This window comes from Xenopus laevis, chromosome 9_10L (assembly GCF_017654675.1).
Source record: "Xenopus laevis strain J_2021 chromosome 9_10L, Xenopus_laevis_v10.1, whole genome shotgun sequence".
Classification (NCBI taxonomy): Eukaryota; Metazoa; Chordata; class Amphibia; order Anura; family Pipidae; genus Xenopus; species Xenopus laevis.
Window position 1 is genome coordinate 77,468,782 of NC_054387.1, and position 282,355 is coordinate 77,751,136.

General features: G+C 38.0%; 1 protein-coding gene across 1 annotated transcript; it reads left to right on the plus strand.

Moving 5' to 3' along the window:
* The first annotated feature begins 11,302 nt into the window (after nucleotides 1-11,302).
* pde11a.L (phosphodiesterase 11A L homeolog) lies at nucleotides 11,303-229,183 on the plus strand. The gene is made up of 20 exons (XM_041576061.1): nucleotides 11,303-12,861; nucleotides 60,110-60,268; nucleotides 131,144-131,233; nucleotides 135,366-135,506; nucleotides 142,061-142,125; nucleotides 150,042-150,174; nucleotides 156,320-156,395; nucleotides 158,000-158,067; nucleotides 158,745-158,837; nucleotides 160,475-160,525; nucleotides 180,790-180,936; nucleotides 181,021-181,128; nucleotides 182,080-182,189; nucleotides 183,765-183,855; nucleotides 195,920-196,020; nucleotides 205,036-205,113; nucleotides 207,301-207,364; nucleotides 211,306-211,380; nucleotides 212,209-212,292; nucleotides 228,332-229,183. Exons 1-20 carry the CDS (start codon nucleotides 12,085-12,087, stop codon nucleotides 228,503-228,505), a joined length of 2,685 nt encoding a protein of 894 aa, XP_041431995.1. The 5' UTR covers nucleotides 11,303-12,084; the 3' UTR covers nucleotides 228,506-229,183.
* The last annotated feature ends 53,172 nt before the right edge of the window (nucleotides 229,184-282,355 follow it).

The window sequence follows — 282,355 nt, forward strand, 5'->3', positions numbered from 1 at the left end:
TAGTTTTTTGCCTGTTGTTTTAATTAATAAATAGCTAATTTTTTTTTTTTATCACTTCATGGTTCTAAGTCACTGTTTGGGTATGAGAAAATGACCACTCCCCAAATAATCCCTTTGTATAATGAGCTGTTCTTTCTTTCAAAGCCTATCAAAGGTAGGAGGAATGGAGTTTGTTTATGTAGAGTTATTGCCCTGTTTATAGACGAGGAGGGGTTTAGGAAACCATTTTCCACAAATATGTTTTAATAGCAAAACATTATGAAAATGTAATATATTTTTTTTAAATCCAATTTATTGTGCTCAGGTTTGAACAAATATGTTACTAGGTGTATACTGACAATATTATTATTATTAATAATAATAATATATTTTTTTACAAAATACCAATTTACCAATAACAAATAAATTCTAACCACCATTTAATGGGGATCTATGCAGAGATACTGGAACTGTTAAATCATTTGCTGTTGTAGTTTTCACTGCCAAAAGATTTACTGGAACCACAGAATTATTAGTTTAAAACATTTGTTCCAATTAACTAACAAGTGTTTCTTGGTTTGAATCATTTGCCAGGATTTCTCATGGCACACATGCCCAGAACTGTCATTGCAGTTTATTTCACTCCATCCCCACAGGCACAGCCCACAGCTAAGAAATCGTTCTACATAACCTGCTGCCAGATCATCCATGTGCTGTGTATGCCCCTAGTCCCCTATTCAGCTGCCTGGAAAACACTTGGAAAACATTGTGTAAACCCTCGTCCAAAGTAGACAGCAGGGTCGAGTCAACAGCTTTTTAAAAAAAATAAGTTTGAAAACAGATATCATACTGTACATTATATTCTTACATTCTGGAACCCACAGTCATTCATCATTTAAAAATATAATAATTGCTGTTCTTCATCATTTTCATCATGTGTATGACCAGTTACATACTAAATGCTAGTGTGTTGGGGGCGACCTTCATTGAGAAGGATCTGGGGATTTTTGTAAATAAGAAGTTGTCTAATTCCAGGCAGAGTTATTCTTTGTCTACTAAAGCAAAACAAATACTGTCTTGTATAAAAAAGGCATTAACTCAAGGGATGAACCCTTCAAGTCACAGACTGACTAACAGCTTAGAAAGCTGTAAAGGAAGAAGTTGTGTTCTGGCTATTATGCTTAACATCAGTTGATGTAAGGGTCAGTAGCTCCTATTTGAAAACTGGAAAAAAGACAAAACTGAAATATATTAAAATACAAACCTAAAAAGTTGCTACATCCTTGCCCTTTAATGCAAAACCTAAGGGTATTTTAACACGATTAGCATAAAAGCCTAACCCCTATATGTAATAAAAGTTTGCCCAGCAGCAGTAAACCATAGCAACCAATGAGATGTTTGCTATTAAACACGTAATCAGTAAATGCTACCTGCGGATTTGTTGTTATAAGTTACTGCTCCTGGGCAAACTGAATGCCTTTTATTACATAACCACATTAATATCACCTTAAAATCATTTTCTAAAATAATAAGTGACTAAAAACCATGGATTTCTTTACCTGCATATGGTCTTTTTTCCTATGGAGAATAATGACCTTGGTCTTGCAGATCCATTTTCTTTCCCTTTCTATGCCTCATTGGCATTGCGTTCTCATTCTAAACCTGATTATTATGCAGCTTATGTTCAGCAAATGAATGTTCATTCATTGTTATTCATGAAAACACTGTAAAAAATGGCTATTCTTATTTCCCTCCCGTAATTAATGCTCCCAGTTATTTTTGACTTGGCAAAGTTTGCCGTGCTGCAAGTGATTACATTGCTGGTTTCTCATAGATTTCTGTCATTTGTTAAATTACTATTCTAATTATTATGATTTTGCCTTCAGCAACTGCACAGAGTCGATGAATTGAATAATTGATTAGACCAATACCAATATTTACATTTGAATGCAACAATGTGTTTGAATCCATAGTTCAGCCTGAATGTGAGGGCTTTTCTTTGCCAAAAGACAATGGGAAAGACATTAAGTCCTGAACATTGCAGTTTTAAAGTTGTGCTTTTGCACAGTGACAAGGACCTTCATTCTCTCTTAGAAATTAGGGCTCATTTGTGTCTGCTACCACAGCTAGTTACACATAAAACACCATTCATTAAATATACTCTTCAGGGATACAATTTGCAATTGATTTTATTCAGCATAAGATATGGTGACATTTTAAAGGAGAAGGAAAGGCATCCTGTACTTGGGGTGCCAAATGTTATGCACCCCCAAGTGATTGTATTGAATTACCCGAAACCCCGGGCCAGTGCTCCTATCAGCAGAAAACTGCACTGGCCTGAGGTTATACCAGTGTAGAAACAAACCAGCAGCACACTGATTGCAGTGAAACAAGTGTTCCTTGGGTCCCCTACAACTGTGGGGTCTGATTCCTCTATAGTTATGCCACTGGAACCCATTATACCAGTTGCTTCCCAGTTCTTTGTCTGCCCACACACTTCTTTTAGAACATATTCCCTAATTTGCCAATTGTAATTGCCTTTTATGTGGAAGGGAGCAGAAACCTGGGGGCAAATTCACTAAACGACGAAGCGCCTAACGCCAGCGTGAATGCGCTAGCGTAGCGCATTTTCGTTAATTCGCCGATTAACTTACGGATGCTGGTGTAAATTCGCTAGTGTTACTTCGCACCCTTACACCTGCCGAATTTGCGCAATGGACATAGCAACGCAAATTCACTGACGCGCAAATTATTCTGAACGATACCTTTTACGCCAGACTTCCTCAGACCAGGCGAAGTGCAATAGAGTAGATAGGGATTGCTTCAAAAAAAGTTAAAAAATTTTCTAAGTCCCAAAAAACGCTGGCGTCTTTTCTTTTTTTATGGGTGATAGGCTGAAAAAGATCTAAATTTTTTTTGGGGCTCCCATCCTTCCCACCTACATTTCCTAACTCATGGCACCTTAACTATACAGTGGGCACATGTGTAGGGCAAAATAAAATTTTTATATGCTGTTTTGAAGTGCTGTATGTAGTGCTGCTACATATACCTCCATTGTTACTTGAATTTGGCGCCGTATGCAAATTAACCATCGCTAGCGTAACTTTGCTTTGCTTGGCGAATTAACGCTAGCGCAACTTCGCAAACTTACGCTTCCCCTGAGCGCAACTTCGGATTTTAGTGAATTTGCGTAGCGCTGGCGAAAATACGCCTGGCGAAGTGCGGCAAAGAAGACGCTGGCGCAACTACGAATCTTAGTGAATTTGCCCCCTGGTCTCTTGGATGTAATCTACTTATACTTTGCTAAAGCATTTGATACAGTAACACACAGAAAGTTACTGGTTAAATTAAGGAATATTGGCCTGGAACATAGTATTTGCACTTGGATAGAGAACTGTCTTTATGATAGAGTACAAAGAGTGGTAGTAAATAGGGCATATTCTAAGTGGACCAGTGTTGTCAGTGGAGTACTGCAGGGGTCTGTCCTTGGTCCCATCTTAATGATCTGAAGATGGGCATTGTCAACACTGTTTCTTTTTTTGCAGATGATACTAAATTGTGCAGAACTATAGGTTCCATGCAGGATGCTGCCACTTTGCAGAGTGATTTGACTAGATTAAAAAACTGGGCAGCAAACTGTAAAATGAGGTTCAATGTTGATAAATGCAAGGTTATGCACTTTGGCACAAATAATATAAATGCAAGTTATACACTAAATGGCAGTGTGTTGGAGGTTTCTTTAATTGAGAAGGATCTGGGGGGTGTAGATAACAAATGGTCTTATTCCAGGCAGTATCAAACTGTGGCTATTAAAGCAAATAAAGTTCTGTCTTGCATAAATCGGGCATTGACTCAAGATGAAAACATAATTTTACCTCTTTATATGTCCCTGGTGAGGCCTCAACTGGAGTTTGCAGTGCAGTTTTGGGTTCCAGTCTTTAGGAGGAATATAAATGAGCTGAGAGAGTGCAGAGATGTGCAACTGAACTGGTTAAAGGGGATGGAAGGTTTAAATTATGAGGGTAGACTGTCAAGGTTGGGGTAGATTTCTCTGGAAAGAAGACGCTTGCATGTAACATCATTACTCCATTGTCTTTTTTATCATAAAAAATATCACTGCATCAGAGGCCACCCATTTAGACTAGAGGAACAGAACTCTCAGCTGAAGCAACGTAGGTGGTTCTTTACAGTGAGGACGGTGAGGTTGTGGAATGCATGTCGTGTGTTGTTGTGGTGGCTGATTCTGTTGGCTTTAAGAATGGCTTGGATGATTTTATGGACTAGCCTAATATCCAAGGCTTTTGTGATACTAAAATCTAAAATGAGTATAGATATTGGTATACAGTATATAGTTTATGTGAGTGTATGAAGGGGTCAGTGTGAGTATGTGTATGTATGTATGTGCATTGGGTTTCATTTGGAGGGGATGAATTTGATGGATTTTTCAATCCAACTTATATCAATGTAACTATTTCCAAGGATGCTATTTCTTAGCTAATGTTTTAATCCCATTCTAGGTGTGAAGCCATTAAAAGACATAGACAGGAAATATTCACAGCAGGTGTTGGAGCTTTCCTATTGAAACCTTTCCCTAACTGCCATTCATACTGAGTGCCCCCTGGGGGGGGGGCAGCCATCAGTTTGGGAATCACTGCTCTAAAGTTATCATTATAAAATAAACGAATTAAAAAGAAAAATAAAATAATCTGTTTCCATTGTTTTATTTTGTCTCAGATTTTAGTCCAATTCCCAAACATCATTAATTTAGATATAGAGACAATGGAAGTTACAATGACGCTAGTTTATTAGCTTACACAGAATGATTTTGAGACAAGCACACTTCCATTCATATGCAGCTCATTTCTAGTGAATGGACACATTTCTGTTCAGCAGGAGGTTTCCTCAATAGGAAGACAGGAGAGAGACCTTAACAAGATGTTCCGCATCATCGAGAGCAGTTGTCCTCCCACACAAATGAGCAAAACCCATGTAAAGGAAGCTGCAGAAATGAGTGTTAAATTCCAGGTCCCTGAGATTCTGAACTGAGATCAACCATAGGAATTTCAACTGTAGATTATTAACCCATGGGAAAAACAGGGCCAATCTTAGGCTGTTGTTTATCTACCATGAAATTATCATTTTAAGGAACATGTCATTGTGAAACAAATGGTTTCACTTGTTGTATTAAGGTACAAAATGGATTATGTCACCCGGAAAAACATTCCCCTGGTTACAGGGATCCTGATTTGTACCCATCCTGGCCCAAAGCCAGTCCAACAAAACAAGTCAATTGAACTGGATTAAAGGCAATGGTAGTAAGACAAAACAGAGGCGCCAAAAGGATAAAAATAGCTAAAAGCACTTAAAAACCCAATGGGTAATTCAGAGGAGGTAGTAATGAACTTACCTCCTCCAAGCAGACACCAACGAAAGTGGTAATTTTCAATAATAGTTTATTCACAAAACAGTATTGCTAGATGGATTAAAGGCAAATGTAACCTCTAAATGTAGAATTTACAGTACTTACTTACTACTTACTACTTACTATTAGTTCTAAACATTGTATTATCTACACCAGAGAAATGGTTAAAGCAATGATTGTACAGGCACCAGTCAGGGGCAAGGCTTGTTTCTTAGATCTAGCATGCTCCCATACTGACACCAGAAAATAACCTTTTTTTTATATCTATCATAATATTGTCTTTGCATACTATTTAGAATTCTACCATATTTGTGCAGCTGTAGTTAGCATTAGAAACGCTAACTGAAGGGACAGTCAGGTTGGCAAAACAGTCAGGTTTAGGAACTTCAAGTAACAATTAATTACTAAAGCAGAACTATCAGTGAAAAATGATCAACATGACCTATAGGTAACTTTGAATGTAGATTAATATTTTGAAAATAACATTTTCTGTGTCAGTATCACTTTAAGGCTACATTAGTGCTCTCTACCACCCACACAGGGAACACTGTAATTACTGCCTGCCAGGGCCAATGTCAGATACAGTTTTAGTAAGTAAAGGGGGCACAACTGTGTGGCAGCTACGCATGATGCACCCCTTAGTTATAATGGCCCAAGAATGGGATTAAATATGATCCTGATCTCTCATGAGACTTCACTTGATGTGAATGTGTTATCAGTTTGATGCATGGTGCAAAGTACACAGTATGCTTCATACTTATACTAGAAATAACAAATTAATAGACTAGTAATGCTACACATGGGGTGATTTGCTACATGCAGGCCAGGGTGCAAAGTGCAAACAATGGGTGCAATATGCTTATAGATGAATTGGCAAAGATCTATGAGGCAAAGGCAGAGGGCAGAGGCCTGTGTGCCCCCTGCTGAAATTAGGCAGCAATGTATTTCTGAGGGACGGGTGGGGGAAGGCAAATTGGTCTCCCTCTCTTGCTGCAATGGCTGCAATGGGGCCCTATGGCAGGCAGGAGAGGGCTACCTTCAGTGTCAGACTGGAACGCCAGGGGCCCACCAGAAAACCTTAGGCTGAGGGCACACCATTATACCTCCTCTCCTCGAACAATCTGTTTATACTCCTAGTCTCTTTTCTCTACATACTAAACTCTATTCTTCCATTAATATGCTTTGTTCCCATAAAGAAATAGGGAATAACCATGAAATAGGCCAAATGGTTAGAAGCAAGAGGCCCACAAACACCTGGGCTCAACGGGACTTTTCCTGGTATTTCAGTGGGCAGGTCCAACACTGGCTGCCTCTGCTGTGCAGAGTGATTCAGACCACAGACAGAGGTGTTTTTTTTGAATGAACACTAAGGGGTGCACATTTTCATCACTTGCTATTATACTTCAATCAGGGTATTTTTACAAATGACCCCTCTTATGTTTAGAGCTTCTGTACTATCCCAAGGTGACCACAACCTTTCAGCATGCAAATTTATCCCTTCAAAGATTCTCCCAGTAGCTCAGCATCTTATATTCTGCTGATTTGCAGCACGTGCTCTGGACTAGGGTTAGTTGTCTAAACTAATGTCAGTTGTCACTAACATAAGATGACCCAGCAAGATCCAAGATAGCCAGCTGCTGTGAACAAATTGTGGATCATTACTGGTATAGGGCAGCAAGTTCAGTCTATAAAACACATAATTTCTAGCCATATTCAATTTTAAGATTTAGTTCTCCTTTAACACCTGTTCTATTCTAGGACCACAAACACGTGGCCATGTGCAAATACAAGGAAATGGTGTGGTTTGAGGCATTAAACAAAGTGCTTAAAATATGCACAATGTTAATAAGCAAGGCTGTGGCTAATTCAGAAAAGCATTGGTCTAGTTTCTGTTTTGTTACATGCGAACAGCAATCAATTGTTGGCACTAAAACACTGATTTTTTTTCAATTAGTGATGCAAATGAACTGCCCTGAAGTCAAGTAACATGTTGTGAGTTCTGTATGGGGAAATTACATAATGACAAGAGGCAGGAGGTAATTAGACTGTAAAATGGGTCAGATGTCTCTACCAATATATTCATGCAAAATAGAAAGACATTATAAAACCCATTTATTTATATGATGGAGAGAAGAATGTTTATTCTGTGCACATCATATATTTCAGCCATGATTCATGCACAGATGTGCAAGCAGTTTGTTAAATTGGCTGTAATTAAACAATAAGACTGCATATCAACCCTCTTCCCCATAGGGATTATATTCCCCATAGGGATTATTACTTTTATTATCATTATAATTTGTAAATACTTCTAAACTGCCAAATTGATAAATCTGACTGCACAAAGTAACAGTCAGACAGGATCATAAAGGGCTACTCTGTTGGTACAGATCTGTGCTAAGTATCTATGGTGGAAAAGTTTTAATGATATTTCTCAAATGGGTTGTTGTTGCTATTGCTAGACCTGGAGAATTCCATCTCAGCTATTTCTTACTAGTCAGTGTCATAAAACCAAACCTCCTTGGCTTTGGCTTTGTTTTTTTAATTAGAGATTTAAAACACAACAGAGCTATGGATTGAGAAAAAGAAGGGTATGGCTATTAAGATCCTGGCTTCAACTATGCACGCTTCTGTAAACCCACTGCACAAGTGCATCTTTTAAGAAAGTACACTAAGAAATACAGTTTTCAGACTAAATAGTGGTGCAGGGAGGGTGGTCATTGGTGGGATCCTTGGTTGGAAGGGAGGCCTTGTTCTTCTGGGTGGGATTGTTTTCTTATTGGCCCTTTTAGGGAGGACACAGGGGGTACTGCAGTCAGGGGAGGTAGAAGAAAGGGCCTTGAGATGAAAAGGTGTGATCTGCATGATGTGAAAAGCATAGGACTTTGGAGGATTGTGGTTGAATTTTGCCATAATGGGGCGAATCAGAGGGATGGTTGTGCAAACGAGGGGAATTTGTTTTTCATTGGGGCCTCACTCCTCCAAGGGGATCCAGGTAATAACTGTGCTTCTTAGGGGGAGGACCCTATAACATAAGTAGTATGGAGCCTCATGATTCGTGATGTGACCCTGTCTCCAGAGAACTTGATCTTGGGGATGACATTGGCAAGATTTTTACCATTGTTTCAATATTCCTTAAAGTTCCCCCAGCTGACTGCTGGCATAGTAGAATCTACTGTGCTGGCAAAAAAAATGACAGAGTGCAGGAGACATGGATTCTACATTTTCCACATTCCATTCAACTGAATGGAGAAATGAGTTGCTAGGCAACATAAAGCACTGGAGCAGCTTCACCCACTGGCAATCAGTGGTTGCAAACTCAGTGTTCTCCCCAGGTCCTATTTGCTGGGGGTATCGCTTGGCGTTTTCCCCTCTGTCCCCCACCATATACTCTGTGTTAGAATCTTTCTTTCCAAAGAAGGGAAGACTGCACAATTTATTTGCAGAAGGTCCCGGTTATATTGAGTTCTGCAAAAAATGCTTTAATAAGACAGGAGAGGTGGAGGAGGCACGAAATCATTAGTTATGGGTGAATTTGTCCCGCTTCGTCGCAAAATTTCCCACGAAATTTGCAAAACATATTGAAGTCAATGAGCGTCAAAATTACTTTTACGCGTGTCAATTTCGTTGCCCGTGACAATTTTTATACGTGTGCCTATTTTGTCCAAGTGCATTAAAGTCAATGGGCGTCCGAATAATTTTGACACGCGACAATTTTTATGTGCGCCCAAATATTTTTGAGGCAGCAGATTTTTCACAGGCAAATTTTCACAACAGTTTTGCAAATCTATTTGCCTGCAGCAAATGCAGAAATTGACCGCAAATTCACGCCTGATGAATTTATGCGCCTGATGAATTTGTTCGCCCATCACTAGTAATCATTTATTCATTTTTTTTTCACCCTGTCAGCTTAATTTTTTTCCTGTCCACCACATTGTTACTTTGTTTTAAGTGCACCTATTTGTTTTCAGTTGAGAATTTATTCAGCTTTCAGCTTTGTTTATTGTGGAAAAATACATACTGACGGTTCTTCATCAGTTGCTGAGCTCAAACTCAATTCAACCTGTTGGCTGTTTGCTCTACAAACAGCGGGTTCTGCAGTAGCTTCCTCTGTTTTACCCTACTAAATAGCTCTGGCTTTGCTTCCTGGAACATGCTCTTTTATGTTACCATGAAACTAGTAATGCTGGATAATATGTCTTCATAGCATCCATCTTTTCTTCCTGCACCCTACTTTTTATCGTACCTATGTACACAGCTTTCGCTTGCAATATGCTATAAGCACATGTACTTCACATGTACTATAATGCCAGTACATCTGAGAACATGCGTAATTGCGGCCAAAGCCCCTAATTTGTCCATCCTGTTAATGGCCTGCCATAATTAATAATGGATTAACACACATAAATAATGGATTACTACCTCTAGTAGGAAGTGAAAAACTTGTGTGAACAAATTGCCATTCCAACCTTCATCCATAAGTCTTAATGCACAATAACAGATCTTGATTCATCTGTGTTTTAAATATTATTTTCCATTCCACATAATTATTATCAAGTGTGATGAGTTAAGATGGCCCTCAATAACAGTGGCTAACTCTCTGTCAGTAATGCGTCTACTTACATAGACCAGTGTCATAAGATACATGTCAGATGCCTATACAGCTTTACATTGGTCATCTCCCTTTTTTAGGTGGAAATACTGTACAACAGAACCAAATGACTCATGAGTTTAAACAATACAGGAGTTAAAGTAATGCTTTTGATTCAAAGCACAGATCTTGGTATGCCTGACTGGTGGTCAGGGCCCCCTTATAAGTTAAAAAAAAAATTGGCACCAGGGCCTCCCTTACAAGTTAGAAAAATTGGGGCCCCAAAAAATTATTTTTTGAAAAAACATTGGTGGCAAGGGCCTATAGAATATTAAAATAATACATTGGTGGCCAGGGGATTAAAAAAAAAAGCAAAAAAACCCCACAAATTGGTGTTTAGTAGAATTGAACTCATGGCTTCAGAACTTCAACTTCGCTTCCTTTCGTGACTTTGGGTCTTTTCACCGCTTCAGGACTTCAATTTAGGCTGTTTTTGTGACTTTGGGTCTTTTCGCCGCTTTGTGGCTTCAGGTCTTTTCGCCGCTTCGTGGCTTCGGCTATTTTCGCAGCTTCGGGTCTTTTCGCTGCTTCGGGAATTCAGCTGTTTTCGTGGCCTAGAGTCCTTCGGCTGTTCGCCACTTCTGCATTTTGGCTTTTCGGGACTTCAAAAATGGCCGCACGGCTTTGATGCTCTCAAGGGGGGCCCGGCTCTTTCAAAAGTGCAGCACTGCCGGGCCCCCCTTCATGCCTGGGCCCGGGACACTTGTGCCCCCTGTCCCCCCCTGATGGCAGCCCTGTTTGTATATATATATATATATATATATATATATATATATATATATATATATATATGTATATATATATATATGTGTGTATATATACACTCACACAAATCTGTAAACATAGTTGGCAGTATTTTCACTGAAGACAATTACTCCAGCAGCACTCCGATCAGTGATTTAAACTTATGTATGTATGGTAACTGTACTGGGTGTACTCAGGCACAGTTACTCTGTTTGCCATGCATTTATGATAATGTTACCATAGGCCTCTCATCTTCAATGTGTTGACATACCATGAGGGAGTAAACCAAGCCTTGACTGCAGGTATGAATAGCCTTATAGTTAAGGGCTGAAGAGCAGGCCTTTATTGAGGACAAATGGGGGTAAACTCATCCTAAACAATATTTACTGTAAGATCTGAACTGATTACACTCAGAACTATAGCAGACACTCTTACAAATTAGTATCTAAAACCTTGTTACAAGGTAAAGAGACCCCCATAGCAAGAGCTGGATTCTAATATACTTTTATTACAGTCAGTGCAATGAGTTTGCATGTTCTCCATCTGTTTGGACTTCATCCTACACTCCAAAAACATACGGGCAGGTGCATTGGCTTAACTAAATCTCTGTGGACTATGTGGGTGCTATATACATAAAGGATGAGAAGTACTATTGGGAATCATGTGACTCAAGCGATACATGCCTTTCAGCACTGCACAGTCTTTTCAGCACCATGGACAGTACATCGGCGTGGCTGTAACTTAGGACCCTGCAGCTTGGCGCTCTCCTGTTCATCGCGGAATCACACCCATTATAGACAGAGTCGGATAGTGGTTTAGGAAGGACACCGGGGGGCGTGCCGGAGCGTCAAACACCCACGGATCAGCTTTGCTGCTGCTTCAGAGCATCTTTGCGATCGCGGGAGGAAGAGAGAGAGCAGAGCTGGCTTTATATCCCCACTCCCTGTGCTCTTTACATGACACCGTAGGAAATCCTTGTATTCCCTTCTGGAGATCCCCTCTCACTCTCTGTGCGCTGCGGGTAGCTGTGTAAGGAAGATGAAGAAAGTCATTCCATCTTAAATGCTTCCTTATTATTAGTTTTTTTTGCATTTCTCATTGGATCTATATTTAGCCTGTAAATTGCTGGATTGAAGCAGTGAGGGAATCCCGAGCGAGCAGTGCAGCAGGAGCAGACTGGGGAGAGGAATAACACTACCATGCTTCTGCAAACTTGAGAGAGCTCTTCAGCCAGGGAGCTGAGATTGAGGATTATAAAAAGCAAGTCAACAGGGGCCCCCCAGCAGAGATGTCAGAGCCAGCGCTGGACTTCTCCAAAGTGGAACGTTTCTTGGACAGTCACCCAGAACTGTTTGAGGACTACTTGATCAGGAAGGGAAAGCACCAAATGGTGGAGAAGTTGTTAAAAAGGAACCAGTTGGCAAAAACGCCTTCCAGCTCCAGCGCTGATGACAGGAGCAAAGACTGCTGGACCAATCGTGGGGATGGCTTGCAGAGAAGGGCTTCTCAGAAAGAGCTGAGGAAAAGTTTTGCTAGGTCAAAGGCCATCAATGTCAACAGGACTTATGATGAACATGTTAATTCCAGAGCCCAGGAGCCCCTGACCAGCATGAGAAGGAGAGCTTTGCTGAGAAAGGCAAGCTCCCTCCCACCTACCACTGCACACATTCTCAGTGCTCTTCTGGAATCCAGGGTCAGCATCCCCCAGTACCCATCGACTGCTATTGACTACATATACTACTTAAAAGAGCACAATGAGAGAGCATTTTTTCTAGAACTGGTGAAGGATATCTCCAATGAACTCAACCTCACCAGCCTGTGCTACAAAATTCTGATCTTTGTATGCATTATGGTGGATGCCGATCGCTGTTCTCTCTTCTTGGTGGAAGGGACGGCTAACAAGAAGAGTTTGGTGTCCAAGTTTTTTGATGTGCATGCAGGGACCACTCTGCTGCCTTCATGCAGTATGGAGAACTCAAATGAGGTGCAGGTGCCATGGGGAAAAGGCATTATTGGTTATGTAGCAGAGCATGGAGAAACAGTCAACATCCCTGATGCTTACCAGGTAGGTCTGCTGATGCCAGAGTTAGCTGTGGGGATTACAGGGCCATGGTGAAAGAAAGAAATTGTAAATGCATGTTAATGGGGTAAATATTTTATCCTTTTCATTGTAATCTTTGTATGTGTGGTTAAGGTCTCATAGCCTGCAGAACCTCTTTATAAAACACAGTATTAACAGTGATTAAAAGCAGTATATTCTGAAGGTTTTGGATACAGTGGGGCTCATTTATCAACACTGGGCAAATCTGCCCATGGGCAGTTACCTATAGCAAACAATCAGTGATTAGCTTTTTGAAGCCAGCTGCAAGTAGAACAATGAATGCAGCAATTTGATTGGTTGCCATGGGTTACTGCCCATGGGCAAATTTGCCCACTGTTGATAAATGACCCCCAGTATGTTGTATGGGGATGGCTCTAAGTTATACCTTCTCTGAGACAGCGGCCTGGTGTCAATACACTCAGCTGTTTCAAGCAGGCTGTGAAAGTTACCAACTATACAAGAGGTCTGTAGCTTTCTTTTCTGGGTCAATGCATTGTAGAAGGCTGAAACCCAAGAGACAAATATGTAACTGAAATGGTTAAATTCCCAGTGCAATTTTAATTGTTTAATCAAGAACTTGACCGTTTCACTTATATGATTTGTGGCAGAAATTCCCTTTGATGTCACCATTGCTGTTCTTTGCAGCTCATATTCTGTGCTGGCTTTCAGATACTATGATCTTTTGTCACCTTCTGACTCTGCCCATTCTTACTTGTAATCATAAACACAAATTATTGGACAAAGAACAATATATAGATATTTTATTACTGTTGGTATAATAAAACCCAGCATGGTCGTCTACTGAAAAGTTATTTCTATTATTGTTTTTTTCCCTAAGTTAAGATTCCAGAAGAAACCCTTTGCAGTTAAACTGATAGAATGCAAATAATTCTGTGGATTTAAGAAAATCTGGCTGCCATTTATGTAAAAGGTATATTTGTTAATACGCAGCTGTTCTGTACATGGGAAATCCAATCCTCTTGCGTTCAAGCTATTCCAGCTATTCAGCTTCCAGCTTGTTGTGTAGGTTTTTGGTTGTTCAATAACACATACAGTAGAGGCTTCAAGGTTTGACCTCTTACAAGCTTATTGCCTGTTAGACAGTCATACTCAATATTCCATAACATGAGGGCCCATTTACCACTGCTGCAGCTACAAAGAAAATGGAAACACTTTCCTATAATTGTGTTCTGCGTCGGTGTGTCTGTCCCGCTTCCTTTTCCAAATCATGTTCATGTGTGCCTATTAATGCAGGAGAACCCTAGAGCTCCCAGTATTTTCAGGGTTCCAGCTTCAGGCTCTGTCAATATGTGTTGTGGACTTGTGCCTAAAGAATTAAGTACAGATGTAGATTTTAACGCTATTGTGGCAAAATGCACACAATCACTCCGAAATGTCATCTACATGTAATTCTTTAACCAATTCATGTATTGATACAGCAGATATCACTCCCCCTTGTGGCTACAATGATGGTGCAGTTTTGAAAAATAACTGCATTTTGGGTAAAAAAAAACAAAACTTGGCAAATAGCATCCAAAATTGCCCCTGTGTTTGTAAATGAGCCCTTTAGCCACCACAAACCAGTGGGGGAGGAGAGATTTTCCTTATTTACACAGTATTTTTGCCCCAGAAAGGTTTGAGCTGCTAGATGGGATCTGCTTCTTTATGAATTTTACCGAAATGATTCAAACTATGAATAATGAATGTGTATGATGGGTCATATACAGGATGTTGTTAAGCATGCTATCTAAAACTCAGATTTCTAGAGCAATGATGATTTCTTGGCATACTGATGCAGATATATTTATAGTTACACAACACCTATTATTAATGCAGTGCTTTACTACTGTCAGTACAATCGAAGTGTTATAACACTGTCAGCCCTTTTCACAAGCTTCCCCCCCACCTTTATTCACTCTTATTAGTGCATTGCTTACAATTTATTCCTCTTTCTTTATTCAGTCTCTTCGCTAACTCAGCAGCCCTTTCTAATTCAGCCGATCAACTCTTTTCCTTGGGATGCTATTAACTGGACACTTAGGGGCCGATTCATGAAGCTCGAGTGAAGGATTCGAATTAAAAAAACTTCGAATTTCGAAGTGTTTTTTGGGCTACTTCGACCATCGAATGGGCTACTTCGACCTTCGACTACGACTACGACTACGAATCGAACGTTTCGAACTAAAAATCGTTCGACTATTCGACCATTCGATAGTCGAAGTACTGTCTCTTTAAAAAAAAACTTCGACCCCCTAGTTCGGCAGCTAAAAGCTACCGAACTCAATGTTAGCCTATGGGGAAGGTCCCCATAGGCTTGCCTAAGTTTTTTTGATCGAAGGATATTCCTTCGATCGTTGGATTAAAATCCTTCGAATCGTTCGATTCGAAGGATTTAATCGTTCGATCGAACGAATAATCCTTCGATCGTTCGATCGTAGGATTTGCGCTAAATCCTTCAACTTCGATATTCGAAGTCGAAGGATTTTAGTTCCTAGTCGAATATCGAGGGTTAATTAACCCTCGATATTCGACCCTTCATACATCTGCCCCTTAATCTGCACCAGAAGGGGTAGCTTGAGGCAGGCAGGAGGGCAGACATGCAGTATTTCTACTGTTATCATTGGTTGCATGTTAACAAACTTATCACATAGCACCAAGCCTTGTGTGTCTAGAGGTTATAGTGCCTGATGAACTGGTTTGCTCTATGGAGAAAGCTGTTCAATCCTGAGCAACTTTCTCTCACACTGAAAAGACATTAGACGGTCTTCTGTTGTTGGGTTACTTTTTTACTGTATGAGAAACAGAAAACATACACATGTGAGGGTTGGATAAGGAGTCTCTTAACCATTTTGGTTTAAATATTTATTTTAGCAAATTTAAAGGTATGGCGATCCAAATTATGAAAAGACCCCTGATCTGGAAAACCCCAGGTCTAAATCATTCTGGATAATAGATCCTATACCTGCAATCTATGTACCATGCAAAATAAACAATGAAGACCAAATGACAAGTCTAAGTCTAACAAGGTAACGTAAGGTTGAACTTCCCCTTTAACATTTTCTTAAAGGAGAATTTCACCCCTTAGCTGCTACCCAGTGTAAGTGCCCCTAACTTTTTACTTACTCCCCGGTGCAGATTCTGTCCAGCGGAGTTCATGGCAGCCATCTTCTTCTTCTTCGTTAATCTGCGGGTCTTCTTCTGGCGCTTCGGCAATTTCCGACTTACGGTGCATGCGCATGTGTTCAGGGCCGGCAGACTGCTCCAACTGCACAAGCGCCGTTACGGTACTTACTTCCTGAAGATTACCGAAGAGAAGAAGATGGCTGCCATGAACTCCGCTGGACAGAATCTGCACCGAGGGGTAAGTAAAAAGTTAGAGTCATTTATCCGGGGTAGCAGCTAGGCTGGGGGGAAGGAGGGAGGGGGGTCTATTTAGGGTAGAGGGGTAGGGTTTTTTTTAATAAGGGGTTGAATTCTCCTTTAAAGGCATAGTATGTTATAGGCTGGCCTTTTCCATTTTCCAGTTAGCTTTGTTACTGTTACCTTTTCTTTACTCGTGTTTCTATGGATATTCTCTGCTATTCGTCTTCCAGTCTCTTATACTATTGCCCTGTTACTAGGGTTAACAGCTTCCCGAGCAACAAGATAACCACTGAAATTATAAACTGGGGAGGTTATTGGTTGTTTTTGTATGGTTTGTTTGGTTGTTTTGTTTCAGGGATTCATGGTCGATGCATGGTTCAAAATCAGTTGGAAACACCTTTGTTACCAGATTCAGAAAATAGAATTACTGTATAGAACACATGGCAGGGCCCTTGTTTTAATCAAATGGGAACAACCCACTTTTAAGAAGAGACGACTTTTAAAGAAAGCTGACTTTTAAAGAGTCCCAGCTTAGCAGTTAGGATCTCTAACCCGGAACAATTTCACCAGCTATTAAGTCAAGTCCAGCAGGGCAATCCCATGCACGTTTATTTAGCAGAAATGCAACATTTTGCAGCCAAGCCTCTTTATCAATCATGTTTGCAAGGGATTGCCCTGCTGCAGTTGACTGATGACATTATTCCTACTTGATTTGGAAGGGCGATGATCCATCCACCACTGAACACTGGGCTATTCAGACTATTTGGAAAGGTAAGGGTGTGCAAGCACCTCCTCCTATGACTAGAAACTCTAACCCTTCAGGGGGACCAGCCGAACAAGTTTAGAATTGCTGCCTTAAAAGAGTATGAGACAACAGGGCCCATTTACAAATGCAAGTGCATTGTGCAAAGTGCAATTTTCAGACATAAGATGCCCTGTTTAATTTACCTACAATGCAAATTTTCCTCCTGCAATTCCAGTGCCATTGCAGCCAAGCACAGCAGTTGCATCCAATGAGTCAAAATGAGTGAAGCCAAAGGTGTGTATCTTGAGAAAGCAGATGCAGTTGCGTCCATGGTTTGTCAGAGGAGATTGTATCATTTCCAGCTCCTTGACTTTACAGCCAGGATAGACAGTTCCAGTGTCTGTTTTCTGACCACAGACTAGAAATCATCCCCCCAAGCTGTTAACAAAACTGAATATATCTGCTCATGTTCAATGATCCAAAACAATGTGAAAACATTAGTTGCAGTTGTACTTTCCCCTTATGCTGGAACATTTGCAGAACAAGCGTCAACGTGGCTGAGCATGTCAAAAACTGATTTGCCGACAATGCAACACATTCTGGCGACTCTGCAATTCACAAAGCGCACAGTCCCTTGCTTAAGTATTAGAATCTTGTTGAAAGTCCCAAGGGTCCCGGCAAACCAAATAGTAACTGAACATATCAAAGCCGAGCAAATCTTTCCTGAAAAGGTTCCGCATTTCAAGCAAGACACAGAAAGGAACCACTGATTTTGCAAGGGGAAGTTTACACTTTTACTATGATATAGAAAGCAGGATTATTATTATTATTATTAACGGGGTGCTTCACTTTTAAGTTAACTTTTAGCATGTCAGTGTCTTATTCATTCAATGCATGGTTGCTTGGGTGAATTGGACCCTAGCAACCAGATTGCTGAAACTGAAAAAATAAGTCAGATCAAACTCTTAACAAAGGTATTTTGTATAGTTAACTGAGCCAGCGGGACATTGGGAGAAAATCTGTTCAGCCCTGGCCCTAATAGCTCCCGCTGCCTCAGTCCTGTCTACCCAAGTCTGGGGACAGAGGGATCAGTTTGTGCCCACAAGAGGAGGTACAAGGTGGGGCATTTGATCCAATGAAAGTCATAAGATGTGTATGGTAGGTTTTGGTGAAATGATATTCTATGAGTGAAAAACTCAGCTATTACGCTGAACAAGAACATTCAAATAGGACATGGGGTGGGAAATCTTTAACATTAATTAATGCATGTCTGTACAGTTATAAAGCATAGTTGTACGTCTAACAAATACATTATTTTTTGTCTAATTAGATGCATTTTATGATTTACTTCCCTTTAAGAAATGGAGGATTAATCACGGTCAATAAACGTAGTACATTTGCCTTATATGAACTCTTTCTGTAACAAGGGACTGGGGAAAAACATCTTTAATCCGTGATTCCAGAAAAGTACAGGATTATTGTTCTCTGGTAACAAAATAACCCCATAAAATGATTAATTTCATAAATAGTAAACATCCCAGCAAAATCAAAACTGACTGATGGTTTTAAACATAAAACTCATCAGACAATGAATCTAGGCTGCAAATACTGCCCTTTCTGGGGATATTTGCATACATTTACCCAAATATTAAAATTTACTGCCCCAAAGCTCTCCCAAGTTTATTGTAAGAAAGGGAACGATGCAGTAAGACTAACATATCATCCACACATCCTAGCGAAAAAGAATGGAGACTGATTAAGTGTTGGATGTACATATATCCTCAGCCTGGAACAATGCATAATCAGTCTCATATATCATTTAATGAGTTTAAAAATGGGGCACGTGGAATTACATTTCCCTGCTATAAAGCTAACAAACTATTAGGCTGTGGTTCACTGGAGAGTGACTGCTAGCTCTTCCCAGTAACCATGGCATGTCCTTTGGTGGTACCAAAACATCTACTCTTGTTTGACTTTACCTGTAAGTGTAGGAGAGATTTGACCCTGTCCACTTTTAGACATACTGTATACTGTTTGTCATAGAGTTTAGGTTATATACTGTATTTGGACCCATATAAAACCAGATAGCTGAGGGCAGAGAGGAAGCTGAATATATTAAATGGCCAATTGAGTAGTGGTCACACTTGGGGGCCGATTCATCAATAGTCGAATATCGAGGGTTAATTAACCCTCGATATTCGACTGGGAACTAAAATCGTTCGACTTCGAATATCGAACGATTTAGCGCTAATCCTACGTTCGATCGATCGAAGGATTTTTCGTTCGATCGAACGATTAAATCGTTCGAATCGAACGATTCGAACGATTTTAATCCAACGATCGAAGGAAAATCCTTCGATCAAAAAAAGGTTAGCAAGCCTATGGGGACCTTCCCCATAGGCTAACATTGACTTCGGTAGCTTTTAGCTGCCGAAGTAGGGGGTCGAAGTTTTTTTTAAAGGGAAAGTACTTCGACTATCGAATGGTCGAATAGTCGAACGATTTTTCGTTCGAATCGTTCGATTTCGTTCGAATTCGAACGAATTTAACCAATTCAATGGTCGAAGTACCCAAAAAATACCTCGAAATTCGAATTTTTTTAATTCGAATCCTTCACTCGAGCTTAGTGAATCGGCCCCTTGGTGTCACATCCTTTTAAAGGAAGCTGAAGAACTAATTTTTTTCCATTTCTGTTTTAGGGAAGTCAAATTCATATAGTAAAATGATAAGGAAGATTACTTTTCTGTTATAAAATATAAAGATGTTAGCCAGCACAATGAAGGTCTATAAGGCTAATCTAGTCCATAGCTACATAAAACCTCTCTCCAAACATCATGAGGGAGGCACAGCTCAGAGAAGATTTCTGGAGTATAAAGTCATGCAGTTCAAAAAAATGGAATTGAGATAATTGATGATGATGATGATGATGACTATCAAGCATACAGGAGTAATGGCAAGGTGCTACAATATCTGATCAGACTTTGTGGGTTACTACTACACATTTTATTATATTACCCTAAATGATGGCCATACACAGGTAGACATTGTTTCTTGACCAGGTTTGTTGTCCATTGTCCTTTGTACAAATCCATATATTGAATCTGTCCAGTTCTTATTTAAATAATGATCTCGTCATGTATAAAAACCTCTTTGCCAAGAGCCACATTGGCTTATGAATGTGATCAATGTCTGTTGTTTTTGCTTAAGCCCCCAATCAGATTGTTGGTCCATGGTAAGGTTTCCATTGGTCTATGTTTCCCAGGACGGGCTCCAATTCAGGACCTTGGTCCCTGGGGTAATGTTGCCCCCCCTACTGGGTAATTTGGGCAAATGTCTGCGTTTTGACAATCTGCCCAAATATAATTCTATTTTTTTCATTAATGTAATATATTGTTTACTGTATCGTCATCTAAAGGGTGAGATATGCTTTTGGATAAGAAAAACATTTATATTTATAGGAATTTTTACATCTGACAGGGATCAAATAATCTAGGGGAATGGCAGGTTACTGTTAAATTATTTCATTGACATGGAATTTTTTCCCCTGTTGAAGCTACTGCCACATGGGTTGCTCAGTTGCTCATTTGAGTGAGCAGGGCTAGTGAACCCCTGTATCATCCCTGTTTATGTTGTAGGAAGGTTTAATGCGATTGGCTGCACCACAAGAACTAAAGCTATATTTTCTACTCTAAATCAACATGTGTGAAATGATTTTCTTTTAATCTGTTGACAATGATGTGGAAGTTTTTTAAACCACAGAAACTTTGTAATTATATGTAATAAAGAAAGATCTCTATTTAAAAAAAGAAAAAAGTACTCCGCTTAAATCAAGCTACTTAGGAATTACTATTATTCTTTCAGCATAATAAATAGTAATCAATTTCTCATCCCAAATTCATTCCAGTAGTATGGTTAAAATTCAGTGAAAAGTTCGATCAACAGCTGCTTTTACAATTTAGGGTTAGTGTAAAATTTTAGACCACAGTCTGGACCACTCTGCCTTCTCCATCTTTGTGGTGTCTCAGGGGTAGAACCTCTTAGGCAGTAGAATTTGGGACAACTCCACCTCCTCTTACTTCATTTCCCTTCTATTACCTTATGACTTCGAGCAGATTGATCTAACTTTTTATCATAATATTTAATGATCACTGAATTTTAACTATACTACCTGAATGAATTTGGGATGAGAAATTGATTACTATTTTTAGCACTGCACTGTATTCTTATTGACCTCTAATTAATTTATTTACAATTAATTCTACTATTAATTAGCACTGCACTATTAGATCAGTTAACCTCCATTAATTTATTTGAGGAATGTTAATGAGTTACTATCACAAGTTGTATAGAAATATATCAACCACTTTCTAATCACTATTAATATTAGAGGTATTGTTAATCAGAATTAATTTATTTATTAACTAATTCATAGATTATTGCACTGTACGTTAGAAATATATTAAAGTGGAATACATTTAAGGGATTAGTCTAATTAGACTGATAATTAAACTGATAATCACTAAGGTGGGGTCATTTGTGCTGCTATATATTTGTTTATTAATTCTCAACCCATATGTGACGGTAAATATAGAATAATAGTAATACTTAAGTGACCCATTGTATTAACTTGATGTAAGCAGGGTACTTTTCTCTTTTTTAAAAAATTGTTATCCTTATTGCACTGACTACGGTCAGATCTCTGCTTGAATCAAGAGGATACAATTAATAAGAGTCAATCAATTGTATCCTCTGCTCTTTTCCAAAAAAAGATCTCTGTTAAACTGCCAAATTATTAACCTTGCAGACAATTCCTAAGAGATTCATTATTAAGTTTTCTACCAATCTGTAGACAAAATCCAAACCAAAATGAATGACTATTGATTTCTCAGATATAACAATATCTGTTAAATAAGAGGAAGATGTATAAGGGATTACCAACCTGTCAGTTACTAAGTAAAAGCTCATCAAAATGTCAGCAGAAGAACTGAGCTGGTTACTGCTGTAACATGTGCTTTAATTGGAAACTGCTTCTTTGGGAATACATTTGCTTTTATTTGCTTAGACGAAGTTCTTTCAATGCTAGGAGGCTTTCATTAAACATTAGATAGATACTGTAGATAGGTAATAGATGGATGGATAGATATATAATAGATAATTGAAAGGATCGATAGATAATTGATGGATGGATAATAGATGAATTGATAGAGCAAGAACACATGGCAATTTTTAAATATCAAAATCTCACCCAGTTAATAGCAAACCCACCTTAACAGGAATAACGGGAATATGGGAATCATGTTCATATAGAGACAAACAGAGAGAGATACCAAGTCAGAAAAAAGTATCAACTAAACTGAGATTGTGGGTGCTCTGCAAAACCGACCCATTCAACAAGGGCACTGTAAAGGCAACTCATAAAATGAGAACAGTCACACCACATTTGTTCAAAATAATACATTTATATGCATAAGCCAAAAAGAGAGAGACAGCAGCCTTATGCATTTTGTGCTGACATAGGGAATTTACTGATACCTTATTGGAATGCCCAGTGTAGGCATGAAATGCGTCAGACTTGTCTCTTTATTGTTGACCTATGTAAATACAAGTATTATTAATTTTGAGATTTTTGTTGAGGGATGATGGTTTCATTCATTTCTATGTTTTAGGGAAAATGTTCCCTGTAAACTATGTGCTTGTCCCACAGCAGTGCACAAAGCAAATGTGGACCACACATTAAACTACATTTACATGTACAAAATTCGGCACAAGTTTGGACTTTTGTGCTTACAATTGTCTAAAGATGTGCTTTGAACCTTTAGATTAGGGATGCATTGAATCCAAGATTCAGTTTGAGATTCACCAGCATTCAATTTGGGATTCGGACTTTTCACCCCTTGTTCCCCTAATTTATATATGCAAATTAGGGTTCAGATTCGGTTTGGTATTCACAAAGGATTCAGGTTTCGGCTGAATCCTAAAATAATGGATTTGATGCATCCCTACTTTAGAAGGAAAAATTGGAAATCTAATTCCATTCATTTCCCCCCATAATTGTTATTTCCTTTTCCGGCTGCTGCCTCTACACTTTCCTCTGGATTTTATGTTTTTCTCAGTCTATTTCAGGATTGTTTTAACGGTCTGTTTTGGCTGCTGCTTGGGGTTAGGTATAACATATTAATAAACAAACATCTTTACAATCAGTTACACCATAATGCAAACCCTTTTGTGATTGATTGCCTTTAAAGAGAGGATTATTGTGTGTGTATTTTGATTGCAGTATTACTGCTGCTGTCTTGCCTGTAGATATTATCTTGTACCTGCAAACTGTACGCAGCCCCGTGTATTATTTAAATGAGTGAAGACTGAAGCACTTCAATACAAACACACTTAACGAGGCTCTGAACGATATGCACAGACGGGCAACAGATGTTTCTTTCAGATCATTGTTAAGAGCAGACAATGCCGCAATTTAAAAATTAATAGGAAGGGATAGTAGGATTTTCTAACTGCTGCTAATGATGATGATGCAGGTGTGGACTTAGCTAGATTGTGAAAAGAGAACTGAAAATGGAAAGTTAGAGCACAACATAGCATAATAGTTTGTCATAACTGAAATGTTTTCATTCTCACAGATATGCAAACTAAGTCTTGCAGGTGAATCTATCTTAGCAGTGCAGCAGGACCGCAGCGAGTGCAGTGCAATAAAGGCATATTATAAGGGCTCTTACAGACGAGCGTTTTTACCTGCACTCCCCGGCGTTCCGTTTTTCTGCGTTCAGCCGCAGGGGAGCGCAGGAATATACGCATTAAATTTTTTCCAATGGGGCTGTACTCACACAGGCGCGTGTAGGAGCCGAACACAGGAAAAATGCAGCATGTTGCGTCTCAACCTGCGTTCGGCGCCTACTGCCCTAACATGCAGTGATGGAAATAGTGGAATAGCCTCTGAGCACACTGTGGTCTGAATCCCCCTGTTACAGACATAGCTAAAATCTCAGCTTTAAAGTGTGAAAGAATTGCTGTTTGGTGAGAGAGTTAACAAAGTTCAAGTGCAACTAACAGGTCACACGGGGTGTTCCGTCTGATAAAATTATGGTGCGTCTGATGCACTTGTGCCTGATTCTTCGAAATGAACACAATTGTTTGCTTTTTTGTAGCAAATCGGACACAGTTGAGTGGAAGTTGCCTGGCATCATTTCCAGTGTTTGCCATGCGAGTGATGTCTTCACACAAAAGTCAAAATCAAGCAATCCTAAAAACAAACGTTGCATCCACAATAAACGAGCAAGGTTAATCCTGCTAGACTTACCCATGTTGTGCCGGTGTGTTCTGTGTCTCAACAGAGAAGGTGCCATAAATAACCAGTGTTGATAAACATTGAAACAGTGGTCCAGGTGCACCAGCCCCAGGCCCTCAGCTCACAGGGCCACAAGTAAAAGATAGAAAAATGTTTATTTCAATGTAAGTTAAAAAGTAAACATCTCCTAATGTGCTGTAGGCACTTGGGCATGGGCCTGGAGCCATTTGATAGTATTGCTGTCAGTTCTGGTCTAACATGACACCACTTCTGATTTATTGTGATGGCATTTCTTGATGTGGGACAGCTCAGTGAGATTGGCTGGTCAAGTTGGCTCAGGTGGGGGAAAGGTCAGCTGGGTCTGGGTCAAGTGGTTGAGCTTTGAGTTGGATTTAGTGTGGGTTTGCCAAAACTGACCCAAGCAAAACTCTACAAGGCCGATTTCTGTTAAGAGTCAATTGTGGTTGAAATTTAGCAGTGGAACCCCCCTCCCATAGAGCTACAAAAGACTTGCAAGCTCCCTGAGTGACATTACCTTTAGTTACAGTGTTTCAGTCTCTTCTCATTGTATGTGAGCATTGTATAGCTGCTTGGCTACATAAATAAAAATCATGCTTGCTATCTGAACAAAGACAATGCAGAATTGAATCAGATAAAATGTTAAGTGGTAGTTATCTGAAACTTTTGAGAAAGTTCCATTAAGGGTGAAATTCCATTATATGCTTTGTTAAACAGATTTTTATTACATAATTTATTGTTGTATAATTCCTGTTATTAGTCTGAAAATGTTTAATCACTGTTAGCTTTCAACTCCAGCTCATATATTAGCCAGTTGTTATGAATGAAGGAAACCAGAAGATTGGCAAGCATTTTGTGGCTGTGACTTGGAAAAAACTGCTTCAGTAAATAAGCGTAATTGTCACAAATTGCTTCCAAATGAGGACAGAATGAATCATAATTTGTAGGATATGTGGCATATTGATCTGGTTGGGCAAGTTGCTTCTCCCTGTAACTCCAGAGAGACAGAGAGACAGGCACAGGTTGGGTCTGGGTCCCACAATGGCATCATTTTACGTGTTGAATTTTGTTGTGTTGAATAAATAGTCATTTGCAGCAAAATACTATGGTAGCTTGTGCTCTTTTCACTTTAATATGAAAATACAGAAACAGAACACAGAGTGACACCTCTATTTAATTTTAGGGATAGCTTACACGCCTGGCCATTAAGAAACTACCAAAGAAACCTCTAACCTGGAAAGGGAAACGACTCCCCCTACCAACTCTGAACAGACCCAGCCCTATGTTGAATTGAAATTTTTGGGATTAATTATAAGTAAAGGTCAACAAAACCTTTTTTCTTTATGCAATGGGTTTACTCCACCCTCTTACAAAGATTATCTAGAAGGAGTCCAGTGTGTAGGGCCCAGGTAGTTTGACCATGTGCCCACAGTATGGACTCGGGGCTTTAAATACTGATGTATTTATGTTACTGATTAATTGATTTAATCTTTATTATGTTCCATAATGGACTTGGTTTATGGACTCTTTAGAGGAAATTTATATCTAGGAAGGCAGTGTGCAAAGTGCAAAAAAATGGGCACTAGTGATGGATGAATCTGTCCCATTTCACTTTGCTTAAAATTTGTAAAAAATGTGCAAAATGTATTGAAGTCAATGGTTGTTTTTTGCATGACTTTTTCTAAGCCATGCAACTTTTTTTTATTTTATGGGCATTTTTGAAGCGAAACATGGTGAAAATTCCGCCCGTGAATAATGGGAACAACTATGTTTAACAGCATGGGTTATTTCAGGGATCCCCAACCTTTTTAACCTGTGAGCAACATTCAGAAGTAAAAGGAGTTGGGGAGCAACACTAGCATGAAAAATTTTCTTGGGGTGCCACATAAGTGCTGTGATTGGCCATTTGGTAGCCCCTATGTGGGTTATTAACCTACATTGAGGCTCTGTTTGGCAATGTACGTGGTTTTTATACAACCAAAACTTACCTCCAAGCCTGGAATTCAAAAATAAGCTCCTGCTTTGAGGTCACTGGGAGCAACATCCAAGGGGTTGGAGAGCAACATGTTGCTCACGAGCTACTGGTTGGGGATCACTGGGTTATTTTGTAGGAAGGAATAATGTGGTCTTCTGATTAATATTTTTCCTTTCCCAAATAGGGTTTTTGCCAGGCCAACCTAGCAGCTAAATCACATACAATGGAAGTATTACAGATTTACTGGCAATGTAAATTAATAGACTGCCACAATGCTGCTTTGCAGAGCCAGGGGACTTAGGTTTATTATTAACCTGGGCATTATCTGCAAGGAAGTAGTATGGTCTTCTTGTGCTTGTGTGGTTTTCCTCTGGAAACTTCAAGTTTCCTGCAGAACGCCAAAACCATACAGTTTGAATGGCTCCTGATTACATTGACCATAGTGAATGTGATAGGGACTTGATTTGTTTCCACCGGGACTGATGTAAATAATATATTATTTATGAGTGCTACAGAGGAATAACAAAATTCCCCATTGATCAACACTAATGCATACTCACAGCCTTCTCTCCTTGATCCAGAAGAACTGCCTTTGATCCACCAAATTCCTGCCCCCCCACCCCAGTTACACGTTAAAGCAGGGATCCCCAACCTTTAGAACCCGTGAGCAACATTCAGAAGTTAAAGGAGATGGGGAGCAACACTAGCATGAAAAATGTTCTTGGGGTGCCAAATACAGGCTGTGATTGGCCATTTAGTAGCCCCTATGTGGATTGTCAACCTACATTGAGGCTCTGTTTGGCAGTACATCTGGTTTTCATGCAACCAAAACTTGCCTCCAAGCCTGGAATTAAAAATAAGCACCTGCTTTGAGGCCACTGGGAGCAACATCCAAGGGGTTGGAGAGCAACATGTTGCTCACGAGCTACTGGTTGGGGATCCCTGCGTTAAAGGAACAGTAACACCAAAAACTTAAAGTGTTTTTAAGTGATTCGCCCAGGATTTGGCCTGTTTCAGCAGGATTTGGATTCGGCCAAATCCTTCTGCCAGGCTGAACTGAATCTGAATCCTAATTTGCATATGCAAATTAGGGGTGGGGAGGGAAATGGCGTGACTTTTTGTCACAAAACAAGGAAGTAAAAAATGTTTTCCCCTTCCCATCCCTAATTTGCATATGCAAATTAGGATTCGGATTTGGTTCGATATTCGGCTGAATCCTTTGCGAAGGATTCAGGGGTTCAGCCGAATCCAAAATAGTGGATTCAGTGCATCCCTATTGGCAACCATTCAAGGTTCAGGTTACATAGCAGACAGGGCTGGAACTAGGGGTAGGTAGAGGTAGGCAGAGTAGGCACGTGCCTAGGGTGCAAAGCTGGAGGGGCGACAAGCACGCACCTTCTGTGCCTTTCCTACCCCCTAGTCCAGTCCCCGATCTGGCCGACGTGCGCAATCTTTGTTTTGCGCATATGCACTTGTCTTTTTCGCACATGCGCACGGTAGTTTTTTCACGCATTCGCACTCACGTATTGGGCGCTTTGCCCGGCCAGGCTGCCTAGGGTGCCTGGCCGAGTTGGCCCGGCACTGTTAGCAGATAACACATGCACATTGTAAAATCCAATTGTATTCTATTACAGAGCTTATCTGTTATCTGCCAAGTAACCTGTGACCTTTCTCCTTTTTCAGTTTGAATGGCTACCCCCATGGCTACACAGCTGCCTATTTATATAAAATATAGTAGTGTTTCTAATCCAAACACATACATTTTACCAATGCAGCGCAATAGTACACAATATTTTAATTACTTTAAAACACTTTTATTTTTTGGTGTTTCAGTTCCTTTAAGCCAGTAAAGCTTTTTTTACTAAAGGTGGCAAACTTATTCCCAGATCTGCAACCTTCAGCACAGATGAATTGGGCTCACCCCACTTCAAGTTTGCTTACATATAAAGCAAAATACTGATGTAATGCACTCACTTCAGTAAAACTCTTAAAACTGCAATAACACAATTTTTTAAATAATTTTAATAGAATTTCCCTTAGCGGTTCTATTCTGTCTGTGCAATTACCAATAAAGCAATATTTTTATATTTCTGCTATTTAGTTTTATTTTCTAAAATACAGAATTGCTTCCTTGTCAGTTCATTATTATTATCATTCTCTAATGTATTCAGACTGTTTCAATGAGACATGAATGTATGTGCTAAACAGCGCTCATTGTATAAAGTTGATTTGTGTCATACCAATACATTTGCTTGTTTCCATCAACCAAGGGAAGGTACTGTATATGATGACAGGCCACAAATCACAGGGCACTTATCCATCCTCCCTATACCTGCACCAGCCAATTCATCATCTGTACAATGATATAACTTCATTGCATGGGGTATTTTATATTGTGACATCTACTGTATGTGCACATATCAGAACACATTGGCACAAGTCACCAAACATATGGTAGGGCAATAATTCACCCGGCATTAAAGCCTTTAGGCACCAGATAGGTTCCAACACATTGCTTTATTGCTTTGTAATGTCCATTTAGGGACATAAATCCCACATCTGAGGGATGATGTTTCTCTAAGCTCATCATCTGCACAGAAAAAACCTTAATTACCCATAAGGCTTAGAGCTCAGTGATGTAATTCCTTTATAAAGTGTCCCCTGAGGGGGAGAGAATTATTCTCTGCAATAGCACTGGTTCTCCAGCAATCAAAATTGTGAGCTGCAGTATTTGTAGCAAATGCCCAGATAGGAATTCTGACCTTTAATACTCTGGATAACAATATATAGAAAGATTGGCCATACTTTAAATTTATTATAGAGATAACAAGTGTAATTTGTTACACGTCCCAAAACTTTAAAGCTGTCTGGATGTTTGAAAATGAATCGTAATTATAATATATGAGGCATATTTTCTTTGTTTAAACACATTTATTTGAAAGTGCTGCACAATAGTTTGGCACTCTAAAATACATTTGAATAATAAAAATAATAATAATAATAATGTACAAGACATGGATAAAAAAAGTAAATGGATAAGATCTCTGTGTCAGAAGGGTTAGATGTTTCCCCTTTATTACTGACATTCTGAGATATTAAGATCTAGTGTGGGACTGGCCTATTGGCATGCCAAGAGAAACCCTGATTGTCCCTGGGTCCATTGGGAAGTGGGTGTATTCATGATGGGTGGGGGATTGCAGTAGTTGATGTGTGGCATCAGCAACAATAAGGGTGGTTGGCAGCAGGACCCTGAAGGGCACCAAGGGTGTCCATTCCAACCCATCTAAAAGTAGCAGTTGTGCCTCTTCTATCTGTAATGGTGGACAAAAGGAAACAAGTGACACCACTGATCGGTGCAATTTGTACTCAGTTCTGATTGGCTCCAGCAGCAAAGAGCGGAGCGCTTGGATATGATGAATTTCAGTGTGATTGGAGATGCTGTTAGATGCAGCTTTAAGCTCCTATTTGGAAGAGAAAAAAACAGTACTTCTGTATTAAAAGGCTGTTTATTTGAAGGAATTCTAACATGATCTCTAAGCCTTTACTTTCCCTTTACCTTAGATAAAGTCCAAGTGCAGATGGCATTTTGATATAGAAATAACAGCAAGTGCAGATGGCATTTTGATACAGAAATGACAGCACCCATACTTTTCAGCACTATTGTGTTCAGTTTGTATTGATTGCAATTGCGCTGGATGCAGATCCTCCTTGTGGCTGGAATTGCACAATGGAAAATGCTGCGTTCTGGGTAAAAGGAATGCCAAATTACACCCAAATTGCACTTGCATAAGTAAATGACCCCTATAAAGTATTGATCTGTATTCTGTTGCAAATTGTAATATTAATATATAGAATGTAATATAATCCAAAAGATATTTTCCTTTCCCCTTAACTTGATATGCTGTAGACAAATGACAGCAAAGTCATAGTATGCTAGTATCCATAGTATGCCTAGTATCATGGAAATTTCTCTTATCCAGAAACCCCCAGTTCCCAAGCCTTCTGCCCTGTGGGGTAGCACATTTACATTGGTTCATAAGTACAATTTGGGTGGAGAAAGCATTAACATAATTTTCAGTTAAATCCCCTGTAAAATTAATTCCTCCTTATCTGTAAACCTGAGACACCAAGAGCAATTAGGGAAGCAGGAAGATCATTCAATACAGGCTCTAGTTATTTGTAAGTTCAGTCCAGTCAACCAAATTTAGATTAAACTTTATAAATGTACCTTGTCTGAAATGTACAGTCACAAATGTATGCCTTTATTGAAAAGAGCAAATGAGTACACAGAATGTAATTTTTGACGCTAGGGAATGCAGAATGAAAGAAATCTGTTCCACCCTTTATTAGGTGTTTGGCATGTAATGTGTGTCCCTTATTCAAAGACTAGAACAGGTATGGGATCCGTTATCTGGAAACCTGTTATTACAGAAAGGCTGTCTCCCACAAACTTCATTTTATACAATTATTATTTATTATATAATTTAAAGACATGTACTTCTGCTTGCTATGTATTTGCTTTAAGATTAAGGTATAATCCTTTAAACATGTACACTTGTACACTGACATACACATATATTAACCACATACACGCACATTCAGGCAGGCAGCTTTTTATGGTGCCCAAAGAAGGCGCAGGCAGACTTGGATGGGATATGTGTCATTATAGATCTTCGTTTCTGTGATTTTTTTTCCACTTGGCTGCACAGTTTGTCAGTCTAATTGGGATACATGCTTTTTTTTGTCTCCATGGTTACTAAAGATGAAAATGGGATCTCAAACGCATATATACTTTATGGCTATGGGGCTTTACAACCCAGTGTTGGAACCTGTACCTTTTCTCCTGTACCGAGTCTCCATTGTGGGTACATATCACAGAATGGGAGCCTTTCCAGCTCTGAATCACCAGTTTCAGAGCCGAGAGAAATCTGTTGATACAATCTGTTAAGGTATTAGCTCTCACTAACGCCGCTGTGGTGTGTAAATACCAAGAAGTATAGGAAAATGTTAATGCTACTAAGAACTAAAACATAAATGTTTTGCTTTTTATTCTTCCTCCTTTGTCACTCTGGCCTCTTGTTTTAGAGCCCTTTGCTGTCCCCTTGGTTATTTATAGGAGCGCAAGGGTATAGTTAATACCAGGGCAGTGCAGTCTTAGGTAAAGCTCAGCTCCTCGCAGCATTCAACTGCTTTTCATTATGCAAAACAATATTGGGCAAGGATTATCCTCCAATTATGTAGTCAGGCTGTTTGCTTTCATGTGACAAGTATTTTACAACCAATTAGTTTGAAAAATAATGAAGTTCTTTGTTCATTCTCTAGCTTTGTAAATGATTCCCAACTATTTTCTTCTTGTGTTGTTTTTTTGTGGCGGCATCCAACAACGATGGGACACGATGTGACTTTAATTGGATTCATTGTGCTATTTTTGTTGAGGAAACAGGCTTGTAGCATGAGTTCCTGTTGCAGCAGTGGCCCTTGTAGAATATAAAGGTGTGGATACTGCTAAAATAGTTGCCGATCACCTTTTGTTCAATGGTATGTTATGTATGGTGTGTAATCTCCTAATATAAGAATTTTAAGCATGGTATGATATTGTTCTGCAAGACCAAGTCTTCATTTACGCATTTATGTTTGGTATTACCTGTTCAAACATATTCATTTAAATACATAACTTTAATACTGATAATACATTCTGAGCCACCCTGTCTGGATTTATAAAATATGTCAGGCTAGTAATGACACTTCAGCCTTTGTATAATTCACACCCTGCTGTTGATTCTAATGATGTTAAATGTCACAAATGAGTTTTATTTTACCATTTAAAGGCACAAGGCCGCAAAGTGTCTTCTGATTTATCCAGTATATTGGAGGGCTCAGGTGCACTGCCCTAAGCCTACAACATATGAGTGATGGGGATAAATTGTGCCAGGACAGATGGCTATCAATTAAAGGAAAACATTTGAGTACAGGCTTGTAAAATATTGGAACACAGGCACAAACTTAGCCTTATTCGGACCTGCAAAGGGCATCTTCACATTGTACTTCATCCAGTGACTGCCCAAGTGTCTTTTTTGGACATCAACCCAGAAAAGGCTGCATGAGTGATGGTTTGGAGGAATAGTCGTGAGGTCCCTGTCACCAAGATAAACATGGATTGGGACAAATAACTCTCTAAAGTTGTAGTAATGAACAGTTGTGCAGGGATGTTTTGTTTGGAATGGTTTAGGCCACTTAAGAGGATCACATTGAAGGGCTCATCTAGAATCTACTGGCACCAGCAGACTTCCAATGGGACTGTTAAATCTCTGGCAGCAGATTACCTAACTCGTTAATTGGCCTGTCCAAATCACAAATCTGTAATGTTATATTTTAAACTTACATTGTCCTGGCAACCAGGCTGAGACTTCTGTGGGCCTTTGCATCAGGACTGGAAAGCTAAGAAACCTCCTGGTTTTGTATTTTTTGTCTTGAGGATCTCCATGGCAGCTGGTGCAGTTTAGGGACCTAATAGGGGCCACTATGCTGTGACTTTTCTCTTCATGTACAATTGAAGGAATTTTAACAGCTGCTATCAACTGTATAATCAAAAAAATGCCCAAAGGCCACAAACAAACCCTGTGCAAACATAACTGCTTCTTAGCATTGATTTTCCTAGGAAGAATACAGCTATTGAATACCAGTCAGAATCATAAATTGTCGGATTTTGCATTGTATTTAATACACACAATCTAGTATAAAAACAAAATCACAGATCTTTTCCCCTTTGAGGCAACTAAAAAGTTATGAAAGCCAAAGCAAATAAACTATTAATAGAGTAGCTGAAGGCTCAATTGTTATGTACATCCTTTTTAGACAACATGGAACTGCAAGAAAATAGTAAGTAAGCTATGCTCTGTGTTCTAAACCAGCACAATTAATTTCCTTTTAAATTATGAAATTGGCAATAACTATACAGAGTAATTGATATGTGGTTTTTACTGCTACATAATAAATAAAGCTTATTGAAAGTTAGACAGGAAATGTAGTAACCACTGTACAATGCAAGAGGGCAACCATTAGAGGCTGGCTAATATGCTCAAGTTAATATGTGTTCAATTATTTACAATACTTTTCTTGCTGTTGTCTGGCAGAAGTTTCCAGTGCTGCATAAACTGTAATGAGTATCAAGAACGTGTAATAGATAACTGCTTGAACATAAAGCACATTGGAATATTGCAATCATCGCCCAGAGGCCATTATCCCCAAAGGACAATTCTTCAGCCTTTCACAGTGCCTAGTGAGTATGCAGCAGAGCATAAAGGCACGAGAATCAATGACACTGCATTCACTTTTCAATGAGCTAACACAGTTATATGCGTTTTCCCTCTACTAAAGCATTTTTGTAGAATAGAGAATGGCACTTTTATTGAGGGAACTTTTTTTCTTTAAGCCTTATAAAAAAAAACCTGGGTTCTCATAAGGTAGCTGGGAGGCTATCACCTTTGTTGCACACACAATGTTTCTTTTATACACAAAGATCGGTTTGAAGCATTAATATTTCGAAACCAGTGGTTTAATCAAGCAAATCTCCTTTGGAATGAAGAAATTCACTAACCTACTTTAGTTCTTCTTTTATTTAATTAGTTAATATCTTGTGGATGCCCTTACATCACTCATAGGAACCAAATTTGTTTTCATGGTGGTGTTTCAATAAGAAAATGCATTATACTATTGCATTGGGTACAGGTAACCCATAAAGCATTTAGAAACATCATGGTTTGGTCAAGGGCTATGCAGATCTCTTTGTGGACCATAAGTTTTGTTCAGTTCCTTCCAAGTAAATTGCTATAGTTAACTGAAGCCATGGATAGAAATACTGTATTTTATACACTGAACTTAACAGCTGTACGATCTGGGCTTTAAAAGGTGTGCATAGCAGCTCCCCAGCTTGGATCTTGTTAGGACATATTTAGTATCATTGGCACTACAAATGCTCTGCCTGCTCTGGACTGTAGTTGACAAACCTATTATAGGGTAAATCATTACTACATTAGCAGAAAGTAAGGTCACATATTTCATACAAGCTAATGCAAATAGATAAAACACACTTTAGTTACCTCAGTTCTTATGGAAGGGCACATATCTCACATGTCTACTAAATGTAACATTAGTAAAATATTTTCCAGAAGAACAGTTCTCAGTTTTGTTAAACCATGGCATTGTTTCGAGGGGTACTCAATATTGTGTCAAGCTTAACTTTTATAGAAGCTAATATTAGGGCTGAATATTTATCAGTTGAATGCATTTGGTTCTATTCTGTCATGTATCTGCATTATTCATGAACAGGTTGGAATTTTATATCTTATACATTATATAATGTTTACTTTGAGTCAGTCCATAAGCGTGGGTAACTGATAGTGCCCCTTAGTGCTTATTCCACTTTTGTACAAGGCCTGATTGTTCCCTGCGCCTAGTGCTGGATTGGAAATCTGATACTATGTGTACATTGCAGCACCAGCAGGCACAATGCAGTTCTGCCTTTACCACCTGCTATAGGGCAAGTGATAAGCATGTCTGAATAACATATAAGTTAGGGGATGGTGGGGGGGGGGGTGTATTTGTGTCTCTACCTCTCAATTCTCAAAAAAACATAGTGGATTGTGCTGATTTTTTGCACTTCACACCCTGCTCTGAATCTTCTATCTTAACTCTTTGCAGGGTCAGGCTGGGCCAGTGGGGGAAATCCCGGTGTGCTATGCCACCCAAGACCAACTTCTGCTATCGGCCAGGACACCTTGCAAAATTAGCAATAATAGGTACACAGCAAGGGGGTGGGGTCCATGGAGTGACCCCTGATGGGCTCGAGATATCTCAGTCCTACATTGTTCTTTGGTAGCTTTAGTTCATCTTTAATAATAATAAATTCAGTTAGCTAGAAACATCTAAGTCAATATTAATGCAAATCATTCTTCTCATATCTAGTCAGTAGGACATTATATTCCGCTTGAAAGGTTTATGAATTAGTTCTGATGTTCAAAGTAATCTTAATTCATATTTAAAGAGAGCATTCATAATAAAATTCCAGTTCTGATTAATTACATTTTCTAAAGAGATTATGGCCGAGAAATTGAAACCACAAATTCAAACGTTAAGGTTATGGCAGGCCTGCATTTGGATAAAAGGGGTTCCCTGTCAGTGCAGGAAGGATGGGCCTCCCAACTTTGTGGATTACTTAGAGCAAAAGATGAGCCTTTAACCTTCCAGCCTTGTGCCTTTGTGCAATACAATTAATACCCCCTGCAGGATGAAAGTTCTCTCTGCCATACCCTAAAAACACCATGGTTGCTATAAACAGACTGCCAATTGTCACAAATAATATTTCATCACTGTCCTACAGAAGCTACATTTTTGATAGCTTTGTGGTTTTGTTCTGTCTTCTTTACATACGAGGATCAGGTGTGGCACATAATTACATATCTAAATTTCACTTGTTTATTGTGATAAAATAGTTCAGTCTCGGAAGCCCCTCTGTAAACCTGTCATGACATCCATTTGAGATCATTTACTTGTATCTTGTATCCCAGTCTCCATTGACTTGTCCATTCTCTGTTGTGGTTCTTTCTGAATGGTACTTCTGATTTACTATGTAGTTAATGTCATGGTTTCCTGATGTATACTTTTAAGGAAGACACTACCTGTACCTCCCAACATGCTTTAGTTCATTTTTTCTTTGCTCTCTTTTCCAGGCATGCACTTGATGTTATTCATCCAGTCTTTACCATGTTCTGGTTTAGTCCTTGTTTTTCCACTTGAGTCCCCTTCAGTTAATATGCTTCGGGCACAGTATGCTGCCTACAAGGGTGGTCCAGTGGTCACTTTTAGTGCATCAAGAAGCCATTGGAAAAGGGACTGCTAAGGCTGAAGAAGACACTTCAACAAGGCTCTCCCATTTTAGCAGCAGCATATGTCAATAGTTACCTTTTTATTTTTAAATGAAAACCTGTCCTTGTAGAACATTATGGATATAAATCATTTAAAGTGCAACTAACACCCACCACCCATTGGGTGGGCAGCTAATTGCACAATTGTTTAGCTGAAGTTTCTGTTATCTGCATGGATTCATATTTAATTGCCCTAAATTCATTACCCACGGTAGACCTGTCAGTCATTTTTCTTGATGTCCTTTCAATGACATCAGCGCATGAGCTGTTAATTATGATGAGTTAATTGTCTGTGATTGATATCTAAGATAATTATGGCCTTGTTTTGCTAACAGTTTCAGAAAAAGCTGTAAACTAATGCATACCAGGCGTTGCCGAACTCCTTCAGGGTAACAGAATTCTTTTATTAACAATGCTAGTGAAGCAGACCCATTAAGTATTTTTTCAGTTATGTTATGTGTGAGATCGCATTAGAATTTTGGAGTCAAAACGACCTGTTCTGCGTCTGAATAAAACCTATATTTAGAGACAGTTTGCTTAGAAAAAGTGAGCATGGTCTGAATACAAAGTTACATAGTCAAACATAAGAAGATTTGGGCAAACAGGTATCATTTTTGTTTTTAGGGTTCATTCTCCCCCTCACCCCCCCCCAACTTTAAATTAGCCTTTTTTGAAAGCAAACTAATTTTATTGTTGAACCCGGAAACAATTAATACTCCATCATATACTCCATTTAATATTCCATCATATTTCTTATATTTAGGGATGCACCAAATCCACTACTATGGATTTTGTCGTACCCCTGAATCCTTCACGAAAGACTTGGCCAAAACCAAACCGAATCCTAATTGCGTATGCAAATTAGTGGTGGGAAGGGGAAAACATTTTTTACTTCCTTGTTTTGTGACAAAAAGTCACACGATTTCCCTCCCAGTCCCTAAGTGCCGCTCAGAAGGATTCAGCCAAATCCTTCTGAAAAAGGCAGAATCCTGGCTGAATCCTGAACCGAATACTGGATTCGGTGCATCCCTCCTTATATTCTGTATGAATTCCTATCTGTATTAATGAGCCATAATAAGGGACATATTTATAAAAGACGTAAAATATTTAACACCAAAAATAAAGTGCAAACATTTGTTTAAAATAAATGCCATTGTCTTTAACATATGAACTAATTGCATGCTTCATGATCACAGAATAATCCATTACAGGGAAGTCACTGGCATATTTGAAAAGGTGTTTATTACACCTAAACTGACACCATTCATTTAACTGTAGCCCTGTCAACGCCTATTTAAATCAATGGGACATGTTCAGGTCTCTTCTAGGGGGAAAAGTGATGTCAACCCATTTTTACAGGAGAGTTTTACGGCCAATCACATATGTTGAATAAAATCAATAAACAGCTAAATAAATGTGTAATTAACATGGAATATAGTCACCTAAATGTATCAATGTTTGCCGTATGTCAGTGCATTTTTGTCCACATCTTTTTAACTACAGTATGCCTTTAAGAGTACAGCCTATAGGGCTAATTTACAACTACAACAGCAATTGTAGTCACACAAAAATTGATACTACATGTGTCTAAAGATGGTTCTTGCACTTCCCTATGGTGGCAAATTGTACTTTACCCTTGTGTTCATAAATGAGTTTATTCTGCATGTGTCTCAGCTGTACTTTAAATATTTACTGTGCTGGCAGGGGTTAATACATTAGCAAAGAAAGCACTAAAATGACCAAAGAAACATCTTTATTATACAATTTGCAGCAAATAAAATTATTTAAGCAAGGATATTCTAAAATGATTTTTTTTTATAGTAGTTAAAATTTCTAGAGTTAGGAGATTCTATCCAGTGACAAGCAAAGCCAATGTAGGACAGAAATAAACAATGACAGCTCAGGCTCCTCTGAATATTGCATCAGCTCTGAAGAGCAATATACTTTCCATTACAGAAAGGTAAACCTGAGAGGCATGAATAAAAATAACTGAACATTGCAACAGAAAATGCATAAAATAAAAAGAATAAAACTGATTCTCCCAGCTCCCAATAAGTCTTGACTTGAGTCTTTAGTGCAGCACAACAATTTTACTCACATTATTAACTGTCAGGTTGGGCTGTTAATGGTAATGCACATGGGTGTTCTAATTCTTGTTCTAGTCAAAAAACAGTCAGAGAAAGGCCAAGTACTATTTGCACCCAATGCAACACTACTATCCTGGTACCCTTTCTCCTTGCCCCGAACTGCTTGCTCACCACTACCCTCCACCTTGCTGCTAAGTTTGGACACCACTGTATTTCTACCCCTGTCTGCATGAATCCCTGGCCACTCCCCACTGCCATGTTCTTGTTCTCTGATTGCTCACATGTACCTCTGTTTACCTTTAGTTCCAGCCCTAACACTGGCTCTATGTTGCTTCCCATAAACATGTGATTGTCTAGTTTTGAAACCATGATTGACACCCAAATATGCTTCAGTGGCCATTTTTAGGAAATGTTTAGCAAAGTAGCTCTGATTTACTCAATTTACTATATAAGTAGCTGCAATCAATAACAATATGTTTATCACTATGTCACATCAATTGGTCTGTCAACAGCAGTGGTTGCCAGTTTTTCAGCTCAAGTCCCCCTTGGAGGTCTAACCTTTGGTCAATGGCCCCCTCAGCTCATAACAAAGTTAAATTATATTACAATACTGGCTTATCAGCCATTCATATTTCAAGAACATTTAGATGTCCAAGCTGGAAACTTTCATTCATGCCAAAATGGTGTATTAAAGGGGACCCGTCACACCAAAAAAATATTCAAAATCATATTTTAGCACAATAGTCAAGCAAAATGAACTTTAATTACACTACATAAATTATTTGAATCTTGCTTCCATCAGTCTGGGAATTCATAATTATAGCAAGCAGGCAGGAGGCATTTTGTGGACACTGTTATTAAGACAAGCCTTGCATCATCTCAAAGTCTTGTTTGTGCACCTGAAAGGGGGACCTGATGTCCATCCCCATACACTGGTTACACAATTAAACAGTCAAGAGAACAGGAATGTGTGGAGAGCAGTGACATTTAGAAAATGCTGAATGAAAATAAGGTAAGAGATAGAAATGGAGGATGAAGTTGCAGCGTTGATCCGATGCAGACATAGTTACATAGTTAGTTACATAGTTAAATTGGGTTGAAAAAAGACAAAGTCCATCAAGTTCAACCCCTCCAAATGAAAACCCAGCATCCATACACACACCCCTCCCTACTTTTAATTAAATTCTATATACCCATACCTATACTAACTATAGAGTTTAGTATCACAATAGCCTTTGATATTATGTCTGTCCAATAAATCATCCAAGCCATTCTTAAATGCATTAACTGAATCAGCCATCACAACATCACCCGGCAGTGCATTCCACAACCTCACTGTCCTGACTGTGAAGAACCCCCTACGTTGCTTCAAATGAAATTTCTTTTCTTCTAGTCTAAAGGGGTGGCCTCTGGTACGGTGATCCACTTTATGGGTAAAAAGGTCCCCTGCTATTTGTCTATAGTGTCCTCTTATGTACTTGTAAAGTGTAATCATGTCCCCTCGCAAGCGCTTTTTTGCCAGAGAAAACAACCCCAACCTTGACAGTCTACCCTCATAATTTAAGTCTTTCATCCCTCTAACCAGTTTAGTTGCACGTCTCAGCAGGCCCGGATTTGTGGAAAGGCCACCTCGGCCCGGGCCTAGGGCGGCAGGATTTTAGGGGGACGGCATGCTTCCCATCCACACCCACATTGGTTCAAAAACATTGGGAATGCTCTGGAGATCCAATCATTTTGTAAATTTCCCCATTGATGATGAAAGTTGCATGAATAAAGGGGAGGAGACAGGGGTGATGAACGGCAGTGGGCCTAGGGGCACCCTCTATGTAAATCCGGCCCTGCGTCTCAGCACTCTCTCCAGCTCATTTATATCCCTCTTAAGGACTGGAGTCCAAATTCATAAGTTGCATGCTGCGTCTGCATCCGACAGTCGTGTCGCGTCGGATCAACAATGCGACTTAATCTGACATTTCTATCTCTTACCTTATTTCCGTTGCATACGATTGGTCGCATGTGCTTTGTCTCAGCGCGTCGGATTGCGTGAAAACATCCATGTAGTCCTACCCTTAGGGTGACTATCATTCTATCTCTGTATGAAACTGGAAAAGGACAAGCAATTTAACTTTTACCCTTTTTTGCCTTGCTCTGTCCATTAGTATTGCTACTGTATATGCTGTCCAAGTTGGGAGCACAGCAGCTAGGCAGGCCATGGGTTTAGCATGCAAACTCTGTGTATAGAGCAAGCAAATAAAGAGGTAAATGTTCCAGTGATAAACCCCCCCCCCCCCTTTTTTGCACTTGGTTAACTGTTGATCTGGGACACCCGCATAAACATTGTTTAATACGGAATCTCAGCTCAACAAACCAAACAGAATGGTGGCTTCTACTTGCACTTGAATATTGAGAATGTACATAGATTTTCTCCAAAAAGTATTTTGAAATAATTTTGCTTTGGGGGGGGAGGCAAATACAAAAAGTTGTCAACTTTTCCATTTTATTTACAGATAGCTCCCAGAATGACATAATTCCCTGACACTTGACCACCTGACCATATCAGATGAATGTGATTGCTATGCATATTTATACAAGGCCCTACACAACTGCATTATCATCATATAAACTTCTCCTATGCAGAAGCATGTACTAGTTTATGCATTGTTTACCTGTAATACCTGTGCACCAAATAGCAGTGTAATGCACAGTAACAATGTCACAATTGTGTACCCCTTTTCCCACTACTTTCCTACTATATGCCAGTTTTTGGGGGGGAAAGGGCATTATATAAATTTTGTAGAGACCCTCGAGAAATGAAAGGCCTCAATATTAATACTATTGGTACTATTAATATAACATAAAACTTCCACTAATGTCCCCAATCAATGGGAGTCTCCAGTTAAGGCTAAGTCAAAGCCATATGTTACTCACCCCAACATAGCTTAACTTAGCAAGTCTGATTCCATCCCTTGTAGGCCACATGCAAGAATCAAATAAAGTTGTGGAAACAACAAATTATTAAAAATAAAATACTAGTTCACTATTTCACAAGTTTGTTAGTTCACAAACAAAAGAAGACATTTTTGGGTGCAAGGGAGAAAGTTGCACTCTTACTTCTTACCACCAAGTGCACGGAAATAAGGGGGGAATGGGTTTTGAAAACCCCATGCCTTCAACCAGTTGAACAACCATACCTCTGATAGGCTTAAACTGGAAAGCCCAAAATCCCTAATGGGCCCCATGGGGCATCCATATCTTCCTTTCATTTTGCACGTTTGGAGAGGTAACAATTCAACTCACTGACAACAACTTCTGGCTCCCAAACTGTTTAACATTTCCACTGATTCCTCATGTGAAGGTGATATCAGCTGTAGTTTAAAGGTTATGTAGAGCCTAGCCACCATCGTCTTTCAAATGTGTTGCTGTGGCATGCAGGGTACTTGTGCAGCCCACTTCACAGGCATACGTCTGCCAGCAATGGAAAGCAATACAGCAACACAGCTGCTGGGCAGCCAAAAGCTTGGTGGCTGAGTGGTTATCATTGTTGCCTTGCAGTGCGGAAGTCCTAAAATCCAACCTGGGTCTCCTCTTATTTATATTTGTTTCCTCTGTGTGCTTTGGTTTCCTACAACAAACTAAAAACATACGAATAAAGTATAAGTAAGTTAGATCAACTTAAAGGGCTCCAGTCCTTAAGAAGGATATTAATGAGCTGGATAGGGATGGGCAAATCTTTTCGCCTTGTTTCGCTGCGGAAAAGACTTGTATTGCGTCATGTGTCTAAAAAAGAAATGATGCACATAATTATATACATATATATATATAAATATATATATATATATATATAAATATATAAATATATATATATAATAAAAAATTCAATATAATTGAGTAGCATTGTTTGTATGGTTCTGTGCTTGTGTGTGTCAGACTAGCCTCATCCAACAAACAGCAGCTAAATGTTTCCAGGCACACGTATCACTAATTGAGACTGTGCCGACTCTGCCATTTAACAGGGGTGATCCTATTGGCATTGTAATAGAAGTGTAACTCATTCGTAATGAGGAAAAGCAAACGAGCTCTGCACCGGTGGGATCAATGCTTTTGATATACTACGTGCTTCCTTTGATCCACTGAGCTTCTGAAAGTCTTGACGTAGGAAGAAAATCTGTAATGATTACACTGCATTTTAAGATGCTCCTTTGGTTATTGATCTAAATTGAACTCTGCTTATATGCTGCTGGTAAGGGACTGCATTATTAAAAATAATTTATCTTATTTCTAAGCATCTGTGCGAGGCATGGGCAGATAGGAGCACCTTGCTGCATTGTCTGTGTTAGAATGCACCTCACAAGCTCAGCAAATAAACATTATCAGACCCTGAGGGACAAAATGAGGGATTTCTAAATGAAAACATATAATGGAGTTAAAGAAACCATTACCATTTGTGTTTAACATCAACTCAATGTGTTGTGATCTCTGTTTTATTCAAAAATTCTTTTGGCTGATTATTTATTTTGAACCAACAAGACTGTGTATTTGATACATTTCTTTTTAATCAACTCTTGGACTGAGAAAGCAAAAGGGTATAATTTAGGCCCATTGTCCTTTTAAAAGGAACTGATAAGAAGCTACAGGTTGGCAGGCCCGAATAAGGCTAGAAATGCTGTATTTTGTATACTAAACATAAACATGAACTTACTGCACCACAAGCCTAATAAAACAAATAATTTATGGTTTCAAAGTTGGCTACAGGGGGTCACCATCTTGTAACTTTGTTAAACATCTTTGCCTGACCCTGACCCTGCACATGCTCAGTGTGGTCTCGGCTGCTTAGGGATCGTTATAAACAAAGCTGCTTGAGTTTTGCATGGCTGGGAAGTAAGATGGGGGCTCCCCCTGCTGTTCATAAGTATGATTGTTTCCCTGCAGAGTAGTTAGGGACCGTCTGACAATTCCTATCCACAGCAGTAAATGAATTGAGAATTTCACTGCATACAATCAGGTTTTTTATAAAAATGGTACACATTTTTTAATTAAAGTATATTGGAGATAGGTTTCTTTTTCATTAAAGAAAGTAAAAATGGGATTTTATTTTTTTGCCTTTACATGCCCTTTAAATATAGAAAAGCCATAACTGCTTGTTCACCAGCTGAATTGTTCTACTAATTAGTGAGTAGTGGAAGCTTATGGCCTGGATCACTGGGCACCCTTACTGGAACACCCATTCTTAAATATCAGGAAGAAAAGGGACATCTGGAGGAGTTATAAGTTATTCCTTGTCTACTGTACACTTGGACAAATACAGCAGCTGTACCATATGTACAAATTAAACAGTGGCATAATTGTAACGTTAGTGCCTTGCTTAAAGTGTCCCTATATGCACAGATTTGTTCAGTTTGGCTTATGTATGCCATCTTGGCAGTCAGGCTGTATAAACTAGAATTCTTCCATGCTAGTGATTCATCTGAGTGAGTGGATTGCAACATTGGAGGCTGCATAAGTAAGAGGAATAGTAGTTCCCCTCCATCAGACCAGATATTGGTGCAATTTCATTATCTGTGTGGATGGAAAAATAGCAAAATAACTGTTTGAGTGTGAAGCAATAGTTGTGATGGGAGGAATGTTAAGTACATGTATGACAGGAAAAATTAGGGAAATATATATGCAAATTCATAATACAAATTCAGATTTAGTAACAACAAAACTTTTCTAACGGAAGCCCTCATGTATCACTGGAACCACCTCCTTTGCCTACTACTTCACAGTCTTGCCAAGGATTTTAATCAGCTTTGTAATGACAGAAGGAATAAACTATTCCTATGGAATCCTTCAGTCTGTTCTGGTACTTTGTTGCTTGTGGCCCTCACTAAAAGTGGTTTCTAAGGGTTCTTTTCTTTAACCTATGCCTACCAAGTGATCCCTTCAGTGGTGGTATATAGACCAAGGTGGTGGGGTGTAGGAGGTCTAGCTGGCCTCTCATCTCTGTTACTGTACACAGTAAGCACTAGTTAGTCCTATACTTCTTAACCTGTTTCTAACCCCTGCAACTGTGTATCCAGGGGCATCCTTACCCATTGACTGGGCCCTCCAAATCCTTTTTCTTCCCCCCATCTATACACTTATTGTTTCTAAGCATTTTCACTTATTAGTCCTTTTTCTTCCCCCCAGCTATACACATATTGTTTCTAAGCATTTTCATTTATTAGTTTTGCAATGTTAAAGTTTTAACGATAAGCAAGTGTGGAGAACTCATGGTAATAGTATTTAAACATGTTTTTCTAGCTTACATTGTGCACATTGTGCAACCTCAAGAACTTCCCTAGTGCTTAATCGCTGTATGTTGGCGGTGTTTGCTCTAAATGCTTGTAAAATGCACGTTCTATTCTTCTGACTTCACATTGTCCGTAAATAAGTACCTTTTCACATTTCTCATGACTTTACCACCCTCCTGTGATTTTCTTACTTTCTTTTTTTGCTCTGAAAAATACCACGCCGAATCTTTTAACAAGAACTCTTTCTGCAAATTGTTGACTATTTAAGATGACAACTTAGTAATGCTGGGTTTCACTGAACTGGTAGCAATGAAATATCCCATTTAGCTTGTGAAAGCTCAGGATCAAAACCAAGGTTTGCTGGTAGGGTGCCTCTCAAATAGATTCCAAATACCTTTAAAGAAAATTGGCAGGCATTACAGAAATTCTAAAAAGCCTACAAACAATAAATGCTTTTTTAATCCAAATACATGTAAAAAGCAGGGACTTTTGGAGTGGAAATAAAATCTTCTGAGTGTTTTCTGAGTTTCCCAGTAATTTAGTATTCAGGCAAGCTTAAATATTCATATTTTATCCAACATGGTGCACATTATAGGTCATAAGAAGCACTTGCCTGTGAGCCACTTTTGGTCATGAGACAATCATGTAATGATAGATAGATAGATAGATAGATAGATAGATAGATAGATATAAACGTTATTAATCCCAAAGTAAATTATTATGCTAGAGTTGCTCATTTAACATATAGTAACACAACACACACATATACATAAAACATTATCATAAATAACGTTTTCATTATAAAGTTATCAGTAGTACATCTAGGTAAAATCAGTCTATTGCTAAAGGTGCTACAATATGACTCCAAAATTTCATGTAAAGGATGAAAGTTATTTTCCTAGATACTCATTAATTTAGACGACATCCTCTTTTCTAAGACCATCTCTAACATCTCTAATCTCATACCTAAAACAGAACATGCCTTCCTTTATGAAGTCTATTTACATCAGCTGCCTTTGACTTCCCCAACATACAACACCACATAGAACATAACACTAGCTACCACTGAGTGACAGAACATCAGCACCATTTCCTTGCAAACAGCAAATGATCTTAACCCTTTAAGTGCCAACAGAATCTCACATTTTGCCAGACGTTTTTAAAACATTTTGTCCTCTCTCAGTTTAGGGGGCATTTTCTTAGGGGAAACCTATAGTTTACATAGGTAAAATCTACATTGTTTTTTTTAAGGAGAAACTGAGCTTTCTAAATCTGCCTGAGTTTTCATGTATTTCCACCTGTACTAAAAGATTTACTGCTAAATACCAAAAAAAAAGAAAAATTCTTATTTTTCATAGTTTATGAATTTATACCAGAAAAATATTTCATTTTATGCATGAAAATCCAACTGATTTGGAAAGCTTTATATCTCTCGAACATGCCAATACCAGATATATATAGTTTTAGGGAGATTTAGGACTTCTGTACAGCAAAAACTCCCTGTAGTATATTATCGATTTTTGAAAACAGGTAGAAAATGGCATACTTTAGATTCCAAGGCAAAAAAATCCTGAAACAGTAGGTTTACCCCAGAAAACCACATATTTTTGAAAAGTACACATTCTGCTGATTCCAAAATGGGTAACTATGTCTCTCTACTCTAACTACCAAAAATCAAAGCTTGTCTGAACATTTCTATAAAGTTTCTATAAAAATGTATCAACATTCTGAAAATAAAAGGTTTTATTTTGCTGCTCTGCATATCCCACACTGTATTAGGTACCAGGAAAAGTACCCTGAATATGATAGCCAGGGATCCACTGAACACATTGACTGCATTTTTTCTGGGGTTAAAACACAGAAATATATGTTTACCCCCCCAAAACCATATATTTTTGGTTTTGGTACACATTCTACCGAATCTAAAATGGGTACCCATGCCTTTCTGCTCCAAAATACTGAGTCGCAAGGCTTTTCCAAAAATGTCGGTTTTGGTGAAATATTTGAAAATTGCCTCCAAGCTTCAACTTTCCAGCATCATATCGCCCATGTATCATTACGTACCAAGAAAAAGCACCCTAAATATGATTGCCAGGGGTTCTCCAGTTTGATGCCCATTGTGCATAGGTTTACCAAAGTATCTGGCCGGGGCCAGAACTAGGCACCTGCCTAGGGCCGAACAACAGGGGGGTGCCAGGCATGTACCTGTAAAACCATCTTCTGCTTACCTCTAGTCCCTGTGTCCTGCTCTCCTGCCTTCCCTCTGTGGCTTTCTCCTCCCGATGCTCTCCCCTCCCCTCTTCCCAACGCTCTCCCCCTCCCATCCGATGTTCTCTCCTCATTCCCCTGACTTCCCTTTGCTACTGCACATGCAATTGCAGGTTGATTGCGTGCGCACTGGCGGAGGGGAGAGCAGGCTGGCTTGGGGGCGCCCGGTCGGCTTGGCCCGGCACTGTTTTCACTTGTACTCACTTGTACTCAATAATGTGGACATTGTGGTGCCTCCCATGGTCTTGCAGGTGGTTGATGTGCAAGAAAAAGCAGTGCCCAAAACTATACTTCACCTCTGAGTACTTTAACTTGGCTTTTTTATGTAAAGTTATTACTGATTGGTCACATGTTTATAACATCATGCCCACAACTTTGTCAACAAAGCAGCTGCCGTCTTGTGAGGTGTACAGTTAAAAAGGGATCTGTTAACTAATACATCTTAGTCCAAGCTTTTCCACATTGTAGGCCTCAGTCTCATAGCAATGAGTATGTCAGTACAACATATATATGATTTGTCCAGGGCCATGGGTTATTTACACTGGGACTCTAGCTTTAGACAGAGCATCAGAGGTTGAACACTTCCATGTCATCTGCTTCTCAATGGCTTTGTTGGCTGAAATGGGCTGTCCCTTGTAGGAAGCTAATAACAATATCTGATTGTGTCTGGGGTAAATATTGATCATGAAGGCTAGATAATTATGTGGGAACATTGGATCATGTCATCTTGTTATTATTCTGCATTGGTCTTCCATGTGATATTATTGTTGGTTTGGAGATGACAATTGGTCAGATCAACCCTGCAAGGTCATATCTCAGTCTTTTTTATTAGACTTTTTCAAATTATCATTTATCTATCTATCTATCAATCTATCTATCTATCTATCTATCTATCTATCTATCTATCTATCTATCTATCTATCGTGTATTAATTTATCTTTTGTGTAAAGATCTATAAGGCCCTGAAAAATTCTACATGTGTAGCAAAACAAGTTTGGTGTGTAAATAGCAGCATAAATGCCCTCTTCTGATTCATTAGAGATGCTATAGTATTGTGAGGATTGTTAGGATAACTAAGAAAGAGTCTTTGTATGGTACGTGCACTAGTGATGGGTGAATTTGTCCTATTTGGCTTTGCCACGAAATTCGCTAAATGAAACAGGCGGAAATTTGCTGTGAATTCGGCCTGGCAAATAAATTTGCCCATCACTAACATGCACAATAAACGTTCACCTCTGCTTCCAGGAGCTTAAAAGAGTAGGAAAGGCTAAAATTAAGTAAACTTTATCTGAAAGATCTATATAAATACACCAGTAAACCCTCAATGTAATGCTGCTCTGAGTCCTCTGTCAAATGAAACACCACATTTCTTTGCTTTTATTGTGTACACATGGGCTTCTGTATCAGACTTCCTGTTTTCAGCTTAAACCTCCAGGCCACGGCCTTGAGCATGCTCAGTTTGCTCCTCTCCCCCTCCCTCCTCCCATCCCTGCTGTAATCTGAGCTCAGAGCTGTTAGTGAGCAGGGAGAGACTCAGGCAGGAAGTGATGTCACACCAAGCTTATATGGCAGCTTCTATCCTAAACAAACAGAGACAGTGTCTAGAGCTGTTTACTCTGTATGGTAAAGCATTCTGCAGAATAAATATAGCGTTCTAGCTTGCACTATTGTGGCTATTCTATTGGCAATAAACTGTCTTGGAGCTTTCCTTCTCCTTTAAGCAAGGAATATTTTATCCAGTGAGCATACATGAGTTAATGTCTCATTTGTAGGAGGTACCCTTGTTTAAGAACAGCTGAAATATATTAAAACTGTTTTATTAAGAAAGCCAGTTCCCTACAGTTATTTCCTCTGGGAGTTCTAAATCTATTGTATGGTTCATTATACTCAGCAATTATCAGGAATGTATATGTAGATGCCATTGCTTATGTAAAGTGTAATTGTAAATAAGAGCTTATTATTAATGAATCAGTTTGGAAGAGGTGTGTGTTGACTGCATGGCAATATGCAGTGGATAAATAATGGAGATAAACAGGAATTATTACAGATATAGATGGAGCACAATTTATGAGTGTGCAATACATGCATGATAAATTAAAAAAGGCCCATATATGCATGACCACATCCCTGAATCACCCAGTAACCCCCAATGTGTGATTACCACACCCACTATCCACCCAAACCCTGACCACTCCCCACAAGCCTAACCCTTTTGAGACCCAAGAACAGCACTTTTATATCTCTTGGGGCCCTGACAACAATACCTCTTGAACCCCCATGATGATTGCTCTGTGCCTGTGTATAAGTTTATATTTTTTTGCATAAACTTTCATTTGTTGGTTTAATTCTATTATATTTGTACAGATAATATAGTTTTTATATACAGTTATGTTAATCTTTGGCAAAAACGAGGGACAATTCGAGAAACTTTGAATTTGTGAAACGCATTGAAGTCAATGGACATTTTTTGCGTCACATTTTTTCAACTCAAAATGCATTTAAGTCATTGTTCTCTTTTGCAAATTTTGTAGCCAAAGGAATTTTTTTCACTGTAACTTTTTTTGCACAAAATACATTGGAGTCTATTGGAGAAAAATAGTAGTGATGCAATTTTTCTGCTCTTTCATGGAAAATCTAGCAATGTTAAAATGTGTAATTTCACTGCATATCAGGGCCTGCAGAAAAATTTTGCTTATCACTATTCACTACTTCTGTATATTCAGTATACTGACGAGCCATTCAGATGTGGAGTCGCTATGACATTTTATAAAAAGAAATAGACAAACAAAAAAATCAATATCCATGTGACATATATCGATCCCAAGTCCAACTTGACAGAATATACAGTATACAAATACCTATTGTAAACATTTCTCTAAATGTATAACCACTTTGGATAAAATAAATGTTTAATTAGTAGCTGTAGATTTTCTCATGTATTATGAGAAAAGTGTATATATATATATAGTAGCGATTACAGGTAGGTGGACCGTGGTCTCACTAGGGAATAGACCTTTGTGTACACTTCCAGACGCTCCAAAACAGAGGCACAGACAGCTCAGATGAGCATAACTGGTCTTTGGCCAGTTTGTTGGAAGCTTTTGCAGAGAGACCAAAAATACAAAAACCCCAAGCCTATCCAGCTGTAACTAATACAAAGGTGCTTTCCTTACTATGTCAAGAATCTTGACATATTATTTTTATAAAAATCTAAAATACAAATTGTTCTGTTCATCCTTAGTAGGGTAAAGATTATTGTAATAAAATATATTTATGTAGATAATGGTGTTTATGTGTGCACTATGTACATATAGCAGATTTTATTTTTACAGTTTTTATTATTTTTACGGTTCCAAGGAAGGTATTAATTGTAACTGTGATGTATAAACTATCTGCAATTATGTTTTGGTGCTTGAAGCTTAAATTCTCCATTCCTACAACACTACCACGGATCTTTTAAATCCAAAGAAACCAACAGCCCTGAGAATATGTAGAGAGGCAACCTCAGCCGATCAATTCATGACTTCACAATCCTCAGCAGAGATTGATGTTGCTGATGATCAAGATAGTTGACTTCTTGTCAGACTTCGATTGCAAACAGATAGAAAGATTTGTGGAGCAAATTAACTGCATTGTAGAAAGCACACTGCCAACAATGCTAAATATTGAGCTTGTACATCATTTTTTTTCTGCTGCGCTACTACCAGTTCCTCCCAGAACCCTTGTTATTCCCTTATTGTTAAGTCAAACAAGCCAGGAATGAACTGTGGAAAGACATGCTGTCTGCCATAAGGAATAAGTAGAAACAAACCTAGATGTCACTACAGCGGAATGCATAACAACATTACTTCATTTTAATTACACCAGGACTTGATTTATCATGTTGCCAAAGAAAACAATAAAAGACATAATATTCCACGAATGCCCTAAAGATCTAAATCTGTGCAAATCCATGCATTTTCAAATGGATAGTCCCACTGATTAAATACACAGAAATATTCACATATGAATATATGTTATTATCATAGTAGCGCGTCTAATAAATAGTATACAGTGTGGGGCTAGGGTGTTCAGTGCCCATTGGAGCCTCCAATTTAAGGACCAACCACTCTCATCCCCTTTGCAAAATTCTGACCTCATAACTCTTCCTCACATACCTCCTCTCTCCTCCTGGGCCCTGCAGATTTAAGCCAGTGGCACAAGTGGGGCCATAGATCCAAACCAGCTAGCAGGGTGGCATAGCAGTGGTCCTGGGTCAGCAGATCTCAGCCAGCAGTGGTGTAGGCCCACAGATTCCAGCCAGTATGGGGGTGTGGGAGCCCACAGAATCCAGGCAGTAGTTGTTAGCAGAGAGCTGATCTGAACTGCATGTGCAGCTTCTCTGTATGTGAGGAAAGACACACCAACTTCTTTGTGAACAGTAACTTGGTTGCTTTATAGACCTCAGCATAAATACTTCAGCATAACATGTCTGCAACAGGAACTTTTCATAGAGAGCATACACAGGAAGAGGAAGAAGAAAATCACACAGAATTACAGATCAAACATGACATCACATTGCTTAGCAACAATAGACCCTCCCTGCATTAAGTAACATGCACTGGAGCAATCTCTGCCTGTTGTTTATTCCATGGTGTTTGTGGGGCATATCGTGTTCTTCGTCAATAAAATCAACCACAATACTTAGGTGGGCTAATGTGTCCATGAGATGCCACTGGAATTAGAAACTTGGTTACATTTGTGGGTCCAATTTTTAAAACCACTTGGACCCGCTACCAAATCTAACCTGAAACTGCCTTACCTGCAATTTGTCCCACTGATCATTAAACTGACATTGCTGTTGCTGCAAGCTGGTAGTGACATAATCAGAAATGGGGAGAAATATATAAAATAAAAATTTTACAGGACTAATAATGTACTTTCTTAAATTGAATCCCCCCAACCTGCACCTGTACTAGTATCTGCAAGACTTCAATGCGTAGGTTACCTGCTTTTCTGTGAATAACCCATGGGTACCCGACACAATGCAGAACTCTAGTTCTAGCTTGAGGTGTGGCACTGGAGCTAGATACTTTCACTCTCAAATGTGTTATGGGGAGAATGCAATAAAGAAACATGTCAGAAAACGGCACCATGCATAGAGATATGAAGGGAACTAGTTGCAAAATACTTGCCTTTATATTCCATTTATTTTTATTATCCCTGATAAGCCTGCCCACAAGTCACTCCCCAGCCACTGAATTTGTATACTTATCCCTCCCTTTACATGCAATTTCAATATCTCAATATTGTGACATGCATCAATATCATGGCAGCCCAGACTCCTAACTTTAGTAACTCTGTACCATCAGGGTCTATGGGCTCAGCAATATTGTTAGGATGCTGTTAAAGTGCTATGGAGAAATACATTCAGCTATGAGTAAAAACATTTTGCTAAATGTTAATGAACAACAGTCATTATAAAAATCTTTTTTTAAAATAAAAAGCTGACTATGAGGATGCAACAACATCATGACATCTGCTGGTCATCAACATCTGCTATTGGACACCAATGACCTGTGCAATTATAGTTATTAAAATTTTAACATAATGTCCTGTGGCACTTTGTGTACCATAAGAAAAATAATATTGAAAGGGCATCATGTGCTACACCTACGATATATGGTTTGCTTAGTGTTCATGCTTATAACCTTGCACTTAATGCTCAATGCCCCATAGGCCTGATTTACTAATAATTATAAATATGTATTTCTGTCATCTATTCTGTGGCTGTCAACGAGTGCATAGCATTGTATAACATTCTCATTACAGTGTTAAATATAAACTAAAAACGAAATTCACAAAATGTTACAGCTAAAAATACTACAGCCTACTGAGGCCTCCTGCCCGAAGACCTCCAGCATTTCTGCCCCCCAACACTAGGAGGAGACTAAAGAGACTGTTTTCCCTCCCCTTTTTAGGGCTAGGGAACAAGAACTTCTCTCACTAACCTTGACCCATGGGAACAACTAGCTTCCTTGGGGCATAGATAACACATAGGCAGTGTTGGACTGGGACGCCGGGGGCCCACCATGAAAATTTAGACCAGGGGCCCACTCTCAGTACTATTATTCTTCCTCTCCTCACTCAACCTCTATTCTCCTAGTCTCTTTTAGTTATACATACTATAACCTATTATTCCATCTATTTAGCCTCTTGGTTCTCATAGAAACAGGGAATGGCCATAATATAGACCTAATGTTTATCAGCACAAGGGCCCACTGACACCTGGGCTCACCGGGAGTTTTCCTGTTATCCCGGTGGGCCAGTCCGACACTGCACATAGGAATGGTTAACTCCTGCACAAATGGGCAATCAAGAATTTGTTCTGCTGCTGCCCTGATGAGGCCCCACTCATGATGGTATGCATGCACAATCATCTGCAGCCAATTCCGATGATGTTGCAGATCAGAAGGGTTATTGCACCACTTAGCTCCTCCTATATATATATATAAAATATTTTTTTTTGTTTTATGGATCAGTGATGTAATGTCCAGAAATTAATTCCCTTATCTCTCTCTCTCTGCCCCTATTATGATGCAGTAGTTGGTCCGGGGGCCAAACTGTCTTATCAGCCGCCTGACCTTTTTTGGCAAGATCTATTTGTTTATGGTTAAAGACAGCACATAAAAGAATGACATTTCTGTGAGTGAGAATTGGCTTTTTCAATTGCCATGAACATTTTGAGTTGAAATGAAAACAGCATACCATCTGTGCCAATACCCTAAATGAATTTCTCCCCATGGAGAGAAAAAGCAAAATAACCATCTTGGTTAGGGAGAAAAGAGAAAATGAAAACATAATTACTGAAATGTTCTTTTCCTGGTTAATAGATGGCATCATTTACAAGAGGGTAATCTCCACCCCCTATACCCAACTGGACAGATCACATTCCAAGCAATCAAGACTATTAGTCACTGCCTATATAGCGTAGTCCCCTCCCCCTCGCCTCTTGTCTTATAATTAAGCTCTTTAGGGAGGGTCTTGTAAATGATCCCATCTTTTAACCAGGAAAATAAAATTTCGGTAAATATGTATTAATTTTCTGTTTTCCCTGGTTAATATGGCATCATTAACAAGAGGGATTTACCAAGCAATACTTTTAGGGAGGGTTGATAAAGAAAAGACAAACATTTTGTATGCCAAGAAAATCTTTATTTATCTTCCAAAACTTTGAACTGCCTCCAGGACACCCTGTCCAAATCTGGCTTCTGACGTTGACCTCACGTCCAAGTGATAATGCTTGCTTTTGAAATGTTGAGAAGGAACTCCACGTTGCTGCTTTACATATCTCGTCTATCGATATATGTGCATCAACAGCCCATGAAGCACTAACTGCTCTGGTGGAGTGTGCCTTAATTCCCTCTGGTATTTGTCTTCCCTTCACTCTATAGGCTTCCTGTAGGAATTATGAATTATTGCTGAGATTTTCTCCATCCAGCCGTTCTCTCCAAATAAATGGCTAAACATCTAACCAGATCCAATGTATTCCACTTACTTTCTTGATTAGACCTATATTCTGGAAAATATGAAGGGAGCACAATCTCTGTGTCTGTATGAAATGAAATTAACACCTTTGGTAGGAAAGTTGGATTCATTCTTAAAATCACTTTGTCCGAATGAATGATTGTACTGTATATGGTTCTTGAGATGATAACGCTCGTAACTTACTCGTCTTGCTGATGTTACTGCAATAAGAAGAATTGTCTTGTAGGTGAGCATTGTATCTGATATTTCACTTAGGGTTTCAAAAGGCTGTTCCATAAAGGCATCTAAGACTAGTGGCAAATCCCATGAGGGGGCTACATTCTTACTAGGAGGTCGTAACCTGAAGATGGCCGCCATGAACTGTTTCATAGCTGGTTCTTCAGCCCAAACTTTACCTGTAAAGGCTGAAATAGCTGACACTTGAGATTTCAAGGTCCGCATGCTTAAACCTTTCTCCAGACCTTTTTGTAAAAATTCCAATATATTTGCTATTGTCATCTCTTCCACCTTTGTGTTTCGCTCTGTAAGATATTCTATAAATACTCTCCAAGCTCTCTGATAGCTCTTGTTCGTAGAATTTCTTCTAGAATTCATCATGGTCTCTACTACCTCTGTTGGTAATCCGGCCCCTGTTAATCTCTGCCTCTAAAATGCCACGCCCTGAGGGCTAGAGCACACCCTTTTGGGTGTTCTAATGGACCCTGCATTAGTAGCAGTGGAATTACTGGCAATACCATTGGGTTGTCTATTGCCATTCTCCTGAGCAGCGGATACCAGGGCCTCCTTGGCCATTCTGGCACAATCACAATCACTTCTGCCCGATTTTGTCTGATCTTCCTTAGTACTTTCTTAATCAATGGAATTGGCGGAAATACATACAGGAGACCCACACTCCAATCCTGTGCCAGCGCATCTGTTGCTATTGCTGTTGAATCGTAAAATCTTGAATAAAATAGTCTTACTTTTCTGTTGTTTCAGGTTGCCATCAGATCTAAGATTGGTTGGCCCCATCTGTTGACAATTCTACTGAACATTTCTTGGTTTAACTACCATTTGTGTCTGTTCAATAAGCTTCAACTTAAGAAGTCTGCTATTATGTTGTCCTTTCCTGGCACATACATTGCTGACAAATCCTCTAGATTGTCCTGTGCCCAGAACATTATTGGACTCAATTGCTCCATCAGTTGTACACTCTTTGTCCCACCCTGTTTCTTTAGGTAGAACATTGCTGTTGTGTTGTTCACTCTGACTAACAGTGACTTGCCTTTTAAGTAACTTCCAAAACATTGTAGGGCTAACCTTACTGCCCATAACTCCCTGACATTTGCTGGAAGTAAAGTTTCTTCTCTTGACCACCACCCTTGTGTCACCTTTTCTCTCCAGTATGCACCCCAACCTGTGGAGCTGGTGTCGGGTCATTTCCCAAGAAATGTCTCCTAACTTCCTTCCCTTTGATAGGTTCTCGGTCCTCAAACACCATCTTTTAAGCTATCTTCACCTCCTGAGGAATAGCTAACTTCTGATTCCAATTCTGATCTTCTACATCCCATTGATTGACAAAACCTCTTCATTCCTAACATCCAAGAAACTCTTTCTTTTATGCTTTGTTTCTAGCCTTCCTGTATTGTAATAATGGCCAACTCTGTACAAAACCTGGCTCCCAGATACACCAAATCTTGGGAAGGGGACAGTTCACTTTTTTCCCAATTTAACACCCAACCATGTTGTTGCAGGTATTCTATTACATGACCTCTTTGTTGTATCAATACCTCTGGATCTCTTGCCAACAACAGAATATCGTCTAGATAATGATAAATATTGATCCCCTGTTTCTTTAATCCTGCTATTAGTGTGATCAGTATCTTCGAGAACACTGGTGGTGATGTCGCTAGGCCAAATGGTAGGCAAGTGAATTGTTAATGTCGATGTGGTCCTACCGCAAATCGAAGAAACTTCTGGTGTGAAGTTGCTATTGGTACATGTAAATATGCATCCCTTAGATCTATAGAAAGCATCCAGTCTTTCGGTCTGATCTCTGGAATGATTGTGAACAAGCACTCCATCTTGAATGGCTTGACTAACAGGCTTTTGTTTAGTTTTCTCAAATCCAACAATGGTCTGAAATCGCCTGTCTTTTTCTTGAGCATGAATAGCGGAGAATAAAATTGTTTTCTCTTGTGGTTTTGGCACCACTGTAATTGCTCCTTGCGTCTGCAATTTCTTTACGTAATCGAATGTTGAAAACTGTTCCGTCACATCCTCCTCTTCTTCCTTTGATAGTTCACCTGCCGATGATTCTCTCAAAGGAGATTATTCCCTAGTGAAACATTCTCTTTCCGGAGGTCTTTTCCGTGACTGGCCTGAGGTAGTCTGTTTTGTAGACTCTTTAATGCCTTGTGCCACTGCATCCTTAATCCAAGCCATGATATCAACTGATTATGCTGCTGTCTCTCCAGCCAATTTCTTGGAACAGCTTGCACAGAATTTTGAATGTCTAACTGGTGGATTATCATATGCTGCGCATCTTTATATCTTTCTTGATCTTCTTGGGGGAAGACACACTAATACAGAGAGAGAGAGAGAAGAGATAAAAAAATAATAATAATAAAAAACCTTTTCCTTGAAAAAAACACCCTTCATTTTAAGTTGAATTATGGCCCACCTCCATTCCTCTCTACCAGCTGGTTCTGGGCTGTGCGAACGTCTTGACTCCATAATTTGCTGTCAAAATAAATAAACTATGAATATGCAGCATAGCAGCAATAGCCTTTTTGCTATGTTGAGCATAATAATACCTGTAAACCTTCAGGATTTCCTGCTCCTTTATTGCACCGAGTGTTTAAGCTTGAAACCCAGCTTGCAAACAGTTTACTTCTTTAAAAAACATAGCATGCCGTAGCGCCCACTCCATGACGTCATCCTCCACGTCACTCACTCTCTGTCACTCGCTGTCTTCCTCATGCGTCTCAGTCTTACTTGCGCAGGGTTCAGCCATCTAGCTAAGTCCCCAAATTCTTGCCTGCACACGCCCTCTGACCACCAGGTAAGATGCTACTGCGATGTGCATTCAAGTGCTGCTGTATTTCTAGCTTATTAGCAGGCCATATCGGCAACGCCACTTAAGCTCTTCAGTAGGGACAAAAAAGAAGGGATAATACAATACAACACTCACGGATTCTGAGAGGGTAGGACTTGGAGAGCAGAGAAGCAAACCAAACCATATTGGTTAGGGTGAGAAAGACTAAAAGAAGCCAAAAAGCTCTTCACAAGACTTGGGCTGAGAGCCTTCTAGAAACAGAAGGTATTCACATGTCACTCATGTAAATGGACTTATGTGTGCCCAGAACACACAGAAGAATGTGCACTCCTACACATGCATGTGTTTACACAAACACACTCAGATGAACTTTCTGTTAAAACATGAAACCATAATGGCCAAAATAAGACTGTAAGCTTGTAAGCTCATGAACTCATTGTGCTGTGTATAATTTACAGTGCCATATAAACAAGGCTCACTATATATACCAAGAAAGATTATAATTAGCATTTAAATTGAAGGCTTACCATACTTTGTTATTGTAATAATAAGTTACTATTGTTTACAATTCCCTGAAGCTTTACCAAATTACATATATAAACAGAGACTTTCCAACGATATATAATATATATTATTTTCAGCAAGACAAACAATTCTCAAAAATAGATGCACAGCTATTAGCTAGTATGTTCAGGATATGTGCAATCCATTCATTTTATTCTTGCTATTGGTAAAGCTAGACCCAGGCCAGAGCAAAGTATCTCATGGGGTAACTCAGGGCAGCTATGCCTTGCTTATAATGACTTGGACTTATCATGTCTACATGTTCCCCATGTGGGAATGGGGCTGTTATCAGTATAGGGCATACAGGCAATATATCTGGGACCATCTCCATCAGGGGAAATGAAAATAATGGTTACAAGAACAAAATATACCCACATATGTTTTGCCCACGAGCAGTAACCAATTGCAACCAATAAGATGTTTGCTTTTAAACAGGTAACCAGTTACCTGCTGATTGGTTGCTATGTGTTACTGCTCCTGGGCAAACTTAGCAGCTTTTATTACACCCCAATAATATATATATAAATTATCAGATACTTTCTATATATACAGGGATACTCCATCTTTATTTCTTCCTGTAAGTTTGAATGCTAAAAATACTAACAGTTTTCTTTTCCATGGAAATATTAGTAGAATTTCCATAGTATTAAGAACAGCAATAAGTATTCAGGACAGCATAAGGCCTCACCCCAAATCCCAGCTCTACTGGCCTTTAGGCTAGGTTCTCCACAAGTTGGATCTACCATTTTGGAACAATATTTATACACATACAGTATGTATATATCTACATGAAAGATGCCATTTGATGGAACTGGGCCGATAAAATAATAAAGTTGATTTTTTTTTGCTAATTTCTGCCTTATTCCTCTACCACCCTCTGTTGCTTTCCATAGAACATATTGGTGCAAAGGACAAGCCTAGCGGTCAGGCAAAGGTTTTCCACTGAGTAAGAAAGTAAGAAAGAGCATAGAATACATATTTAGATTTATTTGATATCCATTCATGCTCTGCCTCATTACATAGTGACATAGTTAACATTGGTTTGAATAATGACAACTGTCCATCAGGTTCAACCCCTCTGTGTCATTCCCAGCATCACATCAGGACAGGGAAGAAAAAAAATGTTCAGATATACACTCACATTTATAAACACGTGCATACATACAAACACACACGCCTATAAACATTCAGTTACATGCACAAAATTAACTGAAGCCGGTAGGCCTTGATCATTTGCCTATCCAAGAAGATATCCAAGCCCCTCTTAGGGCTATGAACATGTGGAGATTAGTTACCCACTATACATCTGCTCTACAGTGGGCATTTTCAGGAGATTAGCAGTATAGCAGATTTATCACGGACGACTAATTCCATGTGTGCCATCACCCTTAAAGACACTGAGAGAATCTGCCATCACAACCTTAGTTTTGTTCTACAAGTCTAAAGTAACTGAATTTGGTGCTTAGTTCTTAGATCTATGTATTTGCTATGATCTAAGGGGAGTCCTGACCAAATGTGGACTTCTAAGGTGGACTTAAACTCAAAAGTCAGCAAACTTTTGCACTAGATGATTGTTTTTTAAATCTGAGCCCCAAATACAAGTGACAGCATGATTACATGGTGGAGCAGACTGGGAGTTGTAGGCCAGCAACACTTGGGAAACCAAAGGACCAATAACTTAATTCAGTTTGTACTTGTAGAGTATATGACTGAAGGTCTTGACATTTTTACTGTCTCTTGGTAACATAATTGGTAGGGAAATTCGATTACCAGAGACCACTTGAGGTTAAAGACAAAGTTTATTTGACACATGCTCCATCTATTCTTAACTCTGCTCTTACAGCCAAGGGTACTAGTGACCAAGGCTAGCTTGAGAACAGAATCCATGCTAGTCAGGAAGGCTTATGGGAAAATCTGTAGACACAGAATTTTATTCTCTCTCAGAATGATAAACAATCCAAGAAACAATATGTTGAAGGTTGTTTATTATTATGATGGTAAAAAGGTGGGTGCAGGGTACAGCTTTCTAAGGGGATGCTTAGTTGTTCATGCAAAACTTTTCCAACTGTGCTTCAATGTTCAATGCATACCATGTAAAATATGCTTTATTTTTTTCATAATTCCTTTTGTCTCTTGTAGGACAGGCGTTTCAGCGATGAAATAGACAAGCTGACGGGATACAAGACCAAGTCTCTGTTGTGCATGCCAATACGCAGCAGTGATGGCGAGATTATAGGCGTTGCTCAGGCTATAAACAAAACTCCTGGAGGTGCCCCCTTCATTGAGGACGATGAAAAAGTAGGACTGATATTTCAAATTTTTCAATTCAGTGTTTTTTTAACTTGTCACTATGCCCAGTTTGTACATGGAAGGTTAAATATGAGCTTTCCCTTAGTGACTTAAAATAATTTAATGCAGGTGTATATAAGATTATCTAGGTTGTCTAATACAAGTTTCCATTAAACCTATAGGCATTTAGCAACTGAGAGTATTGTAATAAGAGGTTTTCTCTGGGTCATTAAAACAGACAAATAAATGACTCCATTTCCTATTTGCATATATTTAGAAGTGGACATAGCTGCCTTTAGATCAGTGCTTCTATGACATACACACTGGCAGAGCTGTAACTTTGTACCTGTGTGCATTGCCTTTTCAAACATCTTAGCCATTCATTCACTCTGTTATAAGCTACAATAAAGGGCAAATTTATCAAGGGTCGAATCGTTCGATTCGTACGTATCGTTCGATTCGTACGATCATACTATTTTACAAAAAATCCATCGACTTCTCAAAACTTAGCCAAATACTGACTATATGTTCTAGGAGGTCCCCAAAGGCTAACATAGCAATTCAGCAGGTTTAAGGTGGCGAAGTGTCGAAGTCGAAGTTTTTTAAAGAGACAGTACTTTGATTTTCGAATGGTCGAATATAGGAAGTTTTTTCAATTCTAATCGAATTTTGGCCTTTTTGATGGTCGAAGTACCCAAAAATTACTTCGAAATTTGAAGTTTTTGAATTAGAAAAATTCACTTCGAATTCACCTCGACCCTTAGTAAATGTGCCCCTAAGTCTTTGTTAATTTGAGATGAGGGCACAGATTTTAGTAGCAGCACATAAAATCTTTCTTGAACATGGGACCTTTGACCTAGTGATGGTTTCTGTTGCTCACATCAGAAACTATCAATCTCAGTATATTAAGACAAAATAGAAAAAATCTGTTTTCAGTTCAGCCCTCAAGTTTGTTCTAGTTTCTGGACCAGTGGATCGCTGAAAGATTTCATTTTTAACAAAGTGTTTACTTATGGGTAATGCAAACTGCACAAATATCTTATTTTATAAGTCTTCATCAGTATTCTGTAGTTATGCTCAGGAAACAATGGTGGCAGCAATATTAAGAAGCTTACAGTGGCAAGACTAGCTGACACCTCATATTGGTCTAATAGTGGCTGCAGAGAGGAATGGATCTATGGGAGGGAGAGATTGTATTTGTGACTAATGTAGGATGACTGAGGAAGACTGGTGAACATACATCTACTTCTATAACAGAGAGGAGAGTGCAATCCATATTTTCGCTCTGAAGCTCCTTTACAAACTGTCCACAAATACAAGATTACTAAAAATTACAGCAGATTAATATATAAAATAAATTAAGTCATAATAAAAACTGGTCTTAACTGTCAGATAATAAATGAGCTCTGTAATCACAGACTGATTGGTAATGAGATAGTATGTGATGAGCTTTTGATTTAGCTGTATAGGTCTTCATATCTATCATATTCATACACCAGCTGGTCAGTTAGGTATAGCGGAAAACAAATATATACATACCTTAAAGGGACACAATAATTGTTTTTCTTAGCACATAATATTTTGTACAGTTCAAGATATATTGTTATACCACATAAAACCCAAATTTCAAAATGTAAGTTCACACTATACATGCATTGCATAACTAGTTCAAATTCAGGACTAGTGATGTGCTAAACTGGCTTGTTTTGCATCATTGAAAAATTTGGGAAACCAAGAAAAATATGCTAAATTTTGTAGAGTCAATGGGAACCCAAAATAACATTGGAGTTAAGGTATATTAAGCCGTGCAATAGCACAGTCAGCCAGAGAAGCTCCTTTTCACTATGATACAACTTTTCTTCATATATAAAAAGGATCTCATGTCGCCAAGTTCTTCCAAATTTGGCACCTGTGCAGCTTCTTAGGTAGACGGGGGAAGACTGAGGGCTCCCATTGGTCAGTATGTAAGGGTGCATAATAATTATGTTTGCATTTTTTTCCATGGTAACATTCTAGAGCAGATTTGCTAATATATTTTTTTGCCACTGGTGAAACTGAAATTTTTGGGGTCATATTGTACAATATGCTGCCATTCTGCTTAAGTGATGGGATAACCGGTAGTTCAATCTCACGTGAGCCCGCAGCTCTACAGAGGAGAAACTGCACGCAGACGCCATTCTTCTCTTGCTTCAAGAAGACATAACTTTATCGACACTTCTGCATTAGCAGACAAAGATCATGTCACATGACACTGTATCATTATCAGATCAATATGGGATCTGTATGAGAGCACACACATTAATACATAACTTAACACCATGCAACAGAGTTTGATCATTCCTATTCAAGACTATTAAGCACACTAAACATAAACTGAGTGGAAAATTGATGACACATTTAGAAAAAATTTGGAAAAGGAGTTCTGCTGCTGGATTCTAAAAAAATACTAATTAAAATGTCTCACTTGGCGTTTCTAAGGTATAGGAAAAGAAAATGTGAATAAGCGACATTCCCACGTTAATATAAACAACAAAAAATCAATCCTATATGTAAGTCAAATGCAAGATTTTGCACGCAGGCGTTTCCAATCTCCACTGCACAGCATTTATATTTAATCTACTACCAAACAGCATGTTACATTAAATGATTCAAACACATTCTACTGTTTGTGCTGTGAGGATACTCTAAACAAAAATATACCCGCACATGCCTAGCCTATTTAACATAATACTTCTGGCAGCTTGTCACTTGCACGGATAAAACCCATGCAGGAATTAAACAAGTCATGCTATAGCAGAGAGTAATTTCTTAAATATAATATTAACATTGGAAATAAACACCTGAAGAAAGTGGTAATTTACTGAGACCCAGGACAAATGAAAGAACATTATGGCATGCTCATTTAAAAAGCACTTGTGTGTGGGGTCTGCTTTATATGAACAAATCTGGCACAAGGTACTCCTAACTAGCCTGTCTGAATAACGCCTACATAACATTATGGGTATTATGATGCAGATAATTCTAAGAACATTTGAAATTGGTTTTAATTTTTATTATCTGTGGTTTTTGAGTTATTTAGCTATTTATTCAGCAATTTCGGTAATCTGGTTGCTGGGGTCCAGATTACCCTAGCAACCAGACATTTGAATTTGAGACTGGAATATGAATAGGAGAGGCCTGAATAGAAAGACGAGTAATAACAAGTACCAATAACAATAAATCTGTAGCCTTACAGTGCATTTGTTTTTTTAGATCGGGTCAGTAACCCGTATTTGAAAGCTGAAAGAGTAAAAAGAAGGCAATAATTCAAAAACTCTATAAAAAAATAATTAAGAACTATTAAAGTTACAAACAAGACTATATGTAGCAGTATCTGACTATATTGACATTAAGGAACATTTTTAACACATTTATCAATTTATCAGAATGTGTTCAACTGCAGAGCTGAAACACTATTATCCATCTGAATCCTTTCCTCACGATGCAAATCACATTCAGGGGTGCTTCACCAATGAGGCGAGTTGAGGCTGTCGCCTCAGGCGGCAGTGCCCCACTAGGTACCAGGGGCAGCAAAAATGCTGCTCCTGGTACTTTAAGAGCGAATTTCCAGGGGAGGGGGGGCAGCAGCAACTGCTGCTGCCTCAGGTGGCGGAGGGGCCAGGATCGCCCCTGATCACATTGGTTCAAGGGTGGAAAATTTGGCCAGTAATGGTTTACTGAGTAGTAAACTACTTATGTATGGGTCACGACCCAGTACAGCAGAAGTCTACTTTCTTGCAGTAATAGGATACAAACAGAACATTGATATCATTCGTGGGCTTATTCGTTTTTTTATTGCACATTGTTTTCACTTATAAATAAAAAGCTTTTCCTCTGTTGGTAGTACAGATATGTGAACTATTATCCAGAATGATTGGGGCCTGGAGTAAGGGATCTTTCCATAATTTGGATTAATTCTACTTAAAATGTATTTAAAATGTATTTAATTATAACAGATAAAAGAAAATCAATTGTAAAAATCTGAATTAGTCCATTAAAATGGAATCTATGGGAGACTGCCTCCCCATAATTCGGAGCTTTCTGGATAATAGGTTTCTGGATAACAGATCACATACCTGTAACAGCTAAATACTGTAAGTGCTGAGTAATTGCTGTTTATCAGCTTCTGCTACAATTCTCTACATTTCAGGCTCTTTTTCACATCCCTACATGCTTTATTTCCCTTCGGCTGGCAATACCTTAGCTATTCTTATCTCAGAAATTTAAGTACAAAATACTATTGAAAACTGAGGTGCCTGTAGAAAAAGATCCTCATTTATTGACCCAGGAATGGCAAAAAAGAAAAATCCTCATAGTCTGACATTTTCAGTTTCAGGTGAACTGATTCTTGTCTGCAATGTTTGCTTGAATCTAAGAGACCAGACCAGAGCCATTCCACAAATGATTTCTTACTGCTTTTTTATATAACCGATAAGATGCCTGTTTCAATTGTTTTGCAGTGAAGCATAGTAAAACATCTTGCTGATGTTGTTTAATCAGCTGAGCATTTAAAAGACATATTTGATGGGCAGGGTGGACCTTTATATTTTAATATATATAATATAATTAGAATATTATTATTAATAGACCTAGCAAAAACATAGGAGCCCTATGTAAAATGAATATTAAAAAAAATAGCCTCTACTATGTTGTAGAAAGATGAAGGCTTTTTATTCATCCAGGTCATCATACACTGTATATAGTAGACATAAGTTTAAAGCAACCTGACTTTTGTTTGTTAGTTATGGAGGAAAGAAAATATATATGCAGAGATTTGCCTATATATAGGTGTGCAAAAGAACACCTATGTGATGTGTTACAAGCATCAAAGTGATAGCCAGATAAATCTCTTCCCAAGGAGGAAAATAAAATTCTTGCCTACTTGCCCTTTCCTGGCAGCTACCAACCAGAGTCCCACTCTGAAATACACCGCAGCCTCTGCTCTGCTCATCCTGTAAAGTGGCCATAGAGGCACTTACTGTACCTGCTCAACCCTGACCTACCTGATTTTCCCACCACAGTCTACCTCTGTTGTGCTGGTACAAACAATAACTTGTCACTGTTGTCACCTCAGCTCCTTACTAACCTGCTGCTTCCCCAGTAAGTTTATGTTGCTTACTTAAAGGAACAGTAACACCAAAAAATATAAGAGTTTTAAAGTAATTCAAATATAATATACTGTTGCTACACACTGTTAAAAGTTATGAGTTTACTTTAGATAGACCATTATAGTTTATATAAATAGGCTACTGTGAAGCCATGGGGGCAACCATTCAAGCTTAAAAGGAGAAAAGGCACAGGCTACTTAGCAGATAACAGATAAACTCTGTAATATAATACAATGGGATTCTACATAGTGCATCTGTTATCTGTTATGTAACCCATGCTTTGAATGGCTGCCCCCATGGCTACACAGCAGCTTGTTTATATAAACTATAGTAGTGTTTTGTAAAGCAAACACAACCGTTTTACCAATGCAGGGAAACAGCACATTATATTTTAATTACTTTATAACAATACATGTTTTTGGTGTTACTGTTCCTTTAATACTGGCTTTGTACTGAGTCAAGTGTACATCATAATGGTTGTTTGATAAGGACCTAAATATACGTCTGGGAAATGGACATATACAGTAATGGCTTCATAAACAAGTCAAGTGTATGCATACTGCATTTATTAAAATAGATTCACATATTCACCATGGTAGATTCTGATTCAGGAAGAAACATTGACATAATGCTTAAAATAAATGTTAAGACAATAACCAAGGCACAGGCATTGTAGCTCATCTGAACCTGATTTTAGAGTTTTTATAGCTTATTGTACTCATTGGTTGCCATACACAGTTTGAAAGCTTGTGGAGCATTTTGAATTTACGTTTTTACTTAGCTCTAAATTACAGAAAGGTCATCTTCCATAGACTCCAAAACATTTTAATTTATGAAATATGACTCATTTATTTAAAGTGAAATCAATTCAAATCAAGTGACTTTTTAAAAATGTTTTATATTTATACATGAATTATAGATAGAACATTTAGAAGGATCTAAACCCAAAGTTTCTACCCATTTATTTTTGGGGTTTACAAACTTTTTAAATTTGTAATTATTTACATATTAGACTGACTTAAATTATACTTGTATTGTCTTTTTTAATGTTACTGAATGTTTTTCATTTTCCTACCATCCTTTGAGAGCTGCTTTGGAATTCAACCCTAAGTACCTGTATATAGCCAGGCAAACCACTGCTATGAATATTCTTAGGAAACAAGAAACCAGACAACCAAAAGGGCCTTGATAGCAAGGAACAGATAAGTATAAGCAGTGATTCCTTTTGACATTAGAAGGAAAAATCTCCTTTGCCTGCAAACCTGCCACAAAAAAATGGTTTTGTCATTTTAAATACAGGTATGGGACATGTTTTCCAGAATGCTCGGGACCTGGGTTTTTCAGATAATGGATCTTTCCATAATTTGGATCTTTATACCTTAAAGGAGAAGGAAAGGTTAAAACTAAGTAAGCCTTATTAGAAAAGTTCACCTAAATATACCAGTAAAACCATAAAATAGTGCTGCTTTGAGTCCTCTGTCAAAAGAAACACTACATTTCTTTCCTTCTATTGTGTACACATGGGCTTCTGTATCAGACTTCCTGCCTTCAGCTTAAACCTCCTTGCCCAGGGTGTGAGCATGCTCAGTTTGCTCCTCTTCCCCCACCCCCTCCCTTCTCTGCTGTAATCTGAGCCCAGAGCTACGAGTAAGCAGGGAGAGACTCAGGCAGGAAGTAATGTCACAGCAAGCTAATACTGCAGCTGCTATCTTAAACAAACAAAGAGCTTCTAGAGCTTTTTACTCAGGTATGGTAAAACATTCTACAGAATAAATAGAGTATTCTAGCTTGCACTATTGCAGCTAATCTATAGGCAATACCTCCACAGCTTTACTTATCCTTTAAGTCTACTAAAAAATCATGATACCATTAAATAAACCAAATAGGCTGGTTTTGCTTTTAATAAGGATGAATTGTATCTTAGTTTGGATCAAGTACAAGACACTGTTTTACAGTCTATTGGAGATTGCCTTTCCATAATTCGGAGCTTTCTGGATAACGGGTTTCTGGATAATGGATCTCATACCTGTATGACTAAATTGAATCAATCATGAAACGACAGGTTGAGCTTCCACTTGTAGGGAGACAACATATTATTGACCTCTTCAAGCAGCTACAACAAGAGTTATGTGTTCTGCAGAAAGTCTTCAAAGAAATGTCTGGCACTTCAGTGCAGTGCTGCTGTACTGTCAGGCAAAGCAGTTACAACATTTAAATCCTGATTGTCTTCAAGGACATAGTCTGACAAATCTACCCTAACAAACTGATGGCAATCTGTAAGTGGCTGATGTTTAGATTTGGAATAAATTCATGACAAAATGGGAAAGCAATTATAGTGATATACAAGACCAGGGCGGTGTTCAGAAAGCTTGCAGCCCTCAAAGTACATAAAAATATATTCACATTGACACCTGCACAACTAACATTAAAATTGTGTGATTCTTTCCAAAACTTCAAATGGATAGACTTTGAGAAGAGGGATAGAGACCAATGCACAATAGCTAGGTACTTCAACTAAAGAAAGACGCCATAGAACAAATTACGGATAGAATACCTACATTTTCCGGCTGTTTAACTGATACCAAGCACACACCATATATAAGTAAGTATAGGAAATGCATACATTCCTAGCTACAGTATTCCTGCTATTCTTGGGTTTATAGGTGGGGACGTTTTTTTCTACCCTACTGTCATACTACTTTATTGAAATTATATGTAATCCTTTTATCCAAGGCTTAATTAATTTTTAAACACCAAATGTTTTACCACTGTATAAAACCAGACATGTAGGTAATGGATGAGGATAGAAACTGAACATGTCACTGGGGATGATGCACTGGAATGATATATAGTGGCAGCATCCGTAATTTACTGAAACAAACATGCCTTGGGTCAGCTGTGTTGGGTCGTTATCTAAACATGGATCATGGATTATGTGACTTTTCATGGCTAACTGCCCACATCAGAAAGTATCCACCATGAGTTTTATAGCGAGATCAATAGTCCAATGAGCATAGAAAACAATCAAATTGTGCATTATTGAATGCTTTCTTTTGATAACCTTTGCTGGTTGAAGTCTTCCCTGTCTGGAAATAATGATTTCTCCACTTCTGATGAGCACAACCATTTCCAAGAACAGTTGTTATTCCAACACTGCCTTACGTGTTATATATGGCGTTTCTGTTTACTTTCTCCTATTGCAAAGTTTGATTTGATGAATGGATTACATGCAGCAAGAGGCGCAACCATCTATTCTCCATACACTTGAAACGGACCAATACATTCATATGCACTCTCTTCTCAATATATTAGAAGTGTATATTTTAAGTGTACACAATATTTTACCTTTTTTCTAACTGGCCTCCCATGCAATGTTATTGTGTCATATAGATTTAAGTGGGGTGACAGGACAAGCAAATTTTTGCATTGAGCTTCAAATAACTTTTGAAGATAAAAATATCTAGGCACCTATTTTTCCATTGTATAGGATTAATTTGACTGACTTTTTCTCATTATTTATTTCTCGTATATTTTCTTATGATTATTGTTTCGCTCCAAACTTCTTCTTTGTTAACAGCCACTTCTTTGTCTATTTAAAAATTACTGAAATATAATGGATTGCAAGCACCACCAGAGCTTAAGATACTTATTTAAAATGTCTACTTTGGAACTGGTCCATTATAAAGAAAACTTTGATTCTGTTCTTCAAAAACCTTTCTTCCTGAACATTTTTTCTCAGCTTTAGTTAAAACATACCCTTTGTAGTGACACCATATCAGATTTTTGATAAACTTAAAGGAGAACTAAAGCTTTAAAAAGTACCAGGTTAGAAATGCTGCACATTATGCCTTGAGGTTTTTTATCAGCCGAATGCAACCACAACCGTTTTGCAGTGAGGATTTGTGCCTCCGAATATTCCCAATTAGCGTCCCATCTTCTTTTCTGCTGATTCACTGCACATGCTCTGTGCTACTGTCACTTACCTGAGCTTAGGGACTGACTCCCTATGCAGTATATATAGAAAGTCACAATAAAAGGCTCATTAGTCATTCAGTAAGTAATTAGTAATTCAGATTCTCATTACAAGGCAGCTCAGAATCCACTGCAATTAGTATCAGAATTTAATAATCAGCCAAGTAGCATGAGCTTCTATGGAAAGTGAACCTCTTCTTGTTAATTTGCTACAACCCCTTAGCTTAACTTCCAGCAGCTGCTCAGAACTCACTGAGCATGCAAGTATAAGGGCTCTTACTGACGAGCGTTTTTACCTGCGCTCCCCTGCGTTCCGTTTTTCTGCATTCAGACGCAGGGGAGCGCAGGAATAGACGCATTACATTTTTTCCAATGGGGCTGTACTCACACAGGCGCGTGTAGGCGCCGAACGCAGGAAAAATGCAGCATGTTGCGTCTCAACCTGCGTTCGCCGCCTACACGTGCCTGTGTGAGTACAGCCCTATTGGAAAAATACTCCTGCGCTCTATTCCTGCGCTCCACTGCGGCTGAACGCCGTACTTGATCCAAGCTAAGATATAGTTATTCTTTACTGGAAGCAAAACCAGCCTATTGGCTTTATTTAATTTTACATGATTTTCTAGTAGACAAGTTATGAAGATCCAAATTACAGAAAGCTCCCTTATCTGGAAAACCCCAGGCCCTGAGCATTCTGTATAATAGGTCCCATACTTATATAAAGTACAGAATTTCTATCCATATTTGTTTTTAGAGTTTAGTTCTCATTTGAAGGAGAATTCAACCCTAAGTTAAAAAACCCCTACCCTACATAAACCCCCCTCCCTCCTCCCAGCCTAGCTGCTTCCCTGGGCAAATGCCCCTAAGTCTTTACTTACCCCTCTGTGCAGATTCTGTCCAGCGGAGTTCAGCTTACATAGTATCAACTGCAAATTGATCAGAGAGCATGCCCAATCTCTTTTGCAGAGGCTTCCCATTCATTCTTCCTCAACAAAATGGTATTTTCCAGCAGATCGATAATTGTATATAGACATCAAAGCTGTGTCTGGCCCATTGGAAGTCAAAGGAGGTTTGCGACGGAAAGTTAAGGTTTTATCTTTGAAATGCAGAAGAAAATATTTGAAACATTCTAATATACAGTGCAGAGGAAAATAAGATTGGGATTCCTGTGAAGAAATAGCAGCAATTACCGCAAGAGGTTGTGGATTTTGTTACTGTTATTTGAGGAGTGTATTACTAACCCTAGGCAATGCTCCCTCTAATTCCTTCTCGGCTATGTGCACAAAAAAATATTTTGTGCGCACATATTAAGCTTGTGTGCACATTTTAAAAAACTGTGTGCATATGTCAAAATAACCTCAAAATTTTGTTGTGTGCACCACAATTTGTTGTGTGCACTGGCCTCAAAATCTATGTGCACGAGAGCACAGCTTAGAGGGAACATTGACTCTAGGTCCTGTAATTATCACAAAAATAGGCATGACCTAAACTTCTAGTTTAGTAATATTCATTTTCAGTGTCTTCTTTAAAAATTGAGACAATGACCAATGTGCTCTGAAAATGTTTAATGTGTGTCAGTAGGTGTAGTGACTAAATACTGTAGGTACTGATTCTGATTATGCTTTCCTAATAAACATCCAATTACTGTTTTTTACGGCACCTTTATGATGGCTTAAAGTGTCAGAGATCTCATTAAAGATAATGCTTCTTTAACACAAAGGCTAATCTCATTTGTGACGCTCATGTGCAAATCTGGAAAAGCTGAATGGTCTCCGTTCTTCTAGCAGTAGCTGTTGCTGTTTTTTCCAAGACTTCTCTTTGTGTTTCTATGACAAACTATTACATTTCAGTTGTTGGGGTTCCTTTGGGGGAATCTAAATCCTATATTTTTAGGATTATCTAAACCCAGTTTAGGATTTGTGAGGATTTGGCAAAGTTGCCTAAGGGCTGGGGGTCAGAAGGGTGTTCTTTGAATCAGAAGTGAAAGTGTTAACATATATAATGTAGTAATTTTAAGTAGTTGGACCATGGTCTCACTGGAAATAGACCTTAGCATATACTTCCAGAGACCCATAACAGTGGCACAGACAGTTGCATGCAGTATAACTGGCTTTTGGCCAGTTTAATTAAGGCTACTCCAAAAATGAACAAACAAAACAAAATGCAGAAAGTAAAATCCTAAGCCTGTCCAGCTCTACCTGTACACAAATGGGTTACCTGTCTATCTTGGGGTGAGGACCTAATGTCTTTGTGACGTACAGTCTTTGTGACTTGCAATCTTTCAGGTTTTGCAGTTGCTAGCTTTTCCCCAGGTTCTCCCTCTCTCCCTCTCTAATGCCCCTTTCTGGCCAATTGGCTCTCCTTGGCTTCCTCTTAGGTTCTCCCATACACATGATAGATAGGATAGATAGAGACCAGTCAGCCCTTTAGCTCCCATTCATACATCCAATATTTATAATAATATCTCTCCTCACACATCAAGGAAGGGCTGATATGTGTGGAATTTGGCTGAGAGGGAAAGGTAACCCTTTTTTGTCACCCAGCTGCAGCACATATAATGCACCCTAAAGGTACATTTCTTTGGACCTTCATATATGCCAAAGATAAGTCTAGGGCATCATTGATAAGTTGAAATGTATAGGATTGTATTAGAGTCAGCAATGCCTAAACCACTTTTTTTTCCACTAAGGGCTCTTACACATGTTCGTCTCTATGAGCATGATGAATGCGTAATAGCACATACTGTATATATTGTGAGTTCATAACACATCTCTTAGTTCTGTTGTTTTACAAATACAAAATGCAGTTAAACTTGACTGCAATAAAATGCATTTCTGAATCTAGTACAAGAGTACAAAAAGGCAGAATATAATGGAATCAATTTATTGGCGGGTTTAGGTACACTCAAATCTGCATCTCAGATGCACAAAAATCCACCTGTGTGTAAGAGCCCTAATAGCACACCTTTCATAGAAAAGCAGGTACAGCAATAATGCAAGCCAAACTCCATGTAGTGCCCCCAAGCTTTAGCTCATCTACAGTATTTCCATGTCTTTTCCCTTTTCTTATTTTACTGCTCCTACTTTGGGGTTGTCAATAGAAGGGAGTTCATCATTTAGCTATAATATCTGCCAGTAGCACAGGTACTAAAGATATTAAAGTCTAAGGCTGTAATGTAAAGGCAGCCACCCCATATATTTATTTTCAGCAGTTTTGCAGTATATAAATGTCTCTGATTAAATAACTCTCTCATCATCTGCCACTTATTTAGCCAGTTGTGGAGTTAGTTAATTTTGTTTCTTTCTTATAATAATAAATCACATTCAAATTTTGTCACAATATTCTTTTATTGGAACTCTGTATAAGCACAACCCATAACACTTTAATGCTCCAGTAGTTTTCTCCCCCACATTACCATACAAACTGCTGAAAATATTATATTACTCATGAATTGAAAATCATGCCAGAGTCTCTTTTCTCCTTGTTCCTATCCTTTTGTTTCTTTCCCAATATAGAAATGAACCCTATTCTATATTGTGGCCAGAATTTCCCACACTAGGAGAAAATCAAACCATTACACATATAAACTGATGGAATACTTTAAGATTATTTGAATTATTTGAATTGCAAATGTATACAAGATTTTTTAAATGTTTAGGTCAGGGAAACTGTGGCTGCCATACTATTTCTTAAAGGAACACTATAGCATGAAAATGAATAAACTTTATAAGGGATCAAACAGGTTTATTGGGCATCAATCTAGAGAAACAAGAAGAATTCCCAGCAGGTCAGACACCATCAGACAATAAAAATCAGGAGTGGTATTTTGCCACCCCAGCCGGATGCATTCCCAATAAACGATCAAGGTTTTTCCTGCTAGCATTACCCATCATGTGCCTGTGTTTCCTTCTTTTTCACTTATGAGACAACATTTGTTTACTGTATCACAACCTGAATAAACTTAGCATAGCATCTGAACTGGAAAAAATATTTTTGGTCATTAAACCCTCATTAGCTCTCCTTTATAGCTCCAGCTATTTAAACAATTTTTGTATGCTCAATTTGTTTGGTGTGTTTGCTTTTATTCTTTATCTACTATCAGTAAATGCCTGGCACTCTATCAGCAAGTAAATAGCTTGGTATGTGACTGGTGCTTCTGTTTTATTTTTTGAATATCTTGTCTAGATATGATGTTCTAGAGAACATACTGTAATAGGTTAACGTGCGTTGGCACTGCTAACTGTATAAATGGAATGAATGTTCGTCTAACAGAAGTTAAGATACATGCAGCTACTGAGAGCAATCTTTTTTTAATTAAGTATGGATTCTGGGCAAACAATTAACTAGCAATTCTTTAACATTCAGCAATGTGCTCTGATGACGAGCATGTAAGATAAAAAAAGACATTAGGTAGAAGGAGGGGAGGTTGATGATGCAGGTTGCCCATGCAATGTTATCTAATTAGATGTGAGTTGGATACACACATGGATATCATGTAGGCTGAACAATGAGATCACAAGGGAAGCTGGAGGAATGTGGGGTTCCTGTCATCTCACCCCCTTAGGCTATTTACAGTAACTCCCTTAGGTAATGATGGGAGGAAGCCACTAACAAATGTTCAGTATAATGTGATCATCTTTGATACAATCTTGTTATAGGTGATACCAAGTGTCCCATACAAATAGATAGTGTCAGCTGTCTTAATATGAGTGTTGCTACTCAAGACTTATTTATTACAAAACAGTTCCACTGTGTCTCTTCAACAGACAGGACAAATAAAGTATGCCGTGTGAAATTACTGCAGAAACTACTGGAACAATACATTAAAGGAGAACTCAACCCCCCACTAATAAAAACCCCCTACCCGGTACCCTATAATTGTATAATGAAGCAATAGAATTCTTAATGAATCAGATGAAAATTGAGAGTAGGACTGGCCATATAAATATATTGCAATATATGGACAAACAATCCCAGTTTTGTTTAAAGGGTAAGGCATTTTTAGTGTATGCACTAAATATATTGACATGCACAATATAGTGATAATGGGTTGAGTACAGAGGACCTCTTTTATTTGTCTACAGTACCCTATATAGTCCCCCCTCCCTGCTTCCCACCTGCGAGCGCCTAAAAGTGCCCCTAATCCTTTACTTGCATATAAGTGCAGAGTAAGTGCAGCAGAGCTCATGGGTGCCATCTTCCGGCTTTTCTGATTAGGGGCACTTAAAGGTGTTATCACCTATGCGGGGGGAGAGCAGGGAGGGGGGACTATGTAGAGTACTGGGTAGGAGTTTTCACAGTGGCGTAACTAGATGTTGCTGGGCCCCACAGCAAATTAATTTTAGGGCCCCCAACATATCCAGTGTTTGTCCTGTTTTACCAATATATGTTGAAATTGCTCATCATGGGGCCCAATGTACCTCCTGGGCCCCCCTGGAACTGGTTTTGTCACATATATTAGTAAACTATTATTAGATGGTTTAGATACCCTAAATTGACATTTTGTTGAATGATGTTCCTGTTGTGCAAAGTATCAGGGGCTGCTTTTGTAGAGGTTGAAATGCGTTTATACCCTTACTATGGGAAATCCTCTTTAGCGTAAACTTTGCCCAAGGGTGATATGGGCAAAGTTTAAAGGGCTGTTCACCTTTGAAATAACTTTAAGTATGATGTAGAGAGTGATATTCTAAGATAATCTGCACTTGGATTAATTTTTTTTAATTATTTGTGTTTTTTTGAGTTATTTATCTTTTTATTCAACATCTCTCCAGTTTCAACAATCTAGTTGCTATGGTGCAAATTACCCTCGCAACCATGGATTGATATGTACAAGAGACTTGAATATGAATTGGAGAGGTATAGCAAGATGAGAAAAAAGTTACTTAGAAAGCTGGGAAGAATCAGAAGAGGAAGGCAAATAATACCATAGCAGTTTGTGTTCCACTGTGAGAAGAAGAACGGGGTATTTCCAGAAAACACCCACCAGACTTTGGGAACTTCAGGGTGTATCAAGGGAACCAGGAGACAGGTTGAAATCTATATGGCATGAGGTGCAGAGTGTTGTGTTGGTGGCTACAAGTGCAGGAGGTTGTCTTTGGAACTGGTGGAATACAAGATACATAAGTTAGTTTAACTTTTTTTCAGCTGTTTCTTCATTTTCTTCAATACTTACAAAACAGCTGTTGTGCAGATTCTGAGACAATTTGCAATTGGTTTTCATTTTTTATTATTTAGAGTTTTTGAGTTATTAAGCTTTTTATTCAGCAACTCTTCAATTTGCATTTTAAGCAATCTGGTTGCTGGGGTGCAAATTCCCCTAGCAACTATGCACTGATTTAAATAAGAGACTGGAATATGAATAGGAGAGGAGCTGAATAGAAAGATCCGGAATACCAAGTAGCAATAACAATACATTTGTAGCCTTACAGAGCATTTGCTTTTTAGAAGGGGTCAGTGACGCCCATTTGAAATCTGCAAAGAGTCAGTTTTTGAGTTATTAAGCTTTTTATTCAGCAACCCTTCAATTTGCATTTCAAGCAAATTCACACGGTAATCCACTTTATTGTTCACACCTGTAATCCCCCTGCTTTGTTCACACTTGTGACACCTCTATTGTTTATATCTTAAAACCCTGTACTGTTCACACCTGAGACACAGACTGAAACTGCCCACATTGTTCACCTGTTCACACTTTATACAAAATGTAGTACATTTTAGAGTGGTCCTGATGGGTTTCCCTGTCTCCTGCTCTGTTCTGCCTTCCCTATGCTCCCTGTGTGTGCCATACGCTGCCTGTGTGGGCCCTGCTCTGCCTGTGTGTGACCTACTCTTCCTGTGTGTGACATACTCTGCCTGTGCGTGACATACTCTGCTTGTGTGTGCCCTGCTCTGCCTGTGTGTGCCCTGCTCTGCCTGTGTGTGTGCCCTGCTCTGTCTGTGTGTGACATACTCTGCCTGTGTGTTGCATACTCTGCTTGTGTGTGACATTCTCTGCCTGTGTGTGCCCTGCTCTGCCTGTGTGTGCCCTGCTCTGCCTGCGTGTGACATACTCTGCCTGCTTGTGCCCTGCTCTGCCTGTGTCTGCCATACTCTGCCTGTGTGTGCCCTACTCTGCATGTGTGTGCCCTTATCTGCCTGTGTGTGCCCTACTCTGCCTGTATGTGCCCTACTCTGTCTGTATGTGCCCTACTCTGCATGTGTGACATATTCTGCCCGTGTGTGCAATACTCTGCCTGTGTATGCCCTGCTCTGCCTGTGTGTGCCCTACCTGTGAAACATAAGCCTGGTATTTGTTCTGGGGGTTTGTTATTATTTGAAAATAAATTATTGTTAGGGGGCCCTAAGGTGTTTAATCATGTGCTGTCTTATCCTCAAGGGATGAGGAGGAGTATCGATTTAAGGGTATGTTTTACTATGACAACTTTGAAATCCCTGCAGTGAGCACCAGCCATCTGGTTTTTTGGTGTGATACTACAATTAATGTGGATATGGTTTTGTGGTAACATGGGTGTGGTTTAAAAACAGGGAGTGGTCAACACTGGCTTCCATTATCAGCCCTTCACCATATAGGCCAGAAAAATTACGGCCCTCGGTAACACAGAAGTTGGACAGCACTAAGTTAACTTATATATACAGTACTAAGATCATTTCTAAGGTTACTTAATAGAAATAAAGATACAATAAACATTAAGCTACATTTCTAAATTTATTGGACTTTCAAAGTGACGGCTATTTATATACTGCATGTTGGACCATGAAAGGAGCCATAGTAAAGTTAATGGAGGCTAGCAGCTATTTAAGGATCATTGGCTGAGAAATACAGAACTTTCTGACCTATGAAGTGCAAATGGGCTGCTGCGCACCTTGGGCTGTGTTCATAAAGTACTTCACCTATATCAAAACCTTCAGATGTCATAGAAATATTTCATTACAATATTTCCTTGGCATAATTTAAAAAGAAAAACTTAGAGTTTGACTCAAAATATTGTTACATTTATTTGCCAGTTTATTCCTGCCAAACACATTTCTGGAAGGTTTTTGAAGTTGGTAAAATGCCATTGTTCCAACAATGTGCGTTTCAATTACCACATCATCAATGACGTAAACAGTCCCTCTGAATTCATCAGAATGTTTTTGAAGCGTCTAAAGTGGCAAACCCAACATCAAGAAAACCAGCAATGTGCATCAAAGTTATGTTAGTACATTTATGCTTTATAAATAAAACAGTTTAACTCCGATTTGCCTTAAAGCACTCCACAATGTAAAATATTGAATTCTAGGAAAAATGCAACAATATTTTGTCTAACACTGAATTAACATTCCCAGATTTGACTCTTTTCTGCATTTTACATTTTTTTACAGTTCTTCCAGTTTCAGTATATTTATATGGATACTTTGCCTGGATTTTACATTTATATTTCTTGCAATTTAAGCCACAGTTTTGCCACTTAAAATGTCTATTAAAAAAACCCTTTTAAATATAGAATATCAAGTTCGAGCTTACTTGTACTGGGGCCTTCCATGAATGCAGAAATTTAAAAAGTAATGTGCCCCCTTTTCAATTTATATAGTTATTAGCTCTGTAGTTGAAACTTCAGTACATAAGCACAACCTTAAGGTTGAGTTTTTAGTGAACTACTTTTTTCAGGAAAAGCACAACTTGACCTTTAATAAGTAAACCCCCAGGAGTCCATGGAAGACTTGTCCTTAACACATTTCCTTAATATAATATTTTCTGGGAGTGGTAGAACTCACTCCTGGTGAGAGATTGCAAAACCAGTGATCGGTGTAGAGCACAGGGCTGGAGGGAACAAGGCAACCCTGCCCTTACTGCTTGCCAAAAGGGCTGCCTTACCTGCATGTGTGAAGGTAGGGGGTGGTAGGAGGAATGACTAATAAACTCATCCCACCCATCCCTCATGAAAATAGAAATGCCGAATGCAGGCAGTGCTGTATTCACTGGGCACATGCACAAGCAATTCAAAAAGTGAAGAGCAGGACACAAAGTGTGAACATCATGGGAGTTTGACCTGTTTTGCAAACTGTCCTGCACTTTGTAAATACCCCTTATGTCTTCAATAAAACATATATTTACCTTCTAAGGAAAGTATGATATGGTAATTATTTGCCAATTACTATACTTTTAAAATTATGTCCTTTTAAAATAGTAAAATGCAGCATAACGTTTGGAAATATATACGGTTCAGCTGTCACACACTGTCAGTTATATAGCTGTAAAATAGGTTTCCAGTCTACTGCCCATTGTCATATATCCCCATGGTGACCACTCTCTGTCCTTCTGAGATTAGTAACAAATGGTGCTCAAGTATCCAAACTAGAACTTTTCCAGAAGTTTATGCTACTCTCTGACTTAGCCTGCAGCACTATGTATCATTAAATGAATATGCATTTGTATGACCATAGAGCTGTTCATATGGTACTGGGAGCAGCATTTGTTGGGAGCACTGAGGTAGAACAGATGATAAAAGCTGAATCGGGCTTTATCTGACCTATTCATAAAATAAAGAGTCAAAGAATTACAAAAATGTATTACACCTTTTCACAAGTGTGGCACGAAAAAGTCACTTTCAGAACTAATTTAGATTCTGTTATGCTATGCGATAACAGATTATTTTCATGCTTAAAAGTCAAAAGGCAGTTCATGAATTACTGCTTAGGACCAGAATGTTACAATTTGACTTATTGCTTAAAAATTTAAGTGCATTATATTGTTAGCATTGAAGCCAAATTGAATCTATTAAAAGGGAACTATACCCGGTTTATAAATAGGCTTTTCATTTATATTTTTATAAATGAATAACTTTTAACGATGCAGTGCATCATTCCAACAAGGCAGCACCAGAAAAGCCCTGGTAAATGAATTGTTTTGTTTGTGCTGGTGGTCAGCATTCTGCTTCTTTTATGCTATGCCCAAATCCATGTGTTTTTTTTTTTTAATTGAGCATAGATTTTACCAACCATGCATTCTGTAGTATCATAAAAAGCTAAAAGGAATATGTGAACGAGAAGAAAGTGTGATTAAAACATATGCCCATAGGTAATAAAAGGCATTATGTTTGCCCAGGAGCAGTAACCCATAGTAAGATGTGTGCTTCTAAACATGTAACCAGTAAATGCTACCTGCTGATTGACTGCTATGGGTTACTGATAGTGATGGGCGAATTTATTTGCCAGGCGCGAATTCACAGCGAATTCCAGCGATTCGCCATCGGCAAATAAATTCTCAAAACTCGCCAGCGTAAAAAAAAATGGACGCTGGAGTCCGTTTTTTTGGATGCCAGCGCATTTTTACTAGCGAATTTTTCGGCGAAGCAAACATGCCAAATTCGCCCATCACTAGTTACCACATAATCCCAATGGTGTTGCAGTACAACAATGAAGTGGAAACATGCCTTGCTGTGACAACATGGTAGGGGTCATTACTTTTTTGCACATAATGATTCCTTTATGCTTTTGTGCCCCTTTGTGCTCTTCTGTCCGGGGTCTATGTAAATGACCCCTAGTATGTTCTAGTGAGCATAGGCTTATAGGGTTACTTATTAATTCTTTAAACCAATTGGAATACTTGCGGATTTTAATGTCCCAAGATAACCATTATATCACCATCAACACCAAAAAATTAAAAGGTTTTTCTATGCAATTAAATCTATTTTACTGGTACTATATAATGGTAATAATAGTGTGTTTGCATCAGAAGCACTACTGTAGTATAAATAGTCTGCTGTATAACTACTGTTGTCTGCCATTCTAGTTGAATTTGTGCTATAGGGCACACTTTATATAACAGATACGTTGTGATGAATACAGTGCATCTAGATCTCACCCAGAAGGATAAACAGGAGTTGAAATGAAGTATATCTGTAAGTGCTAGATAAACAGATATAACAATTTAAAATTATATACATTAGGAACATTTTTCGAGATTTAATATTCCCTGACCCTGGAAATAGCTTGAATCTGAAAATACACCATCTAAAACCTATCGAGGTCATGTAGAAGTCAATGGCAGAGGTCCCTTGAAATATTTGAAGATGTAAATAGCATTCTTTATTTTCGAGTTTTTTTGGAAGGTTTCCCTCGAAATCTCGATCTATCCGAGTGATTTGATTTGTGAATGTAAATATTGTCCTTTTGCTGGGGCAGAAACTGATAGGAATGATACTGTATATCATTTCTGTAATGTCCTGTCGAATAAGTCAGAGTGATATAAAAAAAGGATAACAATAGCAGTGAATAACAAACTGTCTAAGGGCTAAGGCTATAGCTGCACAGTCTTAAGAATCAAATACAGATATCTCTTGTAAATCTGAAGTTAACTCTGGGACAAGGAGGGTGTGTATGGATGCCCAACAGAGTGAACATAATAACTACGCCTTAAACCCGTTGTTTTTAATGGGTCATTACCCAAAAATATTGGGTAAATCTTATTTCATTCTAGGAGGAGGTAAGCAGAAGCCTAGATATTGTGAGTGGCAGTGGATGTGATCTACTTAGATTTTGATACAAACAGTGGCGTAACTACCAGGGGAGCAGGGAGTGCAATTGGGGCAGGGCCCGCACACCCTCAGGGCCCCCCGGCAGCTCGTGCGCCACTGGATTCAGGCTGAAAATAGCATACGGAGGGGGTGGTGGGGCACTGCTGCACGTCCCGCGCCAGGGCCCGCCCCCATCTAGTTACGTTACTGGATACAAAGCTCCATAAATGAAAGGGATATTGGCCTTCAATATGCAATTTTACTTGGATATAGAACTAGCTAAAATATTACAAACAGTGTTAATAAATGGGATGCTTCTTAGCTGAACAAATATTGTTACATAAGAACCTCAGGGGTCTTTGGTTCAATGTAAGCATGGTGTTTGCTGATAATACTAAATTGCACAAAACAAATATGTCAACTTGAGTTGGAGGCCCCTTTAATCAGGAAGGAGGAAAGAAGTTCTCAGTTGAAGCAATTCAAATGGTTCTTTTAAGTGAGGGTGATATATATATATATATATATATATATATATTTTTTTTTTTTTTTTTTTTTGCTTAATCTGTGTCACTGATTCTGGAAGTTACACTAAATTGTAGAATTTGATGTTAAGTTGTTTTCAGCTCAAATTAACTAAGTGACTACTGTATGTAAGCGTGATCATACACTGTTTAGTGGCATATTGTTTATTGTTTTCTGTATGAAAGTAAATTGGAACTTTATTGGTACAATTTAATGAAATTGTTAAATGATTTACACAGTTTTCTTACAGGAGGAAAATGCAAGTGATACTCATAAAGATCTGATTTTGGAGCCACATCCTTCCTTTTTTTCATCAAAATGTGCCCTTGTTATAAAATGTTATTACTGCTTTCAGAGTTCCACAATGAAACGTGGTAGATCCCATTTCAAGTACATTAAAATAAATTAGGTTACAAGATAATATAATTAGCTTATTAGAGAATTAAAAGCTAACTCGGCTTTGAAATAATCTCCCATAAAACAGTTTCTAATGCCAGGGATTTTCATTTTAACCCAAACACCTTAGGGATCAGTCCTGCTTACACAATATAATAGTTACTCTAGAAGTGCTGTTGCTGTCCTACCATCAAGGGCTGGCAGTAGATGGGCACAGGTACCTACTTCTTTTAAATTAGGTTTCATAAAGAAAATTATATGCTCGTGTTACCCTGATAAGCTTCAACAGGGACAAAACTGGGCAGCAGGTGGAATATTCTCTAGCTGTTATCTTAATAAATTCCTAGCTTGTTTGTGTTCTTGGGCAAGCCATAGATGCAAGGTGTTCCTTCAAGGAGTTCTGTGTATATGGGCAATAGAGTAACCTAGGGGCACATTTAGTAAGGGTTGAAGTGGATTCGAAGTGAATTTTCGATTTCAAATACTTTGAATTTCGAAGTAATTTTTGGGTATTTCGACCATCGAATAGGCCAAAGTCGCTTTCAGCTTCGATTCGAATTGGAAAATTGGACACTTCGCCACCTTAAACCTGCCGAACTGCTATGATAGCCTATGGGGACCTCCTAGAAGCTATAGCCAACATTTGGCTAAGTTTTTAGAAGTCAAATTGTTCAAATAGTTCAAATCGAGGGATTTAAACGAACGATCGAATGATTTTACTACGATCGCATATGGCCATATTCGATCAAAAAAAACCTTTGACTTTGAATATTGTACTACTGTAATTCTATGGTCAAATTTCGATGTTTTTTCACTTCGAAATTCGACCCTTAGTAAATGTGCCCCCTAAAGTACTTGAAAATATAATTACCTGATACTTTTGTACAAGCAATGCCTCTGCTATTTGGCTTTATTAATAAAGGTCTAAAGAAAAGTTGTAATGAAAGTCATTAATAGCTTAAATAATAACTCAAGCACACTCAAGTACACATTTCTATTTCTTTCAATCATTGTGATTTAGAATTGAGAGGAGCATCTTGTGCGCTTTAGTTTATGATTACTTTTGATTGCATATTTATGAGGGTTGGGATTTGTGCACATAGCAGGGCAATAAAGCTTTCTCTCCCTATTGATTACAGTATTCATAGAAGAATAGCAGACTTGTGAATAATGTTTATTGTGCTGTTGTAAACGTCTGCCTGTGCCAGCTTGATTACAGAGGATTTGTAGGGGGCAGCTTTATTATGTTGTGTAAAAAATGCTGGAATAATTCACCACACATCACCAGGCATCGCCCTGTAAAAACAGCTTAAAAATGGCATCATGTTTTTCCGTGCACTTACAAAGGTCTGAAATAAGTGTAAAATATACCTTGATAAATTTATTTATTTATTTTACACAACTTTTTACACCATTTGTTCGGGCAAATTTCATTTTACACAACATAACAAATTGGCCCCTACGTGTTTTGCATTACCAACTATGGTGCCTAAATCATGACAGTTTTTCTGTATGTACAGTATATGTATGTTAAATTGAATCTAATTATATCATGTATTTTCTTTATTCATTATTTGTCTGCTCCTGTGGTTTCTTAGATCAATAAACCTTTGCTTTACCTACATTGTAACACACAAAAATCCACCCTGCACCATAAAAGTTTACCGTAAAAAGACAATAGGAGCCATTTACATATGCGAGTGCAGTGTGCAAAATTCACCGTTTTTTTTACAGGTATAGGATGCATTATCTGCAAACCCATTATCTAGAAAGCTCCAAATTACAGGAGGGCCATCTCCCATAGGGGCAAATTCACTAACCTCCATAAATTCGCCATCGACGGCTTCGCTCACGGCACAACACTTCGGCAGGCGTAGATTCGCTAGGACAACGCTAATTCACTAAAATCCGAAGTTGCGTCCAGGGTGCCAAACTCTGGTAAAGTTATGCTAAAGTTACTGCGCCAAGCGAAGCGGAGTTGCGCTAGCATTGCCTAATTTGCATATGGTGGGAAGTTAAAGTTGAATGGATGTATATGTTGCAGCAAATACATTACACTACACAAGCCCAGGAATAAAATAAAATAAAGTTATTAAAATGCCCTACACATGAGCCCAGTGTATAGTTTATGTGCCATATGTTAGGAAATGTAGGGGGGAAGCCAGTTGACCCAAAACAAATTTTTGCTCTTTTGCAGCCTATCTCCCTGAGGAAGTCCTATTTACTCTATTGCACTTTGCTGGTCTGAGGTGGCGAAGGCAAGTCTGGCGCAAGAGTTAATGTTAAAATATGCATCTTAGTGAATTTGCAAAGTTACGTCCATTCGCTAGAGCAAAATTCGGCTGGTGTTAGGGAGCGAAGTACTGCTAGAGTCTATCTCCTTCACTGGCGAAGTTATGCCGGCGACTGTTAGTAAATCAGCAAAGTTCCGAAATTACGTTACGCTGGCAAATTTTCGCCAGCGTTAGTCACTTCGCCCTTTAGTAAATTTGCCCCATAGACTCCATTATAATCAAATAATTCATTAATTCAATGATTACCTTTTTCTCTGTAGTAATAAAACAGTGCCTGGTACTTGATCCCAACTAAAATATAATTAATCCTTACTGGAAGCAAAACAATCCTATTGGGTTTATTTAATGTTTAAATGTGTTTTAGTAGACTTAAGGTATGGAGATCCAAATTGCACATAGATCCCTTATCTGGAAAACCAGAGCTCCCGATCATTCCCTATAACAGGTCCCATACCTGTACCAACAATGTAATTAAACTTTTTCCCATTCTTTTTCTCTTACAGCTTCTTAAAAAGGTCATAAGGGTTTATAAACAAGCCAACACCCCTTTTGAATTTGCAGAACCCCTTGTGGACCAAGAACCCTTGAGGAATTAAAGCCAAGTTATTTCCGTCACTTTCAATACGCTTGACTAGTCAAAGGTTCTTAAAATACATGACCTTGAGATGCAAGGAGAATAGCATTGCCTATGAAGCATAGCAACACTGATATATTTTATGATGTGCTAGAAAATAACTTGGGGCTTGAAGCTGATAAAATACTCCAAAACCTGGTTTATGAGTAGGTATTTCCTGCCCCGAGTGGTGCATGGGCCAATTTCACGTTTGGATGGGGTTAATTGCAGTGCAAATTCCTGACAACTTCTTTCTGTCAGTGAAGTTGTTGTGAGTGATCTGAGCAATTAACAAGGGTGACACCTGCATGAATTATCAGCTCCAGGGGAATGTTTTCCTCAGAAGCACAATGCTTGAATGAAATTGACCAGATAAAGAAAAAAATGAAGCTGCAGAGATATTCATTGTGGCATTCCTAAAAATAAAAGAAAGTTACATTATATGAAAACAAACAGTTGTAGCCTTTTTTCTAATGACTGCAGATGCCTTTGTCTAATGGCTAAAGGTGCCTTTAAACTTAGGTTGCATCGGGAAATTTTTTGATGAAGCAAAACCAGACAACCGCCCATCACTAGTCTTTACTTAATTTGCATTGCTTCAGGTTAAAATATATTTTATCTTGTCTAAAGGGGTTGGATTCCCATAGCCATAACTACCCTTCTGGGAAATATTTACATTAGATGTTAGAACATTGTTGGTAGGATTTGCTTCTATTTAGCTGGAGGAGCATTAATGATGTTGGTTAAAGGAAAACTATACCCCCAAACAATGTACTGTAGGTCTCTATTAAAAGATACTGAGTATAACAGCTCATGTGTAAAACCCTGCTTCATGTAAATGAACCATTAAAATAATAATATACTTTTTTAGTAGTATGTGCCATTGGGTAATCATAAATAGAAAATTGCCATTTTAAAAAATAAGGGCCGCCCCCTGAGATCGTAAGATTCACTGTGCACACATACAAACCACATGTAAGGTCACATGAGCCAATTAACAGACAGAGTTCTGCCTTTTGCGTCCTCACTTCTTCCTGTTACAGTTAGTGTTGTAGTATTTCTGGTCAGGTGATCTCTGAGGCAGCACAGATAGAGTCACGAAATGGTGGTTCAAGGCAAGAGATGTAAAAGGGCAATATTTATGTAAATATATATTCCAGTTTGGTACGATTCTTTAATATGTCATTCAATTTGATATAAAATCTGTTGCTTAAGTATTCATTTTGGGGGTATAGTTTTCCTTTAAATTAATGCTTGACGCCAGCATTCTAAATCATCCCACAGTTGTTAAGTTGGGTTGAGGTCATGGATAGTGTAGGCCTTTTGAGTTCTTCCATTCCAATCTCAGCAAACCTATTTTGCAGATATGACTTTGCGCATGAGGTTATTATTGTGCTTAAAAAATTAAGAGTATCCCCCCAAACTATACAAAGTAGTATTGAATTGTTAAAAACATCATTGTACACTGCAGCATAAAGTTTTGCTTTCAAAACCAAGTCCAAGCCACATAAGAGTCCCTATACAATTATTTCTCTTCCAATAAACTGTACATATTAATGCAGGTAACCATCACTTAGCATTTGCCACACTCAGACTCACACATTAGATGGAGTCTAGTGGTGGATACCTTTACATGAACATGGCACATGATGATGTCAGTCTTGTGTATGGATGCTCACCAATAAAAAAAACTATAATCAATGAGGAGTATTTCTTGCTTTTGCTTCCAGAAGCAATTTGGAACTGGGTAGTGAGTGTTCCTACTAAGACTAATCTAATTTAAGAAGGGCATATGAATCTTTTTTGTCTATATATTGTATTTGGATACTTTTGGCCATGTAGATTTAATTTTAAGGCATAATCTAGGGGGTTTGCTTTGAAATCTGAACCCTTTCCTTTCCCTTTGACTAAAGCACTAATGAATAGCAAGTGAATGACAAGTCCTCCCAAGAGCCCCATGTGCAGTAAGTTTGTCTTGGTTAGAGTCAGTAGTGTTTATCAGTCAATATATGGCCAGCTTTGTGCTGGGATTTACTTGTTTCTCACTTTTCCTTGTCCTGTAATATAAATATTATATTCCTACAGTCATCTGTAGTTGTAAATTTCAACTGACTCAGCAATATTTGATTCACAGTTAAACAGACACCTCCCAGAACAGCTTCAAAGCAAAGTGGTAGGCATCAGGTGTATCTCAGCATTTCATGGATTATGAATAAGACAGGTTCTTTTCATTCTAGCATAAGGCGCCAAACTGAAAGTACATGAAGCAGAATTATTAACATTTGTACAATCCTGAAGCAAAGTGATGGACACAGTCTAGTCTATCACTATCCCAATCAGTATATGAGGTCTATTTTACAAAGTAATGTATTCATAGTGAAATGAGCTGACCCTGTGCAAATGGCATTTTTTATATTTTATGAAATAGAGTTCTAGAACCCGAACATGATCCCAGTACATTTAATAGTTCAGAACACAGTTACATAACTAGCAGGATGTGTACCCAGGCCCCCATCCAGCAGAGACCCCCCCTCTGGATTTGCGCTCCCACGTCCACAATGAATATGGCTAGAAATGCTGCATTTGTTATACTTAATTTAATGCATGAGCCAAGAGGTTCAGCAGTCCTATATTAAGAATGTCAAGGCCATTAACATTCTCCACAGGAGCTTGCCATCTTTTTAATTTTTTTAGTATTAGCAACACTGCACATGCTCAGTGTGCCCGGTTCTGCTTTTGAATATCTAAGCTTATGGGTTGTTGAAAATCCTTAGCAAAAAAATAAGGTTCATCTGCCACATAAGCTGATGCCACATGACTAAATATTTAATTCTGGTGCAGGATGCATTGGTTTCTTAACTGCCATGTAATGTGAATTTGAATTGGTTACTAATTACAATTTTTATATTGTATTTCTACTGAACAGTATATTGTGAGTCAGCCCTTAAGCTAAGAAGCAAACTGGTAACCGTCCAGCATGTGAAATATCTAATGTACATCAGTATTTATCTGTAGCTATTCATTTGCATTACGGATATGTCCTCTAGGTAATACCATGCAGATCTAGATATGCAGTGAACCATTAGTGACTATGAGATTTCAAGAGCTCTTTCTTTAGTGTACAGCATGTATGAAGAACTGACATGACTGCATCTCCAGTTCTGTCGCAATGTAATTACTGAATTATGTGAGGCATTCAAACATTTAACATCATGTTCTGTTTTAATGCTATTATGCCCTCCCCCAAGATATTACCTTCCTAGGTGTTTTGAGCCTCATGGTAGCTCTAAAACAACTTTCTAATGAAACGATTCCTGATCTTCCATCTGTCTAGTCAATTTTTATTGTTAAAAGACCTTAACCAATTGCAGTGACATAGCCATGATTAAAGGCCAGCGTTTTCAATTACCCTCCAACCTCAACCCCCTCCCTAAAAAATAAATGTAATTAAATAAATTTGCCTCTGCAGAAAACTTTTCAGTTATTCTTTGTTGTCTTTTGACAATAGGGCAGCACCCCATCTGTTGAATAAATGTTTAATGGTTCTAGTCTAGTCAAACTTTCACTCTGTAACATATGTTGAGGGAACATACGCCTTAGGGGCTTTTGGACTGCCAGCTGTGCTGATTAAAATTTAAAATCAAATTTAATCGTATATATCACTTAATTGAACTGGCATTGTGAATTATATAGTAATTTAAGAACCCAAAACAACATTGAACATAATCAGGAAACCGTAGATCTGATATAGAGGTACAACTAGCTCTCTACTCTAACACATGCTTTACAAATGGCAGATCATTTTGTGGCAACCTGGACTTCCTTAGCTGTACCTTAGCGTGAACGTACAAGACTGTGCTTGGATAGCACACATCTCATAAAAAAGAAAATACTTACATGAAGAATGAGTTATTTGAGTACTTATGGTCTTTTTGATACACCAGGAAGCTAAATTCTGCAGATTAAATGTTCTGCCCTGTAGTTCTATGCAAGAGCACTCCTGGCGAAGGATGGTGAATTTGTTTTTAGATGTTGAAAGTATTCATCAGAAGAAAAATAATCATTGGTGCCACATGTTTTACTAGGAAAAGGCAACAACTTCCCTAAAAGAATACTAGTAGAATAGTAGACAGTGGCTGTTCTTTCTTCTATGCCTCTGATATTCTGCATGCTGTTTAACACAGGAGCAGCATTGAAAATAAGAACTTTTATGTCTATGAACAGAACAGTCCTATACACTATTCCTATACAACTGGCAAAAAACTGGCTCTAAGCTGTACAGCAGAACTCTACCGATAACAGAACCTTTGAAAAGGAATGAGACAGTGTAAGCTTATTCAATAATGTTCTGACCCTGGCTTATATAACCAATGCAAAGTGTCCAAAACAAAATGTACTTTTATGATATATTTTATAAAGACTCTTATTTAATCAAAGGTTGATTTTTTTTTATACCTGAATGAACTCACAACTCAAATGGTATCTTATTTAAGAAAACACTCGATCTGATGGATTTTTCAGCGACAAAACAATTGAATCGATTGAATTATTCGAGTTTTTAGGCAAAATCCTCAAAAAAAAAACCTCAAACATACTGATGGGCGAATTTATTCGGCAGGCGTGAATTCACAGCAAATTCAAAAAATGGACGCCGCCGAATTTTTAGCTGGAAATTCGCGAATTATTCGGCGAAGCGAAACGCCACAGATTCTCCCATCACTACTCAAACATCATGAAGGTTATTAACGTTATTAAATGGTTTAAGGAACCTCTGCCATTGACTCCTACATGACCTTGACAGGTTTTAGATGGTGTATTTTTGGATTCAAGCTATTTTCAGGGCGGGTATAAATCTCATTTTTTTTTAAAAAAAAAATAGTGTGTGTTCTTTTAAACCCAAAAATGGAAGTTGTGCCCAAAAAAACAACAACTGAAAAACTCGAATTTTGGAAAACACAACTTCAACCTTAATACATAAACCATTAATTGTTTATTAGGGGAAATGCCCCTAACTTTTTACTTACCCCTTGGCGCAGATTCAGGGATCGCAGTTCACGGCAGCCATCTTCCAGTTCTTCGTGTCTTCTTCTGGAGCTTCGGCAATTTCCGTCATTTTCGGCGCATGCGCAGTTGTCGCGAACCAGGAAATTGATCCAACTGCACAGGCACCACTACGCGGTCACATTCTCAGATTACCGAAGACCCGGAAGATGGCTGCCATCAACTGCAATCCCTGAATCTGCACCGTGGGGTAAGTAAAAAGTTAGGGGCATTTCCCTGGGGTAGCTAGGCGGGGGGGGATGGAGGGGGTCTATGTAGGGTAGGGGGGTAGGGTTTTTTAACAAGTGGTTGAATTCTCCTTTAAGTGCAGATACAAGGATACTCCAATAAATATCATGCCTACCAGCTTTCCATAAGTAATCTCATTGTTAATTTACATATTAGGATTACTATGCTGATATTACACTATAATCAAACTTCAGGAAACTTTAGATGACTGAAAAATGATTCAATTGATTTAGTAGCAATTGTGTGAAATCAAGAAGTAAGAGTTAGGTGTAAATACAGTAGCCTGTATTCTCTAAGCATGCTGTAGTATTACTGTAGTTCAGTAACTTTTGGGTGGAGCAACACTGCTGTGTCCTCTATAATAATTGCCAGCCCAACAGCATTGACTTGGAGTTTGTTACTCTCATACTCTCTCTGCAGAATGTAGTTTATGACTAGTGATGGGCGAATATGTCCTGTTTCGCTTCGCCACAAATTTCACGAAATTCACAAAACGAGTGAAAAATTTGCGATTTTGATGCCTGCGACAATTCGCCGGCGCCAAATAGGCACCAGCATCAAAGTTTTTCGGGATCAAAATCGGCGCCGGTGTCGAAGCCATTGCAAATTCGCGCCTGCCGAATAAATTCGCCCATCACTATTTATGACAATTACACTATACAGTCAAACTTGCCTATCTAAATACTCAAAGAACGTGGGTTCTGGGAAGGCTTTTCAGTAGAAGGAAGAAATCACCGGCACAATAGGTTATTTCCAGCAGGGAAACCCTTGCTCGTTTATTTTGCGGATGCAACGTTTCGGGGCGTAACCCCTTTGTCAACTTGGACGGCCAGGGTGTGCGAGGTGACTCCCTTCTTCTTCCCATTGAAGGCTTTTCACTAGAACATTGTTGGTATGAATTGCTTCCAACCCTGGGTAAAAGTTGGGCACTAATATTGAGAATTAGGCACTGCTCTGTGCAGGTCAGTCAAGTTCTTACACTATATTTGCAAACCCATTTTGTATGGGGTAACTATCATATAGCAGAACCCATGTGTGGCCAAGCTGGCCTGGAGCCCTAGGCAACCCAGCTGATCACCCCGCTCCCCCCCCATGCACATGTGCGCGCCCTTAACGGACCGCTATTTGCACATGCGTGGGACGGGGAGAGAGTGGAAAGTGGTGAGAGCAATGAAGGGGAGGGGACGCAGAGGAGGAGAGCTCAGAAGGGTGGGAGAGTGACGGAGGGAGCAACAGAGGGGAGGGGAAGGGAGGAGAGCGAAGGAGGGAGGGGAAGGGGGGAGAGCTACAGAGGGGGGAAACCAAAGAGGGATGCAAAAATTGACATGAGGTAGGCAGAAGACAATTTAATAGTCATCTGCCCAGTGCTTCCCCTAACATTTCGCCTTAGGCAGGTGCCTCTTCTGCCTACCCCTAGTTTCAGCCTTGCTTCCTAGTCCCTTCTGCACTTAAGTGAGCGAGTATGTTGTGAAAGTGCATGATATCCCCCACAAAGATTTTTTTTTTGGGAGGGGTGCAGACCTTTCCAGTTATGCCAGACATTACTTTGTGCTGAGAATCATTGTGCTGAAGCAGGGACAAGTCCTTCCCCAAACTGTTGATGCAAGAATTGTATGATAGTGGCACCTGTGTTGGCAATAATTGGTGTGTGCAGAAAACAGCTTAGCTCCTACCTTCACTTGTTATTGCAATTCATTCTTAGGGAGCTATACACACAAATGCATGGTACGCACAAATGTAACCTTCTGATCATTGTATTATATTCCAGGTCTTAACCTTACACAAACCACATGGCATGTTTTCACTCATTCCTGCCCTCCAGTCAATAATTCCCTTGCAAAAACAATGGAAAAGCAAAGAAAGTCCTAGGACTAAAGGTTTGGGTAAATGAAAGCATAGATGGTGCTCTGCCAGCTGGAAGGAAAAAAACAGATGTGAGACACTAAAGTGAAAAGCAAAATCAGATTAGCAAATGGTAAAATATTATGAAACATCGACGTTTAAACGGTGTAAATGCATTTCTGGTAGAACATTGGAAAATGAATAGCAGAATAAAACTCCGTGGGCTGAATAGCAAGAAATAAAGACTTTGTGCTACATTTCTGATGAGTTATTTATGTATCTTTTCTTTTAGTCATTTTAAAGGGGTTCTTAAATTAACTTTAGTATGATGTAGAGGGTGATATTCTGAGAGAATTTACATTATTCAATATTCATTTTTTATTACTTGTGGATTTTGAGTTATATATCTTTATGTTCAGCATCTCTCCAGTTTGCAATTTTAGGGTCCAAATGACTCTAGCATCCATACATTGATTTGAATGAGAGACTGGAATATGAATAGGAGAGGGGCTCAAAAGAGAGATGAGTAATAAAAAGTAGCAACAATTCTAGCCCTATAGAGCAAAATTTTTTTTAGGTGGGTGACCCCCATTTGCAACCTGGAAAGAGTCAGAAGAAAAAGGCAAATTATTAAAAAATTATAAAAATAAATAAATAATGGGAGCAAATTGTAAAGTTGCTTAGAACTGGCCATTCTATGACATACTAAAATTTAACTTAAAGGTTAAGCACCCCTTTAAGTCGTCATTTGTGAACATGGCTGCTACTCAGGACCAATGCAGAAAGGAAAACCAATAAGCAACAGGGCCATTAACCCATTGTAAGCAGCTTTAGATGTCTGCTTGGGTTGGAGTGGTTTCTTTGAGCTAATCTCCGATTTTGGTAAAAAAAAAAAAAAGCAGTAAATAGAAAATAATTTTAATGGGCTAAATGTAACGTTCTTTCATATTATTTAGTGTTTTTGGAAGCAAATTGCCATGTTGCTTTTTGGGTGCAGGTCTATTGCACCTACTGATGCAGCCTGTTGAAGAAAGAGGTCAGGGTCCCGTCAATAGGCACACTTACAGACAATTTTCAGAACAGGCACAAGCTCAGTGCAACAATGCAGAAGTGTAAGAAGTGTGTTTAGATACAAGTACCTTTAATGAATGGCGAAAATACCACATGGTGGTAAAAATATGTTTCCTCACTCCACACCTCTGAGATTATTCTCTGTGTGTACCTGTGCAAAACTTTAACACAAATTTAATGGCATCTCTTATTTCTTTGATAACTAATGGCTTTTGATACACAGCTTGCATTGAGCAAATGCTAATAGGCTGGTCATAATTGGCATCTTAGAAACAAACAGGAATGAAATATGCCTCATTGTTCTAGAATATTGATAAATCCAAATAGAGCCGAATGCTCCAGGCTCTCCTTCCAAATTCTATGTTTAGATAAAGCAAGTGCTTCTTTTTATAAGCTCATGCATCCCCTTCTATGTGATCTTTAAGTGCAGGACTTGGTATGAAATGTACCAGGGGACAGAGCGATACGAAACAAGCCTGTAAACATTCCCTTCTTATCTTGGATTTTGCAGAACAAATGCAATCAATGGCACATTCCTGCCAAAGGATCTGTATAAGTAGACTGATTAGTGCAGAAGCCATGTGCTATGAATTTGATTAAGCCAAAGCTGCACATAAAGCACCATTTGTTTTCTGGCACCTTAATTACTTGTTATATCTGGATGTGCAGTAATGTATTATACACCAAGAGTTAATATGTCTGTAACTTCCTGGTGCACAAATATAGTGAAGTTTGTTTTGGCAAAGCAAGGTGTCATTGATTTGTACAACTAATGCTTCCTTTTGGCTCTTATGTTGGATACTGTGTAGATGCTGAAACCTGAATAGTATTAAACCAGTAAACCCCCGATTCTTTAAAGAATCGTTAATGAAAGAATGGTAACAACAGTGAGGCAGCAAAATGCGATGGGTGCTGATTTACTCGGCATCCCCAGGCAGCAACTGGCGACGCTAATTTGTGGGGATGTAGAGTGAATCTGTGCCTATTGCTTGTTATTACCTATCTGCTATTAGAATTCTTAAATTTTGAGTTTATTGGTAGTAAAGTGTTACTGAAAAATTTCTTTATAAACAACATTTTTTGTGAAAATGTTCTCCTGTCCTTGAATGAGTTCTCCCTGGTGAGCTGTACTTAAAATCTTGACTTTAACATCAGATGAACGCTGCACTCTTGAAAATGCAACATAAAGTTGACCATGACCAAACACAGGCTCAGATAGGTAAATGCCGACTTTATCCAATGTTTGTCCTTGTGATTTGTTGATTGTCATGGCAAATGCAGCCTTAATGGGGAATTGTCGTCGTTTAAGTTTAAAAGGTAATTCCTGGTCAGAACTGGTAAGGTCAATTCTGGGAATCAAAACAGTATCACCGCTATGGGATCCTGTAAGCACTTCTGCCTTGATAACATTTTGTCTCATGCTCTTCACAACCAACCGTGTACCGTTACATAAACCTTGCTTAGTGTTAGGGTAGGGGCACACGGCGCGATTTCGCCGCGATTCTGCGCTGGGCGAGTTGTCGCTGCGTTTTTTAAGCCGAAATAGCTTTGCTAACTTTGGCGCTGGCGTCAATGCAAATCGCGGCGAAATCGCTGCGCTAATTCACACGCGGCGATTCTTTTTCTACTGTCGCCCGGAAACGCTCAGCGAGGCAACTTCGGACGACAATAGAAAACGAATCGCCGCGTGTGAATTAGCGCAGCGATTTCGCCGCGATTTGCATTGACGCCAGCGCCAAAGTTAGCAAAGCTATTTCGGCTTAAAAAACGCAGCGACAACTCGCTTAGCGCAGAATCGCGGCGAAATCGCGCCGTGTGCCCCTACCCTTAAGGTTTCTTAACAGCATGACTATTGTTCCTACTTTGAGTATAAGATTGTGTTGTGGTAATCCAGCATTGTTGATAGTGTTTAAATATTCTAATGGGAAGTTAAGTTTCTCACTTTCGTCTTCAGAATCAATACAGTCAGTACTCAGAAAGACACAGCTTTGTCCAGGAAGTAATGCAATCACTTGGTTGTTTATCATGTCAACATCAATATTTTTTGGAGATAATATAGCCCGTTTTGCTAAAAATGGCCACCCACGCAGGTACGCAACCGGTTCCCCTCCTAGAGTGACGCTAGCGCCGCCATTAGACAAACTTGCAAAGGAGTAGCAAGATGGCCGACGCTTATACAGACTTTAGTGGGCGGATGACAAACTCGCAGAGGAGTAGCAAGATGGCCGACGCTTATACAGACTTTAGTGGGCGGATTTGGCAGTGGGCGGATGACAAAGTCGCAGAGGAGTAGCAAGATGGCCGACGCTTATACAGACTTTCGTGCAGGTACGCAACCGGTTCCCCTCCTAGAGTGACGCTAGCGCCGCCATTAGACAAACTTGCAAAGGAGTAGCAAGATGGCCGATGCTTATACAGACTTTAGTGGGCGGATGACAAACTCGCAGAGGAGTAGCAAGATGGCCGACGCTTATACAGACTTTAGTGGGCGGATTTGGCAGTGGGCGGATGACAAAGTCGCAGAGGAGTAGCAAGATGGCCGACGCTTATACAGACTTTCGTGCAGGTACGCAACCGGTTCCCCTAGTGTGACGGTGAGCGCATCTGCCTCCCTAGATCCTAACCTTCCAGCGGTCGCCGCCTGAGTGAGCAGGAAAGAAGAGGCGGCGGGAGGCAGAAGGAGACGGTGAGCGCATCTGCCTCCCTAGATCCTAACCTTCCAGCGCATCTGCCTCCCCGATCCTAACCTGTTCTGATCCTAACCTTCCAGCACATCTGCTAATCGAAGGCCGCATCTATGTCTTTCGGCTGAAGTTGCGCGCGCATCTCATAGATCCTAACCGAAGTTGCGTGCGCATCTGCCTCCCCTCCACTCGGGACATAGATAGGCCTTCGGTTAGTATATAGGATTGGTGAAAGATTGCATTAGCACAATTACCAAAACAATCAATAAGGCTATTGTTTTCATTTTCTTACTAATAGTAGACTAAACAATATTAGATTAATCAAAAACATTTGCTGGTTGCAGGAAGGTGGACATGGTACTTTTTAGGGGTTTGGTGTTTTATGGGTTTTGGTGTTTAATAGATAGTAGCAGGGTTTTGTGCTGATGCCACATAACAAAAAGTATAAACAGTACCACTCAAAAATTGATAATTCAATCAAAAAAATACAAAAATATTTGTTTGAAAGTACTTCTTTCAAAACAAATTAGGAATTACTCACAGTTCACCCCAGTCCCGAGGTGCAGGTTCAAAACACTAAATCCAAAAGAGATGTGAGGACCTCCAGCAACAAAGAAACAACAATGTGTAAAAAACTAGAAAAAAATCCATTAGGACATAAAAACCCATTATGTCCTAATGGATTTTTCCCAGTTTTTTACACATTGTTGTTTCTTTGTTGCTGGAGGTCCTCACATCTCTTTTGGATTTAGTGTTTTGGTGTTTAATGCCACCAACTTTGATCATTGGCAAAAAAGAACAGGAAGTTTGGATTACACCAAACAGGTAGGGCAGTCATTGTAGGCTTCTCGAAATGACCCTTAGCCCTGGAGTGTTGTGGGAAAATCCACAGTTCTACAGTTGATATCATGGTTTAGCAATTTTTTATGTGTTAGAATATGCTGGGAGTTATGTTATAGTACAGTAAAATTTGGGCAATTCATGGTTTTGCAGCACTGTGCCACATAAAATGTGCCCTTTCTACAAATTTCCTGCCTTTCATGTCCTGAAATGTATTATGTTATACATTGTTATAGTAGAAGTATTACCCATGCCAGTGGGCAATGCTTTGCGAATATAAAGGAGAATCTGCATCACATTTTGAAATCTTTCTATGAACATAAGGGCTGAAGTATGATTGACCTTTTAATATGCTAACATAGCCTCACTGCAATAACTTGGCTAGTATCTGAGGGGCAGTGTTATTTAATTGCAATTAAATGAGAGCTCTCATTGCTTCAAAGATAACCACAGCATGTTTAAATAACCAGGCAGCATAGGTTTCAAGGTTCCATGGGTATTTGTGATCTTCGCAGGGAAAACCAAAGTGATTAAAAATCCTGTCTCCCCAGACAGCACCTGAATGAGAAACACACTGCCCATGTATCAACCATGAATACAGGGAGTAAGTGAAAATGAAAGCTGTTTGCAGAGAGAGTTCTTTCTGACTGCACAGCACTAATCACAGGTGCCCATGTACTGGAAACCTAAGGACTCTGCTAAGCGAGTGATCATATGAAGATAGGACAGAGATATTGGGCTGAGATTTTCCACATAGCAATGTAAATTCAAAACTTTGGAGCTGAATATCCACCCTGAATACAGTTGTTAGTCCTAAATTAACAATGGGGCCCCTGACATTACTAATGTGAGTCTACTTTTAGTGATGATTCCCGCATGCAGATCCAGAATGTACAGAATAGGATTTGTACATTCACCCTTGGTAAATGCACATTTCAGAGAATAAACTCATAGAAATAGCAGTCACTGGTGCTGAGAAGCCATTGTTCAGCAATGGCTATCAGTAACAACCATACCAAATTGAGGTCTATCCGCCCCCAAAAAAATACTTAGCCTTCCAAATGTATTGGCAAGAGTTGTCAGCACAGAAGGAGAAACAGGTGGGCTAGTTTTTGATACATGTTAAGCATATGTCAAATCTCCGCCTCTAGACACCAAAAAGATGGTAATTCACACATTTATATTCAATTCATGGCACGATACAGATTGCTTAAAGGGAAATGAAAGTCTAAAATAGAATACTTCTAGAAATGCTGTATTTTGTATACTAAACATAAACATAAACTTACTGCACCAGAAGCCCAATTATACAAATGATTTATGCTTTCAAAGTTGGCCCACATCTTTGCAAGTCCAAGACTATGTACATGCTCAGTGTGGTCTGGGCTTCAGTTGGGAGGTTAAGGTTAGGGATCGTCATACAATTTTAAAACAGCACAAGTCAAATAATATCTGCCAGAAGCCGATACAGCAAGACTGATTAATAATCAGAATCTGCACTGGGTCTGTGGGTACAAATCTCTACATGGTCACCAGCTGCTCTACAGGGAAACAAACAAAGCTGCTCGAGTTCTGGGAAGTAAGGTGGGGTGCCGCCACCTGCCATCTGAAAGTATGAAAACAAAAAGTAAGAAAGAAAAAGTAAAAAAAAGTAAGAGAACATTTTTTATTGCTAGATAAGTTTTCAGCAAAATATGATCATTACAAAATGTCCTACCCCCCCCTTCAATAGTTTAGTCTAAACCATGCAAAAGGAAATACTTAAAATAGAGGTTGTTTGAGATACTCTATAGGACACCCTTTTCCCTCTTTATTTGTTTGCTATTGTTAATTAAGGATATACCTAACATTATTGTTTATTCATGTTATTACGTATTCTTATGTCAGAGTGGAGGAGAAAAGACAAACCCCCATATGTAATACACTAATTGCCCAGGAGCAGTAACCCATAGCAACCAATAAGATGTTAGCTTTTAAACAGGTAACCAGTAAATTCTACCTGCTAATTAATTGCTTTACGTTACTGCTCCTGGGTAAACTTAGTGCTTTTTATTAAATAAGTACAAAATTATCCAAGCCATTCTTAAAGGCATTAACAGAATCAGCCATCACAACATCACCCTGCAGTGCATTTCACAACCTCACTGTCCTGACTGTGAAGAACCACCTGTTCTGCTTTAACTGAAAGTTCAGGGAAAGGGTTAGCCTCTGGTTCATTGAGCCTTTCTATGAAAAAGAGATCCCCTGCTATCTGTCTCTAATGCTCTGTAATATACTTGTATAGTATAGTATACTATAGTATAGTATACTTGTAAGAGTAATTATGTCCCCTCACAAGTACTTATTCTCCAGAGAAATAACCCCAACCCTTTTCTCATAGTTTAGAAGGTAGATCCAAAGGGATATAAAATATGTGACAGGACAATGGCAACTTAAGCAGGGCTAAGGGCTTTGGCACACTGTATGCTTTGGTATCCATTACTTGTAGCAGGCACTTTCATGTACGTTAGGTATCCTTACAGCCTGTCAGATGGATTTTGGCCTGAAAACATGCATGCCTTGGACTGAAAAGGACAAATATATAAACCCATGCTCCATGCTACATGTACACCTGATGCTGGGGTCCTTCTGCATCTTATGTTGCTTTAAAGGAAAACTATACCCCCCAAACAATGTAGGTCTCTATTAAAAGATACTGAGTAAAACAGCTCATGTGTAAAACCCTGCTTCATGTAAATTAACCATTATCATAATAATATACTTTTTTAGTAGTATGTGCCATTGGGTAATCATAAATAGAAAATTGCCATTTTAAAAAATAAGGGCCGCCCCCAGAGATCGTAAGATTCACTGTGCACACATACAAACCACATGTAAGGTCACATGAGCCAATTAACAGACAGAGTTCTGCCTTTTGCTTCCTCACTTCTTCCTGTTACAGTTAGTGTTGTAGTATTTCTGGTCAGGTGATCTCTGAGGCAGCACAGATAGAGTCACGAAATGGTGGTTCAAGGCAAGAGATGTAAAAGGGCAATATTTATGTAAATATATATTCCAGTTTGGTAAGATTCTTTAATATGTCATTCAATTTGATATAAACTATCTGTTGCTTAAGTATTCATTTTGGGGGTATAGTTTTCCTTTAAAGGAATAGTTCAGTGTGAAAATAAAAACTGGGTAAATAGATAAGCTGTACAAAATAAAAAATGTTTCTAATATAGTTAGTTAGCCAAAAATGTAATATATAAAGGCTGGAGTGAACAGATGTCTAATAAAACAGCCAGAATCCAACTTCCTGCTTTTCAGCTCTATAACTCTGAGTTAGTCAGCGACTTGAAGGGGGGCCACATGGTACATTTCTGTTCAGTGAGTTTGCAATTGACCCTCAGCATTCAGCTCAGATTCAAGAGCAACAGAAATGACCCATGTGGCCCCCCCTCAAGTCTCTGATTGGTTACTGCCTGGTAACCAGGGCAACCAGTCAGTGTAAACCAAGAGAGCTGAAAAGTAGTGCTCTGACTGACTTGTTATACATCAAATCACTCCAGCCTTTATACATTACATTTTTGGCTAACTAACTATATTAGAAACATTTTTTATTTTGCACAGCCTATCTATTTACCCAGTTTTTATTTTTACACTGAACAATTCCTTTAAATTCACATATCTAATAAATCGATTATGCATGTAGTGCAAGCTAGTGTTCAATTTACGGTGCAAATATTAATGTTGTTATTATTAATTACATGTATTTATAGTGTTATAATGTTTCAGTTATACCAACCTACCTTCCTACAGTTGTCATTATAGACTCAGCTCTTGTCACCTTTGTTTTAAGAATGTAATTATGTCCCAGCCCTGCCATCCAAATCTGACCTGAGCTTCTTTGACAGTGGGGCCAGAGCCATGACACAGGTCTGTAATAGGGGTCTGCAGGGAGGGCACAATTAAATACTAGATTATTAGAAGGATTGTGACACATTCCTACTAAATGTGGAAAGGGTAACTATTCTTAAATACTCAATGTATAGCAATATATTTGGCCTTTCATAGAAATGTTTTCTCACGAAGAAGTAATCTTTGGGAGTGAATTGTATAGAGAAACTGTATACCCAGTTGTAAATGTACTCATTAATACTGGATAACATTTCTTTGCACTAGACATATTGAGGCTCTGGTATAGCATAATCCTTTAACCTTTTGAGGATAATGGGTGTTCAATATATTATGCATGTTCCTCTTTCTAATAGGTAATGAGTAACAGCATGTTGTTGACGTTTTTTGGCTCATTCTATAATGTATGCTTCTTACGTTACAGGCTATTATGTTCTGCTTGACTTAATGTCATTGTAGCTTAACTCACTAACACTGCCCTGGTGAAGAGTGAACCATGCTAGCCATGAAAACACATTAAATAAATTTTTAATTAAATTAATGGTTTTATACCTCAAGCTATTCCTAATACTGACCAGCCATAAAGTACATGACTCCCATGCAGCCCACTATTTTATTTTTGCACCCCCTGGGACTTCTTAAATTGTATGCCTAATGCATCAGACCTCCTTAAATTTAAAGTTTTGCTTTTCTTTAGGTTTTATGGAATCTAACTAGCCTTTCCAACGTTCCCTTGGGCATGGTAGGTGATTACAGAGTAGTGGTGGGTTATAATAAAGGCAATTAGTGAGGCTGTCTAGGGCTCATTGCATTGCTTTTGGTGCTGCTCAACCATGCCCACATTGGTTTGGAAGCACTGGGGATTCGCATGAGATACAATAGTTTTTATAATTTACTGTGCACTAATTCCCAGTACTCCGGACCTGATGCTGAAAATTTGCACATGTGCACAAAAGAAGGGGAGAGGATGGGGGAGATCAATGACAGCTGGCCTAGGAGGTCTGCTATGTAAATGTGGCCCAGGATAGGAAAGAGAGAAAATAGAACTAGGAAAGCTGGATGGCAGCATTACAACAACCCCAGATCAACAGTTTGGACTTGGTATGACTGACAGGTGAATGGCATTCGGCTCCTCCCACATGGTCAACTCACTTTTGCTAACATGTCCCTACCAGTTTCTATGCTACGTCCATTTAGACACTTACCCAATGACCAGTTTAAATTGGTTGCAGTTCTAGAGTTTATTAAGTAGGTTATAATAAGGATTATTATTGGGAAAGTGAATGCTAGGGTAAGTTCAGGATTTAAACTGGTTCTGTGTTTTCTGTTGCTGGCCCACATCGATCCAGATTTGCAATCATGGCTCTGATTGTGAACTTACAGCAACCTGGCAATTATTTTGCTGCTGAGGCCCAAGTAGAGTTCTTGCTCCCCATATATAGTGATTTTATACTAGGTGATGTTAAAAGATTTTTTTGTTATGGTACTTAGCCAAAACAGTTTTTGCACAATAAAAGAAAATTTAATTTTAAGTAACTTTTTTTGCAAACTGATCTTTTGTGTAGGCAATTTAAAATTCAATATAATAACATTCCAGTGGTCTTGGTTTGGAAGGGTAATTCAAATTTGCTGACTTACAAGGCTTACATGAAATCGGGTGGGATGTCTGGAAATATATGGTCAAATGATATCAATGCTTAATATGTCCCAAATTTCAATAGGTAAATGGTGCCAGCAAACTTTTACAATCAGCAGCAGATGTGAGAAGTTGGATAGCTGTCTATGTTTTCTGGGCCCCACCAGCATGAAGACGTCACCCTGTCAACTCTCTATGGGATCTGTATGACAATAAATACTGTACCTGTTTATGGCTGACCTGATGATAAACAAACAACTGGATATTTGGACTAGAAGAAAAGGGTCCCCCGTTTGAACGCTCTAAGACTATTAGAAAAATGTTGTAAATTGATATAGCAAGTAGAGATGGAATGCTTTTGTAAACGGTTACCTGATTATATAGGCTTTTCATATGCATTGTGTGACTGGGGTTCCTGGGGCCCACCAGGTAAATAAGTGAAGGGGCCACCCCCTTCCGATCCCACTGCTACACCACACAGCTACTTAATCCCCCAAATCAGCAGAAAAAAACACATGTAAGGACGTGACTAACCATGAAAAAACACATACAGCATTCTTACATTTTTTTTAAGCAAGCTGTAAAATTTCCGCTGGCATTAAAATATGTGCGTGTATTAACCCAATTACACTTTTGAATAGCACCAAGTACCTTTCTGGATAGCATTCGGAAATGAGCCCTTAGATGTTATTTAACCACAATTCCCAGTATGCCTTTGGCTTTCTTGTAGTCCAGCAACATCTAAAGGGTCTTAGGTAACCGTTATCTGCCCTAAACCGCATACTGCACTAAATCGCAGAGTTATCACAACTGCTACTAAATATAATACGTTTATATAATAAGTTTTTGTCTCCTTTAAATTAAAAGGCATACTGAGTTGAACATTGGAAATGTTCAAATGTTCTTTGTTTTGTCTGCAGCTCATTTGGAAGTTCCATGAAAACAAAAAACAAATGTATCCTATATAAAGGCATGAAAGCCAGGGGCATATATAGGCTTAATAAACCCAATATTAGCTCATGCTTCTGTGCTATCAAGTTGTATCTGAATCTTTTACGGTGATGGAACAAAACCTTAGGCACTCGTCGGATAACAGGGAAATTTGCCTTCCATAGATCTTCCTTTAATGTCACTGGAACAACAAGGTCTTAGTTTGGCAAGAGTATAATGTATCTCTCAAATATTTGTTTTTGTTTCTAATTTAACCGCAGGGAGAAAGTGTCCTCATCATTACAATAAGCGCAAACAAATTGAAAGCCCCAGAGGAGTGGCTGATGCTCTGCTAATCAAAGCTGTCACTTTTCTCATAGAGTTAGGATTGGCTGAACACTGTTTGTTAGCAGCAAAGAGAGTTTGGTAATGGCATCACAAGATAATGTGCTGCAGGTGTTTCACAATAAAATTGACAGTGCATTTCACTAAATGAGAAAAAAATTGATGAAGGTTTTCCTTTAGGAATAGAGTATCACAGAGGGTCACGTAATAATAATACACTAGCTGTTTCGGGGCTCATGCACGATGACGGAGCAAGGATATGAAGCAGTAGCCTGTCATTAATGTGTCTGGAGATGCTCAGCTTGAATAGACCTTACTGCTAACTGGTAACCATACTCAAAAAAATCCTTATATAAAATTCTGGGATCTCTGTTTTTGACTTTTTGGTTATACTTTTCATTTAGCTCACCCAGTTCTGCAGCTTGCGAGGTCAAGTATGGACTTGTGATCAGTTTATTAGTATTGTTCATCAATCCTTAGACAGACAGGAGACACTGCTTTGTTCAGACCACCAAGGGTCTTGGTCTGTGTTGACACACACTAGTGGTCATCATTTACAAATATAAATTCTCTAAGGAGTGAATGCAGAGCACATATTTGCATCCAAACACATACCTGTGGTTTACATTGTTACATAGTTATGTTGGAATGAAAAAAGACCAAAGTCCATCAAGTTCAACCCCTCCAATTGAACCTGAGTCCATACATACACACACACTCCTACCTATGCTGCTTTAGATAAAGTTCTGTTCCTCTAGTCTAAAGGGATGGCCTCTGGTGCGGTGATCCTGTTTATGGGAAAAATCAATTTGTCCTTCCTGCCTCTTCTGATGAATGGTGTTCAACTTTGCCTATTGATACTATGCAATAATGGAGCTTCCACCACCCTGGACCTGGTGGTAGCTGCAGGGTCTGCACTGCATGTTGTGTCAATAGGAGAAGCAGATTTACACCCAGTGAATTGGATGCAAATGTTGTTTTGAATGTACACAACATAACTGACACAACCCTCACTCTGATCTTCAAATGAGGAGGGCATAACAATCTGGATTTATGGGGAAAAATACATTATGGGTAAAAACAATGGCAATTTGCATCAGAAAGTTTACTATGCACACTGCACTTGGTTTCATAAATAACTATTAATGACGATTAGTTGAAATTTTACCCTCCAGAATAGAATAAAGTGGGCCACATTTGTAACATTTAACACATTTTACTTGAAGTGTACAACTGCATAGATAAGCCAAAAAAAAAAAACAGGCAAATTGATAACCATGTTGGGTGTTCATATTGTAATCATTGCTCAACCATTTAGCCTAGGTCAGTTGCATCCCATCAGTGTCATTTGGTTATCCTATTTTATGGTAGAATTATACTAATGTATGCACTGCACAAGTCAACTTGTTAAATATTGTGACACTGGGGCTTTGTGGGGCCAGCATTACTTATGTGTACAATCTACTTCTTGCTGATTCTTAGATGAGTGCATTAAGCAAAAGTGCAAAGACAGATGACTTTCTCATAAATGTTATGTTTTCTGTGCCAAACCTCTTTAAGATATGAAAAAAAGCCACAAGGCATTTCTTTTCCTTTAAACCTTTTATCACCACATAAAGAACCATTATGAATAAACTAAAACAAAACATACCCCTAAAATATCTTCCATCAGCTTTATGTATGAATCGTCCATCATTTAACAGATGCAGAACATCTTTTCTAAATCACTTGTTTCAATTGCCTTTCTTACCTGCTAGTATTTCCAACTTGCATTTTGCAGACCAGTGTTTAAAGATGTTAGAAATCTAAAATAATTAAGGAAATCACTTTAGGGGGGTTATTTATCAAAGCCCGAATTTGTCTCAAAAATTTCTGCTACAAACTCCAATCAAAACCATTCTGGTTTTTTATGCTTATTTATTTTCCCGAAAATTCTCTTTGCGGGAAAAAATTCGAGTTTCAAAATTTTTTTTCCGTTTTTCACGATTTTTTCAGATTTTTCACCCAAAAACTCAGATTTTTGCCCAAAAACTCCAAAAACTATGGGGTATTGCACAAAACCCAGCGCACTTTAAAAAATCATTTGGACTTCTCCCATTGACTTATATGCAACCTCAACAGGTCTGAGATGCTGGATTTTCTGATTCTGACTTTTCCATCCTCAGGGTTTAATACATTTCTGAAAAATTCTTGCTTTTGAAAAGTCAGCTAATCTCTGCTGTAACACTTTTTGCTATAATTGGCTGCATGGTTTGTAGTCACTACCTGCATGACAAGTTCTATGCATAACCACTGACTTGGCCTAACTACTACAGTAGTGCTCTTCTCTGCACAGAGAAAGACTACCCAGTCTTGCCCAATGACACAAACATGCTTAGTGTGATCTAGGGCAGCTTTTAAAAAGCTAAGCTTAGAGGTTGTGTTACATCATCAAGCAAAATATGAGGTTTGCCTGTTATATATATTATATATATAATGCTTATTTAACTCTGGTGCAATTTACACGGTTTTCTCAGCTGCCATGGACAACAAAATTAGTATCTGTGTTAATTAATAATCATCCTTGTATCATGACTTTTATATTCTACACATATTGTATATTTGTTGGTCCCTAAACTCTGGTAGCTGACAGCAACACAGAACTTGTGCAGTGAATGAGCAGAAAAGAAGATGGGGGGGGGTTGCTTTGGGCTGGTACAGAGTTCCAAAACACAATGTGCGACATTTCTACCCTACTTTTTTTAAATTATCTTTTAATCCCCTTTTGCTTCCCATAGCTCTCCAAAGTTGGCATCACAAGCTTAATTAAATATACAGGAGGATTTGCCAACGAGAACCATCCTTACCATCTCATTGTTATCTATAAAGATTACCATGCAACCATTTCTTCCTAACATTATACTTTGATTAAATTTGAGAAAGGTGAAAATAATGCTGTTTCGTTTTATAGAGCTGTAAAAAATAATTTCTTAAACAACAATTACATGTAACTAAAGTAGCAGGAAGGTTTTTCATTGGAAACATTTAGGTGGAGTATGCCTTTATTGGAATGCATGGAGATATGCCTTTTATTAGATAAAAAATAAATTTGCCTTGTTTCCCCGGTGTCAGGGAGTCCCTTGTGAGGAAAAAGCATATTGTTTTAAAGTAGATATATTCGGTATGTACAGTATGTTATGTAAGAATAATTGGAGCACTGTCAGGGTATAGTATGGGGTTGCATTGCCAGAGACCCCCTCTTCTCTGATTTTGGCCTAAGTTGTCATTTTCAATTACTGACAATAAAAAAATGTGCCAATATATTAATAAAAAGAACATTTAATTGGTATTATTACTTTATTTCATGTAACTGCGTGGATGACAACTTGACAGATTATCTAATTCACTTTTACAAGACATTGATTTGCTAATATGCTCTTTAAAAAATGACTCGATTCCGATTTCTGCAGTGGGTGGGTGCCAGTGGCACCAGTCAGTGCATCATTACTTTGACAGTATAACTAATTAAAATAATATAGTAATATGTATATATTTTTTACTTTACTTATGTTTTTTTAAACAAAACATGTTTAGTAAAACCAAATGGCCTTAAGATATTCTGTCAAAAGAACCTAATTATTCTGAGTTACGTAATGTAATTAAAGTTTCAAATTATACTAGGGCTAGTGATTCACAGGTCATACAGGACAGTCAGATGTTTGCTCCTAATTGAGAAAGATACAAAGTAGGGTGCAATGTGTATAGTGCATGGCGCTTTGCACCTTCTTTTTGCACTTTGCTCACCACATGTAAGGAAGACTTACCTGGCATCTTAAGATGGCGGTGGCGTGTCCCCAGATGGCGGCGTCTCCCATCTGGTTCCTCCTGGTGGCAGTTCTGTGACATCACGTCAGCGTCAGAAGACTCGCCGACGTCAGATTGGACGCAGGCGCCAAAGCGTCAGAATGGACGCCAGTATCGAAACGCCTGAGTGAGGACGCCAGCGTCATGACGTCACTGTGTCCATTTTTGGAGCCAAAGGAGGCGTCCATTTACAGGCGTTAATTAGCATAATGCTAAGATCACCATTAACATACACAGTGCTATAGATGGCAGGTCAATTTACTAACTGATAAGTGGCCCCTGCATTATAAATGCATAAACATAAAACCAATATACTTTGAGATTATTTTATGTGAACCTTTGGGGGCAAATTTACCTAGGGTCGAATATCGAGGGTTAATTAACCCTCGATATTCGACTGTCGAGTTAAAATCCTTCAACTTCGAAAATCGTAGTCGAAGGATTTAGCGCAATTCGTTCGATCAAACAATCGAAGGAATAATCGTTCGATCGAACGATTAAATCCTTCGAATCGAACGATTCGAAGGATTTTAATCCATCGATCTAAGGATTATCTTTCGATCAAAAAATTGATAGGAAGCCTATGGGGACCTTCCCCATAGGCTAACATTGGCCTCGGTAGGTTTTAGGTGGCGAACTAGGGGGTCGAAGAGACAGTACTTCGACTATCGAATGGTCGAATAGTTGAACGATTTTTAGTTCGAAACGTTCGATTCAAAGTCGAAGGTCGAAGTAGCCCATTCGATGGTCGAAGTAGCCAAAAAAAACATTCGAAATTCAAAGTCTTTTTCCTCTATTCCTTCACTCGAGCTAAGTGAATGGGCCCCTTGGTGTATTGGTATCATCTGGTGACATTACCCTTTTGGGGACATTTATGTTATTCTGGGCCCTTACAGCAACCATGTAAAATTCTTCAACCAAAAGGGGAATGCATAAACATTATCCATAACTGATTCTTAGAAGATGAGATTATAGCAACATCTTCTGTGGTTCATCCCCTGCTCCATTTTCTGTAATTCTCAGATACAGAATTATAATTGTTTTTAGCCATTTCTGATGTCAAATAATATTTTGTGAATAGTCAAAAGAATTCCATCCAGTTTTCCACTTTAATTAACTTAAATAATGGAGTTATATGCCATACCTCGGAATTAGATGTATAGCCAAGATTTGGGGTAATCCATGTTTCCATGGGATCAAGCTTGGTTTATAAAGCATATGTAGTGCACTAGGGAGCAGAATTATGTAAATCCATCAGGTTGAGATGGGAATAGCATTCTTTATGGTAGACATTACTCTATCCATATTATTAACCGCATTTTATTTATGAGGAAAGTCCCTGAATCAAACAGATTGTTTCACCTTCTTAACGAAACCTGCCTGTGTATGTATTTGCAAATACACAATTTACAATGCTATATTTGCTTACAGGGTTGATAGAGATAATGCACAATATCTATTAAAAAGTATTCAAAAGATAAAGATAAAGTAAACCACAGGAAAGTAAATCTATGTTCGGAAGGACAGATATATATGAAGAGACATATGAAGATATAAGAACTGTGCCAAAGGAATGGACGGCACTCCACTTGAAGAGGGAAGAAAGATCTTTATTGCAAGCTCATGCAGGGATCAAACGGCCCTACGCGTTTCGGGATACAATCCCTTAATCATAGGCACATGTTAAGAAAAAGGGGAGGAGAGTAAAATGAGTATTTAGGTAGGATACCAATAGAAAGTTTCCCATGAGAACACTTATAGCACTATACTTATGTATGGCAAATGCTCTCTTATTGTCCACCTAGGGTAAGGAACCAAGGAAAAGTTAACTTTAACAGTGAATTGTTTTTAAGAAATATGGAATGTTCCTAGAACTCACTTAGATACAGATATTATTCTAAAATTCTAAAATATCTAGTATAGTGAATCAAGTATATGAGGTTAAAATGAAAGAAGGAACCATGGGCACCTAGCTGGACCTTAAGTCAATTCAAAATCCCTATTATATAAAACAGCACTTTCTTGCAAAAAGTAACCAAGAACATTACCAGTATTTATCTTCTTGCAAGCATCCATGTGAACATTGTAACAGTTTGAGCAGGTGTACACCTCCACCAACAATGAACAGTGTGGGTTAGTATCCCTAAGTGATATCTGCCAGTGCAAGTACTTCAGTGTGTAGTGTTCGCTAATCTATAGGACACCACTTGATAGCTGGGTCTGAACATGTGCTGAAATTAGCCTTTGAAGGAAAAGGTCATGCAGTGAAACCTCAATTTTATATACCTTTATTTTAAGTCTCATTATACACTGTTTTTTGTGGTCCAACCAATATATAATGCATCTGCAAGCATAGCTTGGAGACACCTTCCCTCTGTTATTTTTAAGAGGCCCCAGCTGAGGGAGAACTGCTTGTATCCATGTTCTGCCTAGACTACATCTTGAAATATCCAGGGCTATTTCAATGTCTTGGTGGGTTCTGAGGAAAAAGTACATCTGTCAGCTCCCCTCACTCTGCACAGCTTATCCCCCAATACTATCTCCCCTCCATACAGTAAGTTAAAACCAGTGAGAAGAGTTATGTTATCAGCACTTTCTCAACTCACAATCCCCCATGTATCACGTTAGAAACTGTCCTGGTCCTGTGGGGGAACTGGGTTGAGATGGGCACGAGTTGGGACTGGTGAGACTTGAGAGACAGGGGTGAGACACTAGGGGAAATGAATTCAACCACAGGGGGGCCTGTGGGAGAATCTTACTGGTCAATCTAATAAATGGTGCAATGGTTGCCAGGCCTAGTAATAAGTGATGAGCAAAAAAATTTGCCATGTACAGATTCACCACAAACTTCCGCATTTCACCAGCGACTTAAATGTTGGCGAAAATGCATAAAAAATTGGCCTGTGGCTCGTTTCACTTTGCAGGACAAACAGAAAAAGACAAAAAAAAAGACATACCGCAAAAGCATACATCATTTTATCCTTCCCCTCTCCTTCCACATCAACCAAAAGGATCTGAGCCGTCCCACTTACATAAACATAAATATAAGGGTTATTCATTTTAATATGGTATACAAGGCACACAGATATTATCTGTTGGTAGTAAGATGTATTATTAGTTGTACAGTTAAGCCACCTGTTATTCAGAATGCTGAGGACCTGGGGGTTTCCAGATAATCATAATTTGGATCTTCATACCTTAAGTCTACTAGAAAATGTAAACATTAAATAAACTCAATGGGCTTGTTTTGCCTCCAAAAAGGATTAATTATATCTTAGTTTGGATCAAGTACAAGGTACTTTTTTATTTTTAAAGAGAAAAAGGAAATCATTTTTGAAATTTAGATTATTTGGTAAATGCTACCTGATTTTCAGTTGCAATGGGTCACTAGACCAGTAGTGAACATTGCATCTTTTATTACATCATCTCCTTATTCTCTTTCATGCACACATTTTTGTGACATACCATTGTTACATTATAGCTACTATATTCCATTATTTCAAACCAAGACCTAATATGCACATTTTCTGGTTGGAGATTCTACTACCTGCTTTAGAAAATGCTCTTTCAGCAAATGAAAACATAATTTTCATGTGAGAGCTCAATTACATCAGCCAGATTCTGAGAAATGTGAATCCTATGATTAATACTTGTGTACTTTGACTGTAATATGAGCTGAACTGAACTTCTTCAATAAGGCTGGGAGAATGCTAAAAGCCTAATGGATGGTTTAAGAAATTATATACAGTATAATCCCCATGTCTGCATGGGTTTAACAGATTTTTCCTCTCAAACCCAAAAATGTACAGGCAGGTTAATAGGCTCCTCACTGAATGGGGCACAGAATGTAGATCATACAGTATATATAATGATATACAACTTGGGAAACTGTTTAAAAAGCACTGATGTTGGATAAAGTTAGTAGATTTTCATTATTTTTCCAACTTAAGTTGGATTTAATTCCCATATTTTATACATCTACATCTGTTGCTGCATTTCCCCTTATTAATAAAATGTTGTGACATCTACCTTCAAAAAGTTAGCACTGAAATTTGTTTGCAGAGTGTAGGTGCAGTCCCATTATTTCTCGGAGCAGGATGAATATTTTTGGCAAAGCAAGTAAAAACAATTTAATTACTGAACAATACTCTGGTGAAATCTGTTGAAATACCATATATAATCACTGGACCAGGCTGTCATTCAACTCCTTCCTTCACAATGTTCCATGTTGCAGTGATGGATTCCGCTTTCCAGTGAATCTTTGTTCTACCCACCATGGAAATCATAGGTAAATCAAGTCCCATCACTTCAAAGTGTTAGCCTAATGGGGAGAGGCAAAGGTTCCTGAGAGCCATAGCTGCACTATCATTGTATCCTCTCAGTCTGAGTACGCATATATATCTATAGACATTTTTTAACTGTTTAGATAGTGTCTATGCATTTGTTTTGAATACACCCAACTAAAAGAGCTTATGTCAAAAAGGGGGTATTTGCAGGCATGGGGCTGGCGCAATGGTGCAACAGGGGCACTCCTACCATTAGGCAAGGTGAGAACTTTGCTTCAGATGGCAGAGGACTACAGGTTACCAGGGTTAGCAAAAAGTTCATCCTGATAACTTTTGTGCTGACATTCCATTTTTTTAAACCAAAACTTCACCTCCTCTAATCCAGAGATCATGATTATGCTTTCTGCAATAGAAATGCAGCTCACAAAAGTGTGGGGACAGTGGGTTGCATAGGGAAGGTGGCCTTAGGGCATGGTTGGGGCAAATTTTTGATATACTCATAATAAAATGTAAGATGGCTTTAGTTCATCTTTTAGTTTTTTTTTTTTGGCGATGCAAATTGCAAAGCATAATCAATTTAGGACACTATAATTACAATTCCTACCATTTATTGGTGATTTAAGATAAGGGCAGAGAGGCCACATCCCTAGGGCCAGTGGAGGGGCCTTTTGGTGTTAAAAACAACAGCAGAACATGCCCTTGCAAGCTTCTCTAACAGAGTGGTTCTACATAAGTACTGGTTTAGCTTCTTACATTCTAAATTATAAATGGGATTTTAGGTGCTGTTGGCTTATTAGATGGAACATCTGGGTGTATTTGTAAATACAAATGCTTGGACACAGTGGCACAAAGCTTGTATCTCTGCCCTAAAGCAGGTTAGTTGATTGAGTTGGCACCCTTGTCCTATATCAACGTCACTCTGGGCTCCAATTAGCTGCTCAGGTTAGAAGTGCAGATTCAGCTGCTATAATAGGCTAACATATTCTTTTAGGAATAAGCTTACTTTGCTCTTCAGTCAAGGATCATGTACAGTTACTAATGATTTAGAGGTATTCAAATGACAAGGGTCTGCCTGGCTCTTCGATAGTGTTCTCAAGTTCCATCTTAGGCTGAATGTGAAAAATGAGATCATTAGAACAAGAATATATGGCTTTGTTAAATGCAAAATGATTTTTTAATGTACGGTTATGCTACTGTAAATTGTGTGTTTGTATACAACTGACCCTTTAATGAGCTGAATAGCTTATTTAGGGGTCTTAAAATAATCTAATAAACAAGGCTTACAGAATAAGAAATATGATCAGATAGCTCTGCTCCTGAGAGCTTACTATCTATATTTATTTAGTTCAGATAACGTTAATGCACTTTTTTCACATCCCAACTGAATGATCTCATGTAAAAAAAGTGGGTATTTTTTTCCCTTTAACTTCTGGTTATTGTCAGTAAACACACCTCAGGGTACTATGGGCTTCTTATGTTCTCCACATGTCACTTACGGTAAACACACAATATGTATTGTATAAAAAATTAGCCTAAGGACCAAACTTACAAAGGGATGTTTTTTGTTTACTGCTGAGTGTTATTGATAGAAATGAAAAAAAAATCCTGTCATATTTGAAAAGGTCTTTCACCTGCTGGAACAGACAATTTTAGTAATCAGTCAAACCCCTATTGATCCCACTATTGATTTGATTAGTGATCCATTGAGGTGTTAGAGCTTAACAGTGCCTCTCAACTTTAACACCCCATCGACTGCTTAAGTCAAACACATTCTAAGAAACGTAAACATTCATTCTATAAAATGTTTAGTAACAGACAACATATCAAATGTTGCAACTGAGAAATGGTATTGCTTTCTAAAAAATATATGCTCAGTTTGAATTTGTTGCCAGCAACATGTTTTAAAAAATTCAGGATGGGGCAAACAATCAATACAAACAAAAAGTAGTAGAATTAAATACAAGGAAGGGTCATTATTATTCAGTAGCTTGTTTAACATACTATAAATAGGGGTATTCCTCAGTGCCTCCCCTGGGCCCCTGATGAATATAGAACTACCTGCATTCATAGGGCAAATACAGGTGTAACAGGGACACACCTGTTATTATCTCAATGCCAAAATATCTTCAGAGCACCACCTAAGTCTTTTACTTCCAAAGTCTTATTCCAACTGAAGTTCAGAGGTGTCAGTGGCACTGCCTAAATAGCATTAAAGTCCACAACCCCAACACAAACCTATAGTCAGCTCCAACTATTTTGTGGTTTTAAGGGAAAAATAGTTTTAAAAGTTTTTAATTTGCCATATGCTTGCTGTTAGTGAATACCCTGATATATATTTTTTTCAGTGGATCTTTTATGTCCCCTTTATTGGTGTGGACCATCGAGGTCAGCATGTTCCATTTTCAAGTAATTATAGGTTGGATTTCTATTTGAGATCATTGCAACAATAGAGGGGAAAGGTATATCTCTGAGCTTAAGAGAAGAAAAGTTTATGCAGTAGGGGAAATGAAAGTGCTGCCGGTCTAAAAGTGTCACTTAGGAATTTCATGACCGTGTATTTCATCATCAACAAACATTTACTGGTCACCTGTTTAAAGGAGAAATATTGTGTGAAAAACAAGAATGTATCAGTACATTTTACTCATTTAAATATAGAAGGAACGTGGTTAAGAAAGTTGTGTTTCGGGTTGATTTATTGAGAATTTCAGGAAAAAACGTACTAGTCCTGCCTTTCTCTTCCCCCTCCTGCTGCCTCCTTTCCCAGGTCGTGCGGCACACTGCACTGTAAAATAGGAATTAATCAGAAGCTAAGTTGTCCTGATGCCTGTCTGCTTGTGTAACTGCAGGACTGTGATTGGCTATTCCCTCCTACTGTGTTTCTGGCAGGGACAGTTAGGTCACACCCACCCGCATTTGAAATACAGAATATAGTAGATCTATATGGTGCTCTGATAAAGGGGTAATTTTTTAATATTAATTTTAGCCTAAAGTAATACCAGCACCATGTATTATTCATTATTTCCCACAAAATTGGAAGGGTCTTCTCTTATCCTAATGGCACTCATCCTACTGATTGCTTTACTGTTCTATACCTGGACAAGCTTAGTGCCTTTTATTTCAGAGAAAATCTGGTTATTAATAAATACCCAACATAGTGCCATTATTTAATACTTATATGCAGGTATCCCAAACTGATATCTCAGGCTATTCCATTTAATTTTCATTTTAACAGAGTAATTATAGTAAGAAGTCTTAAGATAACCCCCTTTGAAATTTCAGTTGTTGCATCCTCTACATATTTAAATATCAGGAGTAAAATAATTTAATGCTGTACCACAATAATAGAGAATACAATTCTGTTTCAAGGTGAGACATACTGTATGAGTTAGAAAAGTCTTGAAGGTTGGGAGAGCTGAAATGGATCCCTTTCTAATGAGCATGGAGAATATTTCTTGCCATGATAAAGGCATGATGTGTTCAAAGACATCACAAGAAGAGCTTCTGTGCCACTGTGGGCTTCACAGTGGCATCGTCTGCAGGAGCCAGGAATTACTGTCATTTCTGAATATAACGGTTGACTGACAGTTCCTGTATAACAGTAAACACACATTTTTTTTTTAAATTGCAGTTGAACTGAGAACTTTGCACTGATCTCTCCTTGCATTTGGGTATTATGTTCATTGATTAGAAAGCGCGTTTAAAGAACACAGTGCAAGAGACAGTCCCTGTTGGGTGTAAGCAGACAGCAACCCAATCAGAAGCAAGAGTTTCTCAGGTTCATCAGTCACTCATCAGTTCCCCTGCTCCTGTTATGAATGCCACATGCATTAGATGTGCTAAAGATTATGTCTGAGACCATGAATTTCATTTTGCAGGAATGTGCGTGGGTGTGTGTCAGTAGTTCACAAGACACAATACTGCCTGGAAAAGTGGCTCGCTTCCAAAGCAGCCCACACATTTCCGTTGCATCTCTAAGACCTTTATCTGTGTGCATGTGTGTTTGTGTGATATATATTTATAGCTGTCACGATCTGTATAACAGAAACCCTGGGAGCCTCTTAGAGGATAGCTCGATCGGGTCTCCACAAACGCCCTTTTGGGGCCCTGGAACTTTCTGCTGCAGAGTGACAGGGAGAATCTGAGTTAAATCTTGGCATGATACCAACAAGTGTTGAACAGGATTGTGGTCGCAATGTAAAAGGGGCCAGGAATTATTTCCAAATAAAACACAGAGCACATACCTACCACTGAAACTACTGAACTTAATTGTAGATTTTAGTAGCACTATAGCCTTGGATATTATGCTTGTACATCGTCATCTCTTGAGTTAATGCATTTTTTTTGCATAACAATACTTTATTTGCTTTAGAAGCCACAGAATGACACTGCCTGGAATTACGATAGAAACAGAATAGTCCGTCTCGCATACCCCGGCCTTCAGGACTAGGAACTCCCTGGTGCACAGTGAAAGAGGGATCGGTTATCTCTAATCAAAATACACTTGCACACTAGGATACTGCTGGCAGGGCAAAGCCCTTGCTGTTTATTGTGTGAAGCAACGTTTCAGGGAGGTCCCCTTTGTCAAGCTTGCTTGACAAAGGGGCCCTCCCCCCAACATTGCATCACACAATAGACAGCAAGGGCTTTGCCCTGCCAGCAGTATCCTTTTGTGCCGGTGTATTTTACATAACTGCATGGTATTAGACAACTTGTTATCTACAATAAACCCTAGATACTTCTCAATTAAGGAAACCCCCAACACACTGCCATTTAGTACAGTATATAACTTGCATTTATATTATTTCTGCCAAAGTGCATAACCTTGCATTTATCAACATTGAACCTCATTTTCCAGCATCAAACAAACACGAGTTATCTCTACTGGATTAAATGTGGAAAGCCTATTTATTTTTGTAAAAACTGAGGGATAATATTGTGTATTGGAGTAGCACAGTGTACCTTTTCCAGGCATCTTCGGCATGGTAACGAAGGGTAGCACTGCCATCACATTTAGTATGTTAAGTGCAGTGTGTTCTTTCTCTGCTTTGTTTGCATTCCTACCAGCCTACAGTGACCATGCCACAGAGATATTGATCAAATTGTCTAGTAAATGCTGTCAGTCTAGTAAATGCTGATTGTGGTCTGCTCATAGTAACGAAAGATATGTTTTATAATTTGTTTCTCCTTTAAGAATGGCAGCACCTGCAGGTGTGCCCACATTTTACGATTCTTGAAGGTAGAGGTGGTATTGTTGACAACAATCTGTGCTACTTCACAGTATTCACAGAAGGCTTTCATGCAGAGAATGTTAAAATGTGCTGAACATCTGTGAATCTTCGATGATTTCAACTCAGCATTCCCAATGGTTTGAGAGCAAGAGAACCATAACATTTGAAATGCTTATTCTTATCTCCTTTGGGCACTCTGATGAATTACAAATTCTAAGGCAATCTATCAGAATATTCTGCTGAGCATTCTATAACACGAAGTTTCAACACAGATGTGTGCTGATTGATAACTGATAAACAGATGAGCTTTTAAGCATTATATAAAAATGTCTCCATTGGTAGGCAGTCAAACTAAAGAGCATTCTAGATGAAAGGGAAATGGTGTGTCCTGTTTTTATAGCTTAACGAATGCCAGATCCCAACATATTCAAGCTTTCCAGCTGCTCTTAAACACCATGGTTATCTGCCCATGTAACCCAGAATGAGATCCCCCAGCTGTAACACCTCAAATCTCCAGTAATGACTTGTAAGAAAATACAACTATCTGCTCGTACCCTGCTGCCTTGTTTTCTTGCTTCCAGAGCCGGCATCTCACCAACCAACAATCTGCTCCACAACATGCCTGGTGAAAGTTGATGTTTTCCCAACATTGGCAATTCTTTTTTTCATCTTGTCTGTATTGAACTTCAATTTTTTTTTTTAGTTGATGGTAGATTCAAAATGAAGAAAAATCCATTTAGTCCATTTCATTTCCAGAAGTACAATATGCTTGTTGTTCTTGCTAGATACTAGATAGTATCTTAATTCAGTGTAAAAACAAAACAGAAGACCTAGACCACATGTTTCAGGAACTGTTTCTCCACTGAAGACAAGCTTTGTTGTGCAATCTTTGTTGCACAAGAGATGGTTTGATGTGTGTAACTCTAGGTAGTATATGATAACTATATGTTTTTAAAAAGACAGTTGGAAGATGGAACAGGAAACAAAAGTATCACAGTAGGAAAAGATGAAGAAAGAACCTGATCTTTTGAGCCAAATAAAGAATATACTTGCCTATAAGCCACATCTGAATTAAACACCTACAAAGAATCAAGACATTATAGTCTAATTTCAATATCTGTCTTTGCCCTTCATTCTCATTGTCACGAAAATGGGACTCTCAACCACACATAACTCTAAGGTTTGGCTATAAGGGTTTACACTCAGTCTCTCAATCACCTTACACACAGGTTGGACTAACATCAGACACCCCAAAACACAGCAACATCCAAAAAATGAATCTGCTGCCACCATCTATCATTAACTGGTGATAGAAACCTAATGTGACTACTCCCCTGCCCTCTATAACAGGTACCGTATATACTCGAGTATAAGCCGTCCCGAGTATAAGCCGAGGTACCTTATTTTACCTCCAAAAACTGGGAAAGCTTATTGACTCGAGTATAAGCTGAGGGTGAGAAATGCAGCAGCTTCTGGTAAGTTTCAATCTCGTTTTTGGATGACTATTCTTAGGCGCCGGCTACTATTCTAAGGCGCCGGCGAATATTCTTAGGCGCCGGCTACTATTCTAAGGCGCCGGCTACTATTCTAAGGCGCCGGCGATTATTCTTAGGCGCCGGCTACTATTCTAAGGCGACCGTTTTTGCGATTGAACCGAGTATAAGCCGAGGTAGAGTTTTTCAGCATATTTTGGGGGCTGAAAAACTTGGCTTATACTCAAGTATATACGGTAATAACTCACACTACAGAAATGCATCAAACACTCTCTCCTATGGTAGTTAGTCAGGGTAAGATCCCACTAGTTCAACAAGCATTCCAGCAGCCAAAGGGTTCATTTACATTCAAACACACTTTCCTGCTAGCCGTACTAGTTATTAAACATATAAATAGGCAACTTTACCTTTCCACATATACAAAGAATTAATATACTTAGGCACAAGCATTCATATGGGCTATGAGCACAAGGACAAAACATATAAAAATGTATTTAATATTAAAAGTAACAGTGCATGAATATAAAAGAATATATTACAAAGAAGACATAAAATTGCAAATACAGTAAATAAAATAAACGGGAGTAAAACACAAAGAAAGCCCTACTTTACCAAGTTTAGAATTTCCTGTTGTGTCCTCTGAGGCAAGAGTTAAGCTGGCCATAGACGCAACGATCCGATCGTACGAATCGTTGATTCGTACGATTTACAGACTGTGTGTGGAAAGTCCCGACATTTTTCGTCCGGCAGAGATCAGTCGTTTGGTCGATCGGACAGGTTAGAAAATTTCTGTCAGCTGCCGATAATATCTCTGCGTGTATTGCCGATCGTACGATTTTCAGTGGGAGACTGTCACAAGCTTTATCAGATAACTATCATACGATTGCTATCAGAGGTATAGAACATTGGCTGATCTGTTCTTTAACTACTTTATTTGATCTGACTGGTAAGACTTTGATCTGAATGGTTGGTGGCGGGTCGGGAGATGGGAAAGTCCGATCGTACGTTGATTCGTACGAACGGATCTTTGCGTCTATGGCCAGCTTTAGGAAACAATGGGCATACAATCCACTGTATGGAGCCTCTTTTGCATTACATTGGGTGCTGGGTCTATCACCTTTTTATTGCCTGCTGGGACATTCCCCTCATTACCTTATGCATGAGGTAGGAGTGCCCAGGAAAGGGTCATTTACGACCCCCTGCAGGGGGGTTGCTATTTTCAGGCAATATTCCCCAATATAATATCGGCACCTGCCAGTACCCCATATTATAATAAAAACATGGGCAGGCTGTGATCCATGTGTGGGCAATCAAAATGGTACCAATCTCTAATGTGGTCCCATTTTCCAGTCCCCCAGGAACCATCCCTCCTAACTGGTGGGAATAGCATGGCCCTGTTTGGTATCATTAGGAAGCATGTGACCTCCTCATAACCAATATGTAAGTTATGAGGAGGTGGATTCTATGACACAGGACATATTTTATAATCCATATTTTTCTACTAACTATCCCCCCTGCTGCTCTAGGTCCACAGCTCTGTTCTTTGATCATCCGATCAAAGAATGGACTAGTCCAGCTTCCTTGCCCAAATGGTGTGTCTCCAAACTGTCTAAGACAGTATCTGGTGAGATATGCAATCAAGGGTCTCTGTGAGCCTGAGACCAAGTGGGACATTCACTAAGAATCGTAGTTGCGTCCGCTTCGCCGCGCTTCGCCAGGCGTATTTTCGCCAGCGCTACGCAAATTCACTAAGATCCGAAGTTGCTCTCAGGGGTAGCATAAGGTTGCGAAGTTGCGCTAGCGTTGATTCGCCAAGCAAAGTGAAGTTACGATAGCGATGGTTAATTTGCATACGGCGCCAAATTCAAATTTCAATGGAAGTATTCGTAGCAGCACTACACAAGCCTGGGAAACCTTCAAAACATCAAATAAAATTTTTATTTTGCCCTACACATGTGCCCACTGTGTAGTTAAGTTGCCATGAGTTAGGAAATGTAGGGGGGAAGGAGCACCAAAAAGATTTTCGATCGTTTTCAGCCTATCACCCATAATAAAGAAACACGCCCTATCCCTATCTACTCTATTGCGCTTCGCCTGGTCTGAGGTGGTGAAGGAAGTCTAGCGTAAAAGGTAGCGTTCAGAACAATGCGCGCATTAGTGAATTTGCGTAGTTACATCCGTTGCGCAAATTCGCCAGGCGTAAGGGTGCGAAGTAACACTAGCGAAGTTATGCCAGCGTCCGTTAGTGAATTTGCGAAGTAACGAAAATGCCCAACGCTAGCGAATTCACGCTAGCGTTAGGAGCTTCGGCGCTTAGTGAATTTGCCCCCAAATGTTTCCCATGTTAACTGTTATTATGCCAGAGCAACGCTGCCCTGGCATGACACTCATGTATTCAATTGGCAGTGTGGATGAATTGTGTATAGTGGATTGCTCTACATTACACTGTATGGTTTTAGTGGGTTGAAACTTGCCTTAGGAATAACAGTTCCAATTGTATTTAATATTTATATATTACATTAATTCTACCACCCTTATTATGTATGCTTATTTTGTTAGTTTTCTTTACCACTGCCTATACAGATGCAGGGGGACAGTTTTACTAATGTTCCCTAATATCATAAATCCAGATATGTTGATAAAAATCTGTGAATAAATTTATCAAAACTAAACAAAATGTAGCTTATTGTCAGCCAGACCTCCCTAAGGTATGGGTTCGGGGCGTCGCACCCGAGCCAGAGTGGCGGAGCGCTGAGTAACCTGATTTGAATGCCTATGAGAGTAACAATGTAAGCCACTGGTCTGGGGCATTTGCACCTAGACCCACCCAGTTAAGGGGGAGCAATCATAAGAAGGATTTTTGCGTGTTACCTCAGTGTATTCAAATTATTGGCCGAGGGGTTAGAGCACATCCTAAAAAGTCTGTAGCCACAATCTTTTAGCATCTAAGTGATAATACTTCTCAATGACCATTCAATTTAGAACTACACAATGTATATGTAGCTCGGTGGTGACTTTAAAAATGATTGATAACAGATTGCCTTACCCCAGGGGAAAAAACACATATTTCCAAACTTGCACATGGTTGGGTTGACATCATGCTCTACTCCATTATTTAATATAGGAATCTAAAGAGAAAGATAATGCTAATTTCTGGTTTCATATTTTCACAATAAATACAAAATAACATATTAACTTCATATTAATACAGGTTCTATACATTAGTGTGTATATATATCTCTTCTTTTTTTATTACTTTATTTGCCTACATTATTTCTTCACTGCACATTCGCTTTCCTTTTGCTGTTCAGTTTTTCAAAGTACGTTCTTGACTTTGTTCCCTAGTGTCATAAAGATTTCATAAAGCTGCTTCTGAATTCTCGGTTGAGAGGTACTCAGTTGTTTTCCTTTGTTAGGCTTTAAAAATGTATAGCATAAGTAATATTTTGTTACTGTGGATATACCCTGAACCTAGGCAGAATCTGATTGAAATAAGATTATAATGTTCTTAATGTTTTGGCTTCTAAAGAAAGAGAAATATATATATATATGATGACGGCCCTGTGGGGGTTGAAACGCGTTGATCTGATGTGGGTTCAATAAAGGAACTTTTTAAACTTTATCTTTACAATGGAGCTGTGAGTGCTTTCATCTACTGGACTATATATATATATATATATATATATATATATATATATATATATATATATATATATATATATATATATATATATATATATATATACACCGAATGAGTAATAGGAATGCACTCAGTAATCTTTGGATTTGGCCAAGAACCAAATTCTCCACAGATCTAGCTACAGTAGATGCCGACTCAATTTTAAACAGGAACCTGCACATAAAAACTTGTACCATTTACAAAATTTTCCATTGGGATAGAACCCTAGGCTTTGCACGACTGTAGTGTATTCATATCACTAACTGATCTGCCAAGTCAATTGTTTTGTCACTTGCCATGCCCACACACAGATTATCTTAAATATATTATAATTTACAATAACAACAGAAATAATTATATTATAAAAATTAATAATATTATACACAATAATAATAATAATAATAATAATAATAATAACATTATAGAATTAAGGTGCTCTGGCCAATACACAAAATGGGAAAAATGCACCTCTTTTTGTACAACCCATGTCGTAACTTTGCTTAAAGGAAAACTAAACCCCCAAAATGAATACTTAAGCAACAGATAGTTTATATCAAATTGAATGACATATTAAAGAATCTTACCAAACTGGAATATATATTTAAGAAAATATTGCCCTTTTACATCTCTTGCCTTGAGCCACCATTTCGTGACTCTATCTGTGCTGTCTCAGAGATCACCTGACCAGAAATACTACAACACTAACTGTAACAGGAAGAAGTGAGGAAGCAAAAGGCAGATCTCTGTCTGTTAATTGGCTCATGTGACCTAACATGTGGTTTGTATGTATGCACAGTGAATCTTACGATCTCAGGGGGCGGCCCTTATTTTTTAAAATGGCAATTTTCTATTTATGATTACCCAATGGGACATACTACTAAAAAAGTATATTACTACGATAATGGTTCATTTACATGAAGCAGGGTTTTACACATCAGCTGTTTTACTCAGTATCTTTTAATAGAGACATACATTGTTTGGGGGGTATAGTTTTCCTTTAAGAGTAAGCCTTTGTTTTTCAGACTCTAAGGGACTTCATCGATCAGTTATTTTACTGCCCTTAATTTAAAGGTTCCAGTGAGAGTTCTTTTTTCCTAACTGTTCATTTATTTGGATGAAGTTAATAAAATATATCCAACAGATCCAACAGATTTACTTTCACTGTTGTGTGCCACACAGTTTAAGATGTTTTATACAGCCCTATTTAAACTTGACCCTTTTATTGATGATTCTGACAACATGTCTTTAAATTGTTTTCGCTTGTTGTATAGTCGTTTTTGCTAAATTTAATTTATGTAGGATTTTAGTGACTGACAAGATCTCACAAAATGCGTTGACAGGTTAATTGTACCATTTTTTTTCATTTTGGAAATCTGTAATTAAACCACTAAGTAACTATTCTTACGCCTTGCAGCTCTTGGGATGGCTTGGAACAAGCTATATTAAACAATTTAGGAAAACCCAGTGTTCCGCAAAGGGGAATATATAAAGGTTGCTTTCAGGCATTCTGAACTATACCAATGTTTTCCTTTATTTAAGGTTTTGAGTATGTGATTTTAATATTAACTTTCTCTTTGTCTTTTGTGTAAATGGTCCCAATTTATAGTGTTTGTATAGCCCCATACTATTGCCTCTAAAGTGTATAAAGAACACACTCAAATGCTTCATGATTGTTTAAAGGAACAGAAACACCTACAAATGAAAGTCTTTTAAAATAATGAAAATATCATGTACTGTTGCCCTGCACTGGTACAACTGGTGTGTTTGCTTCAGAAACTCCACTATAGTTTTTATAAACAAGCTGCTGGGTAACTATGGGGCAGCCATTCAAAGCTGAAGAAGGAGAAAGGCACAGGATACAAAGCAGATAAAAGATCAGCTCTGTAGCATACAATAGGATTCTTCAGAGCTTAACTGTTATCTCCTGTGTATCCTGTGCTCTAATGACTGCCCCCATGGCTACACAGCAGCCTGTTTATATAAACTATAGTAGTATTTTTGAAGCAAACACACCCGTTTTTCCAGTGCAGGGCAACAGTACATTATATTGTCATTACTTTAAACCACTTTCAATTTTTGGTGTTACAGTTCCTTTAAACAAAACTAAGGCCATGCTCAGGCATCCCACATAAACGGGGCTTGTCAGTAGAAGGGAGCAGAGTCTGTTCTTCAAATGGAGAACTGTCAGGAGGCTTGTCATCATCTATTGCTGGAATTCCAAAAGGCATTTGGCTGATTAGGTCAAATCTATTTTTACAGCAAGTCTTCAAGGGAGCACTGTTAAAATATCACTACATCAGTGACTTACACTTGAAGGTAAGGCTTTGCCAGGGCATATTAAAATGTAACCTAGATTTTCATTTTGATTTTTTCCCTTTCATTCAGTGATGAAATGTTAGCATATTAAATTAAACATTAAAACCAATAAAAAGTCTCTTTGTTTCCTCTGAAAATAGCAAAAGCCTGGTTATCACGTTCATTTATGGGATTAAAGTCCGAATTTATCTCAATATTTTCTGATAACGACTCCGACCAAATCTGCACGTTTTTTTCTCCTTGTTTATGAATACACTTTCCCAAAAACCCCCAAAAAAATGTGAAAAAAATTAATCATATGAATTTTTCGGATTTCCCACCCAAAAACTCTCTTTCAGATTTTTGCCCGAAAACCACGAAATCTTCAGATTATAGCACAAAACCCAGAGCAGATCAAGATATCTTTGGGACTTCTCCCATTAACTTATATGCAACCTGGGCAGGTCTGAGATGCCGGATTTTTGGATTCAGACTTTTTACATCCCTAAAAATGTGTGGTTTTTTTTCCATTTTATAGTAAAAAAAAAAAAAAATGTTTAGGTTTTGGCATTGGAGTTTAATAAATAACCCCCTTAGGGTTTTGGAAAGGCCTTGTCACATACTGCTTTGCTATAAAAAAAAAAGCTAGGGTAGGAATCTATAATGTACTGATGAATATTTTTCCATTGGAAGAAGGAGACACCATATCTTTTAAGGTGATCCCTTTTTAGGTCATACAAATTGTATATTTTGATGAAAGGGAATATACTGTAAATATATATATAGTATATATAAAGGATTTTAATTTACAAGTGCAAATAGAACCTTCTATAGCTAAACTTGAAAAGGTGGAAAATCATTCTATGATGAGGCTGGGGGATGAGATGTGAAAATTATAATTCTTAAGGTGGCCATAGACATAACAATTACGATCTTTCTTGGAAAAGATCTTTCCAAGAAAGATCGTTTGTTTCAATACACACGTGTAGAGCTGAATCGTCAGATATACAGGTAGATATACGGGAAGAAACAATAGAATTCTACCTGTATCTGATGATTCAGCACTAACAATGGGTGTTGTTTGGGTCCCTTCAAAGGCACCCAATCAAAATTTTCCGTCCTGCCCGATCGACGAACCGACCGATATCCAAGTCTTCTGCCGATATCGGTTGGCTCTTTTTCCACCATACACCCAACGAATATCGGCTGAAAATTAGTTTCATACGATATTATCTGTGCGTCTATGGCCACCTTTACCCAGCTGACAGATAATAGAAATGGTACTTAGCAAATTCCAGGATTAAGGAAGGAGAGTATAGGCTAGGTTGGGAAATGCAAGAAAAGGACAGGATTAATACTGGGGAGGTAAGTAGGAAGAGGTATGTCAGGGTTTTAAAGAAGTAGCGGTTCATCAGGGCCATTTTTAAGATTTTGAACGTAATGAGAAGCTTCCTGCTCTCTTTACCTATGGAGGTGGTTATTCCTGGGTTGATGGTTTGATGGCTGTGCCTGTCAAAGTTGCCAGCAAAGGTAATGCTTGCAGGAGTGGGGAGGGGACTGCTAATCTCCTGAATTCAGTTAGGTACATCCTTGAGTATTGGTCCCAGGTATTAGAGGTTCAGAGTGAGGCTTACTTTACTTTCACTCACCTGGGTGCAGAGCTGGGTGGCCTACTTGGCTGGTGGCTTGTTCACTCCTGTGGAGTTTTTTCAGCAAGAATTCCCCATGTGCTACTCTAAAGGGGCAGATTTATCAAGGGTCGAACTTCGAAATTGAAAAACTTCGAAATTTGAATTCAAAAAGACCAAACGAAATTAAGTTTTTTTTTTACTGAATAGGTCCTTTTTCAATCGAATAGGTCCGTATTCGGCTGAATTTGAATTGTACGAATCGAATTAATAACGCATTCGATCAAATTCGATTCACCAATTGACACCAGATTGGTTCTAGGAGGTCCCCCATAAGCTAAAACAGCAATTTGGCAGGTTTTAGATGGGAAAATGGTCGAATTTAAATTTTTAAAGAGACAGTACATGATAAATTTCGAAATTCGAATTTTCAATTTTTTTGCAAATTCAAATCGAATTTGGAGTATTCCCTAGTTGAAGTACACAAAAATAACTCTAAATTCGAATTTTTTTCATTCGAAAATTCACCTCGACCTTTGATAAATCTGCCCCTAATTGTTCAACTTTGAAGTTATGTGTTTAAAATTATTTTAACCATTGTATTAAAAAACCGTGTATTAGTGTATCTTTTCAGGATGTGGACCCAGGGTACTGGGAGGCTTGGTGGTCTGTGTATGTAGTTATGGTTTACTGCTGCCTTGACACGGTTCCAGTCAATACTTTTATATAATAGTTACATCGTTAGGAAATGGGTAGTGAGTTTGCATTTTTTAAATCATTCATATTCCTGACATCAGCGCCATGCTCACAGCAGCATTTTTGTTATCAGTCCCATACTGACAGGTTCTTCTGCAGAGCAGCTCTTGACAGATCACTATTCAGAACAGAAGCCAACGAGTGACCAATGACCATAGGACATATAACTGCGATGTGGCACTTTCAACCAAATGCTTTTTTTATCTTAATGGACTTTAGAACATCATGTGCCCGAGATGTCTACATATTTTTTTGCCCTGGGGAATAGACCATATTCTTGTAAACAACATCTGTACCTAAAAAAATAAAAGATTGTTACTGTGCAGCTCTCATAACCTGTACTATAAAGACATAAATAATAGAAAGCAATGTAAAGAGGCAACATCAGAGTTGACAGTAGATGCAGAGAAGAGACGAGGACTAGAATTCATAGAGAACACAGACATTTTCTATTGTTAAGGGAGGTTCCTTTTGTGAAACTTATATGCTTCTTGTATTTCCCAGATTGGGCCATTTAAAAAATATAACATTTTGTAACTTCAGTGGAAAGTAATGACAATAACTCACAAACAGTGGTTTATAGTAAATTGTTTATTATAAACAGTTGTACAGTATTCTAATATATATATTGTAATAATGTACTCTAAGGGGTGTATTTATCACAGATTGAAGTTAGAGATCGCCACAGTCCACTAGAATGAAATCCCGTCACTCTCCATTCATTTATATGGGATTTTGAAAGGCGTATTTATCAAAAGTTGAACTTTCACTTTCACCCATTAATAAAAACTCTTTTAAAAATCCTATAGAAATGAATGGAAAGTGGCAGAATTTCACTCTAGAGGACTGTGGTGATCTTTAACTTCACTCTTTGATATATATACCTCTAAATATGACAGACTTTGGGGCAAATTCCCTAAGTGGCGAAAATTCGCCAGCGAAGGCTTTGCAGCCATCACAACACTTGCTTAAGGTGTGAAGTTGCGTCCAGGGCGCCGCACGCTGGCAAATTTGTGATAGCATTACTTCGGCAAGCAAAGCAAATTTGCATAAGGTGGGAAGTGAAATTTGAATGGACGTATATGTTGCAGCAAATACATTACACTACACAAAGCCGGGAAACCTTAATAAAATAAAATAGAGTTTTTATAATGCCCTACACATGAGCCCAGTGTATAGTTTATGTATATAGTATATATGTGCCATATGTTAGGAAATGTAGGGGGGAACTTGGTTACCCAAAAAACTATTTTTGCAAGCTATCACTCCATTGCACCTCGCCTGGCCTGAGGTGGTGAAGGCAAGTCTGGCACAAGAGGTAACATTCAGTAAAATCCGCACCTTAGTGAATTTGGGGAGTTACGTCCGTTTGCCAGAGTGAAAATTCACCTGGCATTTTCAGTGCGAAGCAATGCTAGAATATATCTCCTTCGCTAGCGAAGTGACACCTGCGCCCATTAGGGAGTCGTCATAGTTACGAAATGACATCACGCTGGTGAATTTTCGCTAACATTAGTTACTTTGCCCTTTAGGGAATCTGCCCCTTTATGTTGCAATTGGTGTTAAATTGGTGTTGTTAAACTATAAGCCATTCTCACACTATATGGAATTTGTTTGCTATTTAAGATACTCGGTAATTGATTGCTGCACTCCTGAAACACCTCCAAAACATTGTGTTTTTTTTACTTTTGAATAATTAACCACAAGGGAACATCCCCAGGCAAGTGCTTCAGTGTGCTGGTCCTTTTTGTGCATAGAGATTGAGGAGGGTGCCTATACACTTCTTGTCGTATGAATTACTTCTGTGTCCATCACCAAAATTATATATGTAACTGTTTTGTATAGACGTACTCATGAAAAACCGTTATGTTATATGAACTAAATATATCATCTACAAACTTTGTACAGACTTACTCAGTAGTGTTGTTAGAGAGCCATGAATCCTGATTTAAGGTTTGAAGCAGACCTCACTCCCCCATAATCTAACTCTGTAATAGATTTTACAACTGTAAAATAAATTATACTTTTTCATATAAGCTCACTCGTGAAACCATTCATTTTGTCCCCTACTTTGAAGCAGTGACTACAATAGGCCTCTACTATTACCCATATTTCGACCTTGATTTGATCTTAACTGTTCTTCAATTCCCTAAGTCCCCATAGTTCTATATTTTCATAGTCCTCTGAAAGTTGATAAAGGAGACATTATGGGACCGCATGGCAAATGTACTAACACACCATAGGCAAAGTGCCTGATGCTAGCGTCAATTCGCCAGAAATCCCATTCACAGGGACATCGTCAATTCACTAACAGGTATACAGGACAATTTGCAATTTGATCTGGAGAACAGTCGATTGTAAAAAACACTGGTGACTTTTCTTTTTGTAAAGCGGGATTGCCTTCAAAAGTCCAAACTATTAAAGACTTACTGTATGTGTAAACACATTTTTATGTCTGGGGTATTAGAGCATCTCTTCTGTCTTTATTAGGGCAAATTGGATATTTGTTTTAAAAAGTGCCCAATTCAAGCATTTACACCAACATCTCTAATAAAGATGGCTATGCGACTTTAAGCTACCCAAATTGACCTAAAAACAAGAGTGCTATCGAAGTTTCCCTAGGTAGAAATGAACACTTTCGAAAATTCGCTATGAAATGCTTGCACTGCCGATGTTGCTGTGATGTAACTTCGCATTTTAGTAAATTAGCATAGTGGTAATGAACTTACACCTGGCGAAGTAATGTGGAGTGTGGCGAATCGGTCGCTGGCAAAAATTTGCCCGTTAGTGAATTTGCCCCACATCTTTATGTCATTTTCTCATTTTTTGTTTCCTGACATTTATAAATAGAGGTTCTTTTACTGTTCTTAACAACATGCTCTGTATACAGGTGTGCTTCTTGTTGCAGGTTAAAGATGTACAGTATTTAGATGTAATCTTTCCTTATCGGTTTATAGTTACACAGTAAATTGAATTTCTTAGATAATTAGGTTTTTCCATACCTAATGAGCAATGGGGGGGGGGATAAAAACGAAATCTGTTCCTTGAGTTTCCTTTGTTGGAATATGATTTCTTAAGAAGGAGATTTTGATAAGTGAGCCCTTTACTACATAGCCTTTACAAGAATATCATCCTAATAAGAATTTATGTATTCCTTTTTTTTAGCTGCATTTGTGCTGAAATTGAGGGGCCGATTCACTAACTTCGAGTGAAGTATTCGAAGGTAAAAAACTTCGAATTTCGAAGTTTTTTTGGTCTACTTCGACCATCGAATGGGCTACTTCGACCTTCGACTACGACTACGACTTCGAATCGAAGGATTCGAAGTAAAAATCGTTCGACTATTCGACCATTCGATAGTCGAAGTACTGTCTCTTTAAAAAAAACTTCGACGCCCTAGTTCGGCAGCTAAAAGCTACCGAAGTCAATGTTAGCCTATGGGGAAGGTCCCCATAGGCTTTCCTAAGTTTTTTTGATCGAAAGATATTCCTTCGATCGTTGGATTAAAATCCTTCGAATTGTCCGATTCTAAGGATTTAATCGTTTGATCGAAGGAATAATCCTTCGATCGTACGATCGCAGTATTTGCGCTAAATCCTTCGACTTCGATATTCGAAGTCAAAGGATTTCAATTCCTAGTCGAATATCGAGGGTTAATTAACCCTCGATATTCGACCCTTAGTGAATCAGCCCCTAATTGTGACTGAGCAAACTTAAGACACACACAGTGTTCATCTGCAGTGATCTCAATAGATTTAGGGGGTTATTTATCAAAGGTCAAATTTTACAGATTTTTTTATACTTTGAATGAACTCAAATAAACTGACAACTCGAATGGTTTCTAATTTAAAAAAAAACTTTGGGGTATACAACCTGAAAACTCGATTGGATTGAGTTTTCGCCAGGAAAAAACTTGTATGACTTGAATTGCTCAAGTTTTTGATCAAAACCCTCTGACACATCTTCAAATGGTTCAAGGGACCTCTGCCACTGACTCCTACGTGACCTCAACGGGTTTTAGGTGGTGTGCTTTTGGATTCAAGCTATCTCCAGGGTCAGGGGAATAATAAATCTCAAAAAATCTTTTTTTTTATAAAAAAAACTTGAAACATTTGAGTTTTTTTTTAACCCAAAAATGTGAATTTTGATAATAAAAAGAAACTCGAAAACTCGGATTTTTGTGGAAAACACAACTTGAACCTTAATAAATCTGCCCCTTACTGTATACTTTGCCAAATTAATAATCTGTATCTAGCTTGGATGCCTGACCCTACAGATAGGGCTGGTCAGTTCTTGATCTTGTCCTTGGAAGTCAGTGAAATTATATTAAAATAATACCATTTCAGTAACATTGTACTGATTTGAAGAAAATACCAGTTTAATTATATCACTTTCCTTCTGATGTATTGTATGTAAGGTTTTGTATTGTATATTTGTTTGTAGAAAAGCAAATTAAAATAAAATGTTTATTTTCAAATTAGAAATATTTTTCTTGCACCATGTATAGAATTATCTGTCTTCATATTTGGCAAACATGAAAACTTTTGCAGAAGTCTAAATGATTTCTATGTGTTCTTTTGATTTAAATAATACTATGGACATGGATATTGTTTATATTAACTGTATTACTGTTACTATGACAATAATGGCATCTTCTCTTGAGTTTAAGTATAATCTGCTTATCATGTGCTTATGGTTTTTCTTGACAGGTAATGCAGATGTATCTGCCTTTTTGTGGTATTGCAATATCTAATGCTCAACTGTTTGCTGCTTCTAGAAAAGAATACGATCGGAGCCGGGTAAGTCAAGTACTCCTGGTTAAATATTGTTCCAAATATGGTTATAAATAATAAAGGTATGTATCTCCCAATGATTTGCCCATTTTATGCAAATCATTTTAATTTTTAAAATCTGTAATAATGAAACAGTACCTTGTACTTGATGGTAACTAAACTGCTTCAATCCACATTGGCGGAAATACAATCCTATTGGTATTAAATGTTTAAATGATTTTTAGCAGACTTAAGATATGGTGATTCAAAGATCCCTTATCCAGAAATACGTATGCATATAATAGATCCTATACCTGTGTTTGTAAAATGATCTCTATCTATCTACACAAACAAGGACAAAGTACAGGCAAACATAGCTAATTTTAGGTCTATAGGCCTAAATTCAAGCCATTTGTGCAATTGCTTTCTCTGCACTAGAAGAGCTGAAATTCCCATTTAAACCAATTTAATTTGTAGGCATCTGAAGCAAAATTCTCACTCTGCAAGTTAGAGGGTCCTAGGCTGACAAGTGGGAGTGATTAAGGCAGTGAGAGAAAGGTCGAGCAGACAAGGGGGTTGATAAGCAGTAATGGGCAGGGGACAAGAGGTATACTACTTGCCTTGGGCACCAGTACATCTTGGCACAACTTTTTATTTAAGGTTTGTGTTAAAGACTGCACAGTTAAAGGTAAGCAATTGCAATGTGCTCCATTTTAAGGCTGCTCTGCACATAACAAGGCATATCAAATAAAGAAGCATACAGGTGCGGTATTTCCACCCTCAATGATAAAATTCTTGTTTCAATGAGATAGATTTCCTCCCTACATGACATTCTCAAACGTAAACAGAGAGGCAATAGTACTTGCATTAATGTTGTATAGCATATATGTATGCCAGAAAACAGCTGCATAACCACATCCTGTAGTAAGGAATACTGATTTCATGGTAAATTATATTATTGGCTTAGAAACTTTCTGTGGCAAGAAGATTGTTTTATGCCCTTCAGCAAAGTGCCTTACAAAAAGATTTTTCAGGAGAACAAGCTTTGGTTTTCTTTTCCTGTTTTCTGCATTTATCAGCCTTGGTAGTAAAATCTGGAGAGACAGGAGAGAGTGATTTTATAAAGGTTATGTAATGGTAGAAAGAAAATTCTTAATTTGTTAAAAGCCAGAGGCATCACTGTATTGAAAAGAAGTTCATTCAGGCAAATAATGTCTATAATGATGGGATAAAAGCCCCTTTCTGTAAAACAGGAAAAACTTTATAACAGCTTACTGGATAAGCAGTAGCTTTTCACTTTTCTACAGTAGCTACCTTGGAAAAAAATATTTTTGGGGGTATATCAACAGAGATTAAGCATGTGCTCATATGAAGAGCTCTGCTAATATTCTTTCAGACAGAATGCCCTTTTCAAAACAAACTCACTGTAAATTAGTTTGCTGACAAGATGCAGACTGATTCATAGTAACATTAATGGAACTATCTCTCAAACCATTTTTTATTTGTATAAACACTTCTAGTCTATGTTATTCATGTTCCACCCCACATGCTGTTTCTAATGTTGTCATTCCTTGTCCATCCTGCTCTTCTTTCTCCTTATGCCCTGCCCCCCCCCTTCATGCTGTCTTTGTTTTTTTGCCTGCTGTTCCTTGGTGATACGCTGCATATCTCCAGATATTTATGTCTTCTGCATCTCTGTTGACAATGTATAATGTAGCTAGTTTCTTGCATGAGTCGCTTGAATACAGGTATGGGATCTACTAGCCAGAATGCTTGGGAATTTGGGTTTTGCAAATAATGGATCTTTCTGTAATTTGGATCACCATACCCACTGTGTCTGCTAAAAATAATTTCAACATTAAATAAACCCAGTAGGATTGTTTTGCTACCAATATGGATTCATGCAGCTTAATTACCATCAAGTACCAGGTACTGTTTTATTACTAAAGAGGAAAAGGAAATCTATTTTGAAAATTTTAATTATTTGCTTGAAATTTACTCTATGGGAGGTATTTAGAGCTGTCTGAGTAACAGGTTTCTGTATAGGGGATCCCATACCTGTACTACTAAAAAGGGTCATCTCCGAATAGTCATCAGAGGTCAGCCCATCAAAGTTGGTGCCACGCTATAGCTCTATTGTCAGTGGCTTATCAATGTAGTACATGGAGGCCCATTTATCAAAGGTCAGATTTTAGTGGTTTTAGAAGTCTTTGAAACCAACTCTAACACTATGAATGTCACGACATAAAAAAATGTACAAATGACAAACTGGTTTCTCCGCACTTACCATTAGCTCCAATTATACATAACCCATCCTTCCTTCCTGGGGTACAAGCCCTTCCCTTTGCATGGTGGATATCAAATAAATTGACTAGAATGATTAACCCTTTAACAGTGAGAGGACCCATTACGCTCTCTTACTTGAAAGACACTTATAACCTCTCTGGGGCCAAACACTTTCGGGCAGCTAAACTTCTGCACTGGGCCAGGCAATCCTGCACTATGAGGATCCCACCAAAAACCGCCACTCAGACCTTTTTTGAAAGATGGTATTAATAACACAATTACCCCAAAAGCTATCTCGCTATTATATTGCAATATGATATCCACAACAAATATTCCAGAACTCAAATATATCAAGGCATGGCATAAAGACGGGGGGAACAATTTACCAGAGGAAGTATGGATAAACGCTTGCACTAATTTACAACACAGTTCACTAAATACTGTTATTTCTGAAGCTGGGTATAAAGTCCTCTTCTGATGGTATCTAACACCAGTAAGATTGGCTAAGATTTACCACAATCTTAATGATCAGTGGTTCAGAGGCTGTTCATCCCCAAAAACCATGGCACACATTTGGTGGACATGCCCGAGAGTAGTCAGGTTTTGGGTATGTCTATAATATGATCTCCTCTGTACTACACCTAAACCTATTAAAGGTTCCTTACAAAGCTTTACTGTGAGTCCTTCCTAAAAAAAATCCTAAATTGAAATTGAAACTTTTAAATCATATATTTCTAGTGGCTAGGCAGACCATAGCTAAATCCTGGAAATCCCCCAATATTAACTTTACAATGTTTAAAAATAAGATATATTGGATCTATATGAATGAAACACTGACTGGTTTTGGCTTCAGATAACATCCAAAGGATTTTGAAGATTTGGCATCCATGGGTTATGCATAGATACAATGGCACCCTTCCCCCAAGCCTACTTACATTATAAGGACCTGAAATCCCAATTTGATAAGCAGAATTACAATACCTTTTCTACAGTCAATAACAAGACGTAAAATGTTTAGTTAATTTTTCCTTTTTGTTTCCTTTTTATTTTCTTATATTTTCGATTTTAAGTTTCAAGATGGGATTTATGTTTACAATAACCTGTAACTTTAGGTATCTTTCATATTGGCCCTTGGTTGATTACCGGTAGTTAAAATGGTCCAATAGGATCAGCACAGATCCCTTGACTTCTATAGGACCGTGACAACTTTTACTTGGCAAAGTTTTGTATTAGTGTTTTTTACAACTAATAAATCTTAAATGTTTAGAGCAGAGTAGAATAGAAAAACCACTAATTTTTAGAGATTCGTGGAAAAAAATCAAATTGTTTGGTAAATGGGCCCCATTGTCTAACTTTTGACTTGTGGCTTGAGCTATCCTTATAGGTGGTTTCTAAAAACTGATGATAATGTAGTATTAAGGTTGAAATGCAGTAGAAGATTCACCAAGATCAGATCCTAGGGCAGTGGGATTTTAGTAGGTAGCATGCCTCCAAAAGTGTGTCTCCACTTTGCATTATTTGTGAGAGCAGAGAGCATAAAGGCAAAATGAAGCCTGGGAGGATGGCAGACTAAAGATAGGGCTCTGCTGAAAATAAAGTACTGAGAAGCATTGGTGAGTTCATTGTGAAAAAAAATATCCCTCATAATGCTTTGCTTCTGCTTTACAAATTAAATACATTAATGGAAAACACCCAATAAAGTAAAAGGTATTTTTATGAAACACTAGCAATTTTTAAATTCATAATAAAATAACACATATGATTCAAAATAATACTTGGATCCAACAGCTTCATAAAATATACTGTATGCTTTCCCAGTTAAGAACATGATGTCTTAACAGGCATGATAACTCCATTTTTTCGTGTTGTGCAGGCTTTGCTGGAGGTGGTAAATGATCTGTTTGAGGAACAGACAGATCTGGAAAAGGTTGTTAAAAAAATTATGCACCGAGCTCAGACCCTTCTAAAGTGTGAACGCTGCTCTGTGCTGCTACTGGAGGATATTGAGTCTCCGGTAAGTTCCTTTGAGAAATTATGTAAAGTGACAAGCTCATCCAAAGTCACATCTGAAATCATATGCATAATTTACAGGGACAGTGTGGGAGGTTTCTGGCAAGAATGTAACCTTCAATTCCATGTAAATGTATCTATCTTTCTCATATTGGTCTAATTACCAATAAATGCACCTTATTGTATTGACTTATACATGTACACTTCCAGACTTCTCTTGTCAAGCACTGACGTATGTATGAATGTATGTATAGGACAACATAAGGCTCATCAGTTGAGTATCTTTGTACTACAGACTGAGAAAATGTTATAAAGACATTTAGTCCCAACCTATCATGCAGTTTAAACACAAATGTATATTTGGTGTGTTGTGCTACGGTGCGCTGTTTGAATGAAGTGATGTCAAAACAATGTTAGCTCCATCTGTAGATTTAGACTATATCAGTTAGTGTTCTAATGTTGGTCTAGAGGAGAGCTGATGTATGGTAGCTGGTTTTGCATCATCAGTTAATCTTAACTAGGTTTGCCTACACCTCTTCAATTTAAAGAACATGTAACCCCCCCCCCCCCCCACAAAAATGTAATCAGTGAACAGCCTCTTTGAAATCTTTAGATATCTGCCACTCTGGCAGATATGGTTAACATAAGGCTGCAGCATCCCCTTAATCACTGAGAAATCCTTATACTCCTCTAACCCACTCTGCCCCCTCCCTCAGGAATTTCCTTTTGCTGTTGGCCCATGAGCGCATGCTCAGTTCTTCTCAGCTCTCAGATTACTAAACACACCCTCCAGTCTAACAGCCAATGAAGAGATAGCATTGCTGGTTCCCATAGAAACTCTAGCTATATTATCCTATTTTTTTTCTCCTGAGCTCAGCTTATTCATTACAGTGCAGAACTTTTTATCAAAGTATGTTGTGCCTGTGTAAACCTGCATTCTGCATTGCATGCACTTTATAGCATACATGTCCTGTTTGCAGATGTCAATGTTACTGATGATGTGTCAGAGGGAAAATGGCCAAAGGGTGAAATCTGCTATTTGTTTTAGGAAATGTGATGGCGCTGGCATCTTGTGTAAAAAAATTTTTTTTACCATATAGAGTATTTTAACAAAATAAATTCTCAAGAGATCCAGGAACTTACCATTGGAAACAACTTGAACTGTTACTCCCTTTAACTACAGCATAATCTGATAATTCTCTATAATCAAGAAACACGGAATACAGAAATAGTTTGAAGAAATGTTATTGTTGTTTCCATCCATCAACGCAGAGGATGATATTAAGTCAAACACTATTGCTATACAAGCTATCTTTATTAAACAATAAAAAGTTTTAGAAAAAACTAAAGAAATTCTCAGACTAGAAACTATTTGTATTTATTTTATGTATGTGTATTATATAGGGCTAACCAATATTACTGTATGGGGATATTTCCTGCTCATGTGTTAACAACTCTGGAGCCTGGAGACAGATTCTAGATCCCCTGCTGACTTGGTATGTGGTAAGGAAAAGGGAATCAAGGTTGTTGTGAGCCTTAATTGGTAGTGGGTCTGGCCCCTGCTCACTGGATTTGCATCATGATTTGTATCATAGGCTACAATTCAGAAGGGCAATGTTTTTTACTTGATACCATCTGCCTTCTATTATTGTGGATGGATTGTTACACTTTAGTATGAAAACATTGTCTTACAGAATTATCCACTCATGCCACTAATCACAATTCAACAACGATATTGGCAGCCATTGATTCATACACCCTTAGGCTGGGGAGACTGTGCTCTTGACCCCTTTCCCATACCCCAATACACTGGATAGTAAAGCTCCTAAAATAAAACTTTAAATAAATTGGACCGATATAGTCTGTGTTTTGGGTTGAAAGGTCTGACCTCTGCTTTCTACCATGAATATTTTTGTATATATTCTTAAAATATGTATTGACTATGTACTGGTTTTGTTACAGTTTTCATCTTGGTTCCAGTGTAGCTACACTCTTGCAGTTACTTTTAACCAAATATTAGTGGCCACCAAAATAGAGGATACAGGGCCTTCAAGCAAAGACTTAAAGGGGTGGTTCACCTGCAAGTTAACTTTAAGTATGTTATAGAATGGCCAATTCTAAGCAACTTTTCAGTTGGTCTTCATTATTTATTTTGAACAGTTTTTGAATGATTTGCCTTCTTCTTCTGAATCTTTCCAGCTTTCAAATGGGGGTCACTGACCCTGTCTAAAAATGAACGTAAGGCTACACATTTATTGTTATTGCTACTTTTTATTATTCATCTTTCTATTCAGACCCTCCCCTATTAATATTCCATAAACTTATTCAAATCAATGCATGGTTGCTATGGTACTTTGGACCCTAGCAACCAGTCTGCTGCCATAGCAAACTGGAGACCTGCTGAATAAAAAGCTAAATAACTCAAAAACCATAAATAATAAAAAATTAAAACCAATTGCAAATTGTCTTAGAATATCACTCTCTACATCATACTGAAAGTTATCTCAAGGGTGAACAACCCCTTTAAGGACCAAGTATTTACTGTTGTTCAAGGGAAAAGAAAAAAAATCCTTTTGCATTTTTCCTTTCTTTAACTGCCTGGAGAAATAGCCAACAATTTTGTCTATTGGCTAATGCCTAGATCGATAATAAGCCCAAACGTATATTTCTCTGTTTTTTATGGACCTGATCATTTCTGATCATTTTAAATGCTCTTGCTCTGCCTGCTCAAAACACAGGCAAAGGCATTATAAATAGATTAAATGCACACTTGTGTTCATGGAGGGTGGTACAAAAGGAAAGCACAGTATTCAACTTCTAGGAAAATGTGCTTTTTAATTATTCTTATTTATGACTGTAGATACAGAGAAGAGTTTATTTTACTAACCAACCAAGTGTCAATGCAGACTGAATAATGTAGCAAACGTTAAAAGTGCTGGAAAATTTCCCCTGTCATAGGGCCTTCCATTACTGAGGTGTTTAAGATAGTTAGAGAAAACAATATAGTTTATGTTGAAAAGAACCAACCCCCAGTAGTCAAAGCACAAAGCATTGGCAAGTAAAAGTCAGCAGCAACCAACAAAAATTAAAAAATAAAATAAAACATCCATTTACTGCACTGGAACCTGGATCAATGTGCACTAGCAAAATCAAATAATAAAACTATTTTTTTCATGGTGTTTTTATACAGGGTGAAGAGATCCTCACCCAAATACTTAGGGTGTGAGGGTCAGAGGTCAGACCTTCCGCCAAAATTCATAGGGGATCAAGATCCTAGGTAGGATTTACCAATACTTTCATTTTGGGGAGGGGTATGTTGACCCTTTTGAGAAGGGCCTAAACAATAATTGTTTTTTTATAACATCAGACCATGTCATTATAAAGCATTGAATACATCTTGACATAATGATTTGTTCAAGCTTTTAATCATATAATGCTTTGGTAGGGAGTGGTTCTATGTGGCTAGATGGAAATGCCAAGACAATCAAATTAGAGCCCGTTAGTTTACTGATCTCTTAATATTCCCTGCCTGGGCTATAGATTATATGACATGGAACAATAAAATATTTGAATGCGGTTTGTACGTTGGTAGCATATACTGGAGCACATGAGATGTCAGAGTGAATACATTATAGGAAAGCCGGATATTGCAATGTGGCTAGAGAATACAAAAATAAACAATTATTATTTTTTCCCTTTTTTCTTGTTTATTTTGTAACACGTTTGGATCGAGTATGTGAAAATCCATTATCTAGAAAGCTCCCAACCATGGAATCCTGTTTTTAATGAGTCCTATTGTTATATTTTTTTATTTATAGGAGTTCCCTTTCTATCTGTAATAATAAAATTGATAACAACTAAGCTGTATAAATCCATGTTGGTGGCAAAACATGTTTACTTGTTTTTTCAGTATGGAAAGTATGGTTCCCAAAAATAATAATCATGATTTATGTTTAATTGCAAACGCTTACAACTGCTAAATAATAGACTAATACAGTTGGACTAAGTATCTTTAGTGAAACATGACTTAACCACACATTTAATTGATTACAAGTTTATTGAAACTGTGTGTTAAGGTTCAAAAAAGAAAGCAAGATTTTTGTTTCATGCCCCCTTATGTCACTGTTGCTTGTCAAAAGAATCAGATATTGCTCCCAAGCTAATCCCTTCCTAAATGTTGTCTATAGTGCCATATCTGGTAAATAAAGGGAACATTTTACATTTTTCTTTTATCGGAAAATATCTTTCTAGAAGATTCAAATCATTTCTTTTTTACCCCCAAAACAGTGGTAGACAAACAAACTCATAGGGGCAGATTTACATATGGTCGAATATCGAGGGTTAATTAACCCTCGATATTCGACTGCCGAATGTAAAACCTTCGACTTCGAATATCGAATACCGCAAAAAGTTCAAAAAAAAAAAAATCGTTTGTTTATAAGGATTTTAATCCATAGATAGAACGACCATCCCCATAGGCTAGCATTTCACCTCGGTAGGTTTTAGGTGGCGAAGTAGGGGGTCGAATTTTTTTTTAAAGAGACAGTACTTCGATTATCAATGGTCGAATATTCTAGCGATTTTTTGTTCGAATCATTCAATTCGAAGTCAAAGTCGTAGTCGAAGGTCGAAGTAGCCAATTCGATGGTCGAAGTAGCCCAAAAAAACATTCGAAATTCGAAGTTTTTTTTATTCTATTCCTTCACTCAAGCTAAGTAAATGGGCCCCACAGTCTATCGACTTTGAAAAGGAGTGTTGCACCCCTTTTATATTTTACTTCTCAGCCTTGGTTTGGATCTGGCACCAGAGAAACCAACAAATAGATGGTCAATGATTGATGTCAATCAAAGGGTGGCTTTGGAAATTTTGCAGTTTTATTTGGGTAAATGTATACATGCACCCACTTCCTTACAAATAAATAAACATTTGCCATTAGCAAGTGCCAGTGTTTTCTACTCATCCATCTCTTAGAACTTTACTTCCCCTTCCAACAGTGGAGGGAAAAGCTAGAATGCTGACTACAAGCAACATTAGAAAACCTTGCTTTTTACACATGAAATTGATTCAGCTGATGCCATTTTTTTCAGCAGAATAGAAATACATACAATGGTTTACGATTTGAAAGTAAACATTTTTACAAAGTAGACCATTAATTCTAAATGCTAATTGGTTGATAATAAATAGACCTAGAACAAATTTTGCACATCTATTACATTATAGGTTGCTAACGGAAAGATGATTCACAATGCAATACAATTTTGCCTTTATGGACGTTTTGCAATCCTTTTGCCCCTCACACAACTGTAGGATAGCGACTGCAAATTGTATAGCTTGTGCAGTGTATTTAATAAAACCGGTTACTGAAAAACCTTACGTTTGCTTCAAAAGTTTACACCGCCTTCAGGCATGTCTTAAAATATTCACGATACAAAAAAAGTTCAATGAAAATTACATTGCAACATACAAATTTTTATTCTCATTTGTGCGCAAATTTGTTCTCTTTGCAAATGTTATTACACTTTCCCCCATAGTGTCATCTGGAATATATTTATATTATTGTTTCACTTTACAGCCATTTAGTTTGTCAGGTAAATAAAAGTTTTGTAAATATTGCACGATCATGTGAAAAATGGGGGATACAACGTCAAATTCTTTCTGAATGGGCTGCACCATTGTTTCGTTGCAAAGCAATACATTATTAGACTCCATTCTAATAATAGTGATGTGGTGAACTCGCAAGAAATCACTTCCACAAAATAATACTGTAATAATTCATTTAGAGATATTGGTCATTAAAAAAGACTATGTGACGCCGTGACATATCACTGGTGGGGATGTTGGTTGGATGTTTAAGTATGGGCAGCCATTAAAATGGAGTATGCTGCTGCTATAAATGTTTTCATTATAATAATTTGGAAATTATTTGAGTTTTTTTGTTTTGTTTTTACAAAAATACCAGATCTGTCCAACAGTTTTAATTATGTATAATTTGTTTAGTTTTAATATTTATATAATGCCAAGAAATTATGCAGCACTTTTTAACTATTTTTCATTACTAACATATGTCCCCAATTTGGAACAAACAACCTAATTCCCTATTAAATCCACTCTCACTAGTTATTGCTTTAGAGACAGCTTTACCACAATTACTGTATGAGACTGTTGCACCTAGAGCAGTGGTTACCAAACAGGCTGACCCAAAGGAGTCCTGAAAAAAGGGAAGATCAGCCTGTAGGACTGTTGGTAACATCTTTTTTCCAAACATATTCTTAGAACTATGGCAGAATCACCAATGCGCCAATATTTTCTTATATCTCCTATTTTCTATATGCGTGACATTGTTATAAGAGGGACCCTAACCAAAAGTTGGACCTTCAAGGAGGCTCGAACTGAAAACGTCAAACAACTGGGTTGCTATGGTGCCTCTAGTTAAAATGTATTGTATTATGCAGTTATTTAACCACCAAACACGAGTCCAAGAGTAATGTAATTGTTTGTACTAGGTACATGATAAAAATTGTTAGGAAGCCTCTCATTTTTTTTATTTTCTTGCGGCAGGTTGTCAAGTTCACAAAATCTTTTGAACTACTTTCTCCAAAATGCAGTGCAGATACAGAAAACAGGTACGTTTATACAACTTTGAAATAGTATATGATATCGTGTAGTGTTCTAAAATATGTGGGGTTGTATAATAAAAGTTTCAAAGTTTGGTCAGTTGTTCCATAGCAACCAAGAAGCAAACCGCATTGAGCTGTTTAACAAATATTTGATTGTTTGCTATGGGTTTCTAGACCTGGCCAAATTTTGTGCATTTTACTATGTCACTATTATTGAGTGAAATAATTTGCTAGATTGCTTTTCTATACATAATAAATGATACATAAATATAGTTTGAATTTAAGGTATACTCTTTTAAAGAGGTTACTGGTAAACCTAAATATAACATTTTGCATAAAAAAGCACATATAATTCTAATTCTAATTTTCCTATATGCCTTAATTACAAACTTTCAATGGCTTTAAAGTTATTTGTAAAATGTAATTGCTATTGAAGTATCTGTCTGTCTATTCTCTGCCCTACTGATTCTGACTGCAGGTACAAGGAAACAATATAGCAGTAATCAGCTCAGCTCCAGCTAAGACTCCAGTTTCCACAATTGCATGTTGTCTCATTAATATAACACTTGCAAGGTATTATGGGCAATGGAAGCTTGCCTGGAGGAGCAAATTAGGGTTCACAATCAGTTCATATTTTTTTTAATCTTTTGTGAAGGATTTGACATTCAGTCAAAGTAAAAAATGATAGATTATTTGCATCCCTGCTAATGAATGATTGCCCTCCCTTCCCCTACAGAGTGACTGTGTCTCTGGGTGGCAGATAAGGAGGAGTTCATTATACAGGTTGTTTAACTGGGAATTGCTGAAGAACCAGGGAGGTGGGATCAAGTGTTCATAATATTATTTTCAGTTTCATTGTTCTGCATTATTTAGAGCAAACAAATACTATAAACTGATAGTTTGCAATAATAGTTTGCAATAATAAATAATACTAAATAATAATACTAAATAATAATAAATATAATAATAAATAATAGGCATGCTCTGTTCAACCCCTATTTATTGGGCTCATGTTGACCACAGGTGTATATCGCCTCTTAAATATTTTTCATTTATTGCCAAAACTTAAATATATACTGTTTAAAGGGGACTTATAGGATTGTTTGTAAAGGCAGTTATAACTTTATAATACACAAAAGCCATGAATAGCTTGTAAATTATATCCTTATAAACGGTGAGTTCTGATGTCATCAGTAATAAACGGTGAGTTCTGATGTCATTTCTGTCACATGACTCACTGAAATTTGTGTATTATAATAAATAAAGTACCCCCAGTTGCAAAATATGAGGATATTAGAAGTTACCTCGGAGTTCCATGACCTGTATAAAAACACTCGGCCTTCGGCCTCGTGTCTTTATATGGTCATGAAACTCCTCGGTAACTATCCTTATATTTTACAAGAAGGGGTACTTTATTCACTATATATGGAAGCAAGAGACAGCCCAAGCTGCATAACTTTTCTAAAAGGGTTTCCTTTGTCATCAGACCTTACACAACAATGTAAGAAATAATTAAATATAGACTCCTCTGGTTTTTACAGTTCAGTTCTCAAAATCAGTAAATTCTTACATTTCTCATCTAGGTAGATGAAAAATGTGTAAATCAGTGGAAAAATTTTGGGAAATGGTGAAATTTCCCCACAACTGTGTTTTTTGTTGTATTTCTTCCCCACTTGAAAAAAAAATCAATGGCAAAATTATTGCACATTATAGCACAGATTTACAAAAAAATGTTACCACTCACAAACAAGCCACAAATCTGTATCAGGTGAAAAAGATTTGCTTGTCCCATCATTCAAACGCATTTAGAAATTATTCAGTGATTGATATTAGAATCTGTCTTAAGAATAATACTGACCTTAATACAGTTTGAATCCTTACTGATAACCCATAGATTGTGGAAAGACTCATAAATGAACACTAAATAAATGAACACTAAATGTGTATGGTGTTCCAATGTTCAGTACCCATTTCCTTTTTTCAATTTTATCTGATTCATTAAGAATTCTGCTTTCAAAGTAAAACTCCCAAACTTGGCTGCCCTTTTATTAGACACCAGTGGGATCACCTGACTATAGTCAGGAGGGGGTGGGAACTACAACATGGAGCTGGTCACTGCTCCTGTATAACTATAACAAACAAGGGAAAGTTGTGCTCACCACTATTTTTTAAAACCATTAGGCGGGGGTGCAATGAGGGTGTGACCACAAAATACATATAGTCAAATACAAGAGTTTTACTTTGAAAGCAGCTAGTAAGTTGCAGGTAAAACTTAGTCCCTTTGTAAAATATATAATGAAGCAATAGAATTCTTAATGAATCAGATAAAATTGAGCATAGGACTGGCCAGATATGGGATGACTTTGATGTAGTTGGCCATCTTAAATATATTGCAATATATGGACAAACAATCCCTGTGTTGTTTAAAGGGTAAGGTATTTTTCAGTAGCAGTATGCACAAATGTCCATATATTGATAATGGGTTGAGTGCAGAGGACTCTTGTATTTGTCTATATGTATTTTGTGGTCACAGCCTCAACTTTCCCTTGATATATATATATATATATATATATATATATATATATATATATATATATATATATAGCGCGAAGGTGGACTAGCACTCCAAAATATTGTGTCACAAAATATTATCAAGCCATCACTTAAGCATCCATTTGTGGACCAGGGACAAACACTAAAGAATCAAGCAAAAATCCGAATTGTATAATTTTTTTGGGAGTTTTTTACCGAATCGCTCTTTTTTTCTGTCTTTTTCCAGAAAAGCTCCAATTTTTTGGATTTTTGCCAAAAAAGTCAGAAAGAGTCAAGAAACTTCAAAATAGGATAGGGATCTTTCCCATTGTAGCAATGGGCGAATTCGTCCCGAAACTGAGAAAAAATTTTGAAAAATTTTTGAAAAATTTGTGATACTCAAAAATTTACACCTGCATTAATTTTGAACGTGTGTCTGGAAAGTCGCCCGCGTCAATTTCGACGCAGGCGTTAAAGTCAATGGACATCTGAATAGTGTTGGTGTGCAGCGATTTTGACGCAATCGACTTTTTGGACATGCATCCAAAATCTTTTTGCACCGACGAATTTTTGCGCAAATTTGCACTAGGCGAATTTATTCGCCCATCACTGCCATTGAATTATATACAACCTTGGTAGGTCTGAGATGTGTAGCCTTACAGAGTATTTGTTTTAGATGGGGTCAGTGACTTCCCTTTGAAAGCTGGAACGAGTCAGAAGAAGAAGGCAAATCATTTAGAAACTATACAAAATAAATGAAAATAAATGAAGACTGATTGAAAACTTGCTTAGCATACTAAAATTTAACTTAAAAGGCGAACCACACCTTTAAATATAGGGCTGAATTCTGACATTCAGTAAAAATACAGGAGATTGAAAAACTAAAAAAAAGCTTTAATACTTGTACTGTGGCAAGACTTTGAAGTGAATATATGATGTATATTTCAGCAGTTTTCCATTAAATATCAGATTCTGATTCATTGTAGAACAGATTTGAATGATTGAATTTAATCATGCCATTTATGTGAAACATGGCTGCAAGTAAAAATGGTACATGGGGAAGGGGCTTTTTAAAATGAAAGTTTGCTTTGAACTTTCATTTTCATGAAATCCACTGAAGTAAATAGCAAATTATCAGCTTTAAAAAAAGCAGAATGAGAAAAAAAACGCTAGAATTCAAGCTGTGCTGAAGCTCCTGCAACATAATAATGATTCAGTATCAAAAAGTAATGCATTTCATCCATAAGGAAGGAGACTATTTGGCAGATTCACCAGCGACCACTTCGCCATGCGCAAATTCGCTACCACTACACTACTTCACTAATATGCAAAGTTACACCATGGGCGCCGAACGCTGACAACTTTTCACCCTACACATAAACCCACTGTTCCATATGTTATAAAATGTGTGGAGAAAATCCACACTAGTGAATTTGTTGAGTAACGATCATTCGCCAAAGCGATAGAGTGCGAATAAACTCTTGCTATGGTCCCGTTAAAATGTTTCCCTTGTAAAATACATTGGATTTCGTGGGGTTTTGTCATTGCATTTTGTTTGCGGTGAAAATTTTCATAGGAAAAAAAGTTGTGGCGGTTTTGCGAAAATAAACGCTAATGGCAAAAGGCAGAATTTCATCATGAATCCATGTCTGAGAAAAATTTGCTCATCACTAGAAATGTTGTATAATATAAAGCCTAAGCAATGAAGCATGATACTCAAATTCTCAAATATACAAATTAATACAAAAGATAGGGTATCTTTTTTCACAGAGGAAAGACTTCACCAGAGGCAACACAAAGATCCCCATTAAGGAGCCTTGGATGTCTTTTAGGTAGTGAGTAAATCTGCCCCGTTTAGCACTGCCAAAAAATGTGCCAAACCGAGAGAAAATTTGTAAAACAGCCAAAACAAATTGACTACAATGGGTTTTTTTTCTGGCAACTTTTTCTGCATAAAATACATTGAAGTAATTGGTTGTTATTCATGGCGGCTTTTTCTGCATGAATAAATTGGAGTCCACTGGCTTTTTTTCCATGCAAAATACAGTGGAGTCTATGGTTTTTTTTGTGGCAATTCATTCTGCCAAAATTACTTTGAGGTCTAAGGGCATTGTTGCTAAATTTCTTTTGCAAAATTTTTTGGCAGTTTTATGAAAATATTTACCAGTGTCACTCATCACAACTCCCAGGACCAGGCTGCTCCTGCCACAAGGAAGGACCACCAGTCTCTGTCACGTGTGATATCATTTTCTGGCCCCAAATTTGAATTTTTGGCCCTATTTGCTATTGAAAAAGCTGGCTTGCACTGCTAATTTCGTGCCTGCTAAATAACTGCTAAATAAAATCAGAAATCTTGAAGCAGTAGACTGCAAACAGATTTTCTTAGCAAATATTGGGGTTTAGCTGCATTTATTGGAATCAGTTTATGTTGTATGTTTGTATAGGCTATTAACTTAGACTATTATTAAAATAAGGGGGTTGTCCCTATTATGGAGCATTCCACTTGTTTCCTGTATGATCCACATCCCTAATAGAAAAAGAACATAAACTAAGGTACAATGTCACTTTAAATATTGTGCTTTAAATAGATTTGGAAGGTTTTGAGATCTGTAAACAAAGTTATGCGCAAATGCATAAAAAGCATTTTCATTCCTAAAGTTATTGTCTGTTAAATAGTTGGATTACAAATAATGGCTGAACTGATAACCTTGGCGTGTCTTTGTATGTAGGGCATTTTCTATTACACAAATCTGTTGGGAATCTGTTCCCTGCCTTATCACCTGTTTCTTATTCGTCATGTTTTCAGTTGCCGTCCATCCAGATAACTCCCAAATGATACAGATAAGGATACTTAAAATGGAACAACAGAAATAAAATGTTATATCCTTTTTGCTTCAAATTTACAGTGCGATAGAGACAGAGGGACCTCTAATTCATTTTATAAAATACATTAGCAATGCATTGTGCATATGTTGGGCAATGTTCTTTACTATAAAGTTTATGTTGTAAGTGTATCTATGTTGATACATATAAGCTAGAGGTGCATCCATACAGTTTTAATGCATGTTCAATATTATAAAGTCCTAGTTGGCCAAGATCTGACAACAAATAAATGTGTCAATGTAATATTTACTCAGTGAATCTCCCCATATTCGCTTTCTCAGATCTAATTAAATGTAGCATTTAGCACACATGTAGCTTTATTAGCTCAGACACCATTATCCTGAACCAGGTCCGGACTGAGAATTAAAATAGGCCCTGGCATTTCAGGTACACAGAGGCCCAATCAGCCCACATAGAGGCCCAAACAACCCCCACCAGCCCACTAAATACTGACTTTCTATGGGACCTTACAGCAGCCCCTCTGGCATTTGCCAGAACCCACAGATTGCCAGTCCGGGCCTGTCCTGAACATTCAGATTAATGAAGGTCCTATAATGTATCCTGTCCTTAGTCAGAAGAATGCTGGGTAACAGGTGCTTTTAGAAGACTGAAGGGCTGTTTTATGTCCACAGAATGCAATTGCGCTTCTATGGTCATTGCACAAACATATGCCATTATGTTAAAGATACTTGCATCTAAAGGCTATCCTTGGCCTTCCACATAGTTGTGCTCAGTGCTGCTCAGCACTGACGACAAGGATCCAGCCAATGTTGGATCAAAAAAGAGGCTAAAGCTCCATGCTTTGCACACTTTCCACTATGAGCCACTTTCAGTTTGCAAAGGTGCATGTCTTTGCACTGCCAAATGGAGTCCTAATTCATGCAGCTTTGCCTGCAATTACCAGTGTTGCGTTCATATGGTGCAGAGCACAGCTATACCGTGGAGGCAGGTGTTCAATGAATGACAACTAAGGGCTGCAACTTTGAGACCAAGTGTCTTTCAGATAAGTTAATTTATTGTATGACAAAAAGTGATGGGCGAATTTATTCGCCAGGCGTGAATTTGCGGCGAATTTGCGCGTTTCGCCCCCACCAAAAAATATTTGCGCCAAAAACGGGCGCCTGTGCCAAAAACGGGCGCCGGCGTAAAAAACGAGACGACGTCGCCGTTTCGCAAATTTTTCGCCGTTTCGCGAATTTCGCGCTAAATTCATGAATTTTTCGGGCGAAGCGAAACGGCGCAAATTCGCCCATCACTAATGACAAATGTATTAAATATTTCAATATTATCTGTTGAGAAATATGCTCACTTTTTATATATTATTCTAATGCAAGTTTAGTGTATGTTTTTGCACAGAATTCATATTGGGACTAGTACTGTTAAATATTGAAAAGCTGCATTTATATTAAACTTTCCTTTAATTTAATGAGTACAATCACCTGAACTAATTTGCATAAGCAATTTGCACCAGCTGTTTAGCGCTAGCCATGTTATTAATTGTGTTCAACATGAAAGTCAAAGAAAGCAGTTTAAGTGAGAGGCAACTGATAATTAAGTTTACTAAACCCGAAAATCTCTCAATTAGAGATTAACAAAATAACTAAAATTAACTAAATAGACTGTTCATAATATTGTAACGAGATTGGCCACAGCACTTCGATTTCATAGAACAACAACACGAGTACTAGTAGTAAAGATTTTTGACTTAACAATTTTTTTAATCAATTTAAGGGGCATGACACATTTGTTTTAGGGTGGGCTCATGTCTGTGACATTAGAGGATCTCTTTTGTATTTATTTTGCTTCCTTTGACATGTGTAATAATAAGTAGCCACTTAAAGCATTGAACCAACATCTCTAATAAAGATGTGGATACGACCTATATCTACGCGTCCTATTCAAATTGACCATAAGAGTACTAACAAATTTTCTCTAGGTAGAATTGAATGCTAGAGAAAGATCGCCAAAAAATGCTCACGCTGATGAATTAACGCTAGCGAAACTTCGCCAGCGGTTGGCTGTTGAGAGGCAACTTTGCATTTTAGTGAATTAGCGTAGTGTTAACAAATTTGTCACAGAACTTCACTACTATGAGCTGGCTTAATAAACCCTGTACACAAGGTACATCATTCTGCGATAATCATTTATCAGCCATAAAAGAAAGCAACAGCTGTGCATTGTTTATTTATTTCACGCTATATTTGTTTGTGTCTAGATAAACCAACACATGTTTACATTTTAATAGGAGTCTTAAAAGTAATTATAATTCACTGATTAATTATTGACTTATGCTGAAGAGTACTAATACTGTGTATATGGGAATGCTAAATTATGAATTAATACACTTTTCAGACTTTTTCATAAAATGCTAGTGTATATATATACACACTATCAGTGTGTGTTCCTGATATAAAAATTATATTTTCCTAGTTTTACAGAAGCAAACAAAAATATTTTACCCCATGACATTTTTACTTTTGTTCTCTTCTGTTCAATTTTTGCCATAGTTTCAAGGACAGCGTGGAGAAATCATCTTATTCTGACTGGTTAGTAAATAACAGCATAGCTGAGCTAGTTGCCTCGACGGGTCTTCCAGTGAACATCAGCGACGCATATCAGGACCCTCGCTTCGATGTTGAAGTAAGTAACATCACTTTTATAAGAGCAGTATGAACTTGTTGCTTTGTTAGATTTTTTTTTCAGGATTATGTAGCAAAATGGATGGGATTCAACAAGCACCTGAGGAAGGGCCACTGGGCCCGAAACATGTCGTGCACTGGTTTTGAATAAATGAATCACTGAATCAGCAATTGGTTCTCCAGAGTCCATTCTTTATATTGTGAAAGTCACTAGGTCTGGCGTTGCCTAACTCTGAAGTTGAACCAAACTAATGAACAAAAGGATTACATCATCAAACAACACATATCTGAGATTCAACATGCCACTGTTGCCTCTGTTTCGGCCAGAAAGTCTTGATTTTGAGGCCAAGACACAATAGGGGTATTTAGTTAGGACAGATAAAGGGACATATTTGAGCGTAATAAGGTGTGATTGTTTGGTGGATAGAGGCATTGCCATGCATCAAAATTACTCATTCCAGTTGACGCACCAGTCTCTATCCTGAATATATGACTTTGGAGCAGAAGTACTAGTTTTTATTGCAGGAGATTGAAATTAGCTCTGCTGCATTCAGTCATCATTAACATGAATCTGTTGCCTAAATCAAGGCCTGTCTGATCAGTTGGGTTCATTATATAAATGCTCTAAATAAAGAAAGTTGGGCATTTTATATAAAAAGATGTCTCCTTTGCTCTGGCTTTAGGAACTTTAGCTGTGCCTTGTGCAGACACTAAATCCAGAGTTTACTCTGGAGTTTCACCTATAACTGTTTGTGCCTATTGGATCATAAAAAAATGCTGCTTAAGACACAGCAAGCTTGGGAAGGTCCAACTTGCCACCGTACCCCATATGATTTTCTTTTAATCCAGATTTGGTTGATATAATGTCCAGGAATTATTTCTTTATAGAAACAGCTTTGTGGTTAAATAAATACAGTAGTTTCTGTATCTGAAAACGGTTTCCAGTGCTTGATGGTGCTACATTGCATGTTTTCCCCAGGAGGCCTTGGTTCACTGTCCTAAATACAAAAGGGAATAAGAAGTGTATACAGTAAAATCTGTTTCCTTCAAGTCATTGACATGTGAGCACTCGTTAAGTTCAAAAACATTTCCATTTTATATCAGTAATCGGTAAAGCATTCCCCCGTAATACACGATTGACTATAATTTCATAATGAGTGTACTTTTAAGTAACCTTTTTCCACTTCTATCTTCTCTTTGAGCGACAGTAGCATTTAGGTTGAATAACCTGTGTGCCCTTTTCTGTTGAAAATGTTTGCTTGACATCCTATAATGCAGCTTCTGCCCTCCACACTGATGATTGCACATAGAAAAGTCAGAAAGGACAGAATTAAGTTTAAATCCTCTCACCCTTAAATCCCTAAGAGATGATCTTTCTCATTGCTAGATACTGTGCTTCATTACCACGTCATCTTTACATGCTTAACAGCTCATTCCCTACCATTATAAGACTTATCTGCAATTCCAACCTATAACTCGTGTATACAGATGGGTTCAAAGTTGATGAGCTTCGTGGTGTAGTGGGAGTAATCATTTAACCTTTCCAAGAAACAGCCATGACAGATTGAGATAATGTAAATATCCACATAATCACATACTTTCTTGTGCCCAGCCCAATGAATGAAAGAAATGAAATCAAAATCTACTCTGTCTCCATTAACATCAAATCTTTCTCATTGTAAGTTCCTAGAACATATATCACACATCTGTAATGTATGTAACCAAGTTATTATACTACTCCAAATGTAATAATCAATTCCTCCAGGTTTGATCATCTGACTTCCCTTTTTTCACTATGAGGAGGCTGCCATATTTGTGCAGCAGTAGTTTGTTAGCATTAGAAACTCTACCTGACAAGTTGAGAAGGGACAGTCAGGTTGGCAAAACAGTCAGGTTTAGGAACTTTAAGTAACAATTACTTATAAAAGCAGAACTATCAGCGAAAAACAATCACGACCTATATGTATCTTTTCATGTAGATTAATATTTTGAAAATAAAAGTATCACCTTAAAGCTGTTGCTTTCCAGATGCACCGGAAGTTGATCTCCACTCCCATCTGGCATGAAACTGCTAATTCACTGCACATGCTCTGTGCTGCTGTCACTTACTGAACTTAGGGACTGACTCACACAATATACATTACACATAGAATATAAATGTCACAATATAAGGCTGATTAGTAATTAATACAGATAATTACTACATGGCAGCACAGAAACCAGTGCAATAGGCATCAGAATTAAATAATCAGCCCTGTAGCATCAGCTTATATTACAGACCAAACTCATTTTCTGCTTGATAATTGCTTGACCCCTAAGCTTAGCTTCTCAACAGCTGCTCAGAGCCCACTGGGCATCTCAGTGTCGCAGACACTTTCCAAGATGGTGACCCCCGTGACAAGTTTGAAGTCCTGGATCATTGCTGCTATTGAAACTTTAGGCTGGTGCAATAAATTGACTATATAAAATATGGCATTTTTAGTCATATTCATTTTTAGGGTTCAGTTCTCCTTTTAAGTCATCTGTATAGGGATAGTTTGACAGTGCACGGTGTGTTCATTTGCACATAAAGCTTGCGTGGCCATGTGAATATGATGTTTTGTGAAAACGTCTTGGTCCCATATAGATAGGCAGGTTAGGTTTCAAATATTCTCTTTTCACATAGGATTTGATTAGTCATTTAAATGTCAGAGTTTGTTAATTGCTAGTGTTATTGTTGGTGGTACAGTATGTTAGTAACGGTTTTCTTACTGAACAAGAGGGGATTACTGTAAGATATAGGACAGCATCATTAATGATCATTAAAGTTAGGCCCCGTTTTTGATGTAACTAAATGATGTCACTCTGTCACTCTGGTGGCTGTTTGGAAAATGAATTAAACCAGACATTTTAAGAGCCACAAAATAAAGGTAACATATTTAGTTTCCTAGGAAAATGTCCTATGCAGTGTGGCTAGCCAATCCAAGAAACTTCTTTCACACTTGTAGTTGTTTAATTCTGGGCAGTGTCATTCTGTGGCTACTAAAGCAAATAAAGTTCTGTCTTGCATAAAAAAGGGCATTAACTCAAGGGATGAAAACATAATTATGCCTCTTTATAGGTCCCTGGTGAGGCCTCATCTGGAGTATGCAGTGCAGTTTTGGACTCCAGTCCTTAAGAGGGATATAAATGAGCTGGAGAGAGTGCAGAGACTAAGTGCAACTAAATTGGTTAGAGGGATGGAAGACTTAAATTATGAGGGTAGACTGTCAAGGTTGGGGTTGTTTTCTCTGGTAAAAAGCATTTGTGAGGGGACATGATTACACCTTACAAGTACATTAGAGGACATTATAGACAAATAGCAGGGGACCTTTTTACCCATAAAGTGGATCACCATACCAGTGGCCACCCCTTTAGACGAGAAGAAAAGAACTTTCATTTGAAGTAACAATGGTGGTTCTTCACATTCAGGACAGTGAGGTTGTGGAATGCACTGCCGGACATAATATCAACGGCTATTGTGATACTAAACTCTATAGTTAGTATAGGTATGGGTATATATAATTTATCTGAGAGTAGGGAGGGGTGTGTGTGTATGGATGCTGGGATTTCATTTGGAGAGGTTGAACTTAATGGACTTTGTCTTTTTTCAACCCAATTTAACTATGTAACTCTGTATTAAGCTGCTTACAGGTACCAGTTATGCCTGGTGGTGCTTCATTTGTAACTCAAAGCTACATAGACAGATCATTATAAAATGCATTAGTTGATCATATATAAAGGGCCTTTGTTCTGGTTTCGCTTGTCTACAACCTGTTGAGCAAGGCATGAAAGCCTTAGAAGCCTTTCCTAACAAACAGATCTCATATTTTTATTTAAGGGAGGTTACATTGAAAAAGCAAATACAAGATAATCTGGCCTAATTAGACTATGATTACAGGTTACTTTATCTTTTCAAGGGACCAAGGGGTATATTTATTATGCTGTGTAAAACATGGGAGGAAAACATCACCAGTGATGTTGCCCATAGCAACTAAATCAGCAATTAGATTTCAACTGTCACCTGCAAGTTAGAAAAACAAAGCAAGGATCTAATTGGTTGCTATGGGCAACATCCCGGTTAATGTTTGTCTTCAGTGTTTTACACTGCATGGTAAACAGGCCTCAGCTCAAAGGTCAGCTCCTTGGAAAGAGGCATGGCTGATGGTTGTACTTCATGTACACCATAAATTGCGACCACACAGAAGTGCAGTGATTTTATCTTAAGCCAGTTATTAGCAAGAGCTAAAATGTCCAATTATTAACTTAGTTTTTGATATTATGAGGCTCTCATGCCATTGAAACTTCAAAATATATTGAGCAAGTGGGTACACTGTTAATTTCACTCAACCCGGACACCCTAAATCTTAAAAAAGGTTTATATAACAAGAGACAGTTATGACTGGTTAACGTTAATTACTGAAAGTTCTCTTTGAAGCTCCAGTTTCAGTAAATTGATTAGTACCAAACATTATTTTGCATGGCCTGAAAGATGTTTGTGTCTTAAAGGTCAAGTATTCAGAAAATCTGTCTTTTCTGATATTTACAGTTAGTTAAATGTAGAGAAATATGAATTGGAGTTAAGATATTTTGAAGAAGTAGAAACCCATTGAAATAATATCATTGATGCAAGTAGAACATCCAAGGATATGTCAAATTGGCTGACAGCACAGCATATTTGCAGATGCTGTTTATCTTGCTTTAAAAGACAAGCCATGTCCCAGTAACCTCTTTATTTGTAAAGAAGTTAAATCTGTTGTCTTATCTCTGTATCACATAGATAAATTTGATAATGTATTTTAAAGACAAATGCACAAAAGGGTATATAGAGGTTTGTGTATATATTGGGAAATGCAACAGAGCTATCTCTACTTTTGTGAATTCCCCTCTATCACTCTAAAAAATGAACTCAACTTCTGAAAAGCTATGACAGCTTTTGCATCATTTTCAAATGATATACTGTATAAAGGGTCTGTTCTGTATGCAATATTTAGTAAAAATAAGCTTAATATTTATATTTTTATATATTTTATATCTATATAGCCCCAGCATTTTAAAGAACTTATTCTTCATTCTCATTATTCCCTACCCTGTTGTATTTTACAGTCTACGGTTCCTATCACATTCATACGCTGTACGAGAATACACTATATTGCTCAGCCATAAAATGATAAATTATATTGTTGTTTCCTGCAGTGTTGCAAGTGGTTAAAAACAGTTGCTATCACGTTTTAATAGGCAGAATGCTGCTATGAATTCTTACTCTCTGATTCACTGTCTATAACCACTGGGCATACAAAGCAGAGTAAATTGATTTCATTAGTTGTTTTATCCAGACAGGAGTAAACTGACCATTGAAACAATAATATCCTTTTATTTCATCATGAATCACTCTGTCTAAACTATTCAAAGTCAAGTCAAGTCTAGATTCATTAGGGGTTGTCTGTATTATTATTCTAACTGTATTAGGCCAAAAAATTAATTGCTTTGGGTAGCACAACTGAATAAACATTGCCATGTTTTGGCATAACAGTATAACGGGACTTTTTCCACAAAAAAAGTATTGTGTTTTTTTTTACTTAAAGGAACAGTTCAGTGTAAAATAAAAACTAGTTAAATAGATAGTCTGTGCCAAAAAAAAAATGTCTCTAATATAGTTAGTTAGCCAAACATGTCATCTATAAAGGTTGTAGTGACTGGATGTCGAACATAATAGAATAGAACACCACTTTCTGCTTTTCAGTTAGTCAGCAACCTTGAAGGGGGACCACATGGGATATAACTGTTTAGCAAGTTTGCAATTGATCCTCAGCATTCAGCTCAGATTCAAAAGCAACAGATATGACCCATCTTGCCCTCCCTCAAGTCACTAATTGGCTACTGCCTGGTAACCAGAGTAACCAATCAGAGGAAACCAAGAGAGCTGAAAATCAGGAAGTAGTGTTCTAGCTATTATCTTACACATCCAGTCACTCCAGCCTTTATACATTACATTTTTGGCTAACTAACTATATTAAAAAGGTTTTTAATTTTGCACAGGCCTACCTAGCTTTTATGTTTCCATTGAACAGTTCCTTTAACAATAATGACTGCACCCTTATAAATATTTCATCCCCCTTGTTTCTTAGGCTGATCAATTTTCTGGGTTCCACATCAGGTCAGTTTTATGTGTCCCTATATGGAATAGTAGCCATCAAATAATAGGTAGGTGACTTTCCTAATATTTTATTACAAATTTTCTGAAAAATTGCACATTGTTCAACTTGTATAGTGAATGGATTGTATATATGAGAAGAAATCAGAGGAAAAAGCTGACTATACATAAACTAATAAAAGCTGCCAACTTGGGCCTTCCAGACAGAGTCGGCAGTTTATTGGCCAATGTATAGTGTCTGTTGATTGCCCTGCCCAAATGATATCTGGACTATTCAGCCAGATGTCAATTGGACAGATTTGAAAATCCATTTGGGCGAGGACAACATTTTCTCATTTGATGGATAGATTGTGGCACCAATGGATAGCAATTGAGGCTGTTAGTAGTTTATATCTTATAAAGGACATGTATCCTAAAGAGTGCACATAAAACCCAAACTCCTCCTTTCCTAACACCTCCCATTAGAATTTCTGGTGCCAGGTGGCTGGGCATCTAATTAGCCTAACTGTACTTATGTGTTTTAATGAACAGTTTACAGGTTGAAGGGGCTTTTTGTAGGCTTAATCCTGACAATTTAACTCTGTTAATTACATATGTATATATGTATATAGATAATAGATACAAAAAAACGCACTCCTAGGTCTTATTTGGTGAAAAAATAAAAAATGTATTCAACGTTTCGGCAACAACACTTGTGCCGTCTTCAGGAAGGTGAATACATTCTGGCATAACAAGAAAGCTTATGCATAGTTCATTGTACAGCAAGAAGATGTGACTAGTGTTGACTAATAAAGATGCAACTGCATTTGGCCTTGCATACATTTGTTCAGCCATGATAGCCATGAGGTCATCATAGCCCCATTTATTTATTTAAAGGAGTTGTTCATTAACTTTTAGTATGATGTAGAGAGTGATATTCTGAGACAATGATCAATTAGTTTTCATGTTTTATTATTTGTGGGGTTTCACTTATTTAGCTTCTTTTGAGCAACTCTCCAGTTTGCAGCAACTCTCCAGTTTGCGGCAACTCTCCAGTTTGCAGCAATTTGGTTGCTAGGGTTCAAATGAACCTAACAACCGTGCATTGATTTGAATAAGAGACTTGCATATGAAGAGGGTCTGAATAGAAAGTAATGAGTAATAAAAAATAGCAATAAAAATACCTTTGTAGACTTACAGAGCATTTGTTTTTTTAGATGGGGTCTGTGAACCCCCCCCCCATTTGAAAGCTGGAAAGAGTCAGAAGAAGAAGGCAAATAATCCAAAAACTATATATAAAAAAAAGAAAAAATGAAGACCAGTTTTAAAGTTGTTTAGAATTATCCATTCAATAACATACTAAGTTAATTTAAAGGTCAACCACACCTTTAATATTAACTTTCATGATTTTTACATTTGTCCAGTATTTGTAATTATGTAACTCTTTTCTGTTTTATTGAAAGACAGATATTTGCAAAACCACGGAAAGAGAAAAATAAGACCAGTGTTGAATTCTCTCAGAATATCAATGTCTACATTGTGCTAACAGCAATTTCTAAGGCAAATGTTACCATAAGGAAAATCACTATGCATTTTTAGTTATGCTATGCTTTGCCTTTGAATTAATCTATGCTGTGTATTAATAATAATGCTTTTATATGTCTTTATCCACAAGGTGTAGCACAAGTGCTGAACAGAATTGATGGGAAGCCTTTTGATGATGCAGATCAAAGATTATTTGAAGTAAGTTATATCGTTTGGAGCTTGGCAAATGGTATGTTATTTTTTATTGATTGAAATGCTGTGTTTGTATAGGCTCATGGGATTATATATATATATATATATATATATATATATATATATATATATATATATATATATATATATATATAGTTGTTAGGGGAAACATTGCATAAAAAGTGATCAGAATTGCAAACAGGAGGATGAAAAGGATATACCTGATTGTAATGTAACCTGGGAGTTCTGTTAACATTGGGTCACAGCAAATATGAACATGTGGCTTCAGATAGTTACATGGTGCAAGATCGTAGAAGCCCATCCAAGATGCCATAGAAGTATAAATTGGAAGTTAAAAAATATGGTATGATTTGAGAACCCAGGGACTTGACTGAGACCTCATTGACCTCATTGACTGCATTTTGTGCATATGGCAGTCTATCGTTACTGAGAAGATCTGGCCTATCAAATTAAAAAGAAAGTGGTGTCATGGATGTCACTCTTTTATATGTTCTTTGGCAATGGCTTTGTTTAGTAGTTTTTCTTTTTCAGACAAAATGTTTGTTCTGCATGTTCTGCAATCAAAGGGGAAATTCAAGTGAGAAAACACTTGCTTACAGTCTACATTATCTTTCACAGCATCTAAAATAATACAGTAACTATCTTCTTTTTTCTTTCCTCAGGCTTTTGTTATCTTTTGTGGCCTTGGTATTAACAACACAATAATGTATGATCAAGTCAAGAAGTCATGGGCAAAGCAATCAGTGGCCCTAGATGTAAGTAACTATATCTATGTATTTCAGATAATAATTACACTTGCCTACTTTGGAAATGAATTGTTTTAAAATAATCATCAACATAGCATCTTAACAATGTACTCGAAGTTCAACTCCCTTGTGTATTAGAGTTGGAAAACAGTAAAATGAGCAATTAGAAAAGTAGAAAAGAGGTAGGTATATTACATTTAGGCCTTCCAGCAACCAAGAGCTCAAGAGCTTTGTATTTAAACAGCTGGTTGTTATTGTGGTGGACTATATGTTTTTTTAAATGTAAATAGAGGTTTTAAAGAGGCAATAGCTGAAAAAACTAAAAATGAGATTGGCACTCTTTGCCCTTCATTGTTTCCTTATTTTGGAAACAACCAGCTTGGGGAAGGCTGAATTTGAAAGGCTTATGCTTACCATTTTATCATATATGATGTTGACATTGACTGATATTGTCTCAGAATTACCTTGAACCAATAAAATAAATAAACAAGTAAATGAAACTCAAGTTTTATGTTAAATAAAAGATATGTTCTACCAAAAGGTTATCTGAACATAATTCATATATACTTGTGAATTGTATTATGTCAAGAAACCAATATAGAACATGCCATCATTCTTATCAGTCACACAAATTCTCATATGCAGCTGAAAATAAGGCATAGTATAACTATTGATATTCAGCCCTGTAGGCCGTATACTGCAAAAAGCAGAGATCTAATTTGTTTTTTTCAAGCTAGTTTATTTCTTCTATCTTATAACTTCTAATGACAGGAACACAATTTCTATAATTGAAACAATTTAAATAGTATAGAAAATATATTTTAGCCCTTGATAATAATAATAATAATAAAAAATATATATTTCCACCCAAACTGAAAAATGTAAAATGGGGTTCTACTGTGTATAAATATATATCTATATATATATATCTATACACAGCATATATATATATATATATATATACAGGTATGGGATCTGTTATCCAGAATGCTCGGGACCTGGGGTGTTCCGGATAACGGATCTTTCCGGAATTTAGATCTTCATACCTTAAGTCTACTAGAAAATCATGTAAACATTAAATAAACTCAATACGCTGGTTCTGCTGTCAATAAGGATTAATTATATCTTAGTTTGGATCAAGTACAAGCTACTGTTTTATTATTATAGAGAAAAAGGGAATCCTTTTTTTTTTTGCACTCAAAATTTTTTTTATTTTACCTCCAGTTAGCACAATAAAGAAAATCATACTTTCACAATTGTACAGTATATCCGTTTCAAATGATTATACAATGTGTCTAAATGCGATATGACTCATATATTGATTACTGAACCAGATAATAAAAAAAAAACAGAAAGAAAAGGAAGAAAAGCAAGGAAAAAGAAAAATAGAAAAGATGATGGATCCCCCACTCTACACATTATGTACGCAAAACATAACTTAGAGTATTACCCACTATAGCTCCATGATATTACTGCAAGAAAGGGAATCCTTTTTAAAAATGTGGATTATTTGATTATAATGGAGTCTATGGGAGATGTTAATTTCGTAATTCGGAACTAGTACAGGATTATCATACATTCATACATATATTATATACTATAAGAAACACTATTTTATTTTTTTATAATGACTTTTCTTTTTTCAGGTTCTTTCTTATCATGCGACCTGTTCTAAAGCTGAAGTTGATAAATTTAAGGTAAGATTCTGTAACCAGTATATATTAAAGAGGGACAGTTGCTAGTGAATGCTGACTTATTATGCCTCAAAGGGGAGGTTCACCTTGAGTTAACTTTTAGTATGTAATAAAATGGCCCTAGCAACCAGATTGCTGAAATTGCAAACTGTAGAACTGCTGAATAAAAAGCTAAATAACTCAGACTTAAATAATAAAAATTTAAAATCAATTGTAAATTGTCTCAGAATATCACACTCTACATCATACTAAAGATTAGCACAAAGGTGAACAACCACTTTAATTAGTATATAAAATCAAAATGAAAATTTCACTCCTGTCCATGTTCTAGGAAGAATAATGTAATGTTAATTTATAATCCAAACTCTGTATTATTCAATCATGGTTTTTAAACAAAACCAATTTCACCTTTAGGCCCCTATTCAATATGACACTGTTAACTGATTATATATTATTCTTGCCTGTTTACCCTGAGTGCTAATGATCATTTGTGGCAAGGCCTTGAGAAAAATGATGTGACATTAAAAGAGGGCATATGTGGCCTGTAATAATAATAGGGATAGTGTGTTCACTGTCAGAGAGGAATCAATAATCGGCTGTGAGCTTTAAGGAACAAGTGTTGCAACACTACATAACAATAAGAAAGATAATCACCTGCACTTATTTTCGAGAGCACACAGCGAGTAGCATTAACAGTATCAGTACTCGGTGCATGCTCATTGAATGAAGAAGAGGCACTTGGAAATGAGATAAGTGCAAGCTTTACAGAGATTGCTTTTTATTATTCTACGCAAAGTAGTAGCCTGGAGTATTCCTGTGTTTGTGCCTGTTTCATAACCAGCCTTTTTCATTGGAATACATGCAGGCCTTCACAAATAGTCCCACAAACAGCAAAGACAATCATTTATTCACAATGACATTGCTACTGTTCTATAACAGTGGTAATTTCACATTAAAGGTAAATGTATTTTTAATTCCTCTAAATGTAATTTTCATGCTGGTGTAATTTTTTTTCTTTAAAAAAAAAAAAACCCTAAAAACATCTAGGTCTGTTCCGTAGCTTGTGGCCTGCAGCTACAGAACATTTCATCTGCAGCTTTATTGTGCTTTTCTGTTCTTACGCTGTTTCTCCTTTGTTCCGCTCTCAAGCAGTCATAGAATGTGTGCACATTTATAACCTGTCTGAAATTGTATCTAGTTATCAGAGTGCTTTGAGCATATCTGCAGGCATCCTCACTTCCATCATGCATCAGAAAATGTCAGGCCTTTAAGTCTAAAAATGATACTGTAGTCATGCAGTTTTATGTGTTCCCCACTACACTCAATAGGTGAGTATAAGGAACACAAGTAGCTGAAGGAAACAAAATGTATTTACCCAGACTTTGGAAAATTAGTTAGAAACAAGCTACTCTCAATGCTATGCATTTGTGGTTATAGTTAGCAACACACCCCAAAGTTATGTTTTGCTTATAGGCTTATTTGTTGGAAATACAGTACTTTGAGTATCGTCTTTATGGGCTCTCCTATTTGCGACAGTGGAAGCTTGTGCAATTGTGTCATTGATGCTGCACACTCAGGAGACACCCATATCAACTAAGTTTGCCACCCGGCCGGTATTTTACCAGCCTAGTCGGTAAAATACCTGCCAAGACCGGGGCCAGTATTACAAATTTACCGGCAATGCAGTTGCCATTAATTTGTAATACCCTTTAAAAAAAGCCCTCGGCCTGTCCCCAATTTGCACAGAACTTACCGTTTTTGCAGTGTTCTTGACATCGCCGCAATGTTGCTCCGCCCCACTTTGTGTCACACTGCGTAACCCCACCCCTTTTTGCGTCATGGGCCGCCTCCTTTTTGTAACCACCCCCCACCGGCCGGTAAAGGTGGAAACCCTAATATCAACAGCCTTATTGACTCGGTGCCTTATCAACCAACTTAGTTGGACTTCATTTCAGGCACCAATTAACATCTGATGTCAAAGAGAGCAGACCTAACTTTTGTAAATGAGTAAGTTACAACAATGTGGTGATGGCGGAGCTCACCCTGTGCCGTTCGCGTCCCCTTCTCGACCGCAGCTCTCGCGATATGCCATTCAACTCCTGCCGGCTACTGCATCCATACAACGAATCGCTGCGGAGCACAGGTCAGAGCAATATCAGGAGACCGGCTTCTTTAATATCAACTTGGCTTTATTCCAACGCAAAATAAGTTACTGATGAAGAGCCAAGGTTTGGGGCACTTATTTTGTGTTGGAATAAAGCTAACTTTTGTAAATGCCTGTATAATAGTACAAAGACAACATATCGACAGGTTATTTATCAAAGGTTGAATTCTAGAGCTATATAAGCTTTATTTAAACCTGGAATGAACTCAAATGGTTTCTAATTTAAGAAAAAACTTGAATGGGAAAAACTAGATTCAGCGAGTTCAGAGCTAACTCGAAAACTTGAATTGATAGAGTTTTCAAGCAAAACCCCAGAAAAAAACTCGAACATCATGAAGGATATTAACATCTTCAAATGATTCAAGGGACCTCTGCCATTGACTTCTGCATGACCTTGACAGGTTTTAGATGGTGTATTTTTGGATTCAAGCTATTTCTAGGATCGGGGTATAATAAATCTTGAAAAAACTCAAATTTTTCAACCCGAAAAATCAATTTTTGACCAAAAAATAACCTGAAGAGCTAAATTTTCATGTAAAAACACAACTCGATCCCTAATAAATCTGCCCCCAAATGTTATAAATGGGAAATGTTATTCTATATGCTCATTTTGAATTTGATACCAGCAATATGTTTTAAAAATGTTTTAAAGGGGCAGGTTTCCCATTGTGTTGCATCACCACCAACAATCTGTAACCGTTTGGGAACTGAGGAGAACAATTGCCGCAGTTTTGCAAGTGAAATGTTGTCCCATTCTTACATGATATTGGATTTCAGCTTTTCAACCGCTCCATTGTCTTATTTTTCCTTTCATAATCGACCAAATGTTTTGGATGGTCTGGACTGCAGGTGCCAATTTAACACCCAGACTCTTTTTCTGGAGCCTTGCTGTTGTAATACATGCAGCATGCGGTTTGGCATTGTCTTGCTGAAATAAGCAAGGCCTTCCCTGAAAAGACGGCAGCATGTGTTTCTCCAGTACTTATACATATCATTTAGCATTAAATGTGCCTTTCCAGATGCACTAGCTCCCCATGCCATGTGCACTAATGCACCCCATACCATCACCGATGCTGCTGGCTTTTCAACTGTGCACTGATAACAAGCAGAATGGTCCTTCTGCTCTTTTGCCTGGAGATTTCCAAAAAAGAATTTCAAATTTTGATTTCATCAGAGCACAAAGCAGTTTTCCACTTTGTCTCAATTCATCTCAAATGAGCTTTGGGTCCAGAGAAAGCAGCAGTGTTTCTAGATCAGGTTCATAAATGGTTTCTTCTTTGCATGTTAGAGCTGTAAATTGCACTTGTGGATGCAGCGGCAAACTAGGTTCACAGACAATGGTTTTGGAATATACCCCTGAACCCATTCAGTGATTTCCGCTACAGAATCTGTCTGTCTTTAATGCAGTGATGTTTGAGATCACAGGCACCCACAATATTGGCTTTCAGCCTTGTCCTATGAGTGCAGAGATTTCCTTGAATTCTCTGAATTTTTTAATGATATTATGTAATGCAGATGATGAAATCCCCAAATTATTTGCAATGGTGATGGAAATAGGGAGTTACAATCAGGGTCCTTTTATGGGCCAAAATTGTTATATTAATAAATAAATAGTAGTATGATTTGTTTGGAGTCATACTGCATAGTCAGTCATTGCCTTCATTTTTTTCTCTTTTACCTCAAAAACAAGGGACCACTAAGGCATGGATAAAAGAGCTCAGGCCTGTTTCTTTCAAGACAAATAAAATACAAAAACCTAACACAGGAGTCCTCCATATTTTTGCACTTAAATGAAACGTGAAGGGAGCACTAAAACATGTCCTCTCCTTCTCCGTAGGTCTACAGTTCCTGCTTGTTTATACTGTATTTTGCTCCCCAACACACAGGAAAGGGGTAAGATAAAGGCATGACAGATGAACCCATTCAAAAATATAGCACCTATGGAACCTAAAACCAGGTCCAAGGTGCTATGTATATTTTTGGGAAAAAAGTATTTAATCAGCTGCAAACAGACATTTGAGCTTCATGAACAGCCTTTGGTTTATCATTGGACATTACAATGACATCAGGGATAAATTGAGGTGCTGCATACAGCTACTTGTGTGTATTACCCCTTTAACAGGCGTGCAAAATGGATGTATGGTAATAAGTAATCATGTCAGCATATGATAATTAGCTATCCCAATCACAAGGAGAACCCTGTATTTCATTATAAAATGAAGATTAATTGATTAATATGTTCCTAAGCTGTAAGAGAAAAAAACGAATACCTTCAGTCCATAGATATAAAGAGACATAGGATGTCTAACACGGGGCAGCAAGGTAAATACTATGCAGCTGTAGGCATATGCATGGAAAGGTTTTTGTAAGAATAGTGAATGTTTTTTTCCGTAAATGATGCCTAATGTAGCTTGTTAATGATTAGGGCTTTATCCTCAGTTACTTGGTCAGATTGGCTGTAGGTGAATTGAGTTCCCAGAGGAAGAGATCAGCAAAGTCAGTTTTTTTTTACAGCTTGGAACTAAGCAGTGATGCAGTCTTACCAACAAAGGAGAGGAACACTACCCCGGGAAGCACAACTGCCACTATAGAAGACATAAACATGCTAGTTGCTAGTTCCTACAGTTGCCTTATGGATAAATTAAGGCAATGCTGTACAACTTTTGTGGTACCAAGGGCAGGAATTTTTCTGGCCTACATGGTGGCGGGCAGATAATGGAAGCCAGTGTCAATCACTCCCTGTTTTTAAACCACACCTATGTTACCACAAGACCATGTCCACATTAATTGTGGTAGCACACCAAAAAACCAAATGATTGTGCTCACTGCAGGGATATCCCTGTATGTGAAAAAAGTTTATTACAGTCATATTAAGACATTCCCTTAAATCCATATGCCTCATCCTCCCTTGTGGATAACACAGCACCCCATAGCACATAATTAAACAAATTAGGGGCCCCTAACAACAATTTTCAAATGCTAACAAACCCCTAGTAGGCTTCCACAGGTAGAGCACACACAGGCAGAGTATGTCACACACAAGGAGCATAGGGCAGGCAGATTATGGCACACCCAAGGAGAATATGGCGGGCAGAGTATGGCACACACAGGGAGCATAGGGCAGGCACAGTATGAAACACTCAGAGAGCATAGGGCAGGCAGAGTATAGCACACAAGGAGCATAGGGCAGGCAGAGTATGGCACACACAGGGAGCATAGGGCAGGCAAATATGACACACAAGGAAAATAGGGCAGGCAGAATATGGCACACACAGGGAGCACAGGGCAGGCAAAGTATGGCACACACAGGGAGCATAGGGCAGGCAGAGTATGGCACACACAAGGAACATAGAGTAGGCAGAGTATGGCACACACAGGGAGCATAGGGCAGGCAAAGTATGGCACACACAGGGAGCATAGGGAAGGCAGAAAAGAGCAGGAGACAGATAAATCTATTAGGACCACTTTAAAATGTGCTACATACAGTGACACAGTGCTGGTGCCCCTCCAGCAGTTTGTATGAGGCGTAAAAAATGTGGGCACTTTCATGTGGGGGGGCACATAAGGGGGGTCGCAGGCCACCAATTGGACAGCACTGGGTTAATCAATTTCTTCTGTTTGTAAGGAACTAATTTGGGCATAGGTGCACACGTCAACACTTTAACAATGTTCTTTTACATAGTAGTTTATCAAAAAATTACATATTTTTACTTGAAAGAGGAAATCTGGCTTTTTTTATACAGGTATGGGATCCATCTGGAAAGCTCTGAATTACGGAAAGACCATCTCCCATAGACTCCATTTTATCCAAACAATCCAAATGTTTAAAAATTATTTACTTTTACCCTGTCATAATAAAACAGTACCTTATACTTGATCCAAACTAAGATAAAATTAATCCTTATTGGAAGCACAGGTTTCGTCTTCATATTTGCACTTTAATGCAACTGATGGGAGGGCTAAGGTCATGAAATCTCTTCCTCCATTGATTACCTACCTGTTTTTATCTTGCTCACACATAGGGGGTCAGAGAATGTAAAGGCAGTCAAACACACTCAAAGTCCCTCATCAGGCCAGGTCTGATGCGCCGTATATATTTTAGAGAAAAACTGAATTCATCGTCTGCCGCCAGATACTACAGACTCGTAAATAGCCTGCAGCTTACCAAGGGGCATTACTCTGGCATCAGGTAGAAATGAAGATACCTCACACAGCTACTTTTCTTGGGTGTGTTCTCCAAAATGCAGGAAAATGGAGGAATGATAGTTAGTAAACAGTTCCAATGATAACTGAAAACTGAAGGGAACTGGTCCCTATTGTTGGGTAATAAAATCTGCTTTATCCCTCCATCTTGTTACTTGACATTCTTTATCTCCTGTTGGTTTAGGTTACCATCCATTGTCTTTCCTTAGAAAATGATAGAGGAATGATAGAAAAAAAATGACATGGCAGAGTTACCCTTGGTAATTATAATTAATTATATAAGCTATTTTTTCACAATTTTGTGAGCATAAAGATGATGAATAACATTTGCAAATATCCGATATGTTGGTGGCACAAACACAAGACACTTTGAGTCACCTTGTGACAAATATTACAGGCATATGGCAGTAACATCTGCTGGGATATCAGTCATCCGGTGACGTATCTGGAGGAATCTGTGTTACAAAAGGACCCGGTGTTGCCATGACAACTGGATGCTGCTAGGATATCTCTCCTTGCATAGCTGACACTATAGCCATGTGAGAAGTCACCTTCATTGACAAAATTAGAAGCCTGAAGAAAAAAAAATATCAAGTGAGGAGTTGTAACTGTGCAACAGTAATTTTTTTCGTTGGAGGTGTTTGATATGCTGTAAATGTATTATCTAGTGCATACCTGTCACATCACTTTTAGTGGCTTTTAATTAGGCCTATAAATAATTAGCTGTATAAGTATTTGGGCAGTGGATAAATCTACACAGAAGGCAGTGGCACTTGACTGGTCAAAATGTAACCATCGTTCTTCTTTGATATTGATGCCTAGGGTGATTCTATCCAGACATCACATGAATCCTGGGCACAGACTAACACGGTATAATATAATTGCTCATAGGTAACATTTGCCATCAGGCTCCTTTTCAATTAAAAGGAATTATATTACTACGTAAGATATGACGCGTCTGATCAATCCCAGGGTAATATACTCATAATATATCAAGCCCTATAAATGTTTTATTGCTTCTGAATATTGCGTTGACATCACTGCTCACGTATTTAATGGCTTTGGCATGGAGACGTCACTAAGCAACATTAACCCCTTTCAGCACCAGTAAGTGACCCTTTATGTCCCTATCAGCAGATGCCCAACAATAGTGGTCAAGTAGTGTAGAGGGCCTGGTGGGGTTCTGGCTGATGCAATTTGGGTACATGTTTTTCTTACTAAAAGTTTTGAGGGTCCTAGAAAGATTTTGCTATGAGACTCAAAAACAATGAAATATCTGTGCAGTATATCTCCTTCGTTATACCTACTTTACCACACTGACACACACACATGCACCCACCCACATGCCAAAATAACCACTGTGCTTTGGACAAACCAGAATCATAGACCCATAGTAACATGTGCAAGCCCCATTCCAAAAATCTTGTTAGATATTTTTGCTGTATCCCCCACAGTGCCACAGAAGCATAGCTTCCTTCCCTTCTCCCCATATTTAACTACACAAACCTTTCTGGTCGTTTTACATTAGTGTCGCCTAACCACTTCTGCCCCTGTTACATTGCACAGAATTTACTTGACCCGCGACCAAGGCAGAGTCACGCGGATGGTGGCACACCCACATAAAAGTATCCCAGGAATTTCTCGCTAGGAAAAGAATTACAGGTTGAATGAATAAAGGCCACAGTTTTAGTAATGCATTGATCAATAATCTGGGGCGGGGGAAACAGGCTGAAAACTTGCAACACAAAGCTAATACTGGTAATCCGCATCACAGAAATGCTTGCCAAAAGTTTTGTCGTTTTCATGCTTCCCTTTCTTTGATAATAATGAAACGGGTAGCATTCCCAAACATGTTCACCAGCCATAGGGGTACAGGCAGGGCTTTAGTTACAGTTTTGTAACATTATAAGTAATATATTAAGAATTGTTTTAAAAAGGAATATGCATGCCTGGAAATTATGAAAACAGCATAGTTACTGGAGCTTCACATTAAGGTTTTCACCAGTTTTCAATAAACTTCTCACAACTGGAACGGTTAGACCTTAAAGAAATCATTACTAGATTTAAAGAAAAAAAACTTTATTAGACCTTAATAGAACATTAACAATCATTGTATTTTTCCTAGAAGGTAACAGGTGCCTGTGCTGCTGTCATAAGTCCTATGGGAATTGTTCTTCGTTAACTTTGTGCTTTCCCATTTAGACCCAAAAGGGGTTTTGTAAGAAATGTCTGTCAGGAGCCAAATTATTCAAGAGAGCTGACTAAATGTGATAACGTTGCTGTGTTCAAAGGCCATTTGTATCTAAAATATTTGAATAACTGAGCTAAAAATAATCCAGTGCACTTGTGATAATGCATCATGCTCTGTCTCATACACATCCATTAAAAGTTTCTCTAGGTTCTTTAAAAGTTATTTGTAAGTATTTATATGAATTATTGCTTTCCTAACAACATCTGGCTATATTCAAAGGCACATGTGCATACAATGCAGAAACAAGCTTAATAATATAGTGGTGTAAATGAGCCCTCTAGTGGTTGTGTTAGGAAATACAGTTTTAAATACTTCTGCCGATCATTGTTACTGTTGTAGTGCAACTCCCTGCACTCTCAAATGGTCAGGAAAAACTCAACCCACACCCAACCATAACCCACAAAATGTTGTCATTGCAGGACCCACCCCCATTCTTAACCGAGTCTTCTCGCTCTGTATACTACTTCTGTACACACCTCTGATTAAAAAACAGGCAGTCTTCGGAAACAAAGGAGGCCAAATTTCAACCCAAACCCACCCAACATGTGGTCAACCTGCAGGTCACTCAGTAATAGCATACCTCCCAACTTTCCCTTTTTCGTGGGACAGTCCCTCTTTTGACAGCTCAACCCGCGTCCCTCATTTGTACTGGAAAGTCCCTCTTTTCTATGCACTGAACAGCCAGAAAAAGAAACAAAGTTTCTCACTTAATTGGCTTTTAGCAGAGAGCACAGAACAGCTAACAGGTGCAAATAAGATACTTTGTAACAATTTTGAGACACAAAAACACAGTTTAGATAAGGAGAAATATTTTCAAACTTTCATAACCTGCCAATTTTGTAAAACAAACATGGTAATTAGGGGGTGTGGCCACAGAACGGGGTGTGGTCAAAAAAATTGCTGCGCTAAGTGCAGGAAAAAAATTTTTGTCCCTCTTTTTACTTCCAAAATGTTGGGAGGTATGTAATAGCACCTGAGGAAGAGCTAGTTGGCTCGAAACATGTCGTGCACTGTATGAATAAAATGAATCACTACTACTTTCTTGGTTCTCCGGAGTCCTATTTTCAAATTGTGTAAGTCTGCAGGTCTGGCGGGGCCCTGACTCTGAAGTGGAACCAGACACAATAACGAAAGGATCACATCATCCATAAGAATATATCTATGTAATAGAGTCAACCTGCACATCACTAGTAGCTTTCATGCTTACCTTTCTTTGATAATAATGAAACAGGTAGCATTCCCAAACAGGTTCACCAGCCAGAGGGTTAATGGATAGAGGGGTACAGGCAGGGCTTTATTTAGCATATAGGCACATGCCTATCATGGCAGCTTTAAGAGGCCAGCACTTGTTTGTGTATATGGTAAAAAAATTGCCTAACAAAAAACTGCCAATAGAAATTCCTACCAAGCTCCAGTAATATTTAAGACAATGAATTGAGCTTTGTGTATGAGGGAGTTGTAACCTTGGGGTAACAATTCAAAAAGCAGATTAAATAGTAATGATCCATAAAAGGTTGTAACAAGGTGCACCACAGGTCAGAATAACTTTGGTGGTAATGGCCAAAGTAAGCCTTCAGTGTGCACCCCACCATGCAGACCAGAGGTACTAGTCAAGGTTATTCTCTCCATAACAAGTCCCTTAGAGGGACTGTAGGGATTAATCATATGATTTAAGATTCCAGTGCACTGCTCTTCCTCCTCCATCTCCACCTCTGCTCCATTTGCCATTGAGTATTAGTATGGTCTTAGACAATAAGAGGTATTAGAAGACTTACTATTTAATCTCTTACAAAAACTAGGACTGATACACTGTCAATATATTATAGAACATTTACAAACACAAATTCAGCAATTTCAGCAGCAATTTGTCATGTTTTTACCCACAATGAGTTCTTCCCACAAGTCCAGCACCACTGCAGTGCAGTGTTGCATATGCCCCAATCACTCCTGAGGTATCAAAAGTAAAGCAATTGCGGGCAAGCGTTTCAATGAATCAGATGCAATCACATGAAAGGGGAGGTAGCTGCAGGGTTCCCCTGTGTCTATAGATGCACCTAGTTGCAATTCGGCCACTTAGGAGAGGGGAAGCATGCAGTGGTGCAACTACAGGGGTGCATTTTTGCACAACTGACATAAATGATCCCTTTTGTTTTTATTTCTACAAGAGAGGCATGTGTGCATTCATTTACATGTACTATTGAGTCTTGAATTGGTCTTTAAATCTTTTACATGGCTAAATAGTTACTAGGATTTTAGCTGCAAAGGGTCAAGGCTTGGCGGAAAATATTTTTTGTTTGGATCGACAAACCCACAAACCCCCTGGCTGATAAGGACAAGTGTTATGAATAGCCTGATTTCCAACAAAAGCAGACATGTTACTTTGAAATATCTATAGTAATTAATTTTGTAAAGTCGTGCCTATCAATGCCGAGTAAAAGAACTAACCTAATTGTGCAGCTACGAGTGGTGCAAGGCTGATCAATATTTAATGACTTGGCAATGCATTATTTATAGCCTTGTGATATCCTCTCATTTATAGGGCAAACATCACACAAGAGAACAGCAAAACACAAAAATAATGAATCACCTACTTTGGAAGACATTTGATTTAGACGTGTAATGCTAATAATGTATGCATTCCCAGCTGGTAGCACTGCTGATTTGTTGTACTCAAAGAAAAAAAAATTCTGAAAAGAATCATATGGGTTTTGTAAATAAACAAGTTTCCAGGAATTTCATTTCAGGCAAGTAAACAGAGAATTATATATATAAATCTATATACAAAAAGAAAAAGATTTGATTAGCGAGAACTGGTGGGCGGAATGCTAGTGCCGGTTTACTCATCAAAATTTCATAGCTGTACTCATAGCAGTGGATCTTATTTGTGGCTACTGTAGCTATTCCTGAGAGCCCCCAGTACCCTCTCAGCAATGAAGAAGGGACTTTATTTAATAAGTTCAGATCTTTAAATCTGCAAAAGTAGAATTTAAACAATTCATATTGGATTTAATTATGTACCCTTAAAAACAGTATTATGTAGCATTCAGTTCACCACTAGTCATTCTAAGTCATTGGTTTTGCATTATTTTACCTTTTTTCCCAGCACCTCAATTTATTGTTACTCAAGTGAGACCTATGTTATTTATGTCAGGCCAGTTTCTAAGTATAATTATACAAAGGATCTGTTATCCAGAAAGGCCATCTCCCATAGACTCCATTTTAAGCAAATAATTTTGTTTTTTAAATTTGATTTATTTTTCTCTATAATAAAAACACACAACCATGTACTTAATCCTTAGTAAGATATAATAAATCCTTGTGGAGGTAAAACAATCGTAGCGGATTTAATTAAAGGAAAACTATACCCCCGAACAATGCAGGTCTTTATAAAAAGATATTGCATAAAACAGCTCATATGTAAAACCCTGCTTCATGTAAATAAACCATTTTCATAATAATATACTGTTTTAGTAACATGTGCCATTGGGTAATCATAAATAGAAAATTGCCATTTTAAAAAAAATGTCACCTCCTGGGATCCTACAATTCACAGTGCACACAAACAAACCAAACAAACCATACATGTTAGGTCACATGAGCCAATTGAAAGACAGAGTTCTGTCTTTTACTCCCACACTTCTTTCTGTTACACTTAGATATAAACTATCTGTTGCTTAAATATTCATTTTGGAGGTAAAATTTTCCTTTAATGTTTAAATTGTTTTTAGTAGACTTTTGGTATGGAGATCCAAATTATTAAAAGATTCCTTGGATTAAAAACCCAAATCAGTAAAGAGCTCATCTGTAAGTCTGCCATCAATAATACTGTTTGCTTTTCTATTTGCTGAAAGAACAACCAAGATCTACTTCTCACAAGTCCAACATTAGGGTTCTGGCTTTACCTTCACTGAGACATCTTGCCTCAGGCTCTCCAGCACCATCCTCCCCTTCTCTAGAGTGGTGTCCAAAGAGGAAGAATATGGCTTCTCCTCCCTTTTTTATAACATTAATTACTGATAACACTTCTTGGCCAATAGGAACACAACCTGCCCACAATACATATCTTATTCACATTAAAGTATCACAGTTCCTTCCATAGGTTAATTTCACTATAGTTGTCAGCCCCAGGATATCAGATATTCAGTAGTGTCTACTAAAGAACTATACTCTACTCTGGGTCTGTAAACACTGAAGTCCATACTGGTTGGTGTCCCCTTGGAAACTAAGCCCATACTGTCCCACTGCAATGGAGCATTGAAATGTTAATTCCTGCTACCCTATCTAATCTAAGAGCATTATTTAACAGTTGCTGTCCTATCATTCATTAAAAGCCCTCAAAATCCACTAAGGTATACCATATACAACATACAGCTATGGCTTTTACTTCACTGAGGACTCTTGCTTCACGTTCTCCAGCACCATCCACCATCTCCACAGAATGGAGTTCAAACAGAAAGAACATGACTGCTCCCTTTATATAACAAGGATTACCCATAACAACCCTGGGTCAATAGGAACACATCTCTCTCACGGCATAGGTTAATTTTATGCATCCAAAATAAAGACCCTCTATAAATCCATAAAGTTCTTCAGTGTAAATATTGGTTTTGGGTACCAAGCCCCAAACCTTCAGCCAAGGGAGTGGAACAAGGGCACATAAAATATTCAGTGGATTTTCCCCACCTACAGTTGTGTTGTCAAAATACACTGGTAAATTTATGAACGCAAAATGTCAGCACATGTTGCAGTGGTGTAACTACAATTTAAAGTAAATATGCAATATAACCATAAAAATGCACTTGACAAATGAAAATGAACACTTTAATAAATACCCCCCATATTATCTATTTTCTCAGTCACATCTGGTTTGTGCATTCTGTGCAAATAAATCTGGGCCATGGGGTACAGGACAGGGAGAACATCATAGTAAATGTTAAATGATCTGTTAAATGCACAGTGGAACCTTAGTGAATCATTATTAAATAATCTGAAAGTTAGAAAGAACAAGTTTTACTTCATTGTTTATAGCATGAAGCAGCTTTAGTAGGCAGTGGCATTCGCATAAATACATTCATGGTTTAACAGTTGATTTTCCTGTAAAACTGCTAAATATATCCCCTCTGTTACAAGGAACCTTTTCTCCGTCACAACACATTGGTAAACGTGTCGCCAGCTGCAGGCAAAGGTAACATTTTGCAGTTCCATAGTATTATTACCTATTGTGTGCGTATGAAACCTTGTCACACAGGGTTGTATTAGGAAGTGCTATAGATGAAAAGCTACAGGAAGACTTGTAATTTTTACCTATAATTTTACTGACTTACAGTAGGTCTTGAAATAGTTGATATTAAAGGAGCCTACAGTAGGGCTTGAAATAGTAAAGAAAATGCAACAAAGCACACGTAATGATGAGATTCCTTTAGAAATGATCTGCTAGACGTATACTCACAGCTGTGCAGCAGGTATTAGGAAAATCGGGGATGTTTGTTGTACTGGGGGTGGAGCAGGAGAGAGGGTTGAAGAGCGGAGTGGGGAGTGGGGACTTTGGCCTGGCACTGGACTGAGGGTGAAGTCATATGGTACCTGCCCAGTTGGAACAGATTTGTACTTGTGTCACTAGTCGTACATATTAGTCACTAGGGGTAATTTAAAAAAACACGAGAGAAGAGTGCAATTTTGGAAGCAAATCACAGTGGTTTTTTTTCCCCATCGTACATTGATTTTCCCATCATTTATGTTTAGATGAGGCCTCTGCAGTTGTATCCAGTGCTTCAAAATGAGCGCAATTGCACATGTATTGGGTGCAAGTTGCATCTGTACACTGGTGTAATAAGCTTTATTATTCTATCCATACTGCAACTCAAAATCTGGTTATCCTGATCACTGACCTCAGCAACTGAAAAAAATGGATGCCTTCAATTTTAAAGCTCCTCTTGTTGTTTATTTTTGTTTCCAGGCCCTCTGCTCTTAAACTTTCATTTTAATTTCAAAACTGCTGCCTGGTTGCTGGAGTAATTAAGCCCTAGCAACCAGACGTCAGTTAAAATTCCACTACGATTTTTACAGAAATTGTAATATTATAGTAAAAAATAAATGCAATTACCACTTTAAAGATACTGCAGAGATACACAAGCTCTATATAGCACTCAGGAATGAATAGATTTCTTTTTCCAAAGTTGCCGCAGTATTTGAATAGATGTTGTATAAATCCTTGGTTTGAATTGCTGTGTTCAGCTACCTCCCACCAGCTGTAAAAATGCACAGTTTTTCAAAGGCTTTATGGTATTTTAAATGTTTGCATGCTTCTCCTATTATTGTGCTCTTCTTTAAATTTAAGTTGCTTACATCTGTCCCCGTTGCTAGGAGACACTCCTGGATCCAGCATTGCGGTACCTTAATGACTGAATATGGAATGAAATTAAAACTGTCTATGGAAAACACAAAGGGTGCAAGCTTTAGTTAATGAGGGATAGCCCAGTATGACAGTTTTTGTAAAAACTGCAAGATAAACAATAAACAAAAGAGCAGTAGTCAGTAGTATTCATTGTAGCCTACATCAATAAAAACTTCAATACGCTATAAATGGTTGCACCACTTTGGGGTACAGCAGCATTTGAAAAGGACCTCTTCCCCATTATTTATTAATTATTTATTATTATTTATATTATATTTATATTATATTTATATATTATTTATTATTATTTATTTATAAAAAACAAATGATTTATTAGTCACCTTGCTGTAGTTCCACAAGAAACCAGGACAGCTATCTCCCCAAATCTCACCATTACTGACTTGCAGGCTGAGAGAAAAGTTTAGGAATCCCAGGTGAGTAGGGTTTATTGAACCAAAAAAGTGCTCTTTAGGTTAGGACTAAACGGACATTTTCGGTGCGATCCGACACGCTGCTACAAAACGCCAGCGTCAAATCACATGCAACGGAAATAAGGTAAGAGATAGTAATGTCGGATGAAGTTGCAGAATTGATCTGACGCGATCCGACTGTCGGATGCAGACGTAGTGTGCAACGTCTGCATCCAACAATGATCCGACTTCATCCGACAATGCATTCACTTACCTTATTTCCGTCGAATGTGATTTGAAGACGGTATTTTGTCGGATCGCACCAAAAACGTCAGTGTAGTCCTACCCTAAAGGGGTTGTTCACATCTGAGTTAACTTGTGTTATGATGTAGAGAGTGATATCCTGAGCCAATATCACTGTGGTTTTTGGGTTATTTACCTTTTTATTCGAGTTTTCCAGTTTCAGCAATCTGGTTGCGGGGCCCAAATTACCCTAGCAACCATGCACTGATTTAAATAAGAGACTGGAATATGAATTGGGAGAGACCTGGATAGAAAGATGAATAATAAAAAGGATTTTTGAGTTTCAAAATTCACACATTCGAATTTTAATCCTCCTTGAATGTAAATTTTGATGTGAGATTTATCACACCTCGACCATGGAAACAGTCCTAATTCAAATATTTGCAACCTAAAACCTGCCGAGTTCACGTACAAATCAATTACAGAGATCTGTTGAGCCATTTGTTATTAGCCTTCCTGGCATTAGAGTTTTTTTTCGAGAGAAAAACTCAACTTGTACGAATCGAATACTAATCTAATACGACTCCGATTTTCGGATGGAAACCATTAGATCGAATATCAGCCATTCTAATTTTTTCTTAAATAACCTCCCATTCGAATTGTAAGTATATTCAAATTAATAAAAAAAAAAACTCGAACTAAAAATTCGACCTTTGATAAATGGGCTTCTATACAGTATGGGGCAGATTTTTCAAAGGACAAAGTGAAAATTTGAATCAAAAAAATTCAAATTTCAAGCTAATTTTTGTTTGCTTCGACTAGGGAATAGTCCAAATTAAATTTTAATTTGAAAAAACTTCGACTACATCCTGCCAAATTGCTGTTTTAGCATTGCTCCTAGAACCAATTTGGAGTCAATTGGTGGACTTTGAAAAATCTAATTTTTTTTTTGGAAAACTTTGAATCGTACAATTTGAATGCGCTATTACTTCGATTTGTACGATTCAAAAAACTTTTTTAATACATTTCGGTTGGACTTTTTAAATTCGAATTTAGAAGTTTTTTAAATTCAAAGTTCGACCTTTGAAAAATCTGCCCCTATGCCTTACAAAGCATTTGCTTTTAAGATGAGGCCAGTGACCCCCATTTGAAAGCTTGAAAGAGAAGAAAAAGAGGGCAAATAATTAAAAAAACTATTTTAAACTTTGAACTGGCCATTGTGTAACCCAAACTAAAAGTTAACTTAAAGGTGAACCAACCTTTTAATACTTTCTACCCTCTTCTCTTCTATTAGGAGAACCACAAGTGTTCCATGTTAAATGGGTATGTTTTAACACACAGGAATGCCTATAGATACAGCATACCAAGGTGGTACTGTACTTACCTCCTATACATGGCAGCTGTATGGTATATAGCTTCCTTGCACCTTATGCATCAAAGAAGATACAACAGGCAAACTTTAAACAGTATAACTGAGTGAATGTAGAACATTAGTACACCCATGAAATTGCCTAGAGTTGTGCCAAATAATTGTAAATGTGTCCCATGGCATTCTTCTTTATCAAAAATAACAATGTGTATTTCAAAAGAATAGTGAAAAGCTCAGTTAAAGAGATAAGGAATTGAACCTGCTTTCCTGAACATACTTGGGTGTTCACATTACCATATTAATAAATGTGCCCTGGTGCAGTCAGCTGTATGTAAGGTATGTAGGAAGATCCAGTAACTCTGTCTGGCTGGCAGGACAGGATGAACTTGATGAGAGCAAGAAACCACAGAGAGACTTATTAGCACAGCAAGACAAAGGCAAGTTCCCGTCTACAGAAAAATTGATTTTATGCTGCCTAATGATGCCTTTTGGTACAGCACTTACAATGGCAATTATGGCCCAGGTGACTGTAGCGAAGAGAAAAGAACTATTCTATTGTAACAGCTCTAAAAGTTTTTTTTTCTAATGTAAAATATAACTTTACAGCTGTGCAAACCAGGTAACCTTGAGTTTGATTTTATTTGAAGATTTAGCTGGAAACTAACAAGCTGCTGAGAATTTTACGGGTATATTGCTGCATAAAGTTTCTGGGATTTACAAGTCTGGAATAAATAAAGGAAAAATCTTCTTAAAAACAAAAAGAACTGCCGAGCCTCCTGCTATACACACAGCATTTGGCAGAAACAAGCTACTTGCCCTCTTTCAGTCTGTAAATTAAATATTTTCAAATTATGAATTTTAGCTTTCAGAACCTTTAGTTCACATAGACTAAACTGGGTGTAATATTAGCATAGTTTTAGCCCTGTTACCACTTGTAATATTTAAAGCTTACAAGTTTCTTTGATAGCTCTGCCATATGGTTTCTACCAAATAATCTTTTAGTGCACTTTTAAAATTCTTTGTGCATACGGAGATGGAAGGGTGTACATTACAATTGGATGCAGCTCACAATATTTTTGGTGAACCTACATGAGCACTGTTAATCTTCACCCCTCTTCCATAGAGAATCTGAGCTGATGTCAAACCTGTGGTTTTACAACTTCAAATGACCCTTCCCACTCTACAGCAGTTAAATCCAAGGAGTGTCTAAAGAGCATTCTGGGGGGTTCATTCTTCAGTCTTGTTATTGGTCTTCTTTGGAGATATACCCCCATATGTAATACAAGGTGCTAAGTTTGCCCAGGAGCAGTAACCCATAGCAACCAATAAAATGTTTGCTTTTAAACATGTGACCAGTAAATTCTACCTGCTGATTGGTTGCTGTTGGTTACGCTTCCACCTGTGTATAGTCCTCACTTTCCAGACAGGCCACACCAGTAGACCAACATATAATAACTCGACATAGAAATGGATGGAGCACACAGTAGGCAGACTGAAAAAAGATCCATGCTGATCCGAAACATGTTGTGATCCGAATATAATTTTGCAGCAGAGTCTGCCTACTGTGTGCTCCATCCTATTCTACGTCGAGTTATTGTATTGAGAATAAAGTTATTACCTGAGATTTGGGGTGGTTAGAATACAAGTGAAGAATTCTTGTCTGCATAAATACGGGGTATAAAGTGCAAAAAACAAGAGCACACTGCCATGTTTTTCCACTCTGCACCTTGTCCCACTGTCAGGGCCATTGGTTGCTGGTAGAGGGGTTGTTCAGATGATTTGAAGGAATGACATGGCTTCCATGTTTGGGGAGGAGGGTATAACCTATCTTTAGCACATGCTAAAAATGTATTAGGACCTGCGCTTTTCATTGCAAGACTGGAGCCAAACACATCATTGTTGTAGGGTCCAAGAATGCTACAAACAGTCAAGCTGAAAATAACCCAATGCAGGAAAAAAAAGCATCAGTCAAAGGCCGGGGAGAAATGAATTATTATGGCACTCTTCCCGTTCTCTACTTGTAACAGTTGTACAGTGTGAGCTGGTTGGCCCTTCGACATATACTCAGAGCTTTATCATTGTGTGTTTATCTATAAAACATACCCACTTTGTGTAAGAACAAATAGCAATATTTTATTTTTTACATACAAATTACTTTTTAAATAAAAACATTGCAATTCAGGAGGTGATCAGTTTTGATTAAACACATTTTTTTAGAAAAAAATTGTGCCAACACAGCAACCGTCCTGCTATTTCTTGCATTGTTTGCTGGTTTGCAACATCATTGTGTCCTGCACCCCAAGCATTCACACCTGTAAACTATGTCCTCAGCTAAATCTTGCCTTTAACCAAAACGCATCTCCTGCGGGCTCCATCGGTGGGGGAATGGACATTCTTAGCCCCCCACTCCACTGCAATTCTTGCAACTTCTATTGAATTGTTCCTTCTTTGTTTCTAAATGCATTTTCACAATGTACAGTGTGCCGCTAAATAGACAAACACACTATTGAATCTTTTCTGTTACACTTTACCGAAAAAAAGGCAAAACCACAGGAAAATTTGCAAATGCATAGAATGTATTGTTGGTTACTTTTTCAGTGCAAAATACAATGGGGTCTATGGCTGGTTTGTTGCCGAAAAAATAAAACGCAACTCTGAACACATAAGAAACACCTGTGTTTAAAGGTGGCCATAGACGTAACAATAACAATCTTTCTTGGAAAAGATCTTTCCAAGAAATATTGTTTGTTTCAACACACGTGTAGAGCTGAATCGTCAGATATACAGATAAATATACAGGTAGAAACAATAGAATGTACCTGTTGACGATTCAGCACTAACAACGGCCGATGTTTGGGTGCCTTTAATGTGATAAAGTGTATGCTGGGTTCTGTTGTGTGTCCTTTATTATATTGCCATCTATTGGCCAAGATTGGCACAACATAATGTCATTGTGCAATGTTAGCCTACTAATATTTTAACATCAGATATGAGGCCTATCGATGTTTGGCCTAATCCTTGGCAGTAGTACGAGCAGAAATCAGAGAGCCGACTGTGCCCTGACGAGGCAGGATACACACCCACTCAGTTTGGTGCAAAAAGCATTCCTGCAGTTGGTCTTTCTCAAGTGACCTTACATAAATCTAATGTATAAAAATAATAATGGTTCAGATGGGAGATTTGGACACTGTGTCCCCGTGCTCATTCTGTAACTGTGTTCTCTGTCATTTAAGGCAGCCAACATCCCTTTGGTGTCAGAACTTGCCATCGCTGACATTCATTTTGATGACTTCTCCCTTGATGTCGATGCCATGATTTCAGCTGCCCTGAGGATGTTTATGGAGCTGGGGATGGTACAAAAGTTTAAAATTGATTATGAGGTAAATATCACACTCATCCTTTATCAGCTGTACAGTGCTGCCATAATACATACTAATCTAAGTGATATTTTGTTTTCATTGCAGACATTATGCAGGTGGCTGCTAACAATAAGGAAAAATTACCGCATGGTCCTGTATCACAATTGGCGACATGCCTTTAATGTGTGCCAGCTCATGTTTGCCATGTTAACTGTAAGTACCTAAAGCCTTTATGGTTGGATTGCGTAACATGCACAGTTTGCTCTTATAATAATATAATCAAGGATATATCAAATAACATATACCCGTTCTTTATCACATGCCGTCAATAACCTTTGCTCATTTTGTTTAATATATCTGTGCCTTTCCAGGTAGAAAACATTGCTCATTGGCTTCATTCATGATCATGCAAAACCTGAGAGCCAAGTGTAAACGTAGCAGTCAGGAATCTCAATAAAGTATTCTATTGTGTCATTTGGACCACTGGCCCTAGGGGACTTGGAAATTGTGCAATTGTGCTTTAAGAATCCTTCTCTATTGTTGGTGGCTTGCAGTTGATTAATAATGATGAAGAATGCTTGGAGTTGTAGTTTAGACTTTTTGGCTGGAGCAACACTGCTATAATAAATGTATGTCTCTTTAAAGCAGTGGCATATTTTGATGCTGCTGATCCCCCGAGAAAATTTTTTTGGGCTCCCTTTTGTTTCAGGTCAGGTGGCAACCCTACCCACCTGTCTACTGTATACAAGTTACACCTCTGTTGTAACGTATAACATTTGTGGCAGGTTCATTTTCACTGGAGAATCATTTTGTATCTTAAATCTGTCTACCTTGGAGAGCTAGGGGCTTGCTAATCAGAGATATTTACAATATGGAAGATTAAAGGACAAGGGGGGCAGTTGACAATTTGTTCGGTACTACCACTAGTCTCTCATAAGTTACCTCTTACCTTGGCCCAGGGTAGTTTTCAGAACGGTGGGATGCAACCAATTCCCCTTTCCTAGGGGCTGCCTTTGTTTTTTTTACGTAAGAGGAGTGCATAGGGGGTGCCTAACAAATTGGTTTGCATCTTTAGTCACTGACCCTTTTTATGTTTGGGAGCAGAGAAAACATTGACTATATTAACACAACTTTCTAATGCTTTATCATTTTTCATGTCCGCAGACAGCTGGGTTTCAAGAAGTTCTATCAGATATTGAAATTCTGGCTTTGATTGTGGGCTGCCTATGTCACGATCTTGATCACCGGGGAACCAACAATGCCTTTCAAGCCAAGTAAGTTCCTCCTCTTATGAATTTATAATTGTCTTTATGTTACTTTTACAAGCATTAAAATAAACAATCAGAGGTAGAGTGTCACTAATTAAGGCTAAATATGTAGGGTATAAAGAGTAAAAAAAGAGTGAAAAATGATTCATGTGATCTAAAGCATGTTATGTGATAGAATAACATTTTTGCAGCAGACCTGCAGTTTGTGTGCTCCATCCTACCCTTGCAGACATGCCATTAACCTCAGACATGCGAGTATGATCACTGCATAAAAAAACTGGCACAGCTACCTGTCTAGTCCTAGTAGGGTGCAGCCTCCCCACTAGGCTGACATCTATAGTATATCTTGCTTTTTCATATTATCAGGCCAAAGTGGACATTCCTGGCTCCTGCACTTACTTATGAAGGCTCCTGTAGGAGCAAACCCAGTGACAGTTTTTACCCCCTGTCAACCAGGCCCCCCCCCCCCCTCAGTTTTCTTGGAGTTTCCTGCACTCCACCTTTTGGGCACTGCCAGTAATTACATCTGCATTTACAGTATTATTAGTATCATTTATTTATATAGCAACCATATATTCCACAGTGCCTTACAGAGAATATACATCTTTCACATCAGTCAAGGGCAGTTTTGTAAGGACCCAATAACTCAATATTTGATTATTATGTAAGGAAATATGAAGAAGCAGCAGAGACTGGTTAAGTAAATAAGTAGATGCCGCTCAACACAAGGCTGCTGTGTTTGTGCTCAGCTCCCCAACAGCAAGCTGATAAATATCAGGAGAGTGCAGATTTGCTGGGTTCACACCCAGGAGTCTCTTATGATTTATTAATGGGATATTTTTTTTGCACTCATTTCTTGTGGATGAAAACTGATCTTAGCATTAAAGGCTGGATCTAGCAATGGAATGGTAGGGCACATAAATCTCTTGTGACAGCTCATGCTTGTTCTCCCCTCACCACAGATTTTCAGTTTTATATTTGAATTTTTAATTTCTGCCAGAATCACTAACAGTCTATGTTCACTCTCCAAGCTAAACTGCAGGGAGCACTGAGGTCCCATGCTTTGGAATAAAGCCAAGCATTGCTTAGTGCCAAATACACTAAATGGATCAAATACACATACTGATGAAGCACTTCCTATCTAAGTCAGTCTCACAACTGATAACCTAGAGCTAAGAAATGCAGCTAGAGCAAGAGAAGAGCTGGACCCATTCGATGCAGGACGTCTACAACTCCAATGTAGGAAAAGTCTGTATGTGTACTATTGATTTGGGTGGAGTAAGAGAGTGTAACAGGGTGAGGTCTGGGCATACCATGGAGTGGCTGGGGTAAGACACTGACATTTCTAAAAACCACTTGAATTTAATTCTGGGGAAGTACACTTCTCTACATGTGTAATGCAGTGACATTTCAAAAAGTCCAGAAGGAAATAGACACTTTCTGTACTAATAGTGTGAGTATAAGCAGGTCACTGAGCTCTGTTTTAGTGAATAGCAGAGATATAGTTCATGGACACTGACATATTACATACCCTATGAATGCAGTGCAATAATAGATGCTGACATGCCTTTTCATTTGCAGGAGTGGCTCAGCTTTGTCTCAGCTCTATGGAACATCAGCCACATTGGAGCACCATCATTTTAATCATGCAGTCATGATTCTTCAAAGTGAGGTACAATAATCTTTAAAAAATTATACCCTGTGCTTTATTGCATTCTGTACAGTTCTCTCTTAGCTCCTTTCACAAATGTTCATCTTCAGTAAAACTTTGACTTATATTTAAAATTCATCATACTGAAATAAGAAACTTTTTAAATACAATCAATTAAATATTCTGCATAGTTTCTGAAATAATCAAGTCTACCATCACAATCCCTATCTCAGCATCTGTTTCTCTTCATTCTTCTTGCAGGAGTTGGGTGTCAGATATTCATTGACCGTTAGATTCAATATATCTTATAGGGGGGCTTCCTTTCCTAGCAGAAGAATTAGAGCTCACTCAAATAACTGATTCCAGTACATACAAAATCTAACAAAAATAGTCCCCTTTTGTATAAATCCTGCACGTAGAAATACATGATTTCTGGAGCCTTTCATTTTGTGAGCTCTAATACATCTTCTAGGCAGAAGGAGCCCTCTATAAGATATATTGGATCTAACTGTCAATGAATATCTGAAACCCAACTCCTGTATGAAGAGAGAATAAAGAGAAACAGATGCTGAGAGAGGGATAGTGAATATAAACTTGATTATTTCAGAAACGGTACAGAATCTTTAAATTATTATATTTAGAAAACTTGTTATTTCAGTATGCTGAAGCTTATATTATATTTTCATTTTCGTGACAGTTCCCCTTTAACTACTTACCTTCCAGCAGGCCAGTCCAGACACTGTACATTTTACAATCTATGCAACAGAAAGGGTTAAAATTGAAATGTCAAGTTTAGGCTCGTCTTTTGCATAACTGCAGAAATGCACCAGTGGGCTAAGTACCCTTGGAGCATCTATACAGTAGAGGGGCTCATGGATTCCAGGTCTTAACAAATTATGGGGTTCATCCTCTTGCAACATAGGCAAGTTTTATGATGCTGGGTTTCCTTTAAAGAATAAAGAATGCCCTATTCACAGTTACTGCAAAACAGCACTCTAGGGACCAACTGAACTGGCCCAGGTAATATTTCTGGTGCCATATTACCTTGTTGCCAGTCAGACTAGACACCCCAGAGTGAATATGGCTTTCCTATTTGTGAAATAAAGATTTATCTATGGGGCACACAGACTTTTTTTTGGGGGGGTTTGCTTGCTAGGCCTGCAGATCAATAGGTTCACCCATTAAGTGACAGGAAGTCCCTGCTTTAGAAGAGGATTGTTAGACCCAGGGACCTGCTATGGACTGAACTCTGCTGCTCCTGCTTGAGCCACAGGAGGCAGTGTGTTTGGATTGTGAAAAATAATGTCAATGACTTGTCCCCTGGTAACCATACCCATAATCCAGCTGCAAGAAATAGCCAAATTATTGGACTATTCAAATCTTCCTGTCCCAAACCCTGGTGCTGTGAACCTGGACATTGTTTTTCTGACAGTTTCTTACTACATTCTGCAGAGGTCTGTATTTTAGACAGGGTCGGACTGGGGGGCCGGGGCCCACCGGGACTGGTGTCCAGGGCCCCCCTCTGGCCCCCGCTACCTACTTGTTAGGCGAATCCTTGCTCGGGGCCCAGGCGGCGCATCGCGCATGCGCAAACGGCGCGCATGCGCAAACGGAAACGGCGCACATGCGCAAACGGCGCTGCTATGCGCCGAAATTTTTTTAATATTTTTTTAAAAACTGTTTGGGAGAGGGGGACTGGCCCGGCGGGGCCCACTAGGGTCGGGGCCCACCGGGTATTTTCCCGGTATCCCGCCGGGCCAGTCCGACACTGGTTTTAGACATGCAGTTTGTGTCAAATGTCTGTAACATTAGCAAGTGGTTACACAGCACATTGGCTCTAGTGATGAGCGAATCTGACCGGTTTCTCTTCGCTGGTAAATTTTGCGAAACTACTGAAAAATTTGTGAAATTTTTTTGTCTCAAATATTTTGTTGCATAACAAATTTTTTTTCTTTTTTGTCGCAAACTACATTATGGTTGTTTTGTATCCCACATTAAGAATAATAAACCATATATTCTATGTGTATCTCTTACACAGTGGGATGGCTCAGATTCCTTTGGAAGGAGAGGGGAAGGATATAATGCTGTATGTGTTTGTTGTGCACTTTTTTTTTTATTGCGTCTTTTTATTTTGTTGATATATATATATATATATATCATTGGGCGCAATCAAATACCTGCTTTTTGTCTCTAGAGTTAAAGGAATTGTTCAGTGTAAAAATGAAAACTGGGTAAATAGATAGGCTGTGCAAGATAAAAAATGTTTCTAATATAGTTAGTTAGCCAAAAATGTAATGTATAAAGGCTGGAGTGATTTGATGTATAACATGTCAGTCAGAACACTACTTCCTGCTTTTCAGCTCTCTTGGTTTATACTGACTGGTTACCCTGGTTACCAGGCAGTAACCAATCAGAGACTTGAGGGAGGGCCACATGGGTCATATCTGTTGCTTTTGAATCTGAGCTGAATGCTGAGGATCAATTGCAAACTCACTGAACAGATATGTACCATGTGGCCCCACTTCAAGTCGCTGACTAACTCAGAGTTATAGAGCTGAAAAGCAGGAAGTAGTGTTCTGGCTATTATGTTAGACATCCAGTCATTCCAGCCTTTATACATTACATTTTTGGCTATATTAGAAACATTTTTTTATTTTGCATAGCCCATCTATTTACACCGTTTTTATTTTCACACTGAACTGTTCCTTTAAGGTATGAAGATCCAAATTACGTAAGATCTGTTATCTGGAAAACCCCAGGTACTAAGCATTCTGGATAACAGGTCCCATACCTGTACCTAGACCCACACTAAAATTTAGCATTAATCTGTTAGATACTTTATTTTTCACCTCTGGAGTCAGTGCCAAAAAAAAGGTAAACGACTTCATGATCTAGACATTGCTGCTATCTATCCAGGGTTGCATATATCCAGCTGGTGCTGCCCTATACACACAGCTCTCCCCACCCCCCCTTTTCCCCCTGATCAGTACATCAGCAGGACAGTGTTAATGCGTGCATCAATTAAAAGAGAGAGGGTTACTCGCCACTTCTCTGGCACACTTTCTTTTTTCTTTATAGGCATAAGTAGCTGCACTAATTCCCTAAGTCAATATGCCCTCGCCATGAGCTTACCTCAAGAGGTGGTGGGTGAAGTCACAAGTAAAAGAGACAAAATTCTAGTTTTTCAGTGTACAGAGAGGCATTTTCCCATCTTAGTAGTGATGGTTCTCACTAGAGAATCCTCTTGCCTCTGTAATTGAGCGTGTGGTGTCTAAGATTCACTTTTAGGGCAGGTTTATATCCCCTATAATGCCAGTATAACATAGATAGAACTTAAAGTAAAAAAAAAATACATTTTATTTAAGAAAAATAAAATGTGCACAATTTAAATGAAGGTTGTGTTTTGTGCTTTGCCTGGCTAACAGTTTTCTAAATATTGAACAATTGAAACTTCCACTAGGTGGCAAGATTGTACCACATAAGGAATAACAAGGATTGCTAGAAATCATTTAACACGTCTGACAATGTCTCAAAGCTAAAATATAATTCAAACAGAGAAATGTGCAGAATGACTTTTCTTGTATCCACTCGGAATGCTATAATTCTCTGGGTACCGGTCAAGAAATGCTGCATCAGAGATAATATGCCTGTTTTTATGCTGAGGCAAATAGATGCATGAACCATGAATGACCTTGCCATAACGTCATCTCCAGACAGGGGAGAGAAGCTATAAAATGCCAGCCTGAGTCTGACACTAGGTGTCGCTCTTTACAGCATTAAAGAGGTGCTTAACTGCAGCAGGTAGCATTGGGAAAAGAATGTAAATAAAGATGTTCAAAAGGTTCCTATGTATAAATGGGCATACATTAGCATAAATCTGGTACCGTATCATTGCTCTGTATTTTTTATACTATACACAATAATAAATGGAATTAATTCGCATTACAAATACAGATTTACTGCATCTCTATGGTATGGTTTATGCAGCTTTGTCGCAACCTTTGCATCTATGTGCAACTTAACCCCATGGCTTAATGGAACATAAATACATCTCTTTTCTGTGATTAGTGCATGCAAAGACTGTACTGCACATATGTTATTAGCAAAGGGGAACTAAGTGCTAGTCCTATGCCAAGGGCAGCACTGGACCCAAATGCATCTCTCCCTATGTCGGGAACACTTTAGTGTCAAGAAATGAAGCACAGCCTCAGAGAAAGCTTTTGGGAAGGCTGATTAGGGCTGGGAGTTGTAGTTTAACAACAACACTGCATGGTTATTTCTTTTGTCATTCTTCCCCTTCAAATGGAGCCTAAATCTCCTTGTCTAAGCCCCAAAACACCTGGGAGAAATACAGGGATTCTATAAACAGGACTAGGCATGTAAAAAGCAGTGGGCTCTGTTGCTTTCTAATTGTCTTCTTTTAATGCTCCAGAAAACTCTTAATGGATTGTGATGTGTTGCCAAGATGAACTATAACTCTCCCCATTTCTCCAGGGCCAGAGACCCTGCTGATACCATTTCCAGGCTTCTCTTCAATCCATACCATGACTCTAGTGGGAAAGGGGTTAAATATTTTTCCCAGTAACCTTCACAGCACGGAGTATGTACCTTCTCATTACAATAAAATATCCACAACCAGAATGGACAGTAATATTAATATAGTGTATTAGATAAGAGCAGAAATGGCCATGATACACATTGGACCATATTCTTGGTTCTGTAATATATCTATGAAGTGTGGGGGTGTATAGTGAATAGGTTAATGGAGGTAACACATTTTGTGTCATGCAGCAAGAGCAATGGGTAGGGAGTAGAAACAAGAAGCTGCAAAAATGAATGCATGCCTGTCAACTCCCCTGGATTTCCCAGAACGTACCTGGTTTGGGGGGGGGGGGTTTACATTGCTTGAATGGGGTTGTCTGGTCTTTGGGGTGTTAGGTTACTGGAAGGTGATCAGGTTACAGTAATGTTTATTCGAAAGGTGGGATGCTATGTTCCAAGGGCAAGCTTGGTAAGGGGATTGGTATCTGATATACTGCAGGGTTGCAGGTTAGGGGTGATATGGTTATGGTGGGTAGGATTGGGCAGGGTTGATGATGCCCCAGCCATGATAACCATTGCAGAACACAACCTATGTACTTAAGCATTTATTAGCACTGTGGCCTGACACATGCAGTATTTATTTTATTACATATTTGGGACCCAGCTATTGCCTTCTCATAGGAGAAAGTTCTGCCGTTCCTTTCCTACTTAATAAAAGAAAACATTTAATGGATGAACACTAGATGGCACTGTAGATTGAAACTAGAATTTACCAAAGCTGTAGCACACAAAATGGTTACCTTTGTCCACTGCTCGCCAGCATAATATGTCATGATGGATGATATAGAGCTCAGAAATATGTACTTACTGAATGCATTCGCTTTGTGGTTTATCTGACTGTTAAATCACATCAGTTTAACAGCTCCAGTTGACCTTACAACTCACCCTTAAACACATTTAGGTATAGAAATGAATTATAGATGTGTGAATACTATTAGATGAACCTGTTGCGCAGCTGCACAGGGGTATTAGAGGGGCACGGCAGGATTTTATCATTTAGTTTTCCTGTTGCTTATTTGCCCTTTGTGCGTTCAATTGTGCCACTCTTCCTTGTCCTCAATCCCTTACACCCTATATTGATAAGGGGTTTCTGCTTGTCCTGTTCTCCCCTTTCTCTTTTACCCACAATGCAGCATTCTTTCACAGAATTCCAGAGCAGTTGTGCTCACTGAAAAATGTGTAAGTGCAGCTGATGTGTCAAGTCTGGTGCAAAAGTTGTGCCCAAGGCATACTTTTTAAACCATGTGTGCACTTCAAAGTTTCATGTGGGCATTTGGAGCATGTAGCATCAGCAATGTTTGTGCCCAATTCAGCATACACAGGGAGCCCTATGTGCAGCTTATTATGTTCAGCATACCATTAGGCAGCTGGTAGACTGACACACAGCTCTAGTATAGAAGAACATATATAGGTTTATAACAAGTGGCATATAACTAGTGGAGAGTATACAGACATTGTGTCCCGGCCTGTTAAGATCCTGTAACCGCCCTGTAGCCAGAATCCTATCCCACCACCCACAAACAGTTTCCTACTCCCTGGGTGTGGTGGGTACCGTGGTCCAAATGACCCCACTTTTGTGAATGATAAATTGAATGATTGCACTTTGCCATACAATTGTAAATAAGCCCTATAGTGTTACCTCTCTAAGGCTTCCAGGACCAAACACCCTTATCACTAGATACAGCGCAAGACTGACCTGGCAGGACACGCACGAAAAACCCATGCTGCCGCTCTCCCGGATGAGGGATGAGCAACATGACAGCGGTGAGGGGCCTTGTAGGCCCTTGAGGTCGCAGCTCCCAGTGGGGGGAACACCCCAGTCCAACACTGACAAGATATATAATATTTAAAAGATTTACTTTTCCATGTCTTTGGCCCAGGACATTTTGAACTAATTCAGCCTTATCAGAACTGTTTCGATCACATGGAAAATTGTAATGCAACTATATATTTATATGTAGAATTTATATATATATATGTGTGTGTATTTATATAGCATACATACACACACATAGTAAATATACTACCCATTTAATTTCTCCTGAGAAATGTTACCAATGAATAAAGATCAGTTTCCTGTTTAATCTTCCAAGCAATTATCTGATTCCATATGCCATGCCAGAATCATCCCCATAAACATGCGAGTTTATGTACAAGTGCTTTTGGGGAATCAAATGGCTGAGTTATTTAGTGCAAATGTTCAAATAGATTTAAAGCCTCAGTGTTGCCACCATAGGCTGATTAAAGTCAGGGATTCACATAGGCAGCAGTGGGAGAAATCCATCACACAAATAAGAAGCTAATAGGACAATACATTAGTCTATGTTAAAAAGACACTTAAAGAAGTGATTATGTGTGTGTGTTATGGCTTGAGTCCTCACAACAAGGGGACTTATTCCTGATGATGTGTCAGTGCATTACCTCGGGAGCCAATACTTCTTAGGTCAGCTCTGCCTTTATGTGTACTTTACATCTTGCACCCGTTTATGTAATGTGTTGTGTGGCTGCAGACTGACTCTGGCAACATCTGGATAATATATGGCTGCATGACACTGTTAACATACCCTTTAATCAGTGCTGGTGTGGAGAATGCTGGGAGTTGTAGTCCAGCAATATTCATTCACCACCAGTTGGCAGTGTACAAAACCTTATAAAAGGGATGCAAGGTTTAAAATAAAAATTATGCTAGAAATAAATGGTTTGTTTTGCAGCTGAATTGCAGAACCAGCAATCGAATATACTGTAAGCTTGTCAAATTTAAAAATAAAAAATAATGTTTATAGTTATTCGCATCCCCCAGAACATATTTATTGGTGAAAGGAAAGAATGAATCTTTGTGCAGGACACTCCATTGTCTGTTCTCCCATGTGACTGGTTCACTGCGTTTGTGTTGGCTGCAGACTGACTGTGAACTTTCATTAGCATTAATACAAATGAATGGGAAGTGTTTCTTAATTGTAGAATGCTTACTGTCATTCCAGATTTCTAAATTGGCGACAGAAAAATCTGAAACACCCAAACATCATCTTTTTTCCATTGTAGTATCACACTGGCACAGCTATTGTACGGTGTGTCTCTTTTATCCCTGTAATGGCTTTGTTCAGAAGCAGCCAGTAGCCTGATATTAATAAAAGCAGCCATACTCTCCAGTATAGTATTGGAAATAGAGAGGTTTTTAGATTTACATTGGAGTGGAAGCAACCACAGTATACATATATATCAGATCAGCATCTGATCTCTACTATGGGTGCTGTTAGAAAGAGTAGGGTGGTTCAGTAAAAAGAGATCCATAAATCAATCATGTCAAGTCTGCATCCTGTAGCATTTGTTGAACTGCAACTCCCTGATCTCCTGACAGCCTTCAGTAATTTAACATAATGTTACCATTTAAGAGTGTGGTGATCCAAGCAATGGTTCAGAAAGGCTGAAGTACAACCAGATGAGGACAATGACTTTATGAAACAGTTGGTCGGACTTTGGTCTGAATGACCAGATCAATGAAATTTGTCATTCACGTGTGCCCAAAGTGCTTATGGCAATGGTATTGCTTGAGAGCCTACTGGGAATTCCAGACTTTAAATGGCAGCCTAATCAACTGAGAGGTGTGATTTGGAACATTTTTGTGGGGACCAATAGACTGGGTGTTTCTGGTTGGCCTGTGGACATGTGGACTCCAGGTACAGTGGGAAAATGGGGCCTGCCTCTGTCCCTTGCTGGCGATCCTTCAGCACTGTCTGTTTACTTCTTTCTCTTCCATTGACCCCAGTTCAGAGTGAGCAAGTGACATGAAAGTGAGGAAGCAAGTGAGGGAGTGGGTGGAGGAGCTTAGGCTCTAGCAGCAATGTCTGTGGTGAAGTAGAGCAGTTTTGGTGTAAACTGGCAGAGAACCAGGCCAAGTTATATTGCCTTGGATGCTAATACTACCTGACCTAGCTCTGAGTGGCCCCCAACATTTCTTGGCAAACTTTGGCACCCATGCCTTTCATGAACATTGTAGCCCCTATGCATTTCACAGTAACATGTGACCCACAATTATTTCATCATAGCCTTGTCATATTTGGTCCTTGAGAGGTAAATAATGTGATTACAGTGCACAGATCACCCGCTTTCATAATGGACTCCTGCTAACAAAATGGTCACAACAGTAGGTAAAGGGGGGGGGGTGTTGTATATTGGTAATCTTAGTATATAACAAGGACCTAACATGGAGTAGCTTCCATTTCCATGTTAACCCTGTCTATCTTAAGAAATAACAAAAAACTTTTGTTTGCAATAGGCAAAAATTATGTTCAGCACAATCCATATTCATTGCACAAGGGATTATACTGCCCCTTTAATAAGTTAGATAAAATAAAAAGATAACCAGTGTAGCACTAATAGAAAGATTTGTACTGGAGAATATTCTTGCATCTGTTTGCACACTTTGCACCTTGCATTGTTTGTATTCATAACTGAGCCTGGAAGAATGTGAGATACACAGTATATATATATATACAGTAGTATGAGTGGTTCTGTGCTGCATAAAGGAGAAGTAGTGTAGGTAGCCTCCCTGGTGACTTTAGGGACCTCACTGAATAGGGTTCATAGTAGTGAGTTCTTGGTAGGCTGGTGCTGTATGCCTTTCCAAAGTGACAGGACTGTTGTGCAGAGCCTGTGATCCACTGAAACTAGTCAGTGTACCAAGTGAATTTCCTTTTTTAAAATCTTGGTTTCTCAATAAACCCAGTATGCCTGTTTAAGAACCTCTGGTGTAAAAAAAATTATTTGAAACTGAGTGAGATAGTTAGAGCTTAGCTGCACTGATCCTGTGAGGGCCCAGTTGAGAGGGGTGAGTTGCATATGGCAGTGCAGCACTTGGACAGCATTTATCAAAACCTAAATACCTGTGGATTTGAGAAACATGTTGTTGTCTGGTTTTTCTATATCCATCACGTTATGACATAGTGCTGGAATAAATACCCCTTAATGAATACTACCAGAAAGCCTCTAATCAAGCCATGTGTAAAGTATGTGCTTTATTAGATGTGACACTCATTTTTTAGCACTTTGTATTTCCACATTAGCATAAGGAGGAGGTGGCCCCTTCCCCAGCAGGGTACCATCAGGATATCCTCTCAGAGAGGAAATGTTGATGATTAATTCTAACAGATCCATCTGTATTACTGATGGATACTTCCCTGCTCCTGTGTCAATATTCTCCCTGAAAACATACATTTCTTGGAAGGGCCAATAGATATTTCTATGTACCAGTAGATGGCAGAGGACTCCATGTGTTGTTAGAACCAGTGTTGTGTTTGCTGATGACTCTGCTGTCGACAATGAAATGCTTTCCATTAACACAGAAAAATGCACAGCGTGTTTTACAAATTGGTTCTTAAATCTGGTGTGGAGGGGGCTTATCAGGTGCTTATTCCTGCATTATCCCTTTCTTAAGCAATGCACAGACAACCTTGCCTGAATCACTACAGGTTGGTTCATAGACCTATGTATTTTAATAAATAGAATATATTTTTAAACCACAGAGTAGGTTTGCCTAACTTAGAGATTGTGTGCATTACATTTGCCCAGGTGCAGTAACCCATAGCAACCAATTAGCAGGTAGAATTTACTGGTCACCTATTTAAAAGCAAACAACCCATTACATGCTGCATTAAGGGGGTTATTTATCAAAGGTTGAGTTTTAGCGGTTTGTGAGGTTTTTCTATACCTCGAATAAACTTACAACTTGAATGTTTTTTGATTTATGAAAAACCTGAATTTTGAATCCTGAAACGGGAAAACTTGAATACAAACATCTTCAAATGGTTCAAGGAACCTCTGCCATTGATCAGTGAGATCATGAGATCAGTGTCAGACTGGCCTACCGGGATACCAGGAAAACTCCCGGGGGGCCCAGGGGTCAGTGGGCCTCTTGCTTCTAATCATTTGGCTTATTTCATGGTCATTCCCTATTTCTTTATGAGAACAAAGAGGCTTAATAATGAAAGAATAGAGTATAGTATGTAGAGAAAAGAGACTAGGAGAATAAAAAGGTTGAGTGAGGAAAGGAGGTATAGTAGTTTGAAAAGTGGGCCCTCAGTTTAAGGTTTTCTGGTGGCCCTGGCATCCCAGTCTGACACTGCATGAGACTGACAGGTTTTAGCTGGAGTATGTTCAGATTTGAGCTTTTTCCAGCTTTGGGGTATAACAAATCTTGAGAAATTTGAGTTTATTTTTTTATAAACTGAAAAATTTGAGAGTTTTTTTACCCAAAAATTGTAGTTTTTTTCACTGAAAAATAACCTCAATAACTCAAATTTTTCAGTAAAAAAACAACTCCAACTTTAATAAATAAATAACCCCTTAATGTCAGCTATATATAAGTCAGTTATGTAACACAACTTCAAGTTAGGATACAAAAGTGCTACACATTGTTTCTTTCACAAACATTTTCTGCATCTTAATTTAATAGAACATTTGTTAGCCTAAAGCGCATAGATATTTGCTTGTATTGCAGTTCATTGTCTATGCTCTATGTCTTTGCATCTAATAGCGGCAGATGGTCATATAACAACATGGGTTTGGAGCCACACTTTGAACATCTGTATGAATATATGCGTTGAGGTCTGTGAAACCACATGCCAAGTACATGTACAGCATTGGACATATGTTCTGCCTCAGCTTTCTCTTGTTTTGTTGCCATTGCAGATACACATACACAAATAAACACAGGCCAACAACATACGATTGCAATAAACCCATCTGTATATATGTGCTAACATTTTGAGTTTATTTGTAAAATGCTTTTCTTATTTTGGTCTCAGTTTGCAATCTGGGGTGTATCAAAAGTCTCTGACAGCTACTGTATATATGTATCCATCTGGCCAAACATGTTACGCCCAATTCAATATTTTGGTCACCCACCTCTTGTTTTTTGAAAGATACTCTAATAGAATTACTAATAGAATTACACCAGGCCTGAGAATATGAACTATTGGAAGTAAATTAGTTGCTCCCATTCTCACTTCTAAAGTTTTTCAACCAAAATAAAAATAAAAATATTCACCCAGTGGAAACAAATATCCCTTTTTTTGAAAATGGTTGCTTAGTAAAGCGTTGAATTAAGAGAGATTTCAGGGGAACATTTTTTTTTTTATAATTTGGGAGTTTTTTTGTCTGGCTAGATTAAGATTGTCATAAAGTATTGTGATAATATGTCCAGGAATTCTGACCTTACTGAACATGAAGGATAAACATTTCTTACTCCATTTGACTATTACGTGGATTTGACTGCATTATAAATGTAGGAGCAGCCTCAGAGTTGCAACTCCTATTTTCTGCCAGTAGGAGGAATGGTGGGATTCAGTTAGATCTTGAAAATCCTATTATGATTCTGTTGAATTTTATCCCAAATCCTAGATTTGTTGCTTCCTCTGAAATGTAACCCTGTGTCCTGCATACACATATATTTTGTTATTTATTCCTTGTAGTTTTTGTCTTACAGGGGCACAACATTTTTGCCAACCTGTCATCACAGGAGTACAGCGACCTCATGCAGCTGCTGAAGCAGTCTATCCTGGCCACAGACATCACTTTCCATTTTGAGTATGTATTTTTATATTGCAGTAGAAGAAATCTATAGATGGAGCAATTGATTAGTGAGATATATTGATGCAACAAAAAATATCAATACAGTCTGGTTTTGTAACACCAGACTACTAAATTCCTAAATATGAAAAGCTTCTCAATAATTGAAATATACAGATTATGTGCCATGGTACATGTTCTGGAACTTGTGTTTCAAGTATTGGTATTCATCTTCAGACACTGATATTAGCCTTATTGTTACCATATTGTGCACATGCACGTACAGTGTCACAGCCAGAGTCCATTCTTAGAGGTTATTATCCCCACTGCTACTATGCACCATCTCTCCCTACTATACCTGCTTTTCCACAGCTACGGTCCTTTCCCAGGGACTATTATCCCCACTGCTACTATAGGCACCATCTCCATTCTATACCTGCTATCTCACAGCCACAGTCCTTTCCCAAAAACTATTATCCCCACTGCAAATATAGACACCATATCTCCCTACAATACCTGCTACCCACAGTCACAATCCCTTCCCAGAGACTATTATCCCCACTGCTACTATAGGCACCATCTCTCCCTACTATACCTGCTATCCCACAGCCACAGTCCCTTCCCAGACACTCTTATCCCACTGCTACTAGAGGTACATCACTCCCTACTATATCTGCTATCCCACAGCCAATGTCCTTTTCCAGTTTTGCCCATTTTTACAGATAATTCTTGCACATTAAAGAGTTACTATAAATCAGTTATATGTTAATGTGTTTTTTAACATTTTTCCTACATAAGATGCTACCCCGCAGAGCCTTGCTATGTTCTTGGATCAGACAGCTCTTCCTGACCCACCAACCACCAGGCTGATTAAAAGTCTAGGCACTAGCTGCATGTGAGATGCTCATGCTTGCTTCAGTTTAGCATTTATCCCCTTTGAGACTGTAAATGTCCTCGTCATGCCATGCATTTGAATGAGAGAAATTAATTTTGTTTTGTGCTTATGACTTTGAATCCTATTAGCGGCTTTCATAATATGCATTTGTGTCACATCCCAGTTCGTCGCCACTACACAGCACAATCCACTTTTTATTTGATGCCAGCAATCTTTGTATTAGCCAGAGTAATGAAGAAAAAAACTCTTAAATTCAGCCTGAAAATTGCAGCGATTTGCTATGTGCTGAGACAGCTTGTTTGTCGTTTGAGTGGTTTTTACATTACACACATGGACTGTGCCAATGTCAGATCACTCGGTCGGTGCTAGATTATTCATTTTTGTATAGTATTCCCAGACACATATACGCACACCTAAACAACCAGAACAAAATGTATTTGTTTCAGAAAAAAAAATAAATACACTGTGTTATGGTTGCATTAACAGCCTGCCTACAAGCGCAATGAAGTGTCTCCGTCATTGAAGCTAAAGGCTAAGTCTTTAGTTTCTCTTTTTATTTTCACAAACCAATTGTCATTTTTTAGCTTTGTGCAGGGTTACGTTTCATAATGTATCAGAACCTATTTACTTTTCTCTTTAGTTAACCAGGGGGCTTAACACAGATTTTATTTACTATCTAACTAATCTAATCTAATTTGATAGTTTATTAACATTGGCCAAACTTGCCCTAGTGCAATAACCCATAGCAACCAATCAGAGATATACTGTTATTATGCTACCTGGGATATTTACCATTATTATGCTACCTGTAAATTGTGTCTAGATAGTTTTTATTTACAACTGCTAGTGATAAGTACTGTTGTATGATGTATGCTTTTTTTTAGAAATGCTGATTCCACTCTATATTTTCCCTGGTTATTCAAAAGGTTTTCAAAGAGTAGGGGCTGGAATTAGGGGTAGGCAGGCAGAAGAGGTACTGTATGTGCCTAGCACCCCTAAAACCCTTGGCATGTGCCTCTTGTGCCTACTACCTTGATCCCTGGAAAAATTTGTCCTGATTTTGAATACCTGTCTACAGCTATAGACTTGATAATGTCCCTGTCTTTTGGCTCAACTGCCCAATGATTCTACTGTAGAGAGACTTATGGGTGTAACCTGATTCTGGTAACCTTGTTTTGGGTTAACCTATGTTGCAAAGGAAGCAATTGGATTCAGGAGAGATATTTTGTATGCTAATAGCTTATACAATTGCCACCACAATTTACTTTTTTAAATTAAAATATCTGCTGATTCATTAATTCATTCATTCATTAAAGAAAATGTTCACAATGATTTACATTTTGGTCATTAGGCATCAATCATGCCAAGGTTTCAGAAGATTTGCTTTAACTCAGGAGTTTCCCAGCAATAAAAATACAGGTTATCGGCTGTGCTAGAAGTTTGAACTTTTATATGAGTGCTAGAAAGTGCTGAAAATTCTGAAGGCACAGCCAGGCCAAAATTTATATTCTTTTTTGACTTGTACGGAGAATCAAATGCCAGACAAGGCAGCCTATAAATATGACCATATGCAAAGTTGGATAAATGTGTTTAATGTATAGGACTTGTTATCAAGAATGCTTGGGACCTGGGGTTTTCCGGACAACGTATCTTTCCATAATTTGGATCTTCATATCTTAGGTCTACTAGAAAATCATATAAATATTAAATAAACTCAATAGGCTGGTTTTGCTTCCAATATGGATTAATGACATCTTAGTTTGGATCAAGTAAAGGTACTGCTTTATTATTACAGTGAAAAAGGAAATTATTTTTTAAAAATCTGGATTAATTTGATAAAATGGAGTCTATGTGAGATGGCCTTTCTGTAATTCAGAGCTTTCTCTATAACGGGTTTCTGGGTAACGGATCCTATACATTTAGTATCCACTTTTTTCCTGATCAGCCAATAGCAAGTAGAGCTGTGTTTGGCATTGTAATGTCTTCTTCAGGCTCTATTGCTATTGCTGCAGAGTCATTGACATCTATTACTTTCATACCTCAAAAACTGGCCATCTGGAACTGTTTAACCACATTATTTATCAGCCTTATCATAATGAAGCCTTTATTACTTTACTAACACAACTTACAGTACCTACAATCTCTCTGTAGCTCTGTTTTGGCCACCAGTGACCCTTAAAATTCACTTATTGCCCTTAAGTACCAAATGCAAAGCTCTGCCAATATGGTTGCATTTTCTCCAATAAACTGCTCTATAAATGACACATTATTATAAATTATTTACGATAATTTTCTCACAATAGAATGACACTCAGTTACATTCTTGTTGAAGGAGGTCAAGTGGAAACATTATAAAAAATGATAGAAAAACAGAAAACATTTATGTTTTTACTCACTTCTGAGAGCTTCTCAGATTACTTTTTATAATTTAAAACTTTTAAAGTATTAATTTTAAATAGTATTATTCAACTGAGCATCATGGGACTGGTAGTTTACAACAGCCAGAAGCTCACGTATTTGATTTGAAAAAAGAGAGCGAGAGGTTTAAATGTTGCATTGTAACACTTGATCTTCCGTGAGAGATATTAATAGGCAGAAAATGACTCTTTAATGATCTCCCCATCTTTTTTATTCTTCTGTCATGCATTTTATCAGTGTCTTCCGCTGGGACTGAATATGTATTTAGTGCTGGGTAGAGGTGCAATAGACAATTTCCCCAAGGCAAGCTTCAGATTATTGTTCATACCTCCGCTTTGCTTTGGTGAGACATAGCCATACGCATTGTGATCGGGCACAATGCCTGTTAGACAGATGGGCATGAGCAGAGGCTGCCAACAGCCCATTTGTTTGTAGAAGTTAAGGGCAAGATTCCCAGTTACATGAATCCTAATGGTTCCCTGTTGTGTTTACAAGCCCATGGTTCAGGAAAAATGCCATCACTAAAATCCAGTGCCAGTCTTGTTAACTGTTACATGTGGAATATAAATCTCATCACTGCAGGAAAGTTATGTGCCAGATTTGTAACATCAGTCTATAAATATACTGATATTTGAATCTATTACTATACAATATTACAGAAGTATTAATATTAATTGTATATTATATTATACGGGATGGGTTATGCCTTCCTTATAAAAGATTCATATTCTCTAATTGCTGGGTTGAGCTCTAATTCTTCTACCCTAGTGGGTTGTTGTTCTCTAGTTCTTCTACCCTAGTCTGTTAAATAGTATCTTTATATAGATAAAGGGAATAGGATAATTAAGATAGAGAAAAATAAAGTTTAAAATGGAGGATAGTGAGCAACAAACAGGGACAGTAAGAACAGCAACATTTCTTCATAAGCTTAATCTTTATTTTTTTATGTTGTCTACAAACAGCCAATATAACTGGAATTTTGAATACAACTTTATACTAATGTTTAGGGACCCCTCATCTACAGTAAAAGTTTTAACATGCATCCAACTATTTATTTTGGTGGGGGGCATGCTATGGCCTCTCATGCAGATATTAAAAAAACAGATTGCCAATAGATACAAAGATTTCACAATTCCAGGTACCTTCAGCTGCGGCAAAGCTTGTTGTATAGTTGTATAGTGACAGAACAGAATGATAAGGCTGCAGCACTAAATAATACATTAAAGTTAAATAAAAACACCATTTGGAAGTATTCTGCCATCAAAAACATTGTTTCTCAGATATGAAAAGTGCTGTTACTCAAGGGAAACTTAAATCATAGAGAGACAGGGGAAAATATCAATGAATTCAGCACTAGTTAGGCCTTGTATTCATGTTTTAGGATGCAAAGTGAAAATGACAATACAGATTATCTGGGGTCATCACCCTTGAGGAGGTAATTTAAATGGCCCTAGATGTTTTAACTTTGCCCAAAACTCTCAATTTCTGGTTTCTATGACATTTAAACCATTTTCTGTAAACAGTCTGCTTAAATAAAGCACCACAGAGTCTCTAACAGTAGCAATGAAACTTTTTCACCTACATGAGTCTTTCGTCTGTTTTTTTACCATTGTTCCTTTGGGTATACACTGAATCTTTTGTCACATGTGCAATGATGGGATGAAAAATGTCATCAGCGTTGTCATTACCATGTCAGCCACTCTATTGCACATGCTTTATGTAGGCACTTTAAGACTGATAATATCAATCCTGATAACATCACAGAGGTTTTTTAAGATGAAGTCTGGAAACTTGAAACCTCAGATTAGATTTGTAGAGCCAGTCAGGTCCATCTGGATTCTGAACCAGTACAAGTTGTTTCTCTCATTTATAATTAACACCAATATTGAGGACCTTAATTTGAAGGTCAGAAGTTTCACAGAGAGGACAAAGGACAAGTCATATTTCTACTTTCCCTTTCAGTTGGCTCTTTAGTCCTATAATAATTGTTACTTTTCACATGATGTATTCTGAACAGTCTAACAATATGCTGTTTCACTGTTCTGTCCTATTCATTGAACAATTTAGGGAAACAAGTCGGATAGTGCATAAGTACTATCCCCAACCTCCCACTAACCAATAGAAACCTTCTTACTCTTTCTCTATGATACTACTGGCATAAATGGGTGAGCATTAAATATCAGCTATTACAATTGTGAATTTATAAAAGTAACATTACATTTATGGATGAGTAAAAGATAGTAAATATGTTAATGTTGTAAAAAGATGAACAGTAATGTTCTATCGATTCAGCATGCATCTGGCCTGGCACCAAGTGGGTTAATGCTTTCAGTCATCGTACTTGTTTACATGGCTAGACAGAAGGCACAGGAGACATACTTTATGCCACAATATTAGTCATTTTTGTATGAAGTAAGACTGTTTTGAGACTGCTTGCAATTTGGTACAAATGAGCCATGCTCATTTTAAATGTCAGAGGCTGCCAGATGGGCTTGACAAATGGGATTCTTGAACAGGTTCACTGGTTACAATGTAAACCATCTCCGAACTCTGAATGGGATTTCGAGATCCTTTAAAGTTGTGGGGCCCTATATACTCAGCCAGAATGCATATCTGATCGCAATAGATCATTATACACCAGAGATATTTACATATGGATAGGAGTGGTGGATGTTTAGACTAGTTTATATTTATACTGTTTATATTAGTACAAAATAACCAAAGCACAAACTGTTTTGGGATAATTCAAGTATGAGTATTGATAAGGGACCAAGAAAAAATGAACAATGAAAAGGTTTCCAAATCCACCGAGCTTTTTTATTTTTTATCAAAAAGTGTGAAATTGATTTTTTTCCCTCTGTCTCACTGAGATTTAAATTAAAATCCAGCTTTGCTGGAGCAAAGCGAAAAAATACCAGAGAATATTTATAAATGATATGGTGTTTTGACTTATTATTATCCTTCATTTATAAAAAATAATCTGTAAAAAACTGGGTAATATATCCGTGCTATATTTATATATGCCCATTGAATTCAGTGTGACAGAGATACAATATTTTTATATAAAATCCTCACATTTGGTACTGTGGCACCATTGGCTATTTCGTTGACTTTGGGTGCATCACACACCTATTAAAGTGGCAAGAAATTGAAAGTTAGATTTGAACTTTACCATAGTGATTATAAAGGGGCAAATTTACTAAAGGGCGAAGTGACTAAATCGGGCGAAAATTCATGACTTTCATGAAATAGCAGAAAAGGCTGTGATTTATTTCTTCAACGTTTCGGCTACCAAACTTTAGCCGTCCCTTACCATTCATTCATATATATATAACATTTTTATTAAGTAAAATACGTATAATGCAGCAGTGATTTTGTTTCTAGGCAACATGCATTTTGTTGCCTTAGAATGAGTGATTGTAAATAATTACTTTTAAAAGACCTATAATTGGAATTAACCTGTGTCATTACGTGCCCTTTTCTAAAGCTCAGCTTGAATTGTCACCAGAGGTGAATCTCAAGGCAAATAGCAGATATTGTCTTTCCCTAGCAAAAGTTCACATAATTGATTTTGTCCAGAAGGGACTATACAGTAACTCCTATAATGTAAGTAAAGGTCTGTGTCATATTTTGCACAAGTATTCTAATGTCATGCTCATTGTCGATCTTATTTATGCATACATAAATTACTACATTGTAATAATCAAGTCTGATTTTTCAGGTGGAAATCTTGTTCAATAAAATCACAGGGTGCACATCTATAATTAGCAGAATTTATTAATAAACCTTACCTACTGGTAACTTACCAGCCTACTTACTACCTTTTAACATTAGGCCACATTGTGCCCCACCTACTTAGAATGACTATAGCCATGCTTCATCATCATCAACTGATGATTGGTTGAACTGAAGAAGCCCCACGGATGAGTAGTCAAATGTTTTCAAGAAAAACTCAGAAAAGTCCAGTTGCTGTAGACTTACAGTATCTCCTCTATATGCTGTATAATATATAATGGCCTGGATGAATGAAAACCTTCATAGACATTAGCATCACCATTAATATCACGTATATAAATAGTACATATACTATAAATAGGGTTGCCACCTGTCTGGTATTTTACTGGCCTGGTCAGTAAAACTATTGCTTGATGCCAATGTTATTAATAGGTTTAATAGGGAAAAAGCATAAAAGTATAGCAAGGCCGGTATTTTTTTCCAGAAAAGGTGACAACCCTATGTACAGTATAAAGCACTAGTAAGTTACAATATGCTTTACAATATTTTATAACAAACATGGGTGTTACAATTTTAAATAGAAACAATGGGGTTGGAGCCGTGCATCGCAAAGGTGGACAGGTGTTTTAATTGTGTGTTTTTTATAGACATGATCCAGCACTGTGTGCTTACACGCAGTGAATTTGTCAGTGTGGTTGTGGGGTGTCAAATGGTTCACGCTTGATGCGTTTATATAATTTTAAATGGAATTATTAAAAATTAAATTTTAGAAAGCTTTGTCACAAGACTGTAGCAGGTGTTCTGAACTGGGTTGCTGTGGGGCGGGACCAGATGTACTTGGCTAGCTGGGTGCACGACTCCAACCCCATTGTTTCTATTTAAAATTGTTACTTTGTATACAACCTTGCAGAACAGCCTAGCTCATACACTTTAGTTACATTGTGGATGCTGTTTATTCAACTAAACATGGGTGTTACAGTACATGTTTGGGTTTTGTTAGATTCACTGATCATAAAGTTTTCTGTGTCTAAAAGGGGTCAAACTGATTTCAAATGTGAAGTCACAATTCGATGATTTATGTAAACTAGATTATCCAAGATGACAGGTATATGTAAATCCCAAATTTTACCCTTATTGACTTTGCCCAATTCTTACTCGCAGAAGCCTTCAAGCTGAGCCTACCATGGCAATGCCTTAGCTCCTCCTCCCCCAGAGGGGCATCACAATAGTTTGAATGATAGGGATGCATCAACTATGGTCCTGAAAAAAGACATATATCCATCAGGTTAAACCATTCCAAAATATGCTACTAATTTATCCAGAAAAAGGAACAGGAAACCTCCAGCAGGCCAGCTGCCAATTCATCCTCACAGGGGAGAAACAAATGTGCCCTGGAGCCAAAATGGCAATCAAATTGCTCCCTCAACAATTACCACTGACTGTTTAATAAATCATAATTATTTATGGTCTTTACCTCTAAAAACACATCCAACCTGTTTTCAAACCCACAACAGATTCAGTCATTATCATTACTCCTGCAATAAAGAAACCTTGCTGATGGTGGAATCTCCTTTTCCAACCATTGACTACACTGCTCAGTCATGATCCTTGCACCTTGGAAACTTTAGCTTTAAAAAGTTATTTTATATTAGTGTTACCTTTATCCTATGTGCTGATGAAAGGACCAACCAGTGCACTTGGATGTACAGTATCATGCTTTTCTAGCAGAGAAAGAGTTAAGCACTTTGTTGTTATATTTAGAAGAACAACAATTTCTTTCCCCGTACAAAAATGCATGTCACGCTATCTCCAGAGAGAGACTGGTACTGTTATATCAAGGCAGGGGCCTGATCCATCTTGATAAATTGTCATGATAACATTGTCAGGTGCAAGTGGCAAGCAAATCTCTTAACATCACATCCTATAAAAAATTCTATTTTTACGTCTCTGATCCTATTAACCTGCACATGCTTTCTGTTTTTCAGAAGAAGAAATGAGTTTTTTGAACTGGTCAATAAAGGAGACTACAACTGGAATGTTAAATCTCACAGGGTTATATTCCGGTAAGGAAAAACAATGCCTATATCTGTCTCTTTCTTCTTCACTGTATATTTTGAAGCGGCAGATGAGCAGTGCATTAGTATTGGTACGGTGCTGTGACATTTCATAATGTCTAGTAAAGATCATCGCAGTGCATCAAGGTCGCCGCTGCTTCAGGCTTTGGAATAAACATCAGTAAAAGATAAATTTGTCAGATATGAAGCCAACATTGGTAAAAGAGTTTCTGTCTGGAAGCACAGCCTGTTTAGTGATCATGACATCTTATGAAATAGAAGAAAGTTGATCATATATTTGACATAACAGGAGTTATCCAAGCGCTGTACATCTGAGTGACCTTGCTTACTGTTTTCCTATGCTCTAAATGCCATTCTTCCAAATGGACACTTCATAAAAGCCTGTTCATCTGTGGTTCAACTGCACAGACAAATTCAAGAATTTGACATGAAGGTCCGGTATAACAAAAACATTTGTATCAAGAGCCACTATAGCATCATTTAGTATTATTTTTTATCGATCCAAACTTTCCCTGTTATTGTTTGTGTCTCTGGGGATGTTTTATTAGCTCAGGCTTTAGTTTTAGTCTTAACTAATACATATTAATTTATGCTCGTTTGACAAACTCATCAAACTAGAAGATCTTTGGTGATTTGACCTGGTTGTTTGGCCTCCTGGTCTAAGGATAAGAGACAAGATAGGGGTTTATACAGACCCCTTGGGGAGGACCACATCTACCTGTTAGATATCTGGCCAATCCCTGATCAGATATTAGTCAGGCTTGGGGGTCTCTTTGAGCCATACATCTACCATTACGCAAAATATTCAGTTTGGAGTGACCAAATCAGCAGCTTATATCAGCTTGCATATGGCCAAGTAAAGGTTGCCTGAAACACCATTAAACTATGGCAGTACTGATATTTTCATATAGTAAGAACAGCCAGGAAATTTTATGTTATATATACTCAATGAATCAAATACACAGAGAATGCTTGAAAACTAGAACAGTACCTTACTATTGTTGTTACAAGAAGCCACAAGGAGATATGACCTAACAGTCCGTGGTGCATAGTCTGATGTCAAAGAGAGAATAACCAGTGGAATGTTGCTTGTAATGGAGGACTTCAATCTTAGCATTAACAGCCATATTAATATTATCAAAGCCTATACGGCATGTGTTGCAAAACAGTGAGGTTGGCCAGTCTTGGAGCCAGTTAGGTTTAGATTTGGGGAGAATGCCCAATAATGCAAATGACCCTTCCTGTGTAAAACTGCAATGTGGGTGATATTTGGTCATGCATGTTCAGGTGACCTACAGTTTTTGAGTCAAGAAAATATACTTTGGCCAATCACAGACTGTGCTAGCGTGCACCCCCCGTTATTACAGTATATACATCTGTGACTGATAGTCCTCTTTGGTGTGGCAGTGAAATTAAGGAATAGCAATATAAGCCATTGTCAGGATCTAGCTAAATATTTACATGTACAATAAGATAGAAAAATCGGGGATTTGGAGGCTGGAATTCTAGGGGAAAGCATTGCCTTTATGTAAAAATCATGGCAGACTGCATGCACTTGCTAAATATGTAATGAAAGGTCATAATAGTTTCTTTTCTTCTTGTAAGTCTAATGCAACTTCCTTACTTTTTATATATATATATATATATATATATATATATATATATATATATATATATATATATATATATATATATATATATATATATAAATAGAGCAGTAGCTCTATCATGCTTTATGACTGATATTCTAGCAATCTCTATAACAAAGCATTCAAGCCCTAGTGGTCAGAAATCCAATCTGAATGCCAATGATCACCTCATTACAGGTTTTAGACCCCATATGAGTATTAATTAGCAATAAGAAAGTAACTACATTAAAACTTGATATATTTAGCAACAGATATATTATTAAAATAATGAATAAAAAATTGTATATAGGGCAAATTTGCTGGCTGATATTACCCCCTCAAGCACTATGACTATACACAAATGCTTTTGAATTTAGAGACGTGTTCCTTTAATTTCAACTAAATATTGTATGCTGCTTTTTGTCTAGCTTAGACAATAATAATTTTAAGGTTCACCTGTATTATTGTATATAAATGACTAAATGTGTGTGTAGGGGTACTGGGGTAATCATGGTATCCCTGCTTTGATCAATCTTTTTTCTTTTAGATCCATGTTAATGACAGCGTGTGACCTTGGAGCTGCAACCAAACCATGGGAGATTTCCAGACAGGCAAGTGTTGATTTATAGCAGGGCAGGGGAAGAACATGCTGATAGAACAATATTACAAGGGCTACCATGACTTACAAAAACCCAAGCAGGAGATGTAACCTTTTTGATGCTGGAAATGTTAATGAAATATTGCCAAAAGATGGCTCTTGGACCTGGAATTCCCAAGCAGTTGCAACAGTCTGGGGAGAAGCCATTTAATGTTGGATTTGATATATTTGCCTCTCTGAATGAATATGCCTATCTGAGCATTATTGGTTTCACAAAACCATAACTTTAAGGAACTGAAAAGTGCCTCTGATTTATTTTCTTCTCAATAGAAAATGAGATTTTTCATATTTTGCTTTCATGTATATAATTTATGATGGCTCATTTTACAGTGCAGCAAGGAGCAAAGAAAAGGCCCAAAGCACCCTGTTTTTGCACCTGGACCCACATGTTGCAACCTACAGTACAATTATTTTTGCTCCTAGAAGGGAGACCAATCCTTTGTATGCAGCTCTGCTTACAAGAGGGTGAAAGGTGGGTGCTACATGGGAGTCATCTGGAATACCCCAAAGCTTGCTCATAGTCTGAATGGTGAAGCTGGGGAGCACTGCAGTAGATAAGGAACTTGGAAGTCTGCCTGTGCCCATTCAGAGAATAGTTGAGTGCAGTTGGGAGGTTTTAGTGACATTTAAAAGAAAAGTAAACCTTTTCTAAAAATGAATATTTTGTACACCTAGCTCTCAAAAGTAGACAACGTAAATTCTCCAGCTTTAACTCTTGATAATTTGGTATAGTACATCAAGTTTATTAGCCCAGCAATTCTTGTTTAAATAACCGTTGTTTACCTATCATTTGTTAGGCCAGTGTCAATGCTTTTAGGTTTTTGACCTCCTCTCACTGAGTTGAATAGGAAATACACAAGTGGGGTCATGTAATAAAAGGCATTCATTTTGCCCAGGTGCAGTAACCCATAGCTACCATTCAGCAGGAAGCAATTACTAGTCACCTGTTTAAAAGCAAACATCTTATTGGTCTTTTATTACATATAGGGGTACATGTAGGAAACAGAATTCAGTCCACAGTCGGCTATATGCACAGGTTAAGAAGTGGCTGAGGAAGCAATGGGGTTCTGACCATAATGCTTTCACCCTTGTGCCCCAGGGAAAGGTATATTACCCCTACAGATGTGCAATTTTGAGCATTTTTTAGAAAGAAAACTTTCAGCAGAATGTTCTTGGTCCACAAGAAGCAACCAAACCTTTGCTTCTGCATGTTTCTTATGCATGTCTCTCAGAGCAATGGGACACAGTCATGGGCACTTTTCAGCCGATTGAAAAGCATTGCATTTGACATTGAACTTAAAGCCTTGTGATTACATTGTGATTTCATTAAAAAATAGACCAAAGGTGATTAACACTGTCCCTCCCACATTCCCTGGGTGCAATTATATTTTTTGGTTGTAGGTAGAAATGGTTGTTATAAACTGACTGTGAGAGTCCCAATACCTTCCCGGTATAGAGAAGGTCATATTCCAAAAGATTGTAATTGTCTGCTCTTTGTTATTAACCAGAAAGAAAAAAGAGAGTTTACACACGGATTGCACTGATGCAAAACACTCAGTGATGTTATATCAAATGACCAATAAATTTGTTTGCTTCTCTTTGGATGTAATTGCTATTAAAGCAAGTAATCAAGTAGTAAGATGAAGAAAATCCTTATTTCCCTGTAATGCTATGCTTGTCCAATTATATCCCAGCAATAAATTAATAAATGGCAGTTACAAAAGGCTCACTTGATGAGCAATGCCAATGAGCTGCTTTCACTCTTACAACAAATAAAACTAATTTTTTTCAATAACTAATTTCATCCTGGTATCATATTAATTTCTAAATGATACATGTAGCTTGACATTATTTGCCTTGCTGCTTTCAGAGCTCTGAATCAGAGATGGGACCTTGTGGCCATATAATGGCTCATTTTTATAGCAGCAAGAGGACTTAAAAATAAGATTGTATAGCTTTAGTTGTTCACAGATCATTCTCTCTTTCTTCCTTTTGCTTTATACATTTGTCCATGAGGAAGGTCATATGGAGGTAGTTGAAACATTGGACGTCACATAAAAACCTTTGGTTTATTTAAGTGGGTGGTTCGCTTTCAAGTTAACTTTTAGTATGTTATAGAATAGCCAATTCTAAGCAACTTTTCATTTGGTCTTCATTATTTTTTATAGTTTTTGAATAAATTGCCTTCTTCTTCTTCTGACTCTCTCCAGCTTTCAAAAGGGGGTCCATTTAACCCCTTTTAAATAACAAATGCTCTGAAAGGCTACAAATATATTGTTACTGCTACTTTTTATTACTCATATTTCTATTTAGGCCCTCACCTATTGATATTCCAGTCTCTCATTTAAATTAGTGCATGTTTGATAGGTTTATTTGGATCCTAGCCACCAGATAGCTGAAATTGCAAACTGGAGAGCTGCTGAATAGAAACCTAAATAACTCAAAAGCCACAAATAATAAAACATGATAACCATTGCAAATTGTCTCAAAATATCACTCTCTACATCATACTAAAAGTTAATTAAAATGTGAACATCCCCTTTAAAATGGACACTATGCTCCTCTTCAATATATCTTCATAGCCCCAAATATATATATATAATAATCCCACAACCATACTTTTAATATATGTGGCTGTTGTTTTACATACCTACATTTCTAGAGCAAGGATGTTCTTGGAGGCAGATTGTGACACTTCAAAATACCCACAGTCTGCACAAGGGCCTATAGATTTGTAATTTTTGCAATGTTTCTGAATAAATATGCAGAAAAGTCCTCATAGATTTTGAACATATAAATGGAAGCTGCCATATTGCCTACATTCATATGTATAAACCCAAATATACTGTACAAGAAGCTATGCTATCCTTTGCTTTCAGTTTAAAGTAGAATGATGTAATTTATATCCTGAATTTACTGTACCAGCCAGTAATAATCTAGCTGGATCTTAATGGACCATCTGTTGAGGGTCAGTGACACTGCACATGCTCAGTATGCTCTGGGTGATAAATAGATAGATAGATGGATGGATGGATAGTGAATATTATGCATATTGTGAGTCAAACCCTAAATTCAGGTAACTGACTGCAGCCCAGAGTGTTTGCTGAAAAGTAGCAGAAAAGAAGGTGGGGACATCTTCACATGTACAGATCTTTACTGCTAATAGGCTGTAGTTACCTTAATCTGGTGCAGAAGCCCAAAGCGTAACGTGTCACTTTTTTTCTAGCCTTCTACTTTTTTAAGCCTTAGTTCTCCATTAAAGGAAAATACACAGAACCTGTACATAAAACAAATATAATACCTCCCTTCAAATATGGCTGTTGTGTGTTTACACTTTCTGTCCTTTGTCCTTCATATATATTCTTTTTCATTCCACTCCACCCCCATCTTTCTTCAAAAAATATCTATGATTATACAAATGCAGTAGCTAAACGCAGTTATCTATGCAGTATTATTTTTTGATGGGAAAAAAAGCTAATACTTAAGATTCAAACTAAATTGGATGCTCTAATCTTTCCTTTATAACGTATCCCATCTTTCAGGGAGCTTGTATTCTTGCATTATGGAGATACCTCCGGCACTGTCACACGCTGACATTGATGAATACGTTCCCGCATAGTTTTTAAATTTGAAGGCTTTCCACTCATTCAGTCAAATGTCTTCCTTGGCCATGACATCCTGAGGGTAATATGAATGAGCAGAATGAATACTGATTAGCAGGCAGCGAAGGATCAGGCAGAAAATGACTTCATCACACATTTACATTTTGTGGAGGAACTTTGAAGAGTAGATTCAGTGATGGGAAAGTCATGTTATTTGACAGATGAGGATACCATAGAGGTTATATAACCGACAGCATCAAACTACATCTCAAAGTGCCATTTTGTGTTTTAGGTGGCTGAGTTGGTAACCAGTGAGTTCTTCGAACAAGGAGACCGTGAACGATTAGAACTCAAACTGACACCTTCAGTAAGTTATATGTATATGAGATGGTCATTCCCTTTTTCTACTTCATAGCAGTATGGCCCCAGTCAATAATCCCACAACCATACTTTTCAAAATGTTCTTTATCCATTAGCAGTCCAGTACTTCTACCCCTGCCCATACTAAGGTAACCCTGCTCATAGTAAATTAACTCTGCAGACTTTAACAAGCAATCTCCAATTACTAAAACCTACAAATATATGAAATAGTGTGACCCTAGTGTAAATGATAAGGATTCTGAAAGTTTGATGTGACTGCCAATAAAAAAATATTACCCTAAGTATACATGAGCCTTAATTGTGGTTTAAGAAGCTCAACATGTATTTATTAAAAAGAAAAGAGAACATTTGAGGAAATATCCTTTGACTTTCAAGTGACACTTGACTTTCAAGTGACTGAATTCACAGTGGAGTAAATTTGTTATCTAAGGTCAGTTTAGTTCCAAGACCAAATGCAGTGTCATACAGTCTTTTGAGATGGACATCTGTTCTTGCACCTGTCTTCTTGCCTTAATAAAATGAGAAGGCAAATAAAATGTCCTGTCCTCAAGCATCATAAGGAGTGAGTGTGTTCTGGATAGGAACCCAGTGGCACTGGGGATGGTACAATTGTGCTTTGAGACCCCTTTGTACTGCAGTGGGATATCCATAAATATGGACTCATGGTGAAGCCTGAGGACACTGAGAATCTGTGATAAATGAACTAAAGATTGACGTGAGCTGCCCGCTGGACAACTGCAACATTGATTGAATTATTGCTTCTGAATGATAAGGCCCTACACAACTTATCATGTCATTTCTTTTCTGTATCCAGGCCATTTTTGATCGTAATAGGAAAGATGAGCTTCCTCGATTACAACTTGAATGGATTGACAACATTTGTTTTCCTTTATATGAGGTGAGTGATCATTTATCCTATTCGCTAGGATCAATAACAGTTATTTCCTATTTAATTTAGATCAGACACATGTCCAGTATAAAGGCTTACAATAGTCCAGAAATGATAGTGGGTCAATAGCAAAGAAGACCTTCAAAGAAGTATATGATACATCAAAGTCTGGGGTGTAAATGGAACTGAACGATGGCGCCCACTGACTTTTAGTTGTGGCATTTGTCCTAAGGAAAGTGTCACCTTTTTTTTAGAGGAACTGCCTGATAACTGGGCTCTTAAACATCAATCCATTGCATGTATGGCCAACACATGTGAGAGCATTATAATTATGAAATTGCCCTTCTATTTCCAGTAAGAGTACCTCCATCTAAGAAGCACAAGCAGCTTAAAGCCAGTGGAAAGTATAGACTGTGTTTATCCTTTAAGAATATGCCCAGTATATCATTGTACCATTTATTTAGTATTTATTTAAAACAGTATCAAAACACCTTAAATATAACATTATTCGTCAACTGTGCTAAGCTCAAATATTCACATTCATCAAAGGCAGCCATGGTGTATGTGTGTATTTACATCCCTTCCTATTAAATTTGTAAACCAATGTTCTAGTTTCATTTTGGTTTCTGTACATTGCAAGACTAGTTTTACAAGAGATTTCTTTTAATTATCACGGACATGGAAATGAGCATAGCATGCAGGGAGCCTTAAATGCCTACGCTTTGGATTCGGGCTAGTTTGAGTTGTACAGCACAGCTGACCCCTAGCAGGATTTCCTAAGGGAATGCAGTGATGTCTGTCATTCCGTCTTGCTGCAGCCTCTATACATGCTGTGCAGCTATTAGTTTGATGTTCAGATAAAGAGGAAACAACACAGCAGTAGAACTTGAAAAGAGTGCTTTAAATGCCTTTGGGGAAGTTAAAAGCCTGATGTCACAAGATGAAGCCATGTAAACCTACCTCCTACATTAAAAAAGATGATTATTGCCCAGCTTACATCTACTCCGACAATTCACATCTCATCTGCCTTTTGCACTCACATAAAGGGAAATCAGAGCCAGTGGCTCCTGTATGAGAAAAACTTTCTGTAAAACATATAAATGTAAAAGTATTGCTTCCTCAGCCTGACTTTCGCTACTTGCATTTGATTTTGGGATTTAGAAGATGTATGATATAGTGCCACCTCATAATTACTTGAAATATGACTCAACAAGCACTGAACTTATATACATAGACTCAAAAAATAGTTTTGATATATATATATTTAGCTTTTCTCTTCTTACAGTTATTTTAGGGAATCATAAAACATGTTGAGTCTGGTTTCACATGGCAGCTGATGATAACAATGCATTGGTTGTCACAGGGGTGGTCACAGCAGATCTCTGGGGTTGGCAAAGAATGCAAACTGATTGATAAAACTCAGAAATGCTAGGAGATAGATGTTGCCTCTTACAGCATATTCTCCTCCTAGCTATTTAGCATATTACTCTATCATGCCTGATGTACAGTAAATGTGCAGATTGCTCATGGTTCTTGGTAGACCTGACTGCAAATGAAAATGTCATATAAATCAATTCCCAACTTAGAGATCCCTTTATGTCAAAATATTTTTAGAGTAAGTATTAGATAATTCTCTTTCACCTGTCAATTGTTATTCTTGGAGCTCATGTGTCACACGAGTACTTGTGATTCACCACCCAAGTTAGGAAGTACATTTTTATGAATTAAATAATGCATATTTAGAGGACATTTCTGGTGGATTCTGTCCAACTCATCATAAACATTGCATTTTGCAGTTAAATTTTTGACCAATTTGTACATGTAATGTAAGGGTCATGGTGTTGCAGATGAAGCAAAGTAGCATTATCTTAAGTGTTGCTTTAATGGAAGTGGGGAGTAGGGTCTGATAATCAGTTAGGTCTTTAAACCAGTAAGGCAGTGCTGTTCAACTGGAGGCCTGTGACCCCCCCTTGTGTGGCTCCCACATGAAAGCCTGCCTGCTGTGACTGCTTACCTTGTGTAAGCTTCAAAATATACTGAGATTAACTGGCCGCTGCATTATTTACATCTTAAATTCAGACAGTAAACTCCTGCATTGTTTATACCAGTAGTCACCCCTGCATTGATCATACCTGTGACATCTCTATTGTTCACACCCCTAAAGCCCTGTACTGTTCACATCTCAGACACAGACTGAAAGTGCCCTCATTGTTCACCTGTTCACATACCATACAAACTGCTGTAGGGGCATCAGCATTGTGTCACTGTATGTAGTACAGTATGAACAGTTCATCTTAGAGTGGTCCTGATAGGTTTACCTGTCTCCTGCTGTATTCTGCCTTCCACACTTTCCCTGTGTTTGCCATACTGTGCCTGCCCTATGCTTCTTGTGTGTGCCATACTGTGCCTGCCCTATGGAAATACTTGTTAGTGGTCCCCAATGTGTTTAATCATGTGCTGGGGGTTGCTGTGTTATTCACAGGGGAGAATGATGCATATGGATTTAAGGGAATGTCTTTATATGATTTAATAAACTTATTTCACATACGAGTGATATCCCTGCAGTGAGCACCAACCTTTAGGTTTTTAGGTGTGCTACCAACATTAATGGGCATGTTCTTAAAATCTCTTGTGGTAACATGGGTGTGGTCTAAAGTGGGTGTGGTTTAAAAACAGGGAGTGGTCAACACTGGCTTCTATTATCGGCCCTCCACCATGTAGGCCAGAAAAATTTCGGCCCTCGGTACCACAGAAATTTGACAGCACTGCAGTAAGGTATTAAATATATTGGAACAGTGTTGATTTCCAGGAACACTTAGAGTTCTGGTGGGTTTCGTGGGGGTTACATACTGGTGGTTTTTTTGTAATACAAACACGGTAAACTGGATATTATTTAATATCAGTCAATAAGAATGCAATAAAATGGATGTTATTCTACTTTACCTTCCATAACTGGGCAGATAAAAAGCTGACTGTGGGCACATAGTCTTAGCAAGAGCATTTTGGAGAATTTGAGATACTAGAGACACTTGAGAAAGGGCACACCAGGCCGAAACATGTTTTGTGAACTGCAGTCCACAAATAAGATCAAATCACAGCAGTATTGCTTGGAGTGCTCTCCTTAATTACTGGATTTGAGATAACTTAAGGGATAGCGGTTCCCTGGTTAAGGATTGATGCACTTTTGCATGAATTCATCAGAAGCAAAGCATAAGAACATCTCCCTGGAAGTTTCAAGCATTTTGGAGAAAACAATTTTGCAGTTGTTCAGCGTGGCATAGTTACAAGTTACAAAAGCCTGCCTGTATGGCTAAAAATGAGCAAATTTCACAGCTTTCCAATGGAATTGCCAATCCAGTCATAAACAAAGATCAGTTTTGGTACAAACTAACAATGTACAGTTCTCAAATGCCATTTGCATCAAATACAAGTCTAGTAGTCTAGACCAACTTTACACAATGTAATTTTTGGGGGGTGACGTAGATACATTACCATTCTTTTGTTTTTAAACATCAGTGATCAGGCACAGATCACGTGACACTACAGAAGACTCCATGAACATGTAGAGCACAATGTAACATTTAAAAATGTAATATTATGTTTGTACAACACCACAGTATGTTCCTCAGCGCCACAGGCATAATTAAACACTTTTTTTGTCTTGTTTTCATCATCAGGTCGCATAAAAAGTTAAAAAGCTGAAGAATGATAGCGATATCAGACTAATGCCAATGTTGTAATGAAACGACAGTCAGCCTCTGTTCTTACCAGAACGAAAATCAGATTTCAGTGATTAATTGCACTATGTGGTGAGAATGCCACCAGCTAGTACAGCAATTATCTAGAAATTATGCTACTTTTTTAACTAAACAAGCATGAAATTGGTCTTTTAATATGTGTTCTCATACATGAGCCAATAATAACGTTAGCTGACTTTCTTTGGGAAATAAGCTCACTTGGCAGTGTTAGAATGAGAATGGGTGTAATGTGTGGCACAAAAACAAACTGTTCTGATATGACTTGAAGTCTTGAAGTATTACAAGTAAGATAAAGGAAGCAAGGGTTTATGTAGATAAAGAGCCTATTTGGTTATTGAGCATTGGTATAGCAAATAATACAGGGAGCCATTTTAGGATCAGGAACGGTATTATTTGTTGGTGTTGAGGGTGTACTGTACTGGATAATAACTGGAACAATGCTGCAGATTAATGATAGAACATTAACCAAGTACCTATATAGATATATATATATATAATGATGCAAAGCTGCCATTAGTTTCAGTTAGGGTCTTTACTTTTTACATTTCTAGTGATCAAAAGTGGTATAGCATATTGTCTTGATCTTTAAGAGCTTAGGCGATCTTATTTAGACCAGGAAGGGGTTTGGTGCAAGAAGCAACAGAAATGCTCTGCTCACATTGTAGGCATTGTCACAATTATGACTAATAAACACAATGGGTTTCAACCAACTGATACCTACTGATTTCTCTTATGTTTGTTCATACTTTTGCTGTAGTTGGTGTAATATCTGATTGCTCTACTTGCTCTATTACCCTCAACCTAAAGCTGGCCATACGCTGCGCTTGACATGCTTATACGCACTAAAGATACGCTTGTTTATTGAGGTTGCCACATGGGTGGATCTTGACCTGTTTTGGCCACCCACATTCTGGGCCAAATTAGTCTGATCCAATAATTGGTCCCAGGGTCAACAATTGTATCATAGAGAGGGGCCTACAGACTAATTAAGGACCACATCAACATGCCTATATATATATATATATATATATATATATATATATATATATATATATATATATATATATATATATATATATATCTTACTTCAGTGTTCTCCCTTCTTCCTTACTAAAGGTGGCCATAGACACAAAGATTCTATCATACGAATCGAGGATTCGTACGATTTTCGGATCGTGTGTGGAGTGTGCCGACATTTTTCGTCCGGTGAAGATTGGTCATTTGGTCGATCAGACAGGTTTGATTTTGACCCGATCAATCCCGCCGGAGCCCATTGCGCATCGTAATCGGATTGTTCGGCCATACTGCTGAACATTCAGATTACCCCCCCCCTGATATAGCTATGCTCATTAATGGCATATCGGACAAAGATCTGCTTGTTTGGCAATGTCGCCAAACGAGCGGATCTTTGCGTCTATGGCCACCTTAAGACCTTTGTTTCAGGCTTCTATTCTATTTGCATCTAAATATATTAGTTGGAGGTCACCACTGAGTTGTAAACCTTCTAACCTTGCCCATTTTACATTTGGTTAAATACAGGTGAGCAAACATAAATCTATTAAAATAAGTGCAAATAACACAATGATGGCAGATCTCACCAAGTGCTGCTAATACAACAAAGATATTATTTGTTCAGATTTGATTTATTTCTGTCATAAACTGTGTAACTGAGTCCATAGTATTAACACTGGGAGGTATTATGCAAAATGCAAAGGTTTTTTCATGAGTGAAAAAGCTGCAATGCACGCAAGATGCAAAGAAAATGAAAAATAAAGTAGACAAGTTGAGATTGAAAAGACAGCTTAGAAAACAGACTGGGAGACTGTAAGACACATCTAAAAGATGATGAATGGATGACTATATCACCATTCTATTTTCAGGAAAGACAAATAGCCAAATGTACTGCATCAGAAGGGGTCTAAAAACTATGATGGATTAAGCACTTCAGCTTCAAAGGAGACTTAAACATATCTGAATCCTTCTAGCCTTCATAGCTACAAGCAGGTAAATCAGAGGGAAACGTAGCATTGGATATGAGATTAATACCAATGGAAGACTTTTCTTAAGAGGTTTGCTAACAGAAGAAAAGGACATTTCTTTTTAGTATAAATGTTGAAAAGAATAGGGTTTGTTAGCTCAGATGTAGAGATATAATATTAAGAAAGGTAATGTTTGAACCTAAAACCTTCTGTGATGAGAATGAGAATACTATTACTCACAGTATTGCAAATAGGAACAGTTTCCTCTCCTCACTCAACCTCTATTCTCCTATTTTCTTTTCTTTAGATACTATAACCTATTATTCCATCTATTTAGCCTCTTTATTCTCATAGGCAATGACCATGAAATAGGCCAAATGTTTAGAAGCAAAAGGCCCACTGACACCTTGGCCCACCGGGAGTTTTCCTGGTATCCCAGTGGTCCAGACACTGTTCATAAACCCATTTTAGAGGGGATGTTCTGTAAAAGTCTCCCATTGTACTTCTCTGCTATATAACTGTATAACTGATATAACTGTTTAGGTGGTCTCATATATGTTTCCAATTATTAGGAATATTTTGTTTAATAAACATATGTTTAGAATCCACTTAGACAGTCAAGGTGCAGATAGTCAGCTCCTTGGGTTAGAATAGTGCCTATTCTTTCTACAGTACTGCAAAGACCAACAAAGAACTTCAGGAATGATTAATATAAAAGAAAGCTCATTCAATGTTTAAAACACAAACCACCATAGGGTTAATATCAAAACTACCTTTTATTTAAATTGTTATCTGGATGTCCAGCCAATAATTAATTGATAGGTTGCAATTCTTCTCTTCATCTCCTTCATTTCATGGTAAAAGTTATAGCGCCTCCCGTTTTGTATGCAAAGCGCATTGCCCGACTGTTTAAATCACACGACTTTTATTGTGGAATAAAGTTCAGGAGGAGGCCAATAGATTTCTGGGCAAGACTTGTTAGAACAGCAGGTCTGTGAATTAAAACACTGAAGATCCATTCCTGGGACATGCACTGTAGGAGCTTAATCTTTTTCATAATATATGGATGGAGTCCGTTAGCCCCTTGAGTGTGATGCAAACTAATTTATTAGGAAAGATTTGTTGAAACCCGGCCAGTGCTGCAGATATTGGAATATGGCCCAACTCTTGATATATAAATATGTTTCCTAGGGCAGATATTGTGATTCATTGAGTGCCTTTTCAACAATATGACAGATGCATACAAATACTGTATCTGAAGATATATGTGGGTTATACCCTGCAATGTTTTATAACAAAAGTACCTGGTGTAAGAATATAAAGCTAAAGCCTACATAATTTTACAGGAACATTATCCTATATTTAAAGCAACATTTTATTTATTAAGCCTCAATTTTTTTATCATTGAGTTTTTAAAGGGGAAAACTTAAATTTTTAGAGGGAAAAAAACCCTTCAATGTTTAGAGATTTATACCCCAAAAATCTGAATTTGAAAATGCTCCAGCTAAAACCTGTCAGGACATGTAGGAGTCAATGGCTTATGTCCCTGAAGATGTTTCATGACATCATGATCTGCTCTAGTTTTTATTTGATAATCTGATAAATTCAAGTTGTTGTAGATCAAGTGTACAAGAGGTTTCTTCACAGATGCATTGAACTACATGTTTTGGTTCTAAACATGTAGGGGTAAGGGATTCAGAGAATATTCCCATTTATGGATGGCGAATCCTTAATTGACAACTAGAATTAAAATCAATGGGGGTGCCAAATGTTAGGCACGCCCCAGTTATCATAATTGCATACCTGATGCCCCAGGCCACTGCACCATCCCGGGGTACTTCTGAAAAACATTTTGCACCAACCTGTGATTTTAACTTTTGTTCTACTTTAAGGCAAAGAACAGTTATTGTAACCAATTAAGAGAGAAAGCAAGAGCAGTATGGAGCATGGACAGAACAAGGCAGGAGTGGAATGGAGAGGTCATAGAAACAGGGCAGGAGCAGGATGGCCTTGTAGAGACAGGGCAAGAGTGACAGAGAGACAGAGTGGCCGTAAAAACAGCACACAACAGGAGAAACAAGACAAAGCAGGAGCTGGATGGAGCTGGTGTAGAGACGGAACAGATGTAGGACAAACTCAGCACAGGGACAGGACCAGGCAAAACTGAAGCAGGAACATGACAGGAGCAGGAACAGGAATAAGGCAAAAGTGGTGTGAATAGTCACTGTGCTCAAGCTACCGGAAGCCAATGCTCAGGCAAGGAAGTGATGCAGAGATGTATTTATATAGGGCACAGCTACTGCACCTGTGCACAATTGCACAATTTAGTATCATTAGCAAAATAGAGACAGTACTTACAATGCCCACCTCCAGGTCAGTAATATCAAAAAACTAAAATGTTTTAAAGTAATGAAAATATAATGCAGTGCAGTGCTGGGCCAAGGCGACTGGGCGCCGTAGACGATCTGGCTGACCATCGCACTCAGTGTGCGCACACATGCACAGAGTGCCAGAGGAGAGGGCAGGGGAAAGCGTCAGAGTGGAGAGCACCGGAGGGGAGATCGTCGGAGGGGAGGGTAGAGGGAGGGGAAAGAGCAGGAGGGGAGAGTGAGAGCAAATAGCCTCTACTGGTACCTTTAAGAGCCGAATTTCCGGTTTTGAAAGCGTAAATTCGGCTTTACTAGAGCGAGAGAGCGCAATTGCGTTCTTCGCACTAGTGTTCCTGCCAGCGAGGGGGGCGGCATTTGAGGAGCCGCCTCAGGCGGCTTCCTCATAAGAATCGGCTCTGCAGAAGACGGTACCTGCCCAGGGCCCCCCTTTCGTTGCGCTTTGGCAGGTGCCTCTTCTGCCTACCCCTAGTTCCGGCCCTGATGCAGTGTTGCCCTGCACTGGTAAAACTACTGTGTTTGCTCCAGAAACACTACTATTGTTTATTAAATAAGCTGCTGTGTAGCATTGGGGGCAGCCATTCAAAGAAGAAAAGGCTCAAGTTACACAGCAGATGGAAGATAAGCTCTGTAGAACACAATGGTGTTATCTGTTAGCCACTATTCATATAGCCTTTTTTCAAGTGTTGTCATTGCTACACAGCAGCTTGTATATATGAACTATAGTAGTGTTTCAGCCAGTTCTTACATATATGTTCCTTCATTTAATCATTACCTTCTGTGTGGTACTGTATCATATGCTTTAGTAGATCACATTATTAGTTTTGCACCTATTAGGGCAGTCAAACATAAGGAAATTAGTTGCCTGTGATAATGATCTCCTCATCCATGGGCAACTAATCTCCAGCAAATATGTTCCTACCGGCAATAATGTAAATCACAGGTATGAAAACATGATAACATTATTGCTTGTGGGAACGCATATGCCCGCGGTCCAAGAGACTGTGAAAAAAAAAACACTCTACCTGGCTGACCAATAAGGCTGTCGAGAAAGCAAGGTGAAAACATGAGGATGAGAGACAAAAACTTGCTGGCTTCACTACTGGTCCAGTGGTTAAAGAGTGAGCAACCATGAGGTTCCTGGCTTGATTCCCAGCAGAGCCAGAGTGTAATTCATCCCTGAATAAAATGCTTGTACATGTGATTTGAAAGACTCTCTAGTTAATATTTTGTGCTATAAGTTAATGCATCAGTATCACATTTGTGCTGGGCTGCAGTGGTAACTTTTTGGCACCCCCCTGTAAGCTAACCAAGCAATGAAGTTCAGAATCAGTGACAAGTAGTGATGGGCGAATAAATTCGCCTGGTGCGAATTCGTGGTGATTATTAACCGCCGTCAAATAAATTCGCAAAACTCCAACGAAAATTCACTGGTGTTAAAAAAATTTCGACGTGTGTCCGAAAAGTCATTTGCGTCAAAATCACTGCACATCAGCACTATTCAGACGCCCGTTTCGTGAATTTCATGCAAAATTCGCAAATTTTTCACCAAATCGAATCGAAATTTGCCCATCACTAATGACAAACATCATTAATTGCTCTGTAAGTAATTTACACTAAAGCCCCATTTTATGTTTTCAGGGAACTAGAAAAAAATGGTGTAAAATGTAGAAAAATTTAAATCAGGGAAATTCATCATGCATAATTTATAGATGGGACCACAAAAAAGAGGGGATACTTTAAATCAGGGGATGTAAAATTGAGATTTCACTGTAGTTATAAAGGGCCAAGTACAGAGCCCTGTGGTACTCCAATGTGGTCCAGTTAGAAAATGTTCCCTTTACCACCACTCCTTGTTAATCTTTCTGTGTTGTACTGTATTAAATGCAAAGTCAAAGTAGATTACAGGGTCGGCACTAGTGGTAGGCAGAGTAGGCGCCTGTCTAGGGGGCAATCATGGGGTGGGAGTACTTTTAAGGGGATTTTTTTTCTTTTTTTTTTAAACCCTGGTTTGCTTGGCCTTTAATAGTTTTCAATTTTATAAAATAATTGTTTCAAACTCCTTTTGCCCCCTTTTGCACTCCCCACCTCCCTGCTAGCACAGGTAAACAGATGGTTAGGGGAAATGTGATGAATTTTTGGCTGCTGCTTTCACAGATACATACAGTATGTGGGAGCAATATTGTGGATTTTTTGGCTGCTGCAGGCACAGGTACAGATTGGGGTTAATATAAGGGATTGGCTACTGCTGGCTCAGGTACATGGGGCAATATGGTGGCTGCTGGCACAAGTACACAGATGTTTGGGGCAATATGAAGGATTTTTATCTCCTGCTGGCATGTTTACAAATTAGGGCCAATATGATGGATTTTTTGGCTGCTGCTGGCATAGGTACAGATTGGGGGGTAACAATATGATGATTGTTTTGGCTTATGCTGACACAGGTACAAGTGGGGGCAATATGATAGGTGCTGGAACAGGTACATGGGGCAACATGAATCGTAAGGTGGGAAATGATAATGTTGGGCCGGGTGTGGGGGGGCCCTTGCCTAGGCTGCCAAAATACTTTGGCCCAGCACTGGTAGATTAGGTTATTATTGTCGCACCTACAGTATTAGGGCAGTGATACACGAGGAGACTAGCTGCAATAAATCTTTTCAACCGTGGGCAACTAATCTCCTGCAAATGGTCTCCCACAGGCAATAATGTAAATCACCTTTGGGAAAACATATGAGTTGCCTAGTTTTCCCAAAGTCTCTCAAAGTTGCATTGCTTCACATTATCACTGGTGGGAACAAATTTGCAGATTAATCGCCCACGTTGGAAGAAACTAATCTCCTCCTATGTTACTGCCCTTACCAAGATACTGTGAAAAAAACAAATCTCAATATTTAACAGTTGTAGCAGTTAGTGTAGCTAACAAAATATATGTGAACCCTTGACAGACAATATCATTTTTAATTGCCATAGTAGATCTTTTGAAGTAAAGGCCATACACACTGTAAAATTATATGTACCAGGCACCTCTTGCTAATAAAAGAACAGATTACTTTAAAATCGAATTCTCTTGAATTAATAACTTGATTGAAATCTATTATCTATGCACTTCTGCTTCAGAGCTGTTGCAGTGCCGATTGGTAAACAATTTTACTCTATTTTATTCTATTCTAATTATTAAATATTATTATAATATTCAGATTTATGTTAGATAAACTCAAAGATAAAAAGGAGTACTGGTCTGTTAGTTACTTATTTTCCATCACTTTTAGATTAGATTTTACTAATGTATAAGGAGCAAATTACCACATATGCTTTATTCTGCCCTCAACCAAATGCAGAGCATGCAATACATATCTTCTCATTTATTGGTAAGCAAAGTCCTGATTCTTTGACTTATTGTACCCTGGAATGAGACGATTAACGACAGAAGGTACAGTGTTAAAAAGATAAATGCCCTTTGCCTATCAACACACAGGAATAATACATAATAAAACAAAGTTCTTCAAGTGCAGGCACTGCATAAATCTGATTGGATGGTGCCCAAATAAACTTAAATGGCTTGAGAAGTAAACTCCTAATTGATATCCCAGGCAGGTGCTAGAGACGTAATTCAGTAAATGTTCAAGAACCTGGCAAGGAAGAGAAAAATGTGTTGCTTTTGAGATAATTTCCCAGAAGCTTCATAAAAGAAAATTGATTACAGAAATTTAATAAGTGCAGCCGAGTCAGAAATGTAGTAATCAAATGAGTTTTTAATTAGATATCAGGTAAAAAAGGGGTCATTCTAATTTGTGGAGCTGATATCAGATGTGATTTTGGTATATTAGCATTTTTTAATCTCATTTTTGTGAGAATTTACAGCACGCTGGCACCGGGATGGGGTGGGCCACTGGGGCTGCGGTGTCAGTTACATTACCCACACATGGTGGCAAATAAAAGTGAATTTGAACATTGATTTTGCAGTGTAAAGTATATATATATATATATTTAAATCTTCATATGGAGTGTGAGTCTATGTGAAGATTTATGTAGAGATTTGACCCAGCACCCACAACGACATATAAAATCCGGATCAGAGTGCGGCTGTATATAAATATTTATATATATATATCGGATAACTGCAAACTTATGTATAAAATGTAACTGAAATAAATAATGCATAAGGAACAGTATTATTTCAGCTATTATCCTCGGTCCTCACCCCCCCCCTTCCACAAGCGTGCATACATGCATGCGATATTACGCTGGGGAACTATGCCTTCCTAATGCGGCTGGGCGCCATGCCTCCCCTAAACTTTCGCCGCTGCCCTAGGCCCGTGCTTTGCCACAAATCAGGGCCTGCTTAAGGGCATATTTATTATGCTGTGTTAAAAATGGCAGGATAACACACCACACATCGCCCGGCTTTGCCATGTAAAAAACAGTGTAAAATACGGCATTTCATTTCATAGAGAGCCTTTCGCTGGAAGCAATGTAAAATAACGGCGGCAAATCTGGTGTTTGTATGGTGTAGATACCATCATGTGGTATTTTACACCATTTTTTTTCATCGAATTTAGTTTTACACAGCATAATAAATATGCCCCTAAGAAAAAACATGTAAAGATTTTACGTCGATTTGTATGCCGTTTTTTACACAACGAAGCCTGGCTCATGTGTGGTGTACTATACTGCTGTTTTTTTACACAGCATAATAAATATGCCCCTATATCATTAGCATTGTTAGCATTGTTTTATAAGAACAATTCCCTTAACATAGACAAGCAATATGGCATTTCCCCTGTATAAGTATAAATGCAAATATACAGCGATATACAGTCGGGCTGGCCAACCGGTGTACTAGGAAAACTCCGGGTGGGCCCAGGTGCTTCCTACCATTTCATGATCATTCCTTATTTCTTTATAGGAAAAAAATCCATTATAATTGATGAATATAGTTAGTAGATATAAAAGACTAGGAGGATAAAGATGTGAGGAAAGGAGGAATAATCGTTTGGAAAGTGGGCCTCTGTAGGGCCCCTGGCATCACAGTCCGACACCGAGTGAAAGGTTCTTAATAATCTGTAAACTTTACATTCTAATTAAGAAAATGACATTTCTGGTCCGGATAACATTGAATCTTTTGGATTGTTTGGGTCATTTATTTAATGGTCCGTCTCTAAAACACAATGGAGACTGATTTTCAAGGAAGAGCAAAGTTAACATTATCTAGATATTTAAGTTTATTAAACAACAACATCATTAGTTTGTGCCCTGATATTAATATACAGTAAGGTTGTCCTGCTCCAGATTACACAGCAAGGTAAGTAGAGGAGTCTGTGGACTAAGTTCCACATGTAGGGCTTCATACAAAGTCTTAAGGTGTTACTGGGTTGCTGAGAGCTGCAAGTCAGCCATGGCTGGGGGGTCGGAAGTTGGACATCACTGATGTATATGTACCCCTACTTTTAAGTCTTTTAAATCTATATCACCATGAAATTCCATGACCATTGGCCCAGTGGGCTGGGTCTATTCACACAGGTCATGGAGCTTGAAAGTGAGTTCTCTGCAGTTGATCTGCTGCACTAGAGCTGATGAGAGATTGTGATTCTTTAACCTGGGTAAGGTACTTCAGGAAATTCCAAAGGCTTATTTATCCCACAAGTCACAATTATTTCTTTGCAAACTAGCAATGACATATGTTGTGGGAAGTGCCTCTCACATCTGTATGATATCAGCCAGCACCGCAATGATTTAATTAGATTGGCTACCATCAGTTTTCCTGTGTGCTGGTATCTAATGACAATTTATCAAGTCATTACTTCACAATTAATTAGGCAATGTTGTGTTAGTGAATGAACTATAAAAAATCCATATGGGAAGATAAAGGGACAGGATTCAGCTGTAGTTTATAACGTTATGGCACACGTTCGAGAAGAGGAGGCAATCAAACTGGAGCAAATGGACATTACATTCCCCAGTCCCTATTTTAGAGAAAACAGAAACAAAAATTGTAGAATTTAGATCTAAGTTATTATATTAAAAATGTAAATGTGTTTTGATGAGAAAAATTCTATCCAATTTTTTCACATTTTCTGAGATATATATAAAAATATATATAAAATATATATAAAATTAGGAGCACTCACGGGTATCGTGAATTAGAGGTTTTATTGTAGTTTTACAGACTACCCCACATATATATAGATATATATATCTATATATATATCCTAAGCAGCCGCACTCCAATCAGGACTTTTTTTGGTGAATCTGGGTGCAGGGTTTATACAAATATGTTGAAAGACTCGCACTCCACTGTGATCAATCAAATTGCTTTCAATGCGTACATGTCATATATCTGCCGTTTTGGTCCACATTTGAAAAAGTCCCAAATGTGCGTCAAAACATATATACGTCATGTACGCAATAAAAGCAATTTGATTGCTTATATATATATATATATATATATATATGCTGATGGATTTCTTTTTTTAATCATCATTTACTTTCAATGGATCCTTTTGAAAAATCTTCACAATGAACAGTGGGCAGTTTTATGGAACCGAAGAAAAGACAGAAATACAGTTTAAAGGGAACACACACATATAGTCCTCTGAGCTATAACATTAACCTAATAAAGTCTAGCAATAGAGGATAAAGAGGAGAGCTAGGACAACTTCTTGAATAGTGATAAGGGATCATTCACTCACTACACTGCATTTGGGGGCGCAGACATTTTCCCGTCCTCCTGTTCACATTTCCTGCCTTCTGTTCTGAATCAAGCGCTGCTGCACCTATTGATGCAGGGTAACCCTGGAGCTTACTTCAAACCAGTGGTCTGCTCTAATTGGGACAGCAAAGCACCAAAAGAATCATAAGCATAATGGTAGTATATATTAGTCACCCTCTGGCAGGGCATAAATAGGGATCTCCCACCAGCAGTAGGGTATTGGGAGCAGGGTATAGGGAAGCGTGGGTCAAACACTAAACCCACCCCACATCCAAGTCCCCAGGTTTTTAAAACAAAACAGCAAGAATGGGTGATGATCAGATTCTGATGCTTCTTACAAAAAAGGTTTCCTTAAGTTAAAGTCTGGTGCTGAGCATAAGGGACTAGTGATGAATGAAATTATTCTCCAAGTTTTGCCATGAAAATGACACCCATAGACTCTAATGGTTGAAAAAAACTATTGTGTGTCAAAAATTCGTCGCTCCTAGACTTCAATGCATTTTGGCGAATTTTCACTGTTTCGAAAATTTTTGTTGAATCGGAAAGGGGCAGATTCACCCATCACTATAAAAGAAACATTTCCCTTCACATATAAAAAATAGCAAGCAAATCTAAGCAGCACAGTTACATAATGGAGGGTGTTGCCACAGTCACACAAAAGTTGTATTCATTTCTGCATCTTTAACATGAAATAGTGGCTCTCCAACTTTTCAAACAAGAAAATCAGCTATTAAAAAATTAAATATGAACATACTTTTTATGGTAAAACCCCTAACTGTATTCACATAAAGACATAATAAGCAGCATATTTTCTATACACAAAGCCCTTTATATCCAAAAAAAAGTTTGCTGAATTAGTTCCAAAAAAGCTTTTTTTTTTACCTTTTCACTATGGCTTCCTGACAAATTGTGAAACCCCCAGAGACCCCTAATTGCTAATTGATGACTAATTATTATAATGAAGTGAGGATTGTCACTTTTTCTTGACTTTCTTGACTTTTGACAACCAGAAATAATGCATTGTTGTCTTCCATTTTAACTGGATCAGACTAAAAAATAAATACATTTTTGGTTTCTCTGTGTGACTTCTAATTGCTATTTCAACCCTATGCTCAAGCCATAATTCATTGTTTCAGCGATGATATGTGCAAACTAGGGAATGTGTTTTTATAAATGGAATACATAGTAATGTGTTGCTTTGTGTATGTTTTGCAGTCGCTAGTCAAGATCAGTGGAAAGCTTAAGCCTATGTTGGACTCTGTGACTACAAACAGAGGGAAGTGGGAAGAACTGCACCAAAAACAGTCTCATGGAATCGCTTCCTCCACCTCTTACCCTACTCCAGCTTCCTCCCCACAGCCAGCTACAGAGTGTCTCTTAAAGACTTAAGCTTGCCAGTCAGCTGCTGCCATGTATAAGAAATTACCCTCAAAGGCTGTCATAAGCTTTGCTGTTTAATTAAGTTACTGCAGCCATGCATTTATAGATGGAGAATAATTCCATTGGTCATGGTTTGGCTTTCGCCTGGAAATTCAGTCAACTAGAGCTAAAGGAAGATGGAACTGTGGTAACAATGAAGCTGTTAAGAGGAGTCGTGAGGTAGACTTGGTGTCCAAGAGCACCTACTTCACCTGTTGATGCTTTGCAACATGTGCTACTTGTTGCTGGGCAAACGATGAAATGCTGTTTTGAAGCTGATGTTGATGGACTACTGACTCGGCCCAATTCATACAGCACAGTTATTACAATGCACAATGTATTCATTACATCCAATAGAATTGCTCAGACTGAATAATGTATATTTTTATTTAGTGTTTGCTTTTTTTCCCATTTAATTGTACAAAACGTTTGCCTGCCTGATGTGGTGTTATTTTTTTTTCTCCTGTAAGTGCTTGCTATATGTTAAAAGGCTTCCAGTGAATTCAGTTTGGCTCCATTTGGCACCACCTAAAAATAATATCAGTGAAATACTGCAATGGCAGCACATAACCACTTTGCCCAAAGAGTAAATACAAACTATGCAGAAAATTTCTACGACATGCGATAACAAGCATATTTTTTTTTCTATTGCTGTTTCAATCTTCATTTTTGCTTCTTCCAGGTTCAGGGGGTTTGAGGGTTGAGAGTGAAGGGGCATTCCTTTCAAAATTAGAATCTCACCATAGCACCAATCTGAGCCCTTGTGTTCTTTGGTATTCATTGTATAGGTGTATTAATCTTGTGTTTTCCCAAATCGCTTCCAGATGGAAATGGCTGCGGATGTGACTGTTACATGTCAGCAAGGGATAAATACCGAAGGGTCAGAGCAGCATCAGACTAGACTTTGACTACCTCCTTTTTTTCCTACTAATGGTTATTTATTGTAAAACTTGCTCTCTCAGACCCAATACAGCCATGTTAACAAACAGGCCAAACATCACATTGATGTATAGCTATTAAACCTTGTGTGTGTCAGGTCAACAGTGTTAAGTGTATCCAGATCTACAGCAGGTGACTCCATAGCCATTTTTCATGATTGTGATTATTTTAAAGGTTACCTACAAAGGTGGCTGCAATTGCTTAAGCCTGATGATTTATAACATGTATGCAAAACAGAGGCTTCCAATCAAAAGTAAAAAAAAAATTTAAAAGCACAATTATTATAAGCCTGCACAACATTTTATGGATATCTAGCATTTTTTACAATAAATGATCTTCATGTATTGTGGTTGCTCAGCAGATATGGGTTGCCTTTGTAAACAAGACAAAAATTGACAATTTGAAAAGGTGTTATGGTGCCAACATGAGGGTAGTCGGTGGAGAGGACCATAATGAACCCAGTTAATACACCATCTTCTTCAGTCTGTCAGTTTTTCTAGAAGATTTGAGGATAAAAACCACGGCTGAAAAGATAAATAATCAGATGTGGTAGGAGGCTTATGCTGTTGCTCAGACACTTCAACCCATTTTAGTACAAGGCACAGACGATTTCTCTGTATATACATTTTCCGTTGGATTCACTGCACAGTAGCCTGTTGCAACACTCGTACTGGTAATAGCATTGCACTTTGATTTTGCACTGGAGTTGTGATAAAGTCAGGAATCAATCAAAGTGGTGATAGTCATTGCTTCAACCTATTTTCCCTGCCCTAGAGTATATTGGTTCTTTTTGTGGGTTAAATATTGAGGGGTCCGTTTACTAAAGTGCGGTAAATCTGACTTTAAGTTTCCGCATGTTATCGCTGAGAATATTTTTACGCCAGAATATTCGCAGCGACTAAGTTTACTAAACAGCGATGCACTCAGAAGTCATTGCGATCACTTGCGGTAACTACGTTAAGGAACCAGCTTACGTTAGCGGTAATTTTAGCGAGTTGCGAATTTTCTGGCGAAAAATTAAGTTTTTGCGAATATATATGCTATAAAATAGTCTTGTTTTATGGCGGTTATTATGGCAAATTTTTACTGTGACATTTATGGCCAGAAACGCATCTTCAAAACTTATAAACTTTATTGACTGATGATTATACCATCCAACAACATTACCAGAGTAACACCAATCAAACATGTCTGCATCATATAAAACCATCTGCCAATAGAATCATATGAACAAGAAATCATACCAGTCAATCTCTTTGCTTCATAGAAATGCACAGTTTAATGTAGCCAATCACAATGAAACCAAAAAAGCGTAGAGGCTGACGAATCCTTGGACTGTGATGCCGCTGCCAATAATACGAGTCTGAGCTGAAACTGCTGCTGTTGCACCAGATAGAAGCAGAAGCCAAAACATCCTGTCAGCAATAGCTACAGATCTGTCTCCTGTCAGCAAAGAATTATGGGTAAAAAAAAACATTATTATGGGATATTTCCTGCCCCTTGAGAATTTTCTGGCGAAAAAAATACTTTTACGCCAGTACATAGATGGCGGTAAAAGTTTGCGAATATTCTGGCGTTAATTTTGTCTATAGCACATTTCGCTGTTTAGTAAACCAAGCGTTAATATGTATGTAGCGTTATTTTCAGCGAATGCGATAACTGGCGAACAATTATTCTTGCGCAAGAAAATTCGCAAATTTATATTTACCGCAGGTTAGTAAACTGGCGATAACATATTTGGCGAAAATTCTGTCTATAAATTGTGCGAATATTTTTAACGCACTTTAGTAAATGGACCCCTGAATCTGTTGACTAATGTTTTAACTGTGAAAATTCTATAGAATGGAACCGATCTTCAACTTTAGGGTCAGACTGAGCTGGTGGGACACCAGGAAAAACACAGATGGGCCCCTCTGACCCCGACCTGCTCCCCACAGCCTCCTGAACCTTTGTGCTCCCTAACCTCCCTGGAATGCTCTGGTACATGCTGGCAGGTATGTTCTAGCAGAGGGGGCATTAAGGCTGCTGCAGGGGCCCATGAAGGTGGCGGAGAGGGGAAGGGGCCTATGGAGGTGCATACTGGGGCCCTGATGCGGTGGCTCAGGTGGGTCCGGACCCCCTCAGTCAGATGCTGGATCCCTTCAGGGTGTGCATGGGAGTGCCCCGACATACAGGAAACATTTTGAATGTTTCCTAGTGGCCTCCAGCTGTTGTTAAACTACAACCCTGATAGATGCCCTGGTTGTGAAATGGAGGAAATGTCAGTGGTTTATGGAAGCCTTCAAACTAAACTTGTCTTTTACATACGGTGGCATTTTGTAAAGTCATAACAATAAAGCAGGCATAGATCTGTAAAATGAAAGTATATAAGCTTATGTGTTTTCTGTTAAAGGTTATGTTTTCTCCCTTAAAAATAATCACATGGAGTCACTAACGACTAAACATACCAACGTACTGGAAACCCCTCCTATAAACAATTTTTTATATAACACAAAAGCCAAAAAGCAGGTAATGCGGTGGAGACAAGTAGGTGGCATTGCTGGTAGCATGAAACTCTTGGATAATTATATCTCCTGTTTCCCAGTCAGTAACTGTTCTCACTTACTCCCAGGTGAACTACTAAAAGAGCCAACAATGTTAGACTGCTTTCTTCACATCTCAGGTACCCATTAGGTTGTTGCTATGGTTCTAAAGTCTTCTGCTCTTTTGTATCATTAATACTCTTCCCTACTTTGTGTGCACGACTTCTTTTCTATGGACATGCACTCTGTATTTATTAAGGTAACCCATTCACATACTGCAACCAGCAGTGCCTAGTTGATTACGAAATATATAAATATCTATCACAAGTATTGTGATTTCAATTGGTTGCTTCTGCCCTTAACGGGTATTTCTAGAATGATTTTTAATTATGATAACGTTCATTGCAAAGCTTATTTTAATTATGATTCAGCATTCAGAACATGACTGCACCCCACTAATAGTGCATACAAATCTTCCTCTTTTCTAAGTGTAAAGCCAGCTGCCTGCAAGAGGTCAGAGGTTTATTCTAGTGATGCACTATTGTTGATTGTTCTCGATACATGCTTATGCTGCTTGAGTTAACCTTTCTTTCTGTTTTTTTTTTGCTGGTTAGTTTGGTTTATGACCCTCAAAGATTCAGTTTAAACGTATGTTCCAGTCTGCATGTTGCACATTGCATCTTATACTTCCGTAACAAATAGAGTTGTAGCCTTTGTTTATGAGTATATGAACATGTGTATCTGTGTGTATATTTCTATTCTGTATACACATGCACAACATGCATTCACACATATGAAACCTGCACTTATTTTTCTGTGTAACATGATTTCCAGGTCACAGTATGGTCTTCATTCCTAGGCCTGTCATGTCAGTGTGTTTGTTTCTGCCATTTCTGTTCAGTTGTACTTTGTTATACTCAGTCTTGGTTTTAATCAGCATGTTTTGGAAATGACCTAGGTATGCCGTTTTCTTTTTCTCACAGAAATAAAGAAGAACCATTCTTCACCGTATCCTGTTGTATTTTGTGTTCATTTCTTCTAGACAAGTAAAGCGTCATTGTATCTACTCAAAGGAAGATGATGTTTAAATTATATGTAGTCAACATGCCAATTTTCTAGAATCCTCAGGACCAAGATAAGGTGTTTTCCAGGGATTCCTTTTCTTCAGTTCTAGGTCAGATATAAAGAGGAATACCAGCTTTGAAGCAATTTTTTCCAGATTTGGGAACAGCAGGCTTCACAGCTTTCTGGATATTCTCCCAATGCCCATTCTACAAAGGCTTGTAATCTATATTAGTACAGGTAAGAGTCTTTTGTTGGTGGCCTCATGGTTGAAGGATGTTGGTAGTTAGATGTCCTCAAACAGGATGATATGATAGTTGAAGGATTCATTTTAAATTAATTCTTAGAATGCATGACAGATGTCACAACTGTTAGGTATAATAGTTGTAATATAACATTAGTGATATCACAACTAAAGACTATAGACGTGCAGATTTACCTTCATATCGGACAAACGACCTACCACTAACCATTCAGATTAAATAAAATAGTAAAAGGACAGATCAGAGGATGTTCTGCCCCTTAGCAATCGTGCGAAAGTTATATCCGACAAAAGCTGGTGGCAGTCTTCCACTGATATCATCAGATTGTCTGAACGACCGATCGCCATGGCACGTAAAATGTTGGGACACTCCACACACGGCCCGAAGATCGTACAAAATGGAGATTTATATAATCAAATTTTTGCATCTATGGCCAGCTTTAAGAAAGTAAATATCCCTTGCAGATGTTTAAAGGAACAGTAACACCAAAAACTGAAAGTGTTTTAAAATAATGACAGTTACCCTGCACTGGTAAAACTGGTGTATTTGCATCAGAAACTCTACAACAGTTTAGCTGCTGTGTATCCATGGGGGCAGCCATTCAAAGCTAGAAAAGGCACAGGGTACTCAGCAGATAACAGATAAGTTCTGTAGTAGTACAATGGGATTCTTCAGAACTTATCTATTATCAACTGTGTATCCTGTACTTGAATGGCTGCCCCATGGCTACAGAGCAACTTGTTTATATAAACTATAGTTGTGTTTTTAAAGTAAACACACCTGGTTTACCAGGGCAGAGCAACATTACAGTATATTGTCATTCCTTTAAAACACTAATTTTTTGGTGTTTTTTGGTGTTACTGTTAATGACATAGTATGTAATGCTGGTAACACAGAGAAAATGTAATTCCTTTAAGTGCAGAAACACATGTATAATATAAATCTCTGGCCTGCTACCATAGCCTTTATAGCTATTATGAAAGCTGGGTTTTACTACAGTATATAGAAAGCACTATTAATTCTATAGCTGCTCATTTAGGGGCCCATTTACTTAGTTCGAGTGAACGAATGGATACTTCGACCATCGAATGGGCTACTTCGACCTTCGACTACGACTTCGACTTTGAATTGAAATGTTTCAAACTAAAAATCGATAGTCGGAGTACTGTCTCTTTAAGAAAAAACTTTGACCCCCCTAGTTCGCCACCTAAAAGCTACCGAAGTCAATGTTAGCCTATTTTTTGGTCGAACAAAAATCGTTCGATCGATGGATTAAAATCCTTCGAATCGAACGATTCGAAGGATTTAATCGTTTGATCGAACGAATAGCGCTAAATCCTTCGACTTCAATATACGAAGTCGAAGGATTTAACTTCGACAGTCGAATATCTAGTAGTTAATTAACCCTCGATATTCAACCATAAGTAAATTTGCCCCTAAATGTTGCATTAACTAACACAAATGTTTCCCTTTACCAGTTTAGAAATCCTGGTGGAAAAGACTTATAATTTTGACCTTTGCCATAAGGAATTGTATATTACATAATGTAAGTTTGGGCCACTGAAAATTTTGTTTTTAGGGTTCCATCACATCTTTGTTGTATACAATAATGTAATATTTGTTACAATTTGTTAGAGGATCTAAAGGGGTTCCATGACCACATAAAGGCACAGTGTCTCAGGGTTATTTCTAATATTTTTATAATACACAGGAACGAGGAATGTCATGTAAAATATATCCTTAGTCGCATGACATACCAAAACTTCTTATGCCTCTTTGAAACTTGCATAGTATAATAAATAATGTACCCCAGTTGCAAAATAGCATATCTGAAGCCACCTTGGAGCTCCATGACCTGTATAAAAGCACTTGGCCATTGACGTTGTGTGTTTATATGGTAATAGAATTCCTTGGTGACTTCTAATATCCTTATATTTTACAAGAGTGGTACATTACTGCCTACACATTTTAAAGAATGGGTACCTTATTTCTTATAATACAGAAACTTCAAAGGAGCATATTAAAAGTGGCATCACTAAGAACAGTTTGTAAGGATATATTTTATGTTATTTGTGGCTTTTGTGTATTTTTATGCGATGGTTTTTGAAGCTTTACCTAAACAATTTTGGCTCCACACTGACAATACAATTTACAAGCACTGCAGTACCAAAATGTAGTATTCTGGCAATGTCCTGCTTGTTAATAACCTTGTATTTGGGTTTCCTATTGAAGAACAGGAGCATGGAGCATATTGCACATAACATTGAAAATAGTGTTGTTATTACATTAAATTGTCTTCCAGCTTATGTTTTCATGTATATTTTCACAGAGAATTTGCACAGAAGTAAAAAAGATGAACTGTATATGATATGTGTTTATCTACTCACCCCTCACATTTTGAGCAAAATGCACACAAAGAGCCTGAAGATTACATTAGTAACTAGAAACGGCACAAAATGAGGGTTAAATCAAAACTGGGCAGGAACATTTTCCCATTTTTTCATGCCAAAATCAACCATGACTTTGTACATTTGTTCATTCATTTAGCTTGGAAACTAACTGCATTCCATCTGTCTCTGCAAAATGTTATGTTTTCAAGCCAGTTCTTCGCAGTCAAATTGTGGAGAAAACTTTTATCAAGAAGTGCTTTGCAAGCTCACCCCATATGCCCCGATTTTACTTTATTCCAGTCTGTCCTGGAAGAGAAGCAGAAGAAATAAAATGTAGATGGCTACGCGGTTGGACAGAAATTAATCTCTGGTTTAGAGGGGGCACTTTCCAATAGTCACAGAAAACATGAGGGTATCATAATACAGCATGTGTATATATGTATACTGGTATACAGCCTGCTCCATTGCAAATAAAAGTGTAATTATCCATCAGCTATAATTAAATGTGAGGTCAATGTGGTCATGTAGATAAAAGAAGTGTTTATCTAGTAAAGGTTTCCAGAGGCCATGGAAGTAGTGACAGATGGAATATCGCAGAGGATCTGCTCATACAGTGATAGGTGAAATACTTCTCATACCATGCTACAAATGTTAGTCTCATTAGTAGTGACAGAAAATGCCACATTAAGGTAGGGGTAATCAAAGGCATACTATTTTAAAGTGCAAGATGTAATAAGCAATATGTTTCTCCTAATACAGAGTGTGGTAAAATGTCTTTACTCTCCTTCCAATAATGTACTCATAGCTTTATGTATGTAAACAATTCCATGCACTTGTCAAATGCACACAGATATCACATATCAAGTGGCATAACTACGGGGGGAGCAGGGGGTGCGATTGGGCCAGGGCCTGCACCCCCTTTAGGGCCCCCCAGCAGCTCGCATGCTTCCGGGCGGTTCTGGGCATACGGAGGGGGACTTTGACCATCGAATAGGCTACTACGACCTTCGACTATGACTTTGACTTTGTTTCGAACGATTATAAGTAAAAATCGTTTGACTATTCAACCATTCGATAGTCTAAGTACTGTCTCTTTAAGAAAAAACTTCGCCTTTTGGCTCTTTGACTACATACTTCTGCAGTTTAAACCTACCGAGGTAGAATGTTAGCCTATGGGGACCTTCCCAATCACTTTTCTAAGGTTTTTTTGATGGAAGGAAAATCCTTCGATCGATCGATTAAAATCCTTCGAATTGTAGGATTCGATATTAGAATTTGTAGGATTTTACTTCGAGGGTCAAATTCGAGGGTTTATTGACCTTCGATATTCGACCCTTAATAAATGTGCCCCCAAATGTTCAGATATATTTTCCAGGATATAAAAACATCATTGGAGAATGCTGAGTACATTAAAACTATTTTCCAGAGAAAATATATTGCACACAAAATACAAGTGCATTTAATATGAATATACAGTATTCTTATCTGATAAAGGAACCATGTTGTGCTATAGGAACATACTGTTCTTCATACAAGGACCATTAGCCTTGCACACACATGATCCACAATACACTGCACATTAACTACAGTGTAAAGCTCTGTATGTGAATGCAGTCGTAGGAGAGTTATGGTGTCTGGATTATTTGGGGGAATAATGATGTACGGCTGCTCTGAAAGTTCTAGAGCTTAATACCATGACCAAATGAAGAATAATGCCAATACCAAATATCCTCATGTGCAATCTGCCAGTCTTGCAACCTCAATGGCATGATAGCAACACTCACAAAACCTCTTTGGTCGCTCTCTCTCAATGCATAAAGAAAATCATGAAACCCTTATTGTTATATCCATCATGATTTAAGATGTGAGCATTCAAAAATCATTAGCATTGAATGGACCATTAACACTGAAACATAAATTGCATATCAAGCTTCATGTTTCTTTGTCTTTAAAAGACATTTGTTTAAAGCTGTGACCATATGCCCAAAGTCCCACGTACTAGTGTAAATGAGTCTAGTGTTCACAGGTGCATAGAATCAGGGGCCACTTTTAAGGAGACCCCTCAGGTGTCTGGTTATACACTTTAATAGCATATAAGACATTTTCAGTTGTAATATTTCAGGTTGACAGAGCAAGTGCAGGTGCTTTTAAGTTCAGAAAGAAGCTTAAAGGGGAACTATCCGGAAAATTAAACTTTTATATAAGCTTCAGCATGCTGAAATAAGAAACTTTCTAAATACAACCAATTACATTTTGTACTGTGTCTGAAATAATCAGGTTTATCTCAACTATTCCTCTCTCAGCATCTGTTTCTCTTCAATTGTCTTCATGCAGCAGTTAGGTGTCCTATATTCATTGACAGATCCAATATATCTTATGGGGGGGGGGGTGACTTTTGCCTAAAAGATGTATCAGAACTCACTCTATAACATCACCAGAAATCATGTCTCTCTACATGCAGAGCCAGATTTCCCTACTAGGGATGTAGCGAACCGCCGATAATGTGTTCGCGAACGCCGTTCGCGAACACCGGCAAAAAATGCGGACAGTTCGCGAACAGTTCGCGAACTTCGAACATCCGAAAATTGTTCGATTCGAACGATCGAAGGATTTTAATCGTTCGATCGAACGATTTTCGTTCGAATCGAACGATCGAAGCCATTCGATCGAATGATTTCATTCAATCCAATGGCTTCGATCGTTCGATTCGAACGAAAATCCTTCGATTTTAGCGATCGAATGGTCGAATGGTCGAACGATTTTGACGCGAACGCCTATTGGCGAACGTCGCGCGACGTTCGCGAACTTGCGGCGGACGCGAACAGCCGATGTTCGCGCGAACAAGTTCGCCGGCGAACAGTCCGCGACATCCCTATTCCCTACTTGTCAACCCAAGGCCTCCGGGTCCTAGCCTGCTGCGCACAAGGGAACTCGGAGTTCCCAATGTAGATTACTATGCAGCTGGGCGGCATGCCGTCCTTAAAATTGGCCACATTTCAGGTAATTTTGTCAATAAAGTGCAAGAGAACAAATGTCATGGAGCTCATTTGCATATCTGTTGGCTCATCATTTATATATATATTAATCTATTTATTTATTTTCTTTTAGCATAACTATGTTGGAGAATAATGAATACAAGCTCACTTGTGCAGGGGGAAAAAAGGGTAAGTGTTATTTGTTTTTCAGTTTATCAATGATTTGGTTGCACAGAGGTACAAATGTGTGGCCATACAGATGGATAGATGTTCCTATACAATTGTCAAAGTCATAAGGATTTTCATTTAAAAAGTACATACTGTATAGGAAAATATTGTTGGTCTCCAGATTTAAAAAGATTAGGTTATAGAGCTGGTCTGCCTCTTTCTAACCAAAAGAGAGTATTGTTGAAAAACAGGCTATATCGGTGGGGGGAGTCTTGCACGCTGCCATTGTATCAAATGTTCTAATTGTTTTTCATATTTTTATTGCCCCAGTGTAAATAATATCCAAAGTTTATTGATTGTTATTTATTATTATTGATTTATTATCATGTGCTCATGCTTATGATGCTAACAAAAAAATAGAAAGAAAATCACTTAAAATAGCCTAGGAAATTGTTAATGTGACCCTCAGTGACAAAATGGAGTACTGCTCATTTAGTCCATTCAGCACAATAGTTTCTCAAAAACAATATACTTCAAAAATTTTAAATCATAAAATTCTACTTCTATTAAAAGTGCCTTAGAAATATTTACATGCTAAGGTAGCTGTAAGACTTTTTAATTGTATATATATAATACACAAAAGCCATGAATATCTTGTAAATGATATCCTTAAATGGTGAGTAGTGATGTCATCAGTTATAAACGGTCATGTCATTTTTTGTCACATGACTCACTAAAACTTGTGTATTATAATAAACAAAGTACCCCTTGTTAAAATATGAGGATATTCAAAGTAACCTCGGAGTTCCATGACCATATATATGGAACTCCTCGGTGACTTATAATGTCCTTATATTTTACAATAGGGGGTACTTTATTCACTATATATATGTGTACATAGCAAAAAATTTCCAATTTTATATACAGGATATGTCAGGGTGGTGTTCTGGGACCACATAGAAGCATATTCTCCTGCTTTTCAGTTCACATTTACTTCTTTGCCTTTCAATTAACTGAAGTTGTTGACGACCTGCCCCATATGGTTTCAGCGATAAATCAGTAAAAAATTTCAAAAAGGCAACATTTTGGAGTTAATGTGCATTTTTCTCATGCCGAATTCATTGCCATCAATGGGTGTTATTTGGGGGGGGGGGGGGTTCTGGCAAACCAAAATACATGGCAAGTTCTAAAGCAAATTCATGAATATTCAGTATCAAGTGAAAAAAAGTGTTCATCCCTACCTATTTTTTTGGACCATATAAAAGAAGTAATTTGCACTTTACTACATTTATTTACTTAAAATATACATTTACGTTTGTTTTGAAACACACAAAAAAAGGAATACAAAATTCACAAACGATACCGTTGTTTATTCCATCTTAGATACAGAAATAGAGGAACCATTTCCTAAGCATAAGTACATGCTACAATGGGAGAGAGAGCTTTCAACCACTTTCACTCTAGAACAATGGCAAGATATCTGGGAGAATGCCCAGAGATTATGCATCATTCACATCAGTTCCTGCCCCAACAGACTAAGGGCCCTATCATATTCACACATTATAGTCAATTTTATGAAAACCCTACATTGAGATATATCTCTCAAAATTGTACACATACTCACCTACCTTGTCTTCCTGCCTGCATGATAGCAAATGCAGATGGAAATCCCTAGTTAGCATTAGATAGGTAGGAAATATCCAGTAAATGAGAAGAGTATTTAAAGATAAGAAACTATAGTGCTTGTATTTGTACGTTGGCTTTAATATCGGCAATTGGCCTGTATTTTCTATAATTATCCCTATTAACGCTTTCACTCTTGATCTTAGAAGGCAAATTGATTGGAGCGTGACAAACATGAACTCTTTGGAGGATTCAAATGAAGTATCTGGGATATCTGGTAAGCAGAAAATTCTGTACCTATATCCCTGCATCATAATTTTGCCATTAGTTATGGATAATGCATCATCCTACATTGCTGTGTCTTTAAATGGGATTTAACTCTGCAATAAAAAGGTCAGAAATAGAATTAAATATCTGCCATATCGGAAAATGCTTTTTATTCTAATGGGCATTTAGTAATGGAAAAAGCAATATCCAATTCTTCCACTGTAAATCATCCTCAAATATGTTCAGTGCCCCGACAAACACTCTCATTATCTCTTCCTTCTCTAAGAATATCCCTTAATGCTGTAAATATTAATGATACATTAACTTAATACAATGCTATGTAAAAGCGCCCTGAAGCCTCCTAACTGCAGTGCAAAAATCCAGGTACGATTATGTGCAGTAAGTTATGCATCATTAATTGGAGCAGTAACAGTGACAGAAATAGTGCAAAGTAATCTAAATTACAAGTACTCCTGATATTGAGCATTAAATATTATTAGGCTAAAAAAATGAGTGGTGTAATTAATTGATTGTGAAGGAAAAAATCATATTTTAAATGCATGAGCATAAAAAAAAATTCAGCTCCATTCTACTGAAAATGTGTCTGCTTTAAAATAACATTTGAAGTAAAATACAAAATGATTTTCTAACATATACAAATAAGTATGTTCCAGGCTTACCCAATCACATTACAACTACTCTATAAGGGAATACATGCATTGTTTCTAAGATGCTGAAGAAGTTTCCATTATTTGTTTAAAGGAAAACTATACCCCTGAACAATGTAGGTCTCTATAAAAATATACTGCATAAAACAGCTCATATGTAAAACCAAACCCCTGCTTCCTGTATATAATCCATTTTCATAATAATATACTTTTTTAGTAGTGTGTGCCACTGGGTAATGCTAAATAGAATATCACGCAAACCTGTACCAGGCAAAAAAGTGTGCTCGTCCCTAAGCTTCAACACATATCTGAATTTTTTACTCATCTATGCAGATTAATAGGGGAATTAATAATTTAGACAAATTCGTTTCCACACAAAGATCAATTTGTCACCGTGGCTCATTTATCAACTCTGGGCAAATTCGCCTGTGGGCAGTAACCCGTAGCAACCAATCTGTGATTTTCAGCCAGTTGCAAGTAGAAAAATGAATGCAACAATTTTTGGTTGCCAAGTGCTGATAAACTATTGTTACTTTCATTCAGTTTATTTTAGCATCTGAACACAATTCTATTTGATGTGGTGTTAGAGATCAGTGGCCAGGCCCGGATTTGTGGAAAGGCCACCTAGGCCTGGGCCTAGGGCGGCAGGATTTTAGGGGGTGGCATGCTGCCCAACCACACCCACATTAGTTAAAACAAACTGGGGATGCACAGAAGATACAATAATTTTGTAAATTTCCCGTGCCCAATCCACATTGCTCAGGTCCCGATTATGAAAATTTGAATGAATAAAGGGGGGCACGGGTGACGAACAGCAGTGGGCCTAGGGGCTCCCGCTATGTAAATCCGGCCCTGTCAGTGGCAGCGCAGAATCAGTATTTATTAGGGAGTGGTTACCACCCCCCATGGGACATGTATATGAAAATACACACAGGCAGTTTTTAACAGAATCCAAAATATCTACCAGTGCCTTGGATTTTTGTGTTTGGCCAGAATGTAAGGATTTTTCCATTTGAAATACTGAAAACTGTATTATAGCAAAACAGATTGTGAGCTGAACACATCCCAACATTTTTCCAAGACAACGAGTAAAAATGGTTCCTGATTTAGGGGCCATTACAGTGACTTTGTTTTGCTAAATCGATAGCAGACTCACCCCTAAAACAGTAGTAATGTCAACATCTACAGTTTAGACATAAGATACGGCACTGCTTCAGTATATGTATTCCAAATCATTGTCATTCACTGAACAAAATACAAATCAAATCTATACTTTTACAATGTCATAAAATACAAAAAAATTTTGAATTTTCCACACTGATTCTTGTATGGCTAGTGGCACATAGAACCATTTTAAGGCACCTCTATGGGGAACAATTCAGGCACTTTGGGTTGTTTAAAAATACAGTGATGAAAGAAAATGTATGCTATTGATCAGATTTCTGATTTTATATATATATATATATACATATACGGTAGAACACTATCAGGTCTCTTGTTTTTGTACTAAAATATTTATCTCCAATCTATACATAAACTATGAAATAAATATACATATATATAAAAAAAAAATATATATATAAATATAAATATATATATATATATATATATATATATATATATATATATATATATATATATATATATATATATATATATACAGTATATATAAATATATATATATAGATATATGAAAAAAATATATTCCAAGGGAGGGTGTTTTTTTAATATAGCCATAATCAAAAAAAGTACTGCTCCAAAAATGCAATAGTGGAAGATTCCTCAGCACATTCCACAGAACATGTTGCAATTCTGGTTCTGTTATATAAATGAATATGTCAAACTACAAGCTTTCGGTCTTTCAGTTGAAGATTTCCAGAAGGGGGTCTGGTGGAGGAAAAAGATTGCATGTTAAACCCCCAAAGAGAATTTGAAAACTTAAAACAATTACTTGAAAAAAAGGGATCTGTGACATAGATAAATGGCACCACTTTTGCCTAACAAGCCAGGGTTATTACGGGATTTAAACATCTGATTGTGAAGAAACATTTCTGGCCTGGTGTTGCTGTCTGATCGTTGTGTGCCTATAATCCCGTCTCAGTTTAAGATAAATAAATCATCTGGTTGATAAAGGTATGTACAAAGCTAAGAAGATTTAAAGGGACACTTCTCAGAGCAAAGTTCAGCTAAGCAAACCACAAATATAGTTATTTTATAGCAGTTGCAGAATCCATGTTTAATAATGTACTGTAATATAGCAATTTGTATGAGTGACTAAAGTTGGCTATATAAGGACCTGACCCACTGTATCCTACCAATCAGCCCTTTGGATGGATACAACATGGCACGGGTCACCTGACGAAGGGGTATGCCCCCGAAACGTTGTAACCTTGTTGGCTTGACATTAAACATGGGTTAAGCAGATACGTGTGCTGGAGTACTTCGTTACACATGAGGGACCATACACACGCATGAGATGGTCAAAATCAGCCAAACTGCCTGACAAAATCTGACCATGTATGGCCAACTTTAGGCTATGTATCCATGAAACATGTACATATGTTTACAGTTACTGTAAACTGTTAAAATGTATAAGCACATTTCCAAGCAAATGAGCTAATTGCTCAGCCCTGAGCAATGTTCAGTAAGGCCTATTTACCATTGCAGTGGATTACACATAACTTAGGTTTAATAATGCAGCCCTCAGATCAGAGTCATATGTTGCTACTTATCCTTAATTTTAATGATACCATTACTTCTTAGCCGTTCTCAGGCTATACATGGTAAAACAGACTGTTGATGCCTTGATAGAGCATTGACCCACCAACACTGGAAGCACCTCTTTCTAAGTGCCTTCTCTCACCCCCGGGATTCCTAAGACTTCACATCAAGGACCTTCATTATGGAACTTTCAATAAGATCTCCTTAGTGACTGGCTAACTGCTACTTGTTACCTGTTATACCTGTTATAAATAGGCATGCTCCTAAAGCATCAATCTATCAAATAGTTGTAAAGCCAATCCTCACTAGATCTTTATTATCCTTGAGACACACTTCTCCCACTCTGAGTTAGGAAGACTAAAACATAATATCCTGCATGGTTCCATGGCTCCTCTTCTACACATAAATAAATGACTCTGCTGCAAGGAAATATTGCAGTTTTTACATAAGAACACACACTCTATTGTAGAGAACACTGATGGAAACTATATTTTTATATTGAGGTACATAAATATTAATTAATCACTGCCTTGTATCAGTTTGCATTTTTTGCTTTGGGAGCCAGTGAGTCCTGGGTAATCAAGGTAAAAATGTATTTGACCAGCAGTCTTTTTATTATTAAACACCCAGGTATGGAAAAGCACACTACTGACCAAATTAAACATAATAAATGCATAATATGGGGCACAAAAATGTCAAGATGAAGATGATCAGGAATTTAGCTGGAACCACGGGAAAGTCTACAGTTAGATACTTCTAGCAGATATGATAATATGAGTAGTTATGGGTGAATAAATTCACCAGACACAAATTTGCTGCAAATTTCCTTGTTTCACCCAAGCAAATGAAAAAAAACTGTTGTGCATAAAAATTGGCGCGCGTCAAATTTATTCGGACACCCATTGACTTTAATGCATTTGGACCGGATAGTCACGCGTATAAAAATTGACGCTCACGACAAAATTGATGCACATCAAAATTATTTTGATGCCCATTGACTTCAATGCGAATTTCCCTCAGATTCGCCCATCATTAAATATGAACAATAGGAAAGAGCGCATAGAGACAAATTAAGCAGCAATACTGTAAATTGCAAGAAGCAAAACTAGGGACATTTTACTTTCAATTTATGTTCATTTCTTTGATAACAATGTCCCTGTTATAATAACTTGAATGTAATGTAGAGGAGGGTTATGGCATTTTACAACACTGGTGGTGACCTCCCACTGAATTCTCATACATAAAAGAATCTGCTTTCCTGCAAAGTTCGTGGCAAAGCGACATTATCCTCAGTAAGGCTACAGAGACCAGCCAAAACTCTCCGCTCTGCTGCTCTGTGTCTCTCTTACCCACAATATCAATCTTCATTTACAGCCTGTCATTTTTTTTCATGTCTGTTATTTGTACTTTGCAGCAGAAACTGTTGATTCAACAGCAGGCCAAAGGCTTGAGGATTGCCAAACTGAAACAGAAATGAAACAGAAGTGCTAATGCATATTGGAGGAATGAAAAAAGAATAATGAAATGGTCAAAGTGTCTCAGCAAAAACGACCAAACAATTCACTGTAAATTAAGCTATTTCTGATTTTTTTTTTAAAGTTCAGATAAGAGACATAGAATGTTTTAGCCTTTACAGCATGAAATGCCTGAAAGGACCCTTAATGGGTTGCTTGAAGACATACGATTCCATATCTAGAAAATATACACATATAATATCGGGAAGCTTCCACCCCCAAGCTCTTCACTTCTTCAAGTGGCAAGAAATGTACCTATATTTACTGACCCAGATATACAGCCAGAGGTCCATGTGTGGTGCCCACAAATAGTGATGGGCGAATTTCTCCGGTTTCGCTTTGCCTAAAAATTTGCGAGCCTCCCAAGAAAAACTGCGAAAAATCAACGAAACTCGAATTTTGACACCCACTTTAATTCAAGTCAATTTTGATGCTTGCGTCAGTTTTGCCATCAGGGTTAAAGTCAATGGCGTCTGAATTGTGTTGATGCGGTTTTGACGTGGAAATTCGCCACAAATTAGTGCCTGTCAAATTTATTTGCCCATCACTACCCACGAAGAACTCTTTTCTCTAAATGAACTTTGGTTCAGAAATGTGTTGACTGAACAAATGGGAAATTCAAATTATATCCTTTGACATTTGGATACTGATTTACTAATAAGTCGTTTTTCATGATTTACCAAGTCTCTTTAAATTTAAATTTACTATTTTCATTTTCCTAGAATTCCAACATATTTACTGTAAAACTCAAATCCGAAAAAACTCAGTCTAGTTAAATCTCACCATGAAAACTCTCAATCACAATTAAAACACACTGTTCCAGTCATTTTCATTGAGACTGTAAAATCTCACTTTCTTTTTTTTTCACAAAAATGGAATTATATTAAGAAATGGAAAAGACAGCACTAACTTTTAGCTGTCAATTTTTTTTAATTCCTGTTTTCAAGACTTTTTGATCTTGGAGACTGGAAATTGTGAAGGCCTTGAATATTACTAGAATATTTTGCTTTTAGAAATAACTGATTGCAGAAGGTCACAAGACGCATGTTTGCAAATTCAGTAGTACAACCTGTTCTGGTTCCTCTGTAGATCGTCCTAAGCCAACACTGGCTGTACATATCAAGAATCAAGCCTATTGATATATTTCAAATTTTATGGAGCTTATGTATTCAAAAATGCATTAATGAGTCAATGGGAGGTGTGTTTTCAATATTGAAGTAATTTAATTTAAACTTTTGTTTACAGTCAAATTTGTAAAAATTAAGAAAACTTTTTGGAAAAAAATTCAACTCTTCTCATAAGTAAGAGTGGACAAAAATCACAATCATGAAAGAATGGAGGATGAATTGATAAGTTATATGTTGGAAGAGATCCCACATGCCCCAAACATACCTGTGTGTTGTTATAGCTTTGGTATTTGGATTTTATATAGATTGGTTCATTCTTGTACTGTAAATAGGGATCAGAAACCCTGTCTTGTTACATATACAAATTGTGTTTTTGGCTGCATGGCTTGGACATTGCTCCACCCTGCCCCATGAAAATTTTTACAACAGAATCCAAACTTTAAAAAAGGAAAAATAAAAATACATAGATTTTTGAAGGAAGTCTTATATTCTTCCCCAAAACTAGTGAAACTTTTCCCATTGCCATTTGAGACACAGACAATGTGCATAAAATAATCCAGCAATCCAGTGTCTCATTTTCACAATTCTACTTTCACCGTAAATCTCCAAATTAGAGGATTTCCCAGAAATGTGCAGGTAAAAATCAATGCATGCAGATATTAATGATTCTTAAGAACCACTGTTAAAAATGATATACACTAGCCATCCCATCCAAATGATTTTCTAATATATAATACACATTTTATTTCTACACACATTTCCACCTTTTATATCAGGCAAAGTGATTAGGTAGAACAATAGTCTAAAGCCGCATGGGGTAAATGACTAGCCGTTTCTCTTTTATGTCACCATATTGGTTAGAAGTTAACAACTTACCTCTTCCTAGTTATAGACTCATTTAAATTGCAGTAAAGCAGCACATCTGTTTAGAGCATTTGAGTGGGAAAGGCATCTTGTTAAATTCACTCCTGTCTCTATGACTTGTTTAGTAAGTAGGTGCAAATTTGTACCTTTGGGCAGGCATGTCTTTAAGGAGGAGTTATGTGAAACTTTTTTTGTTTTGAGGGACAATAACATTTAGAAGCAAAACTTTGATTTACTGACCATTCTTTAAAATGTTCAGACTATGCACAGTTATGCAATTTTTAGCCTGTACAATTATGGGGATCTGTTGGCACTGATATATTAAAGGCAAAATCAATATTTTCATGCTAACTCTTATATTTGCAAGCTGCAGGTCAGAATATATAATGTAATATTATACATTAGTTGGCAATCCTTTCCTTTATGCCCTAAAGTATATCAAGGCTAAACCGCACTCCCACAGATTTCATTCCTTGACACTAAGCCGATCTGCCCATTTCCCTGACCCCTGATGTCACAGAACCTTTCATTCCCCGCCCAATAACATCAGCAACCCATCCCCAGGAAAGGGAAATGATTTGATTTTATATCAAATATATATGGGAGGCTGCCTATTTCCTCTCTTAGACATTCATGAAAGACCAAAGTTCATTTAGATTTGGGGTAAACACCTATTTACTGTCCTGGTTATTTGCTATTGTGGCTGAATAGCTAAGTGTTTCCATATATCTGTAGAACTGTCAGGAACTAAGGGGGAGGGGTCTGAATAAAGTTGGACTAAAGAGTTGAATTGAACCTAGAAAATTACAAAACTTTGGTCTATAACTGATGTTATCCAAAGCACTATTTATATTGATTGATATTTTGTTGGATATTAATGGCTGTTGTGTATCACAAGGAGTCATCCTTTATGTTGTATGAATTTAGAATATTATTTGCTGTTCAGTTCCCCCAATCCCTCAATGCAAATCAAAGATATGCATTGTTTCATTTTTGTATTACAGTGCATCTTAGGGTACACTGCAGGTCTATATATCTCTACAGGTCTATATCTCCCAACATACTAGTACTGAAAAAATAAGACATTTTTAATGACTTCTAAAGGCATGCCCTCACTGAGTGCAATAAATAGTGCTCTTATTTTTTGCTGTTTTAATCATGAAACATCTATTATTATTTATTGAGCTCAACAGGGCAAACAGGGAAATCCATGACACTCAACTTTTGGTCCTTGATAGGAAGATATTAGATTACCAATATACAACCCACCCTTTCACCTGTAGTTGTTACTGTTTGGTTAGCAGAAGGCCATTATGCAGGGGGGTCATCTGTGCACTAGTAACCTAAATATCTGCATTGCAAAGACCAAACATGGAGTCACTTTAGTTTCCCAGTTTGCCCTGTTTAGTTCAACAGGCAAAATGTATGTTCAGTACAAGCCCTGTTTATTGCATTTTTGTTGAGCAAGAGGACACACTGCAACATTAAGTCCCGCAAATCCCATTAATAGAGGGCTGGAAGAGCACTATTATTATAAGTATTAATGTACCTTATGTAAATATACAGTAGATGCATTATGCTTCCTTGAGGATACTTCCAGCATGACTATATCTTCCATTGCAGATCATAGTCTCCATTTATATTGTATTTTATATTTTGACCTTCTGTACAATGGTTTTAGTACAGCAAATTTACAGCCCTGGGCCCCAGTTTTACCAAAACCCACCCATGGCCTGTGAATCAAGACCATTCTGGCTAAATAGGAACAACAGTGTACTTATATTTTATAGTATAATCAACTGTTTTTTATTCTCACGCTGCAGTTTTCTCATTCTTTTAATATTACTCCCAAATCAGCTGCAGTTATAATGCATGGGAAAATGTTAGATGAACTATCATGCCATTCTCATTTAAATATAAAGAGCATTCTAGGATTCAGTTCTCCTTTAAGCCCTTAAAAAGAATTACATGATACAACTGAGAATATTTTCAATTACTCAAGTATTGCGTCTTCCACCACCCGCTGTGTGTTAAATGTCTAAAAGGAAGTTTCAGGCTGCCAAAATATAAAACTATTTGCTCAAGCTCCCGAACTTCTTTTCTTCTCCTGCTGTTACTGAAAGGAACATAACCTGTCATCTGAAAGGGTGAGATGTGGCTGGGGGTAGGGTAAAGTGAAGTTCACCCACTGTCAGGCTGCCTGCAGCTCTTCTTTTCTTCTGGATGGTGACTTGCGACAGAAGGTGCAGATCATAGAAGAGCGATCACTGTGCAACCCAAGGCTACAAAGAAAGAAATAACTGTTGTACAAACACCTTATCTGAATCACAGAAATTCCACTAAAATGTTATATTAATATATGGAACATTTCTGTGGATCTGACAATGTATTTATAAGAAGTGTTATAGTCTTAATAGTCTTGATCTTGATAGAAAAGATGCTGTAATATGACAAATATGACAATTAATCAGTCAGTCCCAGAAGTATCTTGTAATATGGTAATTTCATTCTAAGAACTATGGATGATTGTAACAAATTAAGGGGCCCTAGGGGTCCCAGTACTGCTACCTATTCTCTGTGTAACTCAAATAGCAGTAGGCATCTCTGTTCTCTGAATACTCCCTATCCCCAATAACCCATATTGCCCTTCTTTATTCCTTGTTGAATATTCGGGACTGTAGCTTTCAAACATTGTAACATTTTGGAATTAAAGTTTGGTAAAAGATAAAAAAATATAAGGGCTGGGAAATGTAGGGTGCAAAGTGCAAAAAAACTGCCATATCGTTGCACTTTGCACCCTGCCTGTCATGCTGTCTGAATTGACGCAGGTCTCTGTGTTCTGTTTTCGCGTGCATAGAACTGCATGAGCTCCAAAGAATAAAATAAATATAATAAAAAGCTGTCTATGTTTGGCAGAGTTGTATTCATGGGGAGAGGGTCAGGGGAAGGCATATGGATGCCCTAATGTTTGCAGCATTTAGACAAGCAAGTTAGGGGGTGTTGGAGAATGCTGGAAGCAACAGGTCCTTGTCCTTAGTGCCTGCCCTATGGTTGGCTTGCACCATCGAAAACTGAGCCCTGCATTTCATGGCAAACCTTTTTATCTGGTGCAAGGTTTAGTGTGCAGCTTGACCAGGGAAGAAGTGCTGTCTGAATAGGCAATAAGGGGCATGCTCTTACATCCTTCCATGCTTTCGCACTTCTTCCCCAGGTCTTGTAACCTCCATGATCTATGTTGACCCTTAAATGTTTATTAAAAAAAATATACATGAAGCCTGCATTATATGGAAATTCTGCAGTATTATCACAAAACTGATCTTCATTTAGAAATAGTTTTAGCTTCACTTTGTAGTTCTGTTAGGATCAAAGCATGAGTATATATTGTACTTTGGAAGCAAAAAAACAATGGCTCTTAATAACCCTTAATGGGAGATGAAACAAATCAATTTGTTACATTTTTGTGAATCTTTGTCCTGGCGCAAGCATCACTACAAATGTTCATTCCCCCCAGTACACATATCTACACATACTTATACAGACCTATCTATACACTTATAAATTACATATATAAACTACAAGTATGAGACCTATTATCCAGAATTTTCCCGACCTAGGGTTTTCCATATAAGGCATATTTTCCGTAATTTGGATCTTCACACTAGAAAATAATTTAAACATTAATTAAAACAAATAAGCTGGTTTTAATTCCAATAAATAACATCTTAATTTGGATCAAGTACAAGGTACCGTTTATTATTACAGAGATAAAATGGAGTCTATGGGAGTTGGCCTTCCAATAATTTGAAGTTTTCTGAATAAGGGGTTCCTGGATAACAGGTCCCATACCTGTATATATAACCAAATTTCTATACTAACTTTAGATCTTAAGATCCCAATAAACTTGGATACTATGCTTGTTCAAGAAGTCATCCAAGTCACTAGTTGCCCTAAAATTTACATCAAGAAAGACAATTAATCAATTAGATTTCATTTGCCTGGTGCAATTACAGTTCTTCTCCCCAGCTTTACTCAATGAACCTGCAGTGATGCTTTGAAGTCATCAAGTTATGTTATACTGGAAAAAGCAATAGAGTTTTACAAATGCAATACTATAGATATAAAGAAAAGGGTGCTTTATTGTTATTATTATTATTTAATCAAACTGATGTTGGAATGTCTTTTTCTTTTCTTTTAACTAGGAGATAGTTTTTAGGCCCCCAGCTCATCACCTTCGTAGCTCAAGCAGGGCTAAAGGGCATACTTAAATAAACAGACTCTTTTTTCCTGCCACTCACCACACTAATGACCTTGCCTTCTTAATTTGTCTGTTAGCTTTTAATTGACCAAATTAATTATTTTCACTTTGTCGTTTGTCAGGAAGGTCACTGCTTCTCTGCAGCATGTTAATAAACTCATCCCTTTATTGTTCGTGTAATTAACACTGTGAGTTATCTCTCTTCATTTTAAATCAGTTTGGCGTGCACTTTAACTTTATATATATATATATATATATATATTCCCCTCCTTCTCAGCACTCACGTTTAGAGGTTTCTTGTGGGCCTGGGTGCGTGTGTTCAGTGTTGTACACGATCTTTCAAAGCAGAGACCGCACTCTCAGGGCTTACGAAAATATAAAGAATTTTATTACAAAAAACTAACGTTTCGGCTGCATCCCAGCCTTTGTCAAAGTCAAAAATACATATACATACCACCTCTATATACTGTGGCAATCCTTTAGCGGTAGGCATGGCCAAGCAACCAGGCAAGAATTGCTGAACTAGAGAAATACCATAAAAGTGTGTTTTGACCCCTGAAAGGATACGTGCAGAATAGCTCAAAGCACTGTGCGAGTTACCAGTCAGTTGTTGGGATGCCCACTGTGATTATAAGTCCTGCATTCGTATGCACAATAGTGCCAATGTCCAGCTTCAGAAACCATACCGTCACACTAATCCTATGTCTACTCTGAGCCACATTAGAATTCAGTTCATTTGTTACTTAAATATTAACTCACTGTAAGAGAATTAAAAGTTTTGCCAAGAGAACCCCCCCCAATTTGTAACTTACTTGACCTTTAAGACATTGCAACAGGCATGTTTTCCATTATTGCACAACTCTATTACATAAGAGTTTACCTTTTTCCCCAACAGATCTTATCACTGCACAGAGGGATTTGTATCAATGTCTGTATCAATGTCTAAGGCTGCATGCACGTCTGTCAGCTTTATACTATTTCCCATGGATTTCCTACTGATGTTTTGCAGGGGGGGGGGGTTTATACAAAAACAAGTTTTAAACTTCACTTAGATTTTGCTCTAACTGAGGTCACAGACTCCATTTAGCAGATTTATGTTGACTATTTTCAAAGGAGCAAAATATATGGCAAACATTATACCAAAGAATTTGAGGTTGAAAATCAATGCTACTTATTTGCATGAGTCACTTTGCCGGATTTTCTCTTACAGAAGGTACCATGTAGGGCCACTTTGGAAGGTACGAGCCACATTATACAGTGTCTGTTGCTATTTAGTTACAGTTGGCATCTGTCTCATTTCACTCCTAAGCAATTCACGTAGATTGGTGATTATCTGTGCCTAAAACGACTGCATCTGTAACGAAAAAATGAGATCTGCAGGCAGTAACAAAACAGGTGAATCCACAAAGGAATGGCAGGTTTAGTAATTACATGCCTGCCTGTATATTTGTCAGCTTGAGCTGTTGGTAGGAGCAGAGTAAAGAACATTAACTATCAGTCAATCATAGCAGGCTGTAACCTCAAGGCAAGAGAAGAAACAGCAGGAACAAGGCAGCCCATTAGATGCTGTTTGTCATGAGGCACACTGTTCAGGCTCTGACAATACTACACAATAAATGGGAATCATGTTCCTTTTTATAAAAGGACTTTGTACATGTCCTGATTGTACTTGATCTAATCTATCTTTAAACCCACAACTGTTGTTTTTTTGTTTTTTTTACAAAAATATATACCCCAACACAGGGCCGCCATTAGAAATCACGGGGCCCCGTACAACAAAATTTTTGGGGCCCCCTGGGCCCCGCCCACACTGACGACCAAGCTCCGCCCCATATCCCGCCCACATCGCAGTTAAAAGACCACACAGACATCAGCGCTAAAAAAGTAACCCCCCCCCCCCACACAAGTTGTAAAAAGCTATTGATGGTCAGGGCCCCCTTATAAAAAAAATTGGGGCCCCAAAAAAAAAAAAATTAAAATTTTTTTTTTTTTTAAAAAACATTGGTGGCAGGGGCCCCCTGTTAAAAAAAACTTGGGGCCCCAACAAAAAAAATGTAAAAAAAACTAAAAAATAAACAAACATTGGTGGCAGGGGCCCCCTTCTAAGTTAAAAACAAATTGGGGCCCCAAAAAAAAATTTGAAAAAAAATTAATTTTTTTTTGAAAAAAAAAAAAACATTGGCGGCAGGGGCCCCCTTATAAGTTAAAAACAAATTGGGGCCCCAAAAAAAAAATTTGGAGAAAAAAAATGTTTTTGAAAAAAAAAAATGGTGGCAGGGGCCCCCTTACAAGTTAAAAACAAATTGGGGCCCCAAAAAAAATAAAAAAAATAAATAATTTTTTTTTGAAAAAAAAAAAAAACTGGTGGCAGGGGCCCCCTTACAAGTTAAAAAAATTTGGGGCCACCAAAAAGAAAATTAATTTTTTTTTTAAAAAAAAAACCCAAAAAAAAACAATGGTGGCAAGGGGCCCCTTACGAGTTAAAAAAAAAATTGGGGCCCCAAAAACAAAAGTTTTAAAAAAAAGATTGGTGGCAGGGGCCTATAGAATATTAAAATAATACATTGGTGGCCAGGGGATTAAAAAAAAAAAAACACAAACTGGTGTTCAGTAGAATTGAACTCATGGCTTCAGTACTTCAACTTCGCCTCCTTTCGTGACTTCGGGTCTTTTCACCGCTTCAGGACTTCGGCTTCGGCTGTTTTCATGACTTCGGGTCTTTGCGCTGCTTCAGGACTTCGGCTTCGGCTGTTTTCGTGACTTCGGGTCTTTTCGGCGCTTCGGGACTTCGGCTTTTTCCGTGACTTCGGGTCTTTTCGTCGCATCGGCTTCGGCTTTTCGGCACTTCCGCATTCGGCACTGAAGAGGCAAGACGTACGGCTCGGGCGCTCGTAAGGGGGGCCTCATGCCCGGGCCCGGTACGCTTGTCCCCCCTGTCCCCCCCTGATGGCGGCCCTGCCCCAACACATATATATTCCCTATAAAATTATATTGAATAAAACAGTTTAAATGTAAAACTTCATCTAAATTAATCATTTTCATAAAAATATACCCTTTTAGTAGAATGTGCCATTGGTTAATTCTAAATAGAAAATTGCCATTTGGAGTGTCAAAAAAGTTTAATTTATGGTGTCAGTATCTCTTCAATATTTTTTCTGGTGAGACAAGGAAGGTCCATATTTTTGGTGCAGGAGCCAACCTGAAATCCATGCCAACCAATTGCTTCCTTATTGTATGATCTCCCCAATGTAATCAGCAAGAACTACTATTTCTGGGGTACTTTATCATAAAAAAGTCTCATATATAAGAATGGGACAATGTGCTTGTATAAGATACCTGTGCCGAGGTCTGGTCATAAACATAGACAAATTAGAACACCTCATGCCTTTCTAGATTATATTTATCTAGAGTTGAAACATAACATCTTCCATAGAGGTTTCACAAGAAAGGCAAGCATGCAGGCCCGGGCTGGCACTCTGTGGGTTCTGGCAAAATGCCAGAGGGGCTGATGTACGATGCCATAGAAAATCACTATTAAGTGGGCTGGTGGGGGGCTGTTTTGGGCTCATTGAACTTGGAATGGCAGGGTCTATTTTGACTCCCAGTCCAGACCTGCAAGCATGTGTATCTGCAAGTATATTCCAGCACTGGAAAAGTATATATTTCTGTAAATTTTTGAGAATATTCTTGATGAAACAATTCCAGGCCATAAACTTTTGCAGGTCTCAGCCTGAATTCCTTATAGTTTTCACAGTTTATTTTTTCATGGGGCACGTTTCCATGTCTTTGAACCAGATTACAGTTGCTTGTGTGTTTTGCTCTTGGACTCCAGACATGCAACACAAGCAAAATCACTTTATCCCAGGTCTGGGACATGGTCAAAATAAAGTATTTCATTAAAAAGAAATTCTCATTTTAGCATGTGCATGTTTGTTTAATGCCTATATGTTATATATGGGTATCTGCATTGACTCAGATCTGCCTTATACAGCCTGCCTGTCGTTGGAACCATCCAGGAATCTCCATGTACTTAAACAAACCTGGTGCTTATGATACACATACTGTGATGCCTCTGCTTGAGATCAGGGTGTCTCTGGTTTTGGGCAATAGTTATAAATACAGCAGGATTCCAAGCATTCACATAATAAACAATTGCAACTGCATTATTACTTCAACCTTTTCCATACATCTAGAATTTCCACCATAAAACAATGTAGGATTGTTGTTTGCCAGAAAGGAATCAGAAACAATCACAGGGCCAATAGAATAAACCATTCCCCATATCATGTTACATAATATTATACTTTGTTTTCTGGCAAATCTTTGATTAATGCCTTTAGATGCTGTGCTAAAATGACTAATTTTAGATTAAATAAAAACAATAGCTTCCCACTGGTTTTTGGCATTTCCTTCTGTCTCCTTTGCAATATATGCAAAATACAGAAATAATACTATTTGGCATGTAATACAGACCAGTGTTTGTTAGACTATTCCCTTACCATAGCTCCAGGTGCAGTGCCCCCCATTCCCCTGTAGACTGCTCAGCACTATCCCATGTTACAGTCGCACTTCATTGTAGTTATTAGCAGCCAACACATAGCAACCCTATAGGCTGTGAGCCAACCTGCACATGATTATCTTGCACTAGAATGAAACAGCTATATGTAGAAGGGATATTAAACACAGTGGAGGAACTAAGCAGCAAACAGCTAATATTATTTTAGATATGAACTAACTGTGGGTGCAGAGAGGCATGTTTCCATTCATTGTCACGCCAAAATCAAATCAAACTACTTTAGTAATAAATGTTCTAGGACATTCCTTGTAGGAGCCGAGGTACAATGCAAGGATAAATGCATTTCCCATACTGACACGCAAAATGAACTACTTGCAAGCTAGGATTAGATTTCAGGTTTTTTTTAATATAGTTTATTAACTTTTTCTAAGTCCATCATGTACTGTAGAGGAAACACTTTGAAATAAATGCTGAAAATCTGGACTGGGGTGAGAATGATATAATATTCTATATATATAACAAATATAAATACTAATAGAAAATAGGTGTCAGTGTTGTGGATAGGTTTGCTGGGTAAATTAGGACCAAGATGTTTATGAGTAGTCAGACTGTTCAGCTAGAGCGATGTGTAATGAGGGGACATCATTAGTTGGAGAGTTAACTAATTGCATTACATCCATACAGGATTGATGTGCCAGGAAGGAACTTACTAAAGGACACCCATGTGCTGCCCATGTACCACCCATCCTGTAAGCAGCAGTGCTAAGAGCAAGCAGCGCTAATACACATCAGTGTGCCAGTGCTGGTTTGAGGGCAGTGCAACTCTAACTATGACATTGGCCTGTAGTAGTCCATACCTTCTTATTTCAGCATAGCTAGTGATTCTGTGTCAGCACACAACTCCTTCACTGTTTCTGGTGCACGTTCAATGGTGGCCACCCCACACCGTAGAAGATTTAATATAGACGAGAACAGCACCTTCTTAATGTAATAAAAAGGCCTTTATTCAAACATGGACATACAGAAGAAAGGACGGCACTCCGATACGTGGAATAGATGTTTATTCCAAACACATACAACGATCCAACGCCCTACGCGTTTCGGGAATCACTCCCTTAATCATAGGCCTTTATTCAAACATGGCACAGACCAATAGTAGACCAATAGACCAATAGTAGCATAATAAAAAGGAATATTTATTAATATATATATATATATATATATATATATATATATATATATATAATTTCAGATTTTACAAGGTAATACATGAAGTAACTGTTACTGTGCCACCCTGTTGCCATATGGAGTCCCACCCCACCAAGTTCTCTTTCATTGATCACAGTTATAACAATTAACAGTTCATACCATTAAAGCTTTAGGGCAGTATCAGAATTTAGGTAAAAATTTGGTTGTAACAGTGAATATCGTATCAATATTTCCCAGGTCTCTAATGCATAAAAAGAGAAAACTTTCATATTCAGTGGCTGAACATAAGCAAAGTATCCAAACTTTTCCACAATGGAACATTAAATTATATGGCTCCTTCAAGAACATTACTTTCACGATAGCCGTATATTTGCCGACAGCGGTGTCATAGCAAATGCCCTTGGTTTAATCTACGGACGGATGTTGTTGACCAGATTAATTTTTCATTAACGCGGTCATTAATGAGGTATGTGTTTGTGATTAAATGTAATCCGCAGTGCTGTTTATGTCAGTCTTAAAGAGGCACTGACAAATGAATTAATGGTAGAAATGAAATAATTCAATGTTAAAGGAAGGAAAGTTGTTTAAGTGCTGCATGAACAATGCAATATATCTGTTTTATGAAGTATTAGTATCATTCCATCTTTTTGGTTTCATAGCCCTGCTACTTTTTTTTAAATATTAAGGCTCTAGTTTAACTTGTAAAAAGTCTTACATGCGGATTTAAGTGGTGTGTCTCATTTTCTGCAGAAGTCTATAGGTTGCAAAGAATGCGACACAACACAACATGAAGTTGTAGCCATGCCGGACCTGGCAGTAGCTCCCGGATTGCATCAATAGCACACAACGTTTGGACAGTGAATCAAAAATGCAATTTTTTAAATGCTAAATGCAATTTGTAGTGTAGTGTAACGCAAATGTAGTTGGATTCATTTTGCTGCATTGGGAAAAACTGTGGCAATGCTGGAATTATTGGAGCAATTTGCATATTTGTGTTTGTAAATGACCCCTTTCTTTTTACCATTTTGTGATTATGCCCAGTGGGTTGCTCAGAGTACTGCTTTATTTGTGACCCACCTAAAGGCGCCCATATATGGACTGATCAGACCAGAAATCATGAGAAGGATGGTGGGACTCCTGCCACTGTTTAGGCCTCTTTGTGGGCTGTTTGACCCTCTGTGTACCTAAAATGCCAGGACCTAGTTTCATTCTCAATCCAGACCTGTATAGCAGATTACAGAAATATCATAGGGGTTATGTAATAAAAGGCCCTAAATTTGCCCAATAGCAGTAACCCATAGCAACCAATCAGCAGGAAGCATTAACTGGTCACCTGTTCAAAGGCAATCATCTTATTGGTTGCTATAAGTTACTGCTCCTGGGCAAACTTAGTGCCTTTTATTACTTATGGGGGTACGACTTCTAGTATTAAGTACAGTACAGAGTTTGGGAGTAAACATCTTGAGGGATAAATGACAACAAAGCAGCACTACAGATTCCTTAATGGAGGCCTATCCATCTGGAGAACCACGGGCCTCCTAGAGATGTTCCTGTGGACAACCATTCTTCTAGTTTCAGGTGCAACTAAAGATTATCCGGCCTAAAAATGTTCTACTGTGATTGAGCAGTGTAATTTTGTAGCAGAACCATGGCATATGTTGACATGGCATGTTGGGAAGGTAGCTGTAGAGGAAGAACATGGCAGTTCACTGGCACTTGTTTTACATGTGATTCTGTTTCTGATTCAAGAGTTTAATATTCACCATTTTGTTCTCTCTCACATAATAATGTGACCATTCCCTTTCCTGCTTCCTGTTGGCAGAAACTAAGGTTTCATATAAAAACGGCCCAAGCAATATTGAGTAGAAGAGGCAATATAATTTGAGGAACGTGTTACATCATCAACATTTGGTTTTAACCTTTTGATTTTGGCAGCAGTCTGGCTATCTATTAATGCTCTGATGCAAACTCAGTACAACTGGGCAGACACACGCTTCCATAAGCACAGCCAAGACAGATGCGCTCAGTCCTGGCCAAGAGATTCCCATGACTATGTGGATAAGGAGTGGGAGCCGCTGCCAATTGTCACACAGTTTAGTGTGACTCTCAGAAGACATCTGCTCCAACCTGCCTGCAGTTAAGGAGGAACAGGATACCATCAAGCAGATATATGTTTCTATATTTCCTTCCTGAACATCAGCAGCATACAGCTATCATATAGAAGCACACAGTTCTATTAGTCATACATAAAATGTTAGGGTGCATATAAAATATACAATAAAAGATAACAATGTCAAATCAATGATGTTTTATTATAGAGTTCCATCTCCATTGCACTTTGAAGTTGAAATAGTTTTGTAAGATGGTCTTTAAATTTTTGTTTTATATTCAAGAACTATTCATGCTACAATAGGTCAAATTTAGCAAGCTTTAATTATAAAAGGTATATTGTATCCTCATTAAAGCAGGACAAAGCTTATAGTGATCTATGCAATACCCAGCTATTTGTTAAGTAAAATAGGATTTTTGGGTGGTTACTCATGTTGCAACTGTTGTACAGTATATTATGAATGTCAGACAAATATCAGCATATACGTTTTCTGTGACTTTGGGTCGTCAAAAAGTTATATTTTTTTCCAAGTGAAGAACATCTGATATTCTTGTTGTGTATTGTATTCAAAATATGGTAGTCATTTATCTTGATCGCAATTGGGTGACATAGTGGTTACACCTTGGGTACCATTATAGTATGGGAATTATATTTTTCATAATTAAACAATAGGCAAAAAGTCCTATTCATTGCACTCATATTTAACAAGGGGGTATACAGTGCCTTAAATTGAAATTTAATAATAATATTCATTTTTCTATAAGCATATACTGTACATTATTATAAAATGCTGAGAAAATATTTACATGAAGTATCTTAACCCTATATCAGCAATTATTATTTAGTGCTACCACCTTTATGGCAGTTATTCACAGATTAATACTTGCACCAAAGAATTTACAATCAGAGTTGACAATCATTTATCAGTATAGTACAGTAAAGCAAATGGTCAATTAATTGAAGACAAAGTCCATATTGAATTGTCCTATTTTCACTGTTGCCCTTTGTTTGTGAGTATAGGAACTGTATAAAGGATTAGCCCCATATTCAATACACAGAAGGGTTTATTTCATGGCATCGGTTGCTATTTAACTGCACAATGATTTTACAATCCAGCATTGTATTATTGTTTGTTTGTTTTTGTTTTTTAAATCTTAATTAAATGTATATTTATCAGTTATAAAAACAACTGTTCTGTAGATATAGCATTTTATAACACCCAGAAGATGTTTTGGCAACTGCTGTACAGGCCTTTCTAGGAAACATCTGTTTTCCATCACTTTAAGAAAGAATAAACCCCATTGTAACTAGAGCTCATCTTCCATTTATTTTCCTGTAAGCAGAATAAAAAATGTTGGAGTTTATTATTGTGGGCATACAATATGTGCCTGTATATCTATACATAAGCTGAGTCTTCCATGTTGTTGCTTACCTTGCACAAACAGTAATATAATGGCACCTTCTGTTTTTAATCATCAGGAGGTTTTTGCTATGTAAAACTGCACAATGCTGTGAGAAGCAATATGACTCAAAGTGCTTAATAACTTACTGGCACTGTATAAATAAAGTATGATTATGATGATGTTGCACTTTATATTTTGTCCAACAGGAATCTGGTGGGTGTGTAGATTAATAGCTGTGGTGGCATTGTGTCATATAATTGGTGGGGTGGCCACTCTAGTTGAGTCATAAATGGAGCTCTTCATTTAAGTGACAAGTGCCTGACTTTGCCATGTACTAAGTAGAGGGCAGTATAACACATTTATAAATTACCAGTCCTTCAAGGCAAATAAGGCTGAGATACTATTCAAAAAATCATCTCCCCATGATACAGTATACTCAGCTCTTACCCACAGAGGACAATTGACTCCAGTCATCTTTGAATTTCCCCTATTATAAATGTCCTTTTACCCATTTAAGTCTAGTGCAAAGCACCTTAACCTCTCCATCAGTCCTAGCACTACCCCACCACTGCACTACTATACACTCCAAGCATTAGTTTCCTATTCTTTTTTAATATGAATTGCACCATCTACTGTGCGTTCATTGCTTAAGCTTCCCAACAGCACGGTTTCTTTCTACATACCGTATCTGTCCTCTTCCATTTCTTTGACACCCCTATATATTAATTGGCTCCACCTCCTAAACATTTGTTGGTGCTTCCTCCCACTCAAACCATATATACAGAGTACAAAGCTACACAGTTGCACTAGTTCTCCTGCAACTTAAGATTTCTTCTGGTACGTTCAGGGTTATGTTACTCATCAGTGATGCTTCCTCACAGTAGACTGACTGATCCACCCATTAAACTTCAAATTGATGCCCATATTTAGTCATTTGTACTATTAGCTCATTGTTCCTTTCATATAATATTCAGCAGTTATTCTCAGACCACCAAGCTGTTTTTAATGTTTATCTATCCTATGTATAATGAGTTCTTAGATTTCATATGTTCAGTATATAACACAAAATTCCCAATCGAAAACCCAAACACACCAGTGATTCCCTTGTATAATAATACAGATTTTTATCCCTGGATTAACGCAGAGGTCTGACCTAAATCAGTACTAGTTAAGTTGCAAATTAGAAACAAGGAGAAAAAGTACCCCGCTTAATCGCTCAAATAACAGCAGTCACAAATTAGGCTACCCTGTGGCCTTATTCAATTACCTTATAAATAAAGATTAAATTATAAAGTGCAGTGCTATAATTGCATTAAATCCAATTAATAAACAATTACTGAAGTTGATTCTAAATAATAAGACATATTGAAAAAGCTGACATTGTGAAATGCGCGTCGGTGTTCCTGTGTCTACAGATCTTTTAGTCCTTTTAAACTTATTTAACTTATTGGTCAAACTATTGGCAGGGTGGTGGAAATTGCTCAGCTAATAACTATATATCTATCTCTGTAAAGCTAAAGTAATTTCCCAGGAGGCCGTGCATTTGTGGTTTTGTAGGATATCTTAACCTTCAACAGCATTAGGCCTTAGCTAAAATTTGAGACCACAGTCCCGGTTGCTCTGCCTTCTCAGTCTTTGTGGTGCCCCAGGGATAGAAAATATTAGTGTAGGGATGTGAAAATCTTAGACACCCTTACACTTTACAGACAGGCACATCCCTAGTAATATGGACACCTCAGTGGGTCCTTATGGGGACCTTGTGCTTATGTAACCCCTGTAGTTCACACAGTGTACACCAGATGGCACTGTGCCAGAGTATAAAAGGTTTAGGAACCATGAGGTCTGGGTCCATTGCTTTAGCCCAACCAAGCAGGCTGGAAGGGAATGGGTAGTGTCGCCCCTAGGCACCTTGGCCCTAGTAATTAGACAGCTATACTCAATTATAGAGAGGTTGTTTAGTTGAGCAGCTCAAGGCTCCACCGAGGAGATTAGAGGGATTAAGATCCCAGGGTATTACTGACCTGGAGTAAGGAACCAAGTGTTGAGATAGGGATGATAGGAGTTCCCCTAGTCTGCCACTGGAAGATATCCTGAAAACTGGGCAATACCCATCACATGCTGTCAACTTACTCTCTGCTGTATATTCCCTAGCCTGTGGGGATTCAGCCTATACATGCTGTGAGTATATGCTTCCTTTATGCTGCTGTGTATATTCTATGCTCCATTGTGGATCAATGTGCTAAATGATCTATGTGCTATTGTTCAATAAACACAGTTCTATGTTCAACCGTTAAAGAACTTCTGGCACCCATCATTGTGCTATTGCACCTGTTTACAGTTACACTATACCCTGCCTCCACCGCGTTGCGAGGGCTTACCCCTGAGAAAGAGAGCTCATCTGTGGTCTCAGCCCACAAAGGAAAGTAGCTAGAACTGCCCTCGCACAAAGCAGTTTACTATAGCACTACATTAGGTAGAAGATTTAGGACAACTCCACCTTCTTTTCCTTCCAATTTCTCTCTTCTTTCATGAACTCGAGCATTGATTATCATTTTTATCCCATTAATTGTGGTCATTCTAATTAATTTAATTACCTTTACTATATTTATTTACTCAGCACTACTAAGCACTTTAAATCCAATGAATTAATTCCTCAAGCCTAATTTGATGAGGGAATAGAATTATTCATATTTTTAAGCAACGTTGCTATTTATAATATTATAGTGGATTTATATCCCGGCTAGGGGAACCTGGTGGTTTATAATTGATTCAAGCTTGGGCATAAGCATAAATTTTTGCCTTTTAAAATCCATTCACTGAATGAACTATATTGCACTGTACTTTCTTAATTTATTAAGAATCAACTTCAGTAATTGTTTATTAATTGGATTAAATGCAATTATAGCACTGCACTTTATAATTTAATCTTTATTTATAAGGTAATTGAATAAGCCCACAGGGTAGCCTTATTTGTGACTGCTGTTATTTGAGCGATTAAGCGGGTACTTTTTCTCCTTCTTTCTAATTTGCAACAAAATTCCCAATGTTATTTCCTATATAGTAACCATGATACTGTTGGTTGGTACAAAGGCTCTTGACCCCCATAGGCCCAGTAAACAATGACTGTCTATGGCATCTTATAGCATCCTGTCTGGCATTTGGCAGAGTCTACAGAGAGAAGCAGAGAGTTGCATAACCTCCTGTGACATACAGTGAGTGGTTTGGACTTGATGGAGCTGGTGAGTTAAAATGGCCATATGGACTGAAAAGAAATCTAATTTTTATTCATTTAGAGCAGGAATTTATGTTGTAAAGGTAAATGCCTTAAAGAGATTTATGCTAATATTCTAAGTTATAGTGTCTATTTATAGTTGAGTGCAAGCAGCTAATGATTTCATATGGATGATCACCTTTGAAAAAAGCTCAGACTTGACCTCCAGCGTAGAGATGCACCATATGGCAAAAGGTCCATGCTGCACTCAGACAAATGTAGCACTGCACACCCATCCAGCATGACCCCCGCTTCTTCTAAATGAAAGTTTAAATACATTTCTGTATTGATGTTACAATAATATTTAGGAATCAATTGAGGGTTTTGCCTTATTAAAGTTAGATTAAGAGCCCTAGCTCAAGATTTCAGGTTTAATTTCATTTATTCTATATAATACTTCCTGGCGACAGAAAGCAGGAACAGCTGGAACGTTTTATAGAAAATTCATGTGAACAATTCTGCTGCACTTAGTGGAATGAAAACAATTCCATTGCCCTTGCACAGGAAAGTACATTTGTCTGGATTCTCCCCATATATTTTAATGAAAGTGAAATGAAATAAAGGCCCTATAATAGATGAGTCCCAGCATTGTGCTTATAATCAGGACACTCCAGAGTGGTACATTAGGGAAGGGCAGAGAACCCAAGTTTCATGCTGTGGTCTTTATTCTCATAATGAATTTAACCCTGTGAGGGTTAGACATCTCCATTTTAATTATATTTAACCACATCAGTTAAGATAAATAATTTAAAAAATACATAAAATAATTAAAAGGCATTATCAGGTAGTGATGATGCACCAATATGCCACTAGATCTTGGTGCCAAGGAGGATGTTAGGAAGCCTGCACTTGAAGATTTCACAAAGGTGTCCTTCTCCTAACTTAGAGATCTCCATAAGAACTGTTCCAGGGCTCACATGTCACCGTACTCTTGTAGTTTCAGGCTTCCCATGTTTCCTTCTATGGAGAGGGGCCGCACAGCTAAATATAATCCAAAGTCACATTGCACATATTTTTCAGCTACTATATAAACTGAAACTGACAAATACAGCCCAATCCCCATTCTTTCCATATAGCGGGCTAATTTTTCATTATAACCACGTGCTCTTGACCTGGATCCTTTTTAAATAATGATTTTATATACAAAGATCACATGAGCTCACAACCAGACTGACATGCCATAAAACTGCCCAAGGCTACATCAAGTTGCTACGCTCACAGCTCTGCTAGAGGGAGCAACTGTATGTGCATATTTTGCATATAATTCCACCCATAAATCTTTCTTTTATGAGTCAACCCTAAGCCACGTGTTTTGACAGGGTTGGCAGAATGTTTTTTGCACTGGAATCATTGGTGTGTGTTTAATGTATGAAACTGTACATTGTAAGTTTAATGGTTATTCAAAAATTCACGTGCTCATGTAGAACTCTCCCACCAGGGATCCTAACTTACAGCATATTTGATAGAAGAGCTGGGAAGATGCATATGCACACATAAACTGTAGTGTTGGCTTTTGCTACATGGAATATTTTGCTGTTAAACATGTGCCTATAGTGTGTATATATGGATGGAGATCTAGAAGACCACTATAACATATACTCTATATAACTCTATATAACTTTTAATGATACTTAACCTGTGGCCATGCAACAGACTTCAGCATCAGGAATAATAAATGAGTGGTAGGGGCCTTACCCACTGGCCTTTATGGAAGGGCAGCAACACCAGATTAAAATCTTCTGCTCTATTATATCACTTTAGCACCTTTCCCTAACATTTCTAAAGACTGGTTTCTTTAGTAGGTCATTTCAATCTAGCCTTTGAAACCCACAGCACATCAAATTACCTTGGATAGTAACTGAGCTCTAGGCATAGTTTATGGAGTAAAGATAGCAAATATTGACATCTCTTCCCCCAAATGAAGCTCACTATTGGCCTTTTCTAAAAAAAAAAAAAAACCTGTCCTACCCATCTGTGATATTTTTCCTTCATGCAAATAACGTTAGCATGGTATATCACTTTAAACATACCAGCCTGGTGGAAACTCTGCTTTTTGCATTACCCCAGTATTTCTATGTGTATGGCCAGCTTAACTTTGGACAGGTATGGGATCTATTATTCAGAAACCCATTAACCAAAAAGCTTCTCCTATAGGCTCCGTTTTATTCAAATAATCCACACCTTTATCTCTGTAATAATAAAACAGTACCATGTACTTGATCCCAACTAAGATATAATGAATCCTTATTGGAGGCAAAATAATCCTATTGGGTGTATTTAATATTTAAATTATTTTTTAAGCAGGCTTAAGGTATGGAGATCTGAATTACAGAAATATCTTTTATCTAGAAACCCTAGAAGGAGAACACTTAACCCCTAGTCCAAGTGAGGCCTCTAGATTTAAGGGTGAGTAACTGTCTTATAATTTAATTAATGCACCAACATATATTTCAGGGCAGAGCTCAGCTGGCTATACACTTAGGGGCACATTTACTAAGCTCGAGTGAAGTATTCGAAGTAAAAAAACTTTCGAATTTCAAAGTATTTTTTTGGGTACTTCGACCATCAAATAGGCTACTACGACCTTCGACTATGACTTTGATTCGAACTATTCAAACTATTCGACCATTTGATAGTCGAAGTACTGTCTCTTTAAAAAAACTTTGACTACCTACTTCGGCAGTTTTAAACCTACCGAGGTACAATGTTAGCCTATGGGGACCTTCCCCATCACTTTTCTAAGGTTTTTTTGATCGAAGGAAAATCCTTTGATCGATCGATTAAAATCCTTAGATCGTTCGATCGTAAATCCTTAGAATTCGATATTCTAATTCGTAGGATTTTACTTCGAGGTTCGAATTTGAGGGTTTATTAACCCTTGATATTCGACCCTTAGTAAATGTGCCCCCTAGAGAAAGAAAGGTAATGAATTAAGCATTTCCTCCCAGGGTCTGTCTAAATTGGACGCGTCTTGTTTAATAAAAATCCTCGAATCTTCCGAACCTCATGAATCCATTGCTGCTGAAAAATGGCAAAACTGTATTCATGATAATGGCCACATATCTCTGTGATCTAAGATGGAGTGCAGAGACCTATGTCAATTCATTTAGGCTTTTAGGTGGGTGTAAAAAAAATGCATATTTATGAACTACAAAGCCAGCAGTACTAAGACTAAGCAAAGAACAAAAAGGCACAGCTTTCAATCCAAATTACATTTACCAACATCTTTAAAAAGTATTGAAAACTTTTAAATAATGCATGTAGGGAAGTTGTTTTGAATTACATCTGCTTTCATTATGCAGTTTGTTAGAGTTGCTTTAAGGCTTCCTGCTCAATCTAGTGTTTTGCTACATGACACTCAGTCGTCCAGCTGACACCTTTCCCATAAAATGAATGGTTCAGAATGATCTGGAACAGTTAGTGCTCGGCAGTAAGAACAATAGAATAGATGAATCCAAGTGGCCAATGGCATCATAAAGACTTAGCAACTATAAGGAGGCAAAGCTATCTGCTGAACAGATGTTCTGCAAAATGAACCATTTATTCCAAAGCAAATTATTCTTTTCAACAGTCCAGATATAAATCTGCCTTTTTACCAAGCTGTAAAGACACTTCCGTTAAGAAAAGGCTCACAAGCTCACGCAACAGTACTAAAACAGTGATTATAAAATGTACATCTTTTAAAATCAAAGTCTAATTAACCTAAAATCGGCACCATGCATCATGAATAATGAATGTTTCTAATCGATTTGAATTTGCTCAGATTCAAAGTGTAAAATCTATGAGTTCACATGCCCTGCCAGTTGATTTGTGTTCATATGGACTCATGGAACACAACTAAACCTGTTCGGTTATGCCTGAGACATATGGTATTACCAGTAAGCCAATACATGAGAACATCTCTGGACACTCAGCCTGGTGAATGTTTGGCTTAAACCATTTTGTTACTTGTTTAATGGAAGCAAATATTGTCAAGATACTGGAAGTGTTCCACTGGGGTAGAAGAGTCCAAAGGAAAGGGGTGGTGCCACAGGGCCTTGTGGACCTAAGTAAAAGTGAAAACTTACACAAAAGAAAAAAATCTGAATAATGTAAGTTAAATGTGTTCTGTGTCAATGGATTCCCCACCACTATACCCATCAACCCTAGTCAACTACTGACTGTAAATTATTGACTAACTAACTGCACACAAACAGAAGCTTGCTGATCTGGCACCATTAAAAAAAAGTTAAGGGGAACAATATTGAATTTACACTATGCAGCCTCCTTATCCTCTAAATACCTGTTGTGGACACCCAAACTAAGTCTATCTACAATGAGGGCCACTAGTGATGTGCGGGTCTGGTTTTTCTGCCCCACACACGCCCGAAGCCCACCCTCCCTCCACCCAAGCCCGCCGACACCCACCTACTGGCTTCCTTTTATAGACCCACACTGACCCGCCACGCGGATGATGTCAAAAGGGGTGGGGCAAGCAGGCACACAGCTATAAAGTCGGAAGCCAGCAGTTGAAGGTGGCGGAGTGGAGAGCAGGAGAAGAGCTCAACCGCCACCTGCGAAGTGGAGTGCGACGCTGGCCTGATCCCACCCGACCCATGGGTCCTGCAGGTATTGGGGCGACCTGCACATCAGTAAGAGCCACATATACCTGCTGTATATAGAATGCTACTAGCATGAAGGGCTAAATGCCAGACAAGAACTATAAAGGATCACCCTAATTGTTTCATGAGACCCCTTTCCTCCTTCTTTCCTTTTGGATGGTGCTCTAGGGTCCCTCTTCTGTCCAGGCTCACTGTAATAGCAACATAAAGAAAGAAGATAAAATGTTACATTTGATTCTCTCCAAAAGGATAGTCCATAGTGAACAAATGCACACTATATAAAGAAAGATGAAAAAATGTTACATTTGATTCTCTCCAAAAGGATAGTTCATAGGGAACAAATGCACACTATATTTTTCACACCTACAAATATACCGTATATACTCGCGTATAAGCCGAGTTTTTCAGCACCCAAAATGTGCTGAAAAACTCAAACTCGGCTTATACGCGGGTCATACCTCTGCTCTTCCCTCTGTCCTTCCCTCTGTCACCTCTGCCCCAGCCGGACTGCCTGTGACTGCCTGTGTCGCCGCCCGGAGCAGGTCCAGGAGCTCCGGGCGGCGCGTCCTTCCCTGCCGGCGTTCGCTTTCAAAATGGCGGCGCCCATGGCCGCCACGTGGGTAGCTCCGGGCGGCGACACAGGCAGTCACAGGCAGTCCGGCTGGGGCAGAGGTGACAGAGGGAAGGACAGAGGGAAGAGCAGAGGTGACAGAGGGAAGGACAGAGGGAAGAGCAGAGGTGACAGAGGGAAGGACAGAGGGAAGAGCAGCCAGGGTGGGGAGAGCGACAGATGGGGGGGGAAGTGGCAGAGGGAAGCAAACATGAAATAGGGGTGGCAGAGGGAAGCAAACATGAAATCCGGTCGGCGACACAGTCAGTCACAGACAGTAACAGGTACCTGCCCAGTGTCCCCCAATTGTTGCGGCTGGGTCACATTCACATTTTGAAATCTGACATGGGGCCCCTAGGCTTATACACGAGTCAATACATTTTTCCAGTTTTCTTAGGTAAATTAGGTACCTCGGCTTATACACGGGTCGGCTGACATGTACACTAAATAGAACTGATGTCGGATCACAGGATTCGTTTTTGGTTTTACAGTGTGGAGTGGTTTGATAGCTAGCACTAATGCAACTGTGATTTATTCGATTTTTTTCTCCCCAGTATTTTATGATACAAAAAGGTACTGTAGGATTTCTTTTAAACAACCTTGACAATAAAACCTAGAAATTCTGCATAGTTAAGAGGAAACAGCCCTGTTGGGAATAAAACAATCCTGTACACATCTTGAATGTCATACACATTTTAGGTGGTATCAGCTTTCTATACATATTTTATTTCTATTTGCAGAGGACAGCAGTCTTACAATTCCCAGCGTAGGAAGGGACTTTGTTTTGGTCACTTTCTGAAAGGCATTTTAATCCTCCGTAGAAGTTGAGAACATTCCCTAGCAGGCTATAACTTTCTCATCTTGTTTCTGAAATGTGACATTTTTCAGTGAGGTTGTAAGTTGAAAGAGCGGTCATTGTATTTACGCTTAAAGGCAAAGTAATATGAAACTGGCATTTACACCATGATCCCTAGAACAACTGACACATAAATAGCCATTGAGTAAGAGTAACTCAGATATAGGTTTGGGACCTGTTATCCAAAATGCTCAGGACCTGGGATTTTCCGGATAACAGATTCTTCCATAATTTACATCTTCAAATCTTAAAGGATTGGTTTACCTTTAAGTTAACTTTTAGTATTTTATAGAATTTCCAGTTTTAAGCAACTTTTCAGTTGGTCTTCATTTTTTATTTATTTATTTGTTTTTTTAATTATTTGCCTTCTTCTTTTGACTTTGAAAAAGGGATCACTGATCCCATCTAAAAAGCAAATGCTCTGTACGGCTACGAATTTATTGTTATTGATACTTTTCATTACTTATCTTTCTGTTCAGGCTTCTCTTATTCATATTCCAGTCTCTTATTCAAATCAATGCATGGTTGCTAATGCCATTTGGACCCTAGCAGCCAGACTAGCTGAAAACTGAAACTCACATAATAAAAAATGAAAACCAATTGCAAATTGTCTGAGAATATCACTCTCTACAATACATCATACTAAAAGTTAACACAAAGTTGAACAACCCCTTTAAGTCTACTACAAAATCATGTAATCTCAATAGGCTGGTTTTGCTTCCAATAAGGATTAATTATATTTTAGTTTGGATCAAGTACAAGCTACTGTTTTATTATTACCAGCGCCGGATTTGCTGGGCGGGCACTACCCCCGCAATACCTCACGCAGGCGCAAGAGCGTGCATCCCCGGTGCTGCCCATAGAGCAGCTGGGCAGCATGCCGTCCCGAAAAATGTGCCGCTCTAGACCCGGGCCTATATTAAGGTACCTGAAGGAGATAGACAAGGGGATCTTAGAGCATCTGTGTACATTTAAGCTTACATATAGAATAAAGTCTATATATTTACAGTACTCTTGTGTCTGGCAAAGAAGAATCATGATCAGATGTGGTGATATTGACATGTTTGTTAAATTGTATTATATCAAAAAATAATAAAATGTGTGTTATGAACTCCAAAAAGCAGAATCAAGGATTTTTGGCTTTTGTTGCCTAATTAGGTACATTACTAATATATTAAGGTAAGGGGTCCATTGTCAGTGTAAAATCATCAGTTACTATATAAAGGTGGCCAATAAAATTTGCCAACTAAGCCCCTTCAGACTGATTTGGTAGTTCTGTATAATGAGCTTGCCAATGGCCTGCTAAACTGGTATCTCCTGGTAAATTGGAACGGAAAAGCCTCCCAAGGCACCGATTACAATACAACTGTTGCCTGGGGGCTCAATGATCAGATCTGATTAAGCATGTTGGTGGCAAGATCAGGCAAATCTGAGCAGACCAAGAAAGTTGGCAAATGTGCACTACAGCAAAAAAGGGAAAGTTTTAGTGAACACTAAATTATAAGCCATTAGGCTGGAGTGCAATGAGGGTGTGACCACAAAATCCATACAGACAAAGACAAGAGGTCATCTGCACTCAACCATTATCAATATATAATATCCTGTGAATTGTATCCTTATAAATGTGCTTAATGATGTTATTGGTTATAATCAGAGCTTAGTGATCTTTGTCACATGACTCACTGAAACATGAGTATTATAATAAATAAAGTACCCCCAGTTGCAAAATATGAGGATATTAGAAGTCACCTCGGAGTTCCATGACCTGTATAAAAACACTTCGCCTTCGGCCATATGTTTTTGTATGGTCATGGAACTCCTCGGTAACTTAGGGGGTACTTTATTCACTACATTAAGGACATTAACACATTTCCCGCCATATGTTATAAAAGGCACTAAGTTTGCTAAAAAAAAATGCCCCCTCTTTTAAGCAAGACAGGAATTGTTTGCCCATAAACTGCAATATAGTCAAGCTGGCCAACTACATCAAAGTCATCCCTTGTCTAGCCAGTCCTACACCTACTTTCATCTGATTTATTAAAAATACATATAACTACATTATACATTTTACACAAGGACTAAGTTTTACCTGCAACTTGATTTCAAGGTTAAAACTCCCATACGGTTGCCTGACCATGACCAGATCTGTTGTTGGGGATGATGGAGCACTGCTGAGACCTGTTATCTAGAATGCTAGGGATCTGGGGTTTTCAGGATAATGGATCATTCCATAATTTGTATCTTCATACCTTAAGTCTACTAGATAATCATGTAAACATTAAATAAACCCAATAGCCTGTTTTTGCCTCAAGTAAGGATTAATTACATCTTAGTTGGGATCAAGTTCAATGTCTTGTTTTATTATTTCAGAGAAAAAATATATAGTTTTAAAAAATTTGGATTATTTGGTTAAAATGGAGTCTATGGGAGATGGCCTTTCCGAAATTTGGAGCTTTCTGGATAAAAGGTTTCTAGATAACGGATCTGATACCAGTATAGCAAAAAAAAAGTTTATTATAATAAATAAAGTACCCCCAGTTGCAAAATATGAGGATATTAGAAGTCACCTCGGAGTTCCATGACCTGAATAAAAACACTTCACCTTCGGCCATATGTTTTTGTATGGTCATGGAACTCCTCTGTAACTTAGGGGGTACTTTATTCACTACATTAAGGACATTAACACATTTCCCGCCATATGTAATAAAAGGCACTACGTTTGCTAAAAAAAAGTGCCCCCTCTTTTAAGCAAGACAGGAATTGTTTGCCCATAAACTGCAATATAGTCAAGCTGGCCAACTACATCAAAGTCATCCCTTGTCTAGCCAGTCCTACACCTACTTTCATCTGATTTATTAAAAATACATATAACTACATTATACATTTTACACAAGGACTAAGTTTTACCTGCAACTTGATTTCAAGGTTAAAACTCCCATACGGTTGCCTGACCATGACCAGATCTGTTGTTGGGGATGATGGGGCACTGCTGAGACCTGTTATCTAGAATGCTAGGGATCTGGGGTTTTCAGGATAATGGATCATTCCATAATTTGTATCTTCATACCTTAAGTCTACTAGATAATCATGTAAACATTAAATAAACCCAATAGCCTGTTTTTGCCTCCAGTAAGGATTAATTATATCTTAGTTGGGATCAAGTACAATGTCCTGTTTTATTATTTCAGAGAAAAAATATATAGTTTTAAAAAATTTGGATTATTTGGTTAAAATGGAGTCTATGGGAGATGGCCTTTCCGAAATTTGGAGCTTTCTGGATAAAAGGTTTCTAGATAACGGATCTGATACCAGTATAGCAAAAAAAAAGTTGGCAATTCTGTCAAGTCAAACAATTAGCTAGGCTGGACTGAAAACACCAAATGTTTGTGGTTTCACATCATAGGGCAGAAATTATGTTCTGCTACTAAGATATTCTACATGAAACACAATAAAACATGTTTCCAGCTTTAATTTATCGACTAGTGCCTTCTAATCTTTCCACTGAGCTGCAGGCTCTTTAGTGCACCTCCAGGTGAATAGCAGATAATAATGTTCAGCTGTAAAACTGGGTTAAATAAAGATAAAGTGAGCTTCTATGCACAGGGGATACCCCACGCTGGCTGTGCAATCACACTATGAGATGCATCACACAGTTTTACTGACAATAATAACGGCAGGAGCCTGAGAGTCTGTAAAAAGAAATATTATTTACTGCGTCACCATGATCTGTTATTGTGCATGTCTTTTATTGTAACAATAGCAAATTAAAGAATGAAATTTGCCTTCACTTGCAGCGTCAGAACCAGCCCTTCCTGCGTTTGCCCATTTGTCTCATTCTCCGCTTATGGACCATTATCATTGTTCCCCCCAATCACATTCTTTGTACTAGAACTCGCCGCCCGTCCATCTCTCATCGCTCCCTGTATCCTTAGTGAGCGCCACGTGTGTTAAATGTTTATAATTTAGCACATTTCTCTCAGCGAGTGAGACAGTAGAAAGGGACAGATGATGATTGAACGTATCAGGGCTAATGTACGCCCGCACACCCAAACAACTGTGCTCACTGCTACTTGTAATCTGCTTTGCCAGTCACTAAAATTCATCTTCACTAATTAAAATATACAAAGTTCTATTCTGGAAGATAATCATCATTAAGAAGCCATCTAGCCCTAACACATTCACACAGTGTAAATTAAACAGCAATAACTTACACCTAACCAAAATGTTATGAAGTATTGAATTATTTAAAGAGACATTTGCTTACATATCCTTCTCCCCAAGAAAAATGTTAATGACTGGTTCTGTAAAACGGATGATTAGCAGCCAAATAATAAACACTTTTTTGTGCTCAGGACTGAAAGTGAAAACAGATGTCGGCACTATTTCCTCAGTAAATAATAAATAGGAAGGGCTAATACCTTCATGGGGTGGCAGACTAGCGGCCATTCTAGATATCCACTGCATAATAATTCTCTGATTTCAGTTTGTGATCTCCATCTTTAACCCTTTACATGCTCTAGACCAGGGGTCCCCAATCTTATTTACCCATGAGCCACAATCCATGAAAAAAAGTTCCTGGAGGGAGTACCATGTAAGGGCTGTGATTGGCTATTTTGTAGCACCTATGTGGACAGGCAGCCTACAGGAGGCTCTGTTTAGCAGTAAACCTGGATTTTATGCAACTAAAACTTGCCTCCAAGTCAAGAATTCAAAAATTAGCACCTGATTTAAGGCCACTGGGAGCAACATCCAAGGGGTTGATGAACAACATGTTGCTCAAGAGCCACTGTTTGGGGATTACTGCTTTCAAGTGTAGAATGTATGCCAAAGGTGGTAAAATTACATCACCTTTGATTATTATTTGTGGGTACTGAGTACTAAACAACACAGAATCCCACTCATAAAGAATTGTTCAGGATGCAAAGGGTTAAAAGTAAGAGCAAGAAGAAGATGGGACCTTGGGAAGTATTCACCAAGTTGTGAATAAAGGATAACCAAAACGGGATCCATGGAAATAATCCTAATAACAAAGTTTCACCCATATATTGAGGGCTCTCCACCAAGTTCAAACTAAATGTCATAACTGGGACTTGCCAGATGAAGTGCAGACAAGGCAGATGTTTGGGACAGGCCTCAATGTCACATGTATGTTGGAAGTCATGTGGCACAGCACAAAAGAAGTAGAGAGTGGTTCCTGAAGTTCCAGCAGTGTATTAGCCTCCTAAAGTCCTGAGTCAGTGGCTGCAGTTGCATTCAGGAGTATAAAGTTCAACTGTAGTGCTGTGTACATAAGTAGTGCTATATAAACAAAAATATACATATATATAAATATATACATATAAATATAAATGTACATAAACATAACATAAATATATATATAACATATAAATAACATAACATCAATGACATAAACATACATACATAGAGGTCACAACAGAATCCTGCCCATGCCCACATTTAATATAGAGACTACTTTCCCTTGTGGGATAGGAGAAAGCATTAATTGTAGCCCAGAAACCTCAAGTTACACCATCTACTGCAAACATAAACTGAGCATACATACACACATACATACATACATACATACATTGAGCAAACATACATACAGTGAGCTTATATACATACATACATACATACAGTGAGCTTATATATACATACATACAGTGAGCATACCTACAAACCTACAAACATACATACCTACATACAGCCTGAGGTGGCTCCTGCAATGCTGCCCTCTTCGCCCCCAGCACTTACCGTTCTTCTCTCGCACTAGAAAAGCAAAATTTCCAATTTAAATACTGTAAATTGGGCTCTTAAAGGTCCCCTGGTAACCTGCTCGAGCTGCTGCAAAGTTTTCAACTCATCTCATTGACCCAGCTATGGCTTGCCAGAATATACACCATACATACCCTCAGGGAAATCTCTGCTAGTAGGGAAATGGTGGAAGGTTTCTAGTGGCGTAACTACCAGGGCTGTGGGGAGTTTTACCCCTTGGGGCCCTGTTGGAACCCCTACCACAGGCGGCAGGGAAGGGAAGATTTCGGCAGGCACATAAGGGATTGCGGCGGGGGGGGGGCCTGAGTGCACATCCTGCAACTGGGTCCAGCTGTGGATAGTTACTGTACTCCATCAAAGTTTTCCCTGCAGAATTACAGAAAATTGCAAATCTATCTGTAATAAAATCCATAATTTCTGGCACACAGTCGGGATAGGAGATAGACCTGCAGTAAGCACAATAGGACAAGAAGAAGAATATTAGGCGTGTGCTGCAAAGTATTTGCAAGGTGCATTAGGTCAATTTGAAACCATTCTGCGCCTGCATCTTATAATTTTATACTTAAAGGGATACTGTCATGGGAAAAAATTTTTTTTTCCAAAACGCATCAGTTAATAGTGCTGCTCCAGCAGAATTCTGCACTGAAATCCATTTCTCAAAAGAGCAAACGGATTTTTTTATATTCAATTTTAAAATCTGACATGGGGCTAGACATTTTGTAAATTTCCCAGCTGCCCCAGTCATGTGACTTGTGCCTGCACTTTAGGAGAGAAATGCTTTCTAGCAGGCTGCTGTTTTTCCTTCTCAATGTAACTGAATGTGTCTCAGTGGGACATGGGTTTTTACTATTGAGGCAGCTGTTATCTTGTGTTAGGGAGCTGTTATCTGGTTACCTTCCCATTGTTCTGTTGTTAGGCTGCTGGGAGGGGAAAGGGAGGGGGTGATATCACTCCAACTTGCAGTACAGCAGTAAAGAGTGATTGAAGTTTATCAGAGCACAAGTCACATGACTTGGGGCAGCTGGGAAATTGACAATATGTCTAGCTCCATGTCAGATTTCAAAATTGAATATAAAAAAAATCTGTTTGCTCTTTTGAGAAATGGATTTCAGTGCAGAATTCTGCTGGAGCAGCACTATTAACTGATTCATTTTGGAAAAAAATTTTTTTCCCATGACAGTATCCCTTTAAATGTATACATACAAAGATTTAAGAGGATCTACTTGGCCTTTAGTATTGGCCACGAAACATGAAACAGTCAACGTATGGTGCAATATCCCCACAAATATCAAAGAAATCTGCATGTACGTGTGTATGTATGAAATCCCCCCCCCTCAAACCCATAAGTACCAAAGCTCCTGTTTTCCACTTGGGTGGCCACATACTTTTTGAATGTTCCTACAGACAAAATCCAATTTAGAGATGAATCCAGAGTTATCAGACCATATGTCACACTGTGCTAACTCAAGTAATCACTTCTCCCTGGAGCTGCGGCAGTAATGGCTACAGTGTAATTATCTGCATTAGCTTCTCTATCTCTTCACTGAAATTCCAGACCCGTCTCTCTAACATTATGTATTGCATTTTCTTTGTGCAGATAAACACCCCGGCTATTTGTTGTCTTTCCTTTTCTCACCTCTGAAAGAGGCAAAGTATACCAGGGTTTTTATATTGAGATTTTATATTGGAGCAACTAGTGAAAGAAAGGGATTCATTGTTGGGAAACATAACAGAAGGGAAGCGAATCAGAAGAAAAATTAGAGGGGGGAAATCGATGGGCAATGGAGAAGAGACGGTGGAATGATGTGAGATTAGGATGTAAGGTTAGAGCCCAACACCAAGAGAAAGAGAGTTATTCTATTATACAGGTTTAGGAATCCCTAGTACATTAGCAAGCTACCTGGCTTTCCAAAGACCATCTTTTATGTGGGTGGGGCAAGATTGCAGGAGAATTTTGGTTTTAAAATATTTTATTGAATTTCACATAAACAGGAAAGATCAACATGACAGCAAATACCATGCAGATTCGGAAAAATAGTGCAGGAGAAGGAAAAGAGTGCAGGAGAATTTTGAATCACCCTAAGTCTTCTGTGGAGCCCCTGACACAAGTGTTTGTTTCTTGACAAGAACGGATTGGGTTGCATCAAAAAGAATGCAATTGCGTGTCCGTGTAATAGCACGCTGCAATATTTTCATTGCATCACTACACGCCTCTGGAAGGTGTTGTGCCAAATGCAAGCAGAGGGACACTGGCGGACAACAGTGAAATCACAACCTGCAGGTCCACACTCTTTTTGAAAATAACTGCTTGTATCAGTTCAATATACTGTGGGAGTGATGTCACTGATGAGGTAACTATTATGCAAATAAATAAAAAGGTAGTGATAGAGAATTGCATTATTACTGTCGTAATGATGTGCAAATTTGTCCCGAAAAATTTGCAAAACGCACTGAAGTCAATGGGCGTCAAAATTATTTTGACGTATGTCAATTTTGATGCCCACAACTATTTGTCCAAATGCATTAAAGTCAATGGGTAATAATTTTGATGCGCGACAATTTTTATGCGCGCTACTATTCTGACTATTCTGACGTGCGTCAACATTTTTTTCGACGCAGCAGATTTTCCCCCAGCAAATTTTATGTTGCAGTTTCGCAAATGTATTCGCCGACGACGAAGCGGGGAAATTTGCAGCGAATTCGCACCTGGCGGATTTATTCGTCCATCACTGATCTGTAGTGATTGAACTTAATTTATATTTTTACTTCTCCAGTAATTACCCTAGCAATGAATAGTGGAAAGTCATTTCAATCCTATTGTTTAATCTGTTTATTTTTTCTTGACGGGTCAACATGCCGTATTGAAAAAGCTGGCAGGCAATTCCTTGATGGAAGCTCTAAGCGTGGCACACACACATACGCACAGGCATATGTGTGTAGTAGGACCTACTACATGCACCTACTACATGCAAACTGCTTCTGAAAACCTGTTGAAAGAATGTCTTTGCACACACAGCCCACAAATAAAGGGAACACACCCCAATAAAACTTGCGTCCTTTAAGCTAAAATTTAAAGCTAAGCAAATGTTAACCGAGGCCCTGCTCCTTCTAGATTTAAAGTTGTATCCTTTCTATACATACATACATTTCCACATTGGATAGGATAATGGTTATGATTGCACAGCAGTGCTAGCAACTGACTGATCCCTCTTCCCTGCACTCTCTCCTGCTACTCATGGAACACATGCAGCCAAAACACACAGCACCTGTATAAACAGTGTTTGACAAATCCAGCATGCTAACATAGGGCTGTGAGACTGATCTGGAAACCATCTTTGCCATTGCTTATTCCTGTCGGCTTTTCCATTGCCGATGATTGATAGTGATCATTTAAGAGTTCTTTATGTTTAATAAATAGAGAGTGAGAATAACCGTAACACAGCAGGTGAGGTTAAAAATAAACATATCGGTCCATCAGGTCTGACCCTTCGTTTAACCCTTTTGACTGCCAATGAGGTATAATGTACGTTGATGACATTCAAGTGCCAGTTCTATGTTTCTGGATTCTGATAGTTTATGGAAATTTCGTGTTTCCTTGCTAGGGATAACTAATCCTTACCTAATCTCTAATTCTGAGGGTTACATACTCCCTGGTTGAAAATTCCCCTCTGAGGTCCAACATTTCCATAACTAATAAAAATGTAGAAAGATCCATGAAACGCTGTTGCAACAGACTTGTTGCATCTTTGTGCTCCAAAAATGGAGGGTGTTTGGCCATGAATACAGAGCTGCCTAGAAATGTATTTATGAGATGGGCAGGTTCAGACACTCAAGTTAGGGATCAACGAAGGGTGCAACGGAGCCTTGTACTTACAGGACAGGACTTGCTTTGCCCCCGTCGACACTTGCTTGCAGCCACGGCATGGGAGCACAGGGAAAATACCTGCAAGAGCCCTAAGCAAGTGAGAATATACCCAATGACCGATATTAAGTCTATAATAGGATGTAAATGAAGGATGTAGATGCATTCTTGGGCAGAAGAAACTTAAGAATTTCTTTTTCTTCTCCAATATGAAGCACAGTGTGCAGTTGGTGTTGGGTGGTATCTTAATACTTTTGGGGAACAGTGATTTTTTTTTAGCAATAATAATTAAAAAATGATAATGTAGCTTTGTGAGACTCTTCAAGAGCTCCTAGATTCTAATGCAAAGTCAAGATCTTTATTGGCCTGCACCCTCCTAGTCCTAGTCTGTTCATAGGCTTTCCTTTGACCATAGAGGTAGAAGATGTCCATGCTCCATACTGTTTGTTCCAAAATCAGCACATGGTTATTTGCACAGACTTTAGGTATCTTCCAGCGACCCAGGTAAGATGTGCTGTTAATTCTTCAACTGTTGTGTAGCGACGGGAAAGGTGGGCCAGTAAAGGAAATCTGCTATTTTACAGTGGCATGAATTATGCTTTCATATAAAAAGAATGACAAGTTCTGAAGCTTCATCATTTGGCACATTAAGTATATCTATTGCATAAAAATCAGAATGAGAAGGTAATGACTTATGAAGCATTAATACGTCCAAGACCCAGTTATGCTAGGAAGTTATAAGAGTGCAATAAAAGAAGAGCTAGTTTCACACTGATTTACACTGCAAAATCCTATATTTTGCCTAATGTATGACTTGAACCTCATAATAAAATATATAGTATTTTGTTAAAGTATGCACTGTAGATATAGGATTTATCTTGTCTTATAAGGTCTGGATTAGGTTCATTACACTAAGCCCAGCATGTTCAACTAATTGGAATTGAATTCTATAAATATTTACTGGACGGCTGCTGAATACAATTATGTGTATACATATTAACACCCATTAGAATAGTAGTGCTGGCTCTAGTAATCGTTAAGCTACAACTCTCAGTACCTTGCAAAGTCAGTACCTACCAAAGTATGTCACACCAGTTAGCTCTAGATGATCTATTGTATATGTAAAATAACAGACAATACAGATATTTCAAAGGGTCTAAGCAGTTAGCACAGGAGTGCCCATACTTTACTAATGCAAGGTCTACTTTTAGAGATGTTGTCCGATTATGATCTACAGTCATAAAATTATTTTTAGCATTCAATAAAATATTATTTTATGAGAGAATTTATATTACTATATTTAACAAACAACTATTTCCTTAACTTAAATTTCTGAATGAAAAGAATGTAACTGGAGGATGATTTAGACAAGCTATTTATTGAGTGTCTTGAAATCTACTGATCACCAGCTAAAGGTCTACTGGTAGATCACGATGTACCTTTTGGGCACCCCTGAGTTTGCACATGGGGAGAGAGTAATTCTCTGATGGCTTTAAAGGGGAACTATGGTATGGAAAATGAACATTTCATGGAATCAAGACACTATTTTACATTTCTGAAATAATCAACGTATTCTTCACATTGACACAAAACCTGCATGTAGAGAAACTGGATTTAGGCAGGAGTTGGTTAAGAGAGCATCCCTAAAATATGTATTAGAACTGCCAATCAAAACCTGACTCTTGCATAAAGAGAGAATGTGCTGAGAGAGGGATTGTGAAGAATATCAAATGGCACTTGGGTGTTTCTGCATAACCTTCCACTTCTATTAAAAAGAAGAGTAATTTACAGTAAGACTGACCCTATGGCTGCTCACATTCTACCTCCCTGCAAAGAGACGCCACCCCCTTTGCAGAGAAAAGAGCACTTGTTGAATATGTGCAAAGCTTCTGCCTACACTGGCACCCTGGAGGAATGCACCTCATGTAAACCAATCTATCATTTCAGCAGATTTGAGAGGGACGTTATATAAATAAGCGCCTCCCGTGTACTTTGTAACCGAGCTCTCGGAGTGTGCGAGCCCAAGCACACCTACCTTTTTGCATACTGAGAGAAAGTCTATAATTTAAACTAATCTTCCCTATCTGGCCATCCACATACCGTACACATGCTGATGCCAAGAATGGAGAAGAAATTAGACTCATTTATTATAATGTAGCTGATCGGGTTTCCATCTGCAACGGAAGGTAAATTGAAAATTGCTTGGTAGAAAAATCTATTTAATGAGCCACTTTTTTACTTCTGCCTAC

Bases quoted from the DNA above. Each gene is read 5' to 3' on its own strand.
- pde11a.L (XM_041576061.1), top strand. From the start codon at position 12,085: ATGTCAGAGCCAGCGCTGGACTTCTCCAAAGTGGAACGTTTCTTGGAC. The intron at 131,234-135,365 runs GTAAGTCAAGTA...CGTGTTGTGCAG, and splicing joins AAGAATACGATCGGAGCCGG to GCTTTGCTGGAGGTGGTAAA. The intron at 135,507-142,060 runs GTAAGTTCCTTT...TTCTTGCGGCAG, and splicing joins TGGAGGATATTGAGTCTCCG to GTTGTCAAGTTCACAAAATC.